Consider the following 288,358-nt stretch of genomic DNA (forward strand, 5'->3'; position numbering starts at 1 on the left):
TCTGTTAAAAATATATATTTTTAGCAAAATAATGCAAAAAAGCAAAGCGTATCAAAATGCTGCACTCACCTCCTTTCTCTGTGAGCACAAAAGCAAACATCTGTAACTCTTTTAGCTAATTTTTCTGGTGGCCATCTCTTATTTTTTCATCATATGCTTATCTTCTTATTTCTTAGGGGTTTTCCCCCTCATTTTACACATTGCTACTGCTGCTGCTGCTAAGTCGCTTCAGTCGTGTCCGACTCTGTGCAACCCCAGAGACGGCAGCCCACCAGGCTCCCCCGTCCCTGGGATTCTCCAGGCAAGAACACTGGAGTGGGTTGCCATTTCCTTCTCCAATGCATGAAAGTGAAAAGTGAAAGGGAAATTGCTCAGTCGTGTCCGACTCTTCCCGACCTCATGGACTGCAGCCCACCAGGCTCCTCCATCCATGGGATTTTCCAGGCGAGAGTTGCTGGAGTGGAGTGCCATTGCCTTCTCCGAATTATGACAGAGGATTTAACAATCTTTCCCTCCATCCCACTTCCCTCCCCTCCCCCACATGCATTTTATCACAGTCATCAATCAGTATTTACATTTTTATAGCTGTGTGAATATGGTTTACTGCAGGGCTCTGCAGTGTACTAACTAGGCTTCAGCTTTTTCACATACTATTTTGAACTAATAATTGCCTCATCTTGATGTGTTGCACAACTTTTAATGTAAGAACCTTTACAATTTTTTTCCAAATTTATCATTCAATGTCCTGAATTCTGAGAAGCGTTTCTTGCTAAACACTCCATCATAATAGTGAGATGATCTATCATTTCCTTTTGTATTCCTGGGGCATTTCTCCTAACTCTGTCCCTGCTCACACTTCAGCTGGTAGTTCTTGAGCCCAAATGTCCATCTTTCACCCTAAACTCCCTCTCCTGTGTAGAAATCCTGATTTTCTGGGTACTGTGTTTTCCTCTTTTGTGGTTTATTTCATTGTTCTGTTGGAGCATATTGTCCACAGCTTCTTAAGAAAGAATTTATCAGAGGTAGTGTTGAGTCCTTTGTCTGGAAGTGTCTTGATTCTTTCTCTCTCTCATTTGGTCAATACTTTGGTTGGGTGTACACCGAAAATAATTTGCCTGTAGAATTTCAAAGATCTTTGTCTTCTAGCGTCTGACGTTGCTGTTCGTTACTGTTGTTCGGTTGCTAAGTCATGTCTGACTCTTTTGACCCCATGGACTGCAGCACACCAGGCTCCTCTGTCTTTATCTCCCAGGCTTTGCTCAAATTCATGTCCATTGAGTCGGTGATGCCATCCAACCATCTCATCCTCTGTGGCCCACTTCTCCTCCAGCCCTCAATCTTTCCCAGCATCAGGATCTTTTCCGATGAGTCAGCTCCTTACATCAGGTGGACAAAGTATTGGAGCTTCAGCATCAGGCCTTCCAATGAATATTCAGGGTTAATTTCCTTTAGAATTGACTGGTTTGATCTCCTTGCTGTTAAAGGGGCTCTCAAGAGTCTGCTTGAGCACCACACTTTGAAAGCATCAATTCTTCAGTGCTCAGTCTTCTTTATGGTCCAACTCTCACATCCATACATGACCACTGGAAAAACCATAGCTTTGACTAGATGGACTTTTGTCAGCTAAGTGATGTCTCTGCTTATTAATACACTGTCTGGGTTTGTCATAGCTTTCCTTCCAAGGAGCAAGTGTGTTCTAATTTCATGGCTGCAGTCAACATTTGCAGTGATTTTGGAGCCCCCCAAAAAGAAAAACTGTCACTGCTTCCACTTTTTCCCCTTTCATTTGCCATAAAGTAGAGGAACCAGATTCCATGTCTTAGTTTTTGGAATGTTGAGTTTTAAGCCAGCTTTTAAACTTCTCTCTTTCACCCTTGTCAAAAGGTTCTTTAGTTCCTCTTCACTTTCTGCCATGAGAGTGGTATCATCTGTAAATCTGCTGCTGTTGATATTTCCCCCAGAAATCTTGATTCCAGCTTGTGATTCATCCAGTCCAGGATTTTGCATGATGTACTCTGCATAGAAGTTAAATAAGCAGTGTTGCTTTTGAAAAGTCCGAAATTCTGATTCTCATTCTTTGTAACTCTGATTTTTCCCTCTACGATTTTTTAAAAATGTTTAATTACTTATTTATTGACCACACTGTACCACACAGAGGATCTTAGTTTCCCAACCAACACTGAACCCATGGCCACTGCAGTGGAAGGCCAAAGTCTTAACCACTGGACTGCCAGGGAAATTCCTCCCTTCACAAATTTCTAGGGCCTTCTGTTTAGCCCAGGTGTTCCAAACTTTCATAATGATGAAAAGTATATATTATTTCATAATAATGATGATATAGAGTTTTTTTCATTCATTTATTCAAAGGCCCTTTCAATCTAGGGGTTTTTTGTCCTTTAATTCTGATATTTCTTTCTTACATCAATTTTTGAATAATTTATTCTGTGCTATTTTCTTTTTTGAAAAAAGAATAATATTTATAAGTTATATGTCTCAGACTGATCCTGTCTTTTATGTTTCGCTCTTTTCCATCTTTTCTTTTAACTTCTATTCGATTTGCTCAATTTTATTTTTATTGAAGGTTTTTCTTTTTCTTTTTGAATTTCCATCACATTTTAATTTTCATGAGGCCTTTAAAATATTACATCCTGTTCCTGTATCATAAGATGCAGTATTTTATCTTTCTGAGGGTATTAATTACTATTCCAAGTTTATTTCATAGGTTTTGGGCATCATTTTTCAAATTGGAGTTCTCCAGTGTTTGGTGATTCTTGACCATCTGCTCATATTTAAGAGACAGACACTGAGAATTGTTGAGGAGGCTCTCTGCTGGTTGGGGTCACTAAAAGAGGAGTTTCTCCTTTAATTGGGTGGGGAGTCAAATTTCATTGGAGGAACTCTTGTCTCTACTGCCAGTGCTGATACATAGAGACCTTTTCCCCTGTTGATCACTTTTCTGGGAAAGCATCCTCTGGTATATGCAAGACTGTTGGCCTTCTGAAAGGTGGGGGAGAACTGCAGACTGTAACTTAGTCTCCATTTTCATTTCTGAGCCTCACCCCCACTGCCTCTGCCTGGGTCTGGGTACTCAGTCTGGGTCATCTCCCTTTATGTGCTGTGCTCAGCTGATTCAGTTGTGTCCGACTCTTTGGAACCCCATGGACTATAGCCCTCAAGGCTCCTCTGTCCAGGGGATTTTCCTGGCAACAATACTAGAGTGGGTTGCCATGCCCTCCTCCAGGGGATCTTCCCAACCCAGGAACTGAGCCCATGTCACTTACATCTCCTGCATTGGCAGGCAGGTTCTTTACCACTAACGCCACCTGGGAAGCCCGTATCCCTTCATAGTCCTTATAAATGGTGTGTATGTTGGCGGGGAATTTTTGAGTGAAACCTTTGATTTACTTGGCTCTCCTCTCCTGCTCCCATTTTAGGATTACGCTTGTGTAATTTCTATACTATTATTTATTAAATAGGTCTTTCAAAAGAAAAAGAGAGTGGTCATCCTAAACTGGATTACTTTATAACAGGGGAGATGCTCTCTTAGGTACCTGGTGTATTTTGGATGGTAGTTGGGCCATAGTGTTCTAGAAGACTTAGAGGTCTGCTCTTTTCAGATTAAGCTTGAAATGATGCTCTGAAACGCAGTCACCATTCTCTACACTTAGAGGTAGAGATGAATCTAAAGATAACTGGTGTTCATTGAGTATATAATTACCCAAGACTGTTGTTTTCAGTCACTAAGTTGTGTCCAACTCTTTGTAGCCCCATGGACTGTAGCACACCAAGCTTTCCTGTCCTTCACTGTCTCCTAGAGTTTGCTCAAACTCATGTCCACTGAGGTGGTGATGCCATCCAGCCATCTCATCCTCTGTCATCCCCTTCTCCTCCTGCCCTCAATCTTTCCCAGCATCAGGGTCTTTTCCAATGAGTCAGCTCTTCACATCAGGTGCCCAAATTATTGGAGCTTCAGCTTCAGTCTAAGTCCTTCCAATGAATATTCAGGGTTGATTTTCTTTAAGATGGACTGGTTTGATCGCCTTGCTGTCCAAGGGACTCTCAAGAGTCTTCTTTAGTGTCACAGTTTGAAAGCATCAGTTCTTTGGCACTCAGCCTTCTTTATGGTCCAAATCTAACATCTGTACATGACTACTGGGAAAACCATAGCTTTGACCATACAGACTTTTGTGGGCAAAGTAATGTCTCTGTTTTTTAATAGGCTGTCTAGGTTTGTCATAGTTTTTCTCCCAAGGAGCAAGCCTGTTTTAATTTCATGACTATAGTCACTGTCTACAGTGATTTTTGGAGCCCAAGAATATAAAATCTGCCACTGTTTCCATTTTTTCCCCTTCTATTTGCCATGGAGCCAAGACTGTACCAAGTGCTTTATGAGTTATCTCCTGTAACCTTTACAACTTTTTTCTCTATAGAAGATGACAGAGGTTCAGAAAGATTAAAAAGAAATCTTTCAGGGTCACACAGTGGCTAAGATGGAATTTGGCTACAATTGTCTTTCTTGATAACAACAACAACTGCTAACATTTGTTGAGGATTTACATTGTATCAATCCTGAGAGCCAGTCCATAGTTCTTCTGGCACTCGTCTATCAGATATAATCCCGGGAATCTATTGTCACTTCCACTATATAAAGGATTTGATTTAGGTCATACCTGGATGGTCTAGTGGTTTTCCCTACTTCCTTCAATTTAAGTCTGAATTTGGCAATAAGGAGCTCATGATCTGAGCCACAGTCAACTCCTGGTCTTGTTTTTGCTGACTGTATAGAGCTTCTCCATCTTCGGCTGCAAAGAATATATTGATCAATCTGATTTTGGTGTTGACCATCTGGTGATGTCCATGTATACAGTCTTCTCTTATGTTGTTGGAAGAGGGTGTTTGCTATGGCCAATGAGTCCTCTTGTCAAAACTCTGTTAGCCTTTGCCCTGCTTCATTCTGTACTCCAAGGCCAAACTTGCCTGTTACTCCAGGTATTTCTTGACTTCCTACTCTCACATTCCAGACCCCTATAATGAAAAAGATATCTTTTAGGGGTGTTAGTTCTAAAAGGTCTTGTAGGTCATCATAGAACCATTCATCTTCACCTTCTTCAGCATTAGTGGTTGGGGCATAGACTTGGATTACCGCAATATTGAATGCTTTGCCTTGGAAATGAACCAAGATTATCCTGTCTTTTTTGAGACTGCACTCAAGTACTGCATTTTGGACACTTTTGTTGATTGTGAGGGCTACTACATTTCTTCTAAAGGATACTTGCCCACAGTAGTAGACATAATGGTCATCTGAATTAAATTTGCCCATTGGAATTGGCTGTGGGGAGAACTGGGTCTTGCTCTGGTGGGCAAGGCCACGCTCAGTAGATCTTTAATCCAATTTTCTACTGATGGATGGGGCTGTGTTCCCTCCTTGCAGTTTGGCCTGAGGCCAAACTTTGATAAGGGTAATGGCACCCTTCTCCAAAAGGACTTACGCCAGCATGCCACGCCTTCCAGGACTGCTGCTATCAGATCAGATCTGACAGAGTGCCAAAAGAAATGTGGATGGGAATTCGTAACATTGTGCAGAAGACGGTGATCAAAACCATCCCCAAGAAAAAGAAATGCAAAAAGCCAATATGGTTGCCTTACAAATAGGGAAAGGCAAAGGAGAAAAGGAAAAGCATACCCATCTGAATGCAGAATTTCAAGAACAGCAAGGAGAGATAAGAAAGCCTTCCTAAGTGACCAATGAAATAAATAGAGGAAAACAATAGAATAGGAAAGACAGATATCTCTTCAATAAAATTAAAGATTACAAGGTAATATTTCATGCAAAGATGGGCACAATAAAGGACATAAATGGTATGGACCTAACAGAAGCAGAAGATATGAAGAAAAGGTGGCAAGAATACACAGAAGAACTATACAAAAAAAGGTTTTAATGACACAGATAACCACCATAGTGTGATCACTCACCTAGAGCCAGACATCCTGGAGTGTGAAGTCAAGTGGGCTTTAGGAAGCATTACCACGAACAAAGCTAGTGGAGGTGATGGAATTCCTGCTGAGCTATTTCAAATCCTAAAAGATGATGCTGTGAAAGTACTGCACTCAATAGGCCAGCAAATTTGGAAAACTTAGCAGTGGCCACAGGACTAGAAAAGGTCAGTTTTCATCCCAATTCCAAAGAAGGGCGATGTCAAAGAATATTCAAACTATTGCACTCATTTTACATGCTAGCAAGGTAATGCTCAAAATCCTTCAAGCCAGGCTTCACAGTACATGAACCAAGACCTTCCATATGCATACACTGGATTTAGAAAAAGCAGAGGTACCAGAGGTCAAATTGCCAACATCCATCAGATCACAGAAAAAGCAAGAGAGTTCCAGAAAAACATCTACTTCCACTTCATCGACTACGCTAAAGCCTTTGACTGTGTGGATCACAATCAATTGTGGAAAATTTTTAAAGAAGTAGGAATACCAGAACACCTTACCTGCCTCCTGAGAAGTCCGTATGCAGGTCAAGAAGCAACAGTTAGAACTGGACATGGAACAGTGAACTGGTTCCAAATTAGGTAAGGAGTATGTCAAGGCTGTGTACTGTCACCCTGCTTATTTAACTATTATGCAAAATACATCATGTGACATGCCAGCCTGGATGAAGCTCAAGCTGGAATCAAGTTTGCTGGGAGAAATATCAATAACCTCAGGTATGCAGGTGACACCATGTTAATGGCACAAGGCAAAGAGGAACAAAAGAGCCTCTTGATGAAGGTGAAAGAGGAGAGTGAAAAAGCTGGCTTAAAACTCAACATCTAAAAAACTATGATCATGGCAACCAGTCCCATCACTTTATGGCAAATAGATAAGAAAAAAAAAACGGAAATAGTGACAGACTTTATTTTCTTGGGCTCCAAAATCACTGTGGACAGTGACTGCAGCCATGAAATTAAAAGATTGGAAGAAAAGCTATGACAAACCTAGACAGCATACTAAAAAGCAGAGACATCACTTTGCCCACAAAGGTCTGTATGGTCAAAGCTATGGTTTTTCCAGTAGTCATGTACCGATGTGAGAGTTGGACCATAAAGAAAGCTGAGTGCTGCAGAATTGATGCTTTTGAAGCGGAAAATTTTTAAAGAGGTAGGAATTCTTGGTGCTGAAGAAGGCTCTTGAGCATCCCTTGGACTGCAATGAGATCAAACCAGTCAATAAAGGAAATCAACCCTGAATATCCATTGGAAGGCTTGATACCGAAGCTCCAATACTTTGGCCACCTGATGTGAAGAGCTGACTCATTGGAAAAGACCCTGATGCTGGGAAAGATTGAGGGCAGGAGGAGAAGGGGATGACAGAGGATGAGATGGTTGGATGGCATCACTGATTCAGGGGACATGAGTTTGAGAAAACTGTGGGAGATAGTGAAGGACAGGGAAGCCTGACATGCTGTAGTCCGTGGGGTTCGAAAGAGTCAGACACAACTGAGCAGCTGAACTACAGCAACAACAAAAATCCTGAGAGCCCAAAAGCTTGCTTCTCATTTGCCTAGTTGTTCTGGGGCATATCAATGGTGAGTCATAAAAAAATTCCTGTATAACTAAAGTGTCCATCTTTTGTAGAAACAACATATTTTTCCCCTAAATGATCTGGAAACAATGTATGTTTTTTAATAATACACTATTTTATCCACTTTTCCTATAGTCTCATTATATGACCCTCTTATACAAAGTCTTTCCTTTTCAGACAACTCGCTCTCTTTCGACTCTGCAGTTGGAAAAAGTGACTCTAATTTCCAACAAGAAGGTATTCGTTATAGCCAAACCATAGCAGGAATATACTATGCACTGTTCTTCGGGTCTCCCTCGGTGAAATCCAGGCTCACGCCGGCTTCTGTGGCTTTGTCGGTTCCCAGGTCAACAGGCTGGGACTGAGACTGCATCGTTTTCTGGTTTGATCTATGGCATATTACATGTTCCCAAATTTGCAGGGCAGTTGTGGGTCAATACATAATAATGTGGTTAAGAGCTTGGCCTCTGTGGCCACAAGCCTACCTCTGAACCCCAGTTTCTCCAAGTGTTTTTTCTTCTTCTTGACTTTGTGGCCACGAACAAGTTCCTTGACATATTTGTACCTACTTCCTCGTCTGTAAAATAGGGCTAATGATGAGATGTCATGGGGCCATGGAGAAGACTGCTGTTCTACTGTTGTTCTTGTCCTTTCAGCCCTTGTTTGTTAACCTTTTGGTTAAGTTCATGTCTGTTAAGCCCCAACAGTTTGAAGTAAGGCTCATGATGACCAAGGAATTGAGCCCATTCCAGGAGAACGTGGCCCAGGTCCCCACAGGTCCTTGGACCAGTCAGCGAGGGACTTCTGTACCTTGAGGGTAGCTCAGGTCTGCAGTCCTTGTCCACCAGGAAGAGCCTCAGAAGAAGAGAACTCAGGCCCCTCACCCTTTAAGAATAAGGGGCGTGAGACAGGCTGGGACCTGGGTCCTCCACCACAGCGTTGCAATGCTTGGACACAGCTCTCCTCAAGCAACAAAATTCAAAGAAACTATACGGGATTGAAAATAACATGCCCGCACAGTTGGACAAATTCTGGACAAAAGAAACAGAGAGACCAAAAAACCCAACTGCCACTGCTGCAGAGCCTAGAGCAAAACCAGGGTACTGCACACGCTCCCTGAACACAGCACCACCTAAGCCATCCCTGGACACACCCCTCCCTTTACCCCATATAAGGAACCAGCTTGTCTGCCCCCTCCTTGGGGAGTGAGCAAGTGAGGGAACTGTGGTGTGTTCTCCCTCTTATGCAGCAGGGGTCCCTATAAAGCCTTGCCTGAAAAAAAAAAAAGAATAGTAAATTATTTTTAATACACGTCACCATGCTGAATTTTAATAAGTGCATGACAGCAGCGAGCTCTCATGATCACTGGTGATATCTAAAGCCCTTTAATGAATCCTTACTGCAGACCAGGTACGGTGCTAAATGCTCAACATGCAATGTTTCCTGTAATCCCCATGACATGTTACTCCATTTCCAGATGAGGGGATTAGAGTTGGGGGAGCTGAAGAGGATTTTCCCTGAAACTGATGAGGCTGAGCTTCAGGCCTCCCACCTGACCAGATCCCTGAGAGCTGGGGGGTGCTGGGAGATGGAGGGTGGCGGGGGTGGGGAGAAGCCAGGCTACAGTCAGAAGCACTTCCATTAAGCGATTCTGGTGACTTCCTAGAGTTCTCACAAAAAAGGGATCCCCTTTACCAAGTCCTCAGTGAGTTGTTACAGTGTTTATCATGCTAAATGTTCATTTTGGGATCTATAATTATGTGAGATGTTTCTTTTCTTTAAGAAGGTCCTTAAGTTTATGAGCTTCAGTCCCCCAAACCCAGATTTGATGCTCAAAAGAGGTGCGTTTGGTCTTAATTTCTGTTCCACATTGTATCCTTGCTAGATTGATTTAAGCTACACAAAGCCACTTTACAGGAATGGAGAGAATCCTCAAATTGAAAGGCTCACGGTAGCACGGAATTAGACTGTCTAGCTGCCTACATTTAGTAAGGCCTAGGGTTTGGTGAAGTCTTAATGGGCTTCATCAATACAAGTTTAAAAAGTCTTGCAAGTAACCTTCCTCTTATGGTGAGCAGTGGTTTGATGTCTCTTTTATAATCTATGAATCTTCTAGAAAAGTGGTAAATTGGCAATATATTTCTGTGCTCTGTTTGAACATTTGATTTGCAAGAGTGATTTCAACATAATTTTCCTTTTGCAGAGCATGACTGCTGAAGCAAAACAAAACCCAAAGATAAACAGCCTTCATAGGTTTGACCACGATAGATTTTCCAAAGCAAAGAATAAAACATCAAAATGTCCGCTCAGTGGTTCCTTGTCCTTAAGAATCCTGGGGAGAATCAGATCATCTGAAATAGAAACTCTGCTATTTTTACACCCAATTGCAAACTGGGAAGTTGCCAGGCTTTGGTCTCAGCAATGAGTCTTCCTAGGAACTGGGTCTAGAATTTATTTATACTCTACACTTTGGAGAAAGGTACACTCTGAGTCGTTTCAGCTTTTGGTACTTTTACTTTTTTTGAAGAATCTTTGAAATTAATTTTTTATGTTTCTGGTCTCCTCCACCTAGAAAGAGAAGGCAGCAGAGGAGTGAAACTGGCCAGAACCTCCCTTGGCGGGGCATCACCAGTATCAATGAATGGACAGTGGTGTGCGTGAGCCAGTCAACAGTGCCACGGTATGCTTGATGGCAACTCAGATGGACGGCTGGCGTGCCCCCAGAAGCGGAGCTGGGTGCAGGCCCTTTAGATCTGACTTAAAAATCCATCTCCTGGGCAAGAGATGCCAAAATGTAAAACTGTGCACCACCTTCTCAAATTACCATATGCTGTTTAATGCAGGGCTCCAGGAGCACTGTGTGCACTCGCTCCCTTCACGCGGAGGTCACTGAGCTATCACAGAAGTCTTAGCACATCTTCTCTCGGCCACTAACATCTTCCCTTCACATGGCCCGTTCTTTTTTTTTTTCCATGGATGAACAAGAGAAAGGCTTAACAGAAATATAAGTTTGCATCACTGAGAACAAGGGCCTCTTCCCAGGTTCCAATATAATCTTTTATTTTTGCCATGGTGCATGTGATCCTAGTTCCCTGACCAGGGATCAAACCGGGCCCTGGGCTGCCTGCAGTGGGATCATGGAGTCTTAACCACTAGACTGCCAGGGAAGTCCCTCCAGTATATTCTCATATGTTGTCTACACACACACACACCCCTCTATCTCCAAAACACAGTGAGGCAGGGGACATGAACGCAACTTGCGTCAGAAGCATTTATTCACATTCAGTCGCCAGCAACACTAACCCACTTTCACTATTGGTAGATTTCCAGATGGCTTTATAAACCAGTAGGTTCTCTGAAAATTGCTGCAAGGGACAGGTTGAATCCTCTGTTGCCAATGAAGCCGATGGAGTAGAGGTTACAATGTGGACTAGTTATACTGGGGGTGGGCATGACTAACAGAAGGAAAGTGAATGAAGCTGTGTCTGAGGGAAGGCATCAGTCATTGTGATGTGAATCTAATCTCCTCGTGCTACGCCAGTAACCTGTTTCTGGTTTCTATTAATACGGGTTGTTAGGAGTTACAGGAGCCAGGATGACGCCGGGCTGGCGCTGCCAGGCAGCTTCTCCGTCCACCTTAGTGTCTTCATTTCACAAAGTGTAGGGATTGCATCAGTGAAAGTGTGTGGAAAACACGGCCCAGCCTGGATCTAGGGACGCCTTCCCGGATCCCGGTTCACTTCCAGGAAGGGCTAGGCACAGAGGTCTTCGTTGTTGTTATTTGATTGTAGCCTCCAATCAATTCAGAGAAGCAGAAAGGAGACTGAACAGGCTAGCTCAAAAGGCAGAGAGAAAATGGCTTAAACGTTAAGTTAATACAATGAACTAAATGTCCATTACCTTTTGAAACGAAACAAGTAGGTAGGTTGAAATATTTACTTCACCAATTGGTGTGTACTAGCTGTTGCAAATTAATGATAGCTTATGGTTCTTAAAAAGCGATAAGGGAGCTTCCAAGTGTCAAAATTATGAACAATTCAAAACAATAATAATAAAATAATAAGCCATTCTACTGGAGATCAGCCCTGGGTGTTCTTGGAAGGAATGATGCTAAAGCTGAAACTCTAGTACTTTGGCCACCTCATGTGAAGAGCTGACTCATTGGAAAAGACTCTGATGCTGGGAGGGATTGGGGGCAGGAGGAGAAGGGGATGACAGAGGATGAGATGGCTGGATGGCATCACTGACTCGATGGACGTGAGTTTGAGTGAACTCCGGGAGATGGTGATGGACAGGGAGGCCTGGCGTGCTGCGATTCATGGGGTCGCAGAGTCGGACACGACTGAGCGACTGAACTGAACTGAACTGAACTGAAGCCCTCTTTGCTCAGTTCCACAAACATTTACTGAGCACCTGCTCTGGGCTTTTATGGGTTACTCTGTGTCCTAATTTTAGTTTTAGTTTCAGGCATTGTTTGATCTTCGGGAACTTGTCACATCTAAATTTGGGGGCTGCCTCTCTTCTGGTATAAACAACTGAAAATTCACAGTTATATAAGGTGGTGAATGTCTTCATTAAGGAGGCCACAAGCAGGGCTCCCTTTATGACCTTTCTTATTTTAATTCCTTTGGGATGAGGTTAAGATTTTCCCTTTCCTGGAACAGATTCACTGTAATGAAGATTATTCATTTATTCATAAATAACATTTAATGAACATCTAGGTATATACAAGAGCTCCATATTTACCTTTTACAAGGTTTCTGTAAGACTCAATGAGAAATTTATGTGACTCCACTTAAAAAAAAAAAGTAAATTGCTATATAGAGAGAAATGCTATTTTTATTACATACCTGAATGAGTCACAAATACATTCAACTGCTCCCAAATATAGCAAGTTAGAGTTATCTGGGTCTATTTTCTTAAAGTTGTAAGAGTAGCTACCACTGAGTGCGATTGGTATGCTTCATAACATTTAATTTAATCCCTACAATAACCTTGGGAGGTAGGATTCTCTACCTCCTAGAAGATGAGGAGACATGAGGTCAAGTGATCTGATGAAGGTCCTGTATTTAGCAGACCTGGGCTTTGGATTCAGACCTATTTGTGAACTCATTCTGTCTATAATGCACATTCATTTTTATAGATGATGCTGTGCTTCAAGTGTATTAGAGTCAAGCCACATTTACATTATGAAAAATCAAGCAGTTTCAAGACTACCCAGCAGAGTCACAGCTTCTTCTTGATCACAGAGTTGTCTGTGTGAACAGCAGCTGTGGTGCTGGGCTAGGCCATGCTCACCCTGCAGCAGGCTGGGCCGCTCGCCTGCACTTCACAGCCTAACATGATTTTTGCCTTGGGTTTTAACCATGTGGTTTTCCTGTCTTTTCCCTTATCCTGTCACTTCTCTCTGATGTTCCTGTGCCTGTGATGTGCTGGGCACTAATACACCAAATAACTAGAGCAGCGGTTCTCAGAGCTGTGTCCACAACCTACCTCGTGAGCTAGTTTACATGCAGATGCTTGGGTCCCCTTCATTCCCAGATGTTCTGATTCAGCAGCCTTGGGCAAGTGAGGCCCAAGAACTGCTGCCCTAGGAGTAAAGAACACATAGTTCACGACTGTAAGAAATGTATCCTCTAAGTAGCCTCTGTATTGTCACCTTTCCAGTGCTCATCTCAGGCCTGGCTAGATGGGATTCCTGGAGATACACCCATGGCAGAAACCTGCCATCGGAGAGGCTACGTAATTGCAGTGACTGAACTTCATTTTTCTTCACTTACTGCAAAAAATGGTCGGCTTACTAAATAAAAGTCACGAAGAGGCTAAAAGTACCACAAAAATGCACCTCATCCCTAAAACCTTGCTTCAGTCTGTCGAAACTCTAGGTTTGTTTTTCCTTAAAAGGCATGGGTGTGAGTCCTGGTGCTTGGTTGGCCCAGTACCTGGCTCCTGGCAAACCCCTACCCCATGTGAGCCACAGTTCTGTGGAGTGGGGAGAGAGCTGACTACTTCCCAGGGCTGTGGGAGCTTCTGAGAGATGTATATGCAAAGTTCCTGGTAAGCAGTCGACATGTGGTCGGACTTTAACAATGAACTTGCCATAGGAATTCTAGTTGTAACCAGCACGCAGGCGTCTGGGAGCTCTGTGAGGGGCCAGGCTTCACGCGTGCTGGGCCCAGCGCATTAGAGGTGAGCGCGGGCGCGTCTTCCCGGGCAGTCTGCCTGCGAGAGAGATACAACTTTCTCCTTGTGGGCCCTGTTCCCACTCTGGCTGCAGAAAACACAACATGGGGGATTAAAGAAATCAGGGCTCTGCTCTTTCATCTATTAGAGACAAACCCTAACTATTGATAATGAAGTGCTATTACCTCAGTAGAAGAAACAGGCATACTAACATGAAAAAACACATTTTATTGCACTTAAGTTATAAGAAAATAAAATTTCTAAGTGAATCAAACCATAGACACAATCCCTTTAAAGGTTGTTTTCCTCCATCATGTCAGGTTGTTACATAACTAAAATTAACCCACTTGAATCTGATTGTTTTAAATCAGACTATAAATAAAACAAACAAAAAATAAACAGGAGGAGGAAAAAAAAAAAGATCACTAGGATACAGTGTTAAACCACTTTCACAGTTCAGCTTGAGTTGTGGCTCCTGGAAAATGAGGCAAACCATTTGACTTTTCCATTCATTTCGCTTGTTTGCACGTGACGCCTTTACTACAAAAACGGGATGGTTTCTGCTTTGTCAGTTACTCAGAGCAATCAAATGTAACAGTTGTTTTCCCAAATACTGTAAAACACTAAGACTGACCAGCAACTTTATTTTAATTTTGTGTTTTATATATTTTTAAAATATTTTGTCAGTTTTACTATGCACGTTCATCCATTCACCACAGCCCTCAAAAAGAAAAGTTTCTCCGCAGAACAGGCGGCAACAGCTCTGTTCCAAGGAATGTGTTTTAACTTTTGCCCAGAGAAAAGAAAATAAGCTTTGCACACACTCTCAATTCTTTACTTGCAGGCAAACTTCACTCTTTATTTTCTGAAACTCTCCCATTCTCAGCCTCTTAGAGGCACAGATGGTTCAAGTTTCAGTGGCAAAAAGTCTTTTTTTTTTTTTTTCCGTAACCAAACTAGAGCAAATTTGGAATTCAGTCTGGGACTAAAACGTCACAGCAGAAAAAAAATAAAAAAAAATAATTTGCTTTTTTTTTCTTTCATTTAGCAGCATAAATAAGTTTGGCCACTGGGAGTACAGTACAGGGGTGGGACACGATCCCATATTTGAAGACCTACTTCTAGCACCAGCATCAAGAATTAGATCCATCTCGGGACTCACAGAACCCAGGACAACTTGCCACCTTTGAGCAACATAGGCATTAAAGAGTGTATGTGGAAGCGACAGGAATAGATTAACAGAGGCTAATACTGTGATTGATTGACATTGGCAATGGTTTGGCAAAAAAAAAAAAAAAAAAAGCTTTTCATGATAACTGTACAAAAACAATTCACAGTAATTTTTTTCCTTTTTAGCTTTTCCACTCCAGAAAAATAACTTTTTTTGTTTCAGATGCTCTCTGGTGAGACAGTCCACTTGGTACTGTGTGGGTGTTATTGCAGCTTCTTTCTAGGTCTCAGTGGTAAAAGAACAGGCCAGCGGAATCGGTAAGGACGTCTCAGCAGTAACGCTGCCCAGCGACCACTGGAGAAGAAAATAAAGAAATAATTGCACCTGGTTTGATTTCGAAAGTCTCGTGTTGCAAAGCTGCCCTCAGTCCAACGTGAAGCCTCTTCCGGGAAGAGCCGGCAGGCGCCTCTCCTGTCAGCTGCGGTCTGTCATCGCCTCCTCTTTTCCTTCTGCGTCTGTAGGTCTTTTCGCTCTGTTGCCCCAAGCCAACATCCTGCACCACTGAGAACAAGGGATATTTTTTCTTTTTCTTTTTTCTTTTTTTTTCTTTTGCAGGGGGAAGGGCAGGGAGTCTGTCGCCTACGCATGGGGACAATGCCCCCTTTCCTGCTCCTCACTTCATGTCCACATCAAAATCCAGCACCAGCAGCTTGGTTTCCTCCGTCCCGTTGCGACTCCCGACAGCACACACCAGCTTTGTGTTCGAGGCTCTGATTCGCCACACAACTCCCCCGCTCCCCCCACTCTCCAATGTGACTAGGTTGCGAATAAATTCACCCGTTTTCAAGTCCCATAGTTTTACAGTTCCATCATCTGAGCTGGTAATTACAAAGTTCTTGTTGAACTGTAAACAGGTCACAGCACTCTGATGCTTGTTGGGACCTAGGCAAAACCAAAGGAATTTCATTACTGGTTAGAAATCATGGTTTCAGGTCAGTAAGATTGTAATTTGTGGAATCTACATTGGAACACACAATAAATGAAATATTTTAAACACTGCACATTTAGAAACTGCGTTCTGAGTATTTTAGAATCAGCAGGGATGTAGGAAAATCTGGTAGCTATTTGTAACTGGAATGTTAGTCTTCGAGGGTTCTGTCTTTCAGGAAGCGTGCTTCACTGCCAGGCACACATCGTGTGTTCTGGGTGTTGAAGAAGCCCATATTCTGCTTGTGGACCACCTACTATACTACCCTACCACTCTGAACTGACCAATCAAGGCCAAGGCTGAATGGACCCTATTCCAAGACTCTGAGAAAGAGACAAAAATTGTCAATGAGAAAAATGCTGTAGTACCACCTACCAAACGGCCCCACTGAAAACTAACACTTTCCAAGGGCTCTGACCAATAAAAAGCAGTCAGTCACGATAGAAGAAGTTAACAGCTTCGTGCCTCATTTAGTGCTAGTGGCTTTCAGACGTTTCCTCCTCTAGTTGAGTGGGCACTGTGATTCCCTCCCATCCTACTTAAGCAGATGGTTAAGGGTCTAAGTCAAGGCCAAAGCAATTTCCTATCAGATTAGAGGCTCCCCCTCCCCCCACCCCCAGTAAGGCAGCTCTTTAATTTAAAATTGGACGACAAATTCAAAATAAATGATCACTCAACAAATACTCAACAAACAAGCATGCTGCTTCTGTGATACAGCTAAGATCTCTCTTCACATTGTTCTTTCAGGTTAGGTAGAGTTAACCATACCTGTAGGAAGTGATTAAACACTTTTATATTAAAAACACAGTTTAAAACACTTTCTTAGGGTAGCCTAGTTCTGTCAGTTCAGAGTGGAAATGCTCAAAAACTTATCCAAAATCAGTTTTCCTTTTGTATGAGGTTAATCATTCTGTGACACAGAAGTTCCGCACTTGTCTTCTGACCAACTGTCTCATTTCTAAGGGACGCAACTAAAGGTGGGGAGCCAGTATTTACCTTGCAATGTTTGTAAACACTGTCCTGTTTTGATATCCCAGATTTTAACTGTAGAATCTGCATTCCCAGAGACAAGAATGTTGTCTTTGAGTTCCATTCCACTTGTTAACGACTGGTGTCCTGTTAACGTGTGAATGCAGTTCCCTGTCTCCACATCCCAAACACGGATTGATGTATCAAGGGATCCACTCACCACATGGATGCCATCAAACTACAACAGACACAGTTTATTAGACTAGAAGTGTAGATATTCTTGATATTATCTATTGACTTTAATCCTAAAAAGGGAGGGGAGCAAAGCATGAGAAACAGATAATGCCAGGAACAAAATGAGGTACCAGGATAAACTGCATGCAACCAACAACTCTCCAGTGTGTGTTCTCAGAAGCTTCTATCAGAAACGTGAATTTTTTATGACCAGTGGCTTCAAACTAGATGCAGAAACAATTTTTAAAGAAGCACAATGAACATATTATTGTCAGACCATCTGGCCATACTTGGTAGCTACATATTATGAATGATTCGATACGGACTACCATTTGAGTTTCACTTCCCAACAGGAAGGTAACACTACTGATGTGATTTATGATACAGGGTGTGCTCATCAACATCCAGGGCACGAAAAGAGCGATACTTCAAAGCAAGTTCCATTAAACTGTATGTAAAATAAAAATTTCATTTACAGGAACCTAATGCTAGGTAGGAACTGTGCCAACAGATAATTAGAATTAGAAGTGGTGGCATTTTGATAACCAAAGCAAACTATCTATAATACTCTTCTTCAGCTTCCCTGCTAAACCAGAAGTCAACAAACATCTACAAATTCCCAGACTGATAATAAAGTTCCTACCTATTTTCTCAATCTAAGGGTTTATTTAAATGGGCTACACATCACAAAACATACAGACAACTGCAGCCAATTCCCTCTCCTCCAAATTAATAACCTTTTCTAAGTTAACAGACATCTTTATTTTACATCAATATTTCATGACACAGACATAATCCCATGAAGAAACAAATACTCCAAGGACTGAACTGTGAGCCCTAGGACCATGTACTAATTTGCTGATCACTAGTGGGCAGTAATTGGTAAACAAGCTGTGTAAGTATTAATAATAGGAAATACAGCTGACCCTTGCACAACATGGGTTTGAACTGGGAGGGTCCACTACACTTACAAATTTCTTTTGCTCAATGTCTACTATGTTTCTACACAGTCCCAGGTTGGCTGAACTCTTGGATGTGGGACTGCAGACATCAAGGGCCAATTGTAAAGTTACGTGAGGATTTTTGACTGGAGTGGTGGTGGCAGGTAGTGCCTCTGACTCCTACACTGTTCAAGAGTCAACTGTATTTTTTAATGGAAAATGCTGTCTTTTCAGGAAACAAAGCAAGACCTATTTTTTAAACCTGCTAATAATCCAGTTACTTATGTCAAAATATGGCGATCTATTCTAGGATATCAGGTTCAAACAAAAACAAACCAAAAATGTTTAAGACAAATTTCCTCCTCCATGACCACAACCCAGCAGCCCTGTAACAGCTTTGTGCCGAAAGCGCCACTTCCACTTTGAATTGGGACAGAATCACAATTACGTGGTCCATCAACTTCCAGCTATCAAGGCAAAGGGGCAGCTTCTGGCCAAATTAATCCTGTGCTAAGGAGTTTATTAAAATCCAGGTTATTTTCCTATGAGCCTATCTCCCCATTAACTAACACAGGAAAATTCAGAGCCCCCAAATCTCAGGTTCCAAGACCAATATTTGTATTTTAGAGGAAGATGAATCACAGAAAAATGGAAACATCATTTAAATAATTTCAAAATGTATGCTTTCTTCGTGCCAATTTTGAAGTAAATGTAAACAGCAGAATAATTAATCTGTTTCTGGACTGTACTGGATCAGCAGTTTGACAGTGATTACGGAATAAGACAGTATTATAACTCGTTACGTAGCACCGCAGGAGTGAGAGAGCATGGTCTCTTACCTGTAGTGAGTAGACCCTGTTGGTGTGGCCCTGCAGCGTATGCAGACAGGTCTCTGTCTCTGGGTCCCACACCTTCACCATGAAGTCATACGCTCCGCTCACAACCCTCCTGCCATCATACTGAACACAGCGGACTGCTGCTACGTGACCCATCAGCACATGTAAACACTGGCCTGTCTCAATGTCCCAAACCCTAAGGGTGGCATCTCGAGAACCGCTAACAACTCTGTGGGTGTAACAGGAAAAAATGTATGAGAACTTAAAATCATGGGAAAACAATACATACGAAGTCAGTGGTCATTAAAACTTCTTTTCTTTTTCTTAAGCAGAAACCAGCTGTTTTCAAAATAAATACATGCTATGTCAAACCTCAATATATAAACACATGAAAGTTGAGTTACTTTGCTTGGGACGGGAAGTTGGAAAGCCTTGGAATTCTGCCTGTTTGGTTCCCCCACCTATGAGGGACCCAGGAGCACCTTGGCTTCCTGCGGTTTGAAAACTACTGTATTGTAGCTAGATACAATGAAGATGAAGCAGAGGAAGATAAAGATAAAAAATTAGTAGAACACACGGCAAACTCGAAATACATACAACAAGATCTTGATTTTAGAAGTAAGATGCCAGTGTGGGCAGTATGTATAAAATGTTAATAGGTAGTAACATTAATATTTTTAAATTTTTAAATTTTTTCTTTATTCTTTCTGCCATTTCCCCAAATTCTAATATGAACACACATTCCCTTTATGACCAAGGAAAAAATTCAATAGAAGTGTCTCAACAAAACAAGCCAGAATTTGGAATTTAAACTGCTAAAGATATGTGCTTTATACCATATACTCTGGTTAAATTAACCAGTTTCAAATAGGTCCTCAAACAAAGGTTGCTTATGCTTATATTTTAAAATATTCAATAGGCTATGAGGGCACTAAGATATAGAGATTTTAGAAGATACACATGTAGAAGCAACAGAAATCCCTTAAAATTTTGACCCAAGATTATTAAAGTGATACTCTTCTGAAAACAAGAGTGATACAAATACTGTAATCACCTTTGGATTATAAAGGAGAGCTGAAAACTCAGCTGTCTTTAATGTTATTCCTAAGAGATAAAGAAAGACCACTTTCCATGTTTGAAGAGTAGAAAATGGAAGCATTGAGACATTTAAGTCAGCACATACTGAAAACTGAAATGCAAGGTCTCTTGACACTAACTCCCCCAGTTTTAATAGTAGAGCACTGTTCAAAGTAGATTCAAATCACAAGTGAAAAAGGTACTTTTCTTCATGTATTACAAACCTAGAGTGAAATATGCCTAATGTAATGGTTCTTAATGAAGAATGCCATGGACAGAATGAACAGTACAAACTGGAGTGGATTCACTCTAACGACCCTTCAGAGAGACTTTTTCTGACAAAATAGGTAGAAATCACATCTGTTTAACAGGAGTACCATGAAGACACGCCAATGGAAAACAAAAAGGACTTTTAATAGGAAGGCTCTGTAGCAGGAATTAAAAGCAACAGCAAAGATGCTGAGAAGAAAAAGGCTAGCACTGGCTGAAACTATTCTGAAAACTGGATTTCTTCCTTAATTCAGAGAGCAACAGAAGGCTCCCAAAGGCTCGTGGTCCTACCACAATCAGAGGAGGTTCTCTGCCAGCTGTGTGCAAGGTGACCAAATACGAAAGCTCAGTCACCAGCTCAGGTGCCAGGTGATGACACTGAGTTAAAACCCACAGCCTCACTCAGCTTTTGCCTGGACACAGGGGAGACAGTGGAGACGGGGAAGGGTGGTGGGTGGGTAACTAGAGAGACTCAGAGGCTTGAAGCCTGAATGACTGAATTTGTCCTCCCAACAAAAATATATCCTCCCACCCCAAATATTTTTTTTAACATGATGAGTCATCAAAGATTTAGAACAATAAAGTCTAAGGTATCAGTCAAGATCACAGAACAAGGCGTTTCAAAGTGGAAGCCACCACCACCATTAAATGAGGAAGGAGACTTAATGACAACTGCCCGATTTTAAGGCAATACCCCACTGCTTTGCTAGCAGAGAAACATCTGAAGCTGAATAATTAAAGTCTAATTTAAAAGCACATTAGCACTCACCCTCTACTAGACACAGTAAGTATTGTATAACCGAACTCCGCACAACAGGCCCCAGGTTCACGAGTGACAGAGAAAGCACCCCAAGCGCGACAGGACCCCACCTTTTCTCATGGAGGTGCATACAACGCACGGTGGACGTGTGGCCGTACAAGGTGTGTATGCACTCCCCCGTCTCTGCGTTCCACACTTTGAGAGTCCGATCCGTGGATCCACTAATGATGATGTTGTCTCTCATCTGTGATGACCACACTCCACCTGTGTGTCCCACTAATGTCCTCAGACACTGCAAAAACACTTAAGATGATTACTTTGAGGTAGAAAGAAAAACAATGTAAATGACATTTTAGTAGCTCATTAAAATCTGGATTAAAGCTATTTACTCAACTGGAATGTCTAGCACATCAGAAAATAATTTTTACACCAGAATAACATGATCCCATCACTATTTCGTTTGCTTTATTTACTTGGCAGCACTGCATTTTATACACGCACACATAATTTAGGAGCACGGATATAGAAAGTAAACCTTTCTGACTAAAGTACGACAGCTCTGGCCTGGCCTCTTTGATAATAATATTAAAATTGCAACTTGGTTTCTTCCATGGGAATGGATTCAATGAAAGAATGCCAACAGGGTTGGGTGTGGCTACATACCACATTTCATCTGAATCTGCCCCAAGGCAGTAGTTAGGAGCCAGGCAAGGTACTTCTAGACAAGTAAAGACAGGCAAAACTAATACAATTATGTAAAATTTTAAAATAAAATAAAATCAGAAAAAAAAAAAAAAAGACAGACATTAAAACTCTGAAATAAATCCAAGACTAATATTACACTATGGAAATACGAAACTGTTTTAAAAAATTGTAACATCTGACTTGGAATATTTAGAAGATTTTTGCCCAAGAATCAACATTTTAAAACACAGGTTTTCCCCCTGCCAACACTTTTCTTTTATTATTTTTTAGGTGGTCAATTACTTAATTCACGAAAATATTTTCCATTGGACAGATAAAAATAAGTGTTCAGAAGAGAATCTTTAAAGAGTAACATTATATGCAGTGAGCCTGGACTGCTTTGTTTTCTTCAAACTCTTATTTAACTAAACAGCCCGCTTTAACTTCTAACTTATAGGGTTTGAGATAAATCAAAATTAACACGATTTATTTAACTTTTAAACTATAGTTAGGTTATCAACAAAGTTTCAAAGGAAAAATACCCCTCAATCATATTTTTGGAAAAGATTAAAAAGGAAGGAGATATAACTTAGATGGTTAATAAAAGTGGGAAAAATTAGGCAAAAAAAAAAAAAAAAAAACCCACACCACCACATCTGTAAAATCTTAACCTAAGTTACAAACATAGACCAACTATTTAAATGAAGAAGAAACTAATGACATCCCTACCTTGAGAAACATCATTTTCATGCCAAGGAAAAAGCTAAATTAGAAGCTCTGATACTTGCTATCAAACTAAGCTAGAGTCAAAAACGAATCTTTGTTTTCAGCTCACTGGTTGATCCTTGCAAAGAATATGTACCAAAGAGTGACTTTATGAAGTGCAGAAAGAAGGAAACTTACTTTGCCTGTGACTGCTGACCAAACTTTTAAAGTGTTGTCATCAGAACCACTAACGATTCGGTTACCACAAAACTGCAGGCACGTGATCACGTGATCATCATGTCCCTTCAGCACCTACGACACAGATGTGCAGATCAGAAGCACGGTAAACACCGGCGGAAGGAAAGCGAGGCCATGAATAGCAACGGGAATGCACAGTCTACTTCTAGAATAAAAATTTATGCAAAATGCGAAGTATCCTTCCTGGCAGATGAATCAAGTATCAAACATCTTGTTTCCGTATTCTACTACCTATACATGAGACATCAACCACTAAAATCAGTCAAAACCTCATAAAGATGGTTTGAATGCAAATGTCTTTTATACCATCTATTTTATCTTTTCAAACCAAAAGAATATGCACTTCAGTTGTGCAATTTTGACACACAAAAACAAAAGTACCTACTAATTGCAGAAAGACAATACTCACCAACCTTTTCAACTTAAAAAGTCTGTCATAACATGTATGTATTAATACAAAATGTCTCCCCAGATTGCTTTTATTCCAGTTAAAAAATACAGCCAAGAATTTCAAGCATTTTTGCCATTCTTTATATACTTGAAATGTTACAAGGCAGAAAATCAGAATTAGGCTTAAATTTATAAAATTAAAACACACAAAAGCTACCAAACAAGCCCCCCAAACATGCTGCTGCTGCTGCTAAGTTGCTTCAAGCATTCCTCAAAAAATCATGCTTGGTCAGAGAGAACAAATTCTTAGGTATAAGTATGACACAAAATTCAACAGGATATTCAGAAATTTTCATTTACATGCAATAGATAGAACAGGTAAATCAATTCATCTTTTATTCAAGTACAATTAGTCGTCAATTTTATTCAAGTACCAAGTACAATTAGTTGTCAGACTAGAGAAAAATTAGTAAAGAGGAACACTGTCAGTTACATTTTCTGTTATTTTAAAAATATATTGTTTTCCTTGTACAGAAGATGGGCTGTCAAATCACACGGCTTGCCAGGGAAAGAGCGCACTGTGTACCACAGCACTGATTAACGGTTTCTGTTAGACTGCACTGCGTTCAGTTACCTTAGGAGACTTGAGTTCTCCCCGCCTCCAGTTCGTATCAATTCTGTGCTGTCTGATGTATGCACTTTTCCAAGGACTATGGATGAAACCCGGTTTTATTACTTTTCTTCTCTTGATGTGCAATGGTTCATCAATACCTGAAATGTGGAACATTTAAAGAGTATAACTGCCTTTACCAATAATACAAAGTACACATTTTATCATGTGTCTAATTTTCTCCTATGCTCAAAACCACCAAAATGCAGAACACGAACACTGTTATGACAAAACAATCATGTAAATTTTGCATTCTGTATGGCATGTTGTATATTAACTGTTTAATTTCTCTCTTAGAATAATTCTATAAAATGTTGGTGAGGATGTGCATAAATTGGAACCCTTGGGCAGTGCTTGTGGGAATGTAAAATGATATAGCTGCTATGAAAAACAGTATAGCGATTCCTCAAAATAAACATAAAATTACCACATGACCCAGCAATTCCACCCTGGACACAACACCCAAAAGAACTGGAAGTAGGGACTTGAACAGTTATTTGTCTACCCACGTTCACACCATCGATCTTTATAACAGCCAAGAGGTGGAAGCAACCCAGTGTCCACAGATGGATAAATGGAGGGAAAAAGTGGTATATACATACAATGGAATGTTTAGCCTGAAGAAAGGAGGAAATTCTGACACATCTGGATAAATCTTTAAGACATTATGCTAAGTGAAATAAGACAGTCACAAAAAGACAACTATTGTATGATTATATTTACATGAGGTCCCTAGGGCAGTCAAATGTATAGAGACAGAAACCAAAATGGTGGTCTCCAGGGCTGTGGGGAGGAGGAATAAGGAGTTACTGTTAAATGGGCATGGAGCTGCAGCTGGGGAAGATGACGACGTTCTGCAGATGGATGGTTGTGACGGCTGCAGGACCAAGTGCAATGTCAATGGACTTAATGCCACTGCAACGTACACTTAAAAATGGTCAAAGTGATAAATTCTATTTGTGTGTAAATTATCACAATGTTTAAAAGGGTCATTAAAACAATGATTCTATGAGAGAAAGTAAAGCGACCATAATTAATCCTACTTTATGATGACTTGAGAAGGAAGGGTTTCCTGGGCAGTCCAAGCCACGTTCAGGGCAGAGGCAGGATGAGAACTCTGCATCTTCACCAGAGTGAAGGATCTGGTGGAGTCCTTACGCAAGGACTCTGGATCTTCACCTCCCAGCCTTACTAACCATCGGTGTTGCCCACTCCACTATGATCTCCGTGAAGTGGAGGAGAACCGACACTGCATCTGTCTTACCCTCGATGATTCTTTCTTAAAAAGTTTGCTTGTCGAAGGCAAATAATATTTTAGCATAGTTTTTTTCAAAAATAATACTTTTCTAGATGCCTGCTGGAAAAAACATGCTCTTTTTTGAATTAATATGGATGATACCTACACCATTAGTAAGAAAGGGGATTTGTTTTTAACAAGTCTCAGAATACAAGCTGCATGGTGGGAAGATCACGGGCGTGATCTAGCACGTAAGAGGTGTTTAATCAATATTCGTGGAAGAAATGAAGAGACTACAATTTGAGTATTTAATTGCTAATTTAATTTGGGGGTTATGTTTATATTGTCTTCATCTTGACTTTCTCACTGTTTATTAATTCTACTGGAGACCGGGAAGCAAATCAGATATATTTCACTGTTACTTACAATGCTCATTAAAGGGGTTAGTGCCAAGATTTGGCTCATCTGAACATGCAGAATAACCTGTGGGTTTTATATATTAGGTGAATGTAAATGAAGATGCAGTCTTGATTCCTTGATAGGCTGCCAAAGTTCTTTTTTAAATTGATTCACCACTTTATTCTACAAGCACAAAAAACTTACTATTTTTTTGTTGTGTTTTGTTTTCAGAATCACTCTGCTTTTTTGAACCACAAACATTTTCTCTCTGTGATTTTGAACCTTACCCTCTTCTTTGCATTTTTCTCTCCAGAGAAGGTTGTCTTCAGCCAAAATTCTCCAGTAGCGGCACGTCTGAGCCGCCTGCAGCAGGTCTTTGGGTTCCAGGAATGAGAGCACGTAAAGTGCCAGCTACGGAAAGAAAAAGCACAGCGTACCCGGCGCCTCTTTTTAATTAGGAAACACTCTCTGTAGGGCAAAGTGCCTATAGATAAACGCAATGTAATTTTACATTCTAGTTACTAATACTATGGAAAGGCAGCACCTCCTAATATTCAATTTTAACAAACACACACCAGATTTTAAAATATACTATTGATCTTTATGAACTTGATCCTAGTAACTCCTCACTTCTTCAAGGAATACTTATTAAACCCCTCTGCCTTTTCTCCTCCCTTTGCTCTGTGAGCCCCGACTCAGGAATTTTATCAAATCTATTTATATATATTTTTACTTTATTAGTTCTTTAAATGTTAACTTTTTCTGTCCTTACTAAAATATAATTTCACTTAAAATGAAATTCCTATATACTCTGTGTGGCATGATTTCAGAATCCTTTGAAATGAGATAATTCATAGTTCTTTATCATATCAAAGTGTTTATATCAGAATGATGAACTTTTCAAACATTTACACCCTTTACTTGTAAATGACAAAGGCTTATAAAAGTGATTGGGTTCTCATTCCTTTATATTGCTTATGGGGACTTTCTTGATGGGCCAAATAGGGTTGTGTATTTGAGCTAGGTCTTTGACATATAATTGATTTAAAAATTTTGTTTACAATACTTGCAAACCATCAATTTATTTCCAGTGTGTAAAGTCAAGTAGAATAAATAAAAGAGCAGGAAAAGGGGAGTGGCAGCTTCTGACTATGCTCATTCAATCAGCCTCACAAATCACATAAAAATTCAAATTACAATATTAGGACAGAATGAACTAAACAGAACAAAAAAGCTGACTTTTCATGTAAACTAACTTATAGATTAAGATAAATTATCATTTAAAGGGCCTAGGCTCATATAGGGAGTAAAAACATATTCTGAATAATTTTTTGATGTTAAAGAGGAATTACATGAAATAAATTATGCTTTCCCAATGACTTTTTATATATAGAGTTCATCATTAATCACATATTTATTGAGTACATTCTTTATAGAAAGTATTTCAACCAGTCAGTATTCAATTTAATACTCCGATTGACAAATGACAGTGAAAAAATTTTTGTGGAATAATTATTTTTGGTCTATCAAAAAAGACCATTCAGTATTATATATGGAAGTTCATTTAAAATAAAAAGGCATAACTATATTCAACAATCTATATATATGTGCATGTTCATATATATACACTGCTGCTGCTACTGCTGCTAAGTCGCTTCAGTCGTGTCCAACTCTGTGCGACCCCATAGAGGGCAGCCCACAAGGCTTCCCAATCCCTGGGAGTCTCCAGGCAAGAACACTGGAGTGGGTTGCCATTTCCTTCTCCAATGCGTGAAAGTGAAAAGTGAAAGTGAAGTTGCTCAGTCGTGTCCGACTCTTAGAGACCCCATGGACTGCAGCCCACCAGGATCCTCTGCCCATGGGATTTTCCAGGCAAGAGTACTGGAGTGGGGTGCCATCGCCTTCTCCAATATATATATATACACACATATACAAATACACACATATATAATTTGACAATATATTTTTAATGGATACTCCATAAACCACTTAATTTTGAAATTATCAGTCAATCAGCCTAGGCAAGTTTCTCAGTGTCAGTCTAATATCATACTATTAGTCTTCTATGTGAAATTGACATTTAACACAGAAATTATCAGGTACAAAGTTATATCTGTGGAAAAGAAATGCTTAATGCTCAAGATATTTAGAATAGTCAAATGAAAAAGTCTATACTTTAGTCATCCAGCTGAAGCTGAAAACAAGCATTTTACAGAAACATTCAATGGATCTTAAATGCTAAGAAACAAATCCAGAGTGGCTCAGATTTCAAAAGTTTATCTGCAAATTAACAGACAAAATTTCCTTTATTACTGGTGATTAAGATATCATCTAGTCCAGTGTCTGAATGCATTAAAAAGAAATGTAAAGAAACACTCAAGTGCTAAAGAAAGTTGAAGTGCTAACTCCACAGGTAACTGGCACCCATTCCTTTTAAAACAGCAAAGGCCCTAACTCAACAATGAACTTCAACTTATTAAATGCTTGTCTATTCCACCAAAACATCCTGATGTTATAGAAAACACACATAGCCAAATAGAAAAATATTAATAAGAAAATCAGAATCAGGAAAAATATAAATCAGAAAACGTTTAAACTACAGAAGAAGAACACAAAATATATTGGCAACAATATTCTACATGGTTTTTTAATTAGGCTGCCAAGCAAAAACAAAACAATAATTAGTTATACCAGTTTCTCAAAGAACACAAGGTTTTGGGTTCCTTATGGGAACAGATAGTGGGCAGTGTCCCAAACTACTTCTCTACAACACTGAAGAAGAGGGGTTACAGGCTTCTGGGAGTCACATCAAATGGTCTAGCGAATGCAATTTTCTATTCATTTGTATTAAAGGTAAACTCTGGAACAGTAATTCTTCCTAAGGACTACTTCTACACATGAGAAGCTCTTAAACTGAAGATTTATTTCAGGTAATTTTATTTTCCTCGCCCAAACTTGTCATTTCAATTAGAGTTGCTAATTTTTGTTTTTTGCTATAACTTATATAAAAGACCACCATGTTATATTTAAAAAGTGGATAATACTTTCTCAGAATTGCTATATTTCAGTGAATTAAACTAATTAAAAAAAAAAGGAACAAACAAAATGTTGGCCGATTCTGTATTAAAAATTTAGGTTTTGTTGTAGATCATCAACTGTTACCATTCTGCTCTTTTTGGCATTTACTTATAAACTAAGGATAATGGTCTTTATCACAAGTCTCCCATGTGAGACTAGTGAGATATTTTGTCAAGGTTTTTGAGAGTAGTAAGTAAGTGTTGGTAAAGGACTTTGAGATCTTTTGAAAGGAATTATAAAAAATTATTATAAGTTCACTTCCTGACATTATTATTATTATTAAATAATAATAGTACTTAGTCTCCAATAAGATGTTAGTCTCCTTGACGACTTTAGATCTATACCATTATTTCTTTATATATAAAATAAAGCATTTTTAAAAATAGAAATTTTTTTTTTTTAGCAGTTAAAATTATACTCAACATCTTGTGATAAGCCATAATGGAAAATAATATGAAAAATAATGTGTATGTATGTTTAACTGAGTCGGTTTTCTGTATAACAGTAATTATCACAATGTAATTCAACCACACTTCAATAAGAAATAAATTAAAGAGGGTGGGGGGCAGGGGGAGACAGGTGTCATGCTAAGCCAGGCTCACTCATTCTCCTGTCTAGCAACACTTCTTTGCCCTCAGGCAATCTCTCAAAGAATGCTTAATCCAAGAAAATCTTTATTGCCATGGTTATCAATAAATTATACTTTTTAGATTCTTAGCAATTTTTATAAATCATATTTTTTGTGTGTGTTACGAAGCTACTATAGAAATCCAAATAAAGCAAAAAGCTCACAATCTTTAGAGATAAGAGGAAAAACTAGACTCAGAGAGAAGTCTATATTAACAAAAATACTACCTTCTAAAATATGGATGATTATCAAGGAAAACTATGACAAATATATCAAAGGTGAATAAATTCACTTTCAGTCAAATACATATAAAAGAGTTTCCCATTATTAGCACCCTTCTGGAAGTAAAGACAGTTTATGTCACTTTCATAAGCCAAATCTATCCAAAGGGTTCAGTTTTAGAATGAGCCAGCAAGAATACAAAATTTTTTTCTGGAACAATGTCATTTAAAAAAATCACTCCAAAGTAGCAACATTTCAGGAAAATGATGTTTTTTTCCACTTTGATTTTTCCTGGAGTTACACTTAATTTCATCCATTAACTATGATGAAACCAATTTTATAAATATCCAATGTGAAATTATCATCAGGACTATCTTTAATACCCTTAAGATATGTAGAATGGTTATCTGAAAAAGAAATCAACTTCCTTTCTCTTCAAATTTGAAGTTTCAGGACTGTTTGCATTTGTATTTATATGAACATAAATGGTATTTTATATTGTCTTCTGGCTGATCTATAATTGCTGCTGCTGCTGTTAAGTCGCTTCAGTCGTGTCAGACTCTGCGCGACCCCATAGATGGCAGCCCACCAGGCTCCTCAGTCCATGGGATTTTCCAGGCAAGAGTACTGGAGTGGGGTGCCATTGCCTTCTCCAGCTGATCTATATAAAAATTTTGTGAAAATATAAATCTTGGCAGCATTGATTAATGTTATTTCTGTTTGCTGACAAAAATGGAACTATGATGCCTACAACCTCAATGAAAGAACTACATCTAAACGATGCCTTATTTATGTAGTCAGGAATGCACATATGATTATAGTCTATGATACAGAAACAAAGATGCTTTATATTATACAAAGATATTAAAACAAATAGGTACAAGTAATTCTAAAAGAAATGCTCTAAGAAATGTAATTGGTATGGGAAATCTGTGATTTTGCGTGTGTGTGTGTGATGGGGTGAAAAGCGAGATGAGTAACAGAAGATACACATGTGAAATTTTATATACTTCAAAATAATCACATAATGTAACTCACAGAGAAGTACAATCCAACAGAATTATGAAACTATTACTCTTAAAGAGACTTAGGATAAACAAACAACAAAATAAGAAAAAATACTGCTGTTTTAATAAAATAAGAATAAAAAAACCCTACTAATGTAATGAATACACCAAGACAATTAAAGGTAGGACTTCAAATCAGCTGGGAAAAAAATCTTGGTAAAGGAACAATCAAATTAATGAAACTCAATAGCTTGGTCTCATGTATGACTTCTTCCAGTGGTGGAGAGAAGATACTTACTCCGTAAGTATACTTTAATCGAAAATTATGCTAAACTATGGCAACTTATCATTTACAGCCCCCTTTAACACTAATTAAGTGTTAAATTGACAATACTGAATACTGTAATTAGCACAACAACATCTAAAGAGGGTAGCTGTTGGTTTATATTTTCAAATAGCACCAGTGAAGAAGATAACTGACAATCCTTACCTCTTTAGGGAGCAAGGAAATGAAGTCTCGTTGAAACTGGGGTTCTATCACTTGCATCATGTGTTTTACCTGGGTTGGTTCACAACTATCAATAAGTTCATCTAAAGCAAGCAATTTCTCTGGTCCACTCCAGCTCTATCAAAGAGGAATTAGAAATTCTTATTATTTTAATAAATGTCTCAAATTATAAACTCAGAAAGGAAAATCAACATCTACACACAATATAAAAAGTGGCTACTTACAAGACACTGAAGTGATAATCACTGAGCCTTTTCAAATTTACTAGCTATCTTTATTTTGTAAAAGCTTTGAGCTTGACAGAAAAATACTTTTGCATATTATTATAACTGTGATATGTTCATCTACCACCAAGATACTGGTTGAGAAATCAAAATTTTATTCAGAAACATTGGTTTGGGCTATTGAGTAAAGAGAGAATTTTGAGAGATGATTTTCCTTTCTTCCCTTCCTTTCCAGTGGGCACCATAAAACTTCATGGTTTTAGTAAGGCACTCATCTGAGAGCAGACTAGCAGCATCGACTAGAGAAAAATTAATAACTGGCTCGAATGCCCATCTGACACATATTTTCCACAAATTAAAAGGGCTTTGATTTGCTATGTGAAAATAATTTCAAATAAAAAACAGCAAATAACAGTAAATGGCAGCTGACTTAACAGTAAAATCAGAATATGAAGAAAGGTTAAAATGAAAAAGAATAAGAAATAAAGTATATATTATGGAAAAACAAAAACAATTATACCTCAAAAATATGAGCTCCATTAACCTATACTAAGGGGGCTGCTTTAATTTTCCTTTCCCCTCAGTGAGGAACACCTGCCCAGAAATGCCATGATTCTTAAAAGGAAAACCCAGACAGACATGTGAATCATTTAAAATGTCAGGGCTCTCACGCACAAAAGTCAAAGAAAACATTTAAGTAACTCCGAAACACTTAAATGAAAAAACATTCTTGAGCAAGTTGATATAGTACCTTTATGAATTGTTATATCCATTTTGGAAATGGGAGAAGAGAGAACAGTATGTGAGGTTTGGAGCTAGAAAAATCTGGATTTTGACATTCCATTTTTCGCTCAAACTAGGAACCTGGATTTTGTCATATATGAAATAGACAACAGTTGAAAACTGAGATAGTCTGAGGTCACTGAACACCTTTTTAAAGTATTTCTTAAAACATTTACCCCTTCAGAATCTGCAATGAATCCTCTCTCTTCTATCTTAAAGTGTAGACTAAACTAATAACTAGCAAACACTTCAGTAGTGCTTCCACAGTACTACTACATAATAATGTCACAAACATTATCTCACTTAATCATAAAAACTCTGGGGAGTATCTCCATTTTTACCTTCAAATATGAGGAAGCAGAAGCTCTAATAAGCTGTATTTTTTCCTTTTACCTTGACACACATACCCAGAACATTCTCCTGAGTACTCACTGTGTATCCTTTTTGGTTAGGGTGAAGATTTATACATAGAAATTAAAAATATCCATATATGTGTATATGCACATACATGACCAATTAAAGGGCTTCCCTGGTGGTTCAGTTGGGAATGAACCCCCGTAACGTGGGAGACCTGGGTTTGATTCCTGGGTTGGGAAAATGCCCTGGAGAAGGGAAAGTCTACCCACTCCAGTATTCTGGCCTGGAGAATTCCATGGACTGTATAGTCTAGGGGCTGCAAAGAGCTGGACGCTACTGAGTGACTTTTACTTTCTTTCTTCCATTTGACCAGTTAAAAGTAGTTAATTTGAAGTTTATTTCACTCTGTTTTCCTCACACAGCTTCAAATCCTGGCTCAAAAATTACCTCTTTGACAAAACTTATGCTGATCAATTGCCACTCATCCGTGACTTAGTAACAGTACTACAAACTCTGAGTTATTGATTTACATTCCTCACGGGAAGAGGTCGGTTCTTATAATATGCTGTTCTTCTCTATCTACATGATTAGGATTCATGGACACTAGTATAAAAACATGCCTTTTTTGGGTAATAGATAACTGCTGACTTGTTAATATACTACGCATGTTTAATATTTTTCTTTCCTTCAGCTAACGTATTATTTACTGTTTGTAAAAAAGGAACAGAAGAGCGGTATGAACACTCAGTATCTAAGTGCTGCGTGCATATGTGCACACTCAGTCGTGTCCAACTCCCTGCACCCCGTGGACTGCAGCCCGCCAGGCTCTTCTCTCCATGTAATTTTCCAGGCAAGAATACTGGAGAGGGTTGCCATTTCTTTCTCGAGGGGATCTTCCCGACTCAGGGATTGAACACTCATCTCCTGCAAAGTTCTTTACCACTGAGCTACCAGGGAAGCCTCTAACAACAACAACAACAAAAATATATATATATATATACATATATATATATATATATATATCTTTTCAAGGATTTTAGGGGCTGCAGTATACAATGATAAAAGCTAGATTAGAAGATAAATAACTAATTCAGATCTTAGGTAAATGTTAGAAACTGTGCCACGACCTTAAATATATATTTAAAGCAAAGACCATGGTGAAAATAATGCCCATATAGCAAAATGCTTCTAAGACTTAAAATATTTGTTTTAAAATATTTGATAAGTTATATAAAATTTAAATTATATTTCAATTTGAATTACATATACATTCAGCAGATGTTACTTTATGACATTTTACTGAAACGGATACTACTAACAAAGAATTAGTAACATAAGCTATAAGCTACAAATAAATGAGACTGTTTTCAAGGACCATACATATTCAACCTTCCAATTACTTAAGTCACATCTCTTAGACAGTTCCAACAAAGGTCTGGACTACACAGGCCCTAGATTTCCTCTCTCCAGCCTGGGTTTCTTCCCTGAATTCCAGACCTGTATATAAAATTGCTTATTCAACATATATTCTTGGGTATGTGATAGAGACTATATCCATGATCTTGCTCTTCAAATATGCAAGACCACAATCCTCCTCATTTCAGTAAAATGTTCTTATTAAATTAGTTTGGCCCAAAACTCTGGAGTCATCCTCAACTCCCTCACTCTCACCATCAGACAGCTCTGATCCATCAGTCTATTCTACAGTCATAAAATGCAAAATATATCCAGAATCTGACTATTACTACAGTGGTACCTGGGTTACTCCTGTTTTGCCCTCCTAGTTCTATTCTCCACAGAACAGCTGGAGTGAGAGTGCTGAACGTCAACTCACTCTCCTGCTTGCAGCCCTCCCGCTTCACTCACAGTAAAAACCAAAGTCCTCAGGGTGGTCCACGAGGCTCTAATTTTCTCTCTCTTTCCCACATGTGCTCTGCCTTAGCCAGAGATCCTCTTTCTGTGCCTCAAACACACCCAGCATGTTCTGCTTCAGAGCCCTGATTCCTAGACTATTCTTTCCCTAGGCACCCACATGCTTTCCTTCTATAACACCTTCTCTGTGCAATTTCCAAAAATTGCAAACCATTTCGAAACCCCCTCCCTTTCCTGACTAAAGTTTTTCAGAAAAGGGTTTTTATTTATTTTATTCATTATTGTATCCCAGATTCAAATTAGGGCCTAGCACCTGACAGTTATTCTGTAAATATTTGTTGAATAAATGAATGAATCCCCAAAGAGTCAGGAAACACTGCACCAATGCTATCTCAAAACTCTTTCCACAGAAAGCTTCTATTCTGTATACCGGATTGTATCACTGGGACTTGCTTGTTTAGTCTGCTTCCAAGATTGGTTCCCAATTTTGACACATATGTGGTTTACTAGCAAGGAAAGGATGAGAACTTTGCAGTTAATGAATATATTAAAAAAATAACAACAACCTACATGGATCTTTAATGAGGTCTAGAGGAAAAAATACGATATTGGGGATCAGGAAACTGTAATTTTGGAGAAGATATTGCCACTAATTAGGCATCCAGTCACATCACTTGATGGCAAATAGATGGGGAAATAGTGGAAACAGTGGCTGACTATTTTTTGGGGCTCCAAAATCATTGCGAATGGTGACTACAGCCATTAAATTAAAAGATGCTTATTGTGTTGGCGAAGACTCTTGAGAGTCCCTTGGACTGCAAGGAGATCCAACCAGTCCATTCTGAAGGAGATCAGCCCTGGGTGTTCTTTGGAAGGAATGATGCTAAAGCTGAAACTCCAGTACTTTGGCCACCTCATGCGAAGAGTTGACTCATTGGAAAAGACTCTGATGCTGGGAGGGATTGGGGGCAGGAGGAGAAGGGGATGACAGAGGATGAGATGGCTGGATGGCATCACTGACTCGATGGACGTGAGTCTGGGTGAACTCCGGGAATTGGTGATGGACAGGAAGGCCTGGAGTGCTGCGATTCATGGAGTCTCAGAGTCAGACACGACTGAGCGACTGATCTGATCTGATCTGATTCCTTGGAAGGAAAGTTATGACCAATCTAGACTGCATATTAAAAAGCAGAGACATTACTTTGCCAACAAAGGTCCATCTAGTTAAGGCTATGGTTTTTCCAGTAGTCACATATGGATGTAAGAGATGGACGATAAAGAAAGCTGAGTGCCAAAGAACTGATGCTTTCAAACTGGTATTGGAGAAGACTCTTGAGAGACCCTTGGACTGCAAGGAGATCCAACCAGCCTATCCTAAAGGAGATCAGTCCTGAGTGTTCATTGGATGAAGGACTGATGTTGAAGCTGAAACTCCAGTACTTTGGCCACCTGATGCGAAGAGCTGACTCATTTGAAAAGACGTTGATGCTAGGAAAGATTGAAAGCAGGAGGAGAAGGGGATGACAGAGGATGAGATGGTTGGATGGCATCACCGACTCAATGGACACAGGTTTGAGTAAACTCCAGGAGCTGGTGATGGACAGGGAGGCCTGACGTGCTGTGGTCCATGGGGTTGCAAAGAGTTGGACATGACCGAGCAACTGAACTGACTGAATTGAATTAGGTTATAATGTACCTCTGCTAGAGCTTTGCCAAGAGAACTCACTGGTCATAGCAAACACCCTCTTCCAACAAAACAAGAGAAGATTCTACACACTGACTTCACCAGATGGTCAACACAGAAATCAGACTGATTATATTCTTTGCAGCCAAAAATGGAGAGCTCTATACAGTCAGCAAAAACAAGACTGGGAGCTGACTGTGGCTCACATGATGAACTCCTTATTGTCAAATTCAGACTTAAATTGAAGAAAGTAGGGAAAACCACTAGACCATTCGGGTATGACCTAAATCAAATCCCTTATGATTATACAGTGGAAGTGACAAATAGATTCAAGGAATTAGATCTGATAGACACAGTGCCTGAAGAACTCTGGATGGAGGTTCATGACATTGTATAGGAGGCAGGAATCAAGACCATCCCCAAGGTAAAGATATGCAAAAAGGCAAAATGGTTGTCTGAGGAGGCCTTACAAATAGCTGTGAAAAGAAGAGAAGCAAAAGGTAAAGGAGAAAAGTAAAGATATACCCATTTGAATGCAGAGTTCCAAAGAACAGCAAGGAGAGATAAGAAAGCCTTCCTCAGTGATCAATGCAAAGAAATAGAGGAAAACAATAGAATGGGAAACACTAGAGATCTCTTCAAGAAAATTAGAGATGCCATGGGAACATTTCATGCAAGATGGGCACAATAAGGGACAGAAATGGTATGGACCTAACAGAAGCAGAAGATATAAAGAAGAGGTGGCAAGAATACACAGAAGAACTACACAGAAAAGATCTTCATGACCCAGATAATCACAATGGTATGATCACTCACCTAGAGCCAGATATCCTGGAACGCGAAGTCAAGTGGGCCTTAGGAAACGTCACTGCAAACAAAGCTAGTGGAGGTGATGAAATTCCAATTGAGCTATTCCAAATCCTGAAAGATGATACTCTTAAAGTGCTGCACTCAATATGCTAGCAAATTTGAAACACTCAGCAGTGGCCACAGGACTGGAAAAGGTCAGTTTTCATTCCAATCCCAAAGAAGAACAATGCCAACGGATATTCAAACTACCACACAACTGCACTCATCTCACATGCTAGCAAAGCAATGCTCAAAATTCTCTAAGCCAGGCTTCTACAGTATGTGAACCATGAACTTCCAGATGTTCAAGGTGGATTTAGAAGAGGCAGAGGAACCAGAGATCATATTGCCAACATCCGTTGGATCATGGAAAAAGCAAGAGAGTTCCAGAAAAACACCTATTTCTGCTTTACTGACTACACCAAAGCCTTTGACTGTGTGGACAAGAACAAACTGTGGAAATTCTTCAAAAGATGGGAATACCAGACCACTTGACCTGCCTCCTGAGAAAACTTTATGCAGGTCAAGAAGCAACAATTAGAACTGGACATGGAACAACAAACTGGTTCCAAATCGGGAAAGGAATATGTCAAGGCTGTATATTGTCACCCTGCTTATTTAACTTATATGCAGAATAAATCATGAGAAATGCTGGGCTGGATGAAACACAAGCTGGAATCAAGACTGTGAGGAGAAATATCTCAGATATGCAGATGATATCACACTTATGGCAGAAAGCAAAGAAGAACTAAAGAGGCTCTTGATGAAAGTCAAAGAGGAGCATGAAAAAGTTGGCTTAAAACTCAACATTCAGAAAACGAAGATCATGGCATCTGGTCCCATCACTTCATGACAAATAGATGGGAAACAGTGACAGACTTTATTTTTGGGGTTCCCAAATCACTGCAGATGGTGACTGCAACCATGAAATTAAAGATGCTTGTTACTTGGAAGAAAAGTTATGACCAACCTAGACAGCATATTAAAAAGTAGAGCTGTTACTTTGCTGACAAAGGTCCTTCTAGTCAAAGCTATGGTTCTTCCAGTGGTCATGTGGATGTGAGAGTTGGACTATAAAGAAAGCTGAGCGCCAAAGAATTGATGCTTTTGAACTGTGGTGTTGGAGAAGACTCTTGAGAGTCCCTTGGCCTGCAAGGAGATCCAATGCGCCAATCCTAAAGGAAATCAGTCCTGAATATTCATTGAAAGGACTGATGCTGAAGCTGAAACTCCAGTACTTTGACCACCTGATGCGAAGAGCTGACTCATCTGAAAAGACCCTGATGCTGGGAAAAATTGAAGGCAGGAGGAGAAGGGGATGACAGAGGATGAGGTGGTTGGATGGCATTACTGACTTGATGGACATGAGTTTGGGTGGACTCCAGGAGTTGGTGATGGACAGGGAGGCCTGGTGTGCTGCAGGGTAGTTGCAAAGAGTTGGACATGACTGAGCAACTGAACTGAACTGAATTTACTTCTGTAGGCCTTAGTTCTGATAATTAATTTATTTCTGCTCTGAAAAGTAGCTGTTCTTATAAAGAAAAAAGCATTTTCCTTTGGTCTCACATGGCAAAATTAGTGGAAACATATTGAAAGGGATAGGAAAAACATTCCAAATTCAGAAAGGATCAAGATAAACAGAATTTAATTTGTGTACAAAATTAAAATGCAGACTTGAAAATTCCCCATGAAAGTATTATTTGATTTCAGGTAATTAGAGAGTACACGAAAGTAGTAGAGAAGAGTAGAAGGAGCCCTGAACTATAATCAGGGGCTTAGTTTCAGGGAAGCCCCTTAATTAGTCTGCGTCTCAGAGACCCCACCTTATGTATAATGAAGGGCTTGGCCAGACCAGTGGTTCCCAGGTGCTGGCTGAGTGTTGCAAAAATCAGGGAGTCCTCCAATGCACCATCCAAGAGGTGGTCAAGGTGGGGCTGAGGGCATGTTATGTTTTAAATAACCAACGTCTCCAGTAGTGATGCGGGCGATTCACAAGCGAGCAGTGGTCATCAGTGGGGATGATCCTTGGCAGCATCTCATTCAGATATACATATTCTATGCTTTTAGGCAGTCCAGCGCCTAAATTTCATGTGATGAAGAACTCCCTTCTCTAGTACCTCCAGAAGATGGTTATCTAGTCTGTTTGAACAGTTTCAGGACTAGAATACTTAGTATCTCTATTCTTCTCTGGGTCAGTTCTAATTGTTAAGTTCAAATTTACATCAAAATCCAACTCAAAGAATATGATCCAGGTTTTGTTTGCTGAAGAAACCAATAATCAGTCTGATTCTACTTTTACATAGAAGTCTTCAAGATGTTAGACAGAAACATTTTCCCTTAGTCCTCTCTGGCTACATACATGACCTTCTTCCACTCTTTCTCACCTAACAGGGCTTCTTGATTGGACAGTTTCAAATACAACAGCAAAGCAGTTCTGTATTCATTTACTTCTGGCACTATTCTGTTTTAATATTTTGTTGATTAGCAAATAAAAGAGATCCAAATAAGTTAGAAAACATGTACGATTTCTAAGTGTTACCATAAAACCTAAGTCCTCCAAAAGAGTAGTTTTTACTCCACTTTTAATTTCAAAACACAGAAGTATTTTCTGTTTTATTATTGAAAACATATTAAGGAGTGTAACGGGTATTTTCGAAGTACATATAGCTTTAATACAATACAAATATGCTTTGACTAAAATAATGCTGATACTGTTAATCTGATGACATTGGTGTGAAGCTAGTGTTAACAGCCTCTTCTCAGGCCTGAGAAAACTGAGGCTCACAAAGGATACTTCTCTTATTGAGTTCCTACTGTATTTTCAAGTATAGCTTTAAGCACATTTACACATTTTCTCTCCTTTGACAACTTTTTAGTGTTGTATCTGTTTCACGGAGGATAAGAACAATGCCAAGAGTGGTTACATAATATCAATGAAATTACCCAGTTATTAAGAGGCAAATCCAGAATTGGTACTAAAAGCTTCTCCTTCTAAGTCGAAGTGCTTCTCATTATATCAGGATACTTCTGAATATCAATTTTAGAGAATGTTAATATACCTTTACCTAGTCTAACATCTGCAACTGAAAAACTATATATTAACACTCAAATGACATGAAACAAAAAAATGGCCAATCCTCTGCTCCCAAATTAACAATCTGAAAGCATCAATCTGGTGTTGCCAAAAAAAAAAAAGAATTAATGGCAACTGAAAATTCAAACAGTACAAAATTTTTGGACTTTTTTACTTTTGTTTCTAATTGGCGCTTCTATTTTAGAGTGGCATTCTGTTTCAATGTCCTTTTATCTAAAATGGTGTATCATTTGTTCTTATTCAATTTATAAATTGAGTACAGAGTACTTTGTCAGAATAGATGGAGCTGGACCAAAACAATGCTGTATCACTGTCTTAGGAGCAATAGCAGAACAGTAAGGGGACAAGTTCTCCCATTTTGCTTGTTATGCCACGGAAAAGGCCTCATTAAATGCCCCACAGCACATCTGTAGAAATCAAGCCAGTTTAATTATCCTTCAACTATACTACATAGGTCAACTCACGACTCCCCCACTTTACTATGAAATTATCTCTCTCCAAGTTAAGCATTACAGCACTGCAAGCCTTTAGGCAAGTGATTCATTCCTAGTTACTCTGGCACCAGCCCTGAAAATAAAAGGCATGAGGCACCACAATGAGGCCATGGGTGTGTCAGGCAGACAACGTACTCAAAGGATTAAGGTCTTGATCTATCTATCTAGCTGACCTGCTGCTGCTAGTAAATTTTTTTACTACAGAATAGTTATGTGAAAAAAATATAGTATTAAGCCTTCAGGGATAATTCTATATGTTAGTTTACTAAATACCATTGATTCAGACAAGTTTTTTTTTTTTTTTTTTTTTAATTTACAATTAACATTTCTGAAGTTGGGATGCATCTAATAATCTATGGTATCTCAGATCTGATGACCTCATGGTAACATGACGACATTTCATTAAGAAAAGCATGAGTGAGCTAAATAAGCAAACACTGAACAAAGGATTCCCTAAAACACCCTCAGTGCAAAATAGAGCACAAAAGCTCCCTACTATATAGATCAGCATTTGAGAGTGTTCTCTTAAAATTGGTAAAAACTACATAGCTAGCAAAGAATATTCTGGAACTCTGAAACACTGGGGGGGAAAAGGCCCATACTACATACAAAATAAGTTACAGTCTAGACTCCCTTCTGATAAGCTTTGCATATAAAGTAAATACTCTGCAGGGCGTCTACACTGATGATGAAACTGTTACTGACAGTGTAATTTCCCATCGTGTTGGGACTTTCCTATAAAATCACATGAACACCATGTTCTCGAGTGTTGTACTGCTCACACTGTATGTGAGTGTAAGCATGACAATGCACACTCATGTTCTGTCTCCTGGGCTCAATCAGAGATGATATAACCGTTAAAGCATTTCTTTAAGGCATTATAAGTGTCTGAGTTCTTTTTCACCTCTAATGGGGGGGAAGGGGGTGGATACACCTCTTTTTAAAAGAATGAGACAAAAAAATTTAGAATTCTGAGGGCATGTTTAGGAAAAGATTAAAATAAATAAATCATGAACCTAAGGTAAAAGAACTTAGATGAGGGGAGAGAATAATTCTTATGAAAGGTAAGTTTAATTAACAAATGACTATGAAAACAAAACAAAAAGCTTTGTAATTGTAGTGGTTCATAACATCTTAACAGTAAAGTGCAACTTTCATGCCTCGAAGCCATAGATTCTCAAGTTCAGTAGCTGCTATTCTGGGCTAGATTACTCTGTGTTGAGGGTGGCTGTCCTTCACACTGACCCCACCCATCAGATGCCAGCCGTGTCCTGCACCCCAACCTCGGCTGCAACGGCTAAAAATGTTTCAAGCACAGGAAAATTTGCCCCCTGTTGAGAAGTGCTGTTCTAACCTTTCAGTTATCAACTAGAATAAAAAAAGGTTATTCTAGTTTCTCTGAAATTACCTGAAGAGTAGAAAACAATTTTAAAAATCCATTTTAAAGAAACATTGCTTCAAGTACATATTCCAGCTACAGAAGAAAAAAACTGGGACATTCAGTATTTGCTCAAGTATTTAAAATATTGGGATTTACATAAATAAATAGGCACTTAAAAATCAGAAATAAATAAAATCCATAAAGTATCTTCTTTTTCAACCATTATTCCCCTAGGATTCAGAAAATACCATCAATCAAACAGTCAGACGTAAGGAAATATATTCATTTACACTAGTATGGTGAGTATAATCAGGGATACCTTCACTTTACATACTTTATATTATTTACTATTTACAAAGAATGTTTAATCCATACCAACTACTTTGCTAAATACTTGATTTCTATGCATTATCTCACTAGAAGAAGAGATAAATTAACTCAATATCACTATCATGAGTTAAAAAATTCCTAAGATTCAAGGTTTGGTTGTAACCAATCTTCCTGGTAAACTTCCCCAAACTTTATATGCTAGTAAAATACAGCAATCAGAATTCTGAGCACAATAAGCTACACACAAGCATGGCATCTATGGAGAAAAGCTGCATCAGCTCTTGGAGGCTATGAGGGTAACGGTGATGGATAAGTTACTACCAGTGACTAATACTCCTAACTGCTTAACTTCCAAACCATGCTGTTTAGAAAACAAGTACATTCATTAACACCAGAAATCCAAACACAAAAGAGAAATGAAATACCTTATTATCTAGAAAGCAATGAACAGTGCAAATGGACACTTTACACAAAATAAGGATTGGACCCTCTTGATTAACACAGTTAAAATTTAAAGTGAGTTTCCTTGTATTTAATAGCATTTTTTAATTGAGATATACTTCACAAACATAAAATTCACCATTTAAATGTACACTTCAATAGCTCCCCACACATCCATCTTGTGTAACCATCACCACTGTCCGATTCCAGATCACTTCCATCACCCCTGAAAGAAGCCCAGTGCCTACTGGCAGTCTACCCTCCAAACATCACCTAGCGATCACTAACTAATCTACCTTCTGTCTCCCATGGATCTGTCTGTTCTAGATATTTCATATAAGCACACATCATGTGGCCTTTTGTGTCTGACTTCCTTCACTTCGCATATGGTTTTGAGGGGTCATCCATGGTGTAGCATGTTCCTTTTCATGGCTGAATAATCCCTTATTGTCACAGCAACTAAGTGAAGCATTTCAAGTACTGTGTTTAGACATGTCACCTGAAACATTTTCAGCCATTCCTGGAGGCCTGTAGGTGGTTGCACAGATGTAATTCGGCGTCGTTGTTGCCCTTGACCATTGGCTGCTCTCAGGTCTCCAAAAGTTGTTGGTGTTGCTGAACATGGTACAAGCCCAGTGGTACTACAAAAATACAAGGGTGGAAGCAAAGACAGATGTTTATTAAGAATTATGGGCTCAAATAAGAATGAGATGATACGGTATATTTCAAACATCAAATTATTATTTTTACTTGCTTATTCCCAGAAAGCAAGGATACACAAAACCTATCCTGCTATTCTTAGGTAGGTTTCCTCCCTCCTACATAACCAGCTGTTTTTATCCCAGCACAGCTAATTGCAACCAAATGGTAGAATCTCTATGGCAAAACTTCAAGTTGTTGATAACATACAAATAATGTTAAAATACTTTCTTAGAAGATTCAGGTTCCACTTGTCCTATGACTGGTCTTTAGAACATTATTAAACAAAAGTTTAAATTTCTTTCATAAAAAGGTGTGTAAGACTTATTAATGCTCTAAAATATGGTTAAGTAGTAGTACGTTCAAAGGCTTTAGACATTTCACTGGTAACATTATTCCTTAAGTTTGCCCCTGATGCCCTCTAAATTATTTTGTATTTGTCTATGCTTCTCTAATTTTCTATTGTTATTATTAAGCTTAGTCTAGATAGTATAAGGAGAAGGAAATGGCAACCCACTCCAGTGTTCTTGCCTGGAGAATCCCAGGGATGGGGGTGCCTGGTGGGCTGCCGTCTATGGGGTCGCACAGAGTTGGACATGACTGAAGTGACTCAGCAGTAGCAGCAGCAGATAGTATAAGAGTGAGCCTTGATTAGAAATGTATTTACTCAAACAGGTAGGTAGTGAGCACATATTATATTATAAGCAAAATTAAGTGAAATGAGATCATCAAAATACTTTTATCCAATAATTTAAATTCTGAGACAGTAAACACACACACACACACCACAAATCTGAAATTCAATTAATTCTGCCAACTAATAAAATAAGTAAATACTCTATTTTAGAGACGTGTGGAAAAAAGGAACAGGAAGATTCAATTAACAAAATTACATTTGCAAAGTAATCTTCAGTTTATTGAGCTAAGACAGTACAGTGTTTAAAATCCAAAGAACATATAAATTGTATCCTGACAGTTAACTACTAAGGTCTGAAAAATTACTAATGAAGTAACCCCAATTCTTTTCTATCTAGCATAGCCTCATTATTTTGCTTAAAAATGCATCTGTCACCAGAAAAATACAGAAAAATCTTCATATCTACCACTTTTAAATCTTTTAACCTTATTCATCGAAGATGGTCTCTTACATAAAACAATTAAATCTATTTTTTCTTCCATCAAATTTTAAAGGTAAGCTCTATTTTCTCCTCTGAAATGAAATAGAATGTGATTATAACTTAAATTTTCTAATAAAAATAATGAAAAATCATAGTCTCATTTTATTATTAGAAAATCTTTCAACAAAATTAAAGAACATCAAATATACACTGACCAAGTCTCTAAAAAGACATGGCAATCAATATGCTGTCTGGTTTTCTTTAGTAAGACTGTTAAAAGGTTAAAAATAAAACTTTCGCCTTTGCAGGTACTTTCTTAATAGAAAAAAGTGAGCGACGGAAGAAAAACTTTACTAAAACGTGTTCTATGGTAAAAATTCAGCATTCATTTATAAATGGCCTTAAAAACAACTGAACCATTTAACACTTCTGCCCCGGTATTGGTCTTATTAATAGAAGACCAAAATTATATGGTTAACTGAAATCTGTACACTAAAAAAACAGCTTACTTTAAACATTTAAACTCAGCATTCTCATCCAAATAACAGTTTACCAAGACCAATAGAAAAAAGCAAAAATGAAGTGAACAGTTTCACCTATCACTCCACACCCTCTGGTGAAAGTGCCAAAACACAGTGAAATTGTCAGAAGGCAAAGCATAAGTAAGAGAGGGGGACAGTTAACATAGGAAAATCACAACAAAAAGCATTTTCTGAATAAGCAAGAAATAGCCTTATTGCTCTCTTCTGTATCATTTTTGCATTTTTGGTATATAAAACTGTTCTAATTATCATGATTTCTAAATTTCAACAAAAGGCATCTGAAAGGAATATTTTCCAGAACTGAATGAAATAAAAGTATAAACTGTTCCCTGGAAGAAAAGAGATGCAATCTGTAACAATGTTCAATCACAAGTCTGAGTAATGTTAATTTTATTGCATTTTAAAGAATAACTCTAAATAAAAATTTTGAGGGGAAAAAAAAGAAATGTCACCATCACGAAGTTCTTATGGTTTCTATATCTAATTTTCAATCATTTGAAGTGACAAATATGAGCCAACAAGACTCATAAAAAGCCCTTAGGATGCTTTTGTCATTTAAATGTTAAAACACCACATTCCAAATGACATACAAAGCCATTTTTAATTGGCTGAGTAATAGATACTGTGCTTAAGTTAGCCTAATTAGTGTGAGAGAGGAAAAGTTTTATACTGATGCAAAATCCAAAAATGATGGAATGGTGCAGGAAACAAGACTACAATTGTATTTAGTTGTTATGGAAACTATTCTACTGGTGTAGAAATGTATGTGTTAAAAACATAAGGCTTACAAAGCAAATAAAGGGCGGTTTCTAACATAGTAATCTCATGAAATAAGATTTAGTTAGTAATTGTGAGGTCTACTTCACTGCTACTAAATGTATCTTCAGTTACCCATATATATCTATCTACCCTCGAACAGCTGTTGCTATAGAAACAAGATACATTTGCTCATATCCATATATCGGGACTTACTTTTTAAGAATTTCTTCAAAATTATAATTTAAAACTTTTGTTGATAAGAGAACTTCTGCGTGTGTCTTACTTCAATGTATTAGTAACAAAATGTGTACCCACAGTGGTAGTCATTCTTCTCCTTATTTAAAGTGTATGTTTCCCAATTTTCAGTGATGGGAAAATGTGCTAAATAGTCAACAGTACTAGTGACATTATAACTCTATGAGAATAAAGTGAATGAAAGCTTTCCAGAATCATCAACTCTTTAAAGAAACATAAGAATAGGGAGAGAATCAAATTATACTTAATATTACCTTGTATATTCTGAGACTTTGCATGGTTTCTTTCCCAAAGAAAAAGAGCGGACCTCAGAACCATGGTCCAACTTTCTTTTCATCTATAAGGTAAAACAAATGAGATATGTTAAAAAAAAAATCACCTGTCCAATTATTAAATCTTAATGTTAGCATCAGTAATACTGAAAAGAAAAAGCCCTTAAATTTTCGTATGTCTGCAAAATTAATTAGGCATAGCTAATTCATATAGAAAATAAATGTTTCTTCTATTATTTCTACTTTGTTTTACTCTTTACAAGACTGGAGAAGTGAATTTCTCCTCCTAATATTTGTGCAGAATAGGGTACGGTGATTTAAAAATTGAAACCCATCGTACATATTCCTTGAGAGTAATATACCTTTCATATTTTCTGGTTTAAGGACCAATACACGGGAATATGTCAAGTTAACCCACACAGAAAAGAACCTTATTCAACATGCTGTTCTTAGTGATTTTCATTTTCCTTTAAAAGACATATTTAATTTCAAAATTAGAATGGAAGTAACAGTCAGTGATTTAAAACACATTATTACAGAAGGGGAAAGAGAATAATGTAAATAGAATGCTCTTGAAAAGTAATTATGATAAGGCATAAAAAATGACTGTGGGCAATGAGGACAGTACAGAAAGTAAATCCATAGTAAGAGGGAAATCTAGAGATCACACAGGAAAGGTAGGAAAAACCATCCGTTGATATTCACACAGAATATACAGCTCTACTGACTATATATTATAGATACTCAGGACAAAACAGTCTAACTTGAAAACCAACAAGAAAAACAGAAAGATTTTAAAAGAATGAGTTATGCATCTTTGTAAGGTATATCCAACATTTGTAGTTTTAAAGTATTTCATTATGCTACATAGATATGTAATACTGTAAATATATTCAGAATTACATTGTCATCAATATTGAAATATCTTTTTATATTTTCCTGTTGGTTAATGGAGGTCATCTTACTATAGATATGTTATAAAACTATATAAAATAGGATCTGATGAGATTCAACAACTTATATTTTAGTAATCCTAAGATTTGTGCTTGCTAATTAATTACTATACTACTGAAAATGACGGGAAGCGGGGGATCCCCAGAGTGATAGAAAGTTATCCTCAATTTTATAATAAGGTGAAAACCCCTGCTTTGCAGTAGCCTTATTTTCTTACCTACTGCTTCACATGGGAACATAACACAGCATGCTACACTGTAAATACTAAAAAGAACCAATAAGACTCTAAAAATGTTTTTGAATCATATTCTAGATAATAAAAACTGTGTTTTTATCATCATGAAGAAAGTCTTCTAGAACACAGGGATTATTTTACAATGTTAGAGGCAAGACATGAGGGTATGACAAGCTCATCCCCAATTTATACCTTAGTTCACAAAAATACCGACTGAAGGAAATGGAACTGGTCTTATTTCAGCCCTTCAGAAGTTTCTGTACTTATAACATTGTTCTAAAGTGACTCCTCTCAAAACCCATTATTTTCTTTCTCCAAATAATTTTAATAAAAAGCAAAAATAAATGCGTCAATACATAGGGGTAGCCACGTGTTTACACGTATATAAATTATAGACATACACACACACACAAAAATTTATTCATCAGGAAGGTCAGTACAGATTACCTTAAAAATCTATTTTTTATAACTTCTATGGATCCTCATTTTCAAAATTATGTTGATAAATTTTGATATTCATTGTAATTAAGTTAGGAATACTGGCTTTCAGAACTTCCGGGATATCTTGTAAATACATTGGTGCAAATGCCATTTGCCACTAAAGGCAAACTTTATTTCCATCTTAGAAATCCTTCAGTGAATAAAAATGCCCGAAATTCATTTCAAGGGAACCACTGAGAAACGATTTTCAAATTTAGAATATTTGATAAAATAAAGCACTTTCTGTATGACTATGTAAGTCTTTTTTATTATATTGTTTACTAAAAATACTGACTTTAGAACCAAAAATTAATTCTGCAATTTTGAAGGGATGCAGAAAGTCAGTAAAATCTCTTTAAACATAAATCCCTAATATTCTAGTAAGAGAGGCAACTAAAGGAAAAAAAAAAAAAAAACCCACCCTAGATACAAGGCATAGAAAAATTAAAGGCAAAAAGGTTCACTGAAAGCTAACTAAGGGTAGAGTATTTCCAGGTCAGCATTTAACAGAGCCACGTTTCTAAAGTACGAATATATTTTTAGAGGAAAAATTCTCAGATTAAAATACTCATTTTATTTTAAATGTAAAGCTTTTTTCAGCTCACGTTGTCTTTCCATTATTTGCTTACATTCATGATATAAAACAGAATACCAGATATCCAGCCACCCACCAAAATTAGAGGATACTGCAGCCATCTCTGATGATACAGATTTTCCTTCTCAGGCAGGCATACACACACACACACACAATCATACAACACAGGAAGAAAACAGCTTACTTACTTTGTAAAAAATCATTTTTAGTGTGCCGTAGAAACCCATATTTTCTGGATTTTTCCCCTTCAGTGATTCTGTGCCCCCGTGTGTCCGGCTGTTTGGCAGTCTCTGACAATATAAACCTTTTTCAGGTAGGTATGTCACAGATTCTAATGTGGACATGCTCAGGCACGTCAGAAAAGGAAGATTAGGAAGCAGAACCGGCAACAAAACTCCACAGTAGAGGCAAATGCAGCTCAGTATCAAACCGCTTCTCGGGACACACATACATACATGCAGCTTGACTGAGGAGAACTCGAGGGAATAATGAGAGAGAACCGAGAAGATTATTGGAGGAGACTCTGCCCTGTCAAAGCCTGGACTGGAGAGATTCCTCCCTCAGCAGCAGAGGGATCAGATTACATCTTCCCTTGAACACAGAATGGTGCAGTCCAGGATTCAGCAATGCAGACTGCACATCAATTATATGGTGATCCGCTCCAGGGAACCCGTAAGCACACAGCGCGCTGAGCAGAGGGAGGAGGTGGGCAGTCAAGGAGACCGCCCCCACGCCACAGCCCCCCTCTCCCCTTTCAAACTTTCAGGAGGTTATTTCTACATTTTGTAAAACCTGCATATTTGAAGTTTTAAACGGCAAGCATCATTTCTGCAAATGAATCCTTTCAGAAACATTTTGAAAATGGAATGTATTTTCATCTGGTCCTCCCAACAGAAGCCAAGCAGTCTATGTTCACTAACTGCTGCCCTATCGCAGTCCTGGCATAGGCTGATCAGATTTGTCAAGTAGCTTGGACAGTCCAAGATGGGCAGTTGTAGAGGGAAGAATGAGAGAGTCTTTGAGGGCAATTTACAGAAAGGTAAACCAGTTTGGAACATACCAGCATTTGCAGAAATTATGTAATAAGTTATATTTCAACCTGCATATTTCTTATATTAACATTTAATATAAATATTCCCTATGCTTTTCCATCCCATTCATTTAAAACACAGTCTTTAAAAAAAATTACCATACACTGTCAGTCCTTAGTACTCCTGAGAGTATCTTTCTATGATTAACAAACTCAGTATATAAAGTCTGGCTAAACAGTTCTATTTCTCCAAAGAAAACAAAAACTCTGCTCATTGGAGAGTCTTATAATTACGTGTTCATTTAATTTTGAGTAAACAGGAGGCACTGGACTTCCACTTCCAAACTCATCTTTACAGTGTATACTGCGTGTCATTAAAAACGTATTTTATATAATAAAAGGCATCAAAGTTTGCCTGAAGGCAACATTTTTCTTAGAATGACTACTACACACAAGTCTAGATATTTCATCTTGCAACTTGCTACAAAACTAGCTTCCGAGGCAATTATGAGATTCTTTGGAGTAGAAAGGCCCATTATTAAGGGTCTAGTTAATTAACTCCTACCCTCCCCATTAATGTTCTTTATTACAAGTAAACTGTGTCCCTTGAGTTATTTAAGCACTTAGAAAGTTTCTTCAGGAAAAAGGAAATAACATCTTGACTTACTACATTTTAATACTTTCTGCTATGGTAATAAATGACTTATGTTAGAAAAATGATTCTAAATGATGCATAAAGTAGTATCATTTTTTAAATAAATGTTTACCTTTTTAATTAAGACATTAAGTCAGAAAAAAAGGAAATTAAGTCAGCCTAAGGTCTTTCTCTTTAAAACATAAATAAGATTAGTATCATTTTTTAAATAAATGTTTACCTTTTTAATTAAGACATTAAGTCAGAAAAAAAGGAAATTAAGTCAGCATAAGGTCTTTCTCTTTAAAACATAAATAAGATAACCTAAAATTTTATGAAAATGTATATCCTGGGTCTTCTCTTCGAAGTTATATTCTACATATTATTATTTTTTTTTAATCTCCTTACTGGCTCTTAAACTAATTCTTACCCTCAGAAACAATATGTACATGTACTCAACAAAAGTTGGTCTTCTAAATAAACAATTAACTTACTTCAAAGGAAACTTCCTTTTAAAAAGAAATGTTACTCTTGTCAAAAAAAATTCCAACTATTAAGAATGGACTCATGAACCCTTTTTTTTTTTTTAAAGCTTCATAGCACTCGATTTGAAAAAGAAAAAGAACCTCTCCCCATTCTGGGCTATCTGAAGGAACTAACTGTAAAAGGAACACCTGAAATGTCCTCTGAAAGCCTGTCAGATGACAAAGAGACTATCAGCCATGTAACAGTATACTCCTGGACTACAGTTAAAATCATGTCCTATCTCTAGCTGAACTAACCTTTTCAAATAAAGTCTACTCAACTGAGAACACAGACCAACTTTAATAAACCAGGAACACTGTCTCAAAATCTTGGACAGTTAAAGAAAAAACATCTTAACTTTGTATATTCAATGGAATGCTCTTCTGGTTTTATGACTCTATGTATGGCTATGAAGTTACAGGAAAACCTGATTCCCACAAAAGTATGTTTATATGTAGGTATGTATATTCATTCACTTTTAAATTTTTTTAATAGGCAAAATATTTATATAGCTCAAAAATCAAAATGAAATACAAAAATAAACACTGAAAAGACTTTCCAACACTCCCAACCATCTATCTACCATGGTTCCCATTTGGAAATGATTTTTATTAGTTTGTTTATCCTTTAAGTGAGAATTAAATGTTTGTAAGTACTCATGAAGACTTAACATTTCCAAATATTTAAACAGTTTTCCCTAATATCTTGTTTACAATGCTGATTTGAACTAAAAGAATTTGTCAAGCAAAAGCTAGTCAACGAGGTCTTCAACTAGATTTCAATTTAACAGAATAAAAATGAATGATTTTCAATATTCTTTGAAGTACTAGTAATAGGGCTTCCCAGGTGGCTCAATGGGAATCTGTCTGCAATGGAGGAGACTCAGAAGACGCAGATTCGATCCCTGGGTCAGGAAGATTCCGGAGGAGGGCATGACAATCTACTCCAGTATTCTTGCCTGGAGAATCCTATGAACAGAGCCTGGTAGGCTGCAGTGCAAAGGGTCATAAAGACTCAGACACGACTGAAGTGGCTAAGCACATATTCACTGAAGTACTAGTAATGAAAATTGTGATCTGTTACATTATTTTCATCAAAACCTATTTATGAACAAAGCAAATGAAATCATTCTCAAATTCCTATTTCTAAGAATTCTGGCTAAAATACAAAAGTTTAAAACTTTATCCAGAGATTTTTTAGTAATACTAGTTTAACTAATAAGTGAAATTAACTAGTAAGTGAATTAGTAGTAGTAATTAACTAGTAAGTGAAAAAGCCAGAAAATACTTGTCACCCACATTTTTAGAATATCTCAAAGTAGTCAATAATTATTTTTTACTACAATAAACTAAATCTTCATATATCAGCTAAGCAATAAATTCCCCATTCTATAAAATATTATTTCTTGTGCTGACTGACAAGTTATAAACCTTACTGAAAATCTATTAGCAAGGGGAATAACTGACACCAAAGCCCTGGATTATAGCCTATCTGCTAATTCAGATCCAGTGCTCATCTCAACACAGATCCAGGGAACTAGGTGTATGAGGAGTGCATGAGAGCAGCAGTAAACACTAAAAACCAGCATAAAGATATGAAAATGTACTGCCCCAGAGTATAAGCCTCTGGGGAAACAGTGGTAGAAGAACGATTAACCTCTGAGCTACTGCAAGAGAAATGGCTCTTTCCAAGCAATTGGTGGCGATGACTAAGTTTTCAGAAGGGCAAGTTGTGGTTGACTAAGTTTTCAGAAGGGCAAGCTGCGGCTATCGGCAGACACAAAAACTGACCTAGGGGTATACAGTGTGAAAAACACAGATAGCAAAATAGTCTTCACAGTATCATGTATCTTCAGAGAAAAACGTATCTATATACAGGGTGCCAACAGAGGAAAGAGTAGTTAAAAGATTACTTTTCCTCACCTTGACTCTCAGAGTTCATTATTTTCATTTAAAATACTTTCTTCCATTGGACTTTTATCATACCTCATTGTAAGTATTTTTATACTTCTCTCTCCCCTACCATGTGAAGGTTCACAGTTTTCTAAGACATAGTACAAAGATGATACAAAACAAATAAATAATAATTTTGAATAAATGGCCATTTAAGCAAACCATTAGAATAAAAACTTTCTAAAGCATATATATATATACAAGCATATATATACATACCTAATACTAAATTATACTTAGTGCTAAAAAGTCCAACTGTTATAATTAGTTGATGACACTGTAAATACTATTGGTACTTTGCATTACTTTGCCAACATTTAAAATTTCATTTTCATTTTATAATAGTAGGATAATGTATTTATATAGATATATCAGTGATTTTCTTTATGACAACATTCTTCACTCTGATGTTACATTAGGAATACCACCTACCACAGTTAGCTGTCTTGCCCAAGCACAGAATTTAGATTAGAGACAGTTTGGGATTTCAACATCCAAAAAGGAATGCCAAGCATGTTGAGGTTGAAACCAACTTTGGAAATCTCACTAACCCAACCCACTATCATTAGGTTTCTGGGGTACAAATTCTTATTAAAACATTCACAATTGATACTGGGAAGTTAATAACCCTGTTCTATCACAGGTATATTATCTATTAAAATAGGATGTATCCTTAGTACCTACATTTTCCCCAATACAAGCAGGTGGCAGTAGTGATCAATAAGCTATTTTTCACATTTATTCATTCATTAAGCATTTACACCTACTGTGTGTCAGGCACAGGATAGCACATAATTTAAAGAACTTATTTTCCCCTCCATTGAATTTATGGTCAATTTAAGACAGAGAATAGGGTTAGTTCCAAAAATTTTTTGAGAATATGTAAATATGTAAAATCAAACAAGGTAAGCCAGATTTAGTTTGAAATTACCATCCAAGGAAGCATACATTAAAATACTACTACATTAAAAATATCCAAAATACTATATACTGTACTATATAACAACTTGGTTTAAAATAACACTTGTTGGGAATTGAGGGGATGCTTATATATAAAATCTTAACCTCAGTAAATCAAAGTATCATAGCTCAAATTGTTAAAAAATTTTTAACATAATTACAATTGTACAAGTGGTACTTAATTTTTTTTCTTTTCCCTTAAGTTTAAAATATTTATAACTTTCTTTATAAAAATGCAGCCCCTGAGGCTCTGACAAATAAATTACAATAGAGATTCAAGACAAAGGTTTTTTTTTTAATCCCTTCAGTTCAGTCGCTAAGTTGTGTCTGAGCTTTGCAACCCTATGAATCACAGCACGCCAGGCCTCCCTGTCCATCACCAACTCCCGGAATTCACCCAGATTCACGTCCATCGAGTCAGTGACGCCATCCAGCCATCTCATCCTCTGTCGTCCCCTTCTCCTCCTGCCCCCAATCCCTCCCAGCATCAGGGTCTTTTCTAATGAGTCAAATCTCCGTATGAGGTGGCCAATGGAGTTTCAGCTTCGGCATCAGTGCTTCCAATGAACACCTGATCTCCTTCAGAATGGACTGGTTGGATCTCCTTGCAGTCCAAGGGACTCTCAAGAGTCTTCTCCAACACCACAGTTCAAAAGCATCAATTCTTCAGTGCTCAGCTTTCTTCACAGTCCAACTCTCACATTCACACATGACCATTGGAAAAACCATAGCCCTGACGAGACGGATCTTTGTTGGCAAAGTAATGTCTCTGCTTTTGAATATGCTATCTAGGTTGGTTATAACTTTCCAAGGAGTAAGTGTCTTTTAATCTCATGGCTGCAGTCACCATCTGCAGTGATTTTGGAGCCCAAAAAAATAAAGTCTGACACTGTTTCCACTGTTTTCCCATCTATTGCCCATGAAGTGATGGGACCGGATGCCATGATCTTAGTTTTCTGAATGTTGAGCTTTACGCCAACTTTTTCATTCTCATCTTTCACTTTCATCAAGAGGCTTTTTAGTTCCTCTTCACTTTCTGCCATAAGGGTGGTGTCATCTGCATATCTGAGGTTATTGATATTTCTCCCGTCAATCTTGATTCCAGCTTGTGCTTCTTCCAGCCCAGCGTTTCTCATGATGTACTCTGCATATAAGTTAAATAAGCAGGGTGGTTTGGGCCAAATTACTGATCTAACATATACACAAAATGTATATATCTACCAATATATGAATATACACACATACAGAACTTCACACAATAATGCAAGTTACGAGTTCTATTTATAACAGCCACAGAAGAAAACAATGAAAACGGCAGCTTTGCCTATTTGCTTTTAAATTTTATATTGTCATAGAGCTGGCAGAGACAATATGCGTACTAAAACATTCCTTACAACACTCCTTTGTAGACAAGCAACATCTGTAATAACTTGACAAACTTGTAAGTCACTCTGAAGTTTATCCTGAATTATCTAGAAAGCAATTAGTCTTTAAATCTCATGTTCTAAACCCAAAATAAACTACCAGTAAGCATCTTGAATTCATATCAAAATTTCCTCTCAAATTTTCATTATAAATTTTTTTGTAGCAATCCCTTCAGTAAAGTAAAAAAGTATCATGGGAAATTATTTTAAAAAGGTTCCAGGAAAATACAACAGCAAATATGATCCAGGAATGAATTTAATTAACATGGAGAAAGAATGAAATCAATTTTCCTTCCATGTGCTGTTTAGAACCACATTCACTCTACTTTCTTTATCTAAGTTAATATTTACTGTTGCTATTTGTAAGGTTCAAATGTATTTACATGGCTTGAGAAAAGTTTCCTATAGATATGGTATATCAATCTTGCATTTTAATATTAAGATAACTTTTCATTTTAAGGACTGCTTAAAATTCTGAAACTAATTTCTTTTATTAGCTATTAGTCCTCACTGAAAAGCTTTGAGAAAAGATATAAAGACTAAGAAGTAAAAAAGTTATATCCATTGAATCAACGAAAAACCATTAATAGCAGGAAGCCATACAGTGCAGAACTAGAAGGGAGCCTGGAAATCATCTAATTCTCCTTCATTTGTGGAATGAACCTAAGTTTTGGAATCAGAGTAGTCTGAGTTTAAACAACAGCTATGTCATCATTAGAGTGTAACCTTGGGAGGAGTTGTCTGACCACCATGACTTGTAGTTTTCTTTTATTTGTGCAAATGTAGTTGTAATACCATTTACCTTACCAACCTAAGTGTCACTGTGTAGACACAGAGGTGCCTGGCACAAAACACACTATGAAATAAGAACTATTACTTATAGGTGAGAAAGGAGAGGCAGAGAGTTCAGTGTCGTGTTCAGGGTTATACAGCTACTTTAGAGCCACAGACTCCAGGCCAGTTCACTACTTGTAAGTGATTTCCAGTATATATGTGATGGCTCAGGTTGAGCTAAATAAAATTAGACATTACCAAAGAAGGAAAAAAGTACTATATTTTGCAAATAGCAATTAAATATGCAAACCACAACTAAATCTTGATTTATTCAATTCATGGAATGATTATCTAGGTCTATATAACTGTGCTTCTGCTACACATGGCAAACTGGGGGCAAAAAGATGGTAACTGGGGGAAAAGTAACAGAAACAGAGAGATTTAGGGTAAATGGAATCAATCAATTAAGAAATAATCAAGATCTGCAAGGTGCTACTGAAGTCTAATAAAAACATTACAATAACCCTCCACCCTTAAGATATTTAATATCCAACTGTCAAGACAAGAAGCTAATAAAGAAGGGTATTTGAATATCAAGGGCCAAAGTGGGTAGTGTAAGAAGTCAGAAAAGGGAGAAATCATTTAAATAGTCATTTAAATAGATACAGTATTGCTTCTAAGTTGAAAAGACTGAGTCTGATAGACGTTGAAGAGATAGAAGGGAATTATCATCTGTGGACCTGTAATACAAGTGGAAATGCCACCCTCATTAACTTGAAGTACTGACAATATCTCTAACACTTCTAGCAGTCACTAGTCTTTATAAGGCCTATTTAGTATTATTATCTCCTAATTCAAATACTTAATACTACAGTTAAAATAGTCTTTAACTTACTAGTAATGGTTTCTTCAAAAGTACTTCCTGCCATGATACATACTTCCATTTTAGGGCTAATATATGTCTTTCTGTACAAGGAGAACTTTACTGTGTGGGTGTGAAAACTTTAGACTTTTTATTTTAGTTACAAACACTAAGAAGGGGTCCTTCTGTTTCCAAAGGTACTTACCAGAAATCCTACATAAAAGCAGGTCATACTCTTGAATGGGGGGTGGGGTGGCGGAGGGCAGGTGCATAGTCAATAAACAAGAGAGTTCTTAAACATTCAAGTGTTATATTCACCAAAAAACTTTATGAAAAGACAATAAAAAATGTAACTCAGGGCCGAAGTGGACACTTGACTCACTGATTCTCACCAACATGTAGCCTCTACTATTGAAAAATGCAGCTCCCTTGGAAAACGAGATACTTTGTTGCTCTTGTTCCACACCCAGTCCCTCCTTCCCATGCCCTGCCCCTCCAACCTCTAAACTTGAAGCCTCCTTCTAAAGAATAGATTGCAGTATAGAGCATTTTCAAGTCAAAGAAACTGTTCATCATGTAAGAACTAAGAGAAGGGTTATTATAAAGCAGAGGATGGGAGATTCAAACACATGGTAAAAAGTACGATCCTTTTGAAAATGTATACATACATACACATATATATATGTGTGTGTGTCTGTGCACTCATGCATGTGTATGGATGGCAAAAGTCTACAGAAATATAAAAAAATGTGCACAGTGGTTATCTAAGTGGCTTAATAAGAGATTTTTTTTCTTTTTCTGTTATCCTGTTAATAAACAAGCATTTCTTACTATGTGCTAATAACTATTCTAGGCACTGGGTATAAGACAGCAGACAATGCAGATGAGGTCCCTGGTCTCATATGCTTGACATTCTAGAGTGGGGAAAAAATAAACTTGCTGTTCAGTAGCTCAGTTGTGTTCGACGCTTTGTGAATCCATGGAATGCAGCACGCCAGGCTTCCCTGTCCTTCACTATCTCCCGCAATTTGCTCAAATTCATGTTCCTTGAATTGGTGATGCATACTAATAAATGAGCTAATAAATGAACAAGGTAATTTCATGTAATTCTAAGCTCTACAAGAAGACTGAATGCCGAAGAACTGATGCTTTTGAATTGCGGTGCTGGGGAAGACTCTTGAGAGTCCCTTGGACTGCAAGGAGATCAAACCACTCAATCCTAAAGGAAATCAACCCTGAATATTTATTGGAAGGGTTGATGCTGAAGCTAAAGCTCTAATACTCTGGCCACCTAATGTGCAGAGCTGAGACCCTGATGCTGAGAAAGACTGAGGGCAGGAGGAGAAGAGCGTGACAGAGGATGAGATGGTTGGACGGCATCACTGACTCAATGGACGTGAGTTTGAGCAAACACAGGGAGACAGTGAAGGGAAGCCAGGCGTGCTGCAGTCCATGGGGTCACAGTGAGTCAGACACGACTTAGCATCTAAACAACAGATGTGCAAATGAACTGCAAAAGGACATTCTCAAGTGGCTCTATGTTATTTTTTATATTTTCAAAAATGTATATAAAATTGAAGACCATTCATAAAGTAATTCTCACATGTTGAAATTTGATATACAGAGAAAATGAATAAAAATCTTTTCAATTCTTTCATGTACAATTACTTTTCTATTTCTCTTATCACCCATCACCTCAAACTAATTCTCAAATGTAGCACCCATTCCAAAAGATTCCTAAGGTTGGAAAAGAAGAGGATTGGAGTTGTAGGTAATAATTATTCTGTGCCATGCACCGAGCACCACTCTAACACCTTTATATCTTGTAACTCAGTCCTGTAAGAATGAAAGGGCATCCACCATATCATCCCTCTATTTCCTTGCTCTTGCACTTTCTATACCCTGATTCTATCTTTCCATTTGATAATTTGCTGTTTTTCAGAAAGAGATAGATTCTGGCCTCAGATCTCTACAGACTGTTAATGTATCTGCCAGCCTTACCTTAGCAAATGTCTACCATGGTGAAAGATGTGGTTACCCTTAGTTATTGGAGGCAAAATGATTTTACCCATGGTACACTTTTAAAGACTGCTTCCTCGTGATCATAAAGAAATTCAGAACATGATCACAGCATCTCAAGGTTGGAAAAAGCCTTCAAATAAATTTTACTACAGCCTCGGGTATGTTCTTAGGTAAACGTTCACTAAAACTCACTGTAGTTATCCAGGATCTTTAACCTAAAACACATGTTATTCTGAACTCTGTGATCCTGGATCACTCATTTTGATAACTATGTTCAATTATAAATATTTGACTAGCAGATACATAAAATCCAGATTCAAACTTATTGTACTTTTTAAAACATAACATCTCTTCTCAAGTACCTTAAATATTTTACAGAAGAATTCAAAATAAGAAGGGAGAGCTTAAACCAATCTTTTAAAACTCTAGTTATGAATCAAGTTTATGAACTTGAACTTATTTCCCTTATTTAAAAACATTTATTAAGTATCTCTTCCATATCGGTGCTAGGCCAGGAAGAAACATAAAACACACTGCATTCTTCCTCTAGAAAGTGTACATCATACTGATCTTTAATCAATTCTTTACTTATTTTAGAGTAGCTTGCCTGCTCTTTAAGTATTCAAGTGTTTGATGTAGCTGTCAAGTGAGTAGGGAAGAACCTAGTAATCATGCCCCCACTACATTTAAAAAGGAGGATTCAAAATATTCATTTTAGAAACATCAATTTACATTTTAAAGCAATTACTGTATATATAATTTAACAAACTGCATTCTTTGCTTTGAAACTATCAGGAATTATATGACTAGCATAACACGTACATGATCCCTTACCATTTCAGGAGATTCCAAAAGGCTTGAAGAGTCAGTAAATAAAATCTGAATACAAAGAAATACTGCTGGAAGTAGTCACGAGTGGGGTTTGACAGATTCTGCCTGTCGTGGAAACATTTTCAGAATAACTATTAATCTGAAAAGGTATGTGATCTACAGCAGGCCTTGACTGGCAGTGAACTCGAGGATTGATGTTTAGGAGCACTGTGGTATCTTGGCAACACCACTGTAACAGAAATATTTTACTTATAAGTTTATTTTATTAAAAAGTTCTTTAATACTTAGCACGTAACTTAAAAAAATATTTATCTATAAATACTCAAGGTCTCCAAATGTTTACAAATTAACTTTCCAAGTTTGTCACACTCGACACATGACTCTATAAACATTTCTTTTTGTAGAATGGACATCATCCGTCTCCCACCAGTTACAAGGAAGCATGGCATGTAACGGTGGCATGATGGCTGTGAAACAAATCTGCGTGCAACAAGCATGGCATGTAACGGTGGCATGATGGCTGTGAAACAAATCTGCGTGCAACAAGCATGGCATGTAACGGTGGCATGATGGCTGTGAAACAAATCTGCGTGCAACAAGCATGGCATGTAACGGTGGCATGATGGCTGTGAAACAAATCTGCGTGCAACAAGCATGGCATGTAACGGTGGCATGATGACTGTGAAACAAATCTGCGTGCAACAAGCATGGTATGTAACGATGGCATGATGACTGTGAAACAAATCTGCGTGCAACAAGCATGGTATGTAACGATGGCATGATGACTGTGAAACAAATCTGCATGCAACAAGCATGGTATGTAACGATGGCATGATGACTGTGAAACAAATCTGCATGCAACAAGCATGGTATGTAACGATGGCATGATGACTGTGAAACAAATCTGCGTGCAACAAGCATGGTATGTAACGATGGCATGATGGCTGTGAAACAAATCTGCATGCAACAAGCATGGTATGTAACGATGGCATGATGGCTGTGAAACAAATCTGCGTGCAACAAGCATGGTATGTAACGGTGGCATGATGACTGTGAAACAAATCTGCATACAACAAGCATGGTATGTAACGGTGGCATGATGACTGTGAAACAAATCTGCGTGCAACAAGCATGGTATGTAACGATGGCATGATGACTGTGAAACAAATCTGCGTGCAACAAGCATGGTATGTAACGATGGCATGATGACTGTGAAACAAATCTGCGTGCAACAATTATGAACCGCTCTATGCCCACGACTTGTCTGTTGAAAACTGCTACATGGTGGTAGGAGAACGTTTTAAAAAAAACTAAATCTAAATTTTATTTTTATTGAGTCAATGCGCGTTCACATGTCTACAACATGGGGAAAAAAAAATCCTGTAAGGAATAACTTAAGTCTACCAAAGGATATAAAGTCAAAGATAGCAAAAAAGATGCTGAACTTTAGAATATTCTTAAAATTGTAGTATTTTTTTAGCTCTTGTGATAAAGATACACACAACCCTCTTCATTTTAAACTTTTCCTTTAAAGTGATTCTATCAAGACACAAAATAGCAAATCAAGAACTTAAAATATTTTCCAAGAGATGTTAAAGGAAGACATATTTATCATCATGATCACAATATAAAAAAGCAAAGATTAAAATTAGATGGCCTTTTCTAATACTTTTACTCAACTAGCTTTTATTAAACAATTATAATAAATAGATTCCATTAGGCCAAGATATATAATTTACTCCTCACCCATTAATTTATTTCAAAGACCTTAACTTTGTGAAGTTCACTATATTTGTTTATACAAAAGTAACAAAGGAAAAGGAAATTACTGTGAGGAAAATTTATGGTGATCTTCTAACCCCCAATTTCATTTTAACATTATCAGTGTCATCCAAATGAATCCTGAGTTGTAGAATGGTTCTCTACTTTCTAAACAATGAAATAAGAGGGAGAGAAAACTAAATAGTGACTTAAACATTTTATTTTTATAGATCTAGACTACCACATTCTAGAAATAGTTATCCAGAGATACTGAAAGCCAGACTCTAAGCAAAAAGTATACAAAACTGAACAAGATGCAGTCCCTATCCTGGAGAACTTCCCAACTGAGAAGGACAGAAAAGCCAATAAAAAAATGACAAATCAATGTACCTGATAAATAAAACTGCCCAATTTCTATGACAACACATAGACTAGAGAGAGAAAAAAAAGTTTGCACCCATGGCAAAATTTTAAACCAAAAGAAAGAAAAAATAAACACTAGATTTTAATCTGACTTGAGTGCTCCTTCAGTGCTATCAAAAATACTCAACTTTGAATAAGCAACGTGAAAAAAAAAAGATGTTCTCCTAAGAAAATGAAGTATACAGGGAAGAAAACTTACTATATTCCAGGCACTCTTCTCAGTACTTTACTTATATTAACTCAGTAAACTGTGCAACAAACCTATGAAGTAGGTATGATTATGACTTCATTTTACAGATACGGAATAGGAACAGTGAATTGAAGTAACATTCCCAAGGTCACACAACTATTAAATTGGTAACTGAGATTTAACCACATGCAGAGCTTGGTCTCCAGTTTACATAGGGTTTTCTATATATATATATAAATAAGAAGAAGTATTGTTAGTTAAGAAATCTTTAGGATGCTTCCCAGGCTATCTCAGTGTGCAAACACATGATGTGTAGATGAAGTTTATGTTAAGACTCACAGTGGGCACAGAGAAAGAAAAGACAAACTACACAGCTAACCGTGACTCTGGATATACTTTACTGTGGGAATTTACTAAGAGCAGCTAGCAAAAGAGTTAACATTCTACTGCTGATACTTCCTTGGCGGAGAACTGCTCCCATCATCTTGGACGCTGTACTGAGGCTCCACAGCCATCAATAGGCAGACAGGCAGAAAGTCTGATGGAAGGTGCTCACAACAATACATGAGTTTTGCCTCCTTTTCCCAAATCCCTTAAGAACTTCTAGCTCCTGACCCTATTTCTTCATGTTCCATGCTTTATTTCCTCCAAATGTGAAACAATGAAAAAGAGCTGAGAACAGAATATGCAAAAGTATCTCCATTGGAAGGTCGTTTCAAAGAGACTACTGGGTTTTTCACCATTACCATAATGATGTGAACACTATAGCAAAACAGGCAAAAGTTATATATCATAGTACTTACCTAAGAAACTGCTTCAAGTGGTCTTTACTATTTACTCTAACCCAAATACACTTAACAGGGAATTATGACTTTTTCATTTTTAATTTTTTAGTTCAGTAGACAGCTTAAAAACATTTATTAACCAAGTAATGTATATGTGCGTGTGTGCATACATACAGATGTACGTATGCATATACACGTGCATATGTACACATGCACACAAACACAGCACTTTCCCATGTGAGTACATCAGAACATACTCTTCAGTACGTGATTATCACTCTGGCTGTGTTTCTTAATTTCATCACACGTGACCTTTTTCTAAGAGCCAGTCCATCTTCAATAACTATCAGTTTGATCTGTGTGTGGTTATCACTTTCCAGCAGTAAACATCACTGGGGACACACGCATATCTCTATGAGTCTATCCTACATGTTATTCTTTCGACTGGCTCTAATTATCTATATTAGATATACTAGGATACATAATTATATTATCTATACTAGGATATGTAATTACAACAAATTTAGATTTATATGGTTATTTTAATGACCAGAGACACTCATTCATCCAGCATTCACTTGGTTGCCTATTCTCCATAAGCTAAATTAAGTACAGTGGCTGCTTCACGACTGGCGTTCACCATGTAGTAGGGGAGAAAGACGATAAAACAGAGCAGAACGGAAACCAGTAAGTAGGGTTTTGATTTAGTTTGGGGTTCAGAGAAGGCTTCTCTTCTTTAAAGGAACAACTATGCTGTGTGGTGGGAAGGGGCACGCATAGGGCTGCGGTACACAGAATAAGGATACCATGGCAGGTGCAAGATGAAGCTAGAGAAGTAGAGAACGACCAGACTGTGTAAGACCTCATACAGGATTCTGGTCTCTGTAATAAGAGTAATGAAAATATTAGTTAGTCAAGATAAACCTGCAATACTGTTCTGAATGTAATGTTAAGACAGAATGGGGAAGTGAGTGAGGGTGGATGCGGAGAGACTGAGAGGAAGCTATTCCATCAGGCCATGCAAGAGGAAATGCTGGCCTGGACTAGAGAGATGGATAGAAGTGAACAGTGAAGGTTTCTTACACAATAGGATGGAAGATGACACAGGACGCTGAACACGGTTAGTGTTCACTTCTGTTTTCTAGCACAGGGAGGATCACAAGTTCTACTTTCAGTCTTATTTGGTTTGAGGTGTCTTTGCGACATCTAGGTCTCAAGTCATTATCACGTTCCAATCAGCTCTGGAGCTCAGAAAAAAGGTCCAGAGAGAAGATACAATGTGGGAATTACCTGTGCATAGGTCGTCTCTACTTTCCTTCACAGAGCCACCTCCTCCCCATTGTAAGGCTATGAATCACAGGGCTTGAACCCAACACCCTGTCACAGTGTGGACACAGTAATTGTCTCTCTTCCCCATTAGACGGTAAGTTCCATAAAAGCACTGACCATATCTATTTTGATTCCTATTGTACCTCAGCTTTTCACACACTTCCTGCACATATCAGAATATCAACAATATTTATATGAAATAATTAAGAATGTAAGATATCTAAGATGGCAGAACTACAGAGATTAATAATTGAAAAAGATTAATTTTCAGCATAATTTGAAAAACTCATAATTCAGAATAAGGCAAGATGATGTATAAAATGTCATATATTTATTATTTATTTAGTATTGTATTATACATATTATTACTTATAATATTTTATATGTTTCTCCTCTCAGGAAAAATAAAAATTTCTACATATTTATCAGTTACACAATTTAAGTATAAATTAAATTGGAAGAAAATAATACAGTTTGATATGAGATGAAAATGTAGTTATCTTTATTGCCTGTGTTTAAAAGGCAACGTGGTTTAGAACTCCCTATACCTTTAAAAATGCACAATAGAATATAAACTTTTACCTGTAAAGGCATCATACAGTTTTAACAATATTTAGTACACCATTTACGACAGATCTCACCTATCAAGCGTTCTACTGATTCACAGGTATTAACCTAACAGATCGCATTTTTGTGTGTCTATTTTACTGACAGGAAATCTATAGCATGAAAGTTTTTGAGAGTTACCAAAAGCATTATAACTAATATATGCTTAAAAATAAAACCTTTGGCAATATGTATCTTAATCTCTATGAACAGAACAACAGGCTTTTCATTAAATTTAATTAATTTTAATTTTTCACTAAAATTGAATCGAAAACTGAATATCTTACATATAATTGCCTAGCCTTACATGGCTTTACCTGCTTTTTATCACCATCTCCCATTGAGACAGGATGTATCAAGAAGCAGTATATTTAATCAAAGGGGTCAAAACACTGAGATCCTACTGAAATATCCTTTAAAGACTACTGATATTTTTTAAATTACTACTTTATTCATTTTGGTTTTGTGAATATGAAAAATATACAAGTACTAATTTTAACAAAAGATACACGTGGGGCATTCCACCACTTAATTTTGAATGCAGATAGAACATATCTCATCTTAATCTTCAATGCGGTCAACACTACAAGCATGGATTTCGAAATCCTCTTTCGTTTTATTCTTCTAATCAAATTCTCATATATCAAAACTGAAGAATGGCATCACATTGCTTAGAGAATGTTTACATGTTCAGAGCACAGTATCAAAACACTTTTGTATATAAACATACTCTGGGAACATTAAATATATTTGAAGACTACAAAATAAAGTGCAAGATGATGGAAAACACTAGCTAACAGTACTAGTGCATTTCAAATCAGATTAAAAAGAAACAAAACACATTAAAATTTTAAAAAGGAAAACCGATAAAGAAAATTTTGGAAGAGGTTGTGGTTGGCCATTTATTACCTTTTTGCATTAGAGTTAATTAATATTCTAAAAAGGTCTAGGAAAAGCTGAACAACCTCTCAAGCTCTGAATTCATGGCACTGACCTTAGACTTTCTCAGAATGATTTTTAATGCATTCTGTTATTAGTAAAACCTGTTCAAACACATGCCCCATCTGCCAGCACCCCATCTGCAAGAGAGCTTCTTATTCTTGTAGACAGTGCAACTTCTGCTTGCTTCCTTCTCGTTTCTACATACCAGCTGTATGGTAATGAGCATGAGCAGCTGAAAATCCTGCATGATAACAAAGCTAATATGAAAACAGCAGAACAACAACTTCCCCTCAATGAAGCAGTTGTCGCATGAACAGAGCAGATAAGCTATTAAACAGGGAGGTGGTGGTGATGAGAATTTTATTTGTATGTATTTGGGGGATGTGTATTTGTGCCTGTGTATGCACATGTGTGTTAAATGTGGGGTTTCCACATAACTGAAAAATAAAAAGAAATAAGAGCAGCACAGGATACCAAAGATAGATCTAAAATTTCTAAGTACTTTTGTTAAGACCTGTGAACCCATTCTTTAACTTTTTAAATCTCAATTCTTATATAGTAATAATATACCAGATGTCATTTGGAAAAGCCAGTTTTCAAAGATTTTAACAAATTATGTTCCATTTCTTAATTAACATATTTTGGGGCCTTAAGGGAAAGAGAGAGAGACAAAACTTAAAAACCATTATGTAAACTTTTTCTTAGACATTCTAGCCACTAACATGTGAACCAACAAACTATGTTTTTAATTTTTATATAGAAATTTAATTTTTCAAAAGTTTATGATATTTGAAGCCAACACATTTGAAACTCTAAACAAAATACTAAGATGGCACATGTTACCTTCTTAATTCAGGAAGGCATATTGGGGTTAAGTTTTATATACATGAGAGTCACACTGAATGAATCTACGGAATATAAGTAGATACAGAGCATATTAATTTTTTATGTGCAGTATCTTTCCATTTAGAGATTAACAGTCACTCAGGAAACTGTTTAAGAAAAATGACCATTTAAAATTGGTGTTATGCATTTTCTCTCACAATCTAAAGAAACTAAAAATGAAACATATTTAAAATACAAACCATAGTGAAAGAAGTAAGTGCTATTACATGAGAATTAATTACAATTTTTACCAGCACATCTAAATATCTCTTATGTGGACTTCATAACTGTGCCTAAGCTCTTATCATATAACTATACTTTCTATACATTATTTCATTTAACCCTTAAAACAATCCTATGAAGTAGGTACTATTATTATCTCCATCCTACAGAGGCTTAATAAAGGATGAAGCTAAAAACTTCAGCCCAGTCTAAATGACTATCTCTATGCTCTTAAACAGTCTACCACTCTGATATTATCTCCAAAAGGCCAAGGATTTGAGTCTGCTTCATTCATTGTTGTACTCCAAACATCTAAAGAAGTTCTTGGCTTGTAAAAGTTGTTGAATAGATGGAATAAATAAATGGAATGGATAGAAGAGATAACTACTCAGTTGTTGCTTTTTAATTATTAAATGTAGATTGCCTTAAGTGGAAAAAAAAAGCTACTATAAATTTTATAACAACTCAATCATTTTGTTATTGAAAAATTATTTACACAGTAAGGAATCTTAAAGTAAGTGTTTAGGAGTTTTAAGTTTTGTTTACTTACCAGGTTGAAAAATTAAGACTTAACTTTTAAAATTCTCATGATTAACCATTAATTTTGAAAGGCTGGTACAGAATGAATAAGAACAAAATTGCACTGATTTTAGTATTTCTGTGAATCTACTTGTCCTCTATTTTATTGTCTAACCATAAAAATGCATTTTCCCTGTTAACTAGCTTAACACAGTCTTTGACTTCAAATATAAATCAAGGCCATGAGCTTATATAATATAAAAGCTTTTGTATAGTATAGTATGTATATATATGTATATATATGTGTATATATATATATATATATATATATATATATATATATATAAAAGAACCCGAATTGAAAGAATAGTCCCAACTTAATAAAAGAGTACCAATTATCCTTTAAAAAATAAGATATGAAGTTGTACCTCCTCAAAGAAAAAGCTTCTAACAACACTTAAAAGATTTTTTAAAAACTCACAAATTCAGACAAGATTTATAAAAACAGTACTATACTGCCCCTACATGTTCAAACTAGTAGTAACAATGACATTTTAAAATCTGAACTGATAATGTAGAGATATCTGTGGCTTATTGAAAAGCTGCTTAAGCTGTTTAAATTGCTCCCAAGTGAATAATCTGAGATCATCCACACATAAAAATGTAATTAAATATAGGAATAACCCAAAGATTTCAATTTTCATTTTCAAGACTAGTAAGGAGAACAAGTTTAAGAGAATTTCATCCAACATTATCATATATATTTTTTTTCTCTCAAAATAGATTTCCCCAACATTACATGTAGTGTTAGTTGCCCAGTCATGTCCGACTCTTTGTGACCCCATGGACTGTAGCCCGCCAGGCTCCTCTGTCCGTGGAGCTCTCTCGGCAAGAATACTGGAGTGGACTGCCATTTCCTTCTCCAGGCAATCTTTCTGACCCAGGGGATTAGACCCAGGTCTCCTGCACTGTAACTCGATTCTTTACTGTCTGAGCTACAGAGAAGCCACAACATTACATGGTCAATAAAAAACATAAGTAAATAAACAAATGGCTAATAAGCTATGTGCATTTGAGGTCAATACTTGTATATTAATGTCTGAGAAATACTGTTGAATTGTTTCCCCCAGATCTAAAAAAATTTCAATAAAATTCATAAACGTATACATAAACACTTACACACATAGACATTACCAAAACCACAAGAAAAACTTTTATTAATCTAATCTTAGGTTTACTTTTAAAAAACCTACTATAATTATTTTACCTTTTACCCATTGTAGGAATAAAGTGCTATATATGCAAATAAAGAGATGTGTTGCATTGCTAAGTTCTTGTAAAAGAAACTAAGAATGTCATTGGTTTTACCACAAATGGTAGTCCTTTCTAGTATTACTCCTATAGAAAAACATACCACATTTTTTAAAAATCCTACATTATAGTATCATTATTTACATCTGCCACAATTATATCTACCATTATTTAACTGATTTATATGTGAGACACATTCATTTATGCAAGTTTCCATTAAAAGGTCAGGGATAGGGTCAAGAACTCTAATTCTGACTTAGGAACAATCCAGGAAGAAATCACTGTGGCGAGCCTGATATTAAAGACTACAGTTTTCCAGCAAAAACATGAAAAACAAAATAGTATGGCATCATATTTAATTTTTCAGAGCCTCAAGATAATATTCTATGCTGGATACTACCCAGCAGTATTTGAAAACTTATAGATCATAATATTTTTCAATTAAGTTACCAACATAATGCTATCAAGTAAGGCAGAGTGTGTGCATATGTATTAATATGTATGTGTATGGAGGCATCCTTATATACATATGGAGAAACCATAACACAAATAAATGATCACCAACCCTCTTGGAAATGTGAAGTACTGATGCTGCTGCTGCTAAGTCACTTCAGTTGTGTCCGACCCTGTGCGACCCGATAGACGGCAGCCCACCAGGCTCCCCAGCCCCTGGGATTCTCCAGGCAAGAACACTGGAGTGGGTTGCCATTTCCTTCTCCAGTGCGTGAAAGTGAAAAGTGAAAGTGAAGTCGCTCAGTCCTGTCCGACTCTTAGCGACTGCATGGGATTTTCCAGGCAAGAGTACTGGAGTGGGTTGCCACTGCCTTCTCCGAAAGAGAAGTACACAACTGAATAAAAGTGTCTGGTGACACACTCTATCCTGAAGCAGACCAAACATGATGTCCATGAGTGTGCCTGTGTGCTCAGTCATGTCCAGCTCTTTATGACTCTATGGACTGGAGCCCACCAGCCTATCTCCCATGCAAGAATACTGAAGTGGGTTGCCATTTCTTCCTCTAGGGATCTTCCTGATCCAGAGATCAAACCCACGTCTGTTGCATTGGCAGGCGGATTCTTTACCACTGAGTCACCTGGAAAGCCCATCCTGTCCACACTGAGGTGGAAATCTCAGGGTCTGAAATACTAAATTATAAAAACAGTATGTCTTTTTTTTTTTTCTGTTTTGTTCAATACTGTATCTAGAACTGCGCCTGGAAACTAACAGATGCTTATTTACTGAATAGATTAATTAATCCGTGTTCCTCTGATTTTGATATGTGACCATGGAAAGGAGAAAATAAGATAAGTCTTTCAGAGACAGAAAAGCTTCAGTGGCCTTCTTAAGGGAAGGTCTTTGCTGCCTCATTCATCTTTGTTACATTAGCATCACACGCAAGGAGGATGTATATGCCTAATATGCATTAGCAGAATGAAAATTAATTTAGTGGTGTTAATATTTAGCAGAAAACTGAGAAAAATAAGCGGCTGACGTACTCCTTCCTCACTTAAAGTCTGCTAGTATAAGTTGCATTTAATCACTGAAGAAAAATAATACATAAGCTCTGAACTATCATCATACTATATGGAGCTGCCCATACTTGGGTTAATAAAATTTAGGTATTAATGTAAAGCATTTAAATATGAATGCAGACAGACTTAAGATAAGGCTTAGGTTACTTTGGCATTTCAAAGTATATTCCATTTTTTATATGTGGATGATAGCTGTCTGCAGTTAGTGCCACAATTTTGGAGAAAGCTGTGTTCCTGATTTCAAAACTTTCTGGAGTTTAGAAGGTAACATGGGACATATGCTGTGCATGGCAGAACACTTCTAGTATATCACATATGAACATTTCTGTAGCAAAATATACAAATATTCAGATAAACAATAAACATGAGTGTCTTATGTTAGTCAGGGTTAGATTTGGATAACTTGTTAAAGCATTTTGTTTTCAGGGCTTACTGGACTCTTGGTCTGCAGACAAGGGACCACAGGTTTATTTCATACTTGTTTACCCAGCCAGAAGCTTCGTAACCTGTTTATTTCTAGCATATTCTTCATCTGTCTCCCATACTCCACATCTTAAACTAAGTTAGTTTCTGTAAAATATGACCTACAAGTTTAAATAGGCTTGCCCTGATTGTTATCAACAAAAGGGGGTAACAATTCATGGCAGTTATTTCTATGCTGTAGTTGTAGATTTACAAACAATAATTTTCTTTGCATTAATATCTGACAACTGAGGCACAACATAATACTTTGACATCACAAGATGACAAAAACATCTAGAAAGCAATGTGATTGTGGTCATCATAAATTGTGAAAACAAAATATGAATTCAGTTCAGTTCAGTCGCTCAGTCGTGTCCGACTCTGCGACCCCATGAGTCCCAGCACGCCAGGCCTCCCTGTCCATCACCAACTCCCGGAGTTCACCCAAACTCCCGTGCATCGAGTCGGTGATGCCATCCAGCCATCTCATCCTCTGTCGTATTTTAAAATCTAGGATTACATGGCCAAAGTTAACCCTTGAAACCATTCCTTCAACAAATCACTATCCAGTCAATATACCATAGTTTTTAATGATGCTGTAGCTAGATACCCAGGTTAGAATCTTAGCTCCATCATCTAGTAGCTCTAGGACAAGTCAGCTAAACTTCCTACACCTCTGGATCCTATATCTACAAAACAGGGAGAACATAATGCAGTCTGTTACTTCATGAGGTAATTGTAAGGATTAAATGAGTTCATATGTGGAAAGTACTTAGACCAGTGTCTTCCCTGCATCCCATTAGACCCTATTATACTGTTACCCTGTTTTAGCAACATCAAACATTAGCATTACTTTCCTGCTTCCCTGAATTAGAATCTAAGCTCCATGAGGGCATGGCCTTTGTCCATCTGCTTCACTGTTACATCTACAGATTCTAGAAAAGTTTCCAACCCTGTTCTAAGTTAATACATATTTCAGGACTCTTATTACTATTAATAAATCTCATATCCAGAAATAAGTGAATAATTTGCAGTATAATTAATGTGAAAAAAAAAAAAAAAACCAATATGTGAGACCAAGCAATAACGCAAGTTTCTTCTGTCCACTTCTCTGATCATCTGCTTAGCAAACAACATCCTTCCAGTTTTAAAGGTGCTGTGAAGCCTTTCCTGAGCCATTGCACTGAGACCAAGGTGGCCCTCTCATGCTCCTACAGTATTTGGTGTAGGAGTCCATTTAAGCAACTACCCTTTTGTACTATAAGGGTTTATTTATGGTTTAACCACTAACTATAAAACGCTCAAGAGAACTGTGATTTTTCACTTTTGCATATCCACAGGAAGAAGGGAAGAATCATCTTTTTATTTACAGCTACTGCCTTGCACAATACAAAAAAATAAGACCACAAGAAAATTTAAGTTTATATTCTGCTTACTCATCTTCTGCATGATGTAGGAAACATTCTTAAGAAATTGACAGGATTTAAAACAAAATCTCCTGATATGTGGTAACCAGTTAATTCTTTTATTGATGAAATACAGTGACAATAAAAGATATCAGGTGATCTGGAAATGCCAGTTTTTCCCCAAGTTCCAATGGAATACATGTGTGGATAAAACTTTAGAAAGCTCCATTTTAGTTTATGCACTTAAAAAAAAAACAAAAACAGAGAATCTATTAAAATCACTCTCCAAACTTGCTCACAGCACCACTCTGTTCTTCTTTCTTTCCAAAGTTTTGTAATAGTTTTCATATTTTCTGACTTTTTTGGCTATGGCAGACTCTCATAAGTGCCATCTAAATGAGTATACCCTATGTTTGTTTCTCCTTCATTTTCAAAACTGCTAAGTAGTAATTACTTTTAAGATTAAGCATCAAACTGTATCTGAGTTTAGTTATATTTAGAAAATGAAATATTCAAAATCACAGCTGCACAGTCATTTGAAAGTATTTAGTAAACAAAAACATGTCATATTCTAACAGTATCAAAACTCCTTAAAGAATTTTCTAGACTTAACAAAAACTTCAACAAATTGGTCATACATAAAAAGATATTAAAGATAATTTCTGAAGTCTAACAGTTTATAGCCTCAAGTGAGGAGACAAGACAACTAAGGGAAACTTTCAAATACCACCACTAGACAGTCCATGGAAGTCTAAGAGCCAAAGGTAACGGCCACAGCTACAGTACGCTCCCCTCGTGGGCGAGGACAAGGGTGGAAGCATCAGTGCCGGGAGGAAGGTTCCACCCAGAGAGAGAAGCTTGGCTGTGAGGTCATGGAAAGGATTTGGAGAAAGTGGCACAAATGTAACTGGCAGATACAGAATAGACCAGTATGGGGGAGGGGAACATGATGCTGGCTTTTTAAAGGTTTCATTATTTCTGTAGGTTAAGGAAATATCCAACTATTTCCTCTTGACTAAGAGTTCCATGAAACAAACTTTGAGTCTCGTGAAATCTCTTTTGGGCATCAAGACATTTTAGAAGAGCAGATTTGCTACAACTACTTTAAAAAAGAATTAATCATAGCTAGACTAGAATTAAAAAATAAAAATAAAAGGTAAACCTGGATTGGGGCAAAAGGCAAAGCTATGTCAGAAATGTAAGACCAAGTTGTAGTGCTTTAAGAAACAGGCAAGTATTTCTGGCAGCTGCGTTTGCTAGCATGAAAAGTACTCCTGTAGTAGAGATTATTAATAGCAATATACTTTGGGAGAGGCTGTCATTTAAACTGTACAAACATCACACTAAAACTCAGAAATATAAACGTATAAACTAAGATGACAAAAACTGAGATAACCATAAGATAGTAAAAATATATAAATCAATGATAAATTATAAAACTACACATATGGATCATCTGTGCAGATAAAAAAAGACGATAGCTTTAAAACTATGGGAAGAGTACAAGAAAATTATAGCTAAAAATAATATACATGGCAGGTCAATGGAAAATATTATTTTCCAGAAATAAGTTTTTAAAATCACATTAGCAACAAATAATTTCTTGTTCTATTTGTATATTTTCCTATTGAAGTTTTAAGTATAACATATATAATTATTTTCTCAAAATGAAAAAACATTCCTTCAATAGAAAACTTAGAACAATAAACACTGAAATATATTATCAAGTAAAATCCATAAAACTTGGTCATACTAGAAATAAATTTGCTTAAAATATGATTTCTTTCTCTTGTTAAACAACATTGGAAGTCCCTCATGTTGGTTTTGATTTGATACAGTCTTTCTGGAAAACAATTTAGTAGTATTTATCAAGAATCTAAAAAAAAATTCATACTCCTTGACCCAATAATTCTACTTCCAGAATAAAGTGTATAGGGACATTAAAGATTTATATATAAAAAAGTTCAAAGCAGGTCACTGACCAAATTAGCAACAGTAGGAAAATGATGATACATCCACTTGACAGATTATAATACACTTTTGAATAACTACAGCCATAGAGAACTACCAGCGATACCTTAGAAATGAATTAAAGTATCAATTAAAAAATTATCTCCTTATAATTTTTATTGTGGCTATTTGTGAACAGTGGAATTACTGATAATTTAGGAAAATTGAAAAGAAACACTTCTGTATTTTACATACTGAGCATATCTAATTTTTATAAAGAGAAGTAGAAGATATTAACTATTCCAAGAAAATAAAAATTCTCTATATCATCACTCAACTCAGAGGATTTAGGGGATTATCAAACTTCTCAGGAAGGTAGTACCTCACTAGTTTGCTTGAACAACAGAACTTATAATGGCTTACAAAATCTTCATACAAATGAAAATTATACTGTAGAGTAAATAATTAGAGAGGTTGTTTTCTGAAACAAAGGCAATACAACTGTCTGATAAAACTGGCAGATATATGCTGAAAAGTCTATTAAAGGAGCCTAAAAAAGTATAGATAGCTTGAACTAACTGAAGATTATACATATAAAACAACAAAATAGATTATGCCTAAATGAGAATAAAATTTTGAATACAGGGTATTCTTAAAAATTAGTATCATCAATAATTCAACAATGAAGAAAAAAACTTGAATCCAAGAGAATACAGAAGCTAAGAGACGTATAATGTTATTTTAAATTTTTGTCATCACAGGCAAAAGTATTAATTGAACAAACCGATGAGAATGGAACTGCACTTCAGTTTGAAGATGGTTAATCTGTCAGACACGCTGTTCTGACTGGTTGCCTACCAAACACAGACCCGGCAGTATGACAAAGGTTCTCTCCTTAACCAAACTCTATAATCAGGCTCCTTTGAGCTCTTTTTCAACGAGGCCCTGCCCTTGGGCATGTTCTCAAGAACCAAATTTTAGCAAGAATCCTGCTAAATCATATTAACCAGAATTCCCCACCCTTGATATTGATCACACTCGGGACCCGAACCTCCCCTCCATATCTGCTGGGTTCGCCAGTCTCCCGTCCCCCAGGTGATGTTTGACCACCTTGATTAATTCATTTAACCAGTGTCATCCTGTTAGCCCTGATATTTTAGTAATTATCTACCATCTGACCTTCTAACCTGCTTTATGGCTGTAAATTCGTACTTGTAAGAGTTGAGCCCAATCTGCCTCCCCTACTGCAAGCCTCCCTAGTAGAAGTCCCTTCCCAGGTGGCACTAGCAGTAAAGAATCTGCCTGCCAATGCAGGAGATGTAAAGAGATGTGGGTTCAATCCCTGGGTTGGGAAGATACCCTGGAGAAGGCCATGGGAACCCACTCCAGTATTCTTGCCTGGAGAATCCCATGGACAGAGGAGCCTGTCAGGCTATAGTCCATAGGATCGCACATAGTTGGACATGACTGAAGCAACGCAGCATGCACAGAATAGTCACAGTCCCTACATGTACCACGACAGTCCTCCTGAACATCTGTCTTGATTTTAACAAGGGTTATGAATAACTTTTTCTTTATCAGGTACCATCCCTCAGCTTATAAAGACAATAAACATATATACTCTTTGAATATTTCTAGTTTTTTATGACTATAATCACTGCATCATCTGTGGGATAACTTTACAAATGAAACATTTTAAAAAGAGAGTACACAAAAAATACTCAATCTATAAAAATAATATGCTACCAAAGTTATCTTTAGGTCAATTATTTGAAGCTTTGAATGATTTTGTCAAAGAAACAATGTCAACATTGATATGTTCCCAGGCTTACCCTTCAAAATATAAACAGTGGTTGAAAACAGTTTAAGTTCATTTTAAAAAGAAGGTCAAAAAACATAGTAGAAAGAAAATAGCTACTACCTGTAGCACTGGAGAGTCCTGAGGTTAAACACCAGCTTTACTATTTACCAAGAAAATTGGGGATAGGTAACTTGTTTGAGGCCTGGCTTTCAAGTATACCAAGTGGAGATAATACCTAACTTACAATATTAACAAACATTTAAAAATTAATTAAAGTACATAAAATGGCTGGAGAATACACAGTATATTTAGTAGGTTATTTTACAATGATAGCAAGGCTTTCCTGGGGCTCAGTGGTAATGAATCCTCCTGCCAATATAAGAGATGCAGTCTGATCCCTGGGTTGGGAAGTTCCCCTAGAGAAGGAAATGGCAAGCTCTCCAGTATTCTTGCCTGGGAAATCCCATGGACAGAGGAGCCTGGCAAGTTATAGTCCATGGGATCACAAAAAATTCAGACACAACTCAGTGATTAACCAACAACTGTATATTGAGAAGGTAAATTAATAAGTAGTATGTAAAAATTCTAGTGATTAGGCACATAAACATTTTTTTCTACATAGCTACAAAAGAATTAGAAGAGAGAATCAACATTTCTAAAGGAATGAAAGGCTTATGGCTCTAACAATCTTTCTAAAACTTTACTGTTAACTGAAACTTACATTCAAACAAAAAGATGTATGCACAAGAAGATTTACTATGGTAGTACTGTAATCCTAAAAACCTATGTCACTGTTTCATGAATAAAGTTTTATTAAAACACAATCATGTCCATTTTCAAACAATGGCAGCTACTTTCAAACAATGGCAGAGCTCAGTAGTTCTATAGTGACTATCTGGTCCACAAAGCCCAAAATAGTTGCCGGCCCTCTGTAAAAAAAGGACCCTTGTGGACCCTTGACTTAAACTAACGCTAAAGAATCTGCTTGCAATGCAGGAGACATAGGTTTGATTCCTGGGTCACAAAAGTCCCCTGAAGGAGGGCATGGCAACGCACTCCAGCATTCTTGCCTGGAGAATCCCAAGGACAGAGGAGCCTGGTGGGTTACAGTCCATAGGGTCACAAAGAGTCAGACACGACTGAGCGACTGAGTATGCATGTATGCAATGGTAACAATACACAGAGTGATATTAACTCAAATATTTTCTCAAATGACACAAATGTTCTATTTTAATTTTATCTCCATTTTCATTTTAAAGCAAAGCATTTATTTTTAAACATGGACATGGTACTTTAAACAGAACTTGGTATAGAATATAACCACTACAAAATTATTTTCGACTATCAGAAAACTAGTCCTATATCTCATCGTTGCCTGAGATATATGGTCCATATATCTCATCCGCACCATACTGCCTGCCGCTCACCTCCCTACAGCTTCCACCAGCAGTTTGACCCCATTCCCTTACTCAGCTCTGCTGCTGCTGCTTATGCTACACAACTGGCATGTGGTTCAAATCCAAGAATATAAATGCACTCTCAAACACATTTTTCTATAAACCAACAGTCAACCAGGTATCTTTAAAAGCCTGGATATAAACCATGAATTTCATGTCATTTGGAAATTTCTACCAACAAGTAACACTGAAGAATACCCTCATGAGAACGTTGTAAATGCTTAAAAGTCTCCAAACAAAAACAAAAAGAGTTCAAGATTTAAGCCTTCAAGTGAATTTTCTTTCAACATACTATTATTAATTGCAAGATACTATTATTTCTCTTATCATCAGAAAGCAAAAAATGGTGCCAGATAAGCTATGAAATTCCAACAAGACATATCCTAATTTCATACATGTTTAAAATGTAGAAAAATAATGTATCTTAGGATTTGGAAATAGAGTATTACCATATAGGCATTCCAATTTCAAAGAAAAATAAAACAATTTTCCAGTGATTTTATAAACCAAGTTTTTCTTGTAAATTTTCTCTCCCTTTAAAGGATGATCAGTTATTTTAGAAACCAAAATCATTTACATAATAATAAATTAGACTAGCAGTACTGATAGTACTTAATGATGGAGTAAATTAATTCCGTGAAAGTATTTCAAGAGCTATAAATTGAAGTTGTAGTTATGAAAACTATTCCAAAGAATTTTTCACAATTTAAAAAATTATTTTATTGTGCAAACATTCAATAGATCAACACCTATGATGAATGGAGGGGCAATATCATATTTTTCAACTTTTAACGGGTCAAACCTACACAGAGTCTTGTAAGAGGTCACACAGTATTATCTCACTACTTAGAAGAAAAAAATGGCCTACAAAACAGAGAAATCTACACACATGTGGCCAGTGTATAATAATCTGACTAAAAATGAAAGATATACTGGATGTTAGATACAAAATATGATTAATCACATATAACACCAGAAGTCTTTTCAAAATCTTTGATAAAAAATACATTTAAAGTGTCTATCATTAACATTACTAAGGGAAAATAAGTAAGTTAAACAACAAAGAACATGTGAATCAATTTAAAGCTACTTAACCAGTTGCAAAAAGGAGGGGATGGGGATATAATTACACTAGCCCTCTAATATTTCTAGTAGTCAGAGTCAATGAGTTATGCAATAGTAAATTATTGGCAGGCAGTCTAAAAATGAGTGTGTTAATTCTGTTTTCTAACTATCTTCCCCTAATTTAGAATGATGTTCTAGTTCGAATTCTACTTTTCAAATTTAGTACTCTTCTGTAATTACAAATGCCAGGCTATAATTTAACGTTAACAGTAACCTAGAAAAGTCGAACTGAATAGTGACCCTAGGAAACCCTCAAGGAAAGCCTTCAAGTTGTCTATTAAATTTTCTTAATAGAATCTGCTCCTGATTCTTTTAAGTTTCATGTAAAGATGAAGACAGAAAACATGCATTGTGACATAATGAAGTAATCCGTCATACACTGTACTTAAGTTTATTAGAAATATTTAACAAGAAAAAAATTATCTTGATTGACAGTATCTTAACCCCTCAATTAAAAAATTCCAATTTATTTTCCTTAATTTGATGGTTTACTTGTATTGATATTTTTTTACAGAAGTATTAAAATAAAAAATAATTTATTAATGACCTTAAAGAGGCTACTAGAGGCCTCTGTGTAAACGCTTAAATCAGAGCAGTGACCTCATTCAGAAGTTATAAAAGTGACAAAGCGAAAGAAGAAAAGATTTAAAGAAAAAAAGAAACACTTTCTGAAAACATAGTAAAGAAGAAAATGAGGGGACAGAGAGATTTATATTTTATATTCAATGTTTAATTTGTATTACATTTAAAACCTACTTAAAATGCTTTTCAACATGGCTACCACTTATTTGGAGTAGAAGTAGAAACAGTTCAAAAACTAAAGTAATTAGAAAACGTATTTTTACAAAGACTATTTAAGTCCCAGCAAATAAAGAGGAAAAATATTTTTCAGGTACTATAAGTTAACCTATTTGTTTAATAGAATATTTGTCTTTCAGTTAAAAGAAAAGAGGAGAGAGTTAAAAAGGACTAAAACACTAATAGTATGGATATGTGCATCTCTGACAGGTATTTTTTGGTTTAATGTATTCAGGATCCTAAACATAACTAGATCTAAAATATATTACTCTAGTTAATAATTCAAAATGGCAATATGAAGTAACTCAAAAAATACAACAAAACCATTAATTACAGGGTCAAAACTTGGAGGGGATGAGAATGTTATCCTGAAGAACATACAGAAAATCATAACCTGATTACAGATTAGTACAAATTCTACAAAATGTTTGTTACTTCAGGATTGTCTATATATAAACTATATCGTAACTGCCACACAACAGCACACTAGTTTTATTTTACATAACAGCAAAAAGTAATGTCTCTATTATGTTAAGTTTAATTTAAAAAATAGTGATTTAAAAATAATCTAGCTTCAAGTGCCAGATAAACTCTTTATAAGAGCTAGATACTGTAATTCCCATGTTAAAGGACAGTCCCGCCAGCTCTTTACTTTTCCCACAAAATAAACACAATAAATTTGGGTTTTCAGCATTTGCCAACATATTTCAAAACATGGTTTTTAAATTTACTAATTTTAAGTAAGTTTAAAGAATTCTAACACCATAAAAATAAATGAGAGAGACAAAAAGGTAAATTAGGTAACCTTGCCCTCAAGACTCTCTATCATGTTACTAAAACTGTCACTTACAGAAGTTTTCAGGGGCGACATAATGCTCTGATAGTTTTAGTTATAAATATCAATTGAAATTTGAAGCATGTTTTCACCAAAAGAGGCAGAAGTAGTTCATTTAAACAAATATTCCTGTTTTTCAAATGTGTGAGACTTACCCGTCTTCGACAAAAGGGGAGGCCTTGGGCAATGATGCTAATGCTAAATATCTTCATCACGGTTTGATGTGGTAGAGGCTCTTTTGCACTTTTAAGATCAACAGGAACCAAGCCATGGTTTAGAGTAGCCTTTCCCGGTTTTGACATTTTAAAACTCCTCTTGGCTGATGAACACTCTCTACATGTAATACAGGCACATTACTAAAAATTCTAACCACCAAACTAAAATACAACTTTCTAATTAAAAAAAAAAGGCTGAGAACCCAAGGCCTGCTGCTTTTGTCTTTCAACCTTCTCCTACCAAATGTCCTGACCTGTCTGAGGCTTGGTGAAGTGCAAACTATCCTAGAATAGCCAGGAATTATAAACTACTGAAGTGAAAGCTCCTGCTCCTGCCAGTCAAACAGCTGGTGAACCTCCCTTACAAAGTCAGTAAGACAACCAGAGCAGGGCTGTGCTACAGGGTCCCTTTGAAAACTTCTCCAGTGACTAACCTAGGTATACTCCCTAGAAAGTGAAAGTAAACTTTTCTCTATAAAAATCCAAAAGTTAATCACTGTATTTTCTTTTGAATATTTATCGCCTTTCTTAAGCAAATATCAGCATTATTATTTTAGGAGTGTTTTGAACTGTGCTTCAAATTTAAGGGCAGTATTTATGCATGCTCAAAAACTATAAACATACATTTGTCCTATCTTAGAATGTCCTCATTCAGAATGAGCACTGTATCTTCAAGTGTTTGTCTTTAGTAAGCTCTTTTCCTCTTCCATTCTTTATCTCATACTCACTAAGACATTAAATCAACTCTAGTTCTGGATAGTTAATAATAAACACTGCAGGTTAGTCTTAACACGTGACATTTTAGTTGTTTGCAAATTTCAGTTCAAGCTCTGTAATTCTGAAATACTTAGCAATTCCACTTGAAAGTATAACAGTGCCGTGACTGATTAAATATATTTTAAAACCCCAATATTTATAAATATAACCTGTGGTGTAACTAAAGTAAAATGAATACTGACTAACCAGCTCATCACAAATACTTAGGGCCTAATTTCTCTGATATACCACAGTCAGATATATCTTTCTAAAACATGGAGATGGAATGTGCTATACAATCCACTTCTCAACAGCTCTGAATGGTTCCCCAATGCCTAAGATAAAGTTTGGAGATGAAAACTCTCCTCCAAGTGGCCCCAAACTCATCTTTCTAGCATTATCTCAAATAGTTTCCTAAATTAACCACTTATGCCACGTTAATCTTTATGCTACATTTCATATGCAAGCCCACAAACTAGAACGTTATGAAGATTTTAAAAAATCTTAGTGTGAGAATGGGTAGTAGTTTTGAAACAGATGATCGATAACAGATGTGAACTATGCATTCACAATGGTCAGCCACTTAGCCTGTTCTCTCCTTCCATTCTATTTTCTTCTTCCAATAGCCAGTCATCTCACTTCTCGCTCTTCTCAACTGTATTTATAGATTTTTAGAATGTGATATGGAGAGAATTAGAAAAGAGAAATGTCAGAAATGGGTGATTTCTTCTTTGATTCTGGAGAGACCTATCTTACTAAATATTACCAAGTGGGTTGCTGGGAAGGCAATCCACACACAAGAAATACCCCTGGTCCAGCCATGATGCTATTTTCTTAAAGTACACCCTTCTCTGACATCACAATTTAAAATGAATTAATACTTGAAAATGCAAAATCATTAGCAGAGGTGACATTTTTAGTTATACAAAAGTAAACAACTGCATTCATCCAAGTAGATAGATAGATATATTGGAGAAGGCAATGGCACCCCACTCCAGTACTCTTGCCTGGAAAATCCCATGGACAGAGGAGCCTGGCAGGCTGTAGTCCATGGGTCGCTAAGAGTCGGATATGACTGAGCGACTTCACTTTGACTTTTCACTTTCATGCATTGGAGAAGGAAATGGCAACCCACTCCAGTGTTCTTGCCTGGAGAATCCCAGGGACCGGGGAGCCTGGTGGGCTGCCGTCTATGAGGTTGCATAGAGTCGGACACGACTGAAGTGACTTAGCATAGCATATATATATATATAGACCAATAAGCACATGTAAAGATGCTCAATATCACTAATAAAATCATTAGGGAAATGCAAATCAAAACCTGACCCACACTGCACATTCATTAATATGGTTATTACTTATACACACACACAGAAAAATAAGAGTTAGCAATGATGTGGAGAAACTGGGACCCTTGTGTGCTGTTGGTGGGAATGTAAGACGGACATAGCTACTGCAGAAAATAGAGAGATTCCTCAAAAAATTACTATATGATCCAGCAATTCCACTTTTGGATATACACCCAGAAGAACTAAAACCAGGGCTCACACAGATACTTGTACACCCGTGTTCATAGCAGCATTATTCACGAAAGCCGAGAGGTGGGGAAACCACCTAAGGAGCCACTGATGGACGAACGGGTGCAAACAAAGAACATCATTCAGCCTGAAGAGCAAGAAAATTCAGACATAACAGGTAAATTTTGAAGATAAGTGAAATAACTCAGTCAAAAAGGAAAAATATTGTATGATTCCACTCATATGCGGAATGAGGAGCTAGTGTTCAAAGGGTACAGAATTTCTGTTGGAAAAGATAAAAACAATTCTGGAGATGACAGTGCTAACGGTTGCACAACACTGTTAATGCACTTAAAGCCACTGAACTGTACCCTTAAACACGGTAAATTTTATGTTATAGGTATTTAATCACAACAAAAACAATGTTTTAATAAAAAAGTAAATGACTAAGAATACTACTATAATCACTGGGGGAAAAAACCAATAGAGATCTAGGGATAGGAGAGAAGGTACTAGAAAACTGTAAGTTGATACGACAGAAAAAGCTGAGACTGATATCTAAGAAACACGTCTACGGCCCCACTGAACTATTTACTACCTTGCAGAATGAGTGTCTCTAGCCTCATTCTAGTCTTGGCATTTCATCCGGTGCTCACTTTATTTCTTAACACAAGTATAATCTTTAAAAAAAAAAAAAAAAAATAACCTTCAGTCGTATAGTGTTTTTTTCTCCTTATTAGGAAAATCCCTTCGTTGAAGCTGCTCACGCAGAATACCCTCCTCCAAGTTACTATCAGTGTCTACTTTGTTAATACAGCTTTATGCAGACTGACATTATTCTTAAAAAAAAAAAAAATCTCTCAGTGATATCTCTGAAATTAGTTAACTAACCCCTCAAAATTCATTTCTTAGAACCACACAGAAGATATACTTTAAACTATGGTGTTATTTCAATCCAGAAAAATTAGAAGAGTGTACTACATTCCACTTGTTTAACTGTTTTGTAGAGAAAAACGAATCAGATGAACTCCAATTTCAACTTGCACTTAATAAAGATACCATAATAAAGATGAAAATCAGCTTTCCCTTTTCTATCCAAAAACTTTGTAATCACATGCATTTACAGGTAGATAGCCTGAAGGTAAGGATGACATGAAGTTCTCTAATCTTCTTGGATTCTGATCCTAAAGCCGGGAAAGGGGAGGAGATTTGGAATTGTAAGGAATTTGGACTGGGGAAATTAAAACTAAAATAAACAGGGCTCATTTTACTGCTTTTAAGAGGGCAAAATTATTAATTTTGATAATTAAAATTAAAAACGAAAAACTAGTTTTACTTCATCAGAAATTATTTATGGTAATAATAGAAATGAACATTAAAGCAGTTTTGTATATTACATGTTGTGTTTTACACTAGATATCAAGTTTTTTTATCAACTCATTTTTAAAATCAGGAAGTAGCTGCCCTCAACTGGATAGTATGGAGCACTGCAACTCAAGCAAACACTTAAATTACGTGTCTACAATACACTTCTGTGAAAAAGAGACAATATTAGTGATTGAGCACAGTGAGTACTAATTCCCAAACTACTGTTTCATCTTTTTCCTGAGCAATCAGGTTAACAGTACTTGTAAAGCAATGTTCTAAATCAGCATGTGTGTGTGCTCAGTCGTATCCGACTCTGCAACCCCGTGGACTGTAACCTGCCAAGCTCCTCTGTCCATGGGATTCTCCAGGCAGTAATACTGTAGTGGGTTGCCATTTCCTTCTTCACTAAATCAGCATGGAAATGACCAAAATACAAAACCTTCAAATACAGAAGAAAACCCTAGTCAATGAAGGAAACTGTAGACAACATGTAGGAAAATCCCAATGGCTAATATTTTAAAATGCAGCTGGTTCCATGTGTTCAAGAAAAAGAATTTTTGGTCTAAATTATGCTTTTAGAAACATTAAAGATAATCTTAATTATGAACCCCCATCCAAACTGGGATTTTTCAAAACAGACAACCTCTTTTTAAAATGGTATCAAATATTACAGAAGTATCATAAGTCAGTCGAAATATTGATGCTGGAGTCAAACTGCCATAGTTCAAAGCTGGGTTCCATCACTTGTTAGTGCTATGTCCTTAAATTGATGCCTCTATGCTTCAATTTCATCTATACAGAACTTACCTCACAGGACAGTTATCAAGATTGCATCAGTTAATGTAAGCGAGACACAGAACAATGCTTTACATTAGTAAGTGCTCAACACTGCTAGCTGCCATTGCTACTAGGATAAAAAAAAAACCATAGAGCTTTGTGGATTACATTTCAACCTTAACAATCACTAAGAAAGCAAAGATGCAAAATCCAGCTATGGTAATTTTGGACTAGAATGTTTTAAAACACAATCCTCAACAATTTTTACAAAGACTTCTTAAATTTTTTCAAAATTTTATTTAAAAATTAAGCTGGAACATCTTAGTAGTTGTGTTGTAACATTTTAAGATTCCAGATATCACTATCCATCCAAAAAGAACTCAATATTGGGGAAGCTGTGATAGAAGATTCTCTATTCAAGATATTTTGCCTGCTTATCACTCTCTGATTATCTTTCTTCTAAACATTTGCATTAGCCACAGATTATTAAAATATAAATGCTATATGTAACAAAATACCAATGATATGGTATTTCTAAAATGTATTACAGTTCCATACATTCCAATTCTCTTACAACAATGATAAGATTTACAGCAGCTTATTCTGGATTTTGACTGCTTCTTTCATTCATTATTATATAGAAGGCCTGTGATTTAACTGCTCCAGACCAAAGTCCACAGCATATGAGCAGCATAAAGATTTTCTATTTTTCATAAACTATTCTTGAATCAGCTAAAACAAATCACTTGAGAAGATACAAATTAACCTGTAAGTATTTCTAATTTTGTACCGTAAGTTTTCAAAGTCTCATATCAAAAACAGGGAAACTATCATTTATTATGTCTGTGAATTTAAGCAACAAGTGACTTACTCTTTTGTATGAACAGAAACAGAAAATTTCCAGATTCCAAAAATTATACTACCACTGAGCACCGAAGAATTGATGCTTTTGAACTGTGGTGTTGGAGACGACTCTTGAGAGTCCCTTGGACTGCAAAAAGATCCAACCAGGCCACCCTAAAGGAGATCAGTGCTGGGTGTTCACTGGAAGGACTGATGCTGAAGCTGAAACTCCAATACTTTGGCCACCTCATGCGAAGAGTTGACTCATTGGAAAAGACCCTGATCCTGGGAGGGATTGAAGGCGGGAGGAGAAGGGGACGACAGAGGATGAGATGGCTGGATGGCATCACAGACTCGATGGACATGAGTTTGGGTAAACTCTGGGAGTCGGTGATGGAAAGGGAGGCCTGGCGTGCTGCGATTCATGGGGTCGCAAAGAGTTGGACACAACTGAGCGACTGAACTCAACTGAAAGAGGAATAAATCAGAATCAATATCCTTTGGAGATGAAAATATGGTATTATAAAGCATATTCATTTATTCTGGGATACAGAGTGAGGCAGATTACTCTCTGTATCTAAGTCATTGTTTTTTAGTCTTTCCTAACCGTAGGTTGTTCTTGTTCAATCACTATGTCATGTTCGACACTTTGCGACTGAAACATCAGGCTCCTCTGTCCTTCACTATCTCCCAGAGTTTGCTCAAATTCATGTATACTGAGTCAGTCATGCTATCTAACCATCTTATCCTCTGCCACCCTCTTCTCCTTTTGCCTTCAATCTTTCCCAGGATAGGGTCTTTTCAAATGAGTTGGCTCTTGGCATCCAAGCCAAAGTCCTGGAGCTTCAGCTTCAGCATCAGCCCTTCCAACAAATATTCAGAGCTGATTTCCTTTAGGATTGACTGGCTTAATCTCCTTGATGTCCAAGGGACTCTCAAAAGTCTTCCTCTTCAGCACCACAGTTCAAAAGCATCAATTCTTTGGTGCTCAGCCTTCTTTAAGGTCCAAACTCTCAAGTCCATACATGAATACTGGAAAAACCATAGCTTCAACCATACCGACCTTTGTCAGCAAAATGATGATTCTGCTTTTTAACACGCTATCTAGGTTTCTCACAGTTTTCCTTCCAAGGAGCAAGCATCTCTTAATTTCATGTTTACCAAACTGGCATAAATGGTGATATTTGGAGTGCATTTGACTTTTTTAAATGAGTAACTGACTTTGGATTTTGTTCCCATATTTTGCCTTAGAACTTTAGGTTGTTAATATCAAGATGATACTTTTCCTCACTATTTTCATTAAACGTTTAAAGAAATATTTGTGATAAAACAAAAACCCAACTCTTGGGTTGAATTAAGTATTTCAGAAATGTCTAGTATGAAGTTCTCAGTGACTATAACATAACTTGCCTCAAGATCAAGTTCAACTCTTATAGTCTGTGCTGGGTTACCCCAGCTGTTAAAACTGGTCTTACACAGCTGCTCTCCAAGAATTTAGCAGATGATTATTATAGCTACACCTTTAAGTCAACAATGACAAAAATGACATAGTAATTACAGGTATTTCAATCATGCAAAAACTTCATGTGATGATAGAGTAATTTAAAAGCAACTTAATTTTCTCCAATTCACAAATAAAACTTTAGTACAAGAAAGAAGACAAAAACTTCTTTAATTTCAGCTTTTCAAGGTCCATAATTTAACTTACTTTCATGAACAAGTTTAAGCACAAAAGTTTCATTAATCTTTCAGTTAAACTAAAGACATTTTATCAACCATTTATTTCTCTCGTAAAAACTCTGAAAAATGCTACAGACCAGGGAGTAATAAATAAGGACATAATACTATACTTCTTTAAAGTACCATAAGTAATATAGGGTTGTTGTTTTTTTCTATACCTTAAAAAAATTAAACTGAGCTATAATGCAGAAGTTCACCAAATTGATGACTTAATACATTGTAGGAATTTATCCTATGAAAAATAAATATAAGGTATTTGACAGTGTTAACAATTTAAGAAATTAAATAGTAAGGAGGGGGGAGATAATTATATTTCCTACACTGTTGAATTTTTGATGTAATTGTAAGTAAAAATCAGTTATTTTGAGTGAGGTAAACATAGTTCTATGACGTCAGTTATACAATTTATAGTAATATACTATCACAGCATCTGAGATTTAACAATATTCACTGAATAATTTATTCATTATAAATATTCACTTATCAATATTCACCTCAAATTTAAGTGCAGAATTATTTTGAGTATAGAAAATATTTTAATATCTTAAACGGGTTGACAGCTGATTCCATCAGCCCCTTTACACTGTCAAAATACATAGTCAACAAAATCATCATCTGATAAACATCAACATTAATTTTATAGCTGAAGTTAAACTAAACTGACAGCTCAAGTTTTCATTCTTCCCAATAAATAAAACACTGTTTATCAAGAAAGATTAAAAGCAAAGAAAACGACAAAATTCAGTCCCTACAGTAATGATTATGCCTGAAACAGAAAGCTCTCAGGATGGAGGGGGGCAGTCGAGGGGTGCTAGGAGACTCTGAGATCAACAGGAGAGCTAAAGGAAGTTTGCAGCTACAGAGCCTAGAAAAAAATATACGTATTATTTCAGAGTGGTACAGTGATGTGAGGGAAGGATACAACACTGACTTGAGTTCCTTCCTAGTAGGCCATGATTTCTTTCACTTAATATCATGACAAGACTGTGAGGTATCATTCACTTATATTTTAAGGAATTACACAAAATACAGATATTACCTATGAAATCTGTTTTAGTTGAGTCTGATTTTTATGAAGTACAAATGAAAAACATAAAGTTATAAAAGCAAAGAAATGACCTCCCATAGCACACTGGGCTTCTCAAAGGTGGCCACAGCAATGCCCCCCATCTTTGCAATCTGTTCTGACAGCATACTGCGACACTCCTTCATTGAGAAGTGAGTCTGTTTCAACCAAGACAGAATGTGACTTCCTAGGATAGGCTGTAAGCAGGAGACTCCATACCCCTCTCGCTTGCTGGAATACTCACAAGGTAGCTCTGCTGTAAGCAGTCTGACTGCCCTGAGGCACCATACCATGAAGCAGCCCAAACTAACCCAGGTGAAAAGACTGCATCTGGCTAAGTCCTGAGACCACACGAGGAGGAAAAGACTCTTGGCTAGCGCTCAGCTGTTCCAGACGCCTGGGGTTTCATCCCCAGCTACCATCTGACCTCAACCCTAAATCGACAATTCCCAACTGAGCCCTTTCTAAATTCATAACCTACAAAAACAATGAGAAATAATAAAATAATTGTTATTTGCAAAACTTTGAGGTGCCAGTTAGGTGGCAATAGATAACTGAAACATCTTACCGAACAGGGAGCTCCAAGAACACTGGTTTACTGTTGTAACACGATAAATAGTCATCCTAGTAGAACTTTCATTTCAAAATTTAATGAGAATGGAAAAGATACCACGTGAGCTAGAATGAAAACTTAAATGAGTAAGTATTTGGAGATTGGTAAAAACTTTGGTGACAAATTCCCACCTTGATAATGCCCATTAGAAATGTGGCGTTTAGCAAGTCTCTGGTTATTTTAATAATAAACTTGACAAACTGTTACATATTGGAGAAGGCAATGGCACCCCACTCCAGTACTCTTGCCTGGAAAATCCCATGGACAGAGGAGCCTGGTAGGCTGCAGTCCATGGGGTCGCTTCGAGTCGGACCCGAATGAGCGACTCCACTTTTACTTTTCACTTTCATGCATTGGAGAAGGAAATGGCAACCCACTCCAGTGTTCTTGCCTGGAGAATCCCAGGGATAGGGGAGCCTGGTGGGCTGCCATCTATGGGGTCGCACAGAGTCGGACACGACTGAAGCGACTTAGTAACAGCAGTTACATATTACTTTGACTTGGACTTATATCCAAACTAGTTTGATATGTGACTAAGAAAGGAAAAATCAACTCACTTTTTCTGTTTCCTACAATCACGCCTTTGTCTTCATTCTAAGCAAAATTCAAATGCCTAGAGAGGCGTGCAGGTAAAATAAAGGAGAGAAACAGGTCAGGGTTAAGGACTAGAGAGGCCACTTAAAAGGTATTTTAACTGCTGTCATGTAAACACATGAACCCAGTGAGGCCAGACAGTTTACATTTGCAAAAGAAGGTGAAGGATCAATATTTTCTACGTGAACTTTACAGATTTTCATGTATTTGCAACATATTTAAATTTGTTTTAAAAAATCACTACATAAGATATTAATTTGCAATCTCTGCTCTGTTCTTTTCTAAGGAAACATAAAAATATAATAAAGATTAAACATAAGATTACTGATTTCTAAATGATAAAGAATAATGATTCTAAATGTTTTAATCTTCTTTTCTATAAAAGGTAACAGAGAGAAATAAGAAATAAACCAGAAAACTGAAAATTTAAGTAATAAACATTATAAATGCACCTCAGCATATTTAAATTTTTTACCCATTAGACCCTAAAACAGATGGTGGTATATTGGTAAAGTACAAACAATTCATTCCTGACAATTAAATTTATAATGTTGACATATAACACCAACATCTATAGCTAACCAAATGAACGACTCTTGGCACTTAGTTCTTAAAATTGACCAGTATTCTCTTCATATGTCCATTTTTCATTTGCATCTGATTTCAAAACCTAGAAATTGTCATTTAAGGCCAATCAGAAACATGGGGGAGGGGAGAGCATTTTTCACTTTGAAAGTACAGCATCTTCTAAAAGCAACTGTTATTCTAAAACACAGAAGTTATCTTTAATAGTAGCCTTAGCAAAGACCACTGAACAGAAGAACATGGTACATTTCAATGAAATATCCTTTTCTGGAACCATCCCGCTCAATCTTATACATTATTTTTAGCCCTGGTGACCTATAAATATAATCATCATTCTTCTATTTACACTTCATATAATTAGAGGTTAAAGTTTACAGGCAAAGTGCTACTCTGACAATAATTCTTATCATTAGGAGGAATCGAATCTATGTTCTACACCAGACGCATCTAGTAGCTTACACCAACACTTTACAAAATGTGTTTGCTAAAATAGATTCTAAGGAGCGACCATTTTTACTTAAATTATTCTTCCATTAGTAAAGACTACTTTACAAAATGTGTTCACTAGATTCTACGGAGAGACCCTTTTTACATAAATTATTCTTCCATTAGTAAAGACTGCTTTTGTTTGTTTATAATAATCTCTTTTTTTTCTTTTTTTTTAAATTTTATTTTATTTTTAAACTTTACATTAATCTCTTAACTATGAAAAATAAAGATATTTTCTATAGTATCAAGCAGTAATTCTAGAATTTCTACAGAAGTACCAAAGAGAATTTTCTCTTGCATATATTCCAGTTCCAGCTATTCAATTCAGGAACCTACATTACTGAATACAACTAGTCCTCATCTGAGGACTCAAAGCCCCAGCATTACGAAAAGTACTTTTGGGTTTTCTTTCAAATCCCTTCCAAGTTTAACAACCAAATTAGGAAAACAAATACCTATCAGGGAGCAAAACCACTTTACAGTTAGTACTAACAAAATTTACAATATCAAACAGCTGAACTCTATGCTAAAAGTCAAAATAACTTAGACAAAAATTAGTGGAATAGTTTCAACCCACCTAAGACAGCTGATATCTTTTAAACTAAAAATATTTTGCAGAGTATTTTCTAGCCTGTACTAGTCTGTTAAGCTAGCCTTAGCACAATCTTTTTACGTTACAATAGATCTTATGAAATATAATACTTAACACTTCATTAAGGATTTATTATCTGCCAGTTACTTTCTAAGTACTTTACAAACATTATCTCATTGAATTCTCTTAATAATACTGACAATTATTATTAGTAGTAGTATCATAAAAACAACAGAATGAGAAAGACTAGGGATCTCTTCAAGAAAATCAGAAATACCAAAGGAACATTTCATGCAAAGATGGGCTCGATAAAGGACGGAAATGGTATGGACCTAACAGAAGCAGAAGATATTAAGAAGAGATGGCAAGAATACACAGAAGAACTGTACAAAACAGATCTTCACGACCCAGATAATCAAGATGGTGTGATCACTAACCTAGAGCCAGACATCCTGGAATGTGAAGTCAAGTGGGCCTTAGAAAGCATCACTATGAACAAAGCTAGTGGAGGTGACAGAATTCCAGTTGAGCTATTCCAAATCCTGAAAGATGATGCTGTGAAAGTGCTGCACTCAATATGCCAGCAAATTTGGAAAACTCAGCAGTGGCCACAGGATTGGAAAAAGTCAGTTTTCATTCCAATCCCAAAGAAAGCCAATGCAAAAGAATGCTCAAACTACCACACAACTGCACTCATCTCACATGCTAGTAAAGTACTGCTCAAAATTCTCCAAGCCAGGCTTCAGCAATATGTGAACCGTGAACTTCCTGATGTTCAAGCTGGTTTTAGAAAAGGCAGAGGAACCAGAGATCAAATTGCCAATATCTGCTGGATCATCGAAAAAGCAAGAGAGTTCCAGAAAAACATCTATTTTTGCTTTATTGACTATGCCAAAGCCTTTGACTGTGTGGATCACAATAAACTGTGGAAAATTCTTCAAGAGATGGGAATACCAGATCACCTGACCTGCCTCTTGAGAAATTTGTATGCAGGTCAGGAAGCAGCAGTTAGAACTGGACATGGAACAACAGACTGGTTCCAAATAGGAAAAGGAGTTCATCAAGGCTGTATATTGTCACCCTGTTTATTTAACTTATATGCAGAGTACATCATGAGAAATGCTGGACTGGAAGAAACACAAGCTGGAATCAAGATTGCCAGGAGAAATACCAATAACCTCAGATATGCAGATGACACCACCCTTATGGCAGAAAGTGAAGAGGAACTAAAAAGCCTCTTGATGAAAGTGAAAGTGGAGAGTGAAAAAGTTGGCTTAAAGCTCAACATTCAGACAACGAAGATCATGGCATCTGGTCCCACCACTTCATGGGAAATAGATGGGGAAACAGTGGAAACAGTGTCAGACTTTATTTTGGGGGGCTCCAAAATCACTACAGATGGTGACTGCAGCCATGAAATAAAAAGACGCTTACTCCTTGGAAGGAAAGTTATGACCAACCTAGATAGCATATTCAAAAGCAGAGACATTACTTTGCCAACAAAGGTTCGTCTAGTCGAGGCTATGATTTTTCCTGTGGTCATGTATGGATGTGAGAGTTGGACTGTGAAGAAGGCTGAGCACCAAAGAATTGATGCTTTTGAACTGTGGTGTTGGAGAAGACTCTTGAGAGTCCCTTGGACTGCAAGGAGATCCAACCAGTCCATTCTGAAGGAGATCAGCCCTGGGATTTCTTTGGAAGGAATGATGCTAAAGCTGAAACTCCAGTACTCTGGCCACCTCATGTGAAGAGTTGACTCATTGGAAAAGACTCTGATGCTGGGAGGGATTGGGGGCAGGAGGAGAAGGGGACGACAGAGGATCAGATGGCTGGATGGCATCACTGACTCGATGGACGTGAGTCTGAGTGAACTCCGGGAGTTGGTGATGGACAGGGAGGCCTGGCGTGCTGTGATTCATGGGGTCGCAAAGAGTCGGACACGACTGAGCGACTGATCTGATCATAATAGTAATTACGATACTACTATCATCCTTAACACTGTGTAAGTGCTCGCTTCAGCAGCACATATACTAAAAACACTGTATAAGAGAGGTTAACAGTTTGCCCAAGGTCAAAGTGCCATGAAATGACAGACCTAGTACTTAAAACCTTCACAGTCTTGACTTCAGAGATCACAATCTTGTGCTCAGTTGCTGAGTCCTGTCCGACTCTTTGCAGCCCCATGGACTGTAGCCCACCAGGCTTCTCTGTCCATGGGATTTTCCAGGCAAAAACACTGGAGTGGGTTGCCATTTCCTTCTCCAGGGGATCTTCCTGATCCAGGGATTGAACCTGCATCTTTTGTATCCCCTGCACTGGCAGGCAGATTCTTTACCACTTTACTTACCAGTATTTAAAAGCATTGATATGTTTGTTATAGATGTTATGCTATTGAGGGCACTGCCTACTGAATCACTCACAAAGCCCCATTTGAGTAATTCTTTTTATATATTATTAGGGAAGGGGGTTTGTGTGTGTGAGAGAGACCAACATACTTTCCCTTGAGAGGACTCAGCACTTTCTCCTCTTAATTTTATCATAAGGAAGCAGACAGACTATCCAAGGTTACACAAACTTCAATCTGCATTAAAATCATGTAGGAGTTTGTTAAAAATACATATTCCTTGGTTAAGTAGTTCTGGAGTGTAACCCAGCAAGTTGCACTTTTAGTAAGCATTCCAGATGTTTCTGATGGATCACACTTGAAGGAATACTAGTCCTTATGAGTGGCCAGTTTAGTTCAGTTTAATTGCTCAGTTGTGTCTGACTCTTTGTGACCCCAAAGGCCAACCTGTAACAGCTTAGTCCAACTCATCATAACCCACTCCTTATCTCTTCTCACAGCTTTGTCTTTAGGGTCTACTCTGCTATTTTCCCTGGTTCTGATCGTCATGTACACTTGATTATTGTATGTGTTTATATATATATGCCACATAAAATTCCTTGTGAAAGTTAGGATACAATTTCTTTTAAACAGGGCTAAATTCATTTGGCAGTTCACTACCTAAAAAGGTCCTTGGGTTCCTGCTAAGACCCTGTGCTCTCTATATGGTGCTCTTCTGCTCCAGCCAACTCAAAATGTCCTTAACGGATGAAAACTATTTTAATTTTGCAATGACTGATTAACAGCACACTCTTCTTCCACATATCATGTCCACTGGAAATGGGTGTCTATGGGTCAAACCAGCTCACAGAAATGCTTCTGAAAAATCTGGATGCCAACATACAAAAAATTGAGAAATTATCATTGAAAAATCTGGAATTACAATGCAACTTGAAAAACTGGAAAATAGGCAATATTAGGATCCCAAGTTTCAGTCATCCCCTTTATTTAAAGATGTTTTGGCTCCCCAGGTAGTATACTTAGGCTATTTCATTAATTTCATTCATTTAAATTACCTTTCTGGCCCCTATACCTCAAGTCTGTGCCTCCTATAAACTGTGATGGGAGAAATGAGGTTAAAAAGATTTTTTGGAAGAAAATCATTTCAGCATAGTCAAGGAAATCACTGCTGGAAATTAGTTACAAGACAAGTAAATATTATTATAGAAACATTTCTAGTAATAATACTAACCTGATTTTCCCAAACCTTCTGACTTTTTAGAAAATCAAAGTAATCTTAACTTTACACCCTCAACCCCAGACTTGTCCCACCCCCACCACCCTTTTTGAAACATAATGCCCTTATAGCAGATGCAAGCACTTGCCACAGCAATACGCCCCCATGCCTCCCTCTCCCTACTCCCTTAAAAGCCAGTGTTAAATTGTGGCACATCTTAGAAGAAAAATGGCAATTCTTCTGGGGCTCAATAATATTGCTAAATTGAACCAAATTTTAACTATAAGCTAATGTTTTCTCCAGATACATGTTAAAAAGTTTTAATGTCTTCATTCCATCAATAGAATCTAATATCTCTCATTCTCTAGGAAGGAGATCATTTCCAACTGTATCGAGACTGATCTGTGTTTTTCTTTTTTTTTTTTTTTTTTTTACACTACTGACCAATTAACAGTCACCAAAATATTAGCATAATTTATTTGGTAAATGTAGCTAATTTCATAATCAGAGAAAAAGATCAGAAATCTAGCTCAGTGTTCAATCACTGAGGCTAGTATCAGCCTGTTAAAATACAGCATTAAGTGTAATTTTCAAAACATGGTAATGATCCAAAAAACAGCAAACATTACACAAAATCTAACTTTATCAGAGAACACTGTCTATCAGAGCAGTGGCTAAGTTGAGAAGTTCATGAGGATTCAAGAGGACTAACTCCTCAGTATAATTTAAAACTAAAGATCAAAGTTTTTTCACTTATTTATAGTAACTAATTTGAGGAAATAACTTGACACTAAAATTAACAAAGATAAGGAAGAGAAACTAAAAAGATAAAGTTCTTTGAAGACTTGAACTGTATGGTTGCTCCTTCTCTGTCACATGATCAGACTCTCCTCTAGGGGTGTGTGTGAAAGTCACTCAGTCGTGTCTGACTTTGTGACCCCACGGACTATATAGTCCCCGAAATTCTCCAGACCAGAATACTGGAGTGGGTAGCCTTTCCCTTCTCCAGGGGATCTTCCCAACCCAGGGGTAGAACCCAGGTCTCCCTCACTGCAGGCGGATTCTTTACCACCTAGGCCACAAGGGAAGCCCGAGAATACTGGAGTGGGTAGTCTATCCCTTCTCCGGATGATCTTCCTGACCCAGGAATCGAACCAGGGTCTCCCGCATTGCAGGCGGATTATTTACCAATGGAGCTATGAGGAGGTAAACACTGTATTTCCCCTGAGTTCACACTAATCTTCCATTACAAAAAAGGAAGCATCAATAGTAGCTGAAGAGAAAATACTCTTATTTTTCACTCCAAATATAATATAGAAATTAATAGTGACAGTTCAGTTCAGTCATTCAGTCGTGTCCGACTCTGCGACCCCATGGACTGCAGCACGCAAGGCCTCCTTGTCCATTACCAACTCCCAGGGATGACTCAAACTCATGTCCATTGAGTTGGTGATGCCATCCAATCGTCTCATCCTCTTTCGTCCCCTTCTCCTCCCACCTTCAATCTTTCCCAGCATCAGGGTCTTTTCCAATGAGTCAGTTCTTCGCATCAGGTGGCCAAAGTATTGGAGTTTCAGCTTCAGCATCAGTCCTTCCAATGAACATTCAGGACTGATTTCCTTTAGGATGGACTGGTTGGATCTCCTTGCAGTCCAAGGGACTCTCAAGAGTCTTCTCCAACACCACACTTCAAAAGCATCAATTCTTCAGTGCTCAGCTTTCTTTATAGTCCAACTCTCACATCCATACATGACCACTGGAAACACGATAGCCTTGACTAGACAGACCTCTGTTGGCAAAGTAATGTCTCTGCTTTTTAATATACTATCTAGGTGGGTCATAACTTTCCTTCCAAGGAGTAAGCGTCTTTTTATTTCATGGCTGCAGTCACCATCTGCAGTGACTTTGGAGCCAAAAAAATAAAGTCTGTCACTCTTTCCCCATCTATTTGCCATGAAGTGATGGGACCAGAGGCCATGATCTTAGTTTTCTGAATGTTGAGTTTTAAGCAAACTTTTTCACTCTCCACTTTCACTTTCATCAAGAGGCTCTTTAGTTCTTCTTCACTTTCTGCCATAAGGGTGGTATCATCTGCATATCTGAGGTTATTGATATTTCTCCCAGCAATCTTGATTCCAGCTTGTGCTTCCTCCAGCCCAGCATTTCTCATGATGTACTCTGCATAGAAGTTAACTAAGCAGGGTGACAATATACAGCCTTGAAGTACTCCTTTTCCTATTTGGAACCAGTCTGTTGTTCCATGTCCAGTTCTAACTGTTGCTTCCTGACCTGCACACAGATTTCTCAAGAGGCAGATCAGGTGGTCTGGTATTCCCATCTCTTGAAGAATTTTCCACAGTTTATTGTGATCCACATAGTCAAAGTCTTGTCAATAAAGCAGATATAGATGTTTCTGGAACTCTCCTGATTTTTTGATGATCTGGCGGATGTTGGCAATTTGATCTCTGGTTCCTCTGCCTTTTCCAAAACCAGCTTGAACATCTGGAAGTTCACAGTTCATGTATTGTTGAAGCCTGGCTTGGAGAATTTCGATCATTACTTTGCTATGACTTTGGTCATAGCAAATACCCTCTTCCAACAACACAAGAGAAGACTCTACACATGGACATCACCAGACGGTCAACACCGAAATCAGACTGATTATATTCTTTGCAGCCAAAGATGGAGACTGTCTATGCAGTCAGCAAAAACAAGACCGGGAGCAGACTGTGGCTCACATCATGAACTCCTTATTGCCAAATTCAGATTTAAATTGAAGAAAGTAGGGAAAACCACTAGACCATTCAGTGAAGTTGCTCAGTCATGTCCGACTGTTTGCAACTCCATGGACCATTCAAGTATGAACTAAATCAAATCCCTTATGATTATACAGTGGAAGTGAGAAATAGATTTAAGAGACTAGATCTGATTGACAGAGTGCCTGATGAACTATGGACAGAGGTTTGTGACATTGTATAGGAGACAGGGAGCAAGACCATCCCCAAGAAAAAGAAATGCAAAACAGCAAAATGGCCATCTGAGGAGGTCTTACAAATAGCTGTGAAAAGAAGAGAAGTGAAAAGCAAAGGGGAAAAGTAAAGATATACCCATTTGAATGCAGAGTTCCAAAGAATAGCAAGGAGAGATTTAAAAAAAGCCTTGCTCAGTGATCAACACAAAGAAATAGAGGAAAACAATAGAATGGGAAAGACTAGAGATCTCTTCAAGAAAATAAGAGATACCAAGGGAACATTTCATGAAAGACGGGCTCAATAAAGGACAGAAATGGTATGGACCTAACAGAAGCAGAAGATATTAAGAAGAGGTGGCAAGAATACACAGAAGAACTGTACAAAAAATATCTCCATGACCCAGATAATCACAATGGTGTGATCACTCACCTAGAGCCAGACATCCTGGAATGTGAAGTCAAGTGGACCTTAGGAAGCATCACTACAAACAAAGCTAGTGGAGTGATGGAATTCCAGGTGAACTATTTTAAATCCTAAAAGATGCTGCTGTGAAAGTGCTGCACCCAATATGCCAGCAAATTTGGAAAACTCAATAGTGGCCACAGGACTGGAAAAGGTCAGTTTTCATTCCAATCCCTAAGAAAGGCAATGCCAAAGAATAGTTTAAAGTGTTCTCTAAAGTATGTCTGAAGGAGCAATAAAAATTTAATCAAGTCTATACTTTATATTTAAGATGTTGAATTTCCTTTTTAAAAGCTATCAAAGGTAATAGCAATTCGGAGGTCAAATGTGACTCAAGGTCAGTATTTTTTGGAGCCTGCACAATGCTTTTTTTTTTCTAACTGAAATGTTAGTACCTTTTAGGGCAGGCATGTGTCCTGCAGTTCATAAGAACATGAACAATCTTACAGGCTCAGTCAGGACTTTGTTCACTCATTCATACCACCTGTCTAGGAACTGTAGATCATATTTCTTATTTCTTCATCCCAAGTGACTAAAAGAAATGAAGGAAGAAGAATCATCTGCTCAAATATTCTTTAGTTCAGGATGATCAGGCTATGTGCAAGAATATTACCTTCTATGTTAACAAAAGAGGAAATCTGAACAAGGAAGATAGCCTTTCAGAGGGATCATTCTTTTCTCACATCTACAGCGAGGATGCCCTGAGCAACAGTGATAGGACGTTAGTTGTTAATACACTTAACTGCGGATATCTGAGAGCTTTTCAAAAAACATACACATATTCCCAAGGCACAGTAAGTTTGGGCACATATGTATTGTCATCCCAAGGCTCACTGTTCACTTTTTGTTATCACTGTTGTTTTAAAATAGCAAAATGAATATATGATAGCTTCTGGTTAAAAAAAGAAAGGGAACACTAGGTATCTCACATATTATATGACACTGCACACAACTACTCCAAATATTAATTTCTAATTCTGAGCAAGAAATAGTGTACTAGAACACGAAGTGTAAGATAAAAAGCACCTGCCAAGTATTTAAACACATTAAAAGCAGTAATAAGGTACCATATGGCCCTCTAGTGTTCAATGAAGAAACAGATGAATTTATATATGACATTTCATAGTAAAAAAAAAAAAATACTTTCTCTGATTTACTAAGTATACTAAACATGTTAATGTATGACTTCTACAAAAATCCAAACAGGTTTTATTTTCTGTGGCTTTACTTCTACATGCTTTCTTTTGAACTATCATTTATGTTTAGACTATCCAAAAGATTCTGAAAGAACTGTGAAATGTTTTCAAAGATTTTCCATAAATCAGACATAAAAATAGCCCCTTTCCTCCCAAAAATTCCAATCTTAAACAGAGAAGAAACAATGCCTCTCAATTAAAACTAAACAGTATTAAATTTAAGGACATTTTCAAAGAATCAAAATAATAGTGTCATGACTACAAATTAGGTAGGTATTTAGAACACAACTAATCCAAATTCTCTAATAGCATTTTCTTTTCTCTGTATTCTACTTCTATAATTCATCCAACTTGGTTTTCTCTTATCATAATTTACGGATGGCAGACATTCATCACAGCAGCCAAGGCAACGACACACATGGAAACTGTCTTCCCCAGAAGACACGTCACGGATGGGACCGAGATTCAGGACAAGAGTCAAAGTAAAGCAGCAGACTCACAGGGGATTAAGACTGCATATTAATCAGTTTGAAGAAATGAGGCACTGGGAATAGGAGAGGGGAGGAAAAGCACCGGTGACTTCCTGGGAAAGCAGTTTAGCATTGTATTTTAAAAGCAGTCTCTGAAATTGCTTCATCTTAAATGCAAGATGAGATGCATGCTTCAGGGAGAGCCAAACGTGCTGTCAAGGGGTACTCTAAGTAACTCTCTGAAGAAACCATATATTAAACAAATGTCTTAAAAACAAAGATACCATCATCCTAACTGCTAAGTCACTTCAGTCATTTCCGACTCTGCATGACCCCATAGACGGCAGACCACCGGCTCCCCCGTCCCTGGGATTCTCCAGGCAAGAACACTGGAGTGGGTTGCCATTTCCTTCTCCAATGCATGAAAGTGAAAAGTGAAAGTTAAGTCGCTCAGTCGTGTCCGACTCTTAGCGACCCCATGGACTTCAGCCCACCAGGCCCCTCTGTCCATGGGATTTTCCAGGCAAGAGTACTGGAGTGGGGTGCCATTTATCATCCTAACTACTACTCCTCTAATAATGTGGTAAGATGACCATAGCGAATTGCCAACGTAGCGCCTGAGTCCTAGAGATGTGAAGAATTAGTTTGAAATCAGGGTGTGTGACATTTCCACCTCTGTTCTTCTTTCTCAAGATTGCTTTGACTATTCAGTGTCTCTTGTGGTTCTATACAAATTTTAGGATTGTTTGTTCTATTTCTGTGGAAAATGCCATTTGAATTTTGTTAGGAATTGCACTGAATTAGTAGATTGCTTCCAATAGTTCGGACACTTTAACAATATTCTTCCAACTCATTAGCACAGAGTACCTTTGTATTTGTCTTCAATTTATTTCATTAACATTTTGTACTTTTCAGTATTCATGTCTTTCACTTCCTTGGTTAATTTCTAGGTATTTTATTCTTTTTGATACAACTGCAAAAAATGATGGTTTTCTTCACTTCTCTGATATTTCAGTATTAGCACATAAAAATGCAAGAGATTTTGTGCAGTGATCCTCTATTCTAAAATGTTACTGAATTCATTTATTCTAAACATTTTTTTAGTAGAGTCTCAAGGATTTTCTACATAACGTGTCGTCTGAAACTAGTGGCAGTTTTAGTTTTCCTCCCCACTATATTCAGCTGCATTTTCATGAATAAACTACATAATGTCCTTCCTTGTGAGAGATGTCTTTCCATCCAGTCTTCCATTGGCGCATTATACATTATGGACGCTATCCAAAAAAACTAAGTAGAACAACAACTGGTTTCTAGTAGATATAGTTTTTCTCCCAATAAATAATAGCAATATACGTCTGTTGTAAGAAGCTTGGGAAATTCTGAAAACTATATAAGAAAAAATAAAAATAAATCAACCACATTCAGAGATAATTTCTAACATTTGATTTAATTCTTTCTGACCTTTTCCCATGCATATATAGATTACTATATGTTTGTTTCACAGTTAGAATCATATTATATACATAGCTTTGAGTTCTATATTTTAGTAAATATACTTATAAAGTTTCCTGTTATCTAATTTCCTTTAAAAACATGATTTTTAATGACTGTATGAGTTACCTTCAATTGATTTCTGCATCTTTGCAACATGGTTCTTAAATTCTCAGGGGACTCAATTGCTAATTGCAATATTAGTTAACTGCTAAATGTAATTGAAAATTACAATATTCTTCAAGGTAACTATCTTCATATTGAATATCTGAGTCTTAAGCTAAACTTAAATGGCATGCCTATTTATAATTTATACTTTAATTTGGGTACATCTTAAGAGGTGAAATGAGAATTGCTCAAATTACAATTTATGAAATTTCAATGTTCAACATGAATCAGCACTAGAGACAAATACATCAAATTTCTACTGTTCAAAAAATAAAAGTAAATGTCAACTCAAGACAACACTGACCCCAAAAGTTACAAGATAATAACACCAAATGAACTGCATAATGTAGAGAGCAAATAATGGGTTCAAGGAATTGAATTTTCTAGTTCTAGAAAGGTGTAAAGATAGAGACAGAATTCGGCCTGGATTCTGAAAATCTGGCTAGAGTTCATTAAAGGCAAGGGGAGAAGTGGAGATGTAATCAAGTAGAAAGAAATTGGTAAGATTGCGAAAATCTTTAAATGTTCACTATGGATTTGGCTTCATCAGTGGGAAACCGAGAACCAGATATTTAGATTGAGGTTACTGATCCATACAGAACTAAAAACTGATTTTTGAAAATTCACCCAGTCAGGACTTCCCTGGGGGCTCAGTGGTAAAGAGCCAGCCTGCCAGTACAGAAGACACGGGTTCGATCCCTGATCTGAGAAGATCCCAAATGCCACACAGCAACTAACTAGGCTCATGTGCCACAACTGTTGAGCCTGTGCTCCCGAGCCTGAGGCTGCAGCTACCAAGCCCGCGTGCCTTAGAGCCCACGCTGTGCAACAAGAGAAGCCACCATAGTAAAAAGCCCGTGCACCACAATGAAGAGAAGCCCCTGTCACCGCAACTAGAGAAAGATACATGCATCAATGAAGACCAGCACAGCCAAAAAGAAAAAAAATTTTTTTTAATTCATCCAATCATTCATATTGCCAGAACACTTGTCAAGGACATGGCATTACAGCTTGGTGGCAAACAGAAACATTAAGTAAAGATGCTCTTGAGATTTTTAAACCTGATTCTTCAATTTTTATCCTACAAATGCCTGGGGGTAAGAAAAAGGAAGATCAAGTGTTCAAATGTCTTAAACTCTTCACAGATCCACAGAATTAGATAATAAGAAAAAGTCAAACAATTTTTTCACCCAATGAATAGAAGGCTGGGATGTTAAGAGACCAGAAAATCTGAAGAGGAAAATAAGAAGTTGGTAGGAAGAAAGAAATAGTAGTTTTAGTTTTCAGAGGACCACTCAGGTGACAGTGTCCAACACGCAGCTAGAAATGCAGGACTGAGGCCTGGGTGAATAATGGGCCCTTGAGATATAATTTTGGAGTTACCTACCAAAGTAAAAACAGAATCCCGTTAACCTCTTCATACCATCTTCCCTATCACCAACAAAAACATTAATAAATATCATTCATTTTAATTAAATACATATAAAATAACCTGCCTCAGGAATATTTTAAGTAAAACTATCTGTGGTATTTGTGCATACCTCAGAGAAGTTTTGGAGAAGGCAATGGCACCCCACTCCAGTACTTTTGCCTAGAAAATCCCATGGACAGAGGAGCCTGGTAGGCTGCAGTCCATGGGGTCGCTAGAATCGGACACAACTGAGTGACGTCACTTTCGCTTTTCACTTTCCTGCATTGGAGAAGGAAATGGCAACCCACTCCAGTGTTCTTGCCTGGAGAATCCCAGGGACGGGGGAGCCTGGTGGGCTGCCGTCTATGGGGTTGCACAGAGTCAGACACAACTGAAGCGACTTAGCAGCAGCAGCAGCAGAGAAGTTTATCATTTGCATAAAGTACAAATCAATGGAACACTATCAAAAGTTTTTTAAATTCTCCATTCTGTGGAGAGATTCATTTTGGTCTACAATTAAAATCAATAATTAATTAATTATTTTCAGCAAATAGGATACAGATTTAAATATAATCAGCATTTAGAGCTATTATAGTTTAAAACAATGTTAATAAGTATTTTTAAAATTGCACAAAGAGGAGAAGGCAATGGCACCCCACTCCAGTAGTCTTGCCTGGAAAATCCCATGGATGGAGGAACCTGGAAGGCTGCAGTCCACGGGGTTGCTGAGGGTTGGACACGACTGAGCGACTTCACTTTCACTTTTCACTTTCATGCATTGGAGAAGGAAATGGCAACCCACTCCAGTGTCCTTGCCTGGAGAATCCCAGGGACAGGGGAGCCTAGTGGGCTGCCGTCTCTGGCGTCGCACAGAGTCGGACACGACTGAAGTGACTTAGCATAGCACAGCATAGCATAGCAAGAGGAATTAGTCAGAAACTGACCATAAAGTTCATTTCGGCATCCAGTTGTAAAATTCACAAAGCATTTAAGTATACAGATGTTTGAGAAGAAGAAAATTTAGAGAAACTGACAAATTCTAATAGAAGGAAATGATACGTACTTATCAATTAGGAAGAGCTGTGAAAAGCATCCACTGGGAAATGGGTTCTATTTTTATTAGAGATGGGCCCAGCTTATTATAGTATGCTCCCACTCTTCCTGCATATCCTTTTAAAAGCATTTATCTGTTTCTCTATTAATAACTTTTTCCACTAGAGGGTGATATGATAACTGAATACTAAAGGTCATAAAAAGCACACAGATTGGTATCTTGCATGGCAGAATGAAGTGTATTCTGAGAGATCAGGGATGAGGGATAACAGACAGACAGACAAAATGAGGTTGCAGGCTTACATCTGCAAATGACCTGCATGTCCCAAGCACTACACTACTTGCTTCACGTAAATCATTTCACTCAATCCTTATAAAAAAACATGTGAAGTAGGTGTTATAGTCTTATTTTACAGATAAAGCAAACAGTTCAATGAGATTGCATATTTATGGCCAGATAATGAGTAGCAAAACCAGAATTCCAGCTCAAGTCTGAAAAGCTCTTTTCACTCCACTATGGTAGGCAAAACTCATCTCCTCCGGTGTGTCCCCTTCTGTCTGCTTTCACCATCCTCTCCACACATTTAAAACTGGATTATAAACTGGGCTCAGTGAATGTTTTCCAGTCTGTCATCCTGCACAAATGGAGGAGGCATGGCTATTTGTTGGGCTGTTTCCCAGTATATGTTATTCAATATACCTGTCCTCTGGACCTCTCTCCAACTAACAGAATTTGAAATTCGGTTCTTTGTCTTACATGAAGACAAGGTCAGGGACTTCCTGATGTGGTCATTGTTTTCTAGAACTCTCCCTAAATACAGGAGAATTCAGAGCCCTATTTGATTTCAGATGTTAGCCACACTGTCCTACAAAGTTTGCCACTTACTCTGGCTCAAGGGAGTAGTTGGAAGATGCTGGACTAGAAACAAAACTGTAATTCTGATTCCCTGACTGGCTAGTGATCCTTGTGCCTAGCTCCCTACTGTTTAGAACCTAGAGACAAGAAAATGTCTCAGGCCCCTAGACATTAGACATACTGCTTCTTTGAAGATAGATAGATAGATAGATGTAGATATATATGTATTCAAAACAGTTATGTCTTATTTGAGGGGGAAAGAACTGAAAAATAATCTGCTTAGGGACTTCCCTGGTGGTCCAGTGGTTAAGACTCTGGAATTCCATTGCAGGGCACAACTCAGGTTTGATCCCTGGTTGGGGAGTTAAGATCCCCCATGCCACATGGAGAGGGCAACACAGACACACACACCACTGCTTCACTACCAGGAGAAATCTAACAATCAGGACGGGGAAAAGGCAGATTAGAGGTGAGGAATGAAGCTATGTGAGAACAAACAGAAGGCACTATGACAGGCGTGGGAGAAGCATGAAGCAGTGCTCAAATGTGGCTCTCTTCACAAAGGTCAGGACGGTACGAGACCTGGTCCGATGGTAATCTTATTTGCTTTTCATTTTAGTAGAAAATGACTTGATACTCTACCTTAAACATGGGAAAGGAGTCTTTTGTATGGGCTAGACTAGACATCTCTTCAGAAAATGAGTTCTTGTTTTTTAAAAATATGGTAAGGCTGTTGACCCAGGGAAGAGTTGGGCATTCCTACCTGGCATTCCTACTCCTACCAAGTTGAATTTAGAATTTGCAAGTAGACTAACAAAATTTACAGAAATAGCACACAACCCCTAATTAAGAAGCACATTTGATGGACTCCAGAGAGACTGGTACATTATCAGCTTCAAACTGTCACTTCTTCCTGTTACAAATTTAGCCCTGAGTCCTCGTAAGTTCAATACTCATTAAATATCACAAAGGAAAGCACCTAACTAAGCAATCTGCACTCTCTAAAGGACAGGTCTGTTGATTTAAAATGTGATATGGTATTAGAAAGTTACCACACTCCAGAGTCTAGAACCTAAACACATTTGTATTCTGAAAATCTTGTTTCGTAATGTTTGCCAAATTCTACCACAGGAGTCAGCATAGCACATGGAAAGAAAAGGGCTTTTTTTTTTAGTTAGGCAAATCCGATTTAAAATCTCTTGCCACTTACACAGTAAAATTTTGACATAACTGTCATAGGAACTTGCACACAAGATGGACATAATAAACACCAATTCTTGACTGCTACTACCCTTGACTTTTAACATTACGAAAGTCTGGAATTTTTAACTTATATTACGGATATAGGGTCCCATTAGAATAAATCTTTGGTGACTAGGCAGAAAACAGATTGTCCTAGGAGTTTTGATAGTTTCCATTATGCTTTAAAAAATCAATGCAATGAAGCACCAAAAATGGCTTTTCTCATTAATATCATATTTGTATATATACAGCATGTTCAGGTATGACAAATAAGTAAGTCTAATGGTCCAAAGGTTATGTTTAAGAAACTGCTCCCCACCACACACACACAAAAAAACATTTGAAAGATACGCTGGGTAAAACTGTAATGGAATTCTTAAAATAACTATTACATCTCTACTCTTCTCTGAAGTCATGGTTTAAGAAGATTTCAAAGAAACCGTGGCTTAGGGTAATATCTGTAAAAGTGTCTTGTGTTATAATGTGTTATAATGTGTTATAATGTGTTTAAAGTATCATGTTTATACTAATCAGTAATTAAGAGCTGCTCAAAAATAATTTTGAAATAATGAGAGTTTTCCCCTATTTACTATATTTAAAGGATTTATACACATGAGTGACTGATATTTTCTTTTGAAGCAACATAGTACTAGGTGATGCTTTTAAAATGTTGTTTAAAAAAAAAGTGTTGAGAATGATCTTGAAGAAGTGTTTCAAGAACAAACAAAATGGGAAAGAAGCTAATTTCAGACTGACATCCTACTTTGTAGAAGGGTACCTCTGTCTTGGCAATCAAATAGTTTTACATTTTTCTTGCCATATTTATGAAGGCAAATGACCTAAAAATGAATGGCATATCAAAAGCGTGTTACACAAACACAGACACACTCTCTCTCATATACACACAATCACATCTAGCCCTACTGTTGTCACTCCTGTGGCCTTGTGTGTACAACACAATGATTTGTATTCACAACTCAAGAGTTGTAAGGGGAAACAGACTTGAGTTCAGTATGTTTGTTTTTAAGGAGGTAGCTACTGTATAAGACACATCTCAAGTTCTGTTTACCGTTTTATCTTGAAGGGAAAGGAAAGATAAAGCACCCATCAAATCTGTGTGCTGCAAGTTCTCCTACTGAACATTATGATGACTCCTCCTTTAGGACAAGGGTATGTTTCGTCTAGCTGCTTTTCTAGTTTTTCATTTAAAATGCAGCAGAACTCATTGATGGCTGTGCATTGTTGATAAAGGCTTAGCTTTGATTAAACTTCTTTCTTAAATAAGATAATGCAATTAAATACTAAACCCCTCTTCCTCCAACTGAATCCTCAGAAGGTGATGTACATAAACTCCCTCTTTTAAGACAGTAACCTCAAGGAACAGAGATCCAGAGATGGGGACATGAACTGAGCAAACTGCACTCTGAAAGATCTGGGCCTTACCAGCAAGGTGGGGCTGCGCTAGCAGTGTTCAAGCCAAAGCCCCACTCCAACACCTTGAGACAGGGGTGGTAAGAGGCATGAAAACCACCAGCTGAAGCCAGTTCCTTCTTAGGTCAAACCAACTAAACAGAATGTAAACCTGCAGACAAGCTAGCGAAATTAGGGATAAACATATTTTAGAAAGAGTTTTAAATTCACAAGGTGAAGCAAAAATGATATAGCAATGAAAGCATTTACGTGTCTAAGCTATTTCATTGCCGGTCAAGTCAGGTTAAAGAGGATGATGTTAAATCTGTTTGCATGTTGTTTATGGGCGAAATAAAATTTAAAAGTAAGCAAGTAAGAGTGTGAGGATAAACTACTTCAGTCAATATTTATTTTTAATGTCTGTAAAATAAGTACAATAATGAGTTAAAATGCTCCTTTCCAAAGATATGTTTAACTCACAGTCTATTCTATATGGATATTCATGATTTTTATCTAATTTTTAAGTAATAAAGAACCAGAAAGCATGCAAACATAAAGATCTATAAGCGAAGAAGCCTGAGGGGAAAAACAGGATAGAAGTTATGCTACATACCTCATTCATTCTGAGTATAATTCTTCTTAGTTTCTCTCCTCTTTATATAGACCATTAGATAGCAACACTGCCTAAAATATTGATTAAGATATATTCTAACTCCAGCAGAATGCATATGATGTCTTATTGAATTTCCTGTAAATTCAATAGCACCAAAATATAGAGAAAATAAAATTCAATGCAGAAGAGAAGTCAGCACTTTGTTGACTTAGGAGATAGTCAGTAAGACCAAGGTACGTAAAGAAAACTTCTATTTTTCAACTTTGGGTGTGTATGTATTCATAGTGTTTACAACTTAATTTTTATTACAGAAAACTTCAAACATACTTTGTAAACTACATAGAACAGCCACGAACTCCACGTCCCTGTAAACCAGCTTCAACAATTAGCCACTCATGGCCAATCTATACCCTCCTTCTTTTTCTTCCCTTTGGTATTATTTTGAAGCAAAGCCCAAATACTGTATCATTTCATTTTGACTATAATTTGATGGGGGAAAGGGAATGTAACAGCAAGACTGGGAAGTGAGAGAAATGCTGCTTTCTCTCCACAGTCCCTGCCCGCAATTTTAAGTGATACACCCAGGAATGTTTTGAGGAAATAAGCCCATATGCCATGGCAAAGAATTGGCACTGGCAATTCCTGATTTACTGCAGCTTCCCAAACACTTGCCCCTTGCCCTCAGACAGCAGCTCCCTGCCTATCCAGCAAGGATAACGCTGGGAAGCAGCGATAGTTGTGGATAGTAGGAGTGTATCCAGTCTCTAACTGGCACAGCCTCCAAGGACTGTATAAAATGGAATTGTTGTCCTCAGCACTAGATTAGTTAAGTCCCTGAATTGATAGGATTCCTCCAGTTTAGACAGGAGTATAAATGTTCACCTTATAAAACATGTCTATGATTGATTTCATGAGCTACCACCAACTAAGTGGGATAAGGAGGCAGATACAACAGAGCTATCTCCCAGGAAAGGAAAGGAAAACTATAAGCAAGGGAAACAGTGGCAGAAACTTGACAGAAAGTTGGGAATCTAAGTGTATCTTCATATTATCTCCTATTTTTCACAGTCAAATGCCAACCAAAATGGTGTAGTTACCCTATGGTTAGTATTCAAACTGTGTGGAGAAGCAAATGGAGTGCTCTGCTAACATGGAGTCAAGAAAAAACCCAATTCCTCTGGGGTTCCGAAATGTTTTCATTTTAATAAAATAACTAGAAGAAGAAGAGTAGCGAAGATAGCACCATACATTCTTACTGTTTTATAATGCAGAAAACACATTTCATAATCTTAAACATGCTGGTGTCCAAAGTATTTTAACTTTTGAAAATACTCAGATTTCCTCAATAACCAAATACTAATATTCAAACAGCAATTTCATCTTGTTTACATAACAAAGAGAAAACTGTTTACAAAGAATATACCTTAATAATCACCATAAGAAAACCAATTTGACGTAACTTCTGGTAACTTGTGCCGTGGGGTAAGGCCTGTGAGTACACAGCCCATCAGACCAGCTGCACTTGGTAAATGAGACCTTCACTACTTGATCCACACAAATCATGTTTCACTCCAACCCTCTGCACTGCACACAACCTATTAACCCCTGTCCCAGGGACAAAATTGATGATGAAATTTGGTATTAATCATTTTTCATAGTAATAGGCGCCTTCTCTCCATTTAATAATACTGTCCCATTACCAGGATTTCTAATATCTTCTGTTAAAAAAAAAAAGAAAAACTGGTTCATTTTATTACTATACAACCGAATATTAATTTTGCAAAGATACAAAGACTGTGAGGAAAGTTTCACCACAATTAACACGGATATGTAAAATTTCCCAGGTGAAGAGCAGACTGAAGGTACTCACTTTTGTGGTCTTTGTATAGAACGGGGAGGAGCGCTGGTGAATAGGCAGGTCCACGATACTATTAGAGTTTGTGACACTGTTCCTATGTGTGTGTTCATCTTCCCTGCTGCTGTCATCAGACTGATCAAAGTCATCACTCTCCTGGTCCATTTCCTCTTCCTCTTCATCCTCCTCATCTTGTTCACCAGCATGTTCTTCGTCTTCCTCTTGTTCTTCCTGGTTTCCAGAGGAGTCCTCATCTACGGAAATAAACCGGTTGTTGTTCTCTTCCAGCTGCCCTTGCTGGGGATCGTTCTGGTCTCCAGGCCTAGGCTCCGCTCCCACGACTTCCCCATTCCTCGCCGCGTGCTCCTCCTCCTGGTGTCTGGGCTGCTGCTGCTCCTCCTCCAGCACACGGTTCATCTGCTCCTCATCAGCCTGGCTTGAGGAAGGGTTACCTCTCAGAGAGCCTCCAGTGCGTCGTCTTTTGCTGCCCACAGAGAGCAGTTCCTGATTCATTTCCAAAAGCCAGCTTGCTACTTCTTGGACCTTGGCTAGGCTATCAGAAGATGCAAAGGTTTTCACATTCTGTAGAGAAAAATGAGGGGGGAAGAAAGGTTTTTAAATCTACATTATATTCTACTTTCATGTTGTATGTCTGTACTCCAAATTTTAATACAGATTGTAAAAAGATTAGATGCCATGCAGACATTAAAATGTTCTTTTGAAATCAAGAGAAACTTTAAAAAGTTATGAGACTTTATAAAGATACACAAAAGTCATATAGTAAATAGCTTTATTTTAATCTCCTTTTAAAAATAATTTTAGAACGAAGGTTTATAGTTTATTTGCTTTGACCAACACAACACAATCTAACCAACAAAATATTCTTAAATTTTAGATCAGTAGCTCATAAACTATACCCTTAACCAAACTTCCACAAAATGTTAAAAAGTATATCAGAAAAAACCTATTCAATGCTCAGTTAAGTACAGGAAATGCTGAGATAAACCAAGATTAAAAGGCTTTTTTTTTTTTTTTAAACCTTAGGAATTTCCCAAACTTTTCTGATCACAGAAGTTTGCCTTTAGACAGTTTTCTGAGTTCCAAATATAATCACTATGATTTTTGTTTTTCATAATGAATATAAATCAACCAGACAGCAAATAAATTAAAAAGTTTATTTCAAAGAAAAGAAAAGAAAAAAAAAAATTCATAAGTTCATACCCTCTGACCCAGTCACTCCACTTCTGGCAATCTATCCTAAGGAAGTATTCCTAAAACAGAAAAAAAAAGTGATGCAGAGGACACTCACTGCAGCTTTATCCACAAAAACAAAAATAAACATAAATGCAAATTAAAAGAATCAAAACCCAAATGTTCAAGACAAAGGAGCCCATGAGATGGGATATGTTTAGTATATCTAAACTAAATACCTCTAAACATGTTGCTCATAAAAAAACTTGTGAAAACATGGATATTATACTATGTGAAGGGCAAAATGCAGGACATTATACGATCACAGAATGATTTTTAAACTGCATAATGACTAGATTGAAAACAATATTTCAAAATATAAACTGCATTTAGGCAGTGGTATGATAGGTGCTTTAACTCAATTTTTACTGTATTTCTCAAATTTTATGTGTCAAGCATGTTTACTTTTATGCTTTTAACAGTGGCTTTAAAATTTGATCTGATATAGAATCTTTCCATAACGTTCCTTCTTAGATTTCATCCTTTGCAAATATCTACATGGACATAACTGAGGTTACAGAAAATAATGCCAACACGTTACACAAGTCCATATAAAATCCCTTTAAAAAGTATCTTTAAGGATTTCAAGAGAAGGAAATACAATATTCATTTTCTATCATGTCCCAAGAGTAACTACTTTATGTTACAATGATCTTGAAATAAAACAGCCTTATCCACTTTCCCAATCCTTGCCAATAGATGGTCACTCCCCCAAAGGTCCACAGGTCTCACTGCAAGCTTTAAGATGGGGTCAAGAAAGTCCAAAAGATAGTTTTAAAACAGCAGTATTTAATTTTCTTTTCTATAATCAATCATTTCTAAGAAATAAGCTACAGTTGGGGGGAAAATTCTTGAATTTTAATTACACTAGAAGTTCAAATAAAGAAAGAGCTTTAAAGATGGACCCCTGAGACACTCCATCAACCTAAAAGAAGAGGAATAGCCAGCAAAGATGACTAAGTAGGAAAACCAAGAAAGAGTGGTACTGGTAAAGCCAAGTTGAGAAAGCTTACCCAGCAGGAGGAAGTAAATGATGACAAGAATGGCTATGGATGAAGTAGGACGACAACAAAGAACTGACCACTGCATTCAGTAACACACAAGTCACTACTGTAGAAGCAGTTTCTATTAAGTGAAGTCTGATACTGATAAAAGTAGAATTAAGAGACTGGGAAAGCAAAATAGTATTAATTAAATACTTTAAATTTATCTCTTTCACCATATTTCTTAATGTGGGAACAGTTGGAAGGAAGTCAGATGAAAAATAACATAAAAATGAAAAACACACACACACACACCTGCACGCACACATGCAGTACCTCTGTGTACATAACGGGAAATCTGCTATACACAGGTTTTCTTCAAAGCTAGACTCAAACTCTTGCTTTAGTAACTGTGTCTAAAGTTTAGCTCTCCTAACACTAACAAGAACATTTTGTACTTGGATATTGATGCACAGAACAACATGAAGTAAGCGACATTGCCTGGTATAATGCAAGTTCCAAAAAAGTTGCTCTTTGTGTACCAACCTAACAGGCGTATTTTCACAAGATTAAAACAGGTTAAATGACGTATTAAGAACAACTTACCAAAATAAAAAAGAGAGAGAGAGAGAACAAAGGTCATAAAACAAATCATAAAGAATGTGTGTAAAGAAGAGAGGAGACTGTTGGTAAGCAGTTTACCTATCAACAAATAGAAAGTTTATAACTGGCATTTCTAAAATAGTATCAGTATTGGTCAACAAAGAACACTTCTCAATGATGAACGACAACACAAATGACTATCATTGTATAACTTGAGTGTTATATTGAGAACAGAGAAGAAACGTGTTAAGCCAGTAAAAGTTACTGACGCATACTTACAGTGAGGCATGTAAACAGATTTCAAAGTAATACAGATTCTTATAGATCAATAATGGTATATCCAAGTAGAAGAATCAGATTTAAAGAAAAGTCAATAAAAAACATGTAATAACAAAGTGGAAAGTCAAATTACAAGAATTCTAGAATATCTAAAGAGGCTGAAAATATCCAACTAATAGATTTACATAAAAATTTCTATGCATCAATTTTTATTGGATTGGATTTTTCTGACTCATTTTGAGAGTGGAAAACAGTAATAAATATATAGAAATTAAGAGGAAAAAATTTCACTTTCTGTTGGTATTAATTGAAAAAAACAGTATTTTAGGAAATTCATTCTTTCTAATAATAATCTATTAAATAAACCAATGACCAAATTAAAATAATAAATATCTAATAACTAACAAAATCAGAATCAACTATTAAACACTTTTAAGGGGGAAAAATTTTAAAGATAGTTAAAATAGTTTATTAAAAAAAAAAAAAAAAACTTAAGCACCCATAATCTAAAACTTGAAAACTGCCATACAGGAAATGTTCATAAATGGGGTATTAATAAAAGCATATTTTTGCTTTTCAAAATTCTAATTTTAAACTTTTTTAGAGAAAACTTCTGTATGATTTAGGACACTTGTGTCATATGTAACACAACCACCAACAAACAGAATCCTATGCCCTAAAAAAAAATATGTAAACTTTAAGAGTGTTCCTTTATTTCTGAATCTTACCAGTATATGATGTCAAGATATATCAAATACATGACTTACATTTTTACCAACAACCAGTGAGACTGAACATGAGGTCGATAAAACAAACTCTGATGGCTAATATATTTTGACATTAAATTGCATGATTTTTTTGACAACTGAGCATGATGAGACTGGAAATGATTTAAGGTCAAGAATAATACTGATAAAAGAAAATCATGGAAATTTTAAATTGAAAACGCTCCGCACTTCACAGACAAAGTGAAAGAGTTCAAAGAGATTCAGTATTTTTCAAGTTTGCTAGCTTCAAGCTGCTGCTGCTGTTGCCGAAGTCGCTTCGGTCGTGTCCGAGTCTGTGTGACCCCAGCAAAGCAGGAACCAGAAGGTGACATTCAACTGGGCTTTCTTTCATGTGCCTTAGTCTGCATAACTAAATATGCCAAAGTCCTGACACTCACACTGGCCTCTTCTCCAAAACCGGAATCACTACAATGCTAGAAGATTATTACTCTAAAACACTCACTGAGCACTCAGTATATATATTCCAGGCACAGATTAATTTTCTAGAGCATGTGTGCTCAGTCGTGTCCAACTCTTTGCAACTCGATGGACTGTAGTCTGCCAGGCTCCTCTGTCCAGGGAATTTTCCAGTCAAGAATACTGGAGTCGGTTCTCATTACCTTCTCCAGGGGATCTTCCCAACCCAGGGATTAAATATGCATCTCTTGCATCTCCTGCATTGACGGGTGCAATTTTTACCACTGAGCGACCTGGGAAGCCCCTAATTTTCTAGAGGATAATGTTTAAAAATGTCAATCAATGACTTTTAACCTGAACCTATGGTAAAATTAAATTTTACAATACAACTCTTTACGCATGTATTTAAACAAATCTAAAACAATGGTTTCAGAGAGAAGGAATGATGAAATGGTTAAACCTAAAGTCTCTATAAATCACTATGCTTAATTAAATTTTATTATTCACAGTAATTGTGTTCTATAAAGTTGTCATAAATACCAAACAAGTGTTTCCAACAGAAATACAAGACTAAGTTCCTGCAAGCCTCTAGTCACGTTTTTGCCAACTGATCAATACATAATCTTTTCCTATGTGTATTTCTCAAGACATGCTATTCATTAATAATATATAATACATTCATTAACACTGAAGTCAGTCAACTGAATGAAGCTTATCTAACAGGTATGCTCTCCATAAGGCACATCACAACACCAGGCAGCACCTCAAAGCAGCGTAGGGATCATCTTAAACAGCAAAGTCACCGTAACAAGTACGGCAAGCTTGTAGTGAAAATATTTCACTAAACAGACCACGAAATGGACACTTGTTTAGGATATGAAAGCTGAAACAAGAAACCAGAATGCCACCTTGTTCAACCTCAGATGGGAAAGTCCATGAAGGTGACTCAAATACTTTGCCACTCTATGCATGCAAACATCTACAAATTACTGTGAAAGCACCATAAGTACTGAATTTTGGTGCTACAAATAAATTTTAATGAGTAGGCAAATTCACAAATGAAGAACCTTCAAATAATGAGGCTGGATTTACGTACTGTATCTAAATCCTGTAGATAGTACACCGATTGTGATTCAAGAGCCACACAGTATTCTGAGATATCTACCTGTGAAGAAGCCACAGCATTACTTATTTCTTGCTACGGTTCCGGTAAACTACAAAGGATAAATGACCAAAGAAATTAAAAGCTCAATATAGGTATTCATCACTAAATTTTTCACATAGGAATCAAAAGAGCAGATAGCCCATATTAAGACTTTGTGTACAATAATGGCTGGAGACAGAAAAGGGAGCAGGGGTACCACTTCCCCTCCTATCAAATGGGGAGCACAGGCTTCTCCTGGCAACAGCAAAGTCCAGAGAGGCCTGAACTAAGGGCATCTAAAGGAAGAGATGCTCGTCAAAGCTACGGTTTTTCCAGCAGTCATGTATGGAGGCGAGAGTTGGACTATAAAGAAAGCTGAGCACTGAAAAATTGATGCTTTTGAACTGTGGTGTTGGAGAAGACTCTTGAGAGTCCCTTCGACTGCAAGGAGATCCAACCAGTCAATCCTAAAGGAGATCAGTCCTGAATATTCATTGGAAGGAGTGATGCTGAAGCTGAAACTCTTAATACTTCGGCCATCTGATGCAAAGAAATGACTCACTGGAAAAGACCCTGATGCTGGGAAAGACTGAAGGCGGGAGGAGAAGGGGATGACAGAGGATGAGATGGTTGGATGGCATCACGGACTTAATGGACATGAGTTCGAGCAAGCTCCGGGAGTTGGTGATGGACAAGGAAGCCTGGTATTTTTCAGTCCATGGGGTTGCAAAGAGTCGGACGTGACTGAGCAACTGAACTGAACCGATTATGATAACTGCTATTCAAAAAAATTCAATAATTAGGTTACTGAGATAAAAGAGAAATACTCTGACTTTCCCCAAGTTCCAAAAAATATAGGTGACTTTTAGTCATTATAGCTGGTTAATTTAACAGCACTTCAGACCTAATTTCAGTGTTTTTTTTTTTAAGTTTCTCATGAACTTTTAACAGATGCTTATGAACACTGTTTCACAAAAGACGTTTGATTATTCATAACCATTTGAACTGCTTATATTAGGCTGCCTAAAGGAGTTATAAAGCAGGCACAGTATAGCTGTTAAAGTGAGCTCTGAGAGCCTATCTCAGACGGAATTAGAGTTGTGAGCCTCCAAAGAAGATTCTCAGGCAAAGACTAACTTTGAAATCACAGTAGTCACTGAGGAATACTGGTTACCTGACGTACAGTGGGTGATCTAAGAAATCTGCCAAAGCCTCCAAAGGACTGTGCGATACTAACATTTTCAGAAACCACTATGATTGATCTACAGGCATTTAAGAAGTTTTAAGACATAGATGGCAGGAAAAATCAACCAAACTGTACTCATCATCAAAGCTTGGAATCACTTTCTGTAAGCAGGTTCGGTTTGTCCCTGAATCCTAAAAGAGCCTCCGTAATCACCAAGATTTCTTCTCTGACCACACCACTTAGTAAAACTCCAACTTCATATTCTGAACTCTCTATATGACAAATTAATATTTATTATTAATCACTATGCTCAAACTGATTCAAAGTAAGTATCTGGAAAACATACTAAATACCACTTACTTAGTATCACTCTGCTACTCAAAATCCACCAAGAGCTTCCCATCTCACTCACAAAGAAAGTTATTTTTTTTAATTGTTGCCTGTATGATATATGCCATCCCATCACTCTGAGCTCATACTCTGCTATTCTCTTTTTCACTTTGGCACTCTTTCTGAAAGAGGAAAATATGCTGCTGCCTCAGAGTTTCTGCACTGGATAAAGCTTCTGCCTGAATGCTCTCCCTGACATATCTGCATGGTTCTTTCCATTATTTTCTTTAGGACTCTTTTCAAACAACCTTTAATAAACTCACTTTTCCTAATAATCTTATTTTAAATAATCATTTCCTTCAGTTCAGTTGCTAAGCCGTGCCCAACTCTTTGCGACCCCATGGACTTCAGCACACCAGGCTTCCCTGTCCAGCACCAACTCCCATTACTCAAATTCACGTCCATCAAGTCAGTGATGCCATCCAACCATCTCACCCTCTGTCAGCCCCTTCTCCACCTGCCTTCAATCTTGCCCAGCCTCAGGGTCTTTTCCAATGAGTCAGTTCTTCACATCAGGTGGCCAAAGTACTGGAGTTTCAGCTTCAGCATCAGTCCTTCCAATGAACATTCAAGATTGATTTCCCTTAGGATGGACTGGTTGGATTTCCTTGCAGTCCAAGGGACTCTCAAGAGTCTTCTCCAACACCACAGTTCAAAAGCATCAATTCTTTAGCACTCAACCTTCTTTATAGTCCAACTCTCACATCCATACATGACTACTGAAAAACCATAGCTTTGACTAGACGGACCTTTGTTGGCAAAGTAATGTCTTTGCTTTTTAATATTCTGTCTAGGTTGGTCATAGCTTTTTTTCCAAGGAGCAAGTGCCTTTTAATTTCATGACTGCAGTCACCATCTGCAGTGATTTTGGAGCCCAAAACAATAAAGTGTCTTACACATTCCATTGTTTTCCCATCTATTTGCCATGAAGTGATTGGACTGGATGCCATGATCTTCGCTTTCTGATGTTGAGTTTTAAGCCAACTTTTTCACTCTCCTCTTTCACTTTCATCAAGAGGCTCTTTAGTTCTTCACTTTCTGCCATAAGGGTGGTGTCATCTGCATATCTGAGGTTATTGGTATTTTTCCTGGAAACCTTGATTCCAGCTTGTGCTTCTTCCAGCCAAGGGTTTCTCATGATGTACTCTGCATATAAGTAAAATAAGCAGGGTGACAATATACAGCCTTGATGTACTCCTTTTCCTATTTGGAACCAGTCTGTTGTTCCATGTCCAGTTCTAACTGTTGCTTCCTGACCTGCATACAGGTTTCTCAATAGCAGGTCAGGTGGTCTGGTATTCCCATCTCTTTCAGAATTTTCCACAGTTTGTTGTGATCCACACAGTCAAAGGCTTTGATGTAGTCAATAAAGCAGAAGTAGATGTTTTCTGGAACTCTCTTGCTTTTTTGAAGATCCAACGGATGTTGGCAATTTGATCTCTGGTTCCTCTGCCTTTTCTAAATCCAGCTTGAACATCTGGAAGTTCACAGTTCGCGTATCATTGAAGCCTGGCTTGGAGAATTTTGAGCATTACTTTGCTAGTATTTTTCACTCCCTTGCATCACATTATTCCCCCTTCCCCTTTGCCCTGCTTCATTCTTCTCCACAGTACTGTATCAACACACTGGAATATTGTCTGTTATATACAGGGCCCATCTATCTATCCATTAATTTCTTCCTACATTATCTGCCTCCTCCCACTAGAATTTAAGCTACATAAGGAAAGAGACTTTCCTTTTTCACCAGTATTTTCAGGACCTACAAAAATGCTTGGCTTAGTAGGTCCTCAACACATTTACTGAGTAAATAGTTATTAAATCTTGTTAAAGCCAGCCATGTGCTGAGCAATTTTTCCTCATTAAAGAAGACCTACAAGCCAGATACAAAAAAGTACCAATTATTTAAAACACAGTATTTAAAGTTGTGATCTGTACTGAACAAGCACTTACAGTACTCTTGAAATTGAGAGGATATAAATCTAAAACCTTAACATTTTTTATAAATTATCATCCTCTAAGTCATAAAAATAATTTTTACCTTTATCAATTTTTTTGCTATTTTCAGCACATGCTATAAAAAATGTGTGACTAAAAAGATTACTACTTCAAAAACACATAATTTGTTGAGTATTTCTAGTTCCACATCTCACATAGTGCAGCCAACTGGGAAATCATATGTGCAGCTTAAAAGTGAAAGTGTTTTAGGGACTGCAAAATGGGCTGAACAGATTCTCAGTGCTGTAGATTAACAAGATAAACAACACAGGGCACATCATACAAGTATTCATATAAGCAGCCAGTATTCGTTAAGTTTTAGGGTTCTGAACTGAACATTTCAAATTCACACGCCTCATCAATCACATGCATCTTCACTAGAAAGGATGCATAACTATTTCTCAGCTCACATGACAATATCTACTTTTTATATGTTATTTAACTTACAGTACATATTTCTGTCTGGCCACATTTAATTCCTCATCCCCATTCAACTCCACTACATCTGCAATCTGGGTTTACTAAACTGAAACTGAATTTCACACTGGTTGCCAAATCCCACTGGGTATTTTGCCATTTTTGTAGCTTTTTACAGGACTGGCAATGACTTCCCCTCTCTTTACAACTCTCACGCCTCTTAGTCTCCCTTGAGATCATCCTTTCCTTGGTATTGTCCCGCAGGCAGCTCCTTTGTTCTTCACTGCCAGCTCCTTCCTTCTCTGAAATTTCTTTGCAACCTTGGGTTTTAAGTATCACACAGAAGTTAATGACAACCAACTCCACTCTCTCCAGCCAAACTCCTCCACTGAGTCCACTAGCTATATCAAGATATCCCACAGTTGCCCCAAATTCATTATTTTAAAACCCAAATTCCTGTGCACTCTCAGAATTCTTAGATCCTCTTCCTATTTTCTCTCAGTGAATGGAACTGTATTCTAGTCAGTTGCAGATTTAGAAAATCTGAATGGCTTGCCCTCTTCAACTTCCTTCTACTATCCTCTCCCCTGAGCAATTCAATTCTAAAGCCATAAAGTGGAGTCAGGTGTGTGGGGGGGATGGTGGGAGGAAAGAGCCTGACCATGAAGGCTGAGGAGGGATCCAAACAGTGGAGAAGAAGGCAGGAAGGTGTCAGAGCCCACAGGGATATTCAGGGTGTGGGGGCCACTGCTCAGATACCCCTTCAACAGAATCTGCTATGGGAGCAGAGCTGCTCCATAGCCCCCAGGTACCTCATCCTGGAATCCACTCTAACAGTAATACCTGCCACGCTTCCTCTAGGCTTCCCCAGCAAAACAAATGACGGAGCATGGCAGGAATGCCCCAACAGCTAACTCTGTCTGGATGAGACTTCCTGCACATCTGTTTCTCTGGGGAACCTGACCTGACACAGAAGGTATTCATGTACTGTTGTCAAAAACACTTAGGATGATATAAAAATGTTCTGGAAGACACCACAAAATGGTTATCCTCATTAAACAAAGGCCATTTCACTCTAGAATATTTAAAGAATATCATCTGCTATGTAAAGAAATCCAGTGGCTTAGCTAAGGAAAAGTTCTCAACAGGGTATGTGAGCTGAAAGGGGTCCTTTTAAGACAACAGAAGAACAGAGTTTGTTTTGTAGTAATACTGTGAAGATGAAGAATGGCTGCAGATTTCACACTCTTCAGTCTCTAATGGTTTTGACTTCAAGGGACAAGATTTTTGGATTTAAAAGGAAAATGCCCTTCTGGAAAACACTGTGTTACAAAAAGGAAACTTGAAATGTTTCCACTGCTGCTGGAGCTCCAGTGAAGAAGATACCAGCAAGTCTCAAGTCTCATGAGAACCACCTGGGGAAGCCGCAGAATACACTGAACTCAGGTTCGTTCCCTTTCAAAACAAGTGTATCAATGAACAGGTTCTCTTTTCCTGAATCATCTGATAGCGAGAAACTGACTTGAAAAAAAAAAAAAAGAGTAAGCAGCAGCAGTCTAATACATTCAAGATGAGTTTTACTGATCTGCACGGAAAAGTTCTGGATTTCTGCGAAGAAAAGAATATCCTGCTATTCATAGGAAACAATGAACATTATGCTGCGGTTTCAACTTCTCATACATTTGAACAATCTTTTATTTATTCAGTGAACATTTAAAATAGTAAGCTAAAAAACTGCTCTCATTTCAGTTGAAAGAAAAATTTGTATGCGCTTGCTTATCTCATGTTTGACCCTGAATGGTATTTCTAAAGCAAAAACCAAGCAAAAGAGGTAAATATAATTTTTAAGATTCAAAAACAATACTTTCAGCATATATGAGCCTATAAAAGAAGTAATTTTCTAACTGTTTGGCCTATATTTGAAATAAAAGAAGTAATTTTCTAACTGTTTGGCCTATATTTGAACTTGACCATGTCACTGAATAAGCAAATGCTTTTTCAAAGTTTTATATAAAATTGTGTCTAGACAATATTTTCATTCATATTACTTTGGCTTATGGTTTTGGTTGCTTTACTATTCAACACTGTCAATAAATTTTCATGTTGTTAAAATTAATTTACAACCTTTATTTAAATTAAATCTGCTGAGTCTACATTAAGAAAAATTAAGTCCCATTTTGGTTTAAGCTAGTTACATGAAATGCATTACGTTTCTTATGAGTTCTCAAAATTCATGGAATGATAAGAGATTAACCTCTCTTTTCTTTTTTTGGCCACACTGTGTGGCTTGTGGGATCTTCGTTCTCTGACCAGGGATTGAACCCAGGCCCTCAACAGTGAAAGCAACAAGTCCTAACCACTGGACCACAGGGGAATTCCCTAAAATAGATTAAGTTAAAGTAAGGGAAGCTTAATTACCAGGGTGTTGTATTTTTCCCAAGAAAAGTTGGCTAAAATGTTTAGTCCTGAATACTGGGGCAGAAAGGAGGAATGCTCTTACATGTACAGTAGCAAAAATCTGTGATAAGGCCTATTTGGACAAGGTTAAGAAGGTAAAGTTTAAAAAAAAGAAAAAACGAATTTCCTCTGTCTGCTCAATTAACTTGAATTGGAGCTGACATCCTTGGTAGGAAGGAAGAAACTACACAAAAAGAAGAGGTTAATAAATTTGCCAAATATAAACATGTTCACAGGGGGGAAAAAGCATCCTATACTCAAAAGAGCACTGACAATTATCAATGAATCACTGTATCTACATCTTAACTGTTCAAGCTACCGCGAGTCATTGATAGAATAAATTTTAAGTGTTTCCCCAGTGTAAGAATACTGAGGAAGGCTGGAAGTGAATATTAGTGTTAGGACAAACTGAAATTACGCTTACTTAATAGGAAGCAATGAGAGCAACACAGCATCACTCCTGGGATATTCCTGTCAACAAATCCATGAACTGAGTCCACAAATGAGGAAACAGGAAACAAACTCAAATTAAGGGTCCTAGTTCAAAATGGCCTGCAATCTTCAGGAGTTAAAGGGACGGGGGGAAAAAAAAACAGATCAGGGACTATTCTGGATACATGATCATAAATGCAACACATGATATTGAATGGACTCTTGTCCTTATACGAGATACTGTTTGAACAACTGGTGAAACTCAAATGGGGTCTAAAGAACAGACAATCTAATATACCAACATCCTGATTTTAATGGCTATATTGTGGTTATTCAGAAGAATGTCCCTGTTTATAAGAAACACATACTCAAGTGTCTGAGGGTGACAACATCATTTTGATGACTTATCAAACGGTTCTGGGGCAAAATAAATTCTTAGTACTGTACTTGGAACTTTTCTGAATGTTAAATAAGGGGGGAAAGGAGAAATCTGGATATTATCTTGCTTCCCATCATCTGTTAGAAACTACCCTTGCCTGTCCCCACATCTCTGTCACCCACTTAACTTCATCCCTAAGTCTACGTGAGTCCACCTCTTAAATAGCCTTACACTGGATCCCACCTTTCTAGTACTGCTTAATAAGCACATGCTATCTGCTTCTTGCCCAAACGATTTGAATAGCGTCCCTAGTAATCTCCCTGTCATTGTCTCCCGCCCCTCTCATCTACCCTCTATACTGCTGCCAGAATAGGAAATGTCAACAATTTAGCAGCAGTTGCTAAACTTTTTACATGCCGAACCCTTTGTTCAAATGAGAGAAAAGCATTGAACAGGTGAAGAGAGAGCAGGGGAGAAGAGAAACAGCGTGCATAGAGAGAATCAGCAACCCTCGGGTGACTGCAGAACTTCTGAAAACTACTGCTCTGTAGGATAAACCTAAACTCCTAAGCACAGTACACAAGACACACCTAATCTGGTCTCACTTCCATCCAGCTTCAATACACACTGGTCTGCCTTTATATTCAATAACTTTTCTCACAGCCTATAAACTAAAAAGCTTGGTGATTACAGATTTTTAAAACATAAAACTATAAGTGTCCATCTAAAGTTGTTAGTAGATATTTCTATTTCTTTGTGATAGTTTAAGACTGAAGTCTACTGAAAAAACTCGACGACTGTGCAGAATATCTCCTACAAGTCTTTCGGTGCTTCCCTTGTGGCTCAGTTGGTAAAGAATCCATCTATGATACGAGGAACCTGGGTTCAATCTCTGGGTTGGGAAGATCCCCTGGAGAAGGGAATGGCCACCCACTCCACTATTCTGGCCTGGAGAACTTCATGGACAGTATAGTCCATGGGGTTGCAAAGAACTGGACACGACTGAGTGACTTGCACTTCACTTTCACAAGTCTTTTAGGTAGAGTGGTTATCATCACTGCTTGAAGCAAGAAGGGTGTCAGGTTTGGATATGAAAGCTGAAATCTGGGTTAGAAAGGTAAATGATCACAGAATTCAGTCAATATTGTAATTCAGCTGTTCACCATTCAAATATTTTAAAAGTGGAAAAAATGGGTAAAACACAAATAGTTGACTATTTACCCTCTATTAGTTGACTATTAGACAGTTGATAAACATATGAAAATGTACTCAATAACATCAGCCATCAAGGAAATGCAAATTAAATCACATGCAAAAACAACTTCTCATTCACAAGAATTACTAAAATTAAAAGCAACCAAACACCACCAAATGTTGGGGAAACAGGAAACAACTGAAACTCTTGTACTTGGCTCCTGGGCTTATAAAACAGTCTCACCGCCGGAGAAAACCCCTTGGTGGTTTCTTATAAAAACACACACTCTTTGGGCTAGCACATACACTCCTAGCTACCTAACCAAGACAGATGTCTACCAGAAAGGTCAGTACAAGAATGCTTGTGTTATAGCAGCTCTATTCAGAACAGCCAAAGCTGAAGACAACTCCAATATTCACCAGCAGAAGAATGGATATACTGAATTGTATCTGTACAATGGAATAGTACACAGAGACAAAAAAGAACGCACTCTGATACATGCAACAACACGGATGACAAACACACTATGTTGAACATAAGAAGTCAAACAGAAAAAGCAACACTATGTACTTCTACTTATATGACATTTACAAATACACAGAACTAATCTACAGTGATAATAATCACAACAGTAGCTGCCTAAGTGTGGACTGAATGGAATGAGCATGAGGGAAATATGGGGAGTGATAGAAATATTCTATGTCAAAAGAGGTATTGGTTATAGTTACATATACATAAGTATATACATTCGTCAAAATTCATCTGTACATTTCACTTTAGATAAAAGCACCTCAATTTAAAATGTACAATTAACTGAAGACAATGCAAAAACCTTTCTGCCTTCCTTGACTCCCAATATCAGACTGTTAGAGGCTGAAGAAGGCTTAGGTCTTTGCTCTGGGCCCATAGTTGATAAGATAGCAACAAATCCTGAAACATCCTGTGGCAAGTAGAGAGAATTTGGATGAAGAATACGATGTGGCCACATAAGCAACCACACTAGAGGAAACATCTGAAGCCACCACCTACAGAGCCAGTGATCACAGGATCAAAGAAAGCCAGAATCTGCTAATTTCAGAAATAACTCAGCATCTTTAAGAAAAGTCTCAACACCATCACAGTGAGCAAGCACCAACTCAAATCTTTTAACTTTGGCCTCTACTCTGCCTCACTATCATTTTTACAAGGTTTTAAACTTCAGAAAAAGCATACCACTATAATATAGAAAATGGATTGTCTATAGAAAACTAGTGAGTCTGTTTTTTAAACAGGGTTCCCATCTTGGAGAGCATATTTTTAGCATGGCAACTGTAGTAAACCACACGTGGTAAAGAATGTCATCTTGTTATTTGCTTTTTATAAATTTAGGGATCCTGCTGTCATCTGCTGTTGCTTGATCTCCTCATGCCTGGGTCCCTGGGAAGTTCCAGTCAGTATCTATGCAATTAGAACCCAGGTAACTCTTGCCTGGATTTCTTTTCTTGCTCTCAGGCAAAACAATGACCTCCTTTAGATAAATTTGCCAGAGAAACACTATTCACAGGTAGACTCTCAGAAACAATCACTCCATCTTCTTCTTCAAATTCCTGGCAGGAAGGCTAAGTGGACACAGTGGGGGAAGATACTGCCTGACTGCACTGCACACAAGGTGTCTTCACAAAATGTGTATTTGAACTGAAAAAACACAAGACTTAAACTCTAACATGTGCCAGGCACTGGGGATACAATGCTGACCAAAGACATAAACCATGCATCTAAACAACAGAGTGAAAAAGATACTATTTATAAAAAATGAGGCAACCATCTGCTCTAGCTAGACCTTTGTAAGATACCTGGATTAAAAATAAATAAACTTCTAAAAGTTACATAATTATAGTTGAAACCAGGTAAAATAAACTTCATTCTAGCCTGTTTGTATCACTGCTCACCAATGTCTATGCTGCTGCTGCTAAGTCGCTTCAGTTGTGTCCGACTCTGTGCGACCCCATAGACGGCAGCCCACCAGGCTCCCCTGTCCCTGGGATTCTCCAGGCAAGAACACTGGAGTGGGTTGCCATTTCCTTCTCCAATGCGAGAGTGAAAAGTGAAAGTGAAGTTGCTCAGTCGTGTCGGACTCCTAGCGACCCCATGGACTGCAGCCCACCAGGCTCCTCTGTCCATGGGATTTTCCAGGCAAGAGTACTGGAGTGGGGTGCCATTGCCTTCTCTTCACCAATGTCTATAGTGACTGAAAAGGCAAAAAAAAAAAGCAAAAACCATCACCACTACTGATACCAAGAAACAAAGAAACAACAGTGAAAGTGAAAGCACTCAGTTTTGTACAACTCTTTGCAACCCCATGGACTATACAGCCCATGGAATTCTCCAGGCCAGAATACCAGAGTGGGTAGCTTTTCCTTTCTCCAGGGGATCTTCCCAACCCAGGGATCGAATCCAGGTCTCCCGCATTGCAGTGGATTCTTTACCAGGTACGCCACCTTAATTACAAGAAGCAGCCCAATCATAAATTCAAGAAGAAACAAATATAATTCACTCAAAACCATTCTTCCTTTTTTTAGTAATGATTAAGCTATTATTTTTTAAATAAGAAGAAGTATGATTTTCTTACAAAGACCTTTTCTGTGTACATGAAAATAAAGCAACACTGTAATAATGATTAAATCAGTAAACTAGATCCTTACGTAATGACCTGTAATTTTTCAGACAAGAAATTTTTAAAATTTTTCAGGTTATAGAACAGCATTTCTGGGCAAACCTAACAAGGCAGCAGTTGTACAACATTCTCAAACTTCCAAACACCCTCAATTTCAGTACAGACAATGCTGTGTTGTACACTCAATCTAAAACTAAGAGGCAGCCTTGTGGCTTAGTCACAACTCGAATTCCTTATCACAATGACGACAGAATAAGGATTTTACCACTAAACTCAGCCATTCAAATAACTGGGAAGTCAATAACAATGGTTATCACTGCTCTCCAGAACTACTGATTTTCAGATTTATTTGAAGGAATGTTTCTTAGAACCTCCAAGTTCTTGGATAGGAATCCTTCATACTGAAGTTATTCCTTTCCCCTAGACAAAAGTAGAGGGTTAAGTCAAAAGAATAGTAATAATTAATTGAAAGCCATAAAATATGTCTTTGTTCTTCTACTATAGCAATTCAATTACTCCAGATATAAAAAATAAAATATTAGTAGGGAATCTTACAGGTTTCTTAAGAAGCCTGTTTTGTTATTTTTTTTAAATATTCAAATTAGTAAAGATACTTCCACTACATTCATGTCATCAGCAAACATTCCCAGAGTGTTTGCTGCTGCTGCTGCTGCTGCTGCTGCTGCTAAGTCACTTCAGTCATGTCCTACTCTGTTCGACCCCACAGACGGCAGCCCACTAGGCTTCTCTGTCCCTGGGATTCTCCAGGCAAGAACACTGGAGTGGGTTGCCATTTCCTTCTCCAATGCACAAAAGTGAAAGTGAAGTCGCTCAGTTGTACCCGATTCTTAGCGACCCCATGGACTGCAGCCTACCAGGCTCCTCCGTCCATGGGATTTTCCAGGCAAGAGTACTGGAGTGGGGTGCCATTGCCTTTTCCCCCAGAGTGTCTACTAGGAGCTAATACTATGCTATGTACAACACATTCATTTAATCTACAATCCTGACATCACTATTCCCACTTTATAAAATAGGAAACAGCCTTGGACTAAGGTCATTTGCCTGAATATTTACAGTCAGTAAGATTTAGTAACATGTTTGAAATTCAGGTATGTCTGAGCCAAGGTTTATGTTCATTCCACTAGACCGACCTCCAACATAATAAAAATCCTGAAGCACCAAGAAAAACAAAAAGGTCACAAGTGACAGTAACACAACACATTACAACTATCTCCTCAATATAAAAGCCCTTCTGTGCTCACTTCAGCAACACGTGTACTAGAATTGGAACAATACAGAGAAGATTAGCATGGCCCCAGTGCAAGGATGGCACGCAAACTTGTGAAGTATTCCGTATTTTTAAACCCCAAAGTTAGCAGAAGGAAAGACATCATAAATATCAGAGCAGAAATAAATGAAAAAGAAATGAAAGAAACAATAGTAAAGATTAATAAAACTAAAAGCTGGTTCTTTGAGAAGATAAACAAAATTGACAAATCATTACCAGACTCATCAAGAAACAAGAAAAAGAGAAGAATCAAATCAACAAAATTAGAAATGAAACAGGAGAGGCTATGACAGACAGGGCAGAAATACAAAGGATCATAAGAAACTATTACGAGCAACTACATGCCAATAAAATGAACAACCTGGAAGAAAAGGACATATTCTTAGAAAAATTCCTTCTGCCAAGACGGAACCAGGAAGAAACAGTAGCTATGAAGAAGCCTCACAAGCACCGACACCGAAACTGTGAGTTAAACAATCTCTCAGAACGCAAAAGGTCAGCACCAGCTGGCTTCACAGGTGAATTTCACCGAACATTCAGAAAAGAGCTAATGCCTATCTTTCTCAAACTCTTCCAAAAAATGTCAGAGGAAAAAACATTTCCAATCTCATTCTACATGGTCACCATCCCCCCGATACCAAAACCAGATAAAGACTTCACAAAAAAAGAAAATTATAGGCCAGTATCACTGATGAAAATAGACACAGAAATCCTTAGCAAACAATTCAACAACACTAAAAAGATCAAGTTGGGTTTATCTCAGGTATGCAAAGATTCTTCAATACATGCAAATCAATCAATATGATACACCATATTAACAACTGAAAGATAAAAGCCATATGGTCATTTCAATAGATGTAGAAAAGCTGTCGACAAAATTCAGCATCCATTTATGATAAAAGCTCTTCAAAAGATGGGCACAGAAGGAACCTACCTCAACATAATAAAGGCCATATATGATAAACCCACAGCAAACATTCTCAATGGTGAAAAACTGAAAGCATTCCCTCTAAGACCAGGAACAAGACAAGGGTACCCACTCTCTCCACTATTATTCAACATAATAAACTACTATTATTGTAGTTTCATAAGTCCTAACTACAACAATCAGAGAAAAAAAAGAAATAAAAGGAATCCAGATTGGAAAAAAGAAGTAAAACTCATTTGCAGATGACGTGATACTATACATGGAAAACCCTAAGGATTCTATCAAAGATTACTAGAGCAAATCAATGAATTTAGCAAAGTTGCAGGATACAAAATCAATACACAGAATTAAGAACTTGCATTCTTATACACTAACAACAAAAAATCAGAAAGAGAAAGTAAGGAAACAACCCCATTTACCACTGCAACAAAAAGAATAAAATATCTAGGAATAAACCTACCTAAGGACACAAAAGAACTGTATACCAAAAATTGTAAGACACTGATGAAATAAATCAAAGACAACATAAACAGATGGAGAGATATTCCATGTTCCCAGGTTGGAAGAATCAATATTGTGAAAATGACTATACTACCAAATGCAATCTACACATTCAATGAGATCCCTATCAAATTACCAATGGCATTTTTCACAGAACTAGAACAAAAAATTTCACAATTCGTATGGAAACACAAATGATCCTGAATAGCCAAAGCAATCTTGAGAAAGAATGGAGCTGGAAGAATCAAGCTTCCTCACTTCAGACCATACTACAAAGTTACAGTCATCAAGACAGCACAATACTGGCACAAAACAGAAATATAGACCAATGGAACAAGACAGAAAGCCCAGAGATAAACCCACACCCTATGGACACCTTATCTTTGACAAAGAGGCAAGACTATACAATGGAGAAATGATACGCTCTTCAATAGTGGTGCTGGGAAAACTGGACAGCTACATGTAAAAGAAGGAAATCAGAACACTTCCTAACACCATACACAAAGATAAACTCAAAATGGATAACAGACTTAAATGTAAGACCAGAAACTATAAAACGCTTAGAGGAAAATATAGCAGAATACTCTATGACATAAATCACAGCAACATCATCTATGGCCCACCTTCTGGAGTAATGGAAATAAAAACAAAAATAAACAAGTGGGACCTAATTAAACTTAAAAGGACAGTAAAGGAAACTATAAACAAGGTGAAAAGACAACTCTCAGAATGGGAGAAAATAAGAGCAAATGAAACAACTGACAAAGGATTTATCTCCAAAATATACAAGCAGCTCATGCAAATCAATACCAGAAAAACAAGCAACCCAAACAAAATGTGGGCAAAAGACCTAAACAGACGTTTCTCCAAAGAAGACGTACAGATGGTTAATAAACACATGAAAAGATGCTCAACATCACTCATTATCAGAGAAATGCAAATCAAAACTACAATGAGATATCACCTCACATCAGTAAGGACAGCCATCGTCAAAAAAAATCTACAAACAAATGCTGGAGAGGGTGTGGAGCAAAAAGAACCCTCTTGCACTGTTGGTGGGAATGCAAATTGATACAGCCACTATGAAGAACAGTATGGAGGGTCCTTAAAAAACTAGGAATAAAATCACCATATGACCCAGCAATCCCACTACTGGGCATACACCCTGAGAAAACCATAAACAAACAAGACACATGTACCTCAATGTTCGCTGCAGCACTATTACAATAGCTGGGATATGGAAGCAACCTAGATGCCCATCAACAGACGGATGCATAAAGAAGCTGTGGTACATACGTGCAATGGAATATTACTCACCCGTATTTAGAATGCATTTGAGAGAGCTCTAATGAGGTAGATGAACCTAGAGCCTGTTAGAGTGATGTAAGTCAGAAAGAGAAAAACAAGTATCATCTAGTAAAGCATATATATGGAATCTAGAGAAACGGCAGTGATGAATCTATCTGCAGGGCAGGAACAGAGATGCAGACAGAGAACAGAGTGGTGGGCATGGTGTGAGGAGTGGGGGATGCGCCGAGACAGCAGCATGGAATCGCACACACTACCGTGTGTGAAACAGCCAGCCAGTGGGGATCTGCTGCACGACGCAGACAGCTCAAGCCCAGGCCCTGGGACCCGATAATGGCTGGGATGGGGTGGGAGGTAGGTTCAAGAGGCAGGGGACATATGCATACCTATGGTTGATTCATGCTGAAATACGGCAAAAACCAACACAGTATTTGTGAACCAATTACCCTTCAATTAAAAATAAGTTAATTAAAATGTTTTTAAAACAAAAAAGCCCCTTCTTAAGATAAGGCCCATTCTCCTTTCTCATATTTCTTCCAATTAGGAACAGGAATAGTGAGTGGGTCAGCTGTCCATTTGGTCAAAGCCAAATCGACAGTGAAAATAGCTGCATAAAACTGAGGTCATAAAACCCAGTGGTTAAGAGCCCATGTTGAGCAGTAGATGACAATGCAGATTTTACTTCCAGCACTATTAAGCTATGTAAACTTGGACATATCACCCAGTGCCTTTCCCTTCTCCAGGGGATCTTCCCAACCTAGGTCTCCCGCACTGCAGGTGGATTCTTTACCAGCTGAGCCACAAGGGAAGATCAACTCAGAGGTAAAGAGTTACTTAAAAGAAAGGATGGAGCTATGACTGAGTCAGGGCACATGGAGGTGCTTCTGGGATAGTTGACAAACTTCCGTGTATTGCGCACAGAGTCGGACACGACTGAAGTGACTTAGCAGCAGCAACATGCATACAAAAAGATGCTCAACATCACTAATGCTCAACCAGCTTTACACCCTTCAGGAAAAATCCTTTGTGATTGGATGTTTAATGTCTGCCAGGAAACTGGTTACCAAGATGTTGAAGCTACAGTTATTTTATGATAGCACATTTCCCTTATCTGCCTCTTTTTATTTCATCACTGTTTACCCTTATTTTAAAATATTTTATAGCCATACTTATGATGCTCTTGATTTCTTGATTCCACAAATCAATTTCATTCAAATCCAAAGAGTGCCAAGTCCTTATGTATATTTTGTACCAAATTAAATTAGAAGACAAAAAAATTGAGCTTTCATAATTGCTACAAAGATAAATAATGGAGAAATTTGGTGCTAAACAACATAATACAAAAATATATATTTATTAGCAATATACAGTATAACTAATAAAACTACCTGAGAAGTGTAATGCTTATTTATTTTTTGTGTATCTTTGCAATCTATTTTATATATATTGACAAAAGAGACTGTGAAATATTTAGCCATGCAGAATATATGCCTAGACCAGAGCACGTGTAGGAAGGCATTTTGGTAATCATTAACTGCCCTGAAATGACAGACTACAAGTTATGATGTGTGTCATCTGCACTTTAATCGTGAATATTAGCAAATCTCCAAATGTTAGCCACATTGGTTTGTTTCCCTTGGACATTCTTTATTCATGATATTTCAATGCTGTAACTGGGTAGTCCTTTTTAAACAAAACATTTGCAAAACAGAGGGATTATTTGTTTTTAAAGCTTTTGTAAATAAAGCCTTCAGAAATGTTTTCTTACCAAAAAAAAAAAATCAGACAAATGCAAATCAAAACTACAATGAGTTAACACCTCACATCCGTTAGAATGGCCATCACCAAAATTCTACAAATAGTAAAACACTGGCAAGGATGTGGGAAAAAGGGAACCCTAGCACACTGCTAGTGAGAATGTAAACTGGTGCAGTCAACTATAGAAAACAGTATGCAGGGTCCTCGAAAAACTAAACATAGCAGTACCATGTGACCCAGCAATTCTAGACCTGGGTATATATCAAAAAGAAAAAAAAAAAACAGACTAATTTGAAAAGATATATGCACCAGCATTATTTATAATTGCAAAGATATGGAAGCAAACTAAGTGTTTATCAACAGATGAATGTTTAAAGAAGATACGGAATATTACTCAGCCATAAAAAAGAAATTCTGCCACTTGCAACATCATAGATGGGCCTATTTAACACTTAGTGAAATAAGACAAACACTGGATATACATGGAATCTAAAAAATAAATGAATGAATATAACAGAACAGAAACAGACTCACAGATGAAGAGAACAAACTAAAGGGGAAAGAAGCAAGACAGGGATGGGAGATTAAGAGATACAAGCCACTAACTATTAAATACATGAACAACAATGAAATATTGTACAGCACAGACAAATACGTTATTTTATAATAATTTTAAGTGGAGTATACTGTATAAAAATATTGAATCACTATGTTGCAGACCTAAAACTAAAACTATAAATCAAATATACTTCAACAAAAAAGTATATATCATCTTAATGCACTGCTGCTGCTGCTGCTAAGTCGCTTCAGTCGTGTCCGACTCTGTGCGACCCCATAGACGGCAGCCCACCAGGCTCCTCTGTCCCTGGGATTCTCCAGGCAAGAACACTGGAGTGGGTTGCCATTTCCTTCTCCAATGGATGAAAGTGAAAAGTGAAAGTGAAGTTGCTCAGTCGTGCCCAACTCTTGGCGACCCCATGGACTGGAGCCTACCAGGCTCCTCTGTCCATGGGATTTTCCAGGCAAGAGTACTGGAGTGGGGTGCCATTGCCTTCTCCATCTTAATACACTAAAGTATATATTTATTTTATATAGTTACCTGTATCTATAATTTATTTTACAATAAAAAGAACAGCTTAAAAACAAGATTATAGATAAGATTTATTTAATAAAATTCATCAGCAATGGTCCAGTGTCATCTGAATTATTTTCAACAATTTTCATTCCAAACTCTTACAGTAAACATTTCAAAATAAAAAGACAGAAAATTTGACAAAGCGTGTTAAAATGCCTGTGATTTAGTTGCTAAGTTGTGTCCAACTCTTGTGACCCCATGGACTGTAGCCTGCCACACTCCTCTGTCCATGGTATTCTCCAAGCAAGAATATTGGACTGGGTTGCCATTTCCTTCTCCAGAGGATCTTCCTGACCCAGGAATCGAACCTGGGTCTCCTGCACTGCAGGCAGATTCTTTACCGACTGAACTATGAGGAAAGCCCTAAAATGCCTGACGCGTATCTTAATAATTCTAAAAGAAACTACTTAGTACAATATCCACTCATTGCTCCTGTAGCAGTATAACAGCTGCCAAATTTGGCAAATTAAACAAATTTGGGGATGCAGCACATAGCTTGAAGCCAGTTAATTTACTCCTAGATACCTCTTCATTTCACGATTACACAAGCAGTATTCAAAATAGTAATTCACTTATGTAGCTGGGTAACAAGCTACAGCTGCCAGACTGTTGGGCTTTTCTGGATTTCTTCTACTCTCAAAAAATCTAGAAAAGTCACCTAAATTTCAGATAGTAATTTGAAGAAACCTTTGATATCTCATTTTAGAGTTACAAACTTTGATCATATTCCTCTAAAATTCAAAACTCCTGATTACATTAAACCATAACCATATAGATACTCTTTTGAGGTGGATGTGCTACTCATTTTTTCCTGCCATTCCAAATTAGCTTGAATTAATCAAGAAATTACAATACATTACGAAGTACCTGATAGGAAATGAAGCAGATGTGACACGTAAAGAAGCACTCTAGCCCTCAGATAGCCTGAATCTAGCTGTCGATATAAGTATGTATTACTGGATGAAAGTGAAAGTGTTCGTCTCTCAGTCCTGCCGGCTCTTTGCAAATCCATGGACTGTAGCCCACCAAACTTCTCTGTCCACAGAATTCTCCAGGCAAGAATACTAAAGTGGTTAGCCATTCCCTTCTCTAGAGGATCTTCCCGATGCAGGGACTGAACCAAGATCTCCTGCATTCAGTTCAGTCTACTCGCTCAGTCATGTCTGACTCTGCAACCAAATGGACCGCAGCATGCCAGGCCTCCCGGTCCATCACCAACTCCAGAGTTTAATCAAACTCATGTCCATCCAGTGGGTGATGCCATCCATCTATCTCATCTTCTGTCATCCCCCTCTCCTCTCGCCTTCAACCTTTCCGAGGATCAGGATCTTTTCGAATGAGTCAGCTCTTCCCATCAGCTGAGCAAAGAACTGGAGTTTCAGCTTCAGCATCAGTCCTTCCAGTGAATACTCAGGACTGATTTCCTTTAGGATGGACTGGTTAGATCTCCTTGCAGCCCAAGGGACTCTCAAGAGTCTTCTCCGACACCACAGTTCAAAAGCATCAATTCTTCTGTGCTCAGCTTTCTTTATAGTCCAGCTCTCACATCCATACACGATTACTGGAAAAACCATATCTTTGACTAGATGGACCTTTGTTGGCAAAGTAACAACTCTGCTTATTAATATGCTGTCTAGGTTGGTCATAACTTTCCTTCCAATGAGCAAGCGTCTTTTCATTTCATGGCTGCAATCACCATCTGCAGTGATTTTGGAGCCCTCAAAAATGAAGTCTGTCACTGTTTCCATCGTTGCCCCATCTTTTTGCCATGAAGTGATGGGACCGGAGGACATGATCGTAGTGTTCTGAATGTTGAGTTTTAAGCCAACATTTCACTTTCCTCCTTCACTTTCATCAAGAGGCTCTTTAGTTCTTCTTTGCTTTCTGCCATAAAGGTGGTATAACTAGCCAACCTGATCACACAGACCACAGTTTGTCTAACTCAATGAAACTAAGTCATGCCATGTGGAGCCACCCAAGACAGAGGAATCATGGTGGAGAGGTCTGATAGAATGTGGTCCACTGAAGTAGGCAATGGCAAACCACTTCAGTATTCTTGCCTTGAGAACCCCATGAACAGTATGAAAAGGCAAAAAATAGGACACTGAAAGATGAACTCCCCAGGTCAGTAGGTGCCCAATATGCTACTGGAGATCAGTGGAGAAATAGCTCCAGAAACAATGACGGGAGGGAACAAAAGCAAAAAGAACATCCAGTTGTGGATGTGACTGGTGATAGAAGCAAGGTCCGATGCTGTAAAGAGCAATGATGCATAGGAACCTAGAATGTTAGGTCCATGAATCAAGGCAAATTGGAGGTAGTCAAACAGGAGATGGCAAGAGTGAACGTCGACATTCTAGGAATCAGTGAACTAAGATGGACTGGAATGGGTGAATTTAACTCAGATGACCATTATATCTACCACTATGGGCAGGAATCACTTAGAAGAAATTAGGTAGCCAACATAGTCAACAAGAGTCCAAAATGCAGTACTTGGATGCAATCTCAAAAATGACAGAATGATCTCTGTTCGTTTCCAAGACAAACCATTCAATATCACAGTAATCCAAGTCTATGCCCCAACCAGTAACAGTGAAGAAGCTGAAGTTGAATGGTTCTATGAAGACCTACAAGACCTTTTAGAACACCCAAAAAAGATGTCCTTTTCATTATAGGGGACTGGAATGCAAAAGTAGGAAGTCAAGAAACATCTGGAGTAACAGGCACATTTGGCCTTGGAGTACAGAATGAAGCAGGGCAAAGGCTAATAGAGTTTTGCCAAGAGAACACACTGGTCAGAGCAACACCCTCTTCCAACAACACAAGAGAAGACTCTATACATGAACATCACCAGATGGTCAATACAGAAATCAGACTGATTACATTCTTTGCAGTCAAAGATAGAGAAGCTCTATACAGTCAGCAAAAACAAGACCGGGAGCTGACTGTGGCTCAGATCATGAACTCCTTATTGCCTATTCAGACTTAAATTGAACAAACTGGGGGAAACCACTAGACCATTCAGGTATGACCTAAATCAAATCCCTTATGACTATACAGTGGAAGTGAGAAATAGATTCAAAGGACTAGATCTGATAGATAGAGTGCCTGATGAACTATGGATGGAGGTTCATGACATTGTACAGGAGACAGGGAGCAAGACCATCCCCAAGAAAAAGAAATGCAAAAAAGCAAAATGGCTGTCTGGGGAGGCCTTACAAATAGCTGAAAAAAAGTGAAGCGAAAAGCAAAGGAGAAATGGAAAGATATACCCCTTTGAATGCACAGTTCCAAAGAATAGCAAGGAGAGATTACAAAGCCTTCCTCAGTGATCACTGCAAAGAAATAGAGGAAAACAACAGAATGGGAAAGACTAGAGATATCTTCAAGAAAATTAGAGATACCAAGGGAACACTTCATGCAAAGATGAGCTCAATAAAGGACAGAAATGGTATGGACCTAACAGGAGAAGATATTAAGAAGAGGTGGCAAGAATACACAGAACTGTACAAAAAAGATCTTCATGACCCAGATAATCACATCACTGTGATCACTCACCTAGACCCAGACATTCTGGAATGTGAAGCCAAGTGGGCCTTAGAAAGCATCACTGCGAACAAAGCTAGTGGAGGTGATGGAATTCCAGTTGAGCTCTTTCAAATCCTAAAAGATGATGCTGTGAAAGTGCTGCACTCTGTCAGCAAATTTGGAAAACTCAGCAGTGGCCACAGGACTGGAAAAGGTCAGTTTTCATTCCAATCCCACAGCAATGCCAAAGAATGCTCAAACTACCGCACAATTGCACTCATGTCACACCCTAGTAAAGTAATGCTCAAAATTCTCCAAGCCAGGCTTCAGCAATACATGAACCATGAACTTCCAGATTTTCAAGCTGGTTTTAGAAAAGACAGAGGAACTGGATATCAAATTGCCAACATTTGCTGGATCATTGAAAAAGCAAGAGAGTGCCAGAAAAACATCTATTTCTGCTTTACTGACTACGCCAAAGCCTTTGACTGTGTGGATCACAACAAACTGTGGAAAATTCTGAAAGAGATGGGAATACCAGACCACCTGACCTGGCTCTTGAGAAACCTGTATGCAGGTCAGGAAGCAACAGTTAGAACTGGACATGGAACAACAGACTAGTTCCAAATAGGAAAAGGAGTATGTCAAGGCTGTATATTGTCACCTTGCTTATTTAACTTGTATGCAGAGTACATCATGAGAAACGCTAGGCTGGAAGAAGCACAAGCTGGAATCAAGATTGCCAGGAGAATCGTCAATAACCTCAGATATGCAGATGACACCACCCTTATGGCAGAAAGTGAAGAAGAACTAAAGAACCTCTTGATGAAAGTGAAAGAGGAGAGTGAAAATGTTGGCTTAAAGCTCAACATTCAGAAAACTAAGATCATGGCATCTGGTCCCATCACTTCATGGCAAGTAGATGGGGAAACAGTCGAAATAGTGGCTGACTTTATTTATTAGGGCTCCAAAATCACTGCAGATGGTGACTGCAGCCATGAAATTAAAAAACTCTTGCTCCTTGGATGGAAAGTTATGGCCAACCTAGACAACATATTAAAAAGCAGAGACATTACTTTGTCGACAAAGGTCTAGTCAAGACTATGGTTTTTCCAGTGGTCATGTATGGATATGAAAGCTGGACCATAAAGAAAGCTGAGTGCTGAAGAATTGATGCTTTTGAATTGTGGTGTTGGAGAACACTTTTGAGAGTCCCTTGGACTGCAAAGACATCCAACCACTCCATCCTAAAGGAGATCAGTCCTGGGTGTTCATTGGAAGGACTGATGCTGAAGCTGAAACTCCAATACTATGGCCACCTGATGTGAAGAGCTGACTCCTTTGAAAAGACCCTGATGCTGGGAAAGATTGAAGTTGTGAGGAGAAGGGGACGACAGAGGATGAGATGGTTGGATGGCATCACCGACTTGAGTTTGGGTAAACTCCGGGAGTTGGTGATGGAAAGGGAAGCCTGGAGTGCTGCGGTTCATGGGGTCACAAAGAGTCAGACATGACTGAGCGATACAATTGAACTAATAAGGGTGGTGTCATCTGTATATCTGAGGTTATTGATAATTCTCCCGGCAATCTTGATTCCAGCTTGTGCTTCATCCAGCCTAGCATTTCTCATGATGTACTCTGCATGTAAGTTAAATAAACAGGGTGACAATATACAGCCTTGATGTACTCCTTTCCTGATTGGAACCAGTCTGTTGTTCCATGTCCAGTTCTAACTGTTGCTTCCTGATCTGCAGATTTCTCAAGAGGCAGGTCAGGTGGTCTGGTATTCCCATCTCTCTTAAGAATTTTCCACAGTTTGTCATGATCCACACAGTCAAAGGCTTTGGCATAGTCAATAAAGCAGAAGTAGCTATTTTTCTGGAACCGTCTCGCTTTTTCGATGATCCAACAGACGTTGACAATTTGATCTCTGGTTCCTCTGCCTTTTCTAAATCCAGTTTGAAAATCTGGAAGTTCATGGTTCATGTATTGTTGAAGCCTGGTTTGGAGAATTTTGAGCATTACTTTGCTAACATGTGAGATGAGTGCAAGTGTTCAGTAGTTTGAACATTCTTTGGCATTGCCTTTCTTTGGGATTGGAATGAAAACTGACCTTTTCCAGTCCTGTGGCCACTGCTGAGTTTTCCAAATTTGTTGACATACAGAGTGCAGCACTTTCACAGCATCATCTTTTAGGATTTGAAAGAGCTCAACTGGAATTTCATGACCTCCACTAGCTTTGTTCATAGTGATGCTTCCTAAGGCCCACTTGACTTCACATTCCAGGATGTCTGGGTCTAGGTGAGTGATTACACCATCGTAATTATCTGGGTTGTGAAGAGCTTTTTTGTATAGTTCTTCTGTGTATTGTTGCCACCTCTTCTTAATATCTTCTGCTTCTGTTAGGTCCATACCATTTCTGTCCTTTATTGTGCCCATCTCCCGCATTGCAGGCAGATTCTTTACTATCTGAGTCACCAGGGAAGTCCCTTTAATTACTTAATTTTTTTTAATGCTGTGGAAGTTAGACATGACTGAGCAGGCAGGTACTTTGTATATAACAGAAACTCCAAGGAGGAACAAATTTTACGCGACTTGAAAAGTGACACAGGTCTGCACATGAAAAACATTCAATAAATACCAAAGGAAGCAAACAAATCAACACAAAGAATTGATTAAGTTGTATATATATAGAGAATTGCATAGGGTCTCAACAACCAGCAACATAAAATTTGCTCCTCACCAAAAAAGAGCCCTAAAATCTGAAAACACACACACCTGAACATTTCATAGATTCAAAATGTCACATTTTTTTCATATCTTAGTTTCTCTGAAATTGATAGCATGTCGTAGTTTAAATGGTAGCATTTTTTCTTCTCTAATAGCTAAAGTAATTGTGAACCTCAAGCTTCTTAGATTTGATCAAATATATAAATTGGTTCTAAGCAAAAATATGTACCATGACCTCAAAATTACTTACTTACTTACTTCATGCAAATTTATATATAGAATTATAATTTTATTATAAATAACAATTTTAAAAAGTAATGAAAGCCAGATACTTTTTACTCTCAGGTCAAATCCTATGAGTTCTGATTCTTAAAATTTCAAAACATAAAAAAACGTAATAATGGCCACTACAAACTCATATAGCACATATTCCATAAAATATACAGCATGTATATTCTCTAACATCACTGCAAATGGTACTGTGAGGTAAGCAACTTCAGGTAAAGTTTCTCAGTTACAGAAATATTGAAGATACTCTCTTTTTTACACTAAAAGGCAGCAAGCTTGGGAAAAGAAAATAATCTTTGCAACTATATTTTTATCTATAAATGGAAAAGTAAAGTAATGACCATATTAAAGAATAGAAATTTTACTGAAAAATAAATAGAAAGGGAACAAAAGAGGGGTTATTTTCATATTAATCAAATTAACTTCATATTCACTTTTAAATTACTCCAAAGGAAAACTCATATGTTAACATAATGCAGTAGCATAAAACAAGCAATCTGGTGTATTTTGTTTTGACTGGGGGAAGATTCCATGTTTTTTTAAAAAGTAAGCAATGCCTTACTTTTAAAAAGTACCCAATGCCTCTCACCGTGTAGCTAGGGAAACAGTTTACAGTCTACTGGAAAAGTGCAAACAGGCATGAGTAAAACTGCTGACACAGAGGCTTAAGCACAGCATCTTTCACGTGAAAGCATCACCAGTCTAATTAAAATACGAACTTACATCAAGTAAAGACCTTCCCTACCAATCTTTTACCATTATTGGCATCAATATCTAACTAGGAAAGATTGAAACTAATGAGATATTAATCAATTAAGGGAAGAATAAACCTTGAATCAGTAGGAGAATCTTTATGTATGAGTGCACTCACAAGTATGTATATATGCTTGTAGAGGAATTATGAGAGTCAGGATAGGAATGAAGAACTGGAATTACAGTAGTCGATGAATCTGACTTTTGCTACAGAGGTAAGTAACCTCAGAAAAGTCTTTGCAGCCTCATGTTGCCTCATTAGAAAAGGACATAATATTTGTTATTGCTTTATGCCAGTCACCGTGCTAGATGTTTTATGTGAATTCTCTCAATCTTCAAAAATATCCTATCAGATTAATCAGTAATATCCTCACATAATCAAAACTCAGTCACCCAAACTTGACTTAATTTAACAAGTTAGCCTAACTCCAAAGCCCCTTTCCTTTACTGTACACGGTAATATACAAATACAAACTTGAATGTACACAAATACAGTCCAATACATGATTGATGACAAAGCAATGAAACAACTAGAGACTACTGTCTATTCTTCTACAAAACATGTTTTTGTAGTTGAGAATTAGTTCATTCATTTATCATTAAGGGATGAGGTCAGTATAATGTGAAAGTCACACTGGTCCAGAAAGAATTTTCTCCAGCACAGTAATGTTTTAAAGCCATTAGGGACAGGCATTCGCACAGAGAGAGCCTTAGCAACAGCAATATATGATGACCCAAAGGAGAAAAGGCTGTAGTAGAGGACAGGCAGAGGCCAGTTAATGACTTCAAGAACTGCCAGGAATTCTACAACATTAAACGATCTGGCCAAGCTACAGATAGATAAACCATGAAAATATTTTCCCCATGTTTACTTTTTCTGAAGAAAAAGGGGGTTAGGTAGAGAGGACTGATAAAGAAGGCTACATCTTGGATCAGAATTTTTAATTTGTCTTAAATAGAACTGAATGCCCTTGTGGACCTACATTTCAAAGGTGAAGACTAACTAATTTTATTAGACTTGTTACCAATAAAGACAAAACGTGTTTTGCCTTACCTTATATAAAGGTCAAGACCTAGTAAAAATTTTAAAAATCGAGGCATGTAAAGAAATATTTAAAATTATCTATAGTCTCATCATCCAGAGATAATCACTTTTATAAATTTGTTGCATTTGCTTCCAGTCTCCCTCACTACAATATGTAACAAATACGTATTTTCAAAACTGATGTCATGGTAGGTTAAACTCCATGAAAATGCTGACATTGAACCAAGAGATCTACAAAAATGGCAGTTTCACATAGTTCAACTTAATATCATATGAACTATATATGTATGGACATATAAATACAATTTTATATTCTTTTTTTGAGACTTTATATTAAATCATGATTATTTTTTACATCTTCAATATTCTTCCCAAATATGACATTTTAAGGCTGGAAAGTAGCCCAAACAAATAGACGTAACAAATACTTTTAACCATTTCCCTGATATTTGAAATTCAATTATTTCCAGTTTTTCACCATTACAAATGATGCCGCTATGAATATCCTTGTGCCTAAATCTTGTGCCTAAATAAGTCTCTGACTTACTTCCTTAAAATAAATTCCTAGAAGCAGGCTTACTAAAGAATCAAGTTCATGAACAATTTAACAAGTTCCTAAAAAGCCTACCAACAGAAAATTTACATTACCAATTTATGTTTCACCACTAGTGTATGAGATTGCTCATCCCATCTCAAAACTGTTTTTAACACTCTGAGAAATGATTTTACAAATGACCTATAGTTTGCAAACCAACTTTTAGAGAAAGGAAAGCTGACAGGCAATACACAGAGGCAGAGTAAAATCGGAGCACATTTCCAATGTTCTCAAGACTTGGTATACATACAAATCACCTAAGCAGACTGTTTAAAAATGAAAATCCCTAGACCCCATTTTAGTGATTCTGTCAGTGGGTCTGATGTGTATTTGTGCTTTTAACTACCATCCTAAATGACACAGATGCAACTGATCTCTGAAGCACACTCTGAGAAACATTACTGCAAACTGACCACAAATGCTTTAAATGAATAATTACTGCAACAATGAAAAGTATATTCCAAATAACTGAATAAGAGGGTAATATACATCACTTTCTTCTTATTCAAGACACAAATATTAAGTAATCATATAATGTCTTTAGACAAAAACTTGGCTTAATCTCTGCAGTCATTGTTTAACTCAAAGTGCAAATACTTTGAAAACATATCAAAGTATGGTATTTTAATTATCACCAAAAACAAAAATATGTAGGTATAAGTTTAAACATTGATTCTGCTATTTTCTAGCTGTATGATTTAAGTTACATAACCTCTGAGTCTCAGTTTCCTCATCTTTAAAAATGACAATAAAAATATCTATCTCATAATGACATAATTAACATAAGACTGCTTAGCATAGCATCTGTTCCAAGTTAAAGGTTCCATAAATGTTTGTCATAATTATTATGATATGATCACCACTTCAAATGTACCTAATTCAATCAACCCACAAATCACTTTGCCCAGGCAACAAAGAGGACTGTGTTCAACTTATATGATAGGCCATACATGGAAAAAGAAATAGCAACATAAAGGCTACCTTTAAAATAAAAATGATGAATAAAAAATATGCTAGGTACTGAAATAAACTCTTTAACAACATTACTTTTGAGAGGATAAGAAAAACTGGCCGCTCTAGAAATGAATCCCAAATTTGTTTTTTTAAAAATGAGGGTAATTATCTAGAATATTGAATTTCAAGAAGATAAAAGTGTTCTTAGAAAAGCAAGTACCTCTCCTCATGCCTCCCCCCATCAAAAAAACATGAAAAACATCAATATCACCTAAAACCTGATTAAGAAATTTCATCCTTCCTCCTAACTTCAACTTGCTTCCAGGTCAAGTATTATAATACCTCACACTGGAATGAGTAAATTGATTTCTTTTTAGTGGACATTTTAGAAGCATGCTTAAGGAACCTTAAAAATGTTCGAGTATAAATTGATTAAGGTCATCAAGTAGATCAGTGACAGGAGCCTGACTAAATCCAAGTCTTTTAATGCTTGATCTAGAGCTCTAATAAAAGGTAGTTCCACTAGGGTTAGAACTTCACCAACTGAATTACCTATTTATTTTACATGAAATACTGTTGAATTACAAAGCACGCTTACCTCCTATCTTTTATAACCAATCTTCTAAAAAAGTAGTCAACACTTTGAGTATTCACTGCCTTTCCTCCTATTTGCTCACCCCATTGCAAAAAAAAGCTTTAATGTACACCGCTTCAGTGAAACTTACATCAATGATTGATTTGTTGGTAATCCACCATTCAACATTTCAATATACATGAAATTTCAACATATCTTTGACGAAATCTCATACAATATTCACATACTTATCTTCATGTTATCAGTGTTCATAGAGGTTTTTGGGAGGCAGGGGGCAATAAACTTGTTACCATTGAATAATAAAAGATTATAAACTCTAGTGTTTAAATTATATTACCATCTTCCATAATTAAACTTTTAAGTATCTGGATTTAGGATAAAGTACAGAATGATACTGGAAATATTTTCATCTTTCAAGGGCAAATATTTAAGTACATTACAAAGAAAAGCTGCCTTCCCAGGGAGGTTTGACTGTAATATACAATGGCAATTTTATGCTCAATTTCTTCTATAGCAAATTACTAACATTGATTAATTAATGTAAATGTTTTAGATGTGGCTGAAAGAAATAGCATCTCTATCATGGCAAGAACAAAAACATGGTTAAATAATGTAAATTAGGGAAGGAAAGAGAATTCAGCACTTTTATATATCAAGTTCTGTACAAAACACTTAGTATGTCAGATAGTTAGACAGGTAGAGGAGTTATTGAGGAATGTAGAGAGGGGAGATAATTTTCTTTCCTCATGTAAAGCCCTAAGCAGAATTCTAAAGTCGTCAAAATCTTAGGCACCAGTTTCTAAAAGTCTTTTACAGAACGCTAGTTCTATTTTAAACTTTAGTCTTATACTTCTATATTTATAATCAATTGTTTAAAATGCATAAAAGATGAAAATAAAGATTATTAAACTATAATCACTAAAAATTCATAACTGTGGATAACAGGTTTTTAAATACTTATATCCTTAAACACTACTTTAAAATAGCTATTATGTCTCCATCAACATTCCTTAGAATTGGTCCAACTCAGATTTTCTAAATGGTGTTACATCTATGAGAACACTAAGAAAGCAAAAGACCAGAAAAGAATAGACAACTCTAACAAAGCAGGAGTACAAGAATTACCACAATGCCATTATCATAATTATAGCTAGAGTTTAAAACTGATGAAATTTACAAATATGAAGAATATTCTGTTTCACTTAGATGACACAGGTTAACATAAATTGTTACATTTTGAGATGTGTTCTCCTGATCAATACAAAGTATGTTGAAACATATGTTGACGCTCAACTAGGAGTAGGGAGCAGAGATTATATTTCATTATATTCAAGGCTACTTTTGATGAATTGATGGATGAAATAACACCTAATCTCTAAAATTTCATGGGGGCACTCAAACTAAGTATAAAATTTACTGAGGTCACCCAAAACTTAAAGCAAAGGAAACAAAAAAGAAAAACTCACTATTCATTTTAAAAAGACATGCTGCTGCTTTAAGTGGCCAGCAGTCTCACAGCAACTCCGGGCTGCAATCACAACATCCATTAGAGTGCTCCACTGCTCAGAGCGAGCAAGCAAGTGGTTGTCAGTGCAGCTAGTAAATCACCTGATCCTATTACAAAATCAATTACTGCAGTGCATTTCCATTGCTACACAATCTGATGATGACAAAATGATATTGGATAGCTACTGCAAGGTCAAGAAAACTGCTAAGAACATCTTTAATTGATCTTTTATTTTTAATTATTTGGTCCTAGTTATAAGGCATCCATTTTAATTGCATATTTTTATTTGAAATAAATCTATGTAGTTACCTTTGGTTGTCTAGGACATTCGGTGGATAATCTCTGCAACTGGTCTGATGTATGGCTACCAGAGAACAGATCGGAGCAGCAGGTCGAACGGCTCAACCTCTTCATTAAGGAAGAAACAACGCTGCAGCCACAGCCACACATTGACTTGTTCATCAGACAAGAATTTAACTTAAAAAATCAGAACTAGTAATGTCCCATGTATGCTCAAAACTGGCTAACTGCCTCATTCTGCAGCCCTCTGGCTGAAAGAAACACTGTTAAAAAAGAATAAAACAATAGCTTCCCTACAGAAGATACCAGCCACAAACTCATTGTCAAGAAGAACTCAAAATTAAAAACAGAAGTCTTCCGGCTACTCCTTAGAAAGAAGGTAAGGTGCTTTAATATTTCAAACTGTTTTATATTAAAGCCCAAGTACTTAATAAAGGAGCAAACTCAAGATAAAATACCCCCAAATTATACTAACCACTCTTTCTGTCTTCCATCAGTTTAGATCTGTTTGCCTACTCCTCCGGCTCAGCCTATCCAACCTGTTCCCTCTGTAAATGCCCACTGTCTCAACAACCAACAGGAATGAGCCCCACCCCTGCTTGTCCCCATACACTCGGTTCAAGAACCGCTCAATACCTGGAAAAGAACTGCTGCTGCATTGCTTTGAGAAACAACAGGGAGCAAATTACTGGACGGATTCTTTAACTTACCAATCAGAACTGCTGACCCTTTCTGACTCTACGATTCAGGAAGCCTGCCAAAAGCTCAAAGTAAGAATAACAGCTGATTTTACTTCTATATTGTAGATTAATTTATAGGATTGTTTTCAATCTTGTTATTCAATCTAAAATAAAAAAGACATAGAAATAACTTTTTTAAACAAAATTTATTTTTTTAACAAAATTTAGACAGTAGCTAATAATAATCTTTGAGTATGGCTTGAAGAGGGCAGGATGTGGTTGATAGGCAAAGTAAAAAAATTCCTTCTGAATACTGCACTTAAACTTGAGAATTATGGAGCAATAAAATACTATATCAAAGACAGTGGTGTCGATAATGATAGAACAACTAAGAGAATCCAAGGAGGCCCCTGCTATCATAAATGTTAGAAGAGTTAAAATGAGAAGGAAGGAAAGGGTGTGTGACTTTATAGACAGGTATTGATAATAGATGATAAGCCACCAAAAACCTGGTTGCTTTGATACTGAATCTTCTCCCACCTGTTTATCTGCATCTCATTAAAAAGATTCAAAAAACACAAACCACCCTGAAAACATAAACACTATTAAGTATGTTAGCCATCCTCTAGGATCTTTTGCCAATAATATATAAAGATATATACATATATACACACCATGTTATTATAATCCACATTATAATTTCTAGGACAAGAAAGGGTTACATTAATAAAAAATCTTTATAGTTTCTTCCCAAACAATCAGACTTCAAAACAAATGTAACTTCATGAACATTCATAGACCCACAATTATCAGTCTTTGTTAACAGCATCCTTTTTGAGGAAGAAGTCTAAGAACTAAAAAAAAAAATCTAGTATTAAAAATGTATTTAAAAATTGTAAAATTATTTAAAATTTAAATGTAAAAAAAAAAGCATTAAAAAACTTCCTACTTTCTGTAGGTTCTTTATTTGCATATGTCTCATGCTCAATTTCTTCTTTGGTTTAAATCTAAAAAGAGCTAGTATCGCCTCTTCACCTTGCACTGCCCTTTTGAAATTCATGTAAACTTAAATCAATTTCCAGAATGTCTAAAAACGGGCATGCACTTCACACTGCATCTTTACAAAACCTTTTGTAGATAAAGGCTATGAAAACAAACAAGCAAATAATGCAGTAACCTTTTACTCGCCTGCTGGAGGTACTGTCTGCTGCACAGAATTTTAAATCCTCATCTGCAGATGCAATTGAGCTGGGATTGCCAAGAACCCTGCTTTTCCCGTGCTGCTGCCACACAGCTATTCATCGAAAGAGCATGTTACATGGAAAATGTGAAGTACTATCAGTTTAAGTTTCTTACATGATTTAACAAAAGAACTTCTAAAATCTAGCTAAAGCTCTGCTCTATCGCATTTTCAGAGGCATGTCAGACACGCTGGGGAAAAAGCTCTTACTGCTGTTAATGCACTCCTCCTAGCAAACATGTGAGATTGGGAAGCTTAGAGAGGCAATGAAAAAAATTAATACATATCCTAATGTAAGAACAATGTATTCAGTGTTAAAACCTCATGCAATTTATATCATCAACAAATATATAGCATGCCCATAACAAACCGAGGTTTTTCATTAGCTTTATAATTAACAAAGACTTTAAATAAATCATTGTGACTAATATTACAGACAAGCATGAATAAAAATCCCCACCAAATGATGCTAATGAAAGTAAGTTATTTTACTAACTACTCAGCATCAGTGTTGTTTCTAAACAAAACCATGAAACAAAAGATGCAAAAGTATAGATTACTACTTGTGAAATAACCTGATGTGCAGTGCTCCATTTCCCTCATTCCCCATCAATACCCTCTGGATCTTACACTATTTATAACTAAAAGAGAACGTAAGCAATAAGCGCTATTTTCATTATCTATTATTTTTCTTTCCAGGTCAGCTAATTTAATGCACTATTGATTCTCAGGTTGCATAATGACGGAGGCAAAAGGCAAACCAACAAAGAGAAAGCTTTACAAACTGTCAGAAAAGAAACACAATTTATGGGGAAAAAAGTTAATAATTATCTTTGGCCATAGTTCTATTTACCAAGAGGTAGAGAAACAACATTAATATTTGCTCACTAATGACACTGAGCATCATGACTACTTTTTAATAAATTGATTGCATTTCAAAATTGTGCTTTCCCCCTTAATTGCAAGTAACTCTGAATATCAAAAACTTGTTTTAAAAATTTTAACCATCTATTACCACTGAATTAATTTCTAATTCTCTAAGAAATAAGGTGACCATTCTACTACATGGTAGGCTATAACATGAAATCTATAAACAACCCTGCAAGTCAGGGCTGCTGCTGCTGCTGCTAAGTCACTTCAGTCGTGTCCGACTCTGTGCGACCCCACAGACGGCAGCCCACCAGGCTCCCTCGTCCCTGGGATTCTCCAGGCAAGAACACTGGAGTGGGTTGCCATTTCCTTCTCCGATGCATGAAAGTGAAGTCGCTCAGTCGTGTCCCACTCCTAGCGACCCCATGGACTGCAGCCTACCAGGCTCCCTCGTCCCTGGGATTCTCCAGGCAAGAACACTGGAGTGGGTTGCAATTTCCTTCTCCAATGCATGAAAGTGAAAAGTGAAAGTGAAGTCGCTCAGTCGTGTCCGACCCTCAGCGACCCCATGGACTGCAGCCTTCCAGGCTCTTCCATCCATGGGATTTTCCAGGCAAGAGTACTGGAGTGGGGTGCCATTCACACTTCCTCAATGCCCAAACATATTGATATATATATAAGTAAGTACCAGCTAACTTCAATAGCTCCCCTAAAGTAAAACATATGGAATAGAAACACTCAATTGATCCTATCATATTTTAAAAAATTTTTTCTTTCATTTAAAAGACTGTATTGCCCCGTATAGTAGCCCAGTGAGAAATTATTCCAGCAGTTCTCAGAATATGGACTTAGGGGTGGTCTTAGAGACTCTCACATGGTCTGTCAAAATTATTTTCATAATACTAAGATGTTATTTGTTTCCTTCACTCTCAATCTGTCATGAGTACACGATGGAAGTTTTCCTTAGACTACATGGTTTGTAATATTTTAATAGACTGAATGCAGAAGCAGGTAAGAGACTTCAACTGTCTTTCATTAAGCCAGATGTATTTGCAGAAACGTAAAACAATGTCATCTTTCTTATTAACTTTTTTTGCTTGGAGAAAATATAGATAATTCCCTCAAAATGTATTAATTCCATGAACATGCCAATTAACAATTACCAATTATTTTTAAGTGAATTTAAAGAGCTAATACAGTACTTTTAAAACTTCTCAGTTTTACTTTCCAATAGGATAAATATTGAGAAATATAACCCAAATAAATCAAAGCTCTTTGGGGTCCTAAATAATTTCTAAGAGTGCAATGTGGTTTTGAATCCAAAAAAGTTGAGACTCCTTGCTCACATTTTTCCTTCAGTCAAAGCTTATAGTTTGGGGTTATAAAAATGACTTCATCAATTTTAAAAACAAGTCATTTTTAAAACACTCATTCTAGAATATCAAATATAAAAAGTTTCTGAATTTTCACTGTTGTCATTTTTAATACTCAACTTGAATTATTTAATTAATACTTTAATTAATTATTAATTAAATAATTATTTAATTAATACTCAACTTGAATTATTCATCTTAATTATTGAGTACAATTATTATCACCTGTGTGTCATAGTAACGTTAAAAACTAAAACAAATTTTTAAACATAGTAGATAACTGATCATTATGATGCTCATACAAGATATTAAAATCTAGTTTGAAACACATATACATAGAAAAAAGGAGAAAATCAGTTATTAGAAAAAGGAGAAATGTACGATTATATATTTTTAACACAAAAAGAAACCGTAAGAACAGTTTCTAAAATTCATCTTGCCCATATAAAATTACTAGTTTTAAATAATTTTTTTTTCCTGAGAAGAAATACATAACCTTTACATAAAACACAGCCAATCCTCCACATGGACAGAAGCGGAACCCACAGATACAGAGGGCCGACTGCATTACATCATTTACGTGAGGGACTCAGCATCGTGAACTTTGGTGTCTGAAACAAATCCTGCAGACACCGAGGGACAGCAGTCCATCTCAAGACGTAATAATAAATCGATGACTGATGGAGGGGAAACTTTAAAGACTATATGAAAGACAATTACAGTAAGATAGCAATTACTTTACTACAGAAATTAATTCTAAGGTAACAATTTTACTGCTGTTACACAGTAAGGTAACAATTACTTTATAGCAACTTTTATTGCTGAGAAGATGTTGGATATTTGATACATTAAGGCTTTACAGTCAAACACGGAAGAGATGGCTTATCACCTTAAATTTTAATGTACTAGGCCACATTTTCCCCTCTTAAGTCCCATAAGATTAACTTTCAAAAGTTCTCTTTAGTTCTGTCTTTGGCCAAACCCCATGTCCCTAGTATTCAAGAGCTTTAGTTCCCGTTCGTTCATTCAGTCATTCAACTATATACGAAGCACCAGCCATATGCTAGGTAGGGGTAGGTAATGAAGAAGATGCAATGCACAAAACAGATAAAAATCCCCCCTACCCTCATTAAACTCATATTTCAGCAGGAGAAGACACATAACAACTACACATATTTACTAAAGGAAATGGTGTAACCCATAAGAAAAGGGGGGAAAAAAAAGAATGAAATGGTCAGAAAAGCCTCATTTTTCTACCAGAAATATACTTTGAAAGATTTAGGAATATTATTCAAGATATCATTAATATTGCTATATTTGTTATTTTATCAGGTAAATTCCAGACATCATGTCACTCTCCCCACCACACACACATATCTTTAATTTTATCCCTGCCTTATATAATCATAAAATCACCGTATCACATATCAAATTAAATTTCCAAGGTATTAACTAATATTAGTCAATACTCAAATTTCCAAGACTGCCTCAAAATGTCTATTTTAGGCAATGTGATCTAAACAGAATCCAAAAAGAGCTACTCTTGATAAGTGGTTCTAGGTTTCACACACCTCTTTGACTTGAGAGCAACTCCCCTGCTTATTTTCACACCACTGACTTGCAGAACCTTTTTAGTTTCCCTATATCCTGAAACAGTCTGTATGCTGCTTCGCTATGTCATTTACTTTCTCCCCCAATCTTTCCTATTTCCCACAAATAATATTTGATAATGACTATTCCAAATTCCAAACTCAATAGAAATATGAGAGATTTAGGTGGCAGACATTCTAATTCCAGTAATTTTTAAACACTGCTGAAATTAATTTGAAACATTTAACATGGTGCAATAGCTCTGAAAAGACAGAAGAGGGAACTATAATATTTAGTAATTCTACATTTAAATAGCACTAACTTTTGTTTTAAACTTAAACATTGAGTTTCAACTTGGCAATGGTTAAAAATATAGTAGTGATAATTGCTTTATACATCCTCCTTCCAAAAACAAAACTAACACAAACAAAAAACCATAGATTACAGAAGAAATCGATTTGGAAGAACAAAGACTGAATGCACAGATATTTATAAGTTGTATCACACTAATAAATAACAACCATTAACAGAAGCTACCATTTAAAATTACTCTATCAAACAATGCATTTCCATTTTCTAAATTATTTTCTTAATAATAAATGAGCACACAGAGTAAAACCAGTGTATGTTTTATAATAATAGTTCAGTTCAGTCACTCAAAGTTGTGAGACTCCTTGCGACTCCATGGACTGCAGTACGCCAGGCCTTTCTGTTCATCACCAACTCCCAGAGTCTGCTCAAACTCATGTTCATCGAGTTGGTGATGCCATCCAACCATCTCATCTTCTATCGTCCCCTTCTCCTCCTGCCTTCAATCTTTCCCAGCATCAGGACTTCCCTTGTGGCTCAGCTGGTAAAGAATCTCTGCCTGCAATGTGGGAGACTTGGGTTTGATCCCTGGGCATTCTGGTCTAGAGAATTCCATGGACTGTATAGTCCATGGGGTTGCAAAGAGTTGGACATGACGGAGCAACTTTTACTTTCACTTTGTAATACTAAGTTTAGTTAAATATGTTTTAAAAAATAGTTTTCTTGAAGTCATAAGGAAAATCCAGAAATTAAGGGTTTTACAGCAAGTTATTTTTATATATCCATTTAGTCACAGGGAAACAGCAAAAAGACTTTAGTAATAATGACATTTCAAGAATAAGCATATTCTACTAAAATGTTTGCTCTGAAAAATACTAATATTTTATTAAAATGTAAATTTCATTTATATAAAAATACAATCTGTCACTTTAATTAAAGCTGAAGTACTTTATGCAAGTACATAAAAGAGCAAAATTTACACACACATGACTGCTACTCTACTAAGACAAGACACAACAGAGTTAGCCAGGTAACTACAGGGCAAAATTCAGGCAAGCCTTCTGTTTCAATCTAACAAGGATCTCCTTTCCTCCAGTTTCCAATAACACATTCATTTCCTTTGAAACCCCCACCAGCAGCATCATTAACGTTCATATTTCCACCAAAATTCTTTTTATGACAACTTAGATATTTCTTTAAGAAGCTACAGGCTTTCTTTGCCACTCTCTTTTCTTTCTTCTGAGTCCTCATCTTCAGCATCTTTAATGTCCATATTTCTGTCAACAGTTCATTCAAGGCAATCTAGGCTTTTCCTATCATGCTCCACAAAATTCTCCTCGCCACAATTTCAAAGCCACTTCTACATTCTTAGGTACTGGTTACAGCAGCGCCCCCACTTCTGTATTAGCTTCCCATGTCCGCTATAGCACATTACCACAAACCTGGGGGCATGTAACAGAGTGAAGTTTATCATCTTGAGGTCAGAAGACCAAACTCAGTTTCACTGGGCTAAATATCAAGCTGCTAGCAGGGGTGCTCCTTCTAAAGGCTCTAAAAGAGAATCTGTTTCTTTGCCTTTACTAACTTTTAGAAAGCTACCTGATTCCTTGTTCCTGGTCCTTTCCTCAATCTTCAGAGCGTACCACTCTAACCTCTCCTTCAGTCTCCCAACTTTCTTCAGCCCTCACCTTCTTACCTCCCTCTTGCAAGGAGTCTGTGATTATACGAGGCCCACCTGAGTAATTGAGCGCCTGAACAACCACCTGAGTAATTGAGCGCCTGAACAACCACCTGGGTAACTGAGGATCCTTAACCACATAAGAAAAGTTCCTTTCGCCACCTAAGAGACTATTGTCACAGGTTTTGGAAATTAGGACATGGATATCTTCGGGAATACTACTCAGACTCCCACAATGTATCACAAGAAGCATGAACTATAAAAGAAAAATCGGGCTTCCTGGGTAGCTCAAACGGTAAAGAATCTGCCTGTAATGCAGGAGACCTGGGTTCGACCCCTGGGTCGGGAAGATCCCCTGGAGAAGGGCATGGCAACCCACTCCAGTATTCTTGCCTGGAGATTTCCACAGACAGAGGAGCCTGTGAGGTCTCCAGTCCACAGGGTCACAAAAAGTTGGACGTGACTGAGCGACTAACCCAACATAAAAGAAAAAGATATAAACTCAGCTTCTTTAAAAAAAAAAAAAAAAAAAACTTTTGAACTTCAAAGACACTGATTTAAAAAAAAAAAAAAATGAAAAGGCAAGCCACAAACTGGAAAAAACCCGTGAACAGTTATCCAAAGAATTTGTTTCTTACAAAGGTTAACATACACCTATTTTTTGAATCCACTATTCCACTAGCAGGAAACACAAAAGTGCATGTCCACATAAAAAACTGCATGCAAATATTTATAGCCAATTTGCAATAGCCAAAACCATTAACAATACAATGCAGCAACAGGTAAATGGAAAACAATTTGTGATATTAAAAAAATATACACAGTATTTCATAATAAAAAGGGACAAAGTATTGCTAGTCCATCCAAAAATATGGATAAATCTCAGATTTATTAAGCTAGGGGAAAGAAGTCAGATAAAAAAGGAAACATCATATAATTCCACTTATACATAAAAATGTTCCAGAAAATTCAAACTAATCTGTGTAATGACAGAAAGGAAAATCAGTTTGTCTGGAAAGTGGGAGAGGTGAGGAAGGAATTGACCGAATTATAACGAGGGTCTGGGGGTGACATAGTCATTATCTTGAATGTGGTGATGGCTTCACGAGTACATACATGTGTCAAAACTCAAATTATGTGTTTACCTAAATAAAACTAAATTTTTGTTTTAATTTAAAAATCAGGACATGGAAATGAAGCAGAGAAATTAAAACCTGAAGCCTATTTTCCTTGTAGAATCTTAATAAACTGTCTGGAGACAAAGTAAAGAATCCCAAAGACAACGTGAAAGATAAAACGAGGTAACACCGACACTACAGTATAATTCAAAATACACACAGTATATATACTTGTCTTTGGCTCCAGTTCCTGGCAAAAGTCCTTAACTTTCCTAAGTGACAGAAATGTCTTTTGTTACTCATTCTCTGACACCAACTAGGTGTCCTACAATTCAATTCTGATAACCAGAGTTAGCTTCGGAATGCGCAAATTAAACGTACAAATCTTCAATTTTGACACTAACTCTGCCAAAGTCCCTTTTCAACCAGGAGTGACTCAAAGTGGTATCTACATAGCTTCAGGATGGGGGCTGGTCACCAGAAAACCTTTCCATTCCACCTCTCAATCTCCAGGGAGGGGAGAGGAGCTATAGACTGCATTTAATCACACAAGCCAAAAGTTTAATCAATTACCCGTAACTACTGAGTTGCTAATAAACACTAAACTCTGAGGTCCACAGATGCACCAATATGGTAGGAGGCGTCATGCTCAGAGAGCATGAGGAGAGGGCATGGAAGGTCTGTGTGGTCCCTACCCCCACCCCAGACCCTGCCTATTCCTCTCTTCCATTTGGCTGTGTCTGAGTTGTATGCTTTATAATAAAAGTGTAAGTACAGAGCTCTCAGTGAGTTCTGTGAATCATTCTAGGGAATTATCCAACATTCCAGTTGTAGAAACCTCTGAATTTGTAACCAGTTCAGACAAAAGGGCAGGTAGCCTGGTGATCACACCTGTGGCTGGTGTCTCAAGTAAAGGCAGTTTTGTTGGGAACCTTGCCATTTGATTTGTGGGACATAATACTAACTATAGTTAGTGTCCAAACTGAATTAAACTGAACTGTAGGTGACCAGAAAACTGGTGCTGGAATATCGACATTCAGTTCAGTTCCGTTCAGTCGCTCAGGCGTGTCCGACTCTTTGTGACCCCATGGACTGCAGCACGCCAGGCCTCCCTATCCATCACCAACTCCATCGAGTTGGTGACGCCATCCAACCATCTCATCCTCTGTAGTCCCCTTCTCCTCCCGTCTTCAATTTAGACATTAAGTGTGGAATTTAGAAAGATTTCTGATGAGAGAATTAAGGGAAAGGGTAGTGGCATTCAGTTTCCACTAAACTTCACCACCACTCCTATCCTCCCCAACACACAAAAAAAGAAAGTTCAGGAGATTTTTTTGTAATTTGATGCTTAAAATAAACTTTCTAAGCAGACTGATAGAGTAGTCAAAAAAACTTTACTAGTTTATGAAGTACCTTTATTTTCACCTTCTAAAAGAGTGTCTAATGAATTTCTGACCTTAAAAAAAAAAAACATTTTAACTCTCAGATGGTAAGATATACACCTACTTAGTCAGCCAAAAAGAATGATCCAGATGTGCATGATCCATCATAACACTGAGACACTATCAGGAAATCAACACATCTGGACTCTAGGTCAGACAAACCTCAGTAGGCAACACTATCTTCGGCAAATCACCTTCTCACTAACAGCCATTTACTCATTTTAAAATGACAGCATAATAATCTAATCTCATGCTGGATGGCTACCCTAGTCCCATCTCTGAGTAAACTAGCTCCAATAAGAGTCAACTGACTGTAGCTGGAAAGAACTGCTTACAGTGTGGATATGACAAGAAACCAGGCCAAAGAGAAGGGAGAGATGTAGAGAAAGACAGAGAGACAGAGGAAGGTGGGAGCTTGTAACTAGAAAACTACCCCAGTTCTGTTTGGTTTGCGACCTCACTTCTATGGGTCACAGCAAAGTATTAGCATGTGGTGACAGATAAGAAATTCAGTCTTTTCCACTTTTTGGCACAGCCAAAAGCAAAACCAACACAGCCTGAACATAACTAGCCAACCACAGTTAAAATGTTCCCCAACTGGTGTACTCAGATCACGGAAATTAGGATCTAGTTACTCCTCTGCATGTTCACCCCAAGGTGAAGTGAAGTAGCCCCAAAAGAGAGGCGAGAAGCCCCTTCTAGGAAAGTGATATTCTCTACTAAGTCACTAGTCAAAATAGTACAACCAGTTCAGGCTACAACTTTACTACCTAAAATAGCAAACAATATATCATCAATGCCGTAAGAAAAATAGTCAAGCCAGAAAGATGTCTTCAGGATTGTCATATTCTCAAAACCATCAGCACATCCACTTATTCCAATCAAGCATTGGGGCAAATCTCTTTGAGGCAAATGAGGTGATACAACACCATAGCCAAATTATCTAAAAGAGTATCCAAAACATGCAAAGGGAAAACCCAAGAGTCATTCCTAAGATTCTTTTTATAGACAGTAGTTAATTCAGTTAACCCTGGTGACAAGTGGGAAATCATATCACAGGCCTCCTGAAGTGAAGAGCCAACTCATTGGAAGAGACCCTGATGTTGGGAAAGACTGAAGGCAAAAGGAGAAGAGGGTGGCAGAGGGTGAGATGGTTAGATAGCATTACCCACTCAACAGACATGAATTGGAGCAAACTCCAGGAATGGAGTCGCAAAGAATTGGAAATGACTTGGCCCTTTAACAACCCACAGTCATTCCAAACCATGGGAGGGGCAGGGCAGGAAATGTAGTTTGAAAACACACAGTCAATACTATAGTAAAAACACCAATTTTCTTCGTACTACAAAGTTCAATATGTAATACTTATAAATCCCTAATACTACCACCTTCCAACTGCCTGTGGATAATAACAGGCGTAGGTAGGGTAGGGGTGGAAACTTCTGCCATAGCTATAAAATGGAGTGTAACAATGGTTTTGGTAAGTATTAAAGGAGGGGAAAGGAGGGTATGTGGAAAGAACAGCCTAGGGAATGACATGTCTATTTCAAAAAGTCAGAGAAGAGTTAAACTGCAAACTCTCTCCAATGGTATTCCTGTTTAATAACCGTGATTCAAGTGGGAAACCCTACGTTATCAAAAAATAAACTATGATTATGATATGCTACATTTTAAAAAGCAAAGTATATGATATATTAAAACAGTCATATCAAAATATTGAAAAAATTTTCTTACTCTTCAGAATATATTCTGTGAAATTTATATATTTATTTTGTATTTATAATAAATAAGGTTTTAATTTTATTGGAGCTAAAATTGCTAATTTCTATAACAAATATATTTAGAAAAGTTAGAAATACTTAAAAGCAAGATCTGGGGTGTAATATAGATAAATATACATTATTATATAAATACATACTATGCCTATCTTACCTTGAGAATCCCATGAACAGCATGAAAAGGCAAAAAGATACGACACTGAAAGATGAACTTCCCAGGTCGGTAGGTGCCCAATATGCTACCGGTGATCAGTGGAGAAATAACTCCAGAAAGAATGAAGAGATGGACCCAAAGCAAAAACAACACCCAGGTGTGGATGTGACTAGTGATGGAAGTAAAGTCCAAAGCTGTAAAGAGCAATACTGCATAGGAACCAGGAACGTTCGGTTCATGAATCAAGGCAAATTGGAAGTAGTCAAACAGGAGATGGCAAGAGTGAATGCTGACGTTCTGGGAATCAGAGAACCAAACTGGAGTCGGACACAACTGAGTCGGACCCAACTGAGCGACTTCACTTTGATTTTTCACTCTCATGCACTGGAGAAGGCAATGGCAACCCACTCCAGTGTTCTTGCCTGGAGAATCCCAGGGACAGAGGAGCCTGGTGGGCTGCCGTCTACAGGGTCGCACAGAGTCGGACATGACTGAAGCGACTTAGCAGCCAGCAGCAAAATATCACCCACAAGTTACCATAAACAGTAAGGGAGAAGTAGCTTAACAATGAAGAAATTTGACCATCACCACCTTGAGAAAATGATCAAACTTACCATGAATAATAATGAACCAAACTGGCATGTGTGATACATGTGAAAATATACTAAATACTGATACACTGAAAGTATACTCTATCAACTATGTTGTAGTACTGTCAAAAATGTTTTAACCTGAAGCCAGTCATGAGGAAATACTCAGAAAAATCTGAGAATGTGGAACTGTCGACAAGGCAACTAGCTGGATGCTTTAAATAAAAAGGCAGTGTCATAAAATACAAAATAAAGGCAAGACAGTGTTTCAAATTAAGAGAGATTTAAAAAAAAACCATTATAGCTAAATATAATAAGTGATCCCAGATTAGATCCTAGACTGGGCAGGCAGCAAATGGGGGTAGGGATTATTAAAAAAAAAAACTTTAGAAAGCAATTAGGAAAATTTGAAAATGGACAGTATTATTAGATTTTTATCAAATCAAGGCTAATCTTCATGGGTATAATGATGATACTATTGTGATACATTTAAAAAAATTTTATTTTTACATCATACATGCTCAGTATTTGGAAGTTAAGTGTTAAAATATTTAAAACTTTTTTCCTTCCAGTTTTGAGATATAGTTGACATTAGTATCATAAACACCATAGAAGTTTAAGATGCACAGCAAAATGATTTGAGTTACATACATCATGAGATGCTTACCACAATAAGTTTCGTGACCATATACCATCTTCTACAGTTGCAAAATTAAAGAAACAGGAAAAAAAATTTCCTTCTGATGAGGACTCTTAGATTTACTCACTTAACAATTTCCATATGGAGCACACAGTGACGTGCTAATTATATTTATGTTATACCCTGTACCCGTAGTACTTGTTTATCTTATAACTGAAGTTCATGTCTTTTGACTGCCTTCATCCAATTAGCCTCCCCACCTCTGGTAACCACAAATCTGATCTTTTCTATGTATGTATGTTTATTTTTGAAGTGTGACTGAACTACAGTACTATGAACATTCCTTTCAATACATGAATCAATATTTCTATACATTTCAGAATGATCACCATGTCAGTCTAGTTACAATATGTCACCATACAAAGATATTACATAGTTACTGACTATATTCCCCACAGTGTTCATTTCACACCCATAACTCATTTACTTTACAACTGGAAATTGTACTTCTTAATCTCTTTCACCTAGTTCTTTCCTGCAACCCACTCCCCTTCTGGCACCCAACTGTTTGCTCAAAATTTACTTTCTAAATGTGTAACCAAAAGAAGATTATATGTATATATGTAAATGTAGATATGGATATGAAGAGAAAGAGAGATACAGGCTAGAAAAAAATGTGGCAAAATGTTAACAATCGGTTGAGTCTATGTGAAGGGTATACAGGTTTCATTATAATAGTTTCTCAACTGTAGGTTTGAAAACAATTATTTTAAATGAGAAAATAAATGAACATCAAAATTTTTTTATCTAGAAAACTTTAGTCTATAGAATCTATACTTTTGCTTCCACAGGGTAGTTTGGAAACCAGTAATACAATTTATCAAAAGTTTCCATTTCTATATTGAACAATATTAAACACCATATACAATATAAAATACCATTTAAAAAGAATTTAACTGGCAACAAACTGGGACAATGTTTTTGAAAGTGACATAAAATCCAAAGTATTAAAATGATAGCCAGATTATATTTTTGAAAGACAATTTTAATAGAAAAATAAGAATATATAGACAGTTCACAGTAGAAAAAATTACCAAAAATTTACAAAAAGATATCCAAAACTTACCCCAAAAATGTATCTATCACATTTTTTTAAAGGCTTGTTATACTTTTTGTTAGCTATCCTAATACTGAAGTAAATGTAACAAGGTTTTGCCAAATATCAAAATGAATCTGCCACAGGTATACATGTGTTCCCCATCCTGAACTAATACATTTATGTAAACTTTAAAAATAAAATAAAATTTAAAAAAAAATGTAACAAGTTGCTTATTGCAGGTTTGTTTATGACATTGCTGCTGCTGCTAAGTCGCTTCAGTCGTGTCCGACTCTGTGCGATCCCATAGACAGCAGCCCACGAGGCTCCCCCATCCCTGAGATTCTCTAGGCAAGAACACTGGAGTGGGTTGCCATTGCCTTCTCCAATGCAGGAAAGTGAAAAGTGAAAGCGAAGTCGCTGAGTCTTGTCCGACTCTTAGCGACCCCATGGACTGCGGCCCACCAGGCTCCTCCATCCATGGGATTTTCCAGGCAAGAGTACTGGAGTGGGGTGCCATTGCCTTCAGAACTTCAAAATTAATCTAGCAATAAGAGGATGGATAAACGTCAAACTATAGTACAGCCTTCATATGGAATACAAAGTACAAGTCAGAATAAATCAGATTCTAGATCCTTAATACCTAAGTATTAATGTGGTAGTGACACCAGCTTTTCTAACCAAAATTCACCCTCACCTTCCATAGTAAAAGCAACATAGTAGGGCGCATGGATCCCTTACAATTACACCTGAAATTCTCATCAAAGGAAAATGAGTTTTAGAAACAACGTGTGCCCTTCTACACTGGGCCTTTTAAGAGAGTGGGTATGCAGATTATTTCTCCTTCCTAATACAGTTGGGACATGAAAACAAAGCACAAGGATGAAGAACTGAAAAGATGAAAGCAAACAGGTCCTAAGTAAGCACTTGGAAAAGTTTCACTGCCAATGTGAAAATGTGAAAACTTCTCCAATCAATATCTAAATTCCTTAAATTTTTATCCAAACCATTTATAATCGCTTTCAGTATATAATTGCTTTCCTTTTCAATATCATTTCCAGTCACTGGGCTCCAACCTCATAGCCTTCTCTTAATAAGCATAAGACTTATCCCCACAAAAGGCTTTAAACCTATGGTGCGCTTCCTTGAACTGCTCTCTCCACCAAACACTCACAGGGCTCTCTCCATGCCTTTCATCAGGTCTTTGTTCAAGAGCCACCTCTTCAGAAACAGTCTCTCAAAACCATTCCCCACCAAGCCCATCAGACCCTTGCATCTGAGCTCTACCCCCTTAATATGGGCATATCTAAGTTTCAAGGGTCTTGAAGCTTCTAAAACTTAGAGGATTGAAAAGAAAGGATACAGAATTGTAAGTATAAAATTAGAAATGAACATGAATACATATTAGAAATCTGAAAAAATTACAAAATATTAAAAAGACTGACAAATTTCATAAATAAATCCAGAAAAACAGCATTTTAATTAAATGCCTGACAACTCTGTTATGCCATAGTTCCTATATTTTTTGGTTGAGTACTCTTTCCTCGGGGCTTCCCTGGTAGCTCAGCTGGTAAAGAATCCACCTGCAATGCAGGAGATCCCGGTTCAATTCTTTGGTCAGGAAGATCCCCTGGAGAAGGGAGAGGCTACCAGAGAGTAGAGAATCCAGACAGAGACCTGGGTTCGATCCCTGGGTTGGGAAGATCCCCTGGAGAAAGACATGGGAACCCACTTCATTATTCTTGCCTGGAGAATCCCCACAGAGGAGCCTGGCAGGCTACAGTCCATGGGGTCACAAATAGTTGGATATGACTGAGCGATTAGACACAGCACAGCACTCTTTGCTTGGCTTTTCACGTGACAACAGCTTATAATGTTTCCTATACAGACATTAGGAGGATATAATTTAGTCTTTTCTCTAGCACAGTTGATCAAAATTTATTTTTTATTATTCAGGCTTATAAACTTCAAGTTTCACAACCTGTTCCTGGGAATGTCAAGTAAATTTTTGAGAGAGCCAACAAATAGGAGGAAACTCTATCAATCCTCTTTCATATATAAACTTGAGATTTTAATTCAAGTTTTCTTGTGCAGTAACTAATCTTACATACCCTAAATTTAAGGCATTCAGAGATGATAAAACAATCATCAATGTCATTTTTGGTGGCTTATGAGTTTTATGCTATATTCACTGATCAGAGAATTTGTTTCAAAAAAGTAAGTCATTTAAATATTTTTCCAGTATTTTCATATGATTGTCTTTTTCATGAATTGTATTATCAAAAAACCAAAAGCCTATTACTTTTGTTTATAATTTATTTTTCTTCTTAAATGAATTACTACTTTTGCATGATCAGAACATTTTTATGTCACAATTCACTTTACAATGTCAGAATAACTTTTTAATTATTCATGGTACAACCTTAACCATTTTTGTTTCATATTCCATTAATTTAATCTTAATTTTATCTTAACTCTTAAATAAATGTAAATATAACAAAAGAATACACCTTTAACTTTACTTTCAAATCAGAAGTCTATCATTTCACACTTGCTTTACTAAAGTGCTCCAATAAGCAGAGGAAATCACATATTTTAGTTTTATTAAATATGCTATTTCAACTAAAATCAGAAAAGATTTGGTGATTATACAATCATACATATTATATTATCAATTATTTGCTATACAGAAGCACCAACATACTGAATGCATAGGATGAAAATGTAATCTTACAGTTTTAGATAGGTATAATCTGCAAACGGTTCCATAGACTTGATTCCAACTGTGTACATTTCAAATCTCAAACCTGGTGTCTCCTTTGCTACTACTAGTATTAGTGTACTCATACTTTTAGCAGCGGCCATCAGGACACTTTCATACTGTCTACGCCCTCTATGTATATTTCATACTGTATATGCCCTTCATGTGTATTCCTGTCATGATGCCCAGAGCCACTGGAGATAAGGACACCTGCCTACAATGGGAAACTTACCAGTAATTTAACAGGGGCATGTTAAATTTAACATGATCATGACTGATCTCCATCTAAGTATATACCACTACACTTACAGTAAATGAAATATACCCCCAACTCAGACTTTTTTAGCCAAAACCAATTATCTGCTAATTATTCCTACAAAAATCTTTAAATTTGTGTTAAAACATCTTTTCAGACATTTGCCAGGCAATAACTACATAACTGAATAAGAGAAAGAAGTGGTAATATTAAAAGAATTACCCACTATTGCCACAGTTTTGTCCCAGGAATTCAAATCTTATGTGACATTAGGAGAAGAAGGAAAAAAAAAAAAAAATTACTAACAAATTTCAAGAAGTGTAACAGCACATAAAGAAGAGATCTAAAGATTTAAACTTTCAAAAAAAGGTTTTAAAAAGTTTTTAATTTCAATTAGAAAATTGAAATTTCAAAATAGGCAGTAACAGGAATTTTTTAAACTTATTAAACTACTGAGAACATATACTAAATAATTATTTTTTAATGTTCTGGGTATTTTTCAAATTTCCCTACTGTGTATACTGTGAGTTAGGTTAAAACTATTGCAGATCATCATAAGTTCACATTACAGTTTACGGAAGAAATTAGGCTGTGCTGGGGTCGCAGTGAACGTAGTGGGCAGGGGCGGGCAGAGGGGGTGTCTGGCATCCACCGACCTTAAATCAAACAAAATCAACTGTTTTATGACAAGACTATACTACAACATAGGACCCCCCCACCTCCACCACCACACACACACAGAAAGCTACTATAAGGATTCTATAGTACAAAACGACAATAAACTAAAGTCCTCCTTAGCATTGACACCAAAATATTAAAACATACTTTATTTTTCAAAATTCAAAGAAATTCAAAATAAATTCAAAACCTAGGTGACATATGTGTGAACAGAAGACAATTTATATACATATATATATACTTTAAAAAAATCACTAAAGCTTAAGATGTAGCTCTCTTCATTAGTTTAACCCAATGAAACTAAATGAGTAAAATTACTATTTTAAAAGAGAGAAAAAAATCCAATCCAGTAACCAGATTACATAACAGAAAAATGGATTAACTATGAAAGCATCAGTTACTAAAACAGCTGACTTACCTATAAAAAAATCAAACCATTAAGAATTTTAAAATCCATAAATCTAAAACCTCCCATCAAAAAATACTCTTGACCAAGATTATTTCACTGGTGAATTCAGTTAAGGAAACAGTTAAGGAAACAGTTAAGGAAAACATATACCAGATTTATACAAACTATTTGGCATACAAATATTCCAGTATTACACAAAATAGAGGAAAAGAGGACAATTTCCAGTTCTGACAAAATTTTCAGCAAATCAAATTCACTGATATATAAAACCAATAATACATTCTGACAAAGTAAAGTTTATCTAGGAATATAGGGTTAATATGAAAAATAATTAATGTAATTCAACCACATTAATAGTTTAAGAAAAACCTATATGATTGTGGCAACAGATGCAGGAGTCAGTGATAAAACCAAATACCATTAATGATTTAAAATAGACAAAACCAAAAAAAAAATAATAATAATAAAATAAAATAGACAAAACCAGTCAACAAAGAACTTTTTCAGCCAGACAAAGAGTTATCTATGAAAGTCCTATCTATGATTATCAAAAAAAAAAAAAGACTGGAAGGAAGTAAAACTGTCTCTGTTCACATGGCTGTTTCTGTTTATGCACAAAATCCTAAGGAATCTGCCCCTCAAAGGTACCAGAGACAGGAAATAGCGAGCACTGATGAGGGTGTGGAGAAACTATAACCCTTGCAAATCACTGATGGTAATGTAGAACAGGGAAGCCGCCAAGCAAATCAGTTTGGCAGCTTCTCAAAAAGCTAAACAAAGAAGACCCAGGTACTTGTAACACCAGAGTTCACTGCAGAATTATTCACAACAACCAAAAAGTGAAGAGAAGTCAAATGTCCAACAATAGACGAATAGATAAATATAATGTGGAATATTGCAATGGAATATTATTCAGCCATAAAAAGGAAGGAAATTCTAACACATGTTCCAACATGTACTTCGAAAACATTACGCCAAGTGAAACAAGCCCAACACAAAACAACAAACACTGCAGGAGATTCCACATGTATGAAATATCTAAAATAGGCAAATTTATACAGACGGAAAGGGCAGTATCCTTTAGTTTTCTGCGGTTCACTTGCTTCCAGGATTTCCTTCAATAAATTTCCAACTGCTTGGCTAGGTCTAAGTTCTGGCCTGTGTGACTGGAATTACACAGGAGGCTAGGATGCAGTCAAAAGCAAGGAAGCCACAAACATACCACTCAGAAACATTTTCAGCCTTTAAAGTACAACTTCTCTTCTGACTTTTACCTACTTTCAGTCATTTTCTGCTGCTTTTAGTTTTTCTTTCAATATTTTATCAGCATTTGATCATTGCTACAGTTTTCTGTGAAAACCATAAGACATGTGATGACATCACTTTAATTTTCAATTTCACCATTACCTGTGAAATTATAAGCAGATCACAGCCTCTGTGATCCTTACTTCTACCATCTGCCTCATTAGCTAAGCTTAGGACCGAAGTATGATAACTAATATTAACAGGTACAGACAAGAGTTGATCAAAGACCTTGATACTGAATGGTTAAAACTGTTGTCTTAAAAAAATAAAATAAAATAAAATAAACAGATTGGGAAACTTAATAAGAATTTCATTTACTACTTCAACAACTATTTACATGCATGTATCAACGCAGTATTGCAGAAGACAACAGGGAAATGAGTGGTAAGAAGAAGCAAAATACCAAATAATGGAAAAGGCAGAACAGGATGAGAAAAGGAAAGACACAGATTAGCAACTGGAACTTAGTCATATCTTGGGGATGATAGAGAACACTCTCGTCAGCCTAACCAATGTCTACCTACCTGGGTAAGGTAAGAAAACTGGCTTAACTTCATTTGAGGAAGCAGAACTCTAACAGAAACAACTGTCAAACTGCAAGGTAAGTTGACTAGAAACTGAGAAATTGGATATCTAGAGTCAATTATAAATCAAACAAGTTCAGCGAGAATGGGAAGGACAGAAAAAGAGAAGACATTTTTCAAGGTAAGTGTGATAAGGCAGAGAACCTGTCATGAAGTAAGTTCTGAAGGAAAAAGCTTTTAGGAAAACTTCCCTGCATAATGTGGTTACTACAGTAACTGTATTGGGAGAAAAAAACAGTCAATACTACTGTGTGATAGCTTTCAGACATTTGTGCAAAAAACAGTGTGACATTTAGAATAATTCAAGTCCAGCTGAGCTTTCCTGAGTAAGATTAGAGAGCAGTGAAAGGCCCTTCTGATAAGAACAGTTTATACCCATATAACCCTGACCATATCTCCAAGGTGCTATTAGAGAGCAGCGGAGGGGCAAACTCTAGCACGTGTGCTGAGAAGCTGCCCCTGTAGAATAAGGCTGCCCCTACTGACTTCAGAGACAAATTAATGGATTAACTAAAGGGCAATTCTTAAAACCCTTGTAAGAATAAGATGTCTCTACGAATATTAGAACCTCATTTCAAGTATATATACTAAAAGAGAATTAATATGTATTCAATGATCATGCTAATAAGCTTACAGAAAAGAAGGGAAGGGGGAAAGAAGAGTGTACAAAAGCCATTTTGCCTTAATTCAGTCATAAAAGACGTCATCAAAATCCTCTTAATCACCATATTTGACATACAACCATAGGAGGAGTTAACTCAGCTAAATCTTTTTTTCTTATTTTTTATCACAATTGAAATTTTAACACCACTATGAATGAGATGTCAGTTTTTATTTCCTTTTCCATTGCAACATGTCAGTGGATAGTACAACACAAACTATAAACGTAAAGAAAAGAATCACCCATCCAATGGGCACTTAAGTGACTGTTCACCAATGAACACTATGATTTAAAATCAACTAACAAAAAGAATATAAATAATCTTAGCTCTATAAAATTTCATTAAAATAGACTTTTATTTGCAGTTAACATAAGTAAGTAAGTAAGTGTTAGTCGCTCAGTCGTGCCCGACTCTTTGCGACCCCATGGACTGCAGCGCACCAGGCTCCTGTGTCCATGAGATTTTCCAGGCAGGGATACTAGAGTGGGTTGCCATTTCCTTCTCCAGGAGATCTTCCCAACCCAGGGATCGAACTCGGGTCTCCTGCACTGCAGGCAGATTCTTTACCAACTGAGCTACAAGGGAAGCCCTTAGAATAGTACTAAATAATAAGGAAGATACAAAAGTAAATTCCCCAAATAAAAATTACTTGTTACACTGTATTACAATCTTGCCATTATACAGAAAGCCAATCTACTAAGAGTAGTGACACTCCACTGTTACATGCATTTCTCTAAAAAACTAAATTAGACAACATTAGTACTTTTGGCTAGAAAATCCCATGGACGGAGGAGCCTGGTAGGCTGCAGTCCATGGGGTTGCGAAGAGTCGGACACGACTGAGCGGATTCACTTTCACTTTTCACTTTCATGCATTGGAGAAGGAAATGGCAACCCACTCCAGTGTTCTTGCCTGGAGAATCCCAGGGACGGGAAGACTGGTGGGCTGCCGTCTATGGGGTCGCACAGAGTCGGACACGACTGAAGCGACTTAGCAGTAGCAGCAGCATAGGCTAATACATTGTGAAATATGCATTCAATTGATTAAAAAAAAAAAACCCATAATGTAAAAAGTAAAAAACTAAAATGGTTCCATAAAAATTAAAAAGGCACATACTCCATAAAGGAGAAGAAAAATATATATGCTCCATTTGTAGATTTACAAAAACATCCAAATATCCCTGCTACAAATAACTTGCACAAGATTAAAATCAATAAGATTCTCAAAATCTACTTTCTCCTCATAGGAAAGATTAAAATAACCCTGATAATATTCTTAGCCTAAAAAGCAGTGATTTATTAAGGTATGAAATCAAATGTGCAACAAATACCATGATAAACTATTTAGTTCTCCAATCCAAAATACTATGAATTCATGAGACTTTTATCAATATACATATCACACACAGATAACGTTTTCATGGCAACATATGAGATCAAAACACAATGTTTTGCTTAAAACAATTAGCTGAGGAACTGAAGCACAAATACAAGGCTAATTGCTTGCTTTGGGATTTGGTTGTCAGACACAAGAAATGCCAATGCTTCACAGTCCTGGGATAATTAAAACCTTGTCACAAACCTATACTATCAAATGAATATTTAAATATAAACTTGAAATATGAAACCAAAAGCATAAGCAACTAAAAAAAAAAAAAGATAAATTAGACGTCATCAAAATTAAAAATTTTTGTGCTTCAAAGGACACCAGAAAGAAAATGAAAAGACAATCCACAGACGGGGAAGAAAGTATTTACAAATCATATTATCTCATAAAGGGCTAGTTTCTAGAATATATAAAGAATGTGTATAGTTTAACATACAAAGACAACCTAACTAAAAAATGGACCAAGGATTTGGACAGACATTTCTCTAAAAAAATACATGTAAATGGCCAATAAGCACATGAAATAATGCTCATCATTAGTCATTATGGAAATGAAAATCAAAAGCACAATGAAATGCCATTTCATATCCAACAGGATGGCTAAAATACAAAACCAGATTGACAGTGTAACAATCAATGTCTGCAAGAGTGTGCCGAAATTGGCACTCTCACACACTGTGGTGAGACTAACTTCCATTTTAACAGTTCCTCAGTTACACACAGAGTTACTACACTAACTTGTACTTCTGCCCCTTATAAGCATACACCCAAAGGAAATGAAACTCTAGTGCACATAAAAACTTACATAAGAATGTTCACTGCAGAAGCACTCCTAATAGCCTAAACACAGATACAGTTCATCAACTGATAGGTGGATAAACAAAAGGAGGTATATAATGGAGTATTTTTTGGCCATAAAAATGAAGGATACACACTACCACGTGGGTGAACTCTGAAAATATTAAGTGAAAGAAACCAGACACAAAGACAGACACCGTATGATTCCATTTACAAGAAACGTCCAGGGATTTCCCTGGCAGTCCAGCGGTAAAGGCCCAGCGCTCCCAGGGCAGGCGGCCAGGTTCAATCCCCCGTCAGAGACCTGGAGCCCACATGCCGCAAATAAAAGAGTTCTCGTTCAGCAACTGAAGACCTTGCACACCACAATTAAGACTTGGTGGGAGGGGGAGAGAGATGAAGAAAGAAAGTCCAAAATAGGCAATTCATAGAAAAAGTATATTACTTGTCGCCTAAGGTGTCAGAGGAGTGAAGATGCTTCTAAAACTAGACAGCAATGATGATTACACAACTCTGAAACTCTGAATATACTAAAAATTTGCTAAAATAAAATATATGCCAAAAATACATACAATACAAAGATTGCTTCACTCAAACTAACTCAAATTATTTACATCAATGGGGAAAAAAATGGCCATAAATTACTTCTTCTACTTAATGGGAAAGTGTTAGTTGTTCAGTGGTGTCCAACTCTTTGTGACAAAGGACTGTAGCCCACCAGGCTCCTCTGTCCATGGAATTCTCCAGTTAAGAATAATGCAGTGGGTTCTTTTCCCTTCTCCAGGGGATCTTCCTGACCCAAGGCTCAAACCCAGGTCTCCCACATTGTAGGCACATTCTTTACTATCTGGGCCACCACGAATTCTTTTTTTCTACTTAATACATCTCCAGAAATCAATTACCACATTTTAAGTAGCAAAATTTTGTATAAGAGATTTTTGTAGCATCATTTGCTCCTTACAATGTTACATTTATTATAAATATTCAACAGAGTAGTATAATTTGTTGAATACTTATATCAACTATGATTATTATTGAAATTTTAAAATATAATTTGGTTGAAAATTTATTTTTTCAAACACATTAAAAAGTATAATAAAAGAAATCAATGCTTATCATTAAATATATCTTCATGTATCTAGGAAATTTTCTTAATCAAGATACTAATTTTCTTAGTATTCATTCTTAAAAATATTTTATTGACTATATTAAAATAATCAAAAACTACATATGCCACTTGATTAGCAACCAATGCCTCAGTACTTCCCTCTCATTGTTGACGTATATCTAATAATTTTTAAATCTATCATCAGTAACCAAAGCATTGTTAAATGTCTATATAGTCACCATAGCACAAAAATCTAAAATACTACAATGAAGTAAAACACATTCTGAGATTAATTCTACTTTCACTCAAAAATAAAAAATGTAAAGCACCATCTCGTGAAATCAAAAGTTTATGATCTGATTTACAGGCACCTATCAAATATTCATACTAAAATGTTATCACTAAGAAATAGTGTAAGGTCTGATCAGAGTCTTCACATTGACTTATTGTGATTAACTGGACCTAAGGTAAAGAGTAAAGTAAGGTATAGCTAAAGAATCTTGGTGTTTGTACTAGTATCAACAGCTACTAACAGCTATTACAAAAATCTTATGAAAGGAAAATCCTGTTTCATTCACAAAATATATTAGTATGTCTTTCCATGAAGACTATTAATTTCTTTGAATTCTTTTACTATTCAGCCTGCACACTAGAAGAATTTTCTTGATACAAAGAAAGAATCAGAAGAAGATCAGAATAAGTATAAAGAGAAAAAATTCAAGTACCAGGTAAAAATTAAAAGAAATGTGTTATAATTTACACAGGCTATTATTATAAATGTCATTAACGTAATATACATGTAAACTTAAGTAACATGCAAAGTATTTAACATGGAGAATACAGACTTACCAAATATTTGATAGCCTTTTAAAAATCTCACTGATGGTTGAGACTCCCTAAAATAATAAAAAAATAAACAAATATATGAGGAGTAATTTCTCAACTTCAAAAGTTACCCCTGATCTATAAAGTCTACCCAGGAATTCCATTTACATAATAGCAATTTGTTTTTCCACACTGCTTTAAAATCCAAAGCACCTGCTGAACTTTGCCAAATGATTAACAAAATTTTTCCTAAACTTATAAATAATTCAAGGTTTAAATGGAGAACCTAATGAATTACCAGGATATTGACAGCTCTCTAACAAATCAGATCTTAAAAATTACAGACCAAGACAACAGCATACTAACAATTTCTTAGGAAAGCACTCATATGTTAAATGGTCCCTAATTATCACATACAATGTCAGCTCTACATTCTAGTATCTAGTTACCAACACCTTTCTAAGTAGCAGCTACTGCTGCTGCTGCCACTAAGTCACTTCAGTTGTGTCAGACTCTGTGCGACCCCATAGACGGCAGCTCACCAGGCTCTCCCGTCCCTGGGACTCCCCAGGCAAGAACACTGGAGTGGGTTGCCATTTCCTTCTCCAATGCATAAAAGTGAAACGTGAAAGGGAAGTCGCTCAGTTGTGTCTAACTCTTAGCGACCCCAGGGACTGCAGCCTACCAGGCTTCTCCATCCATGGGATTCTCCAGGCAAGAGTACTGAAGTGGGTTGCCGTTGCCTTCTCCGAGTAACAGCTAGAAAATGTAACTCTAGCACCTACAGAACTGGGGACAATAAAATAGAAGGGGCTTCCCTGATAGCTCAGTGGCTAAGAATCCACCTGAAAATGTAGGAGACGGAGGTTCCACCCCTGGGTCAGGAAGACCCCCTGGAGAAGAAAATGGCAACCCACACTAGTATTTTTGCCTGGGAAAACCCACTGACAGAGGAGCCTGGCAGGCTACAATCCACGGAGGTTGCAAAAGAGTCAGACATGACTTAGTGACTAAACGAGATAGAAAGATACTTTTTAAAGTATTAAATTTTATTTTAAAAAATTAGCATAAGTATTTTAAAATCTACCCTATGTTGATACTAAAAAAAATTAAAAGATTTCAAAGAAAGGCATAAACTTACAAATTAATTTTATGACTTACAAAAGTTGTAAATAATTTTATAATAAACACAGTATGTATCTTTTCTGTCAAATTTCGAGTCAAAATAATTTTCAAAACGAAGTTCAAAACTTCAAGATTAAGCACTAAATATTATAGTGCTCTTGTTATTTGCCAGGCACATCGCTCAAGATTTGAAAAAGGTTGTATATCTCTTTTTTAATCACCTTATTCACTCTCCATTTCACAGATTACAAAACCAAGCTTTACAGAGATTCATTCACCTGCTTATATACGGTAGCTGTCATTGACTGCACAACCCAACATCTTTAAAGCATCAAACAGAAAACAAATAAGACAGAAAATGACATAGTATACACTAAAACTGATTGCCTCTTTTAGAATTAGATTTTAAAAAGATGTTTTTAAATTCCTTTTAAAAGAACCAACAGAATAAAAAAATCATCTACTTTAACTAGCGGAAAATGTTACCATTCAAAAACTACAATACCATTTTCTATCACCATTTGTATCATTTGTTTTCTATCACCACTACTGTTAAAATCAAAATCAATCAATCAATCACATCCATCCACGGATGTGGATGGAGCCATGGAAAAGGAGGAAGAAAAAAGTGTGTTCGAGACCCAAACAATGAAGTTTAGAACAATAAAGCTGTGAGATGACAGGAGAATGTCATCATGACTTTGAGGCAGATGAAGATTTCTTAAACAAGACAAAGATAAACACAGCAAACTGGACTTCCTTAAAAAGTTGTGTTCTTAAAATGAAGATGCAAGCTACAAAGTAGGAAGGATATTCTCAATGCACATGTCCAAAGGTACAGGTACAAAATATTTTTAAAAATGAGAGAAAAAAAACATTCTAAATCACCAAGAAAAAGACAATCCGATTTTTAAGACGAAGACGAAACAAAATTTTACTAAAAAGTAATTTCAAAATCCAACAAACATACTGAAACGGTCCTCAACATCACTAGTCCTCAAGAAAACACAGATAAACAACACAAGATACTTCTACCCACCAAAATGACTGGGTTTTAATAAAAAAATCAGGGAATACCAAGTATAAGCAAGCATGTGCAGCAAATGGCATTCTCATGCACTGCACAGAGAAATGGAAATTGGTATAACCAGTATGGAAAATTATGTGGAAATATCTATTAAAGGTGAAGGCTTTAAGGGCTTCCCTAGTGGCTCAGATGATAAAGCATCTGCCTGCAATGTGGGAGACCTAGGTTCGATCCCTGGGTCAGGAAGATCTCCTGGAGAAGGAAATGGCAACCCACTCTAGTACTCTTGCCTGGAAAATTCTATTGACGGAGGAGCCTGGTAGGCTACAGTCCATGGGGTCGCAAAGAGTCGGACACAAATCAGCAACTTCACTAAAGGTGAAAATACATATACCCAATGACTAAGCAATACAACTCCTGGGTATATAGTCAATAGAAATGTGTATATTTGTGCACAGAAAGATATGTACAAGATTTATCACAGCAGCATTATTTAAACAGCCCAAAACTACACATGACCCAAATGTCCATCGGCAGGAGAAGGGAGAAATAAACTTTAGCAAATTCATACAAGGGTATCCTAAACCTCAGTGACAATGAGAAAACCAGTGCCATACGCAAAATAGGACACATGCACAAACAGGACACATCGCACCAACACAGTGCTGTATGAAAGAAGCTGGGCGGGGGGAGAAGCAGCGCACATCTAATTCTAGCCTATCAAATTCGAAAACAAGCCAAACTAATCTCTGATGGCAAAGTCACAGTAGTAAACTGCGGTGAGAGAGTTACTTGACCAGGACAGGTCACAGGGAGGCTTTAATTGGTATCTTGAACTAGGGTATGGTTACAAGTTTGTGTGTGTGTGTTCACTTTGCAAAAGTTCATCAATATCCAAAAGCTCATCTGTACTTTTCTGTATATAAATTATACTTCAATTATTATTTTTAAGCTTATTTAAAAAAAATAGATGAAAAATCACTTCTCAGTTAAGCAACTCCAGGTCATACTAATGGTCTGTAACTCAATAATTTGAAAATCTGGATCTCTTAACAATGTATTTATTTATATAGGCTGCATAAAAGTAAATTAAATACATCTAGTTATTTTGTATTAATAAGTTTTAAGAACAGTTTCAATGTAAAAATAAACTTTACCAAGAAATGATTCCTTATGATTTTCTACTAATAGCAAATGAAGTTTTACATGAAGTCCTGCTAATGAATATTTCTACATAGGCTCAACTTACATTCACAAATGTATAACTTCACGCATATTAAAAGTGTTAATGGCTAACTCAGAAGTTGATTCTAAAAGCAATCAGATGGCCAAGCCGGGAATCCATAAAAACTCATAAAACCTTTAAGGCACACTACTTGGCCCGGTTTTTCAGAAACTTTTAAGACTTTTAAAAACCAATAACCATTTGAAGAAAAGTCTTTCGGGTAATCATTCCTACATACCTAAAAAATTTTACATTGATATTTACAGTGATACCTTCTTTAACTAAAACATAAAGTTTTATCTGTATGTCCTTTTTATCTATCTTTCCATTATATTTACCTAAATAACTTTTTTTAATCTTACCAATTTCTCTCTAAATTAAATATCATTATTTGGTCAGATCTGAGAGCTTTTATCATTGATGGAAAGCCATCTTATTACTCACAACAACCTATTTGTCTTTAGCCATGGGGTAGAGTTGTCATGTAAGTCTCAAGATAAAGTTCGCAGGAACAGAATGGCATAGGCCCCAGCAGGTCAGGTCCCTGAACAATTCCCAGAGGAATCCTTTGGACAAACTTTACTGAAGATGACTCACTGAATCCTTACAGTAACTCTGCTCAGTCTTGGGGCGCTTCACCTGTGAGTCCAGCCTGATAGAGACCTCTCCAAACGTCCAGTCAGCACTGAACTGTGGCTCTGAGACACCAGGTGGCACAAGCAACACTTACCCGAAACTGACTGCATTACTCAACCCACTCTCAGGCCAGAGGCCTGCTTCTAATTCAGAAACTTACCCCTCTAAACTGCAAGTTTTCACTAAGAACAAATTAAGACACACAGTTGCCACTTTGGGTAACTTTTGAAATGAACAGAAGAATTAACTTGAGAGGCACTTTAGAACATACGGGGGGGGGGGGGGGGGGGAACCTCCCTCAAGAGAAGTTTGTCTTATCTACCTAAAAGATAAAAACCGAATTATTGAATGTAAGGAGATGTCCCCAGAGGTCACACATCTCACCAAAAGAAGAGAGACAAACACGAACAGAAGGACCTGAATCATCCCTAAGGGTCTATTTTGAAGCACAGAGCCAAGAGATCTCATCCTAAATCTAAAGAACCTTCAGGACTAGACACAGGTTCACTAGGAAAACTCTCTAGCTTTACAGTCTCTGGTAACATATGAAACATCCCAGAGAGGACAGTAAAGGTGTAAGCAGAACAGTCTTCCCCTAAAACAAAAGGGGATTCAGTGAATTCAGTGACTACACACTGTTTAATCAGCAATAAATCTAATAAAAATTGCTCATGAATGATAACTATATTCACATAAATACTGGTATTTGAAAAATTAGCATCTTTAAATAGTGCTAATGATATGTCTTCTTAGGATTCTGTTATTTTTCATTGTTTTCTACTTTAATTTTAGAGGTGGAAAAGTTAGAGCCAGATTGGTGAAAAATATTTAAAAAGCAAGGTTACAGCTAGTCAACAGTTGTAAGTTGTAACATAGATATCAGATCTTAAATTATCTGAAACAAAGTGTTTCAAATCACTTTTCAAACTGCCCACCACACATTCAATTTAGCCAAATTAAAATATTTCACAAACCAACCCAGTCCAAATTAATAGTTTACCCCTACCTTATAGAGAAAGGGAAAAAGAAGTCGTTCAGTCGTGTCTAACTCTTCACGACCCCATGGACTGCAGCCCACCAGGCTCCTCCATCCAAGGGACTCTCCAGGCAAGAGTACTGCGGTGGGGTGCCATCGCCTCCTCTGAGAACTAAATGCTTATAGAGAACTAAATGCTATTTTATCTTCTAAGTATTCAAAAAGCTTCAACTATTATAATTTTTTGTAAAAGACGTAAATTTTTACTTTAAAAACCTCATGCTGCACTTCTATTTCCATAATAAAGACACAGCACTCAGTACTTAACCTCTCAAGCTTCTTGCCTGATGACTGCAAAACTGCACAGGATTGCTTACACAATACCTCAAGAAGTTTCAAAAAAAATCTCTCAATGTTCTAATGACAGTCTCATAGATATTACCAACAAATTTAAAGAGAGACTCAAAAACATCTTCCTTTCCCCAGTTATTAAAAAGTGATATGATGTAAGTTTCAGTACAACTCACCTGCATTTTTATAATCATATTCACTACACAATCATACCTTCATAAAGTTATGCTCTGATCATTTTTCTTCAACATTTCCACAATCTTCCAAAGTATTTCTAAAAGTATTCACAGTTCTAGTCAACTGCCAATTTTTACAACATACTTCTTATTAAGCCTGGGTCTTATATCTTTCATATCCCTTAAATCAACACAAGTCCCAGTTGATCATTTTAATGCAGTAACATATAACCACTGTGGAGAATGTCCTCCTTTTGCAGTTCAATTGCACAGCTATTGTTTAGTTGCTAAGTCATATCCGACTCTGTGATCCCATGGACTGCAGCACGCCTGGCTTCCATCCTTCACTATTTCCCGGAGCTTGCTCAAACTCATGTCCATTCAGTCAGTGATGTCATCCAACCACCTCATCTTCTGTCACCTTCTCCTGCCCTCAATTTTTCCCAGCATCAGGGTCTATTCCAATGAGCTGGCTCTTTGCACCAGGTGCCAAAGTATTGCAGCTTCAGCTTCAGCATCAGTCCTTCCAATGAATATTTAAGACTGATTTCCTTTAGGATTGATCGATTTGATCTCCACGTAGTCCAAGGGACTCTCAAGAGCCTTCTCCAGCACCACAGTTCAAAAGCATCAATTCTTCAGCACTCAGCCTTCTTTATGGTCCAACTCTCATATCTGTACATGAATACTGGAAAAATCATAGCTTTGACTATCTGCACCCCTTTGTCAGCAAAGTGATGTCTCTGCTTTTGAACACGCTGTCTAGGTTTGCCTTAGCTTTTCTTCCAAGGAGCAAGCATCTTTTCATTTTATGGTTGCAGTCACTGTCCTCAGTGATTTTGGAGCCCAAGAAAATAAATTCTGCCACTGTTTCCATTTCCCCCCATCTATTTGCCATGAAGTGATGGGACCAGATGCCATGATCTTCATTTTTTGAATGTTGAGTTTTAAGCCAGCTTTTTCACTCTCCTCTTTCACTTTCATCATCTCTTTAGTTCCTCTTAGCTTCCTGCCACAAGGGTGGTATCATCTGCATATCTGAGGTTACTGATATTTCTCCCAGATTATTTATTATCAATAATAATTGATATTATTCCAGCTTGTGACTCATCCAGCCCGGCATTTTGCACGATGTCCTCAGCATATAAGTTAAATAAACAAGTTAACAATGTACAGCCTTGATGCACTCCTTTCCCAATTTTGAGTCAGTCCATTGTTCCATGTCCAGTTCTAACTGTTGCTTCTTGATCTGCACACAGGTTTCTCAGGAGACAGATAGGATGGTCTGGTATTTCCATCTCTTTAAGAATTTTCCACAGTTTGTTGTGATCCACACAGTCAAAGTAGCAACTATAAAATAAACATGGCAAAAACCACCTTTTTTGGTAATTACCTAGCTATACATAGGAGAGAGGAAACAAATAAAAATACTACCAACATTGTAAAAGCTCCACAAAAAGGAAAAGTTAACTGTAGTACAATTTAGTTTCGGTACACTATTCATCCCTTTTGGGCTTCCCTGGTGGCTCAGATGGTGAAGCATCTGCCTATGATGCAGGAGATCCGGGTTCAATCCCTGGGGTCAGGAAGATCCCCTGGAGAAGGAAATGGCAACCCACTCCAGTATTCTTGTCTGGAAAATCCCATGGACGGAGGAGCCTCGTAGGCTATAGTCCATGGGGTCCCAAAGAGACAGACACGACTGAGAAACTTCACTTTTCACCTTCTTTACTTCATCCCTTTTATGGATCACAGTCTTGTTGTGGCAAAAGGGCTTGCGTAACTCAATGAAGCTATGAGTCATGCTGTGCAGGGCCACCCAAGACAGACAGGTCACAGTGAAGAGTTCTGACAAAACATGGTTCACCAGAAAAGGAAATGTCAACCCACTCCAGTATTCTTGCCTGGAGAACCCCATAGAGAATATGAAAGGGTAAAAAGACATGACTCCAAAAGATGAGCCTCCAGGTCAGAAGGTGTCCAGTACGCCACTGGGGAAGAGCAGAGGGCAATTACTAATAGCTCCAATAAGCATGAAGCAGCTGGGCCAAAGTGGAAACGATGCTCAGCTACGGATATGTCTGGTGCTGAAAGTCAAGTCCTATGCTATAAAGAATAATACTGCATAGGAACCTGGAATGTTAGGTCTGTCAATCAAGGTAAATTAGATGTGGTCAGACAGGAGATGGCAAGACTGACCATCGGCATCTTAGCAATCAGTGAACGAAAATGGATGGGAGCGAGAGAATTTAATTCCGATGACCATCATATTGTTGTTTAGTCACTAAGTCACGTCCGACACTTTTGAGACCCTATGGACTGCAGCCTGCAAGGCTCCTCTGACTATGGGATTTCCCAGGCAAGAACACTGGAGTGGGTTGCCATTTGCTTCTCCAGAGGATCTTTCAGACCCAGGGATCAAACCCACATCTCCTGCATCTCTTGCACTGGCAGGCAGATTCTTTATCACTGAGCAACCAGTTGGTACAAAAGTAACTGTGGTTTAAGCCTGCAAATTTTAAATCATCGTAATTAGGTTACAGAGGGTCAGACATGACTAAACGACTGAACAACAACGAGGCTCAAATACATCTTTATTAATCAAAGAATTCATTACAATCAACACATTTTTGCCAACAACAAAAAGTTGGTTTATTCCTGTAGCTTAAAAATCCAGGCTTCTCGATTCAACGAACTCTTGGAAAGCATTTTCTGCCTCCTGCTGGTTGTGGAAGTGTTTTCCCTGCAAAAAAAGTTGTCAAGATGCTTGAAGAAGTGGTGGTCAGTTGGCAAGAGGTCAGGTGAATGTGGTGTATGAGGCAAAACTTCATAACCCAAGTCACTCAACTTTTGAAACCCTGGTTGTGCAACATGCAGTGGGCACTGTCATGGAGAGTTGGACCCTTCCATTGACCAAGACCGGCTGCAGGCATTTGCAGCATGTCATCAATTTGCTGAGCATACTTCTCAGATGTAATGGTTTCACCAGGATTCAAAAAGCTGCAGCAGCTCAGAACATCAGCAGATCACCAAACAGTGGCAGTGACCTTTTTTTGGTGCAAGTTTGGCTTTGGGAAGTACTTTGGAGCTTCTTCTCGGTTCAACCACTGAGTTGGTGGTTGCTGGTCATTGGATAAAATCCACTTTTCATCTCACATCACAATCCAGTCAAGAAATGGTTCACTGCTGTTGCAAAAATAAGAGAAGACAACAGATGAAGATAATGATTTTTTTTTTAATCAGCTCATGAGGCACCCACTTATCAAGCTTTTTCACCTTTCCAATATGCTTCAAGTGCATAATGACCGTAGAATGGCTGACACTGAGTTCCTTGGCAAATTCTCCTGTAGTTGTAAGAGGATCAGTTTCAATGATTCTCTCAATAGGTCACTATCACCTTCCTAGGGCCGGCCACTGCACTCCTATCTTCAAGGTTCTCGTCTCCTTTGCAAAACTTCTTGAGCGACCACTTCACTGTACGTTGGTTAGCAATTCCTGGGCCAAATGCACTGCTGATGCTGCAGGTTGACTCTACTGCTTTACGACCCATTTTGAACTCAAGAAAACTGCTTGAACTTGCTTTTTGTCTAACATCATTTCCATTGTCTCAAATAAATATAAAACCAACAGCAAGCAATGCCATTAACAACAAAAAAATACAAGAAATGCATTTTAAAATGATGTGTTAACATAACCATGCTTACTTAATGTATTCCAACATCAAACGGCATATTTCAACAATGCAAAAACTGCAGTTACATTTGCACCAACCTAACACATAAAACGGAGAAGGCAATAGCACCCCACTCCAGTACTTTAGCCTGGAAAATCCCATGATGGAGGAGCCTGGTAGGCTGCAGTCCATGGGGTCGCTAAGAGTCGGACACGACTGAAGTAACTTAGCAGCAGCAGCAGCAACACATAAAAGTTGTAATGCTGAGCCAAGAAATGAATAGATACAGCAGACAACACTAATTTTAAACGCTACTGTAAGAACACAGACATTCCAAGTCCAAATACTCTAGCTAATGAAAACTCTCACCAAAGGGAAAAAAATCCACAAAACATAAACCTGTAAAGTAATATTCCAAAATAAATCTGTAACAGCCTTCATACATATCTTTTAACATAGTGAACCAAAAATCAAAACTATAAATGGACAAAACACAACAAGATATTAAATAAGAATTGACTGCACTCAGGCAGAGGGAATGGAGAAAAAGACAAATCACTTTCAAAATAAGTAGCAAAAGGACCTCCCTGGCAGTCCAGTGGTTAAGACTCCAAGCTTTCATCACAGGGGTTGCAGGTTAAATCCTTGGCTGGGGAACTAAGACCTTATCCACAAGATGGTATGGCCAAAAAAGAAGAAATAAAAAGGAAGGTTGGATTCAAGTAAAAATACAAAGGAAAATAAGAAGCAAGAGATCAGCCAAGAGAATAAAAATACTGAAGAAAAAATGACGGAGAAAAAAATTAACACAGATCTGTAAAGAAGCTATAACTCAGCCAAGAGAATAAAAATACTGAAGAAAAAATGACCGGAGAAAAAAATTAACATAGATCTGTAAAGAAGCTATAACTCAGCCAAGAGAATAAAAATACTGAAGAAAAAATGACCGGAGAAAAAAATTAACATAGATCTGTAAAGAAGCTATAACAAATGTATAACAGAAAACTCTGAAGAATGGAAGTAAAATAAAGGAACTAATATTTAAAACTATAACTTATAAAGTCTCTCCAAAACAAAAACAAATGTGTATTTACTTGTATGCTGTGGTGGGCAGGAAGAACTACAAGGTATGTGAATTGTAGCAACAAACATACTGCATACTTGGAAAAACCCAGAATAACAAACTACAAAACACAGCCTAGTAAAACTTCAAAAGAAGGAAGGAAAAAAATCTTTGGATCCTCCAGAAAACACACCAAGCCTCTTACACAGGACAGAAAGCAAGGCTGGCATCTGGTTTCTAAATAGCAACATTCAAAGTAAAGTAAAAGTGTAGCATCTTCTTCAAGAAACCCAAGTAATGAAAGTATAAACCAAGGATTTTATATCCAGTCAGGTACCTTTATAACTACAGAACTAGAGATTTAAACATGCAAGAACTCTGGGAATGTATTATTCAGAGCCTACTCAGAGCAATCTACAAAAGAATGAGATTTACCTCATTAAAAGTAGACAGTGAAAACTTTGGCAAAAACTTTACTAAACAATGGGATAAACACTGAATATATTTAATTTTAGATATATTACTAAAACAAAAATATGGACAAAGAATGAAGATGGGTATTTAAATATTGTATTCTCTGACAAATTTTAATGGAATTTTTTTTTAATATGAAGAAAACAGAAGTAAAAAACTAAAGAATCTGCTCACTGGCATTGAACAGGTAATAACTGAATGTCAGAGGATATTCATTTAATGCAGACAAAGCAATTATCAGCAGTCTAAGTTCTTTGCCTAAAGGGACCCTAATGATGTAAGAAAATATTAGTATAAAGTTAGCCATTAAAACAAAAATATCAACTAAGAAAATAATCTTCAAAAAGAGTAAAGAAACAGCCCATAGGAAAAGAAGAAAAAAAGTAAATACAGCATAAAGCAGTAAAAGCAATGTAAAAATTAGAAGAAACACTGTCATGTCAAGATATAAAAATAGGCTTCACTCTATTTCCCAGGTGGCTCAGAGATAAAGAATCTGCCTGCAATGCAGGAGACATGGGTTTGATCCCTGGGTCAAGAAGGTGCCCTGGAGAAGGAAACAGCAACGTTTACGTTAAAAGCATCTGCCTACAATGCAGGAGACCCAGGTTCGATCCCTGGGTGGGGAAGATCCCTGGAGAAGGAAATGGCACCCCACTCCAGTACTCTTGCCTGGAAAATCCCATGGACGGAGGAGCCTGATAGGCTACAGTCCATGGGGTTGCGAAGAGTCAGACACGACTGAGCGACTTCACTTCACCAGTATTCTTGCCTGGAAAATCCCATGGATAGAGGGGCCTGGAAGGCTACAGTCCATGGGGGTCCCAAAGACTCAAGCAACTAAACAACAGCTCTTCTATTAAAAGGAAAAAGCTTCAAACTACTTATTTGAAAATAGTATTTACAAAAAGAACAAATATATATATACACATATACAAACACATATATATATTTAGGATTAAACATAAATGTGTAAAATTTCTATTAGGAAAGCTATAATACACTTCTGAAAAATACAAATGAAAAGACATCCCCTATTCTCTTGGAAAGGATGACTAAGCTTCATAAAGATACTGAGTTCCCTAAGTTGGGCTTCCCTGAGAGCTCAGTTGGTAAAGAATCCACCTGCAATGCAGGAGACCCCATTTGATTCCTAGGTGGGGAAGATCCCTTGGAGAAGGGACAGGCTACTCACACCAGTATTCTTGGGCTTCCCTTGTAGCTCAGCTGGTAAAGAATCTGCCTGCAATGTGGGAGACCTGGGTTCACTTCTGGGTTGGGAAGATCCCCTGCAGAAGGGAAAAGCTACCCATTCCAGTATTCTGGCCTGGAGAAGTCCTGTATAGTTCATGGGGTCATAAAGAGTAGGACATGACTGAGTGACTTTCACTTTCACAAATTAGTGATCAACATTATTCAAATAAAAATACCAACAAATGTTTTCCTAGAGCTCAACAAGCTGATGTTCAACTTCACTCATACAGAATATGTACACACGGTATTCTGCTTGTATAAAATAATAATAGGAATAAATACACAAACAGCAATGCATGAACATATAATATTTTGTTTATAATATAAACATATAACGCTTACTTTTTTTTACAAAAGGAAACACAAGGATAAACCAGAAACTAATGAAATTGGTAACCTACAGAGACTGAAAAGAGAAAACAGGGAAGGAGAAGGAAGGAAGACTTTTCAGAATGCCTTTTTACATAGTTTTGACTCTTAGCCATTTTACTATTTTGCAAGTCTCAAAAAAATTTTTAAATGACTCAATGATGGAGGGAGGGTTAAAACCAAACACAAGCAAAAAGAAATAAACCTTAGGGTTTATCAAAGTAGTGATATAAAAATATTTAATTAATTAAGATAATTTATGAGCACAGTACTCTGATATATACCTTCACTGGGGAATGACATGAACAACACTACACAGAAATCTTAAACTTTCCCTCATCACTAGGTTTGCTGTTGGCCGTGGTTTGGTGTGCCAATTTCAATATTATTATACCATGTACATTAGAGGACAAAGTAAATGAATAAATGTATATGTGACTGTTGACCAAGATCCTCACCTTGGGAGAGGAGAGATCCAAACATTAAACAGGAGAAGAACCTTGGGTACTGGGTACAATCAGTACCCAAATATTAGTAGTTTTTTTTAGTATAATTCCTGACTTCCTGTCCCATGAACAGACTCCCCGGAAGCCTGACCAGTAACATATAACACCTCCTGACCTCACAAGGCAGTTGGTAAGTATTCAAGAATAGGGATGGGGATTCCTGGACAAACAGCTGTTTCCAGATCTAGGGGCAGCAAAAGCAAAAGGTAATAAGAATGGAACACTTTGTTGTGCCAGAAAGTAAACAGTGCTCTAAAGCCTTCCAGGCTCCTCCATCCATAGGATTTTCCAGGCAAGAGTACTGGAGTGGGGTGCCATTGCCTTCTCCCTCTAAAATGATGGGACATATCAAAGAAACATAAAAATCAGATTGAATGAGTTCCTACTACTAAATTTTAACATTCTGAGACTTGAAAAATAACAGTAATAGATCTCAAACCCACTGAACAAAAGAAGAATCCATGAGCCCACAAATGACAGTGAAAAAAAGGAGAGCACAAGCTCTGCCAGCTAATAAATGTGGGAAGAATAACAAACTAGAAAATCTTCATTTTTTAAGCATCAATATAAACAATGGTTTAGGTAAAAATTAACAAAGGATATTAAAATCACTGGCTAAAAGATTATTTAGAAACAGTATTAATTTAGCCTGAAGGCATGGATTAATCACCAAAGGGAAAAATACCTTTGTAATACCTTTACAATAGAGAAATTTGGCAGCGCCAGATAAACCAAATAATCTACTTTAATCACAAATAATGGGACAAATTAAGAATACAAAGGTTAAAAAAAGCAAACTTTAAATGCATACATGTATCAACAGGCTTCCCAGGTGGTGCTAGAGGTAAAGAATCCACCTGCCAGTGCAGAAGACCCAAGAGATACAGGCTGGGAAGATCCCACGGAGAAGGACATGGCAGCCCACTCCAGTATTCTTGCCTAGGAAATCCCGTGGACAGAAGAGCCAAGAGGGCTACAGTCCATGGGGTCTAGAAGAGTTAGTCACGACTCACTGACTGAGCATGCAATAGGCACACACGTGTATCAACAGGACTCAACCTTGCAATGAACACTGAGTGAAAAAAGCACAAATGTATATAAACAACATGATACTACTTATTTACATTTTAAAACCAAATCAATACTACTTTATACAAATGTGTGCATAGAAGTATAATAAACTTATATCTTCAGACTAGCAATTGCAAGTAAAAGAATGAGAGTGGTAATTTTCAGCCATCAGTTCAGTTCAGTCACTCAGTTGTGTCTGACTCTTCGCGACACCATGGACCACAGCACGCCACGCCTCCCTGTCCATCACCAACTCCCGGAGTTGAATCAAACTCATCTCCATCGAGTTGGTAATGACATCCAACCATTTCATCCTCTGTCGTCCACTTCTCCTCCCACCTTCAATCTTTCCCAGCATCACAGTCTTTTCAAACGAGTCAGCTCTTCGCATCAGGTGGCCAAGGATCGGAGTTTCAGCTTCAGCATCAGTTCTTCCAATGAACACTCAGGACTGATCTCCTTTAGGTTGGACTGGTTGGATCTCCTTGTAGTTCAAGGGACTCTCAACAGTCTTCTTCAACACCACAGTTCAAAAGCATCAATTCTTTGGTGCTTAGCCTTCTTTATAGTCCAACTCTCACATCCATACATGACCACTGGAAAAACCATAGCCTTGACTAGACGGACCTTTGTTGGCAAAGTAATGTCTCTGCTTTTGAATATGCTATCTAGGTTGGTCATAACTTTTCTTCCAAGGAGCAAGAGTCTTAATTTCATGGCTGCAGTCACCATCTGCAGTGATTTTGGAGCCCCCAAAAACAAAGTCTCTCACTCTTTCCATTGTTTCCCCATCTATCTGCCATGAAATGATAGGACCAGATGCTATGATCTTAGTTTTCTGAATGTTGACTTTTAAGCCTACTTTTTCACTCTACTCTTTCACTTTCATCAAGAGGCTCTTTAGTTCTTCTTCACTTTCTGCTATAAGGGTAATATCATCTGCATATCTGAGGTTATTGATATTTCTCCCAGCAATCTTGATTCCAGCTTGTGCTTCATCCAGCCCAGCATTTCTCAAACTTGTATGTACTCTGCATATAAGTTAAATAAGCAGAGTGACAATATACAGCCTTGACGTCCTCCTTTTCCTATTTGGAACCAGTGTGTTGTTCCATGCCCAGTTCTAACTGTTGCTTCCTGACCTGCATACAGATTTCTCAAGGGGCAGGTCAGGTGGTCTGGTATTCCCATCTCTTTCAGAATTTTCCACAGTTTGTTGTGATCCACACAGTCAAAGGCTTTGGCATAGTCAATAAAGCAGAAATAGATGTTTTTCTGGAACTCTCTTGCTTTTTCCATGATCTGGCAGATGTTGGCAATTTGATCTCTGGTTCCTCTGCCTTTTCTAAAACCAGCTTGAACATCTGGAAATTCACAGTTCACATACTGCAGAAGCCTGGCTTGGAGAATTTTGAGTAGATCTTTATTTTAAAAGTTCTGAAACAATTATGTGTGTGTGTATGGTAAGTCACTTCAGTTGTGTCCGACTCTGTGCAACCCCATGGAATGTAGCCCTCCAGCCTCCTCTGTCCATGGTATTCTCCAGGCAAAAATACTGGAGTAGGTTGCCATGCCCTCCTCCAGGGCATCATCCCTACCTGGGGATCAAACCAAGGTCTCTTACATTTCCTGTTTTGGTAGGCGGGTTGTTTATCACTAGCCCACCTGGGAAGCCCCCTGAAACAATTACAGCAAAATATAAGTATCCGTTAATTTGGTCAGTATGGATACATGAGTATTTTACATTCATTTCTGTAATTTTTACACTTTAAAGTATTCCATCATTTAGAAATGTAAAATTTTAAATGAATTTTTACTATACAAAACTCTGAGTTCTTTCACACACCTATACAATACTTAGCTCTGTAATTCTTGTTGTTTAAAATACTGTTCTCAAGAACTTTAATTTCGAAGCAGGCTCCCAGTGTCTCCTTCTACTTTATTATCTGATGTAAATTAACAGGAGCAAACTAGCCCTTTCAAAATGATTCTTAAAAGCAAAATGCATTTCATTTACCAGAATAAAAAATAACTTGGAAGATATGACATCTGAGTGGCATTACACCATCTCTAAAGCTAAACAATTTCTGTAGCTCATATTGCTCTCAATATATATCACCATTTTGAGAACTGAAAGTTTATCTATTCTAATAATTCAGTTTTTTAAATCATTTTGACCTAAATCTACCTTCCCATCCTATTGAAGTCATTACTTTAAATACCAATCAGTAAGTCCAAAAAAATCTACTGTTGTAAATTGGTGCACAAAGATTTTGAAAATTCAAATTTTACATGATTTGATAATAAGTTAGTTCCTCATCACATTCCTTATAATGCTTTCATCTATTTGTAAAAACTTTCTATTTTTTGCTTAAGAGAAGGTCAACAGCTTTCACTTCACTACTCCAAAATAATCATGAATTGAAATAAGAACTCTAAGCACTCTGGGCCGACAAAGCTACCAGTATGCCTAAGCCAGTGAAGCAATTCGTTCATTAATGCAGTTAATAAAGCAACCTTTTGTTAGTCTATGAAACATCAGAAACCTCAGAGATCTAACTTTGCAATTTTTTCCTGTTTTTGCTGTATGAACTTGAAAATTCCCTTACATGCCATTTGCTTTAACAACTAAAACTTAATCATATGAGAAATTTGACCTTCCATTTGAGGTAATTTAATAACGTATTAGTTCCAACTTCAGAAAGCGGTTCCTAGATGAAACTACTTTTCTTTTCTTTTATTTAATTAATTACTGTCTTCTGTTTTCCCATAGAGCCAAGTTGTGTAGACATCTGTGTCATCTTCTCATAAGCAACTAAGCAACAACCCCTATAAATATTCTCCAAATGAAGAACAAAAATGTTCATTTACCCAATCAGCATTAATCAATCAACTATAGTAAGCAAGGCACAGATGATACTAAGATTAATATATAATCCTTGCCCTCGAGCACTTAAAGGAATGAGACAGGCATCTTAAAAAAACTACTATAACATAGCTTATAACAGTATTAACTACTAAATAAAATAGCATGAGGGATATAATTCATTGAGCTTAAATGAGATAAAAAGCCTACCAGTGTGGGGACTCTTGAAGCTAAATAAAGGAAAGTATACTTTAGCCTTAGTGAATAACTTATATACAAAAAGATACATGAAATAGCACAGTAAATTCAGAAATTTTTAATTAATGTAGTAAGGCTAGAATGTAACATGCATGTAGGGAAATGCAATGCACGTATGCTCTTGAAAGGTCATGTTTCTATTCTCTAGAATTTAGACTTCATTCTATGCAATGGGTAGACATTAAATGATTTTAAGAAATATAGAATTGTAAGGCATATGGTGTTCAGGACTTTTTCAGAAAGTTTACTCCTAAGATACATGAATGACCAAAAGCTCCTATTTTCAACAACTTTAGAATATATAATGCTTTGGGGCATGCAGGGTATCCCAGGAATATAGGAATGCTGTTTTCCAATGCAATTCATGCTCAGTATAATGCTCTATTGCTGCTGCTGCTGCTGCTTAGTCACTAAGTCGGATCTGACTCCTTGTGACCCCATGGGTTGTAGCCTGCCAGGCTCCTCTGTCCATGGAATTCTCCAGGCAAGAATACTAGAGTGAGTCGCCATTTCTTTCTCCAGGGGATCTTCCTGACATGGGGATCGAACCCGAGTCTCCTGCACTGCAGTCAGATTCTTTACCCCTGAGTCACAAGAGAAGCCCATAATGCTCTATTATGTACTGTTAATTTAACTTTAGCATTTTCTAAACTAATTACTAATCAAAGAGAACTACTGATGAATAAAGTTAATATTTTAATAGTATTCTAATAATAGGCATTTAAAACCCCTTCAAAGTATTAGAAAAACATTAGTTTTCATATACTGTAAAGCAATGTTGTTGGTCAAAACTGTAAGTTTCAGTTGAAGTCAACAGATTGCATTTAGAATTTATAAAGTAAGTAATAAAATCTGGCCCACTGTAATCCTGAGTGCAAACACTCATGGTACTATCTGCCTAGCATCCTTGCCTTCTTCCAAGCACTATCTCTCATCCCTACTCCCCTCATTTCACACACATCCCAATAGCTACCTTGAGAACTCAGTTCTCTTACATGATCCTGGAATACAATGAATTAGTCCAACTTGATCAAGCCATATCAGAGAGTCTATTAAAGCTTTAACCTGGGGCTCAAAAGTAATCAGAACCTCTCTAGAGACAGATGCAGTAAGGTAAAAAATTCAGACTGGCTCTTTCTACAGATTTCCCACCATGCAGAAGAACCAGTCTATGCTGAAAAGCATGAAGGAAAAAAGTTTATTATACAATTCTGTTTATATTGTGCATGTTTGAAATTTTCCACATAACAAGTTTTTTTTTCCTGAAAGTTATGAAGATACATAAATAGTACCTATGTTCTCACCATCAGCTTAATAGATAAAACTTTACCAATGTAATTCTCTTCCCTATGAACCACACCCTGATTCCATCCCCCCATCCCACAACCACTATCCTGAAGCCCTCTTCTCTCTTCAACATTCTCCAAACATCAGTCTAAACATCACGTCCCTGGGGGAAGGTCTTTCCTGACTTAAAACACTCAGAAGGTTAAGTGTCCCCGTTATGTGCTGTACCATCACTTCATGGGAAATAAAGGGGGAAACAGTGGAAACAGTGTCAGACTTTATTTTTCTGGGCTCCAAAATCACTGCAGATGGTGACTGCAGTCATGAAATTAAAAGACGCTTACTCCTTGGAAGGAAAGTTATGACCAACCGAGACAGCAGATTAAAAAGCAGAGACATTACTTTGTCAACATTGGTCTGTCTAGTCAAGGCTATGGTTTTTCCAGTAGTCAGGTATGGATGTGAGAGTTGGACTATAGAGAAAGCTGAGTGCCAAAGAATTGATGCTTTTGAACTGTGGTGTTGGAGAAGACTCTAGAGTCCCTTGGACTGCAAGGAGATCCAACCAGTCCATCCCAAAGATCAGTACTGGGTGTTCATTTTAAGGACTGATGTTGAAGCTGAAACTCCAATCCTTTGGCCACCTGATGCGAAGAGCTGACTCATTTGAAAAGACCCTGATGCTGGGAAAGATTGAGGGCAGGAGGAGAAGGGGACGACAGAGGATGAGATGGTTGGATGGCATCACCGACTCAATGGACATGGGTTTGGGTGGATTCCAGGAGCTGGTGATGGACATGGAGGCCTGGCGTACTGCACTTCATGGGGTTGCAAAGAGTCGGACATGACTGAGCGATTGAATTGAACTGAACTGAACTATGTGCTTTCACAGCTTTGACCATACCTATGATTTATTTGTTTGTATACTTTATAACAAGCTCTCCAGTAAACTTACTTCTTCCATAAATTCAAGAAAACCTCTGTTCAATTCTTAGCTGACTACTCAGCTAACTAAGGAGAGACTTCAATGGCTTCACAACAAAGAATTCAGAGTTTACAAAATTAGTTGAGAAAGATCATTTTAAGAGAACAGTAACAAAAACAAATCTTGAGAGGGAAAAGAAATTGATTTCCTGAGTTGCCATATTATATAATTTAAAACGTCCAATTTCCAAAAAAACTTACAAAACATGCAATGAAACTTGAACGTATGGCTCGTGCACAGAGAAAAAAGCGGTCAGCAGCACCTGGTCCCACGGGAGCCCCTACAGTGGACTCACTAGACAAAGACTTGCAATCAGCTCATGCTCGTGCTCAGTCGCTTCACCCATGTCTGACTCTCTGCAACCCTGTGGACTGTAGCCCACCAGGCTCCGCTGTCCATGGGACTCTCCAGGCAAAAATAATAGAGTGGGTTGCCATTTTCTCCTCCAGGCGCTCTTCCTGACTCAGGGATTGAACCTGCGTTTCCTGCAGCTCCGGCACTGCAGGCAGATTCTTTACCTCTGAGCCATAGGGGAAGCCCTTCAATCAGCGATTTTCAATATATTCAAAGAACTAAAAGAAAGCATGCCAAAAGAACTAAAGGTGAGTTAATAGTATCTCAAAGATAAAGAATATCAATAAGTACAAAGACATTTTTAAAGGAACCAAATAAAAATTCTGCAATTAAAAAGTACAACAGCTGAAATGAGAAAACTCACTAGAGGGATTTAACAGCAGAATTCCGCAGGTAGAAGAAAAAAAAAAAATCAGCAAATCTGAAGACATATCAATTGAGATTAAGCTACCTGAGTAACAAAAAAAAAAAAAAGAAAAACATCAGCAGAAGTCTCAGAGAACCTCAGGACACTATCAAGTTTCAGTTCAGTTCAGTCACTCAGTTGTGTCCAACTCTTTGTGACCCCATGAATCGCAGCACGCCAGGCCTCCCTGTCCATTACCAACTCCCGGAGTTCACCCAAACTCATGTGCATTGAGTCAGTGATGCCATCCAGCCATCTCATCCTCTGTGGTCCCCTTCTCCTCCTGCCCCCAATCCCTCCCAGCATCAGGGTCTTTTCCAATGAGTCAACTATCAAGTTTACTAACATACATAAAATGGAAATTCCAGAAAGAAGTATAAAAAGAAGCAAAAAGACTATTATAAGAAATAACAGCCAAAAACTTCCAAAATTTTATTTTTAAAATTTTATTTTTAAATATATTATTTTATTTTAAATTTTATTTTAAAAAGTAATCTAAACAGAAGCTCAATGAATTCCAACTAGAATAAACTCAGAGAACCACACTTAGCTACACTATTATCAAAGTGTCAAAAACCAGAGAGAGAATCTTGAAGTGATTCATAGTGTTTAAGAGATCCTGAACAACCTCAACAACATATTTATCATCAGAAACCAAGGAGGTCAGAGTGCCAAAAGAAAGACTATCAACCAAGAAAGAAAGTAAAGAAAGTGAAGTCACTCAGTCATGTCCGACTCTTTGCTACCCCCTGGACTGTAGCCCACCAGGCTCCTCCGTCCATGGAATTCTCCAGGTAAGAATACTAGAATGGGTTGTCATTTCCTTCTCCAGGAGATCTTCCTGACCCAGGGCCTGAAGCCGGGTCTCCTGCATTGTAGGCAGACGCTTTACCGTCTGAGCCGCCAGGGAATATCCAGCAAATTTATCTTTCAAAAATGAAAGAGAGATTAAGGAATTCCTAGATAAACAAAAACAGTTAATTCATCACTAGCAAACCTGCCTTGCAAGAAGTACTACACTAAATCTTTCAGGTTGAAATGAAAAGTAAAGGTTCTCTTCATGTGAATGCAAGTTACTAAGTGTCTTTCATGTCAACCTGAAGTGACTGAACAGATATCCATAGAACACCTCACCCAACTGCACTACAGAATACACAGTCTTCTCAAGAATTCTACTTACGTTAGCCCAAGAAACAGGTCTCAAAAATTTCAAAGAGAACGAAATCACATAAAGCATCTTCTCCAATCAAAAGAGAATGAAAAAAAAAAAAAAAATCAATGGCTACAATACATGCTACAATATGGATGAACCTTGAAACTGTTATGCCAAAAGGATAAACATATGGTTCCACTTATACGTGGTTACCATTTAAGTCAAATTCATAGAGATGGAGTAGAATAGTGGGTATCAGGGACTATGCAGAGGGGAAGATGGAACTTTAGTGTCTAGAGAGCTTTTTTTTTAGCGGTTTGTGTTTGGGACAATGAAAAAGTTCTAGAAATGGCCAGTGGTGACAGCTGCATAACACTGTATTTACTCAATGCCACTGAATTGCATACTTAAAAATGGGGAAAATGGTAAATTTCTATTTTACGTGTATTTTACCACAATGAAAAAAAAGTGGAAAAGGTTGTATTAGGTTCCCCAGAATGCAAAAAGTAGTAATTATCTAAGTATCAGTCACTATCCACACCACCACATACGATTTCGACAACAGTGCTGCCAGGTGCTATTAACATGCTTTAACGATTAGGAAACTGAAGCACAAAGCCAGTAAGTCATTTACTTCAGGTCACACAGCTGGGAAACAGTGGAACAAGAACTCAATACTTTGGCCACCTGATGCAAAGAACTGTCGCACTGGAAAAGACCCTGATGCTGGGAAAGACTGAAGGCAGGAGGAGAAGGGGACGACACAGGATGAGATGGTTGGATGGCATCACTGATTCATGAGTTTGAGCAAGCTCCGGGAGTTGGTGATGGACAGGGAAGCTGGGAGTGCTGCAGTCCATGGAGTCGCAAAGAGTCAGACCAAGCGACTGAACTGACTGAAAAACTCAAACCCTGGCAGTCTTTCAGAGACATCAAAGCTTTAAAAAAAAAAATAGCAAACTGCCTAATTATTCATGTAAATATGAAACAGCAGAAGTCAAAACACAATCCTTCCCCTCCCATATTTTAATGTGCATGCATTAATGGTAACATTTAATGATACCATTATACACAAAGCATTTTTATCAACCTTTATTAGTTCATACTGTCATCTGGCTGTAAGCCACATCAAATTTTAAAACACACAGTATCAGTATAAAAAATAAGAAAACAACAAGCTTTTAAAGATCATTATCCCTGACAAACACCAATAAGCAAAGGAGGAAACACATCAGAGAAGAGAAAAAGAAAAGGCATTTAGAAGTATCTTTGTAAATAGTCTTTCACTCACATGGCTTCCAAGTAAGAAAAGAGACATCATCATAAAGCTCAGGCGCTTTTGGGAACTAGGCGGCAGGCCTTTTGGACATGGTTCCAGACTTCAGGACACAGTACTACTGCTCCTTTTTATCTGGTGCCAATAAAATCAGAAAGAATTACCAGCTATCAATCATTCTCTCACACTCATAACTTTTTATAACAGACTGATCCAACAACCTAAGGATGTAATAATAGAACAGTTCGTCAATTTTCAAGATACTTTTATAAAAAAGAAAAAGAAAAAAAACTATACCAACATTTAATAAATTTATCATGCTATGCACTAATACAGAAAAAAATAAATATACTCTACCCTCTGAAAACTGGAGAGATTAATATGGAGGACTCAAAAAATCACAACTGTAATGCTATGAAAACACACAACAGGGACACTTAACTGAGTAAGTGTTTTGAGTCAGAAAAGACCTTTCCCCAGGGAAGCGACACTTAGACTGATGTTTGGAGAAGAGAAGACGGCTTCCCTGGTGGCTCACACAGTAAAGAATCTGCCTGCAATGCAGGAGACCTGGGTTTGATCCCTAGGTCAGGAAGATCCCCTGGAGAAGGGAATGGCAACCCACTCCAGTATTCCTACCTGGGAATTCTATGAACATAGGAGCCTGGCAGGCTACAGCCCATGGGGTTGCAAAAGAGTCGGACACAGCTTAGCAACTAAAACACACACAGACACTAATACAGGAAAACTAGTAAGATTACAGGCTGACAATGCTTCCGTCCTAGGATGGGTTATTAGTCTTAGCCTATATATTTGGCCTTTAATTCACATGTAGGGATTGTAGATGAGAATTTTGGCCTTTGGTGAGAGACTTTAGAACTCCGATCCTCCTTCCTCTTCCATACATTAACATTCATATACAGCTAAGACCCATGGAGGGCTGCAATTTTATTAAAGGTGTCCTGAATAGCTCAGTAAGAAAACTGAAGAGGGTTAGGTATGGAGAGCAACAAAAACACCATTGTTCTTTGTTGATACAGTTACCAACACAGGGTCCTCAGGAGAATCTAACATTAGAATTCGAGTTCAGCAAGGTTGCTGAATCAGCACACAAACAGCAATTTGTTTCCAATATCAATTGGTTACTGGTGGTTACTAGTTTGTAACCACCATTTGCAAAATGCCTATTTATAAATATGTATCATTCACAATACCAAAAATTCATTTCAAAACTCTAAGAATAAATCTAATAGAAGACTTTCATGAAAACAATACAACTGTATTGAAAAATATTAGAGTATGTCAGTAGAGATATACACCACAGTCATCCAATAAGATGACTACTATCCCCACTGTAAACCTGTAAATTCAATGAAATTCCAATCACAAGCCCAAACAGGGTTTGGGGATTTTTTTTTTTTTTGGGGGGGGGGTCAGATTTGAGGTGGAATGAAATTTGACAAACTGATGTAAAATTCACTAAGAAAGAGAAGGTGCCTTATCAGACATCAAGACATCAAAACTGTTGTAATTAACACAGTATGACAGTGACATGAAAGCAGACAAATCAAATAAGACTGCAGTACAGACCAAACTCTAGAAATTATCCCATGAAGTAAATCTAAAACTTTTAAATAAACTTAAAAACAATCCAGAACTAGAAAGATACTTTCAATGCATATCACCAAAAACATGAATATCCACATTATAAAAAGAACTGCCACAAATGAATACAAAATCCAATTCCTACCAGGAAAAAAAAACTGCGAAGGATACTGAGAAAAGATTCACAGAACAGGAGATCAGAATGCAAAGATGTTCAACTCCACTAAAAATACAGTGATGAAAGTGAAAACTATGGAACTCCATATCTTATCTTTCAGAGAGGCAAAAATTAGGAGCTAGATAAAAATAAAAAGTCAGTAAGATGGTGGGTACACGCTGGTGGGTACAAAGCAGTGCCTCTACTTTGGACTGGAGCTGGTTTTACTCTGTGAGATAAAGTGGCACCTATACCCTGTAATCCAGCAAGTCTGGCCCTGCTGTCTGTACCAGATAAAGTTACATGCAGACTAGGTATCTACGTACAAGTCCATTCCTTACAATACTATTGCCAAAAGGTAGGACCCAGTTATTTCTCAGGATAAAACTGAGTTTCATTAAACATGGACTACCAAACAGCAGTTAAAAAGAATGAACTAAACCTACATGTCCAACTGCAGCACGGAATGGTGCACCAAGACCTCAGGATAATGGGTACTTCTGAAGGAGGCGGGAGAGGATGAGGGGAGAATATAAAGGAAGAGAAAAAGCAAACAAGGGAGAAAGTTAACGTGCTTCAGGCCAGGCACAAAAGTGTTTGCTATATTACTTCCTGTAAAGCTTTTGTATGTTTGAATTATTTCATAATTTATGCAAAATTTTAAGAGATGAGAAATAGCTTAATTATGAACAGCAATTTCAGAGGGTACAATGGAAGGAAATAGGAAAGAAATACATAGAAGGCTTTTGTCAAAGCAAACAAGTATAAAACATTTTTAAGATGGTATTTAAAAGATATGGCCACCTACTGATGAGAACAGGGATGAGAGGCAAATCTCAGATCTCTTGAGGAAGACAGAAACTGGGCCTCATGGCCAGACAATTCTGTCTCGCTAGGACAAGATAAAGTAAGTCTAATCAGTTTGCTATCTCAGCTCACTTGGCCTGGCATCACTGTGATTCTCAATAACTCTATGAAGCATTATGAAAGTGACCATGCTGAACTTTGACTCTAACAGGTACAAGGCATTTCGCTAGATAATGCAAGGGACAGAAAGAGGTATGTTACCAGTTCTCAGGAAACTGATCACCTAGTGTGAGAGCTACGACCCATACAGAAAGAAAGAAACAAAATCTGACGCTTAAGGCCTAAACAAGTGCTACTGGAATTCAGGGAAAGAAAAGAATCCATCAGGGTGCTGGGATTTAAAAGAAAGGTTTCACCAGAGCAGTGGAACTCAAATTGAGTTGTGAAGGACAGGAACAATTTAGAAGGTGCAAAATGTGGCCTTCTAGGTCCTGGTAGAAAAAAATGGTAGACCTCCAGGGAGGAAAATCTAGAGTGCAAGCGCTCGGTAATTTTTGGATCTTAGAAGAACAAAATACTTCGACAATAAACAAACTCTTTACAATCAGTCAAGCAATCAGTTTTTACCTACAAACAACAGAATCTATTTCCAGTAGTCTCATCAGAAAAGGAATTTATTAAAAACACATTAGGTGACACACAGAATTCCCTTTTGCAAAGAGCCAAAGAATCAACTTGGGGGTATACAGCCAGAAAAATATCTGAGTCTCCTCACCAGTTATTTCCACTCTTTGAACCCTTGGTGCCATGAGGGTAAAGCCTCAGACATAAGACTCACCAGAGAGTTTGCCACACTCCCTGTAAAAGCCCACCGTCTCAGTCCCCAACATCCACGTCAGGAAGCAACCCAAGCAAGAGCGGCTGCCCTGCAGGTCTCCCTTCTGAATTCACGTCTTCCAGAGACGCATCTCATCAGCAGAATCTAGGTCACATGCTCATGTCCTAGATGCAAGGGATGTTAGGAAACTGAGTCCTGCCTTCTACAATACTCCAAACAGACGGATTTCTCCAACAGTGAGGGGTTATTTGAAATAAGACCAAATACAGAACAAGTCTTGGCTATCGAACAACGTACATATTTATTCCAAACTTCAAGCACCAAACAAGACTCTCAAGCCCGATAGATTATAACCAAGCCTCGTATGAACAAAACTCTCTCTGTTCCTCAAAGGGAGACGACACCCAGTCTCAGCAGTTGCTGTGCACAGCTCCAGTATCAGAAGCTACAGGCTATGTCACCCTCCCTTTCGATTTCTTTGAACTTATAGACTAAACGGCAAAGGGGGTGGGAATGGAAATATAAGTGAAAGTATTTTTAAATACATAAACACACAAAGAAGGAACACTTAACACGTTCTACAGACATGACCTGGGTCTATGAACTGTGTGAAGAACTACAACTCACTCTCAGACCTCCATTTGTGAAACCTAAAATTTTTGGTTATACAGATCTAGTAGAGCCCTTAAGTCTGCCCATCTATTTCAGATCTAGAGATTCCATGATCATTCGGCCACAGCTAAAAAGCAGCACTCATGTCCCTGCACCTCTCATCATCAGGCCAGTCAGGCTACCTTAGGAAAACGACACCCACTTTGCCTATGAAAGTAAGAGGCATCCTAGACTCCCACCATCTGAAATCAGAAAGAATTTCAATGAATTAAATGTAGGTAGGTCTCCCACCTACAGACAACAGCAATTACACTGCTTTTCACAGATGTTGGCGCTGTCCTGAAAGTATGCTTTACCTCTGAGGTGAGTAAAATGTCCTCTGGACCTCTTAGTGGACAACAGTGGACAGAGAATAAAGAGGTGAATAGGCACGAAGAAAAACCCACTCCATCAATCCCATGACCCTTCATCTCTTGACTTCTTCCTCTACATATTACCTGAGTTCACAGGCTTTCAACTTTACTAACTATAGGCCAATGCTGAGACTAATCAAAGAAGCAAACAATTATCAATACCTCACTGGCTGCTTGACCTGGAATACTGAATCCAGAATCTCTGGTAATTGCACGATGCCAATACACTCTGCCAAATGTAAAAGTATGTTTCATTTATACATAGAACCAACATCTATATATAGAACCGACATCTATACATATTCCAGTTTTTGCTATGTTGGCAAAAAAAAAAATTACATTGACACATAATCCCTTTCTTCTCATTTTGACTACCCAAAATCACAGCATGCTACACTCTGACTCCAGTTACAGATCTGGAAACAATGAAAATTATGGAAAGGAGTATGAGGACACCGATGTCCTTTTGAATAGTAACTGTTATAACCAAGATTTGACAGGTCTTCAAAGAAAACAGGGACGGACTTCTGCCAGCAAGAGAGACTTCATCATGTTTGGAGACTTTACTTATGTTTATAATTCTCTACATAAAGAAAATGTATTCAATAGATTACTAGGAGCCATAAATAAGGCATATGTCCAAAAAAAGAGGGGCATATGTTATACAAGGCTGTTCTATCTCCTGAAGTTTTCGTAAAATTAGACAAAAATAAGATTTCCCTATTTTACGTTGCTATGTACTTACTATTTATCATTTATCATTATAGTTTGTGCACACTAAGACAAGGCAGCATTACAGTACTCAAATTCAAGAGCAATTAAATTTATGCCTCTAGAGGGCAGCATTTCTCATAGTATAGACAGGTTAAACAAAACAGGAGTTCCACTGTCCAAGTTCAAGAAATACAGGGTAAACAAGCTTTAGCAAGTTTCTTTCTTGTAAGATGTCTCAGAGTCTTTCACATATCACCGTGCATTGTGAATCTTCAACAGACCATTATTATGGTATACAGTATTTCTTCAACCTTAATCACAGAAACCATTCTGCAAGAACCCTCTCTAGTGACTACTTCCACAGAACACATTTGGACAAATTCTCTTAAGACAAGCCTTACTTCCTTTTTAATTCAGAGACTTGCTCCTCTGGTCTTCAAAACAAGCCTTAAGATATCCCTTTGTATTCACAGATCACAACCAAGAAAGGAATAAACACTGGCATTCGTTTATTTTGCAAAAATGAGAAACGTGGATAACTTACTACTTGGCTTGTTCAAAGGATAACAGCTAAAAAAAAGAAGGAAAAAAGCTAGATACGTCCTCTCCTAGCTTTAAAAACCACAAAAGAGTTGAAGTATACTTACAAAGGAGTTGAGGTATACTTAATAAAACATTTTCATATTTACCCAATTCAGAATATTCATTAACAATTCATTATCTTTCCATAATCCATGTCAACTGAAATTAAATTTCATAATATAAAGATATGTTGTAAACCTGATGAGACCTTTACATATCTCTATAGATGAAATGTTCTTAATTTTTTGTGAGGGAGCAGTTAAAATAGTTCCCCCTTTTTTTGTTGTTGCTGTTTGGTCTTTTCACCTAAGTGATGGAATAGTTTTAAGAACAGAGACACGCTCTCATTCTCCAAGTACTCTTGGAGAATACTTGAAGAATATTGCAGAATACTCTTGAATAAGAAAGGGAGGAAGGAGAGGGAATGATTTCATATATAATACATGTATCCAAGTGTGTGTTTACTAAGTATCCTTTAATCCACAAACAATGTTTGAAATATTTTTCTTTTTAAGAAAATGCAAATACAGGCATACCTCAGAGATACTGCAGGCTCGGTTCCAACCCACCACAATAAAGTGAATATCACAATAAAGCAAGTCACACAACTTGACTGGTTTCCCAGTTCATATAAAAAAAAGACTGGCTCAAAACTGGGAAAGGAGTGTGTCAAGGCTGTATACTGTCACCCTGCTTATTTAACTTACATGCAGATTACATTGTGCAAAATGCCAGGCTGGATGAATCACAAGCTGGAATCAAGACTTCGGGGAGAACTATCAGTAACCTCAGATATGCAGATGACACTACCTACTACCTTAATAGCAGAAAGTGAAGAGGAACTAAACAGCCTCTTGAGGGTGAAAGAGGAGAGTGAAAAAGCTGGCTTAAAACTCAACATTCAAAAAACTAAGATCATGGCATCCAGTCCCATAACTTCCTGGCAAATAGATAGAGAAAAAATGGAAACAGTGGCAGATTTTATTTTCTTGAGCTCCAAGATCACTGAGGACGGTGAATGCAGCCATGAAATTAAAAGATGCTTAGTCCTTGGGAGAAAAGCTATGACAAACCTAGACAGTATTAAAAAGCAGAGATATCACTTTGTCGACAAAGGCCCAGATAGTTAAAGCTATGGTTTTTCCAGTAGTCATGCATGGATGTGAGAGTTGGACATAAAGAAGTCAGAGCACCAAAGAATTGATGCTTTTGGACTGTGGTGCTATAAGGGGCTCTTGAGAGTCCCTTGGACTGCAAGGAGATCCAACCAGTCCATCCTAAAAGAAATATTGAATATTTTTAATATTAATATTTCCTGAATATTCATTGGAAGGACTGATGCTGAAGCTATAATACTTGGGCCACATGATGCGAAGAGCTGACTCATTTGAAAAGACCATGATGCTGGGAAAGATTGAGGGCAGAAGGAGAAGGGGGCAACAGAGGATGAGATGATTGGATGGCATCACCAACTCAATGGACAGGAGTTTGAGCAAACTCCAGGAGATGGTGAAGGGCAAGGAAGCCTGCTGTGCTGTAGTCTTTTGGGTCGCAAAGAGTCAGAGACATGACTTGGCAACTGAACAGCAACATTAAGTTCTATTTACATTACAGTCTATCAAGAGTGCAATAGCATTATGTCTAAAAAACAACAATGTGCATACCTTAATTTTACAATACTTTATTGATAAAAAAATGCAAACCATATCTGAGCCTACAGTGAGCTGTAATCTTTCTGCTGGAGGAGGGGCTTGCCTCCGTGTTAGTAGCTGTTGACTAATTACAATGGTGGTTGCTGAAGGCTCGAGTGTCTGTGGTAATTTCTAAAAATAAAACAATGAAGTTTGCTGCATTAATTGACTATTCTTACAAATGATTTCTCTGTAGCACGCAATACTGTCTGATAGCATTTTACCCACAGTAGAACTTCTTTCAAAATTGGAGCCAGTCCTCTCAAATCCTGCCGCTGTTTTATCAACTAAGTTTATTTAATACTCTAAATCCTTTGTTATTTCAACAGTCTTCATCAGGAGTATATTCCATCTCAAGAAACCACTTTCTTTACTCATCCGTAAGAAGAAACTTCATGTGTGTGTACTCAGTCATGACCGACTCTTTGCAACCCAATAGACTGTAACCTGCCAGGCTCCTCTGCCCAAAGGATTATTCCAGCAAGAATAGTGCAGTGGGTAGCCATTTCCTCCTCCAGGGGATCTTCCATACCCAAGAATCAAACCCGTGTCTCCTGAATCTCCCGCACTGCAGGCAGATTCTTTACCACCGAGACACTGGGGAAACCACAGAAGTTACAACCAACAGCATAGAAATACAAAGGACTATAGTGGTGGTGGTGGGAAGTCGCTTCAGTCGTGTCCGACTCTTTGTGATCCCAGGGACTATAGCCTGCCAGGCTCCTCTGTCCATGGGATTCTCCAGGCAAGAATACTGACACAGGATCCCATGCCCTCCTCCAGGGAATTTTCCTGACCCAGGGATGAACCCTGAGTCTCTTATGTCTCCTGCATTGGCAGGGGGCTTCTTTACCACTAGTGCCATCTGACTGCAATTCACATCTTCAGGCTCCACTTTGAATTCTAGCTATCTTGCTATTTCTACCACATCTGTTCCTTCCTCCAATAAAGGCTTAAACTCCTCCAAGTCATTCATGAGGGCTGGAATCAACTTCTTCCAAAATCCTGTCACTGTTGATATTTTAATCTCTTCCCATGAATCACAGTGTTCTTAATGGCATCTAGAATGGTGGATCCTTTCCAGAAGGCTTTTTATATACTTTGCCCAGTTCCATCAGAGGAATCACTATTTATGATAGCTATAGACTTATGAGATGTACTTCTTAAATAATAACAATTGAAATCTACATTGGTCCTTGATTTATGGGCTGCAGAATGTATGTTGTGTTACAGGTATAAAAGCATTAATTTCATTGTACATCTCCATGAGACCTCTTGAGTGACTAGGTGCACTGACAATGAGCAGCAATATTGTGAATCTTCTTTTCTTTCTGGGAAGTCGTATTCAGTAAACCATGTTGCACAGAGGTGCTGCCATTCAGGCTTTGTTATTCCATTTACACAGCAGAGGGGAGTAGACTGAGAACGATTCTTCAGGGCTCTACAATTTTCAGAATGGTAAATGAGCAATGATTTCAACTTTAAAGTCACCAGTTACATAAGACTCTAGGAGGAGAGTTAGCCTGTCCTTTGACGATTTAAAGCCAAGCACTGACCTCTCCTCTCTAACTAGGAAAGTCTTAGATGCATCTTCTAACAGAAGGCTGTTTTGTCTACATTTGAAAGCCTGTTGTTCACTGTAGTCACTAATTATCTTAGCTGGATCTGGGTAACTTTCTGCTGCTTCTACATCGGCACTGGCTGCCTCACCTTGCACTCTTGTTACGGAGACAGGGTCTTTCCTGACATATCTCATGACCCAACCTTGGCTAGCTTCAGACTTCTCTCCTGCAGCTTCCTCACCTCTCAGCCTTCAGGGAATTGAAGAGACTTAGGGCCTTGCTCTGGGTTAGGCTTTGGCTTAAGAGAATGAATGTTGTGGCTGGTCTGACCTTCTCTCCAGACCACTACAACTTTCTCGATATCAGCAGCAAGCTGTTTTGCTTTCTCATTCGTCTATTCACTGGAGCAGCACTTTGAATTTCCTTTAAGCACTTTTCCTTCCCTGACAACTTGGCTCACTGACTCAAGAGGCCTCGTTTCCAGCCTATCTCAGCTTCAGGATGTCTTCCTCACTGTGCTTAATTGTTTCTAGCTTTCGATTTAAAGTGAGAGACATGCAAGTCTTCCTCTTCACTTCAACATTGGAGTCATTGCAGGCTTATCAATTGGCTGATTTCAATACTGTTGTGTCTCAAGGAATAGTGAGGCCTGAAAAGAGGGAGAGAGGTGGGGGAATGACCAGTCAGTGGGACAGTCAGAACACACATTTATCACTTAAGTTGCCATCTTACACGGCTGTGGTTTGTGATGCCCCAAAACAATTACTTCAGAGATCACTGACCACAGATCACTATTACAAATAAAATAATGAAAAAGTTTGAAATATTGCAAGGATTGCCAAAACGTGACACACAGACATGAGGTAAGGAAACACTGTTGGAAAAAAGGCACAAACAGACTCGACTGACTCAGGGTTGCCACAAACTTTCAACTTATTTAAAAAATGCACACATGGAATCTACGAAGCTTAATAAAGCAAAGTGCAAAAAGCAACTCTTTCCAGGATTCTTAATTCATAAGTCCTTCTGGTACGCCTCTTATGATATTAGCATTATCCAAAAAAGACTAAGTCTTGGTCTCAAATCAAAAGATTTTAAGCAAGTATATAACCAACTCTCAAAGTTTAATTTCCAATATATTAGTCATTGGCTGCATATACTAGTGAACATCTAAATTGTGACTAGCATTACTGAACTGAATTTTTATTTAATTATTAATTTTATCTAAATGTAAATGCTGAAGTGATATAAAATGTCTATTAAAGAAAAGTTTATTGTTTTGATCTAGATAGCATCAATTAACTATTAAACTGTAAATTTTTTCCTACATATCAATATAATAGTAGTGTAAAGCATTTGCTTAAAGTTTTTTTTGCAAAGATCACAAGTTGCAGTGATGCCTATGTAAATCATAACTGACAGTCAAATGGAGATACTTTTTCATATTAATTTTTATTTTTTTAATTTTAATATATTTTGAATATACTTGTTTTCTTTTAAACAAAATGGATGAATGGTTGGTGAGGTGAACAAAAATTTTAAATGAAAACAAAGGCATTCTACTCATGAAGAATCAAGTAGAGATACAGAAGTTAGCACTACAACTAGAACAATAAAGTGAGACTGGAAGAAGGTAATCCACAATTCTGACATGAATAATAATCACAATTAGCTGCAGTAGAGCAAAATCAAAAAGTTGTTTCCTGCGCAGAAAACTTTTCAAATCAAAAGGTAGACAAAATTAAGACACATTTTCAGCAAGTATATAATTTTTATAAGAGGTTTTGTAAGTCAAAATAGAAGCAACAAAGTTAGTCACCTGGTATAAGAATTAAAAGTCCCACAGACTTTTTTAAAAGATTCTTTTAAGGACCTGGGCTTATGACTCTGGCAAGCTATAAAATGTGTTGAATTCTAAGAAATAAAGGAGAAAGAAGTGGGGGGAGGAGGGAGAAAACCATATTTAAGTGGAGAGAAAGTAATCATTTCAATTACAGGCATTTTGTTAGAAAATTATGAGGAATACTAAAAAGGGTATTTTACCAAAAGTGAAAGGTCTTCGTTTAAGCCACAAAGCAACTGTTTATCATATAGAAGACCATTCTAACAATATCAAAATCAACAGAGTTTGAGAAATTACTTTTCTTTTACCTTTAGATAAACCATGTGATACAAAAGACACTGCCAAATTAAAATTTTAGACATTTTGTTTGAAAGGACTTCTAAATTTAATAAGAAATGTCAATATGTAGTTTAAAAAAATCAAAACTGTGGCACAGACTGTTTCTCATCTTTTACTTCTGTCAAAGAACTTCAGCTATATATTAAAAAATTAGTTTCTATCTCAACAAACAGCTCCAACCATACGAGGTCAAAAATTCAGTCACTGGAATTTTAAACGAAACCAGTGCTTCTCCTATTGTTTTGTTCCACCGTATGATATACATTAAAAATACCTGTGTTTAGCTTTCTAAAGTTAACTATGAAAAGTGTCATGGACTTAAGCGTTTAAAATTGTCAAGTGTGTACACACAAATAATATGAATCCTAGCCAGTTTACACAGCTGTTGAAAAAACAGAAGACAATACATTTAATAATCTTGTCTTATTTGTCAGTGATTGATAATGGAAGAATTTCACAAAGGTTTACTGTATTACTGTATTAACTCTTATTCAAAAAAAATTGCTTTATATTCAATAATCGGAGACAAAATAGTAGTATTTGTTATGTTTTTTCATCAATATCTCACTATATATAAATACGCTTAATCTAAGTATCAAAAAGTTATTTATGACCTAGCTATAAGGTATGGAAATCTGTGCGTTTTGAAAGTTTTCATAAAACAAATCAACAAAGATTTTACACTTTTCCATAACATGAATCAATAGAATATTTTAGTTACAATGGATAACATGTGAAAACTGCAAAAATAATAAGAAATAGTTGAACACTTTGATACTGACTGAATTTAGAGTTGCTTTTCAACTTCTGCATTCTTCAACTTAAAGAATCTGATGTTAATAGTGAATTGACACAAGAGTTAGTGAATTTGCTTAGTTTGAGTAGCACAGTTTTGAAACTGTTAAGCTTTTGCTTCAAAGTCTAGTGAATTCTACTTAAAAAAAAAAATGAAACCGTTTTATCAGTTTGGATGTAAATACTAAAAGAAATTTATTTTTTAGCAGTTAAGTTCAGATACTGAAGGGCTTTCCTGATATCTCAGCTGGTAAAGAATCCGCCTGCAATGCAGGAGACCTGAGTTTGATTCTGGGGTTGGGAAGATCCTCTGCAGAAGGAAAAGGCCACCCACTCCAGTATTCTGGCCTGGAGAAATACATGGACTGTATGATCCATGGGGTCGCAAAGAGTTGGACATGACTGAGAGACTTTCACTTTCAGATACTGAAAAGCATAAATCTGTTTGGAACAACTTAGGTATGTGAATCTACTTTTTCAATCATAAATTTTACAAAGTCTAAACAAAGACCAAGTATTTCTGATTAAAATTTGGTGATCAAATCAAATAAAACACCCACCAGGTTTAGGAGAATCGATCCAAAAAAAAAGGCAAAATATCTCAATATTTTATATTATTTACATGTTAAGATGATAATATTCTAGATAAGCCAGATTAATTAAAATATATTACTCTTTTCTCCTTTTTAAAATGAGGCTCCTAGAAACTTTTAAATTGCATACGTGGCTCAAATTATATTTTTATCACACAGTGATATTCTAGGGAAGATTAACAAAATTCAGTTCTTACAAGAAGAGCACGTTCTTTAGGACGTCACTATCGACACCTAAAAATTCACCCTGAAGTTCACATGACAACAGCCCATCACAATACATGCACAACTCACTATTCAGCAAATAGCGCTGGGACAGCCACACTTCCACACGTGAAAGAATGAAGTTCCTCCCTACGTCACAGCATGTGCAAATGACAGCTCAAATGGACCAACGATGTAAACTTAAGAGCTAAAAACCACACAACTGTTACACAGAGACACGTAAACGTATACGGCGTCACAGTGGGTTCTTAGATATGATACCAAAGTACAAGCAACAACAACAACAAAGATAAAATGGGCTCCATCAAATTCAAAACTATCATATGTCAAGGTATTGTTAATGAAGTAAAAAGATAACCTCCCAAATGGCTAAAAATATTTGTAAGCCACGTATCTTAATAATGGTTTAATATCTATTATATAGAAAGGATTCCAATAACACAACAACAAAAAGACAAACAACCCAATGTTTAAATGGGCAAAAGATGTGAACAGATATTTCTCCAAAGGAGATATATAAACGGCCAAACAAGCATATGAAAAAATGCTTTACATGGTTAGTCATGAGGGAAATGCAATCAAAATCATAGCTTCACAGCTATTAAGAGAGCTATAAATACTTTTAATTTTTAACAAATTTTTTAAAGGGAAAAAACACTTAAGTTGTAGCAAGGATATGGAGAAACTATACACTGTTGGTGGGAATGTGCAATAGTGCAGCCACTGTAGGGAACAGTTTGGCAGCTTCTCAAAAAGACAAACAAAATCACCATATGACTTGAAATTCCATTTCTAGGCATATCAAAGAAACGCATATGCAGGTCAGGAAGCAACAGTAAGAACTGGACATGGAACAACAGACTGGTTCCAAATCGGGAAAGGAGTACGTCAAGGCTGTATGTCACCCTGCTTATATATGCAGAGTACATCATGAGGAACACTGGGCTGGAGGAAGCACAAGCAGGAATCAAGATTTCTAGGAGAAATATCAATAACCTCAGATATGCAGATGACACCACCCTGATGGCAAAAACTGAAGAAGAGCTAAAGAGCCTCTTGATGAAAGTGAAAGACGAGAGTAAAAAAGCTGGCTTAAAGCTCAACATTCAGAAAATGAAGATCATGGCATCCAGTCCCATCACATCATGGGAAATAGATGGGTAAACAGTGGAAACAGTGTCAGACTTTATTTCTTGGGGCTCCAAAATCACTGCAGATGGTGACTGCAGCCATGAAATTAAAAGATGCTTACTCCTTGGAAGGAAAGTTATAACCAACCTAGATAACACATTAAAAAGCAGAGACATTACTTTGCCAACAAAGGTCTGTCTAGTCAAAGCTATGGTTTTTCCAGTGGTCATGTATGGATGTGAGACTTGGACCATGAAGAAGGCCGAGCACCAAAGAACTGATGCTTTTCAACTGTGGTGTTGGAGAAGACTCTTGGAAGTCTCCTGGACAGTAAGGAGATCCAACCAGTCAATCCTTAAGGAGATCAACCCTGAATATTCACTGGAAGGACTGAAGCTGAAGCTGAAACTCCAACACTTTGGCCACCTGATGGAAAAAGCCGACTCACTGGAAAAAGACTCTGATGTTGAGAAAGCATGAGGGTAAAGGAGAAGGTGGAGACAGAGGATGAGATGGTTGGATGGCATCACCAACTCAATGCACATGAATGTGAGCGAACTCCCGGAGATGGTGAAGGACAGGGAAGTCCGGCATGCTGCATGTACTCCATGGCGTCACAGAGAGTTGGACATGACACAGCGATTGAAAAAAGAAAAAATAAACCCAGGAGTTGAAAAAAGGGGCTCTAACACCAACGTTCATTACAGCTTTATTCACAATAGCCAAAAAGGTGAAAATGACCCAAGTATACACCAACAAATGAATGGATAAACAAAATATGATATACACACCAAAGACTACTATTCAACTATAAAAAGAAGTTCTGATATAAATGCTACAACAGGGATGGACCCTGAAGTCATTACGCTGAGTGAAATAAGTCAGACACAAAGGTCAACTACTGCACGAACCTGCACTTATGTGCAGCATCTGGAACCAACAAGTTCAGAGAGACAGAAAGAAAATCTGAGGTTACCAGGTTCAGGGACGGGAGGAGAGAAGAGAGTTAACCTTCAAAATATCTCAATACCCCTACAAACTAGGTAAAACAGATAATGTAACACAGAAGATAGATAAACTGGTACTCTATTCTCAACCTCCAACAAAATCCAAAACAAACTACAGAAATATAGACAACAGTGTTTCTCCTGTATCAGGATCACCTAAAGGGCTTCTTAACAGACTACTTCCTCTGGGTGGATCCTAAGAAGCTTACATTTCTAACTAGTTAAGCTTATTATGGACTTCCCTGGTGGCTCAGAGGGTAAAGCCTCTGCCTACAGTGCAGGAGACCTGGGTTCGACCCCTGGGTCAGAAGACCCTCTGGAGAAGGAAATGGCAACCCACTCCAGTACTCTTGCCTGGAAAATCCCATAGATGGAGGAGCATAGTAGGCTATAGTCCATGGGGTCCCAAAGAGTCGGACACGACTGAGCAACTTCACTTCACTTCACTTCAAGCCTACTAATGATAAGGGACCACACTTTGAGGCTCACTGATAAAGACAATTTAAAGATAAATTCAAGATGAAATCAAAGGACACTATGAATGAATTCTGTGGACCAAAACAACACAGTCTAAGAACATGAGGTTCTAATGCCTCCCTTAATTAAAAAAGCTCAGATATCTAGGAGCCGATGGCTTATAAATCATGCTTCACATTTTGTTCTTTTCCAACCTTCTTGAAACTGCAAACTTAAAATTATAATCTGTGACAGGGATCTAATGTATATTGTATAAGAGCAAACACTTACTTTAGAAGTTAAGTGATCAGCAAAGACTGAAATCTTTTGTGATATTGTAAACTCTAATAAAAAAATGTACCCTGGAGAGATGGTTAATGCACCTTGTATAAGGAAACTAGGACAGTACTTAAGGCAAAGGTGAGATTTTTCTTGAGGAGAAAAAGTTGATACCACTATACTGCTGCTAAGTCACTTCAGTCGTGCCTGACTCTGCGATCCCATAGACGGCAGCCCACCAGGCTCCCCCATCCCTGGGATTCTCCAGGCAAGAACACTGGAGTGGGTTGCCATTTCCTTCTCCAACCACTATACTAAACAGAATCAAATCCCCTACAATTATACAGTGGAAGTGACAAATAGATTCAAGGGACTAGATCTGACAGACAGAGTGCCTGAAGAACTACGGACAGAGGTTCCTACCATTGTACAGAAGGCAGGGATCAAGAACATCCCCAAGAAAAAGAAATGCAAAAAAGGCAAAATGGCTGTCTGAGGAGGCCTTACAAATAGCTGTGAAAAGAAGAGAAGGAAAGGCAAAGGAGAAAAGGAAAGATATACCCATTTGAATGCATAGTTCCAAAGAATAGCAAGGAGAGATAAGAAAGCCTCCCTCAGTGATCAGTGCAAAGAAATAGAGGAAAACAACAGAATGGGAAAGACTAGAGATCTCTTCAAGAAAATTAGAGATACCAAGGGAACATTTCATGTAAAGATGGGCTCAGTAAAGGAAAGAAATGGTATGAACCTAACAGAAGCAGAACACATTAAGAAGAGGTGGCAACAATACACAGAACTATACAAAACATCTTCACAACCCAGAAAATCACGATGGTGTGATCACTCACCCAGACCCAGACATCCTGGAATGTGAAGTCAAGTGAGCCTTAGGAAGCATCACTACAAACAAAGCTAGTGCAGTGATGGAATTCCAGTTGAGCTATTTCAAATCCTAAAAGATGATGCTGGGAAAGTGCTGCACTCAATAAGCCAGCAAATTTGGAAAACTCAGCAGTAGCCACAGGACTGGTAAAGCTCAGTTTTCATTCCAATCCCAAAGAAAGGCAATGCCAAAGAATGCTCAAACTACCGAACAATTGCACGCATCTCACATGCTAGTAGGAGAAGGAAATGGCAACCCAGTCCAGTGTTCTTGCCTGGAGAATCCCAGGGACGGGGAAGCCTGGTGAGCTGCCGTCTATGGGGTCACACAGAGTCGGGCACGACTGAAGCGACTCAGCAGCAGCAGCAGCAGCAGCAGCAGCAGCAGCACACACTAGTAAAGTAATGCTCAGAATTCTCCAAGCCAGGCTTCAACAGTCCATGAACCGTGAACTTCCAGATGTTCAAGCTGGATTTAGAAAAGGCAGAGAAACCAGAGATCAAATTGCCAACATCTGCTGGATCATCAAAAAAGCAAGAGAGTTCCAGAAAAACACCTACTTCTGCTTTATTGACTATGCCAAAGCCTTTGACTGTGCGGATCACAATAAACTGTGGAAAATTCTGAAAAGAGGCAGACCACCTAGAAACTAAGTCAATCCTCAAAAAAATGATGGATGAGGAGCATCCTTCAGAAGAGGGTTCCCAAGGGCCAAATCTGGAATAATTAGAGCACCAGGATGTATAATAGTAATAGATTAAATCCATAGAATAAAAATTTATAAGTTCATGTGATAAGTAGAATAGAAAACCATGAGTTTGTTCTGATATAAATTTTAAAATTGAACACATATATATGAAGGAAAAGCTTTTCCTTACAGAGAATTCCAACGGTTGGAATTTGAAAGGAATGATGGAAAAAGAAAATCACCATTTGGCAAACACCATAGTAATAATTATTTCAGGTAAGAATAATCAATGTAAGTAACAAGTAGAGAGTATGATGAAAAATGAAAAATAAGATAATTGCCTGGTCACAAAGTATCTTCCCACAGAATACCTGTTACTTACAAAGGAAAAGCACAACTAGAGCAGACAACTGTATCACCTTGACCAAGAAACAACATTACCATCACTGGTAATTGTATAAATCAGTATTATGTGCCTGTTACTAAGCTTAATAATGTCACTCTATAGTATCCTTAGCCAAAAACATTCAGCATTAACTGAATTATGGGTAAATCATACAAATCCAAATTGTGGGACATTCTACAAAATTACTGGCCAGTACTCTTCAAAGTGTAATGACATGAACAGCAAAGATTTTGTTAATTGTTTCAGATTAAAGTGACTTCCCTGGTGGCTTAGACAGTAAAGCATCTGTCTACAATGTGGGAGACCTGGGTTCAATCCCTGGGTTGGGAAGTTCCCTGGAGAAGGAAATGGCAACCCACTCCAGTACTCTTGCCTAGAAAATCCCATGGACTGAGGAGCCTGGTGTCCATGGGGTCACAAAGAGTTGGACACGACTGAGCGACTTCACTTTCTTTCTTTCACTTTCAAATTAAAGAAAACTGAGCAGAGACATGATAACTAAAATACAACTGCATTAGATCCTTGACACTGCTGAGACAACTGGTGAAATCTGAATAAAGCCTGGGTGATGGTTTACTTGCTAAGTCTTATCAAACTCATTGCAACCTCATGGACTGTAGCCTGCCAGGTTCCTCTGTCCATGGGATTTCCCAAGCAAGAATACTGGAGTGGATTGCCACTTCTTCCTCCAGGGGATCTTCCCAACCCAGGGGTTGAACCCTCGTCTCCTACATTAGCAAAGGGAATAAAGCCTGGAGATTAGATAACAGTATTATGTCAACATTAATTTCCTGATTTTCATGACTGTCATTGTGTAAGATGTTCAGTTCAGTTCAGTCACTCAGTCGTGTCCAACTCTGTGACCCCATGAATCGCAGCACGCCAGGCCTCCCTGTCCATCACCAACTCCCGGAGTTCACTCAGACTCACGTCCATCGAGCCAGTGATGCCATCCAGCCATCTCATCCTCTGTCGTCCCCTTCTCCTCCTGCCCCCAATCCCTCCCAGCATCAGAGTCTTTTCCAATGAGTCAACCCTTAACATGAGGTGGCCAAAGTACTGGAGTTTCAGCTTTAGCATCATTCCTTCCAAAGAACACCCAGGGCTGATCTCCTTTAGAATGGACTGGTTGGATCTCCTTGCAGTCCAAGGGACTCTCAAGAGTGTAAGATGTTAACATTCGGGAAATCTGGATGAAGGCTGTATGGGAAGTCTTTGTAGCATTTCTGTGATTTTTTTTTTTTTTTCTCAGTTTGAAACAAAAAAAAGTACAACAACCTGTTAAACAAAGTTAATAAATCAGAACACAGTCTTTCTTTTATATCAAATTATTAATGTATCTGTGAAGAAACTATAATGGTTGACCCAGACTTTCATGGGAATAATAAACAAAATAACAAGTTCTAGGTTAGATACAGAGGTCAAATAACTTTAACTACTATTGCTTCTTGCTAAAAGAAAGAGGAGATAAAGAAAAGCCAATAAAAATCAGAAATAATCTTATATAATTCCTGCCCAAATTTTTTACAATAGTAGTTTTCAACTGGGAGCAGTTCTATCCCCTTAATAACTGCTGAAGTAGCTTTTTCAATCAGGAACTATACACAGTTGTAGCACAATGACATCACAATGGAGAAGGAGACCAGAAAATCATGGGACTGTCTCACCAATGGATTGGCTTATCCAAAATACTAACAGCACCCTTACTGACACACGCTCCCTACGGGGCAGTAGAGAATGTGACGGTGGGCCACAAGGAACAGTGCATGTGTTACAGCTGTTAAATGTCAGCCTGAGAGGCCCAGGCTGCAGAACCTCCTGCTCAGGAAGTGCTTGTCATAAAGTCACACACCCAACTGGACAACTAGCTGTGATTTAAACTGTAGTCCCCTATGCTCCCTCAAGTATGAAGGGGGAAAAATGTGAAGAAACATTCTCAACACTCATGAATGAGTAGCATAAAGATGTTCACTGCAGCATTTTTTTATACTTAAAAAAATAAAAAAAAAAACTAGATACAACTTAAATGTCCAGTAGTTAAATTATAACATACCTCACCATTTTGCTGGAAGAGCTGGAAAAAGTTTAACAGCTCTCTTGTTCATAAACATTAAGTTATAGAGTATAGTTTTTCTGAACTTCTATCAGAGCCAACAAGGAATTTTCATCTCTAATGAACTCACCTTTCACACAAAGTTGTGCGAGTGTATCTGTAGTACTAAATTCCTGGAAGTATAACTCCTGAGTCAAAGGGCACATGAACTTTATTTCCACACATGTCAAACTGCTCTCCAAAAAGGCTGCATAAATTTACACTCCCAACAACAGGGGAAGCCATCCAAAGCAGTATCAGAGATCCAGGTCAAGTCTAATAAGGGACAAGAGAAGAACTAGACCTTTTCTAACTAAAAGAAAAATACGGGGAAAGCTCTGAGCTTGACCTGAGATGACGTTAAGGGGCACTTAAATAAAATTAAAAAGACACTGATTGGGAAAAAAATGAAACTTTCACGACTATACTCCCTGGGTTCAGTCTTTTTAGTAAAGGGTGATGGACAGGGAGGCCTGGCATGCTGCGATTCATGGGGTCGCAAAGAGTCGGACACAACTGAGCGACTGAACTGAACCCCCACAAAGCCTCTTTATGTTAGCATTTGTTTTAATTTTTCAATTACTTTTATGCAAAGAGTAAAACAACGAACAGTTGTTGTCCTGTTGTTGTTCTTGTTGCCAAATGATTAGAAAGTCGTTGCAACGTAAATTACCAAATCAGCCATCTTTTCCCTCCCCAATTTGAAATGCTGCCTGTGATAAAGACCTACGTACACTGGGGTCTCTTTTTAAGTACTTTCTTCAAATTCATCCTAGAGTGTTTTTACTATCATTTCAGGATATTTCTTAACATCAGAAATAGTTCTGAAAATTGAAAAGCACACTTGCAGGCTTCAAAATGCAAAGCTTTCTTAAAGGCTGCTACTGCTGCTAAGTCGCTTCAGTCGTGTCCGACTCTGTGCGACCCCATAGACGGCAGCCCACCAGGCTCCCCCATCCCTGGGATTCTCCAGGCAAGAACACTGGAGTGGGTTGCCATTGCCTTCTCCAATGCATAAAAGTGAAAGTGAAGTCACTCAGTCGTGTCCGACTCTTTGCAACCCCATGGACTGCAGCCCACCAGGCTCCCCCGTCCATGGGATTTTCCAGGCAAGAATACTGGAGTGGGGTGCCATCGCCTTCTCCTTTTCTTAAAGGACTGATCCCCAAAATAAAGTTTGGAATTCTATTTCTCTCCAAAAAGAAGTTGGCATGACTTATCTCCCCTTTTGTTCATCAAATGCAATACAGATATAACAGAACAGTCAGGAGCCCTGTTAAAATCAGAAACATGTATATTAGCCACCTGACCTTGCACTGGTGTGTGACCATGGGCAGTTACTTAAAATTTCTGATCCTTCACCTTTTCATTTGTAAACAAAGTCCAGAAGTCCATTAATGGTCTCCTTTTTCCCATTTATATTCTCTTATCTCTTTTGCTAAGTATAGGTAATCAAATTTCAAATGGATACACTTTGAGCTAGTAATTTCACTTTGAAGAAATTATTTTGCAAGGAAAAAAAAGAGAGCGTTCTCAATGTATTACTATGAAAAGATGTCTAGGATATACTGACTTTTTTTCATAGTCTGTATACTACGCTCTTTTCCTATGAACTGGGAGAGGACACCACTATACATCCGTGTGTGTGTGCCTGTGTGTACATGCACGTGTCACATAAAGACACTCTGGAAATAATTTTTAAGTGGATGTAAAAGCATTTTATTTTTACTATTTCAGATATATTAAAGGTAGAAAAACACTGACTCTATCTAGATAAGGAGGAAAAAAAACTGATGCCCGCCCCCCAAAAATAATTGCTAATAGTACTAACCAGAAAATGAATGATCTGAATGAGTTCCAAGTATCAGAGGCTGATTCAAATTCTCACATTATATGAAAATGAATAGATCACTGACATTACGGACAAACCCAGGAAAGGAAAATTCTCTGTTTTACTATAATGTTTCTCTTTGCTCTGTTCTAATAAGTTGCCTTTCTAGAATTCTCTAAACTATCTATCTAAAATCTGTCAACAAAATTGTCATTCTCAAAAATTTGCATCATTTTAAAATGAATTCAACTGACAGATTTATATATATATATATATATATATATAGTCTACATAATCTACCATCCATAAGTAGCACATATTTTAGAAATGTAAAGCACAACACAATGGAAAAGAAAGCGGGAAAAGAAAGTAGCCTAAGGACACACGTTGTAAGAGTTTTAACACAAGCTCAGTATCTCAAATTATGTTGTATAAGCAATAGGGAGCCACTCCAAGAATGAAGGATGATATGAAGAAAGTAATGTTCTTGGAGAATGAGAATGAATACAATCTCAAAACCTGGGGGATTATTTTTAATATCAGAAAATTGGAAACAACCCAAATGTCCATCAACTGAAGAATAGATAAACAAAATGCAGTTGGTTATCTCCATACAACGGGATACTATCTAGCCATAAATAAGAATGAAGTATTGATACATGGTACAACACAGAAGAACCCTGAACAGTAGGCTAAGTGAAATAAACCAAACACAAAAGGCCATATATTATATGACTCCACTTATATGAAATGTCCAAAGTAGGCAAATTCACAGAAATAGAAAGTAGGTTGGTGGTTGCCAGGAACTGGAGAAGGAAAATGGGAACAGGCTGCTAATGGGCAAGAGGTTTCTTTTGCGGTGACTAGAATGCTATATGCTTAGACAGTGTGATGGGTGCAAAACTTCAGGAATACACTAAATCCCACTACACTGTATATATTTCAAAAGGGTAAATTTTCTGCTATGTGAATTATATCTCAACAACAACAACAACAACAAAAGCCAGGGGCGGTGATGTAAAAGACTGCAGGCAGGAAAAACAGAAGGCAACTCTATTTGTTTAGTCATGAGGACATAAAAGCCATCAGGTTTCTATTGTTAACCCCAATCTAGGGAGCAGCATTCAGGCAACTGTGCTCCTCCGGAGTAACACTCAGAGGACCCGTAGCAGGGCACAGCCCTGGACTGCGAACGAAGAAATGTAGGCAGAGAGGCAAGAGGACTGCTGACGATTCTTAGTAAATGTCTGAATGTGAAGAGGAAGAAAATAAAACGAAGAAGGAATCTATTTTCTCTTTGGTTTAAAGTGAAACATTCATAAAGAGGAAATTCAACAAAAGTTTAATATTTGTTATCTTTAGATTGAAGAATAAAGGCAATTTGTAGTCTCTTATCCAGACTTTTCCGAATTTTCAACAATGAGATTACCTATATAATGAAGAAAACGTATAAAAATATATTTGGCCTTATAAACAAACAACTTTGTATCTCAACCACAGAAACCATTCTGTAACACTCAAGCCCTAGCTTACTAAAGAGTGAAGCTTCGTTGATGCCAATTTCTTATGGATTCCACATACTACTGTCTCTAACAAGAAAACAAAAAAGAAGTTCATAATCTACATCTGCACTGTTCAGTGAGCACTCGAAACATGGCTAAGCCCACAATGAGATTAGTGTAAGTATAAACTATACACCAGATCACAAAGAATTAGTACTAAAATAAAAATCTAAAACATTTCATTAAGAAGTTTTCAGAGTTTTCATATTGATCACATGTTAAAAACATCATTTTTATAATTATGCTAAATAAAATGTATTATTAAAATTAATGTCACTTGTTTCTTTTTAGTTTCTTTAATATAGCTACTAGATTATTTAAGTTTATATATTTGGCTTACATTACATTTCTATTAGACAATGCTATATTCAATGGCAGCTACATGAGCTTTCTGAAGGCTTCATGAGTCCCTTCTCAATTCCCTCTTTCTCAAAAAAAAGAAGAAATACTTTTCCCAGAGTGTTCCCTACACTGGAAAACACTGCAGACACCAAGCAACATAAAACAAGCAATAATCCCAAGAAGTGACTAGGAGGAAAATCTCTAATGTTTCCTAAAATTCAAATTGTACTATATGAATCTTAAGAAAAACTGAGCTAAGTACATTTTGAGATTCCCTTGAGAGTTAGGACTATCCTGAAAGTTTCAGATATAAATAACAAAGGGAAATGTGTTGGGACTCAGAACTGAGGACTTCCAGTTGAAAACTGCTTCTGTTTATGGTCCTTACAAAGACAGTAAGTAGAAAAGAGGACCAGGGAGCCATGCAAGCACATGCGTGGTTTAGGCGAGCCAAGCATGCTTATGCTGGGAAAAATACCCAAGGAAAGCAGGAGTCAAGAACCCCAGAGTTTCAGTCAGGAAGGTTTGAGGAAAATCATTTTACACTCACAATGAAGGAATAAAACTAAGACCTAATAAAGAAACTATTTCTCTAACAACGAGAGGGATCCAAAGAAAACACAAAAAGTAAGAATCAGATCAGATCAGATCAGATCAGTCGTGTCTGACTCTTTGCGACCCCATGAATCGCAGCACGCCAGGCCTCCCTGTCCATCACCAACTCCCGGAGTTTACTCAGACTCACGTCCATCGAGTCAGTGATGCCATCCAGCCATCTCATCCTCTGTCGTCCCCTTCTCCTGCCCCCAATCCCTCCCAGCATCAAAGTCTTTTCCAGTGAGTCAACTCTTCACATGAGGTGGCCAAAGTACTGGAGTTTCAGCTTTAGCATCATTCCTTCCAAAGAAATCCCAGGGCTGATCTCCTTCAGAATTGACTGGTTTCTCTAAATTCTTTTTTTTCTCACTGCTTAAAATACCAGAAAATGCTAACTAATCTACACTAACAAAAAAACAGATCAGAGACTGCCTGGGGCTGACTTTTTGAGGCTGATGGAAGCATCTTAACTGATAATGGCTTCATATATACACTTGTCAAAATCCATCTAATGAAACACTTTAAATGGATACAGTTCACTGTACATATTATACCTCAATAAAGCTGATTGAAAATATACAGGAAATGAAAAGAAGCAATCGCCATTTGCCCTGCGGCAATCACAATGTAAGTGCCATTCCCTGTGCATGTGGAAATTCAGTCATGACAGTTTCTACCATCCTAATTTTTACTCAATTCTATGTACTTTTGGTACACACATGTCAAGTTTACTTCCCAGTTTTAAATATCCCCTAAAAGACTACACTGATTCAGCTTCCCTGGTGGCCGAATGGTAAATAATCCACCTGCCAAAGCAGGAGATGCGGGTTCCACCCTTGCATGGGGAAGATCCCCTGGAGAAGACGGCAACCCACTCCAGCATTCTTGCCTGAAAAGTCCCATGGACAGAGGAGCCTGGTGGGCTACAGTCCCTGGAGTCACAAAGTGTAAGACATGACTTAGCAAATAGACAACAACAACAAACAATGATTCAGCATTAAAACAAAAAAATTATGCTTGCAAAAAAGAGCAGAAACACAGCAATGGGGGTTAAATTTGACATTCACGAAACAAGTATTTTTGCTGAGAAGAAAGACCAGAGTACCACTTTTTTTTTAACAAGGCCACATCCAAGTACTAATGCATTGTATCATATTTTAAGCTAGCATTTTCTTCTTAGTTTTACATAAAATAACAATTTGCCTTATAATTTATCACATGGTAGCAAGAATTCTAAGATGCCCCCAAGATTCTAACATGTTGGTATACACATGTTTTCAAAGTTATTGAACCAAGTGAAGTGAAGTGGCTCAGTCGTGTTGCACTCTTTGCGACCCCATGTACTATAGCCCACCAGGCTCCTCCATCCATGGGATTTTCCAGGCAAGAGTACTGGAGTGGGTTGCCATTGCCTTCTTCAGGGGATCTTCCTGACCCAGGGATTGAACCCAGGTCTCCCATATTGTAGGCAGACGCTTTACCCTCTGAGCCACCAGGGAAGCCCAAATATTGATCTAAATACTGTTGAGAAGAGATGTAATTAAATTCCTAATCAGTTCACTTTAAATTACTGGGATTATTGTAGTAGGTCTGACCTATTGATGTCTTTCATCAGTTCTAAAAAGAAAGCAGAAAGTGTCTTCTACTATCCTTAAAGTACTGAGCTGCCCATACAGAAAACCGCATGGTGAGAACCCAAGGGTGACCTCCAGGAGCCCCTGGTGGACTGAGAGGTCCATGACAGGCAGACAGCGAGAAAACAGGGGCACCATTCCTACAAATGCAAGGAAACGAATTCTGCAAACTACCAGTGAGCCTGGATGAGGACCCTGAGCCTCAGAGAAGACCACAGCTCTGGCTGACAGCTTGATTTAAGTCTAGTAAGACCCTGAGGATAGAACCCAGCTAAACTATGCAGACTTCTCACCAAGAGAAACTATTAAACTGCTAAAAGTTGTGGTAATCTGCAATGCAGCAATGGAAAACCAATACAAATGCCTTCTTATTTTAAGGAATAGTTTACATTATTTGTCGTAAAGATTGCTAATCTGTTTCTATCATCAGAACAGTGTCTTGTATTTCACATTATTATGAGTGTTATTATTCAACTTCACAAGTCAGTAGGATGAGGTAATACTATACGAGCAAAACTTTACAGACAAAAAAAAACTTTATAACAAGAATTTATTTCCGTCATCAACTGGGCACACAATTTAGTATATTTGCTTCTGTCTCTCTAAACCAATGACATACCATAAATAAGTAAATATCTCAGTCCTTATCCATTTATAAAGGAATGAAAGTAAAGTTGAATTTGTGGTGATTAAAAACTAATCTTAAGATGTAGCAAGGCCATATCATTTGGGACAACCATCTAATTTCTAAGAACCTCAGGGAACTCAGCTATCAAAAAAAAAAAAAAAGACTAACAGAAACCTAAACAAAGTCTGCCGGCTAATTAATAGAAGACAAATATACACACTTGCATAAATGGACGGTAACACACGCTCTGCCAACCTTACGCAGTGTAGGGTACTTAATTAAATGCCACTGAAAACAGCCTGTACCGCTACAGATCTCACTGTGTGCCAGGCCCTGCTCTATAAATAGTATACAAGAAATACATGTACAGACAATACATATAATATAGAATAGTGAACCACTACTAGCATCCAATTAAAATGCATAAATTAATAAAAAACAAAACAAAAGAACAGTGATCAGGATCCCAGGCTGTAGAACCAGAGTGCCTAGATACAATCCCGGCTCCACTACTAATTAAAGGTGAGTTCTTGAGCGTGTTTTACTTCTTAGGGCCAAATACGGACATTAACAACACTTAACCTCAGTGGCGGAGAAGGCAATGGCACCCCACTCCAGCACTCCTGCCTGGAAAATGCCATGGACGGAGGAGCCTGGTGGGCTGCAGTCCATGGGGTCGCGAAGGGTCGGACACGACTGAGCGACTTCACTTTCACTTTTCACTTTCCTGCACTGGAGAAGGAAATGGCAACCCACTCCAGTGTTCTTGCCTGGAGAATTCCAGGGACGGGGGAGCCTGGTGGGCTGCCGTCTAGAGGGTCGAACAGAGTCGGACACGACTGAAGCGACTCAGCAGCAGCAGCAGCCTCAGTGGGCGACAGTGACGACAGAATGAGTTAACATACACAAGGAACACAGAAGAGCGCCTGGCACACATTAAGCACCCAAATGCTGACATCGATATTATTTTCATAATAATATCATATTATTATAGCAGTTACATCTACAAGCAGCAAACTGTGTATTTGACAAGGATACTGCTGTCCCCCTGTGGTGACTTCTAGTTTTATTTAACTGTATGAGTCTGCCAGGGCATGGTTTAAAATTATTACTGTATTTTTTGGGCTCTTCCCTGGTGGCTCAGTGGTAAAGAATCTGCCTACCAATGCAGGGGACGGGGGTGTTTGATTCCTGGGTTGGGAAGATCCCCTTAGAAGGAAGTGGCAACTCACTCCAGTATTCCTCCCTGGAGAATCCCATGGACGGAGGACACTGGTGGGCTACAGAACAAAGGGCTGCAAAAGAGCCCGACATGACCCAGCAACTAAACAACAAGTAGCAACTGCAGTTTGTAACCTTAATGACATGTTTACAGGTTCAAGTATTATGTCTGCTCCTGTGTTAAATGCTAGTTGAAACTTAAATGGAAACATTAAAAACTGACATTGTAGGGCTTCCCTGGTGGCTCAATGGTAAAGAGTCAGCCTCCCAATGCAGGAGACATGGGTTCAGTCCCTGGTTCCAGAAGATCCCACATGTACCACAACCACTGAGCCTGTGCTCTGGGGCCCGGGAACCAGAACTCCTGAGCGCACACACCATACCTAGAGAGTAGACCCTGCTCGCCTCAACTAGAGAAAAGCCTGAGCAGCAGTGAAGACCAGCACGGCCATCAGTCAATCAATCAAAAGGAAAAAAAACTAACATTTGGGGGCTTTCCTTTGCAAAATAGCTTTGCAGCCACAAAATCAGCATCACCTAGAGGTCTGTTAGAAACGCTCAGTCCCAGAAGACCCAGTGCATTTGGCCAAAATAGTTTATGTTTCTTTTCATGGAGAGGATAACGTTTGAGGCTTATTTTTTTCTTAATACTCAGTACTTCCTTTTCTGTGCCTTTAAGGTTCCTGGATGCTATTCAGTCTTTTCAAAGCAGGTACAACACTATTTTTCAGGATATTTTAAAGAGAATAACACATTATTTAGGCCACAGAAGTCTTTCAAACAATATTTTACACAAACCAGATACTAAAATGCAATATTCAAATCCAAATAAATACTGGTTTATACAGCTAATGTTGTTGCTTTATAATCAAAAAATGGTAGAAATCACCAAGGAGTGGGATCAGGTCACAACTGCAACATGAAAAACTGATTTTGGGACATCCTGGTGGCACAGTGGATAACAATCTGCCTGCCAGGGACACGGGTTTGCTGCTTGGCCCAGGAAGATTCCACATGCCAAGGAGCAATTAAGCCCATGTGTCACAACCGCTGAGCCTTCGCTCTCGAGCCCATGCTTCGCAACAAGAGAAGCCGTCGCAATGAGAAGACTAAGCACTGCAACTAGCAAGTAGCCCGCATGTAGCAATCAAGATCTGGTGCAACCAAAAACAAACAAATAATAACCTTTTCTTTTAATTGATGTCTACAACTGGGTACTTATGTCCCTTGTGGCTCACAGGGTAAAGCGTCTGCCTACAATGCAGGAGACCCAGGTTCAATCCCTGGGTAGGGAAGATCTCCTGGAGAAGGAAATGGCAACCCACTCCAGCATTCTTGCCTGGAAAATGCCATGGACAGAGAAGCCTGGTAGGCTACAGTCCATGGGGTCACAAAAAGTTGGACACGACTGAGTGACTTCACTTTCACTTTCAATTAAGGTTACAAGATCAAGGCCTTAATCTGTGTATTCAGGGTCTTGAACTTTTAAAAATTAGTATAATGATAATGCAGAGAAGGCAATAGCACCCCACTCCAGTATTCCTGCCTGGAAAACCCCATGGATGGAGGGAGGAGCCTGGTGGGCTGCAGTCCATGGGGTCTCGAAGAGTCGGACATGACTGAGCGACTTCACTCTCACTTTTCACTTTCATGCATTGGAGAAGGAAATAGCAACCCACTCCAGTGTTCTTGCCTGGAGAATCCCAGGGACGGGGGAGCCTGGTGGGCTGCCATCTATGGGGTCGCACAGAGTTTGACACGACTGAAGTGACTTAGCAGCATAATGATAATGATTCATTAGTAAAATAATACAGTGGTTCTCAAAGTTTGGTCCCTCGATCAATAGTATCACTTATGAACTTGTAAGAATTATTTATTACATTCCTGGGTCTCACCCCAGACTTACTGACTCAAATACTAGATTTGGGGACCAGCAATTTATAGTTTAACAAGCCTTCCAGGTAATCCTGATGCACGCTAAATTTAGGAACTCCAACAGTGGTTCTGGTAATAAGTTTTTCATCACTAGCTTGAATTCAGTTCCACCTGATCAAGTGTGAAGACGTATGAATGTTGGAAATAGGACACTAAAATACTGAAACCCAACCTTTACGCCTGGAGACAAGTGCACCTATGACCAAGCCCACGAATTACAAAGAAACTATGTGATTTACAGCTGATGTAGTTCAAAGTTATTGCACATTTACTTGACTATCTACTATGCATGGTTGCAGGGTTATTTATAAAGTTTGTATAACTTTAAACTTTTTACAAAACAGCATTTTTTATAATTATGCAAGCTTGCAAAGTGAAAATAAAGCTTGTTTGTCTGAAAAACAGAAAGAAAGTCAACCTGTGGTAGATAATGTGAAAGGAGAAGGCAATGGCACCCCACTCCAGTACTCTTGCCTGGGGAATCCCATGGACAGAGGAGCCTGGTAGGCTACAGTCCATGGGGTCGCGAAGAGTCGGACACAACTGAGCAACTTTCCTTTCACTTTCACTAATGAGCCTAAGATCTTAAATCCTAAAATCTTGACATGATTATCTGATTCCCTGTATTCCAACCCTAAATTATTTTTTTAATTTTATTTTTAGTTAGAGGATTATTACTTTAAATATTGTGATGGTTTCCAACATAGATTCAACACGAATTAGCCACATGCATACACATATGCCCTTCCCTCTCAACCCTAAATTCATATTTACCAGAACTCAATTTCACTCAGGCATTTTTAATGGAACATAATTCAGTACACTGCTCTTAAGTGTTTACATGTAATTTTTGATAAAATTTTACAAAGCACTGAATTATATAATTCTGAAAGGAGCAAAGTTCAAATATATGTAACTATGGTTACAAATACAGTATTTAAAACACAGTCAAGAGAAAAGAGAAATTCTTTTAGGAAACTTTTTTAAGACCAATATCCAGGTTTAGCTCTTTTTAAGGTAAAAAAATAAAATTTAAAAGTATTTAACTTCCGTAATGAGTAAAAACAGCACACAGATGTCAAGACTGTGCTCCCACTATACTGATTAAATGTAACACATCTCTAAATAAACTAACTGGGTAAGGAACATTCCTGTACATAGTATGAGAAGGAAGGAGAAAGTTATTTTTTTTTAAGTAACAAACTATCTCAGGAAACAAAAACTTTAAGAAACCACATAAAAATAAACTAGATATCAACTTAAATAATTTATATGTTAGAGATTAGGAAGTGTTGACTCTCAAATTATCTGCTATACCTTCCAGGCATACTAAATCAAAAGTTTTCAAGTCCTAAACAACATAATTTTGAGGCTCATCCCCTAAACAAGACTCTCTTTCAAAAGATTTAACTCTTAACTACAAAACACATTTTACACATAGAAAAAAACTAAGAATCACTTTGCTCCACGATATTTTTAGATTTTACCTATATTGATATCTCCTTCTGCTAAAGTTGTATCTAAGACACCTGCCCTGATGGTAATACCAAGACAAGATTAAACTTAATAAAAGAGGCAGGTTAAGGCAAGCTACTTAAATCACAAGTTTAAATTCTATAATTATTTTGTATAAGGAACATAAACCTGGGAATTGCTTCTCCACGAGTCTATCTGGCTCCTTCCTTCCAACATCTGTACAGGCTGAAATCCCATGACCTTCACCTCCTACCTCAGCACTGCCAGTCACTCCTCCGCTGAAACTCACAAGGCTGCGTCACAGCAATTAGAAGCAGAGGCCACAGAGCTGATGGATCTGGATTTGAAACCCAGGTCTGCAAGTTCAAATTGCTAGCTATATGTTCTTAGAAAATGTTGTGAAGCTGTTTCTTCTGTCATGAAACTGGCTTATTACTACCCATGCATAGGGACTGTTGTGAGGAATAAATTTAAAAAGCAGTAAAAATCCTTGGCACAGTGCCTGACATATAGCACACATTCAGTAAATGGTAACAATGATAATCAAAACAATGACTGTCAACAGAAAGACAAATACCACATGCTATCACTTACATATGGAATCTAAAACATGACACAAATGAACTTATCTACTAAAGAGACAGACTCACAGACATAGATATCAGACGTGCGGAGGCGGCGGGAGAGGGGATGCACTCAAAGCTCAGTGTTGGTAGATGTAAACTACTGCATACAGAACAGAAAAACAATCAGGTCCTACTGTACAGGGAAATATAGTCAATATCTTGTAATAAACCACAATGGAAAAGAACATGAAAAAATAAATATATACATACATGCATAACTGAATCACGTTGCTGCACAGCAGAAATTAACACAACATTGTAAACCAACTAAACTTGAAGAGAGTAAAACAACACAGGTGACAAAATAATATTCTTTTCATGTAGAGCCTATTAAAAATCTTCCCAGTTGATTTTTCTCTCTTCCACTCATTTTTAACTTAATATACACCTACTAGGCTGTATAAATTGCCAATATCCATTGGATCATAGAAAAAGAGAATTACAGAAAAATATCTACTTCTGCTTCACTGACTACGCTAAAGCCTTTGACTCTGTGGATCACAACAAGCTGTGAAAAATTCTTTAAAAGATGGGAATACCAGACTACCTTACCTGTCTGCCATGAAACCTAAATGCAGGTCAGGAAGTAACAGTTACAACCCAACACAGAACAAAGGACTGGTTCCAAATTGGGAAAGATGTGTGTCAAGGCCGTATATTGTTACCCTGCTTATTTAACTTACATGCACAGTACATCATGCGAAATGCTGGGCTGGATGAAGCACAATCTGGGATCAACATTGCCAGGAGAAATATCAATAACCTGAGATATGCAGATGAAACCACCCTCATGGCAGAAAAAGAAAAGCTAAAGAGCCTCTTGATGAAAGTGAAAGAGGAGAGTGAAAAAGCTGGTTTAAAACTCAACATTCAAAAAAAATGAAGATCATGGCACCCAGTCCCATCAGTTTAGTGCAGTCGCTCAGTCGTGTCTGACTCTTTGCAACCCTATGAATCGCGGCACACCAGGCCTCCCTGTCCATCACCAACTCCCGGAGTTCACTCAGACTCAAGTCCATCGAGTTGGTGGTGCCATCCAGCCATCTCATCCTCTGTCATCCCCTTTTCCTCCTGTCCCCAATCCCTCCCAACATCAAAGTCTCTTCCAGTGAGTCAACTCTTTGTGTGAGGTGGCCAAAGTACTGGAGTTTCAGCTTTAGCATCATTCCTTCCAAAGAAATCCCAGGGCTGATCTCCTTCAGAATGGACTGGTTGGATCTCCTTGCAGTCCAAGGGACTCTCAAGAGTCTTCTCCAACACCACAGTTCAAAAACATCAATTCTTCAGTGCTCAGCTTTCTTCACAGTCCAACTCTCACATCCATACATGACCACTGGAAAAACCATAGCCTTGACTAGACTGACCTTTGTTGGCAAAGTAACGTCTCTGCTTTTCAATATGCTATCTAGGTTGGTCATAACTTTCCTTCCAAGGAGTAAGCATCTTTTAATTTCATGGCTGCAGTCACCATCTGCAGTGATTTTGGAGCCCCCCAAAATAAAGTCTGACACTGTTTCCACTGTTTCCCCATCTATTTCCCATGAAGTGATGGGACCAGATGCCATGATCTTCGTTTTCTGAATGTTGAGCTTTAAGCCCATCACTTCATGGCAAATACAGGAGAAAACAATGGAAACAGTGACGGATTGTTTTCATGGGCTCAAAAATTACTGCAGATGGTGACTGCAGCCATGAAATTAAAAGACGTTTGCTCCTTGGAAGAAAAGTTACGACAAACTTAGAAAGCTTATTAAAAAGCAGAGATATTATTTTGCTAACAAAGGTCCGTACAGTCAAAGCTATGGTTTTTTTCAGTCGTCACGTATGGATGTGAGAAAGTTAGTTGCTCAGTAGTGTCTGACTCTTTGCGACTGCGTGGACTGTAGCCTGCCAGGCTCCCCTGTTAACGGAATTCTTCAGAGAAGAATACTTAAATGGGTTGCCATTTCCTTCTCCAGGGGATTTGCCCAACCCAGGGACCGAACCATTTGAGCCACCACAGAATCCCAAATGGATGTGAGAGCTGTACCATAAAGAAGGACGAGCACCAAAGAACTGATGCTTTTGAACTGTGGTGTAGGAGAAGACTCTTGAGAGTCCCTTGGACTTCGAGGAGATCCAATCAGTCCATCCTAAAGGAAATCAGTCCTGAATATTCATTGGAAGGACTGATGCTGAAGCCAAAACTCCAATACTTTGGCCAGAGCTGACTCATCAGAAAAGACCCTGATGCTGGGAAAGATTGAAGGTGGGAAGAGAAGGGGACGACAGAGGATGAGATGGTTAGATGGCATTACTGACTCAATGAACATGAGTTTGAGCAAACTCCAAAGGCTGGCGTGCTGCAGTCCATGGGGTTGCAAAGAGTCCAACACAACTGAGTGACTGAGCACACACGTGGCAGCCAATGTTAGGTAGGCATTTAGGGGGAGGAGATACTTCTTGGATCCTGTGTGGATCACAATAAACTGTGGAAAATTCTTCAAGAGATGGGAACACCAAACCACCTGACCTGCCTCTTGAGAAACCTATATGCAGGTCAGGAAGCAACCGTTAGAACTGGACATGGAACAACAGACTGGTTCCAAATAGGAAAAGGAGTACGTCAAGGCTGTATATTGTCACCCTGCTTAGTTAACTTCTATGCAGAGTACATCATGAGAAACTCTGGGCTGGAAGGAGCACAAGTTGGAATCAAGATTGCCAGGAGAAATATCAATAACCTCAGATATGCAGATGACACCACCCTTATGGCAGAAAGTAAAGAACTAAAGAGCCTCTTGATGAAAGTGAAAGAGGAGAGTGCAAAAGTTGGCTTAAAGCTCAACATTCAGAAAACGAAGATCATGGCATCTGGTCCCATCACTTCATGGCAGATAGATGGGGAAACAGTGGAAACAGTGTCAGACTTTATTTTGGGGGGCTCCAAAATCACTGCAGATGGTGACTGCAGCCATGAAATTAAAAGATGCTTACTTCTTGGAAGGAAAGTTATGACCAACCTAGATAGCATATTGAAAAGCAGAGACATTACTTTGCCAACAAAGGTCAGTCTAGTCAAGGCTATGGTTTTTCCAGTGGTCATGTATGGATGTGAGAGTTGGACTGTGAAGAAGGCTGAGCACTGAAGAATTGATGCTTTTGAACTGTGGTGTTGGAGAAGACTCTTGAGAGTCCCTTGGACTGCAAGGAGATCCAACCAGTCCATTCTAAAGGAGATCAGCCCTGGGATTTCTTTGGAAGGAATGATGCTAAAGCTGAAACTCCAGTACTTTGGCCACCTCACACAAAGAGTTGACTCACTGGAAGAGACTTTGATGTTGGGAGGGATTGGGGACAGGAGGAAAAGGGGATGACAGAGGATGAGATGGCTGGATGGCATCACTGACTCGATGGACGTGAGTCTGAGTAAACTCCGGGAGTTGGTGATGGACAGGGAGGCCTGGCGTGCTGCGATTCATGGGGTCGCAAAGAGTTGGACACAACTGAGCAACTGAACTGAACTGATACTTCTTGAAAAATGAGGAAGAAAGAATCCTTGTCCTCAAAGAACTGACCAACCAGGAAAATAGAAATAACTATGTTAAGTGCTATAAAAGCCACATAGATACCATGGGTAACCAGAAGAAAAAACATCTTGTCACACTAACCAGGACAGGTTTCCTAGAAGAGAGGGTAGTTCAGTCTTAGATAAGTGTTCACAGATGAAATGAAAATAATACTCCAAGCAGAGAAAATAGGAAGATGCAGAGACACTCATAAAAGTATATACACATGTACACATACACAACACGCAAAATGCATAAATATATACACTGCACACAATATCAGTTTTTAGTTACAAGTGAAGGAAGTCAGTATTTATACAGAATCTAACTAGCAAAGTACCTTATACTACAAAGATAATAAACAAAAGAGAAACTGCTTAATGATAAAGCAAGATTTCCCAACCTTGGCCCCACTGACCTTTCGGACCAGATAATCCTCAGTTGCAGGGTGCTGTCCTGCACCATGACTACACCTGGCCTCGACCCACTGGATACTACAGCACCCCCTCACACACGCCTCCCTGGCTGTGATCACCACAAACAACATCTAGATATTGCCAAATGTTCCCTGAGGCTACTGCTATGTGCTAAGCAGTGTTCTATGCTTCTCATCTATTATCTCATTTAACCTAACAACATAGTATCAGTGAGGTAGTTTTTATTTTCTCCATCTTACAAATGAAGAAACTGAGGCCGAGGGTTAAAAAGCTTGCCAAAAAATCACACAGCCAGCCTGCATGGAACCCTACACAGAGCTCCGGTCCCTACTATAAGCACCATTCCGTTGTCTCTTATTCACGTTTCAGCCTTTTTCATCTGATACTTGAAAATATTATCTGGAAGTAAAAACTATAATAATCCACACAAGTGTAAGTTAAATAAAAAGACTCAACCTCAACTCAGGACAAATTAACAAGTATTTTTAAGCACTAACTGTATGTATGCCCAGTACCAACTTTAGGAACTAGATATGTGCTATTAGGGTGCTCCTGCCACAAAGCCTCTGAAGCACAGCAACAGGAGCAAACACCAAAGACCCACAGGTGAAGACCCGCAGGGCTGGTCAGTGGAGGCTCAGACATAGGAGGCCAAACACCGAATTTCACAGGATGAGAGACGGGTCATCTGCTCTGCTTTTACGTATTCTGTACCCTTCAACCAGAATGTAAGCCTCAAGAGGGCACGGATTATAATGTTCTGTTCACTTAGATCAATGCCTGGCACAGTAAGTGTTCAATGAACATCACTGCTGAATAAAAGCAGTATTCAAAGGAGTGACATATTCAAAAACAAAGGTCACAAGGGCCTTGAGCAACACAAAAATAACAATAATAGTATAATATTTATTACTCTTGCAATAATGACCATTTATTGAGCACTAACTCTGAGCCAGACACTGTGATCCATTATCTTAACCCTCTTAACCTCTAAGAGAGAGGTACTATTATCATCATCTCAGTCTTACAGGTTCACATACTGAACAAATAACTTGCCCAAGGTCACAAAGCAGCTCAGATGGAACCTGGGGCTGTTAACTCCAAGGCCTACCTCTCAGCTGCTCTGTCACATACAGAGAATCACAAATACCCTTCTTAGGCAAAGCTAGGGAAATGCGGCCAATGAGGGGAATGTGGTCCATGAGGAAAAACAATGAAACAGAACAAAAAGGAAACTCCAACACACTCAAAAACTGTATGTCCGCCCCTCCTCGAGCAGGTACTATGGAAATTTTCCCACCCTAGAATACACAGATTATCCCACACAGATTAAGACTCCAATGGTTTAAATAATCCAGATGTTGAAAAACTAGGAACTAGAGTCAAGCATCTAATCGACATTTCAAAGGGTGGTAGATAACAAGTGGTAACACCCCATGTCCACAACCCAGAGAAATAACAGGGTGTGGCCTCTGACTAAGGCTCATCTCAACAAGTCCTGGGCCTTCTCCCCAACCTGCTGCTTCGTTCCCTCCTTCACTGGGTGTCTCCCCTCCTCTGCACATCCCATCTCTCCTCTCCTCCTAACAGGCCTTTACAAAACTTGGAAATCTTTTGTTTCCTACTCTAAATTTCTAATATAGTGAGTTAAAATTTCCATATTTCTCTAATTAAAAAAAAGCCTACCTATGTAATATTCAGGTAGAAAAAAATGTTCCCCATTTATTACAGCTGCATTCCAAAGGTTATATTATCAAAGTCACCCCATCAATGAAGAGACCACCAATCATGCAAAAGAAAGCTAATGACCCATGTATTTATTTAAATAGCCTCTGATATTACAGACATAATAAACAAACAGGAAGAAATTAAACTCACTAGAAAGACTATGCTCTTCTCCCACCTATCCAGTAACCTATTCATAACCATAATTCTTTCTGAAAATGTCTAAAATGGAAAGAAGCATAACTCCAGAATTAAAACTCCAATTGCAACCACCAAAGAAAAATATTTAAGAGATTGAATTTGTTTAAAAATTAAAATACTCGTTAAATTACTTAACCAGAGATCCACTAATATATGTCAATCTAATTTCTGCATGAGAACGAGGACAACAGTTGGCAAGAAAAACAGTGCTAAGGAACGTATCTCAGTCTTTTCTTTCTGCCTTCAGATTGTTTTCATACACTTATCTTAAACATACAGTTCTATTAAATAAACAAACTATGAAGATATAGGCAAACTGTTCTCAAAGTAGAAATACTTTCCAAATACAAAAAACTATCAAGAAGCATTTATTTCTTGAACTGGCCAATAGAAGAGTGATTCTGCCAAGTAAAGGAAAAGTTATTTCTGAAAGCTGATCCTGCATTTAATAAATATTAAGCATGAAAAAGGAATATCCCTTCCTCCCTCTCATCATTTTAGAAAAAGAAGAAAGCTAAAAATTTAGTTAAAACAAAATCACCTAAATAAAATTCCTTCCATCTTAATTTGAGATGTACTGATACAAATAAAACTTATTAAATTTCATGATTTTTTCAAAGTTTTTTATTCTCAAGTGTTAGAGATGGACAATTAAATGGCTTGATAACCCAATTACATACTGCTATTTCTAAATGGACAATATAAACCATAGTCACTTTCAGACATAATCAATAAATTATTCCAAAAAGAGTCCTTTCTAATCTAAGCACTATTGAGGTCTTTAGGGATAAATTCAAGTTCTAGTTATGTTTAAATAAGTCTTTCTTTTCTATAAATAATAAGCACAGCAGTTCTGCCATTTCTTTAAGATTTTTTTAAATAAAAATGTTAATGAATCATACACTGTTTCAGAGGCTTTTGAAAACACTGCAGAATTACTTTAGAATAATTTGTTAAACTCAAGGCTGAATTTACGTGTTGGGCAATATAAAGCCTGACATTAGCCTTCTGTCTATGTTATACTTTAAAAGATCTTTACCTTTTATCTTTTATACTTTAAAAGATAGTAAGTTAACAGTCATGGGTCATCTTACTATATGCCAGGCACTGGAAGAGCTTCGCATATGTTTTACATTATCCCATTTAATCCTAACAACAACCCTGTGTAAGACACATCCCCATCAACAGGTGATGAAGTCGATAGCAAAAGGCTAAGTAGCTTGTCCTAGGCCACAAAGGTAAGGAAAGTATTGCCTAACTAACAGGGCTTCTGCTTCCAGAGCATCAATGTTTTTTATGAGAGAAATGAGAAATTAGCAACATGTTGTGTGTTCCAGGTATGTATAATAGTTTCTACCATTAGACAGTTCTAAGTTACCCACCATTGTAAGTGGTGCTGGAGAAGACTCTTGAGAATCCCTTGGACTGCAAGGAGATCAAGCCACTCAATCCAAGAGGAAATCAACCTTGAATATTCATTGGAAAGACTGATGCTGAAGCTCCAATACTTTGGCCAGCTGATGCAAAGAGCTGACTCATTGGAAAAGACCCTGATGCTGGGAAAGATTGAAGGCGGGAGGACAAGGGGACGACAGAGGATGAGATGGTTGGATGGCATCACTGACTCAACGGTCATGAGTTTGAGCAAGCTCCAGGAGATGACAGAGGAAAGGAGGACCAGCGTGCTGCAGTTCGTGGGGCCGCAGAGAGTTGGACAAGACTGAGCGGCTGAACAACAATGTTAGTGGGGCAAGTCCTTCTCAGACCTAGAGATGTTGTGCAAAGGTCTATTACTACCCGCTAACTGCCTAAAAAGCATGCCATCCTAAAAGTCTCACTAAGATACATACTTTCTTCTAAAAACAAACCAGCAATTTGTTTTGACACTTCCCATCTGGCCTAACATATATTGATGGGTTCAGGATCTTGTCCTATGGTGAATCTCTCAGAAGAACGCCCAAGTGACATTAAAAATACTTTGCACCACTATCTTTTTAATAGGTCCTAAATTCCACAGCAGCCATGAAGGAGCATCTAGCATGACTCGTGTGCACACAGACACACACACAGCTCATGCAACCTCCTGCCTAAAGCCACCAGATTTCCAGTAGCTAACCTTCAGCTGGAAAAACAGGGCGGAGGCGAAACAGCAAAGCAACAGAAACTGCACAGTATCTGACTGAGCTACAATCCATCCCTTAGGTGAAGGGGAAGAGAGCAAAAAGACAAGATACCAAGCAATAACATCTGTTGCATTTTGTTCATTACTTTTCAACATCCAACATCGCAGGATAATACAACACAAACATGTTTTCTTCTATTAGCTTACAGTTTTAGAGAAATCAGTTGTTACTCAAAACTTTTTAAGGGAACATTTTAGAAAAACTGCTATACATTCTGTCACTCAATATCCAAATCAAGCACAGATATTCCCTCAAGTATTTCGCAATTCTGATGACAGACTAGGACGAACTGCTAACTATACATGTGTGTAAAAGTGTAATTATTAGAAAATATATATCCCATAGTGTTCAGAAAACGTCCAGCAGATTTAGAAAACACTCTAAACCTGTTGTAAAAGGGATGAGGATACAGTATCAATGAGGTATCACAAGAAAGTAGCCAAAATCTACTACACTGAGGCATCAGACAGACTGGCTTGCCACTGGGTAGGGAAAAGACACAAAGTAGAAATGTTTAACAGCAGGAGTCCATTATTTGGAAACAACTTTACTCATCTGTTGGTAATGACAATTCAGCTACAAGTTAAAAAAAAAAATTATACACCTCTCTTCCCTAGTCCACTGAAAGTGTCACCAATATAGAATATTTCTATTTGGAATATTTGCAGATAGGAGACAGACACCTTGTGTCTTTTAAACTGCCACTAATCCTTAAGCTTGAAATAAAAGGAAGACTTGAAAAGAGCAAAGAAACAATCCTCTCCTAATGAATGAGAAAGCAAGGTCACAGTAACCTTCTTTCTAAAAGGTATACTAAAATTGTCAGGCTGTGTAAAATTGTCAGACTCCTTTTTTAAAAGAAGAGGAACTGAAGTTATCAATTACATGTAGAAACATTATGTAAAGTAAAAGCAGGTTTGAAACTAAAAAGTGGTCACTACTGCAAGAATAATCCCTTCCCCTGCCTGAGATAAATAAGTCCTATGAAACCAGGGTAAAAATATACCACCATCCAATATTAACAAATGAAACAAAAGTTTTGATATTAGCTATGATGCAACATTGAACAAAATGAACTGTCCTTTCTAAACAACACATTTGAGATTTATTTGTTGGGTGAATCTATAACCCATGCTACATTTAACCTTAAGAACACAGCAAAACTTTTTAAAGTACACAATTAAGTGATTTAAGTGATCAGTTAAGATCTAATACTTGAAATTAACAAAAATTGTGGAGCCAGTAATTCTACCCACTGAAGGGCATTGCAAAAAGATCACCAAAGCTTTAAGAAACAGAAGGGTCAAACTTTAAGGATCTTAAGGTTTGATTAGCACTTTCACCTGATTCAAACAAACCATGAACAATTCTAATTTTACATCTAAAGTAAATGCTCTACAGCTTATTTTCAGAACCTTTCAAAATTATACTCACAAGTTTCTTCAAAGATACTTCAGAGATGCTTCTGGCCCCGATACACAGCCAGTATATCACCATATGGCACCTTATATGCTATGGTGTCTTTGAATGAGAAATTCAGCAGTCCCTACTCTTTGGTTGCATCCCTTTACAGATGGCATTGCCTCCACTCCTCAGCCCATAGGTTTCATCACTGTGGAGGCAAAAGGACCTTTGAATAGAAGACTCTGCAGGATCGTTTTAAGACAGCCTCCAGGAAATACATCCCATTGAGAAAGCAGAGACCAGCTAAAATAGCCAGTCCCAGCTCTGTAGTGGAAGGAAGCTCACACATGTCAGTGGGCTTGGCAGTGTTTTAGACCAGGGATCCCTAAACTACCAGCCAAACCCAGTCTACCTGGTTTTTATGTGTATGGTTTTATTAGAACACAGTCACACACATTCACTTACATACTGTCTGTGGCTGCGTTCACACTTCAACAGCAGAACTGAATCTTTGCAACAGAGCCCATGTGGTTCACAAAATCTAAACTATTTACTAACTGGCCCTTCACAAAGAAAAGTTTGCCAACCCCTCCTCTGCACAATGAGATGCTGGAGGGAAACACAAGGTTTCTCCAAGAACCACCTTCAAGTATGCGAATTGGGCTGCTGCTAACTACATGTGGGCTTGGGATCACCCAATGTTTAAACACACACACACACAACTCTTTTATTCATCCCAAATGAGTCCCAAAGTTGCTAAGGCAGAGCACACTCGCTACTACAAGCCCCATCTTCCCCACTGTCTTTACTAGTAGATCAAGTCAACCCAAAAAGGCCCTTTAAAGTTCATCAAAACACGACTTCACCTGCAGAAAAAATGTGGAAACTAGAGGGTGAGAGGAGAAGGCAATGGCAACCCACTCCAGTACTCTCGCCTGGCAAATCCCATGGACGGAGGAGCCTGGTGGGCTGCAGTCCATGGGGTCGCTACGAGTCGGACACGACTGAGTGACTTCACTTTCACTTTTCACTTTCATGCATTGGAGAAGGAAATGGCAACCCACTCCAGTGTTCTTGCCTGGAGAATCCCAGGGACGGGGGAGCCTGGTGGGCTGCCATCTATGGGGTCGCACAGAGTTTGACACGACTGAAGCGACTTAGCAGCAGCAGAGGGTGAGAAGAGAAGGCACACACGGCACACATCCCAAGTCCTGGAGCCACCTCAGATGCAGCGCCCTGCCTGAATAGCTACGGCCATTCCCACTACTGCTCTGAGGAAGAAGCCAAAGAAGCTACTAAAACGGTGATCAAACGAAGGAGCACAAAAAAGCGCCATAATGTATTTCCTACCTCGTAATCCTTAATCCTTGTTAGATGCTGATGATGCTGTGCTGTGCTCCGTCGTGTCCAATTCTTAGGAGGCCCCACAGACTGTAGCCCACCAGGCCACTCTGTCCATGGCGTTTCCCAGGCAAGAGTACTGGAGTGGGTTGCCATTTCCTTCTCCAGGGGATCTTCCTGACCCAGGGATCAAACTGCATCTCCTGCATTGGCAGGTGGATTCTCTACTATTGCATCACCTGGAAAGGCCTTGTTAGAGAATACCCTATATGCAACTTTCACTGCAAAAATTTTTAATATTTTTAATTTCTTAAAGATCAGTCTTCCAGTGCCTATAAATGCTTCGAAGATGTCTAAATTCTTTTAAGTGCCAAATTGGTTTTCGCTTGTTTTTTAATAGAAAGGTTTTTAAGGCATTTTCAGCATGCTGTGCCAACACAGGGATATCCCCTCCATTGTATGGGACACAAAGACACTCACCAACTGCAGCAGGGGAAGTAGCCTTCTCTGCCAGCTATTTTTAGCACCACTTCATCATGTTAAAGACCAAACTTAGGATAATAATGAAAGGCAAACTTTTAAAAAGATGAATTTGATGAAACAGATCTGTCCCTTCTTGTATAAGTTCCTTAAAACTGAAATTTTATACATTCTTCTGAACTTAAATCTCAAAGGACCTATATAGCCTATGAAGAGCTTGTTAGCTATTTCAAAGATAACCATATGCCCTAAGACTGAACTAGTGGCCATGTTTAAAGCTCATTCCTTCCTTTTCAATTTCAACTCTCATTCACTTTCAGTCTCATCCATTCTTTGTTCTTCCTGTATCTTTGCTAACAAATTCCCCTCCTCCCAAGTAAATGTACCCATTTTTCGGCTCATTCTCTCCACAAACACTATAGAGAGACCATAGTACTTAATAATGACTCCAGTTTTCAGCATATTACTCACCATTGTACTGTTTTGAAACTGCATCGGTATCCAACTTGAACCCTAAAATGTAATGTCCAAAACAAAGTCCATTGCCCCATTTTAAATTACTGTTTATAAGAAACCACTAGTACCATACTAACATACTGGGAGCATCTTCTCCTCCACTCTTGCATCTGTTACAGCCCTTCGGTTGACTGTGGTGTAAAAATGTTAGTTGCCTAGAACACTAAAATCCTAATCCAAGTGCAATGCCTCTTGGCCTAAAATACAATTTATCCTCAATGGTCTAAAACTACCCTCTCAAAAACACTACTCTCAATTCATTCTTCGGACTGTAAACGTGTATCCACACAAACTGGCCCTAAGCCTACTCAACAAATTCCCACTATATTCCCCTAAGTTAACTTCCTAATTACATGTGTCCCTCACACCCTCCAGTTCCAAGAGTTCAAAACACTTTATCTCCACCTGTTCTTTTCTTCCTAAAAAAACACCTTCCCCTGACTGAGATACTCCAGTAAGTTCTGTATAGTCCAACATCAACATCTAATGAAATCTGTCCAAATAAATTTACATCTATAAGGCACCAAACAGCAGCCAACAGAGTGGTCATGGATGGAAACTAGTCCATTCTCCCTTTCCTACAATTCTGTGCAAGTTCCATTGCCTCTGCCGCCCAGACACAAAAGCATCTCAAAGGCAGGGACCCTCAAATATTTTGCTGTTTTTTGCTACTCAAATACGCAATAAAATACCATGATTTTTAACCAATGTATAGTCAAAACAATACAAGTCTTAAAGTTGTAAACAACTTTCATGGAGTATAATATACGCTCAGATTAGTTTGTTGCTCTGTCCTCCTTTCCGCCCCACCAAAATAAGCCTATGCAAAACTACATTTCTCTTCCTCCTATCTTTCGAAAGTATGGAATATATGACTTCCTCAAGGTCACAAAATAACAGATCTGCAGACACTCGATGCTGACTCCACATCTAATACTACATACACTGCTCAATATTTTGATGTCAGTATCTATTTAAAAGAGAATTTAAGACTTCTAACAAAAGCATAACAAGAACAAGGCATACAAAGAGAAACAAAACAAAACACCTGGAGAAGTCCCAGAGGAGGGCAAAGTGATGATGAGCGTGGAAGAAATCATTCTAAGACAAACAAAAAGTCAGGAAAGATGATGGTAAAGAGAAGCAATCAACATCTACAAAACCAGGAAAAGATGAACGCCAGCTTGTTCTAGCAGTTCTCAAAACACAAATTTGGGATGTGTCTTGAAACTTGAGACAGGTTTGGGAGAAATAAATGAACCGTTACATAATTCAGAGGCTAATAAACTTGTAGAATTCATTTCTTCAAAAGACAAACAATTCAGGATGAAAAGTGTTTCGAGAAAGTTTTTAAAAAGATCCTGAATGAAAAGAGCATAGATACCCGCATTCCCACAAACTTTCTACATTCATTCCCACTAAGCCCCTCTCAGCAGTGGCTTCAGAGAGTGTGAGTTCACACAGCTGTCTGGAGGGGCCCTAATTCTTAGTACTGCCTGTGTTCTGTTAAATAAAATTCCACCGTACGCTTATGGTCTGTACAAATATATGAAATGTTAATTACTTTTCCTGCACCTTAATTTGGCACACAGAGAGGATATCCAAATTACAAGTAAAAGATTTTACAGACTTCACTTTTAAAATAAAGGAAGAGGAAAAACATTCTTCTTCAAAGAATTAAACATCAGAAGTTTCTCCTCACTGTATAGAGAAGCATGAGATAAATAAGCAAAGCTTCAAGTCATCAAGTAGGACATATGCTACCAAAAAAAGCGCTTAAGGAAAAATTTAGTAACTTTTTTTACTGGTTAAAGTACTAAATTCTCTCCCCCAAATCAGTTGCGATTCATAAGAACCCAGAATTTCCTGAGTAACTGCAATCTGTTAGTATCCTCCGGATACACAGGAATTACACCCAGGAAACGAGAAGGTAAAAAAAATAACTCCTATACCAGTTGCTCCTGAAATGAAATCTCTCAAAGAAGACTGACCAAAAAAAGTTTTACTTTCAGGGGTTCACAGTGTCAGAGCTTCCCCCTTGGGAACCCAAATGAGTTGCCCAGAGCCAGAAACTACAGCGCAGTTTCCCACCCGGTGTACCAGGAAAAAAGATATTACAGAGATGTCCTTTGTGCGCATATAGACTCGGGCTTCCTCAATTTCCTTTTGCTAATTACTGGCCAGAAAGGTGCAAGTGTCCACTTTGAAGAAAGAACTCCTCGAAGAGAAACCTGTGCGTATTCCACGTACCCAGCGCTAAAGGTCACAAAACACAGGGCTGCCGGATGCCTCTCCCGGCAGCGAGGACTAAGGTACCCCTCTCATCTACACACTCCCAACACTCCTGGAAAACATCGGCCAAACTCCAGAGGACGCCCCAGCACCCTCCCCATTTCTACACGCCCCCCCCCCCCCCCTCAACTCCCCTTCCCGGGGAACTCACACTTTAGAAAAGAACCGGCGGCGCTGAGAAAGCGGGCTGTTTCCTGTCCTCCTAGGGACCGAGGCGGCAGCCGCGGCAGCTCCGGCGCGTTGCTGAGCAAGAAGCGGGGCTGGGACCGCCAAGCCGGGCGGCCACCCGGGTCTCTTCCGCGCGGCCGGAGCAGAGGCGGCAGCGGCGGCCCGGCTTACCTCCTCTTTTCCTCTTCCTGGGTCTCTTCAGGCTGGGTCTTCTGCCCGTCCCGGGCCACTTCTCCCCGACAGTCCCGTTTGGGAGGCTCCGGATTTTTGTTTTATAAAGTTTCTTCTGGGCGGAGGCTGCGGCCGGCCCCCCGGGTCCCCCCCGGCCCCGCCGCCCTCGGGGCTGGGGCAGGGAGGGGGCTCTAAGAACTCCTCCCGGAGTCCTTGCCGAGGAGCCGGGGGGCCGGCGACGGGCCGAGAACGGAGACCCCCCGAGGGGGCAGAGGGGCGGGGGAGGGAAGGGAAGGACGGCGGCGTCGGTCCCGCTGTCCCCGCCGCCCCGGCCGCCGCTTCACATCGGGGTCCCCGCCCCCCCAGCCGGGGGGCGTCTGCCCGGCGTGGAGCCCCGGCTCATGCACTCCGCGGCGAGATGCTACGGCCCCGGGCGGGTGGCCGAGGCGGCGGCGAGGTGGGGGACCCGGCCGGCTCCGCTCGGCGCCGCCCCCGCTCCCGGCTCCCGCATGTGTCGCTGCGGCTGGGACCCCCGCCCTCCACCTTGGGGGTCCCTCGCCCCGCGCCCCGGGACCAACAGAAGCTCCGGCCCCTCCTCAGCGTCCTCTCCCCGCGGAGCAGCGGACTAGTCCCGGTCCGAGGTAGCCACCTCCCTGCCCCCCAGCCACCGGCTCCGGCTCGGGCTCCGGCGTGTGCAGCCGCGGCTGCCGGCCGGGAAGGTGAGGGGGGGAGAAGAGAGGTGGCCGCGGCTCCCGCCGGCCCAGGTCAGGGCAGAGGTCCTGGCGGCGGCCGGTGCACGGGCGCTGGGTCTCTCAGATGCTCCCTGGCTCTCACGCTCGCGGCGGCGGCGGCGGCGGTAGCGCCCGGAGCTCAGCTCGCTGTCTCCCTCGCTTAGTGCGGGGCTCTCGCCTCACTCCAGAGAGAGGGGCGGGAGGAAAACGGCGCGCAACAATGACGCAAGTCACCTAGCAACCGCTCTCTCCCCCACCCCCTCCCTTCTCTCTCCGCTCGGAGGCTCACTCCCCTAGTCTTTTTTCACCTTTCCGACCACCCCGCCCTAGGCGCCTCTGGCGCGCTCTGATGACGCTCCAAGGGAAGAGGAAGTCGGGCTCGGCGAGCGGGTGGGTGCGCCTCGGGCCGCGGACTCGGTGTCGCTGCCGCCGCCTCTACGGCCGCGTCAGAACAGAAGAGAGGAAGGGGAGGAGCCGCGTGGAGCCTAAGCTGCCGCCTGAGCTTACCCCTGACCCGAGGGCGGTGGAGAGAGCTTGCTCTGTAGCGGTTTCCTTCAGAGCAGGTGGTGACTGCTCCTTGGGGAGCAAGGAGGAGGCCCAGGCCGCGCGGCCATGCTCGGGCGCGCACCACCCGAAGGTGAGGCATTTGGCCCCAAACGGGCCTTCGGAAAGCCCAGCTGCTCGAGAAGTTATCTTACAGCTTGATCTGCCGCACCTGCTCGAGGGCGCGAGCGCCCCACCCTTCCCCTGGTGTGGAGGGACACCAGCGCCCGATGACGCGTGGTCAGGCAGAGCAAATGTTTGATGAATGAATGAATGGCTCCCTCACTCGCGGAGCTCAGAGGAGTTTGACGGAAGTCCAAGCTCTTTGTAAACTGCGTAGCATTTGTAAAGATGCGAGTTGTAACACATCCCTCTTACCCCTCTCCCCCCGAAGGAAATGGGGCTGCGGTTGAAATGAGTCCCAACCTGAGTCTTAAGTGAAAAAAGAGGCGAACTGCTGGGACGAAAGAAGGGAGCCGTCCTCCCAGGGATTGTGGCAGTATTTTTGACTTTTCAGGAAGAGGATTTAGTACTGATTCCCTTTTAGGAATCATTCATGTTTGTGGCTTGGAGCTTTGGAAAGCTGGTATTGGTTGTTAATCGGTGTCCATTACTGTAATCAAGAAATTTTGGCCTGTGTTTCAGGTCTGACTCAAAGGCTATTTCCTTTCTAAAATAAATATTATTACTATTTATACTGGTTTTCCTACAGGTGTTATCCTGGAAAGTAAATTCAAGTAAAAACTCATGAAGTTGACAGTGTAGTTCTCTAGGACAGGAAATTTTAAGATAAAACGATTTCAGATTCCTCAGAAATCTGTCTTGCACCTGTCCTGATGAATAGTGTGAGAAGGGGATAAAAGCAGGGACGAAAGGAAGCAGATTCCGCAGTTGGGTCTCTGGACCCTGGCGCGCCTTACCTCTTCCGGAAGCAGCGATAGTGACTGTTACGGATCTTTCTACCTCAGGGGATAGGGGCAGGTTTTTATATAAAGATCTGGGGAGCTCAGAGTTTCTGCCCCTGCTGCCACCACCATATGCAAATACATCAAGGAACCTTGTAACTGGGTAAAATACAAGGGCTCGTTTTTATTAAAATGCTGCAGAAAAAGTAATGGAAGGAGGGGGTGGGGACGGATATTGCCAAAGCAAGAAGAGACTGATAAAGTAGCTCTTGCCCGTTCATCCAAGTTCTAAGAGCCAGGTTAACCCTCCTGTGTTTAAGTTACCCTAGATTTGACTCTCTTCTTATGACTGGTCCCTGCCGGATCCTTCCAGATAAGACTCACAAGGAATCTGAACAGCAAGTGATGGCCCCACATGGCTACATGTGTAAATCATTTGGGGTTTTGCTCCTCTTCCTAATTTTTTGATGGAAATTGAAGGAATAAAATACACAGATTGAGGGGATTTTGTAAAGCCTAGCACCACAGATTTCTGTTAACTTTGGCTAGAAGAAATGCAAACATCAGAGCTCTGCAACCCAGCAGAGGACACCTCCAGGGCAGTGTGTAACCAACCACATGGAGCTTTTCAGCAGCCTGATTGGTTTTCGTTGTCAGTGGTTCCACCAGAGAACCTTGGTGCTGAGAGGCAGCGTAGCAGGGAGGAGAGCCCTCAGCCAACTACTGATGAACTTCCAGCTGCACTAGCTTACTAGGCAAGACCCACCCAGTTCACCACCCGGTATGCTGACTGGAGGAAACAGCTGGAACTGGCGGCTGCAGAACAGGAAGCTCCTACATTGCCAACTTGGTCTGCATCTCTTCAGTGCTTTCATTTCTTACTACTCCAGAGAAGAAAACAACTGGTTCATTCGAAATTCAAAAAAAGAAATCTGAAGTTTTAGGATACAGAGTTCTTTCCCTGGCTCATCAGTTTGTGTATAATAAGGATCTGGGTAGTATGTTAAAATATAACAGAGGGATATTTGTATAGGGTTCTTTTCTCCTACACTTGAAAGTGAGCTCGTATGAGAAACCATTTTATCAGCTTCATTATCCCACACCAGTAGTTTTTGCTGTAAAAGATTTCATAAGCTAAATTCTCTAGCAGTATTTCTTTCTAGAAATTCCATCTACAATATTCAATTACTTTTAGTGGTTTGATTGTGAAATATGCATTAAAATGCATAAAGCAGTTACTCAGTAAAAGGAGTAATTGTAAAAGAAGCCTCCATGTAACCAACCAGGTCAAGAAATGGAACATTTCCAGCACCCTAGAAGTACCCCAGTGGCCTTCCTGAATACAACTCTTTCCCCCCCTTTTTGAGGTAACTGTTATTCTGACTTTAGTGATAGCCATTTCCTTGCTTTTCTCTATAGTTTCATTACAAGCATGTGTATCTCTAAACAACATATTATTTGGTTTTGCCCTTTGTCTTGGAACAACAGTATGTAACCTGTTTTGATTACAGCTTTTGCTCAACATGTTTTTTAACCCGTCATACGTTGTTTGGGTTGTTCATATAACTGTAGTTTGTTCATTTTAATTGCTGTTTTATGGTGTTCCATTATAGCAATATGGCATAATTTATTTAGCCATTCTATTGTTGATGAATATCTGGGTTGTTTCCAGTTTGAAATTGTTGTAAATACTGCTATAAATATTTCTTGCATATGTATTCCATCACATCTGAGTTTCTGTATGGTGTATACCTGGGAGTAGTTACATGTGTTCTAGATTTGAATGAATAATTCCAAGCTGTTTTCTAAAGTGTTACACTCACACCAGCATTGTATGAACCTCATGTCCACACCCTCAACCACAATCGATATAGTCAGTCCTTTTCTGTCTTGCCAGTCTGGTGGGAGTTTGAGCTTGCATTTCCCTAATTGCTGATGCCGATGAGGACTTTTTCATATATCAACTGGCCATTTGTATTTCTTTTGTGAGATGTGTTATCATTTTCATGCCTAATCACTGAGATACAATTTTCCAATATCCTTATAGTCCATATTTGAATAATATATGTCAGGTAAGGTAATACTACCAAATGAGTTACATTTGGGACAAGTTCTTTCCAAAATAAGAATAATTATATTAATAGTTTGTCTAATTATCTCTTATGAATTTGATGATAAACTTCTTAAGAGTAGGTCTATAAGGCTATATTTTTTACATTCCAAATAATGTCACACTTTGAACTATTAAATCATTGCTGGAATCCCTCATGGTGCTTTGGTGTGACTTAGTTTTCCTCAAGTATGTAGTCAGATGTTTATTCAATGAACCTGTGTAACTAAACTCTTGCTTTGTATTTTATAGGCAACTATGTAACAAATTGTTTCACCTGCACAAATTTTTTTTCATTTCCATTTTCATTCATTTTATGAAAGTTACAATGGCTTTTTCTTCCCTCCTAGAATTCCTGCTAAAATACATGTTTTCTTTTTCTTTTTAATTTTACCCATTAATATCAAATACATACCATCCATGTCACTACCTGACAAATTTTCCCAAGGTATTCTATTTGCCTATTTTATCATGTTCTTATCTGTCAGTTCTTTGTTTGGAGTGAGTGCTGTTTTAAGATTGGATGAAGAACCACAGAAATTAAATCACTTAACCAGGGTCAGAAGATTAAATAAAAAGGAAGCCTGGACTCAGCCCCAAGTCTTCAAGTAGATTGCTTGCTGTTACATCATACACTCAGGCAGCAAGGCAAATTAGTTCCACTGGTCTATGGAATGTTGTTCACCTCCACATGGCAAACCTCATATTCTACCATTGGATAAGGTTACTTTATTTTAAGCCTAATAGCTCTAGAATCAGATTAAGATTGGTACATATAAAAATAAAAGAATACATTTGAATCAGTTCTAATGAGGTGGATGAAACTGGAGCCTATTATACAGAGTGAAGTAAGCCAGAAGGAAAAACATAAATACAGTATACTAACGCATATATATGGAATTTAGAAAGATGGTAACAATAACCCGGTGTACGAGACAGCAAAAGAGACACTGATGTATAGGACAGTCTTATGGACTCTGTGGGAGAGGGAGAGGGTGGGAAGATTTGGGAGAATGACATTGAAACATGTAAAATATCATGTAAGAAACGAGTTGCCAGTCCAGGTTCGATGCACGATACTGGATGCTTGGGGCTAGTGCACTGGGACGACCCAGAGGGATGGTATGGGGAGGGAGGAGGGGGGAAGGTTCAGGATGGGGAACACATGTATACCTGTGGTGGATTCATTTCGATATTTGGCAAAACTAATACAATTATGTAAAGTTTAAAAATAAAATAAAATTTAAAAAAATAAAAGAATAAAAATTTTAAATATTAATATAAATGATAGTGCTAAAAAGGGGCTACATGGAAACCTGCTTAAAAAAACAAAACTCCTTCATTGCTTATAGCCAGTCTATCACTTGACCCCTGGCCTCTTCAGAGAATAACCATACTTCCTCAACATCTGAAAGAAGAACTACAAAATAAAGCAGTAGTGTCGTATCAAATGATGCAGCAAAGGCCCTTGGATTTGGTGATGAGCTCCTTAATAATATCATAGTGCTGTTAAAAATGTTGGAAGATACCAGAGCTTGATGACATTGTTAAATACAAGAACACATGAGTCTAGAAAACTTATCAACTGTTTGATGAGATTGTCCCTGTGTGGCCTTCCTCATCATCTCAGTTTGCAAAAAGATTGATTCTGAAAATGAATGACAGTTGACTGCTAGTTATAATGGAAAATTAATATAAATTTGAATCACTTGTTATATTTGATAATTTAGCTTTAAAGTTTCAGAAGAATCTTTCATTTGATTTTGTCATTAATAGTCACTATCTTTAGTAAAGTCTAGCCATTATTTTTAAAATATTGAGTGAAACAGTTAAAGAAAATGACTTCATAAAAATATTAAGGTATGCTTACATGTAACTTAACTCTGAAAAGGAAAGGTTTCTAAATGTTTTGGCTTGAAATTCAAAGTTGATTTATTGAGTTAACAGTAAGGAGTTGCTAAAGGTACTAGATCTATAAATATTATTTGTATATTTTTGGTTTTCCAAGGAGTAACGATATAGAGAAAACATAAAAGGGTTAGGATATCTATCCAAAGTGCAGAATTTTCACATTTCCTTTCCCATTTGATGAACAGAAATTTACTTATCACCTGTTTCCTAGCACTGGACTAAGTGCTGAACATATAATGGTGAAAACAGTGGTGTCCTGGCTCGATGGGGTTTGTGGTCTGGTGCCAATATGTCCTTGGCTTCCCTGATGGCTCAGACAATAAAGGATCCACCTGCAATGCGGAGACTTGGGTTTGATCCCTGGATGGGGAAGATCCCCTGGGGGAGGGCATGGCAACCCACTCCAGTATTCTTGCCTGGAGAATCCCATGGACAGAGGAGCCTGTGGGGCTGCAGTCCATGGGGTTGCACCGAGTTGGACAGGACTGAGCAACTAAACAGCAGCAGCAGCCAGTGTGTCCCAGGCTTGACCCTTCCCCTCAGCTAACACCATCTAAAACTGTGTGAACTATCTGATGGTGTATTCTTTCCTTGTAGTCGGAGGAAAATTGCTTCACAGCATGGTGTTGGTTTCTGCTATACAACAATGCAACTCAGCCATAAGTGCGTGCATGTGTGTGTGTGTTAGTCACTCAGTCATGTCCAACTCTTTGCGACCCCCATGGACTGCAGCCCGCCAGGTTCCTCCGTCCATGGGATTTTCCAGGAAAGAATACTGGAGTGGGTCACCATTTCCTTCCCCAACATATATGTGTGTATATATATATATAGGCTTCCCTGGTGGCACTAGTGGTATAGAACCCACCTGCCAATGCAGGAGACATAAGAGACGTGAGTTCAATCCCTGGGTCAAGAAGATCCCCTGGAAGAGGGCATGATAACCCACTCCAGGATTCTTGCTTGGGGAATCCCATAGACAGAAGAGCCTGGTGGTGGGCTATGGACCATAGGGTCACAGAGTCGGACACAACTGAAGAGACTTAGCACATAGGCATAGACAGATAGATAGATGACTGCTTCATTGTCTTGATGAGCAAATAAGTGATCACAGGCTGGAAACTTTGATCTTACTGACATTTTTCAGATTTTTCACTATGACAATTTTTTTAAATGCATTGAAAGAATAGTATAACTTCTTTTCATACACCTTCCACCTAGATTCAGTCATGGTTAACATTTTGCTATATTTGCCTTATGTACTTTTTCTGAACCATCTGAGACTAGATTTCAGGCATCCTAATACTTCATCCTTTTCCTTAGGTAATATTTCAGCAGATATCAAGAAAAGAATATACCTAAGCCCAACCTTTAATCAGACCTAAAAAAATTAACAAAAATCTGTATCTAAATTTAATCCCCATTTAAATTTTCCTAATTATCCCAACAGCATTTTTTTCCAGCTTTGGTGGGATATAATTGACAGATAGCATTGTATCACAGTGTGATGATTTGATGTGCCTGCTGCTACTGCTACTGCTAAGTCACTTCAGTTGTGTCCGACTCTGTGTGACCCCATAGATAGCAGCCCACCAGGCTCCCCCGTCCCTGGGATTCTCCAGGAAAGAACACTGGAGTGGGTTGCCATTTCCTTCTCCAATGCAGAAAAGTGAAAGTGAAGTCGGTCAGTCGTGTCCAACTCTTAGCGACCCTGTGGACTACAGCCTACCAGGCTCCTCTGTCCGTGGGATTTTCTAGGCGAGAGTACTGGAGTGGGGTGCCATTGCCCTCTCCGTTGATGTGCCTACATACTGTGAAATGATTATCTCAATAAGGTTAACAAAGTCATTACCTCACACAGTTCCCTCTGTGTGTGTGTTGGGGTACTTAAAAGTAGTTTAAGATCTACTTTCTTAGCAAATTTCAAGCATAAAATACCAACAGTATTTTTGATCGCTTGTGTCCTGCCCCCAACTTGATCCAATCCGAGTTAACATATTGCATTCTTCAGTTATATTTAAATGTTTAAATATAAGTATTTTTAGGGAAACTAAAAACTGGACTCTCTAATACTATTTGGCAGTAATTGCTTTACATTGTATCATTTTTTAATGTTATATTTTAAGTCCACTAAGAGCATTCTCTAATCTTAGTAAAAAGGTGGTCTTTTCTTTAGTTGCTTTTCCACTCACCTTTGACTCCATGCCGCTTTAGTAGTTGGGGGAGTCACTCACTGAGGTACTAAGCACTCCCCTGTCTTCCAAAAGTTACCTGTACATTTTCTTAGATGCTGTTTCCTTCCACCTTTGTCCTACCATGCCTCCCCTGGAAGGCCCTGCTCTTATCCCAGCCAAAGCCCTTATTACCTCTTTCTCCTCTCCTTGAATTTGTCCTGACTTTGTAGGCACCCTTTCAAGAGCATCTAACTCTCAGTTCTTAGGTTCTCTTATTCTCTACCTGTCTTTCAGGTTACCCCAACCTCTGCTTAACTCTACCAGAGTCTGTACCTGATTTTCTCCACCTGCACTGGAGTCCTTTGTAACGGAACCCACCACCACTACAGCCTGTCACCAGTAGAATGTGCTTAGCTCATTATAAAGCAAGGAAGAGCATACTTGACAAGAACCTAGAATGTGCTGTCCCTTCATTTAATCCTCACAAAACCTTTCAAGTAGATGCAAGAGGCCCACGTGCCTTCTTCCTCTTCCTGGTCACAAAGAACTGTTTCCCAGCCTCCCTTGCAGTTAGGCTGGAGCCACGTGATTAGTCTGGCCAGCAGAACATGGACTGAAGTAATGTCTGTCATGTCCAGGCTTGATCCCTAGTTTCCCATGAGGTAATTAGCTCCTCTGTCTATAGGCTTAGAAGCAAAGGATGCTCACATATTGGCTCACATGCCAGAAGGAGTCCAGATTCCTTAGCTGCCTCTTGGAGAAGCACTATCTGACCCAAATCAAACAGTGAACAGAGCAAAATATAAAGTTAAGTTGTGGAGTTTAATCGCAAGTCCTGAGAATGCAACCCTCTTTTGTTATATTGTTTGTATAGAAATAGGAGTTCTGAGTTCCAACTCAAACTATGAAAGGCCTTTTAGGGAAAAGAAAACAAAAACCCTAGGGATTGACTTTTCTGTGAGAGAATCATATGTGAGACCATCAGTCCCCTCCAGATAGGTGTTCAAGGCTTCCTTTTCAATAAACAGGTTTCCATTTCAAGGATGAAGCTATCCTTAGGTTCTTCAGCCTTTCATTCCAGGATTGACATTTCTTTTAATAACCAAACAAAATGTTACGACCTACCATCTTATATGTTATGAAAAGTTTAGAGCCAGCTGTCTCCACTCTGGCTGGCATCCTCAAATTATTTCAGTGCCTTGCCCCTCACTTGCCTTTCTCATTTCATCAACATAAGACTGTTACATGTAGCCGCCTTTTAGGTTGAGGGGTGAGTGAGTGAAGTCACTCAGTCGTGTCCGACTCTTTGTGACCCCATGGACTGTAGGCCACCAGGCTCCTCTGTCCATGGGATTCTCCAGGCAAGGATACTGGAGTGGGTTGCCATTTCCTTCTCCAGGGGATCTTCCCGACCCAGGGATCAAACCCAGGTCTCCGGCATTGCAGGCAGACGCTTTACCCTCTGAGCCACCAGGGAAGCCCAAGAGCCAACATAGCAGAGGAAACAGTTTCAAAATCAGTGTCTCATATAACTTTAAAAAACTGTTGACCAATTGCAACCGTAGTGGATTTGTCAGTGATTATGTCTTTCCTTAGATCTCTTCCAATCACCCTGAATTTGCTACCCTAACCCCCATATCCCCTTCACATTTCTCCAGAGCAATCAGTCTCTCAATGTAAGCTTCCTCTTACTTTATTAAAAGCAATTCAACTGTCTTGGGTCTCTACCTTTTATTTTAAAAGTCCATCAAACTAGTTGTTAATAATGTGTACAGATGCAAATAACAGAACCCAACTGGCATAATCAATGTAGAGACTTTACTGTTTCTTTTTAAGAAAAAACCCACTGGTAGGGAGTTCAGGGTTGGCACAGCAGCTCAGTAGCGCTTTCCAGCACCCAGGCTCGTCTCTTTCGTTGCATCCTCATCACCATCTGTATCATGTTGACTTTTATCATCAAGCCTGTTGCTTAATGAATCACAAATTGGCTACTCTTCCTTGGGCTGTTCTTAGTTGCTCAGTCATATCTGACTCTTTGCAACCCCATGAACTTTAGCCCCCCAGGCTCCTCTGTCCATGGAGAGTCTCCAGGCAAGAATACCGGAGTGGATCTTCCCAACCCAAGGATCAAACCCAGATCTCCAGCATTGCAGGTGGATTCTTTACCACCCGAGCCACCAGGGAGCCACATCCACATTGCAGACAGGAAGGAAGGAGAAAGGGTGCTGCCTGTGTGAGGAAAAGCCGACTGATTCTTCTCCAACATTTCCAGCACATCTCCATTTAGGTCTCATCGATAGAGTGGTGCCTTGGGGCCACACATAGATCTAAAGAAGACTGAGTAGTATTTTAGCTGGGTGAGTTGTCCAAGGAGAAGTTGGAGTTCTGTAAGTAAGGCAAGTGGGAAGGATAGACAAGGAGCAGGAAACTAGCAGGGTCTGACCCACTTTGTCTTAATCTGTTCCGTCTGCTATAACAAATCACCATAGACTAGGTGGCTTATAAGCAACAGAAATTTATTCCCCACAGTTCTGGAGACTTGAAGCTTGAGATCGGGGTGCCAGCATGGTCAGGGGAGGATCTTCCAGGTCTCAGACTGCTGATACCTTGTGTCCTCACATAATGGGAAGCAGAGGGCAGCCACCTCTCTCCTAACTGTAAAGGGCACTGACCCCATTCATGAGGGCTCCACCTTCATGACGTCATCCAATCCTCATCACCTGGCACCATCACAAGAGGGAAAGGGGAGGGGGTAGAGGAACAGAATAGGATTTCATCATGTGAGCATTCAGTCTGTAGCTCCCTCAAAGACGTTTTTCTTAAAACGACCACCTATCTCAGAGATGAAATGCTAATGTCAAAACTCCAGAAATAACTACTACCCTGGTTTTTATTTTATATAGCAATTTCCCCAGTGCTTGGCATGCAAATATCAGTAATATGTAGAATTTTATTTTTGGTTTCTTATAGTTTAAAAATTCTAGCAATATAATTCAGGTGCATTTTTAATAAATGAATTTGTGATTTCCAGATGGTTGGCTTTTAATCTCTTACATCATCATTGCAAAGCACATCTTATTGGTTGCATTTTAAGCTCTTTTTTTAGACCCAAGTGAATGATTAAATATTCATTTCCCTTTTAAAATCCAAAATAAACATTATTTGTATTTAGTTTAAAACAATCTGAACTTTACAGAAAATTGCAAATACAATATAAAGAACTTTTTTTTTATCTTGAGCTACCATTTGGGAGTAAGTTGCCAACCAGATGCCCCCTCACCCCCAAATACTTCCTGGGGTGCTCAGTCATTTTCCCACATAATCACAATATAACCACTAAAATCAGGAAATAAACACAGATCATTTATATTACCCAATCCTAACACCCCCTCATTAAATTTCATTTTTCGTCCCACTAATATCTTTTATACCAAACAAAAAAAAAAAACCAGTTCAGAATTGTCACATGTCCTTAGAGTCCTTTAGTCAAAAATGTTTCCTCAATCTTTGTTTGACTTTCATGACCTTGATACTTTTGAAGACCACAACTTGGGTGGGGCCTCCTTCGGTTTAGGTGTGTTTGTGTTTGGCAGGAATACCACCTAAGTGACGCTATATTCGGACGACTCTCAGTTTTGATTTGTCCCATTACTAGCAATGCTCTCTTTAACCTCTTGATCAAAATGGTGTCTGCCCAGCTTCTCCAAAAGGAAGTAACTCCAAAATAAAGTTACTATAAATATTTTTGTGTTTTGAATTAACAAGTATTAATTTGTGAAGAGATAAGTTGTTATTGTTGTTTAGTCATGTCCGACTCTTTGTGACCCCACCGAGTGTAGCCCACCAGACTCCTCTGTCCATGGAATTGCCCAAGCAAGAATACTGGAGTGGAAAGGAAAGTGCCATTTCCTTCTCCAGGGGATCTTCCCAACCCAGGGATCAAACCCACATCTCCTACATTGGCAGATGGATTCTTTACCACTGAGCCATCTGGGAAGCCCGAGAGATACATTAGCTCTAAGTAAATACTCTATTCCTTATCAAGCCTTCACTTTACTTTTATTCACATCAGTGTGGGTTCCTGGTTTCCTATTTTGTTCAATAGATTTTTTTATTATTTGTTGTGATGCTTCTATTGTCTCATATTTCACCAGCGGGAACCCTTTCAATTGGCTCATCTGTCATTTTGTCCCATCCTTCTGCATTTCCTTTTTTTCTGGCACAACAAAATGTTCTCTGCTCTTGTTTTTTCCCTGCCCCAGTGTTGCAAGTGGCCATTTCTTCAAGGAATAGGGTTACCAAATATAGTAGAGATTAATACTTTAAATTTCAATTTCAGATAAATAATAAATAGTGAAGATATATCCCATACAATAATTTCTTCTCTGCTTACAGTTTGCTGTATTTTCATATAGTGAATCTGGCACCCTACCAAGAAATCCTGGTTCCCTGAAATGGCAAATGGTATTTAGAAAACCACAATCAGGGTAGGTCTGCTGGTTGCGATTTGAGTTCACAGCTCTCTTGATGGACAGAGGTAGGGAACATGTATACATTCACACACGGACACATTTACATCTATATTTATATATCAACATTGATGCCATATAGATATATGTACATTACAGTCCATGAGTTCACACTGATAACTTCTCATTCCAATCCTGAAGGCGTATTCCGGGTTCTCCCTTTCCATGTTTATGACTTCATTCTCTGAGGGCAAGAATCCTGGCTCTCATTACTGTTAATACGTACTTGTTTGATCAATGCATTGGTGTATACCAAACTCGCATCACCGACCCTGTCCCCTCCCCTGGGAGGATGCCCTGTTTGTGCTCAGATTCCCGTGCTGGTTCATTCCTACAGATGGATACTCTCTCACCCACCTCAGCACAGACCACCCCACGGTGGGAGTGACCTCTTCGCTTTGCTGAGATCTGCCGCACCCCCGTGGGGAACCTCACCTCTCTTCTGTGCATCCACCCCACCCTGGGCCAATATCCATGTGACTCACACCCGCCCTTTGTGTGCACCCACCTCACCTTCCTCTAAGGACAAGCAACATACAGATGATGCTTAAGTAAGAAGTTTGTGTTACTTTTCTTATTCAGGACACTCATAACTCATACGGAGAAGGCAATGGCACCCCACTCCAGTACTCTTGCCTGGAAAATCCCATGGACGGAGGAGCCTGGTGGGCTGCAGTCCATGGGGTCGCTAAGAGTCGTACACGACTGAGCGACTTCACTTTCACTTTTCACTTTCATGCATTGGAGAAGGAAATGGCAACCCACTCCAGTATTCTTGCCTGGAGAATCCCAGGGACTGGGGAACCTGGTGGGCTACCGTCTACAAGGTCACACAGAGTCAGACACGACTGAAGCGGCTTAGCAGCAGCAGCAGCAGCAGCATAACTCATAACACAGGGTTTTCAAAGTAAAGGAGGCTTTGACAAAGGCAACTGGAAAAACAGGGATATTTTTATTCTTTTGCATTGAGCTGATGCTAACCATTACTTACTGACTAATAGTAAAAACCCAAGAGAAGTCAAAATTAGAAGGGCAGACCTCTGTTTAAAAACCTATGTTTGTCTCCACTTCCTCTCAAAAACCCCTAAATTAACAGGAAAGAAATAAAAAGGCAGAAGAAATACAAAGAGCACAGGAGATGAGATGAGAGCAGAGAGGACATTATCAGGAAATTCTAGAAGATAGACAGATAGACAAGGAATGACTAACTTAGAGAAAATGAGGCTAAAACTTACGTTCCTTCAGCAAACATTCCTTCAGCAGCGTGTCCAGCGGTAACCAACCAATCCCTGATGTGAAACCCTAGAAAATGTCAGAAATTGAAGTCACTGGTTACTCTGACGTACAGGATAAAGTGAAAAACAGGCTTATTCTTCAATGTGAATGAGCAATCAAGAATCACCAGACCCTTGAGGGAGGTCTTATATGAAAGCAAAAATGAAAATTAACCTGGACAAAACTAAGACAAAGCAGAAGAAGAAAAATACCAAAGATCATGAAAAATAGATGAAACTCATAGGATAGGGATTGTGTGTGTGTGTGTGTGTGTGTGTGTGTGTTGTGTGTCTGTATAGATAATTAAGACATCTTTAGTAACAGGAACTTCATAGATGATGTCTTCGTTTGAAAAACCATGACACGTCTGTATCAGTATGTTGTTTAGTCACATGTTCTAAGGGGAGAAACACCTAAAGAGTTAAAAGTGGTTACCTCTGGGGAAGCCACATTAGATAAGCGAAAAACAGGTGAATCTTGATATTTTCAGAAACCCACGTAGTACTTTGTTAAAAATAAGGATTTGATTTAAAAGTTGTTTGTATAGATTGAAACATCTTTAATGTCAGAATCTGACACCTGGATTCAATTCAGTGAGCACGTCTACGCTTTTACTGTTTACGTAATTCTGTACAGATCTTAATCCCTGAAACTCAGTTTACACATTTATGGCACCCCATAAATGTGTACTCTTGCCTGGAAAATCCCACGGACAGAGGAGCCTGGTGGGCTGCAGTCCATGGGGTTGCTAACAGTCGGACACGACTGAGTGACTTCACTTTCACTTTTCACTTTTATGCATTGGAGAAGGAAATGGCAACCCACTCCAGTGTTCCTGCCTGGAGAATCCCAGGGACGGGAGCCTGGTGGGCTGCCATCTATGGAGTCGCACAGTTGGGCACAACTGAAGTGACTTAGCAGCAACTTGGGGATAATCTCTTAATCTGCTTGGGCTGCCGTAACAAAATACCACAGACCAAGGGGCTTAAACAGTAATGTATTCCTCAGAGTTCTGGAGACCACAAGTCCAAGATGAAGGTGTTGGCAGGTTGTTCTCTGGGGCCTCTCTCTCTGGAGTTCTCCCAGGGGCGCTCATCACTAGGGTCTCTTACTCTCCTTATAAGGACAACAGCCATGTTGCATTAGGGCCTACGCTAATGGCCTCATTTTAACTTCATCACTCCTCCAAAAACCTTGTCTCCAAATACATCCTGAAGTCCCAAAGACCGGGATTTTAACATGTGAATTGTAGGGGGAGCACAATTCAGTCCATCTACCTGCCTACCAGATTCATTCATATGCCAAGATTTATTGGGATTCCTTTAATGTTCCAGCCTGTGCTAGAACATGTTCTAACATGTTCCAGCATTCCTGCCAAAACCATTATTCAAGCTTTGTGTTTACTGACCTCTCTCTCTCACACACACACCTAAATGCTCATCTTCTGTGTGTGTGCTTTGTTTGGCCACGTGGGGTCCAGGTTGCTCTGAGCAGGGGCTGCTCTCTGGTTGCAGCGTGTGGGCTTCTCATCACCCTGGCTTCTCTGGTTGGGGAGCTCGGGCTCCAGAGCAAGCAGGTTCATCCGTGTTGGCGCACTGGCTTAGCTGCCCTGTGCACTAAGTAATGTGTCATCTTCCCAGACGAAGGTTTGAACCCATGGCCCCTGTATTGACAGGCAGATTCTTAAACACTGGACCATCAGGGACATCCGTTTTTTGTGTCTTTAAAATCTAAATAGCTTACGTGTTTTTCAGGGACTCACTTTACCCCATCAGGTATGTCAGGGCCCTAGGACTTGTTCAGGTTGATATTATGTGATCATAATTATCTCCCTGTTCTGATTATCTGTTGCTGCCAGCCTGAACCCTAGAATCCTGTTATCCCCATTCATGCTGGGGCAACAGTCTTAATCCAGCAGCAGTCCCCAGCCTTTTCGGCACCAGGAACCAGGAACCGGTTTCATGGAAGACAACTTTTCCATGAACCATGGGTGAGGGGTGTTTTCAGAATGATTCAAGTGCATTACATTTATTACACTTTAATTCTATTATTATTATATCAGCTCCACCTCAGGTCATCAAGCATTTGATCCTGGAGGCTGGGGACCCCAGGTCTACAGCACCAGTAATTCTGAGATTCTCAGAATTTATTAGCACTTTCCATATTTCAGTGAAGCTTGTGCTAAGTTGCTTCAGTCATGTCCGATTCTTTATGACCCTATGAACTGTGGCTCACCAGGCTCCTCTGTCCATGGGATTCTCCAGACAAGAATGCTAGAGTGGGTGCCATGCCCTTCACCAGGGGATCTTCCCAACCCAGGGATCGAACCCACGGCTCTTAGTGTCGCCTGCGTTGGCAGGTGGATTCTTTACTACTAGCGCCACCTGGGAAGCCCACTTAGTGAAGGAAGTGCCCTCTGAAGCCCCCACCCCAGGGAACCTTGTTAGCAGGTGGGTTCTCTGGTATTATGTAATAAGTACAGTCTTAAATCTAGTCTGCTTGAATAAGTTTACCCCTTTCTCATCTTTCTTCTAAGAAATGCAAGCACCTCCAATTCAAGTACATTGTTTTCAAGTTTCGAAGAGCAATTCCTGCTATTTACTATGGATACCTAGCAATACTTGCTATTTACTATCTAGGCATCCTACCAAGATATTACGTTTTGAGTCACAAAATAATGCACCCATATTAATAAACTCTCTTCTGTCCAGCCTTATAGTCTGTCCTCCCTGATCCACCATCTTTAATATCCGTTTCTAGGCAAATTCTTCCAGTTCCTGGTGGTTCATAACACTGCCAAGTTCTGCAGTGCTTTTGGTGAATAATCTCTTTCTTCACATAGCAGTATTTTTCTGCTTGGCTCACAATAAGGAGCAAGAGAGAGAGGCAGGGAAAGACCCTGTAGACATGCACCATCTTGCAAGGCATCTGCCCCAGTGAGGCCTCTGCACAGTCTGCAGGCGGCTGGAGACGGGTTTCCTCTGGCAAGAGGGAGGGCTCCAGAGAATTCTGGCTCAGATTATTCAGAGGAACCGAGGTAGTCAAGTCCTCAACCCCATCTACCCAAATGGGCTTCTCTCCTTCCCTTTCAGTCTCCTGACTTTAGCAAAAGAACCAGTCTGGGCTGTGAACTCAACCTCCTTTTTTTCTTTTTAGTGCTGCTGTATTTAAGATCAAATTTGAAATCTTATGGTTCAGCTCAGTCTACCCTCTGTCTACAGGAAATGAGACCCCCCTTTAAAAGATGACATGGAAGACTTCTGACTTTCTTTCAATCCAAATTCTAAATGAATGGTTACCTGGCCTGAGTCTGTTACTTGCTTCTTTCATGCCTCCTCAAGCAGTTGATAACAAACCAACTCCAAAATCCTAATAATTGCCATTGCCCCCCATTTGGTTCAAAAGCTAGGCCGGGACATTTTCTTACACCAGTACATGAGCCCAATTTACCACAGGTAAGACTCTTAGCAGTGATGCAACAGCATGCCAGACATTATCCTGGCCTCACTTACCAGCAGTAACAGGGTCTTAGTTGTCATCTGACCAACAAGAGATCCAATTCTAGAATCTCGTTCTGAGAGTCTCCTTTATTACCTCACCTCTAGGACCTACTCACTTAGATGAGGTTCCTCCAGAACTTAGGGATTTGAGTTTGCAAATGGTGTGTCTGAAGAGTAAAATGTGATGCTAGGAGGTAGCAAGAGAGGAGTGAAGGGAAGAGAATCCGAAGCACTTTCATGAGCAGGGTACCGCTGACGACAGCCGGGGCTCAGCCCACAGGAGCCTGCTGGGAAACACGGGCTGCACGGAAAAGACGTCCCACCCCGGGGGCAGGCAGACGGGGAAGTTTGTCCTTCCACTCCTGCTGGTCATTGGCTAAGGACTGTTTGCCAAGCATGAACCTGTCACACAAACGGAGAGAAACTCCCTCAGGCCACAGGCAGGGTCACATGTGCTTCCAGTAAGATTGAGTTGAACTGGATCATTCCAGAATGCCTACGGAATGTGGGCCTGGCACCAATGGCTGTCAGCTACGCCTTTCTTGACTCCCTATCTAAAATAACACACACCCCATCACTACACTTTCTCCCCTGCTGCTTTCCTTTTCTTTACAGCAGTGTTTCTACCTGGCATTCTATTATGTTTATTTATAGTTTCCTTCATATATGCCCTACAATGTAGACCAGAGACCTCATCGGGTTTATTCACTACTATGTGCCCCATTCCTAGACAGTGCCTAAGGCACGGCATGGACACAGTAAGTATTTTTGAATGAGTAAGTGAATGAAAAAAGGTAATATTTGCAACATGGCTTGCAAACACTTAGCTTCTGTGGTTAGGATGCTAGGAAGGAGAAGATTAGGGGTTCAGAAAAGGGGCTCACTGAAGGATGAGCTTGGTGTGTCAAGAGAAATAAACATGGGAAAGTTGTTCCATTCAAAAACTTTTCAGTCTCAGTTGATTCAGAGGAAAGCCAGCTAATTCATTGAGGAGGAATCATAAAATTTTAAAAATTAATGTTTTTAAAAAACTAATAAAATGATCATTTCTGGCAAGGATTATCCATGAATACAGAGGAGATGTTCACTTGTTGCTAATGTATAGTCCATAAGTTACTTGCTAATTGCAAAGGAAAAAATATACCTCATGGAGGAGAGATCTGGCATTCACCGCCTTAAACAAATGATCAAATTGAGAATCATGTAGTGGAACAATCTACTTACCTCCTTACGTGATGTAGTATGAAGTACATAGCATGACTGATGAAATAGTCTTGCCAAACATAAGTCAAGCCTTTGGATTAAACTTCCAAAGCATCGAGGTATAAGTTAAACACCACCAGAAGCAGATAATCAACTAAGTCTTTTTTTGTCTGGCTTCTTTCACTTAGCATAATTTTTTTAATTCAATTTTATTTTTTGAAGCAGTTATAGGTTCACAATGCAGTTCAGAGGAAGATACAGAGATTTCCTATATACACCCTGTCCTCAACATGCACAGCTTCCCCCAGAACCAACATCCCCCATCAGACGGGGACACTCGTTACAGCTGATGGAGCTACATTGATCTGTCATAGCCACACAGGGTTCACAGGTTACATTAGGGTTCACTCTTGGTGTCATATATTCGGTAGGTTTGGATAAGTGTATAATGACATGTATGCACTGTCATAATACATACAGAATCTTTTTCCTGCCCTAAAATTCACCTGTGCTCTACGCATTCATCCTGCTCTCCCTCTCTCCCTGCTAAATGGTAGTAACCACCCATCTTTCTGCTGTCACCAGAGTTTTGGCTTTTCTAGAATGTCATATAGTTGGAATCGTACAGTTGGTAGCATTTTCAGACTGGCTTCTCTCACTTTGTACTAAGCATTTAAGGTTCTTTCATGTCTTTTCATGACTTGATAGATTGTTTCTTTTTAGCACTGAGTCATACTCCGTTATCTGGATGTGCTGCAGTATATTTTCCCAGTCTCACCTACTGAAGGACATCTTGCTTACTTTCCAATTTTGGCAGTTATGAATAAAGATGCTATAAATATTTGTGTGCGGGCTTTTGTGTGAACATAAACTTTCAGATCCTTTGGGTGAATACCAAGGAGCGCAACTTCTGTATCACGTGGTAAAGAAACCACCCCCAAACTGTCTTCCAGAGTAGCTGGACCGTTTTGCTTTCGCACCAGCAATGAAGGAGCATTCCTGTTGCTCCACACCCTTGCCAGCACGTGGTATTGCTGTTGTTCCAGATTTGGGCCTTTCTAATAGGTGTGTCTTGGTATCTTGTTTCAGTCTGCAGCTCCCTGATAACATATGACGTGGAGCATCTTTTCATATATTTACCTGCTATTTGTGTATCTTTTTTGGTGAGGTGTCTATCAAGGTCTTTGGGTCATTTTTAACCTACTTGTTTCTTTTCGTGAGTCCTTTTATATTTTGGATAAGTCCTATATCAGATTGTCTTTTGCAAATATTTTCTTACAGTCTGTGGCTTGTCTTTTCATTCTGTTGATGTTGTCTTTTGTGGAGCAGAAGTTTTTTATTTTGATGAAGTACAGATGATTATTCTTTCATGATCATGCCTTTGGTGGTATATCTAAAATGTCCTTGCCTTACCCAAGGTTATGTAGATTTTCTCTCGTATAATTATTCTGAAGATCTTTTTCCTTTTCCTTTATCAACAATTTGTTCTTTTTCATTGTTGAGTTCCATTGTGTGGGTATACCATAATTTATCTGTTTACCTGTTGATGGATATTTGAGTTGTTTTCAGTGTTGGCTCTTACTATGAACATTTATGAATAAGTTTTTGTCTAGACAAATATTTTCATTTCTGTTGGGTCAATATCTAAGAATTGAATGACTGAGTCATTTGGTTGGCACATGTCTAACTTTTTATGAAGTGGTTCAATTGTTTTCAAACCAACATCCAGTCAGCTTTCACACATTGTATTTGTTTGTTATGGCTCTTCTGTCTCTTTTAATCGAGAACATTCCTCCACTTTTAAAAAATACATCTTGAGGAATGAATCATATTCAGTACATACTGTATAATTCCATACATATAAAATTCTGAGAAATTCAAACTAATCTGTGGTGAGAGAAAGCAGATCAGCAGTTCCCTGGGGATGGGGCAGAGGGTGAGTGGAAGAAGGGGTGCATTCCCCAGGTTTCTGAGGAAACTTCTAACATGATGGTACACGCATCGTTTGATCGAGGTGATGGTTTCACGGTTGTATGTATGTGTCAAAACTGATGAAGCCTACGTTTTAAACTGTACATCAATTACAACTTAACAAAGCTATTAAAAAGTTGGGGGTGAAAAAAACAAAAACAAACAAACTAAAGTTGGGGGTGGGCAGAGTGTACTAATGAAAGTGCCAGGACAGAAAACCTTGAGCTGGGCAACTTTAAAGCTCAGGCTACACAGAAATTGAATTTATGATCACTCACCAAGGCTTTATCCAACTTGTTTCTAAATTTCTCTCTGATATCCTATTTTTGGCTTCCCTGGTGGCTCAGTAGTAAAGAATCTGCTTGCCAATGCAGGAGACACGGATTCGATCCCTGGGTTGGGAAGATTCCCTGGAGGTGGAAATGGTAAACCCATTCCGGCATTCTTGCCTGGGAAATCCCACGGACAGAGGAGCCCGGCAGGGTGCAGTCCATGGGGTTGCAAACAGTCAGGCACGACTTAGTGACTAGGCAACAACAACACCACCACCAAACATCCTAAATTCATTCACATCATTTCACGCTGGTTTTAGAAGAGGCACATATCTTGAATGACAGCAAAAATACATTTTAAGTTTTAAATGACTTCTATGAAAGTGCTTGAAAATAATTTAAGAAAACATTTAAGATGCAACTTAATTTAAAAGCCAAAAGAAAAAGATTGTCAGTAGCTCCCCTTTGCCTCCTGATTTAAATTTGGAGGCAGTTCACTGGAGGATTTAAGTGTCTCCTTTCAGCTTTTTTTCTCGTCACTGCCTGCTCTGTAACCCATTCCCAGACTGGCTGGCCTGCCTGCTAGTCACAGACCACGTGCCTGCACTCCTGGTGCCCTTGTCCATCTTTTTCTCTCTGAGGGAGATGCCTCTGCTCATATGTGCCCCACCCCACTCCCCCTCACCTGCCTCTGGCAGACAGAAATGCTGCTTATCCTCTAAGGCTTCTGAAAACCTTCATCTTCATCTTCATCTTCGCTAGGCTTAGCCTAGTGGTTGGTACTGCCCCAGCTGACCAACTCCAGGCTGAAGCAAGCGAGGTACTCACCTGAAATATACATTTTCAAAAGGATACCAAAAAACTCAGGACTCAAGTATTTTCAAATGAGTACCCAGTCAAGTTTCACTCTTTGCATTTGGTTATCTCTTCATTCTTTTTTTAATCTGTAACATTCCAACCACATCTTAGAACATGTAGCTTATAAGAATGTACCATATCTAATACACCTTGAAAAGCTTCACTTTATAATATTTATATATGTAATATTTTATGTAAACACTTGGAAAATAAAAATGCAAAGCATGGATGATGATATTTGATGATGTCAGAATTTTAAATAAAGACAGGATCAGCATGACTGATTTTTCCTGAACCTTGGGCTCCAGCACGGCTCCAGGCGCACCGGCTGATTCCCCCTCTGCTCATCACTGTGCATCTCCTCAGCACCTCTGTTAGGTCTGGCAGATCCCAGACACCCATCATCTGACTGCAATTTTCTCTCCTTCTGTATATTACTTCCCTCATTAAAGGAAGGGTGGTATAGACGATCTTATTTGCAAAACAGAAATAGAGACACAGATGTAGAAAACAAATGTATAGATGCCAAGGGGGAAAGCAGAGGGTGGGAAGAAGAGGGAGACTGGTACTGAAATAATATACACTACTGTGTATAAAACAGGAACTAATGAGTTCCTGTAGACTGCTCTGTGGTGACTTAAATGGGAAGGAAATCCAAAGAAGTGAGGCCATACGTATACGTATCGGGCTTCCCTGGTGGCTCAGATGGTAAAGAACCCGCCTGCAAGGCAGGAGACCTGAGTTCCATCCCTGGGTTGGGAAGATCCCCTGGAGGAGGGCATAGCAACCTGCTCCAGTATTCTTGCCTGGAGAACCCCCATGGACAGAGGAGCCTGGCGGGCTGCAGTCCATGGGGCTGCAAAGCTTTGGACACGACTGAGCGGCTGAACACAGCACAGCGTGTGTGCGTGTAGCTGATTCACTTTGCTGTACAGCAGAAACTGACATAGCAGTGTAAAGCAATTATGCTCCAATAAAAGAGGAAAAAAAGGAAGGAAAGGAAACAGCAGCAGTGATTAAGACATCTAAGGATAGAAGGCTAAAGAAGGAACAAGAACATTTAACAGGTCTGTAAGCGAAAAAAAATACAGACTGTCTCCAAGACAAGGAGCTTCAGCTGCATCCTGCGTATTACAATAGACCGCAAGGGGGAAAACAAGCTATTATCTTAAATATGCCTCATTTTTAAAATGCTCTTTCTATATTAATAATAATCATCCTGAGTAATTGAAATCATCATGTCCCATTCTTATCCTTGATGTAGAATTTTTTAAGTCATAAACAGATGCACATTCTTTGTATAAAATTAATATATAAAGCCCCTTTCCAGGGTTTCTTATTTTTCAGTTAAAGATTTCTTTCTTGCAGTAGAAATGAAAAAGATTGTCTGTTTGTGGGCGTTCGTGTTCTTTGTGATTTAATAACCATTTTGACAGTCCTCTTTTGTGGGCCTAAGACTTTAAAATAAAATCCATGCAGTGGCAAGTAGGGTATCTCAGTATAACCATCATGTTTGTGTATTAATCAAGACTTAATTATTCATTTTTTCAGATACCATTATATCATCATATATCATCATAATCTATTTTCTAACCTGGTTAAAACTGGTTTGGTTCTCATGACTCTGTAAATATACCTTATAGTTCAGAAAACCTCAACGCATGAAGAGAAAAAAACCCAACAAACACTGATCAGCTTGCTGTACATTTTCATGTCTTTAGCAGTAGTATTTCTAATTGTATATGTAATACTGCTTTGGTAATATATTCTTTTTTTTTTTTAGCATTTTTGGTCTTATTAGAAGATAAATACCTTAGGGTAAATGATACCCTACCTTCACTGAAAACTTAAACTACTATGAATTTTTATTGGAGTATTATTGTTTACAATGGTGTGTCACTTCCGGCTGTACAACAGGTGAGTCAGTGGTATGCATACGTGTGCCCCTCTCTCTTGCACTTCCCTCCCGCCCCACCCCCAGCCCACCCCCTGGATCATCGCTGAGCACTGAGCGCCCCATGCTGTTGCAGCAGCAGACTGCTACGGATCGCGATGGAGGGTCGTCTCTTTAGTTCCATCTTAAGAGTGAACAATAAGAAACAAACACAAACCTTTATTTTTAAATGAAATAGAACTGATTTGAGCCTGGGACTAGATTCCTTACTTTGTTAACCCAATGAAATCTAGCACATACAAGATGCATCTTGCCCATTTCAGGGGAAGGCGCCAGCTCATGAATGTGGAAAATAACTTGCATCAATATTATTGGTGATTCATAAATTATCCAAGTCCAAATGTAGACTTTATTACTGGCTATAAGCAGAAATAAATTTATATGTGTTAGCCATTTGGTAGGAAAAAATATCCAGATGTATTCCTGGCTAAGGAAACAGGTGGAGATCACCATCTGAGAAGGGGCAATTGCTTTTCTCCTGCTTCATCAAATTGTGTAGCCAAGAATTAGAACAACATCTAAATTGTGAACCAGAGGGATTCAGGCCTGTTACAGTATGGACAGGGAGCTGGTAAGTAGGGAACACGGTGAATCATTTGTGGGCACTGCAGGTCTCCTCCCAGCTGGTGATGTAAGCAGCTGATTTTCTCAGGGAAGACAGAGAAGACCTTTAGTGTAACAGGTGCAGCCCCTGTTGCTTTGTGTTGCTGCTGCTGCGTACTGAATATCTGACAGTTTTGAAGCTTGGGTCAAGGGCAGCAGTCTTGCTTGTCTTGTGTACTGTAGTATTGTTCAGTTGCCCGGTCATGTCTGACTTTTTGCTACCCCATGGACTGCAGCACGCCAGGCCTCCCTGTCCCTCACCATCTCCCCAAGTTTGCCCAAGTTCATGTCCATTGCATCGTACTTTGCACCTCACCACTCTGCCTGGTGTTTATACATATTGTTGATAAATGTTTAAGTCTTTTAGTCTTGAAAAGACATGGAGGAAGTTTAAATGCATATTGCTAGGTGAAAAAAGCCAGTTTGAAAAGGGTATATGCTGTGCGAGTCCAACTACACGATGTTCAGAAAAGGAAAAACTCCAGAGACAATAAAAGATCATTGCCAGGGGTTTGCAGGAAGGAAGGATGGAGGGATGAATAGGCAGAACAGACGATTTTGGGGGGAGTGAAACTATTTCATATAATACTTTAATAGTGCATATATGCCATTATATACTTTCCAAAGCCTTGTAGAACAGTACAATGTAAAGATTGAAGCCTTATGGAAACTATGGACTAAGCATGTATTACTATTGGCTCATTAGTTACAACAAATGTATCAAACTAAGGAAAGATGTTAATAATCGGGGAAACCGGGGAACTGAAGGAGGTATATGGGAACTCTTTGTACTTTCTGCTCATTGGTCTGTATATCTAAAACTGCTATAAAATAAGGAAATCTATTAATTTTTTAAAAAGTCTATGAAGCTTTATTCTGCCCCTGACTTGCACTCCAGCATAATATAAAAGGAACTACCAGAAACGAGGTGAATGAATGAATGTGACATGTGAGGTAATAGTCCTTAGAATATATTTTATTTTGAGTAAATAAATCTCTATTGAGTGCCAACTAAAGGGCTGCTAGGGAGTGTACAGTAAAGAAAAAAAGAAAAACTGCTTATTCTGAGAACTACAAAGAAGAGCTCTTTTATTCTCTTGATCACAAGATTCTTCAGGAGAGGAAATGTTTACCTGCCAAAGAAGAAAAAAGGAAAAAACTTTAGGGAGTGTAACAATTAACCAGGAATGTTAAATACATGGATTGGAACAAAGACGAAGGTTCAAAGACTAAGTAAATGTATAAAGACACAGGAAGTACCCTGATAAAAGTGAAGGTGAAACAGTCCATGTAGTGTCCAAATGGATGGAAAATGACGATGTCCTGAAGCAGTCAGAGAAAAGCTCACATGTGATTTTGTAAGTCATCGGAGGAGACATGATATCATCACCCAGACACACACACACACTCAGGCTGCATTCTTTCTGAGGATTTCCGAGTTATAGTCTGTTGGATGCAGCCATGAAAAGGAGAGAAGGAGGTGTCTTATTTGATGCTTAAAACAAAACAAAGCGAAACACAGGCTTATACAATTAGGACATCTTTCCCATCACCAAAAAGGCAGAGAGGTAGTGCTGCTCATTCCTGCTTCCACACGCACTCCTCTGGCTGACCTGGTGTTCCTTCCTTTATTCTTCACATCTGGACACCCACTCCTCTGGCTGACCTGGTGTTCCTTCCTTTATTCTTCACGTCCGGCCAGGGCATATGTCTTAAGCTGGTTTTATCTGTCCACCAGTCGCAGTGCATCAAGTGATAAAGCAAGATGACACAAGGAAAGCAGTATGATTCCCCTAAATCCCAGCACACAAGGAGAGCCATACTTGAATACAGCATTGGGAGGTATAACCTACACAGTCCCCCAGGATTCCAAACATTTGGAAAAATGACTTAAAGGGTTGGATTACAGCAGGTTGGGGGCAGTCCTTGAATGTCTCTCAAGGAGGAGATACTATGGAGGCAGGGCTCTACAGTCTGAAGGCTCAGTTCTACTGTCTCCTAACATGAACGATTACATGGCCTGCATGAACCTCATTTCCCACATGTGTAATGTAGGGGTTTACACTTGTCCTTCACAACAGACAGTTATAATGAAGATAAAATGAATTAATGAAAACAAGAGTTATTGGTACACCATCATCATTTCTTTCCTCCCTTGAAAAACACAAGAGGTACCCAGGAAGCCACCTCAAAATTTTACAATAGAGCTCAACACTTGGCATGACCTTGGAAGCCTGGAAATACATAGATTTACTTTCAAGTTCAGCAAACGGTTATCACCAAGGCTGTCTGTAGCACATGGCCATGTGGGTTATCCACGGCCCAACTCTAGGGAACACCATTCTTATAATGTGGGACCTGCAGCTGAAAACTAAGGGTTAGTGGGTAAAGATTTCAAATCTTACTTTCTATAATAAACTCATATATTATTAAGCAAACCAGACAGCTAGCTATCCAAACATGTGGCACATGACCCTCATACTTTCAGATAAATTTGAGAAGTGCAATCAATGTAATGAGTAAAACGGTTTCCATCCTGAAGCTCTAAGTCTCTTTTTCTACGTGCTGAAGCGAAAGTCGCTCAGTTGTGTCCGACTCTTTGCGACCCCGTGGACTATACAGTCCATGGAATTCTCCAGGCCAGTGGAATAGGTAGCATTTCCCTCTCCAGGGGATCTTCCCTGGATCAAACCTACGTCTCCCACATTGCAGGCGGATTCTTTACCAGTTGAGCCACAAGGGAAGCCCAAGAATACTGGAGTGGGTAGTCTATCCCTTAGTTTGTTTTATATATATATATATATATATATATATCCCTTATATAGATATATAAACTAAGGGATATATAAAATATCTATTATATATATAAATTATCTATATTATATATAGATATATAAACTTCAAAAAGACAACAAAATTATAGAAATTTTAGTTTTAAAAAACCCACTGACTAAGTCCCACCTTGAATTCTGAGATTGATGCTGAATCTCAGAACTCAGCCTCTGTGCTGAATCAAACCTCAGAGACAATATTTTGAGTGTTTTAATCTTTTGGCTGGGCTTCCCTGGTGGCTCAGTGGCAAACAATCTGCCTGCAATGCAGGAGATGTAGGCTCGATCCCTGGGTCAGGAAGATCCTCTGGAGAAGGAAATGGCAACCCTCTCCAGTATTCTTGCCTGGGGAATCCCATGGACAGAGGAGCCCAGGGGGCTACAGTCCATGGGGTCACAAAAGACTTGAACACAACTTATTAACTAAACAACAACAATCTTTTGGCTATGCTTCTTGGGCTTACCAGGTGGCACTAGCAGTAAAGAACCTGCCTGACATTGCAATGAAACATAAAACATGCAGGTTCGATCCCTGAGTCGGGAAGATCCCCTGGAGAAGGGAATGGCAGCTCACTCCAGTATTCTTGCCTGGAGAATCCCATGGACAGAGAAGCCAGGCAGGCCACAGTCCAGGGGGTAGCAAAGAGTCGGACACAACTGAAGTGACTTAACACGCACACGCTTGGCATGCAGGATCTTAGTTCTCCGACCAAGGATCGAACTGGTGCCCCTTGCGTTCGAAGTGTGGAGTTATAATTACTAAACCATCAGGGAAGTTCCTCAGCCATGTGTCTCCCTTTGCCTAGCAAAGCAATAAAGCTATTATTTTCTGTGTTGTGATGTCCTTAGTCACTCAGTCCTGTGCGACTCTTTGTGACCCCATGGACTGTAGCCTTCCAGGGGGGACTCTCCAGACTACTTCACTTAAAACTCTGTCTCTGAGATTCAATTTGGCACTGGTGCACAGAGGTCAAGTTTTAGCATCGAGTTAAGCCACAACAGAACCCAAGTAAGACGGTAGGTGTTGCAAGAGGGCATCAGAGGGCAAACACACTGAAACCAGACTCACAGAAAATTAGTCAATCTAACTACACTAGGACCACAGCCTTGTCTAACTCAATGAAACTAAGCCATGCCCATGGGGCCACCCAAGACAGGTGGGCCATGGTGGAGAGGTCTGACAGAATGTGGTCCACTGGAGAAGAGAATGGCAAACCACTTCAGTATTCTTGCCTTGAGAACCCCATAAACAGTATGAAAAGGCAAAATGATAGGATACTGAAAGAGGAACTCCCCAGGTCAGTAGGTGCCCAATATGCTACTGGAGATCAGTGGAGAAACAACTCCAGAAAGAATGACTCATTGGAAAAGACTCTGATGCTGGGAGGGATTGGGGGCAGGAGGAGAAGGGGATGACAGAGGATGAGATGGCTGGGTAGCATCACTGACTCGATGGACGTGAGTCTGAGTGAACTCCGGGAGTTGGTGATGGACAGGGATGCCTGGCGTGCTGTGATTCATGGGGTCGCAAAGAGTCGGACACGACTGAGTGACTGAACTGAACTGAACTGAAGCCACGACAGAAGCCTCTCCTAAAATGCAAGGTTTAAACAATAATGCCACGAGAACAGGAAACTTCTTCATGCAAATGAATTTTGTTCTCAAAGAGAGCGAGTAAACTGACAAGAGGAGAACAATGTCTACTTGATGGCAGGCAACTCTGATTCTAGTAATCAGATCTTTTCCAGAAGTTTTCTCTCTTAAAGTTCATGCAGTTCCAATCAACTGCTCAATAGGATCTTTTTTTCTTTAAACTTGGAAGCTCTCCTAACCTTCATCTGGAAGAATAAACAAATGAAAACAACATGGATACTCTTAAGAAAACTGAGGCAGGGAGCGAACTTCATCCATTCTGTCACTAAAACATAAAGCAGTAAGACTGAAAACTTTCTGGGGCTGGTATGATGACTGAATTGACAAACCTCTCATGGCAACACGGTGACCTGTAAATGGATACTAGTATGTATAAAATATGAATTGTGTTATTTCACAAATCAATTGGGAAGGAAAAATCATTCCATAAATTGTACTGGGCTGAATAGCTAGCAATTGGGAGAAAAATCAACTCACGTCTTCACCTCACATCATAAATTAAAAATAAATTTTAGGATATGTAAAGAGACCAAAAAAATCAAGCTTTAGATGTATTAAAAGAAAATAGAATTAAATATTTTTCAAACCTTGGAAAAGGGTGAATTTCTAAGCTTGAAAACAATAGAAGAAATAAAAATCTAACAACATAAAAACAATTTTGAAAGTTAAAAAGGCAAACAGTAAACTATCAATAACTTATGGGAAGACGCCAATAACTTTAAATAATTCACAATAGATATAAAAATTACTAAGACTTTAATAGATAAACCAGCAGAGCATGGGCAGAACACTTACAGAAGAGCCATTACGACTATTTGTAAACAAACAGACAAAACAGAAGTTCACCAGCAGATGTGACTCTAAAAAGTAACAAATGAAACAAATTTATATCCTTCTTACCCTTTTAATTGGCAAACTTAAAAAGTGATGATACTTATTAATATAGAAGGGACAGAAACACGAACATGCTTATGCATGCCTAGTGACATTTCACGTGGATACAACCTTTCAGAAAGTAATAAATTTGACAAAATGTGGAGAAGGAAACAGCAACCCACTCCAGTGTTCTTGCCTGGAGAATCCCAGGGACAGAGGAACCTGGCAGGCTGCAGTCCATGGGGTCGCACAGAGTTGGACACGACTGAAGCGACTTAACAGCAGCAGCAGCATCAAGAAGAGAAAAAAATCTCATGCCTTTTTATCCAGGGCCCCTTTTCTGGAGATAAAGAAAATAAAAAGCATGGAAAAAAACCATATCCACCAGGACAACCATAAAATAATGTTTATAAAAGATCTGAAGCAACTAAATTACATAATAAGAAGAAATTCATTCAGTAATGCATAGTATATTATATGCATATATTGTATGCATTAGTAATGCTATATATTGTCACTCTGCTTATTTAACTTATATACAGAGTACATCATGAGAAACGCTGGGCTGAATGAAGCACAAGCTGGAATCAAGATTCCCAGGAGAAATATCAGTAACCTCAGATATGCAGATGACACCACCCTTATGGCAGAAAGTGAAGAAGAACTAAAGAATCTCTTGATGAAAGTGAAAGAGGAGAGGGAAAATGTTGGCTTAAAACTCAACATTCAGAAAACTAAGATCATGGCATCTGGTCCCATCATTTCATAGCAAACAGATGGGGGAACAATGGAAACAGTGACAAACTTTATTTTGGGGGGGCTCCAAAATCACTGCAGATGGTGACTGCAGCCATGAAATTAAAAGATGCTTACTCCTTGGAAGGAAAATTATGACCAACCTAGCCAGCAAATTAAAAAGCAGAGACATTACTTTGCCAACAAAGGTCCATCTAGTCAAAGTTATGGTTTTTCTGGTGGTCATGTATGGATGTGAGAGTTGGACTATAAAGAAAGCTGAGCGTGGAATAATTGATGCTTTTGAACTGTGGTGTTGGAGAAGACTCTTGAGAGTCCCTTGGACTGCAAGGAGATCCAACCAGTCCATCCTAAAGGAAATCAGTCCTGAATATTCATTGGAAGGACTGATCCTGAAGCTGAAACTCCAATACTTTGGCCACCTGATGCAAAGAATTGACTCACTGGGAAAGACCCTGATGCTGGGAAAGACTGAAGACGGGAGAAGGGAACAACGTGGATGGCATCACCATGGACATGAGTGGACATGAGTCTGAGTCAACTCTGGGAGTTGGTGATGGACAGGGAGGCCTGGCATGCTGCAGTCCATGGGGTCTCAAAGTATCAGACACAACTGAGCAACTGAACTGACTGAATGCATAAAGAAAGAAAGAAAGAAAGAAAGATAGTGAAGTTGCTCACTCGTGTCCGACTCTTTGCAACCCCATCGACTGTAGCCCACCAGGCTCCTCTGTCCATGGGATTCTCCAGGCAAGAATACTGGAGTGGGTTGCCGTTTCCGTCTCCAGGGGATCTTCCCAACCCAGGGATCGAACCTGGGTCTCCTGCATTACAGGCAGATGCTTTATCCTCTGAGCCACCGGGGAAGCCCATAAAACTTAGCAAATGATAGTTTGAAGGGAAAATTTTGAATGGATGAAATATACATATGGTAGAACATTTTTCAACTCAATGCAGCTATAGTTTAGAGTTATTTCCCGTCCTTTTCTTACCAATCTCCTTCTGATAACAGCACTTCTTTTCTTTGGACAATCATTCTCAATCCTGTGTGATCCTGGTGGGAATGTGCCTTGTGATGACGCAACCTCATCTCTGCCAACTGGTGAGCATATGACCCAGCTTGGTCTAGTGACCATATGACACCCCCCGGGCATGGTAATCAGTCAGAGGAAGGATACGTTTTTCTTGTCTGACCAATTTGAGTCATTTCCTGGACTTTTCCAAAGTGAAGGTGCCCACTAAGTTGCTTCAGTCGTATTTGACTCTTTGCAACCCCATGGACTGCAGCCCACCAGGCTCCTCTGTCCATGGGACTCTCCAGGCAAGAACACTGGAGCGGGTTGCCATTTCCTCCTCCGGGGGATCTTCCCAACCCAAGACTGAACCCACTTTCCTCACAACAGCCTGCATCGGCAGCGGGTTCTTTACCACTAGCACTGCCTGGGAAGCCCCGGAGTGCAGGCAGGCAGACACTCCTCCTTTTGGATGACCTCGGATTATTGGCAGCTCTACCCTCCGCTGACTGGATCCTTAGGGCAGAGGGGAGGAAGGCGGCAACATACAAAGAGAAACAGAATTAATTTTTTAAAAAGGTCTGAGGACATCCTCCAGATCCCTGGATGTAGCCCTACCTAAAGCCCTTATACTTCTCACTTACGTGAGTTTTCCTGACACATGGTTGAGAATGATGGTGCTGATTTGAGTTGGGATTCAGTCCTTAGCATTTGTATCCTCACTGGTGCAGAAATAATGTCTGTACAGTATCTTTGGTGGCCAGAATACTTTTTAAAATCGGGATCAGACATGTCACTTCCCTGTTGGAAATCTCGCAGCAGCTTCACATTGCTCTGAGACCAAGAATCTCCTTACCATGTCCTGTGTCCTTTTACACACACGCACACCCACACCATACTGCCAAGTCACAACACAGAACCACGATGCGCTTTCTGTACGTACACATAAGCTTACATTAGGATATGTCAAAAATCAGATGCTGTAATAAAAGTTCTTGGGAGTTTTTGTCCCAGTGCTACAGCCAAGTGCATAATAAAAAGGGCCTATTAGTTATTATCTGTAATATGGGAGTAGTTAATTGAGAATAAAGAGGCTAAAGCGCAGGAATTCTACTACCTTTAATTTTAAGTAGTATTTACAATTTTTAAAATTTAGCATACCGCAAAAGCCTAAGGTGATCCTATCTGGTTTTTAAATACAAAAAAATCACATTTCTCTTTATTTCCAGTCCTCTCCTGGCTTTTGCATATGTGTAGACCTTGATGCTTCTACCCTCTCAGAGCCCTCACAGTCACGCTCCATGATTTGATATTTTCACCAATTTTTCAGCCACCAAGTCTCACTTTGATGGATAACTTCATCCACTTTTTCCACAAATAATTATGGAGTGCCTGTATGTATTAGGTCCTGGGCAGTAATAAGGCATTCTGCCCCTCTTGAAACTTACAGTTTACTGACAGGAACAAGCAAAAACAAGTGAACAAACAAAAATTGGTCCATGGGGTCGCTACGAGTCTGACATGACTGAGCGACTTCACTTTCACTTTTCACTTTCACGCGTTGGAGAAGGAAATGGCAACCCACTCCAGTGTTTTTGCCTGGAGAATCCCAGGGACGGGGGAGCCTGGTGGGCTGCCATCTATGGGATCGCACAGAGTCGGACATGACTGAAGCGACTTAGCAGCAGCAGCAGCAGCAGGGAGAAAAAAATTAGGTTTTTTTTTGCAAAGATTATCAGGGAAAGTCCTTCTGAAAAGGTAAGTGGGGATATGAAGCATGAGGAAAAAACAGGGTTTGTTTGAGGATTATTACAGCTGGAACATCACAAGCAAGATGCTAAATGATGCATATGGTTAGACGATAGATCAAGCACAGCCTTTACAGGTTGGCTTTTATTTAAAGTACAGTTTGAAACAACTGAAAGGTTTAAATGTGGAAAGTGGCATATCTTACTTACTTTTATTTTTGCTTTACTCTTTCCCTTTATTTTATTGTCATTCAGTTGCTAAGTCGTGTCTGACTCTTTGAGACCTCATGGGCTATATAGCCCACCAGATTCCTCTGTCCTCCAGGATCTCCTGGAGTTTGCTCAAATTCATGTCTGTCTGGAGAAGGAAATGGCAACCCACTCCAGTATTCTTGCCTGGAGAATCCCAGGGATGGGAGCCTGGTGGGCTGCCATCTATGGGGTTGCAGAGTCAGACACGACTGATGTGACTTAGCAGCTTAGCAGCATGTCCATCAAGTTGGTGATGCTATCTAACCATCCGATCCTCTGCTGCCGCCTTCTCCTTTTGCCTTCAATCTTTCCTAGCATCAGGGTCTTTTCCAATGAGTCAGCACTTCACATCAGGTGGACAAAGTATTGGAGCTTCCTTGCCATCCAGGATATTCTCAAGAGTCTTCCCCAGCACTACAAGTCAGAAGCATTAATTCTTTGGCATTCAACCTTCTTTATGGATCAAATCTCATATCTGTATATCATTACTGGAAATCAGTTTTCAAAATAATGAGTGGGTTCATTAATATCAAAAAGATATAAACTTTAAAATCAGTTTGTTCATATTCACAAAATATCTGGTTTAGATTTTCGTTGGGATTTTGTTGAATCTATAGTTTGAGAAAAACTGCCATCGTGAGTCTTCTTGAAAACATTGGGTCTTCCTGTCCATGAAAGTAGAATGTCTCCCTCTTAATTTAGATCTTTCATTTCATTCATCAGAGTTTTGTAGTTTTGCTTATATAGATCTTGAACATATTTTGTTAAATTTATACCTAAGTATTTCTTTTGGTGTTAACACATATGGCATTAGTTTTTAGTTTCAACGCTGGACTGGAAGAAACACAAGCTGGAATCAAGATTGCCAGGAGAAATGTCAATAGCCTCAGATATGCAGATGACACCACCCTTATGGCAGAAAGTGAAGAGGAACTCAAAAGCCTCTTGATGAAAGTGAAAGTGGAGAGTGAAAAAGTTGGCTTAAAGCTCAACATTCAGAAAACGAAGATCATGGCATCCGGTCCCACCACTTCATGGGAAATAGATGGGGAAACAGTGGAAACAGCGTCAGACTTTATTTTTCTGGGCTCCAAAATCACTACAGATGGTGACTGCAGACATGAAATTAAAAGACGCTTACTCCTTGGAAGGAAAGTTATGACCAACCTAGATAGCATATTCAAAAGCAGAGACATTACTTTGCCAACAAAGGTCCATCTAGTCAAGGCTATGGTTTTTCCTGTGGTCATGTATGGATGTGAGAGTTGGACTATGAAGAAGGCTGAGCACTGAAGAATTGATGCTTTTGAACTGTGGTGTTGGAGAAGACTCTTGAGAGTCCCTTGGACTGCAAGGAGATCCAACCAGTCCATTCTGAAGATCAGCCCTGGGGTTTCTTTGGAAGGAATGATGCTAAAGCTGAAACTCCAGTACTTTGGCCACCTCATGCAAAGAGTTGACTCATTGGAAAAGACTCTGATGCTGGGAGGGATTGGGGGCAGGAGGAAAAGGGGATGACAGAGGGTGAGATGGCTGGATGGCATCACTGACTCGATGGACGTGAGTCTCAGTGAACTCTGGGAGTTGGTGATGGACAGGGAAGCCTGGCGTGCTGCAATTCATGGGGTCTCAAAGAGTAGGACACAACTGATCTGATCTGATCTGATGTAGGTTGTCATTTAATATTCTTCAAAAGTTTTGGTTTTTTAAAATGTATCATCATAGGTTTCACCTTGATCTGTTTCAATATCTTACACTTCTTTTTATCAGCATATGACTGTCCCACATGGGGCCAGTGGGCTTCGAGTTGACCCCTGAGTCCTTTTGACATGTCCTCAGAAGTCTTAGTTGCTTCACTGTTACTGGTATGGCAAGATGTTCCAGGCTAATCTTTCATATTTCTTGCCCCAGACTTGTAAACAGCTTATTCTGCAAGGAGCCCTAATTTTTTGTTATTGGTAGTTCAAGTAGATTACCACACTACCTCCTAACCAGTTTCTCCAATTCCACTCAACTCACTTTTATTCCATTCTCTATTTAAAAGCAAGATTGAAAAAAAAAAAAAACAAAACCCAATAAATAAATAAATAAAAGACAGCAAGGATGAGTTTAAAACACACCCAGAATTGTTACTTCTAAATACCATTTCCCAATAAAAGGTTCCTTGGAGAAAAGACTCAATAAAAACTTCCATGTTTTAGGTGAAGACTGATTGAACGTATTGAGATTAGAATAATGAATATTCTGGGAAAGATTTGAAACAGGATATTAAATCACTATTTCAGATTGCCAGTGGTCTAAATTTTATTTAAAAGATATTGTATAAACAGTGTTTCAAGAAATCCTATACACTTAGTGTTTACATAGCTTTGTATACTCTTCCAGTCTTTGTTGACTAAATCTACAATTCAAGAGTTGCAAACAGTATGTTCATTTTGCTTCATGGCCTGCATTTTTTCACATAGACAATTTGAAACCTCATCACTTTAAAATACACTCAGTTATATGCCAGATAGTAACTCAGTTAATAATTCTCTTATTTGGGGTTGGGTTGCTTCTGATTTTTTATTGTTGTGTCTCAGTTAAGACTCTGGTTATAAGCAACAAAAAGTGATTCAAGCCACTTTATGTTGAAAGGGTTATTATAAAGATGAGGGGTGTGTCATGGAGTCAAAGGGAAAAAATGCAGTTCGGGCGTCTGGAAGAAGCCAGAAAGCTGTCAGTCTGTTCTTTGTTTATCTCCACATTTCTTGATGAATCTGCTTCATTCTTCTTTCTCCTACCCTGATTATCTCTCCTTATAGAGGAATAGAATTATATCATGGCCCACTTCATTTTACCACCCTGACCATCTACAAAGACTGACCTGTATTCTGCTTCCCAGTTCCATATCCTAGCTTGCATTAAATCCATCTGGTTGATCAGGAGGTGAGTTTATCCAATACAGAGATGGATGCCAGGGCCCCTGTGGGTGGGGGGTGGAGGAGTTCCTTGAGAAGAAGGGATAATTCATGGGTTGGGTTGACCCCTAAAATGTGACTAATTGGTGTAATTATTATAAAATGAAATAATTAATTATTAAATAATTAAAATTATTTTTCTTTCTCGTTGGAGCCTGTTCTTCAAAGTGGACTTACTGGGTGTCAGAGTGAACGTGACTTATTTTAGTCAGTGTGATCTGGGCCATGCTGATGACAGGAGGGTGAGTAAATCAGGGTGCTGGGAAATCCTGGTCTGGTGCCCTTGTGAACTGCGTGTGAAGAAGTTCTTGCTTATCTTCATGATATGGCTTTTAAGCCACTGCCTGTCCATCCCTGCCCCAGTAAGCACTAGAATCAATATACTTTCTTTGCATTCTTTATTTGGTGAGGGGGAGTTCAGTAGTATTTACTGAACAGAAGAAAGGAGGGCACAATACAAAATGGCAATTCTCATGTAATAACATCACATACTTTTTTTTAATTTTTTAAAAATTAATTTATTTATTTTACTTTACAATATTGTATTGGTTTTGCCATACACTGACATGAATCTGCCACAGGTGTACACGTGTTCCCTATCCTGCACCCCCCCTCCCACCTCCCTCCCCATCCCATCCCTCTGGGTCATCCCGGTGCACCAGCCCCGCGCACCCTGTATCATGCATCCAACCTGGACTGGCGATCTGTTTCACATGTGATAATTCACATGTTTCAATGCCCTTCTCCCATATCATCCTGCCCTCGCCCTCTCCCACAGAGTCCAAAAGACTGTTCTATACATCTGTGTCTCTTTTGCTGTCTCGCACACAGGGTTATCATTACCATCTTTCTAAATTCCACATATATGCGTTAGTATACTGTAACATCAGAGAAGGCAATGGCACTCCACTCCAGTACTCTTGCCTGGAAAATCCCATGGATGGAGGAGCCTGGTAGGCTGCAGTCCATGGGGTCTCTAAGAGTGAAAGTGAAGTGAAAGTGAAGTGAAAGTGAAGTCACTTAGTCGTGTCCGACTCTTCGTGACCCCATGGACTGCAGCCTACCAGGCTCCTCTGCCCATGGGATTTTCCAGGCAAGAGGACTGGAGTGGGGTGCCATTGCCTTCTCCTGATCAAGCTTAGAAGACCATAAAAGGGGCCGCATGCGGGAGGAAGCAGAGTGAAGCATATGACTGATCTAGAGTGAATCCAAACTGGGACCTCTGGGCAGGCAAACCAGCTATTGAAACTACGGATCCTGAGTCGGCGAGAAGGCAGAGCTTGGGGTCCAAGGGTCCAGTGAGGGTCCGAGGAGTGAACGAAAAGCACATCCAGCTCAGGGGACCAGAAGCATGACCAGAGAGATGTGATTCCATAATCAGCATCGAGGGAAGTTTTTTCCACGTGCTTCCAATACATTCAGTTCAGTTCAGTTCAGTCACTCAGTTGTGTCCGACTCTTTGCGACCCCATGAATCACAGCACGCCAGGCCTCCCTGTCCATCACCAACTCCTGGAGTTCACTCAGACTCACGTCCATCGAGTCAGTGATGCCATCCAGCCATGTCATCCTCTGTCGTCCCCTTCTCCTCTTGCCCCCAATCCCTCCCAGCATCAGAGTCTTTTCCAATGAGTCAACTCTTCGCATGAGGTGGCCAAAGTACTGGAGTTTCAGCTTTAGCATCAGTCCTTCCAAAGAAACCCCAGGGCTGATCTCCTTTAGGATGGACTGGTTGGATCTCCTTGCAGTCCAAGGGACTCTCAAGAGTCTTCTCCAACACCACAGTTCAAAAGCATCAATTCTTCAGTGCTCAGCCTTCTTCACAGTCCAACTCTCACATCCATACATGACCACTGGAAAAACATAGCCTTGACTAGATGGACCTTTGTTGGCAAAGTAATGTCTCTGCTTTTGAATATGCTGTCTGGGTTGGTCATAACTTTCCTTCCAAGGAGTAAGCGTCTTTTAATTTCATGGCTGCAGTCACCATCTGCAGTGATTTTGGAGCCCAAAAAATAAAGTCTGACACTGTTTCCACTGTTTCCCCATCTATTTCCCATGAATGACCCAAACAGCCTGTTTTCTTTACTTTATTGTAATGTTCCCTTATTGCTTATTTAAAATTACTCAGTTCACAAGGGCACCGTCAGAGCACGATTCTTGATTCCAAGTCAGAAGTCTCCCCTGTTTTGTTTTTAAATGCAAGTGACAAGGGCTGACATAGCCTGGCGGGTGTGCCTGCAAGAGGGGCTCTGCAGGTGCCGTTGGCTGGGGCTGCCGTCCAGTCGGGGCCGGGCCCCTGGAGGCCCCTCAGTCCCCCTGGTGCAGTGGGGCGGGCTGGGGCCCTTCCACTAGACCCTGCATCATTTTACACACTCCCACCTCAGTTTAAGGGTATAAAAGGAGTGGCAGCTGGTTTCTGAGTTTGCAGGGAAAAGTGCTAAAAGCAATCAAGCAGTTGGGAAATCGTCTTGAGGTTCATGGAATGAACTAGGCATTGATGTGTAAGAGAGGGGCTAATAACTGTTCTCGGAACACTCCGCCAGCACGTTAGAGAGATGTTGGCCATTTGTTTTCAAAAATTCAAAGAACAGCAAAAACCATTCTAGCAGTTTAAGGGGAATGCTGTGGGCAAAAATTACAAAAGAGAAGTGAAAAGGGGGAGTGCACGAGGGCCATTAAGCAGCTGTCAGGGGAGATTTAATTTAAAATAAGATAAACATCCATTGTGCTATGAAACAAATATTTCTGCCACATTTCCATCCCTGCCTCCTTACGCAGCTTTCTTTCGGACTTTGCTAGAATGTAGAATGGAAAACCAATGTGAAGCTCAGATGGAATAGGACTTGATCCCCTTCATCAGTACAGAGGGAAGTATTTGGCATGTGTTTTCAATACATTATAATTCCCTAAAATTGCCTCTTTTCTTCACTGTATTGTAATTTACCCCCATGTTGCTTTATTTAAATTGTATAATTCATAAAAGATTAAAGCTTGCTCCTTAATGAATATGCTCAAATTTCTCACTTAACATAGAATTGCATGTGTTTCTGTCTTTGTCAGTGACTAACCCCCCATGAATACTTAATTCTTAATAAATACTAAGTGGTGTACTTCCCTTTATGTTTTTGGCTAGAAATTATATAATCAGGCATACTCTCAAATGTTGTACCTTTTTGGATTATATGCTTTTTGTGATAATGAATTAAAATATATTTATATTCAAATGCTCCCTTGAATTCAAAATAGAGAGGAAGGGATTCTAGGATCTTCAAAACACTAGAAAAACGTGGCTCTTCAATGGAATTGCATCAGGTGAAACCTGGAGAGTAAATTGAAGACTGTTCTTCTGACCATAAACCGTGGAAGTGGAGAGAGAACTTTTAAAACAGAGGAATATCTCAGACAAGGTATTATTAACGCTTAAATGAGAGTCATTTCAATTATTTCAGGTTATGTATAATAACATGAATCCATCAAAATGAACATAATGGGCTCTGATAAACTAGATGGGACTACAATTTTTCAAAGCAGTGAACTTCAACTTGTATGTATTTAGGAGAATTTTTTAAAATATGCCACTGACCTACTTTCAGATGTGGACTCACAAATCCCAGGCCCCTAGGAGAGTAAGAAGAAAAGTTACTTGCTTATATTCTGCAATTTATTACACTAATTTATGGTCCTTCAAGTCTGGGCAGGGGATGGGCTGTTCTTGTTTTATAGAAGAACCTTTTTGTCCTTTGTTGGGGACGTTTCCAGAAATTTAACAATTGACTCTAATAGAATCTTATGAATAAAACTAATGAAAACATGAAGAAATGAACTCTAGAGACCAAACATACAGTAGCTTATTGTTCACTCTCTGGAGAATAGAAATACCTTCCCTCACAAGGTACAATGGTGCAAACAGGGAGTAACACTTGGGCTTCAATGAACAAGGCGTTCAGGGTCAGGAGGAGGCCAGTACTGCTGACCTGAATCTGGTCAGTAAGAATAAACTCCATCGACAGGTATAAGCAAAGACGGGACGTGTCTTTCAGCTTTTCAGATGAGTCGTGTGTTCAGATGATTTTCAAAGTTGTTTACAGAGAGAAACAAGTTACAGATCCAATTCTCTATCCACTGACCCACCTCCATGATTTCTGCAAGGGTTATATATATTAAGTCATGCTTTCTCTTTCACTAAAGCCAATCCTTATTTTGCCTATTCTCATAGATCTTAGGGAGTAAGAAAGGAGAGTTGGTCTAAATGAGATACTTACATGGTTTTTAATTACAAAATTCTTCATCGCATCAAGACTTTTATTGGAGTTGCAATCACAGAGACACTCAGGGCAAACCAACATCCCTCCCCCCCCCAACACCCTGGCTCTTGGGTCTCAGTTTTCTCATCTATGAAGTGAATAGTGCATGGATCAGTGTTTACCCAATTGGTCACCGGGTGTAGAACAGATGATTTTAGGTGATAGGTGAATAATTGCTCCAAGTTACGTATTTATTTACTAACTTTCAAAACACATGATGTTTATGAATATTACTGGTTAAAGTAGATACTGAAGTCAGTGAATAGAAAGAAAAATACTAAGTAAATGATAAAAATAGTCATAAAATGGTGACATGTTATTTTTGAATGAGTAACATCTGGAAAATACTAGACTGGATGATCCCCAAGGTATGTTTTAGCTCGGACTCTAAAATGTCTATAATTGTTAAGTCCTTGTTCCAAACCTTGCTCACATTAATGGTACTAAAGAAGCCAAAATTAAATAAAACATGAAAGTTAAACAGCAGAAGTGCAGAGGGCTTAGGTAATTCTCAGACTTGAGACTCACTCCAAAATTAAAACTGGATACATTTCCTTTGATTTTGACATGGAATTTTAACAATATTGTCTAAGCAACTCCATGCAACACTTTCATAAAAGCCTTTTTAAGAGCCCCTATCTTGAATTATAAGTTCTGTAATTGTGCCCCAAATGTTTATGGTATGATCAACACTGGTGTCCTAGAAGAGTTGCAAACTCTGCTGTGGTTGTCCTTTAACTGCTTCTTGGAACAGAAACATACATACTGACTTCATTTATCAAGTGCCTAGCAATGGCCTTGCACTTGGTAAACTTTATCTTGTGTAATCCTCACAACAACCCTACAGATTCCTATTTTTAGGTTAAGAAACTGCAGCTCTTCGAGTTTCCTAACTTACCCAAGGGCTCAGAGCTAGTCTGTGCTGAGAATTTTTAAAAATGCTACCCCAGTCTGTCTTATTTCTAGGCACACACTTTTTCTGCACCATAAAAGCTTCATGTTAGAAATTTAAAGAACATCCCTCTCCCTCTCCTTCTCTACATGTGAAGTAGAGAGGCCTTTGGACTTGATCAAGAAAAGCTTGTGGAAGAACTCACATTCCTGAAGTGTGGGCCAGAGACTTAGGCTGAAGTAGTAAGTACAGGGTGGATTATTTCAAAGAAATGTGACCCTCAGGCGTAGAAAACAAATCTGTGATTACCAGAGAGGAAAGCAGAGGGGAGTGATGAATGGGGAGATTGGGACTGACCTACACACACAACTGTTGAAGAAGGAAATGGCAACCCACTCCAGTGTTCTTGCTTGGAGAATCCCAGGGACGGGGGAGCCTGGTGGGCTGCCGTCTATGGGGTCGCACAGAGTCGGACACGACTGACGTGACTTAGCAGCATACACACAACTAAACAGATCACTAAGAAGGGCCTACTGTGGGCACAGGGAGCAATGCTCCATACTCTGCAGTGGCCTATATACGAAAGGAATCTAACAGCGGGTATATACACCTGATTCACTTTGCCGAACAGAATAAACTAACACAACGTTATGAATCAACTATACTCCAACAACAACACAATTTTCTTAAAGAAAAGAACTGTGATCCTGATCTCTGCGCTCTCCCTCTTGAAGGTTTCTGCCTCCTGCCTGGTCCCCGGATGGAGATCCCCTCCTCTCTGAGCCTCTGCAGATAACCAGCCCTGGGCCTCGCCGCTCCGGCCAGCCCGCGGGAAAGCTGGCATCTTTCTTGACTGCGGTAGAGCCTTATCAGGCCACATCCCAGGGGTGAGCCTCTTCTCTCCCCGCCGCTCCACCAGCTGATAACTTTGAGCAGAAAGTGACCACGCTGTCTGCCAAACTCCCACAGATCACCCCTTGACCCTTCCTCCCCTTTTGTCCTCAAGGAATTCTCTTCAGAATACTCTAAGAAAGACCAGCTCTCCATTCCTTTTCTTTGAGAATTCTCTCTGTCATCCAAAAACAATGTGGGAAAGAGCTGAAGTTATAAGACATGTCCCCTTTATCCTTCTGGGAAAGTTCTCATATAAATTCACTTAAAAAAAAAAAAAAAAAAAAACTACAGTGAAAGAAATATCTTATCAAGTGAGGAAATAAAACCGAAAACATTTACAGTATTTGGAAAACAGTCTTAGTCATAAAGGTCTGAGGAGAGAAGGAAGCTCCCTCTAAGCCTACTTTGTTTCAAACACAAAGGCTTCAGTTACAGGCAGCTGACAGGTGCCCAGAGCAGTTGCTCAAGGGCCAAGAGCCCAGCAAAGAAAATATGGACATGAGTCTCCGTTTAATCCTGTTCCCCATTGTCTCTGTTATCAGCACCTTTCCCATTTTAGGTGAGTCCTAAAGGAAACAGTGTCCTCAGAAGACCTCTCTAAGGCCCAGCCAACCCATCTGTTAGCCTGTCCATGGGACTGCTGGGCTCCCTGGTGCGTCAGTGGTAAAGAATCTACATGCCAACGCAGGTCAGTTCAATCCAGTTCAGTCGCTCAGTCGTGTCCGACTCTTTGCGACCCCATGAATTGCAGCACGCCAGGCCTCCCTGTCCATCACCAACTCCTGGAGTTCACTCAAATTCACATCCATTGAGTTGGTGATGCCATCCAGCCATCTCATCCTCTGTCGTCCCCATCTCCTCCTGCCCCCAATCCCTCCCAGCATCAGAGTTTCTTCCAATAAGTCAACTCTTCGCATGAGGTGGCCAGAGTACTGGAGTTTCAGCTTTAGCATCATTCCTTCCAAAGAACACCCAGGGCTGATCTCCTTTAGGATGGACTGGTTGGATCTCCTTGCAGTCCAAGGGACTCTCAAGAGTCTTCTTCAACACCACAGTTCAAAAGCATCAATTCTTCAGCGCTCAGCTTCCTTCACAGTCCAACTCTCACATCCATATATGACCACTGGAAAAACCATAGCCTTGACTAGACGGACCTTGTTGGCAAAGTAATATCTCTGCTTTTGAATATGCTATCTAGGTTGGTCATACCTTTCCATCCAAGGAGTAAGTGTCTCTTAATTTCATGGCTGCAATCACCATCTGCAGTGATTTTGGAACTCAAAAAAAGTAAAGTCTGACACTGTTTCAACTGCTTCCCCATCTATTTCCCATGAAGTGATGGGACCAGATGCCATGATCTTCGTTTTCTGAATATTGAGCTTTAAGCCAACTTTTTCACTCTCCTCTTTTACTTTCATCAAGAGGCTTTTGAGTTCCTCTTCACTTTCTGCCATAAGGGTGGTGTCATCTGCATATCTGAAGTTATTGATATTTCTCCTGGCAATCTTGATTCCAGCTTGTGCTTCTTCCAGCCCAGCATTTCTCATAATGTACTCTGCATATAAGTTGAATAAGCAGGGTGACAACCTTGACGTACTCCTTGTCCTATTTGGAACCAGTGTGTTGTTCCATGTCCAGTTCTAACTGTTGCTTCCTGATCTGCATATAGGTTTCTTAAGAGGCAGGTCAGGTGGTCTGCCTCTTTCAGAATTTTCCACAGTTTATTGTGATCCACACAGTCAAAGCTTTGGCATAGTCAATAAAGCAGAAATAGATACTTTTTCTGGAACTCTCTTCCTTTTTCCATGAGCCAGTGGATGTTGGCAATTTGATCTCTAGTTTCTCTGCCTTTTCTAAAACCAGCTTGAACATCTGGAAGTTCACGGTTCACGTATTGCTGAAGCCTGGCTTGGAGAATTTTGAGCATTTCTTTACTAGCGTGTGAGATGAGTGTAATTGTATGGTAGTTTGAGCATTCTTTGGCATTGCCTTTCTTTGGGATTGGAATGAAAACTGACCTTTTCCAATCCTGTGGCCACTGCTGAGTTTTCCAAATTTGCTGGCATATTGAGTGCAGCACTTTCACAGCATCATCCTTCAGGATTTGAAATAGCTCAACTGGAATTCCATCACCTCCACTAGCTTTGTTCGTAGTGATGCTTTCTAAGGCCCACTTGACTTCACATTCCAGGATGTCTGCCTCTAGATGAGTGATCACACCATCACGATTATCTTGGTCATGAAGATCTTTTTTGTACAGTTCTTCTGTGTATTCCTGCCACCACTTCTTAATATCTTCTGCTTCTGTTAGGTCCATACCATTTCTGTCCTTTATCGACAGAAAAGCAGGTTCAATCCCTGGGTCAGGAAAATCCCCTGGTGGAGAGCGTGGCAACCCACTCCAGTGTTCTTGATGGAGAATCCCAAGGACAGAGGAGCTTGAGGGCCAGTTTTGTGGGTCAAATCCACCAAATAGCAATCCAACCTATACTTTCCCTTCCCATCCAGGGAGGGGCAGCTTTGTCTTATGCTTCGTCTCTACTTCATTTGCTTTCCTGGGACACCTCTCCTGGATCATTCCTTTGCAGGCCAGCCCCACACCCAGGGGCCATCTTTAGTTTGGCCTGATCCCTGCAACGCAGTCTGGGCAGGAGCTCCGCCCAGTGGCCCCTGTCCCTGCCCTGCTTGCTTGGGAGGGGACTGGAACTTAACCAGGAGTGTCTCCTGAGAAGAGTAGGGGCAGGATGTTCCCCAGGGAATTCCTTCCACTGAACAGTCTCTGGGCCCCAGAGCCCACTTAGTACATGCATACACCCTAAAACACAGACCACCTCACCCTTGCTACAGACAAAGCAGTGCACTGACATTTTCTGTCTTACTTTTCTTCTATTTCACATTTTTAAATGCTGGTAAGTACCCACTACATTTATTCTGTGACCCACTAATGGGTCATGACCTACTTTTAGAAATATACTCAGAGACCTTCTAAATACATCCTTTGAATACAAATGAAAACTCTCCTGAGTGTCACGACCCAGTCCTTCTGGCCCTGTCCCGCTCCCTCTGCTGCTCTGACTCAGGGCGGTGTCCTGAGAGAGGGGCCTGATCAGTGCTTTGCTAACCTTGACCACCCTTGCTAATGCCTCCACTGCCCAGCCCCGAGCCAGGCTTCCTGTCCAGAGCTTCTTGCCCCTTGAAAATGTGTGCTTGGTGATGACATGAAACTGCAGCTTCAGAGGTTCATCTTTTGCCATTTTAATGATTTCATATTTTAACCCAGTTTTAAAACTGTAAGATGTATTTGGTACAGTTTATCTTAACAAATAACACCACCCACAAGGGAGCCCAAGTACTAACATCGTAACTGTCAGTTTTGAAAGAGATTGAGCTTGAGAAATGGCAAAATTACACTTCCAAAATGTAATTCTTCAACATCTGTTCTATTCTCCATGATTTAAAAAAAATCAGATTATTTCTTCATAGCTTTTATTATAGACTCTGTTATTTATTGTTGCTTATTTGATTAATCACAATGTCCTCCATGAGTCCAAGTTCAATGAAAGCAGAAACTATTTAGCTCACTCCCCAGTACCTAGCCCAATACTTGCTTTATAGTAGGTTTCAATAAATATTTCCTGAATTAATAAATGTATGTTTCTTTTAAGAAGACTTTGGTCAGATTTCTTTCTGTGCAAAGGCTTTGAAATTTGTCTCATGTCTTGTAAAGTAAAACACCTCGTGTGAATTTGTCACAGAATCAAAAAATACATGTACAACCCTATAAGTCTGAGTTATCCTTAAACTCCCAATTGGAGCATAATCTTACAACTTCCTAGTTATAATAGCTGCATCTATTACACTCTTTGTGACAACTCTAGGAGGTGGGTATTGTTATTACCTCGTTATACAGAAGGGGAAATTGAGGCTCAGAAGGGCTTAATCTCGGTCTCTAGATTCTAAGCCACTTGCTTTCATGCCACTCTTTTTATGCAACATCTTGTTATCTTTCTTTAAAAGTGTTTTTTTCTCTGTGTCCTTCTGAGAACCTTTTGTACAAAGAGCATTAAAAGATGTAATGGAAAAGGAATGAGCTTTAAAAATCAAGTTATTAAAGAAAGGGAATGTGTAATGTCATAATGGAGTGGCTTCTTAAAGATATTTACACGCATTTTGAATATGCCATTTGAAAAATGTGTCTTTTCTCAATGCAAATACATGAACAACCTTTCAAAATAGCATCATTATTGCCTGATCTTAGGTTATATTCTTTCAAATATAAATGGATGTCACAATAACTGAGAGAAGTAGCTGGTTCTACAATAAAACAGGTTTAAAAATAAGGAATAAGAAATAACAATTTGACTAGCGTGGTAAAAAAGATGTTTTAAACAGTTTTGTAAAGGTAAAGGAGGGAGATTTTGTCTAGAAGTCAGTGAATAATTTCTACACTGGAGCATGGAAAAGGTTCTTGAGATATATTTTAATCTGAAAGCTCTCTGCCTCTTATTTTGTCAATTCCTCTAATTGAATGGGTAGAATGTGTAAAAGGTTTTTCATGGGGTTCAGAGGAACATAGTGTAAGTTTTCTGAATTTTACAAAAGCAGGGTAATTTTTATTACTTTTCTTAAGGTTATTGGTATTTCAGAAAGACACCTATCCTGATACTGTTTCGCCTCTCATAATTGAGAACCGCAGTGGCTTGCTTTAAGAACTTGGTCGGCAACGGACACAGTGACCACCCACTCAGAGTTCACAGCAAATGCTTAGTAAAAACGGATGTTGCGATTGCCCTCAGTAAGCACCGGGCTGAGAGGTGTCAGAGACAATTGATCTGCGTTCCTTCTGCCCCTCCTCTTCCCTGGCTCCGCCCCACCTTTGACCTCAGGAACTAAATCGAGATTCTTTCTGCTGGCTCATGGCAGGAGGGTGCCAGTAATGAAGTAACAAAGTATTAGCTGATAACATTAAGGCAACAGCTCCCCTGGACTTCCGCCGGCAGCCAGTACAGCTGGGGCTTGGACAACGGCCAGGGAGGCCACGGCGGGCCTGCCCCGCGGAGAAACAGACCCCCGGGACCACGTGTCCCAGAGGGAAATGAGGCAGGGAAGTAATTCAGCCTTGAGAGCCAACTCTGATCTCGTCACCAAGAAGAAGGTAGGGAATAAGATGAGAACTAGATTTTAGAGTGACATACTGGTTATTTACTAATACTGAAGGAACAGTGGGGAAGGAATTGCACACACTTAATGAAAAATACCTGTTACTGGCCCCCCTGCACTGCCTCTGGATGTGGCTTAGGGGCATCCTCTGTCTGGCCTAAAGAGTGCTCATCTACTCAAAAACATGTAGCCGTTGAGCAGAAAGTACAGAAACCTGAGTTCCTTTCTTTCCTTGTCACATGAAATACATTTTTTTATTCTTTTAGAAGAAGATAATATAATAGCAATATAAACATTATAATTTTTTTAAAAACCATATAAATGCCATAACTGGAACAAAACTTCAGTTTTGAACATTACCTCCCACGTGAATAGTTCGAATATAGTTGCACACATAGTGTGTTTATACAGAGATACTGTGCAGAAATATTTAACAATAAATAAATCCACCCACTTGAACAAAAACCTGTTCTTTGATCTGTTGACTGAAATTTACTACATATTAATACACTGCCAAATCCTTTATGTCACAAGTTCTGCCTGAACTCTTCTATTCCTCTTTCCTTCCAGGAATGCCGGATCCTACAGGACCGTAGAGGCTGTGCTTGACTTTTGGACTGGTGCTGTCAGTGGAATTTTAGTTCGTAAACTAAACTTTATACACAGCTAGACTAAACAGAGCAATTAGAAGCACTGGGCCTTTGGGTTGTCCCAGCTTTCCATGTGGCTTCAGGTTCTACCACATCATTAACATTTCTCCTTTTGACATGAGGGATTGACTCCTCCTTCTCAAACACTCTCCTGACTCCACATCCTCCTGGGGCCCCTCCTACTTCTCCAGCCACCCTTCCTCAGGCTTCTTTGATGACTTCTCTTCATTTTTATTTTATTTTTATTTTATATTGGAGTGCAGTTGATGAACAATGTTGCATTATTTTCCGGTGTACAACAAAGTGATTCAACTATGCATACACATGTATCTGCTGCTGCTGCTAAGTCGCTTCAGTCGTGTCCAACTCTGTGCGACCCCATAGACGGCAGCCCGCCAGGCTCCTCCATCCATGGGATTTTCCAGGCAAGAGTACTGGAGTGGGGTGCCATTGCCTTTTCCGACACACGTACCTATTCTTTTTCAAATTATTTTCCCATTTAGGTTGTTACATAGTATTGATCAGAGTTCCCTGTGCTATGCAGTAGATCCTTGTTGGTTATCTATTTTAAATATAGCAGTGTACACATGTCAAACCTAAACTCCCAATCTCTCTCTCTCTCTCCTCCTCTTTAAAGGTTGGAGTTTTCCAAGGTTCAATTTGGAGCCCTAATTTTTTCAATATCCTCTCCCTAGGGCAGGTCATCGATTTCCATGGTTTAAATACTTC

General features: G+C 38.5%; 1 protein-coding gene and 2 non-coding genes across 7 annotated transcripts; 1 reads left to right on the top strand and 2 right to left on the bottom strand.

Annotated features, from left to right (window-relative positions):
• Nucleotides 1–13,957: 13,957 nt before the first annotated feature.
• On the bottom strand, nucleotides 13,958–239,983 carry FBXW7 (F-box and WD repeat domain containing 7). 5 transcript variants are annotated; one of them, XM_027513446.1, is made up of 13 exons: nucleotides 238,915–239,983; nucleotides 110,686–110,735; nucleotides 109,480–110,046; nucleotides 45,918–46,000; nucleotides 42,790–42,931; nucleotides 30,764–30,898; nucleotides 25,626–25,749; nucleotides 23,667–23,803; nucleotides 22,583–22,696; nucleotides 21,106–21,287; nucleotides 18,892–19,117; nucleotides 16,905–17,115; nucleotides 13,958–15,862 (listed from the first exon to the last, which is right to left on the bottom strand). In XM_027513446.1, the coding sequence occupies exons 3-13, from the start codon at nucleotides 109,975–109,977 to the stop codon at nucleotides 15,594–15,596; spliced, it is 2,121 nt and encodes a 706-aa protein (XP_027369247.1). In that variant the 5' UTR covers nucleotides 109,978–110,046; nucleotides 110,686–110,735; nucleotides 238,915–239,983; the 3' UTR covers nucleotides 13,958–15,593. The 5 variants fall into 5 exon arrangements, with proteins under 5 accessions (XP_027369247.1, XP_027369248.1, XP_027369250.1 ...); XM_027513447.1 differs by lacking the exon at nucleotides 238,915–239,983 and adding an exon at nucleotides 145,936–146,020; XM_027513449.1 differs by lacking the exons at nucleotides 109,480–110,046; nucleotides 110,686–110,735; nucleotides 238,915–239,983 and adding an exon at nucleotides 79,706–80,042.
• LOC113875194 lies at nucleotides 127,267–127,373 on the top strand. The gene has a single exon (XR_003506194.1). It is a non-coding gene; the product is annotated as a U6 spliceosomal RNA (small nuclear RNA).
• Nucleotides 239,984–270,548: 30,565 nt separating the features above from the next.
• Nucleotides 270,549–270,620, bottom strand: TRNAY-GUA. The gene has a single exon. It is a non-coding gene; the product is annotated as a tRNA-Tyr (tRNA).
• Nucleotides 270,621–288,358: the final 17,738 nt, after the last annotated feature.

Source organism: Bos indicus x Bos taurus, chromosome 17, assembly GCF_003369695.1.
Source record: "Bos indicus x Bos taurus breed Angus x Brahman F1 hybrid chromosome 17, Bos_hybrid_MaternalHap_v2.0, whole genome shotgun sequence".
NCBI classification, from domain to species: domain Eukaryota; kingdom Metazoa; phylum Chordata; class Mammalia; order Artiodactyla; family Bovidae; genus Bos; species Bos indicus x Bos taurus.

Bases quoted from the DNA above. Each gene is read 5' to 3' on its own strand.
- FBXW7 (XM_027513446.1), bottom strand. From the start codon at position 109,977: ATGAATCAGGAACTGCTCTCTGTGGGCAGCAAAAGACGACGCACTGGA. The intron at 46,001-109,479 runs GTGAGTACCTTC...TTTACCTTATAG, and splicing joins TCTATACAAAGACCACAAAA to ATGAAAAGAAAGTTGGACCA. The intron at 22,697-23,666 runs GTAACTGAACGC...TCTGTGTCGTAG, and splicing joins GAGAACTCAAGTCTCCTAAG to GTGCTGAAGGGACATGATGA.